The sequence below is a fragment of the Ceratotherium simum genome, chromosome X (genome assembly GCF_057802395.1).
Source record: "Ceratotherium simum simum isolate JZ-2026a chromosome X, ASM5780239v1, whole genome shotgun sequence".
Taxonomy (NCBI): domain Eukaryota; kingdom Metazoa; phylum Chordata; class Mammalia; order Perissodactyla; family Rhinocerotidae; genus Ceratotherium; species Ceratotherium simum.
The window spans coordinates 88334133-88604447 of record NC_141940.1 but is presented as its reverse complement, the minus strand read 5'-3'; the positions used below and the strand labels follow the sequence as shown (position 1 = coordinate 88604447).

The 270315-nt window shown below is 40.5% G+C and overlaps 3 protein-coding genes across 5 annotated transcripts; 1 reads left to right on the top strand and 2 right to left on the bottom strand.

The window, feature by feature from the left end:
• Positions 1-1571: 1571 nt before the first annotated feature.
• AKAP4 (A-kinase anchoring protein 4) lies at positions 1572-9292 on the bottom strand. The gene is made up of 5 exons (XM_004434911.3): positions 9197-9292; positions 8006-8056; positions 7366-7467; positions 2720-4849; positions 1572-1727 (listed from the first exon to the last, which is right to left on the bottom strand). Exons 1-5 carry the CDS (start codon positions 9290-9292, stop codon positions 1572-1574), a joined length of 2535 nt encoding a protein of 844 aa, XP_004434968.1.
• A 16501-nt stretch (positions 9293-25793) lies between these two features.
• CCNB3 (cyclin B3) lies at positions 25794-89564 on the top strand. The gene is given in 13 exon segments (XM_014790967.2): positions 25794-25927; positions 29755-29886; positions 32726-32812; positions 38110-38240; positions 44192-47027; positions 48138-48233; positions 49511-49603; positions 81363-81500; positions 84714-84869; positions 85663-85812; positions 88905-89035; positions 89253-89319; positions 89321-89564. Coding segments are annotated over 12 exon segments (4014 nt in total). The 5' UTR covers positions 25794-25927; positions 29755-29790; the 3' UTR covers positions 89354-89564.
• A 23548-nt stretch (positions 89565-113112) lies between these two features.
• On the bottom strand, positions 113113-229388 carry DGKK (diacylglycerol kinase kappa). Of its 3 annotated transcripts, XM_087427235.1 has the most exons (28): positions 228662-229388; positions 185094-185204; positions 183328-183408; positions 181230-181334; positions 168202-168337; positions 167623-167729; positions 167175-167300; positions 147853-147955; positions 139351-139534; positions 138515-138623; positions 137599-137738; positions 136612-136693; positions 134456-134547; positions 133473-133572; positions 131969-132188; positions 130289-130393; positions 129521-129617; positions 127847-127954; positions 125294-125390; positions 124912-125019; positions 124167-124280; positions 123685-123819; positions 122339-122499; positions 121601-121742; positions 120491-120577; positions 116778-116888; positions 114384-114507; positions 113113-113260 (listed from the first exon to the last, which is right to left on the bottom strand). In XM_087427235.1, the coding sequence occupies exons 1-28, from the start codon at positions 229280-229282 to the stop codon at positions 113187-113189; spliced, it is 3780 nt and encodes a 1259-aa protein (XP_087283361.1). In that variant the 5' UTR covers positions 229283-229388; the 3' UTR covers positions 113113-113186. The 3 variants fall into 3 exon arrangements, with proteins under 3 accessions (XP_087283361.1, XP_087283363.1, XP_087283362.1); XM_087427237.1 differs by lacking the exon at positions 120491-120577; XM_087427236.1 differs by lacking the exon at positions 183328-183408.
• Between the last annotated feature and the right edge of the window lie 40927 nt (positions 229389-270315).

Genomic DNA, 270315 nt, shown 5'->3' with positions numbered 1-270315 from the left:
GCTGTGCTCAGAGAGGATTGAGTCATCAGAAATGCAGCCCTGGTCCCAGGATTTGTTTATTAAGGATTTTCTTCAAGGACAAAAAGAAGGATCTGTGGTGGCTCAGCTCCAGAGCTTTTCATGGGGTGGGGTGTGCCTGGAAAAAGTTTGATTAGCTTTCATCTGGGCTGGGGAGTTTTAAAGGTTCTGCTTTGAAGTGGCCTGCCTTGACTTCTAACTGGTCCAGACATTGTGGAAAAGTTGGCAAAGTTTGTCTCTGTGCCTCTTACCTCCCCCCAAAAGTGCCTCTCTGGGTCCCATACTCAGAGAACCTTGCTTTCAGTTTGGAAATGTATCAAGAGCACTTGCAACTGTGTTAGGATGGGCTTTGAGAAGTACAACTTCCTTCACGTAGTTACGTTTGTAACAAGATTCACCTTGTGCAAAGTACACTCACATCCATTCCTCTAGTTTAACCTCTAAACAGTAAGAGTCATTTTTGGCTACATTTTATAGATAAAGAAACAGGCTCAGAGTCTAGGTGACTCCATAAGGCCACGCAACTAATAAGAGGCAAAAGTTTTGACGTTTGAGTCCAGAAGAATGCCACATCCTGTGCTTGTTCTACTAGGCCACAAGCATCTCAAAGGTGCTAGGGTATGCCACAGGAAACTAGCTAAAAGAGGACGACATGGCTGAAACCACTGCCTTGATCTGATTGGCAATGAATTCTAGCATTGTGATTGACTTTTGAGAAGCATACAACAAATTTCAGAACTTAGTACTAGTCTCAAAGGAGACATTGGGATTCAGAAAGAGTGGCTAGGAGGAATTTACTGTTCTGTAGCTTTATTCTTGGAAAGTTTTTCTCTCAGACTGATGGAAGACAAGGAAATCTCATCAACTGAAGGAAATGACTTACAAGGAAGTTTTATTCACACATGGGGGAGGATCAGATCCCATTGTAGTTCTGGATACTATTTAGCCGTGTGCAGTGAACACTAGGGGTGTGTATGTGGCAAGAGGGGGCAACATCCACGGATAACATACTTTCTTCAGTTTGTTTTTCGTCTAAGCCAGCCCATCTGTAAACTCTTAACAGAGACCAACAAAGCTGCACCCTTGGGATTAGAAGAGGGATTATCAAGTTAGGTGGGCAATTCTGGGAGAAACAGGGAGGCCACACGTGGCAAAACTCTAAATAGAATGTGAACTGAAATTATTTGGACAAACCAGATTATTTAGGGACTTGGGCATGGGTTATAGCCCTGTGTCTTGGGTGCTCAGAAAATAACCCAGGGTAAGATCTGAACACAAGTCCAACACTGTATCACCAGTCCTTGGAGTTGGAACAGTTCCTCTCCCTTGAGTCAGATATAGCTGATGAAGAAAACAATGACAGTTTTTTTTTTTTATTCATGTTCTTGCCCAGCTCATTGGACACCCTGTGTTTGCACAGTCCAACTGCTCAGATGTATTGGGAAATACAATCGTGTAGAATGCAGTTCACCGGCTTCATGGTGGGGGTGCTCCAGCTGGGATGGAATGCTGCTGAGGGGAGTAAATGAAGAGGAGTCAAAGGAGTTGTTAGCTCACAGGTTAGTGAGCAGCCAGTCTAGCAGTTGTTTCCTAGCCATGTTTCCCACGGCTTCATCCAGTTGTCGTTCCTTGGCAAACCTCATGACCTCTTGAAGAAGATCTCCTACACTGTACCCCTTCTCTGCTGCCTTAGCTGAAACTTCAGGAAGCTGTGGAGAGAGCAGAGATAGCTTGAGTCACATGATGCTTTCAGAGAAGGGGCCCAGATGGATAAAGTAAACTATCCCTCACCCACCTTCCCTTCCATGATTCTAGGATTAGAGTAAAGCCTGCCACAGATCCAGGACTGGAGGCTGCTGACACGGCTCTCCTTTTTCCTTGACCCTCCTCTAATGACATAGATCAAAATGCCAAAGGTACTTTCTTTTTGAGCTTCAAAAAACAAACTCTGGAATCAATTGTGTTCACTAAATACTTCTCACCAGGTGCTGGATCCTTCAGTTAGTCTGTGCTGATTGCTAGGTCAAGGTTAGGGGTTGCCATTCTCCCACTTCCCTAAAAAAGTATGAGACTGGAAGTAGGCAGGATTGCCTATTTTATTTCTCTGGAATCCATCTAATGTAGGAAATGCAGCTATGGGGTATGTGTGTGTGTGTGTATATGTGAGAGAGAGGAAGAGAACTTACATGTGTATGAATGCTGGCCTCTGTGGGACTGGGGAGCAGGGCCAAGACTAGGGGGAGGCAAGTGAAGTGCCCAGGGCAAAGAACTTAAGCAGGCAAGTACTCTCAGGGCACTTGCAGGAACGGTGAGTTTGAGAAGAAGCTCCCTTTTTCTTTTTTTCTCTCTCTAGTCCTTTAAGGGCCTTCAAACTCAAAACTTGACTTAAAAATTGCTCCCTGATGTTTTACCAAATTGTTGAAAGGATCACTGATAAAAGGAGCTAATCTTACGCTCCTCCTTTTGGCGGAAATGCACTGGCCTTGAAGTGTCCAGAACTATTAACTAACTGGACACCCCAGTTAGTTAATAGTTCACCACTTTTGTGCCTTTTTATGAGGCGAGAGTAATTAATGAGGCACGTGGTAAAGAATAGACTTGAAAAAAAATTGGACTGCTCTTGGGCTCTAAGTACAATGCTGCCTCACTGCCCTTGCCCATTCTAACCCTCTTTCTTCTTCTGTCTTGTTGCATTGCTTACCTTCTCCAGTTGTCCATCATCATCTCCCATGAAGTAGAGCATGGGCACGTTAAACTGGGAGGCTGCAATCCACTGCAGGACAGCCTGGAGCTGCTTCTGCAAGTTACTTGTTGAGCACTGATTATTGACGATGACTTCAGGCCCAGGAGAGTCTTGATAGTTCTGTGACATTGCACCACTTTGACTACATCTGGAGCCACCGGCCTGGTTGTTCGCCGAGGCTGCTTGTTCTTCCAACTCAGCAAGGGCTGCCCCGTTGTTGCTATACTTAGCCATGATAAGGCACAGCTTCATCACAGATTCTACCAGTTGATCTATAAACTGCCGGTTCACTTGCTTCATCCCACCGATAAAGTCAAGTTCTTGATTCTCGTGGCATTGTTCTTCCCCTCTGTTAGACCGCTTGAACATGGAAGCTGCTTTGCTTGTGCTGGGCTCAGAATGCTTGTTCTCACCTTCGGATAGATCATCACAGTTGAAGGGGCTCTCACTAAGCAGTTTCTGAATCAGTGTTAGAACGATGTTTGACATATCCAGCTTCTGGGAGTCCGCCTGTTGATTCTCCTTTAGAGAGGTAGATGGTCCAGGAGCTCCACGAGATTCTAGGTGTTTCATTAAAAGAGCCTTGGCATTTTGGCCACTTCCACACTTTTCGTATTGGGCACTCTGAGCTGTATAGCTTTTGGTAGAACCAGGACAATCTTCTTCAAATGGATCTTTGCCCTTGGCCTGCTGGGTCAGATGGTACTGGATCAGCCTAAGGGCAGAGACAATCAAGTCCTTTGCCAGTGAATCTGTGGAAGGGCTGACTTTTTCTCTTTTTTCCTCCTTATTGGCACATGCTTTGCCAGCCATCTTGCCTTCATTCCCTTGCTTTTGGTTCCACATGGTCAGGCTCTCCTTGAGGATGTGTTCACTGACTTTCTCAGCACTGGTCAATGACTTGCACTGCTCTGGTTTCATTTTACCTTTGTCCCTCCCCTTCACCTCAGCTTTCTTGGCTGATAATTCAAGACTTTGGTTCTTTCCCCTGGGGTCATAGGACCCAGCTTTCAAGGATGCATACGACAGACTCTGAGATTTAATCTCCTTCTTCTCGCCAAGAAGGGCACTGACAAGGCGCTTCAGCATGGCCTCCATGATATCTGCAGCATTTTGCTTCCCGTGGTTGAACAGATTTCTCTTGACAGCTGTGACAAAGTCTGAGTCAGTCATCAGGACCCCAGTGATATTATGCAGGTTCTTCATGCAGGAATCAATCAAATCGGACACAATTTCCTTGGTGTGTTTTAACAACACCCTCTTCAGTACCACACAGGCTGGAATTGGCTTCCCAGAGCTATGCACTTTCAAGGTCTTCAAGACAGAGACCATCATGTCAGATGCTACCTGATTTGCATAAACCATGAGGCCTTTGCTAATTGAATCTGCAAATTCTTTGCTATCTTTTTGGCACATCTGTTTGTCTCCACTCTTGTTCTTGTTGGATAATTCACCATAAAGAAAGGTTTTCCGGCCAGCTTCTCTGCGCTCCTCCCCAGTGCCCCGCATTTCTGCAGAGGTCACTTCCACAGCATCACGGGCCATTTCAGAAGCGATCTTGCTCATAGCGCTGCGGGGGCTATTTTTCCCTTTGTCCCCAGAAGGTGGATAGATTGAATGATGAAAGCATTTGCTTCCGCTTTCCAACTTCTCCTTGATTTCCTTACGGGCCATCTGGATTACCAGAGAAGATAGTCGGTTGACATAGAAGGAAAGGTCATCCATAGAACATTCGCCATCAGGAGAGATAACTGCCCCCTGAGTGTTAGGAGATTTGGCTGAGGGAGTGGAAGGACTCTGGTTATTGTTGGTGTTTTTGGCTGCTGTCATTTCTAGATGTAGGCTTTGAGGTCCGTTGGTCACATAATCCAGGTTCAGTTGATCAGCATAGACTCTGTAGCAGTTCCCAGAGGGTAATTTGTGATGTTCCCCCTCTGTTTCTCCTACTTTATGTTTACAGCTAGAGGCCGAGGGGCTCAGTGCATGTTGGAAACCCAAGGCATACTTCTGGAGATCATTGAGAAGGCAACTGAAGACACATACGGGATCGGAGGGAGTTTGTTTGAAAAGGCACACAGATCCCTCCATCTAGAAAAAGAAGAACACCTATCCATAAGAGTTTGGATAGGCTACTTCTTTCCCTTATTTTATTTAGAAGATATCTCTTCTAAATCGCACAGACTAGGGATTTGGCCTTTAGAATTTTCATGGGAACATAACATACAATTATATCCACTAATACACTTTCAAGAACAAGTGGCAGCAACAAAAGCTCAGAGTATATACATTTGTACACTTAACTATACACAAGTGTTATCAATATGTTTGTCAATTTTATCTGAGTATTTGTGCTTATTTCAATATATGTCAAAAATGTGCCAATGAGTCTGTCATGTGTGTATATGCACATCAGTATAGCAATTCATGAGTGTGAACATCTCAATAGTTGTGAGAATGTGTCAGTCTGTATTGTTAGTGTGTGAAAATGTACCTGTGTGTATGTGTGTGCATATGTGTATGTCAATGCACATGTGTGACTGACTACGTGTAAGCATGTATAATAATGTGTTGACATCAATACCTATTGTATATGTTTACTGTATAGGCCAACATGCATGTTAGCATGTATATTTTATACATGTGTGAATGTAAAAATATGAGTGTGTATGTCAGTGTGTCTCTGAGTATGTAAATGAACAAGTGTCGATTTGAGTGATCTGCATATATGTTTATGATACAAATCCAATAGCATATATCATGCAACTATCAATGCATTTATATGTTAAAGCATAAATTCACATATTAACATATAATCTCATTAATATATTAATGTATAATGAATATATAATGTATAATATATTTATAAGTGTACATGTTAAAATATGACCAGATATAAATAGGTGATTGTATAATGACTGTGTATGTCAATAAATGGGGTATTAATTTATGTTATATTTATATGCTAGGTCAATGCTTGAGAATGTGTGTCAGTGTTGCACACACACTGGCATTTGAGTATATGTGTGAATACATGAGGGGATGTCATTGCATTTATCTCAATGTGTGTATCAATGTATACAAACATGAGTTAGTGAATATCTGTCACTTTAAGTTTGTACTTGTATATATCAACGTGAGGTATATTTATAAATGTGTATGCCTATACCTGAGTCTGTATGGTCATTATGTTTTGATCAAGGCTCGTGTGTGTTAACACGTATGAGATTATGTTTATGTATGGTGTGTCACATGTGGGCATGTCAATGCACCTGACTCTGTATAACTGTATATCTTTGTATATGCGTATGTCATTATTTATGAATAGGTCAATATATATAAGTTTGTTATATCAATGCTTGTATGTGTTTGTCAGTGTCACATGTAGCCAGGCATGTGTGTGTCATTGCTTGTATAAATCATTTTTTGTTAATGTATATAAATGTATATATCAATGTGTGTGTCACTTTGTGTAAATTTAGATGGGCATATATATATATATGCTTGTGACTGTGTATGCCCATGTCTGGATATGTGTGTTTGTGTTGTACACATCTTCCACTCAGCGCTAAGTACTGTTGCCCTCTTTGCCCCTTCCATTGCTTCATCTCCTCTCTTTTCACTGAATTCCTGGAAATGTGAGGTGATGATAAGGTCAACTTTTTGCAAATGGGCTTAAGTTACAATCAAGGAGATCTACATTGTGTGTAGGAAATATGGGCTGCTCTTTTAAAAATAAACACCAGGTATAATTTATCCCTTTCTTAAGACTCCAAAATGGAGTTGGCTACCCCCAACTGAACCCAAAACTCTTCGAAGAATATTTTGTAACTGGTTTTTCCTTCCTTAGGGGCAACTCGCATCACTCCAAAGGTGTCTGGGGCCATAAATGACGTTTCTGGTTATAACATGAGCCTAGGGACACAGAACAAGTAATATTTGACTCCTTTGTGCTAAAGCTGAATATACTATTCTAATACCAGCCACTCTAGGCTTGTAAGACTGTGAGGGTGACTTGTCATGTGCTCTAAGGCCCACCCCAGACAAGGAGCCTAACAGATATAATGCAGGATATTTACACAAAAACGAAAGGATTCTGTATGTGACGGTGGTGCGCAAGTCTAATTGCTTCTAACTTTATGCTACCCAACAGCCTGGGTAATCTCTTAGACGACAGGGTGGGGACCAGGCAACTACAGTTCTTGGTCATTGTGGATTCTCTCTGCTCCATATCCTTGTTCTTCATTGTCAGACGCTGGGCAATGTGGGGCACACAAGTCCATTACAAACCAGCAAAGAACATTGCAAAGGATCTTGCTTATAAGCCCGTATCTTTGTTAGGATAAGAATAACAAGATTCTGTTTGGAGTAGGTACCTGAAATCAAGAAAGGGCATTCTGAGCATCTGTGATTAGTGCCACTGTTAGATACCTGGGCATTGAACTTACCATGACTCTGAACTCAGGCTTGTGTTCTCTAGAATGTCATAGTATTCAAATTTATGGACCTGTTTGACAGTAGTTCTCTTACCATCTCTGTACCAGAGTCCTCAGACTCAGCATTGAGCTCTGGGAATTGGAAAGGGTGGACTCAGAGGCTAAGTATACCTTAGACTGGTCTTGCTTTTCAGTATCCTTGATCACAATAATCTCTTTTTCTTCCAGATTCTCCAGGTTTAAGTCATCTTCTGCACTGGAACCACCAGCATCCTATGGAATTAAGGGGCAAGATTATTATGAACAGTTGCTTTTTGAGACATCCCCAAGCTGCCCCCCTGGGCTACCACTTCGAAGCATAAGTGTCATGTCTCTTATTATCCTTTTCTTTCTGAAGGAGAGGTAGGCTTGTAATGCTAGCTAGTCTCTGAAGAATGAGATGAAGTTCCCTCCATAAATTAGTACTCCTCTCACCCCTGGGAGGTATTCACAAAGCTGTCAGTCTCAGGAACCATATCCATTAATCATCAACCTTTTGAACAGGGTTTTGTTTTTTTTTTTCACTTTTCTGATGCGCTATCTTCCATTCTTTCATCCCTACCAGCAACTTAAGTGGAGTTTAAAATGAAATTTCAAGAGTGACAGTAAATTCTGAACCAGGGATCTTGGGCACATGAGAATAATGGCTTTCCAACTGAGTCCCTTCCATCTTTTCACCCTCTGCCACAACCTTTCCCTTTCCTCATGCTGTCACTGAATTCTCAGCAGTTTCCCACCCATTCCAACTCTGAGGGGAGCAGAGAATACCCACCTTGGAAACTTTATCTTCCACAGTCAGGGTGGACACATCAACAAAGCATATCTGCATCAAATTAGGAGGGTGAATTTAGAAAAACTTTAGAGATAAGGCCATAATTCCTCTTTCTGGGACATGATAATAGCACCTACCTTACAGAGTTCTTGTGAGGATTGATTGAGATAGTGCATGCAAAGCTTTAGCAGAGTGTCTATACATAGTAAGTAATCAATAAACATTAATATTATGATTATTATTAGGCAGACAGAATCTTAGCACTACTATGTTTCCTAAATGAGGATACCTACCTGTTAGAGAGAGGCCCAAAATACAATATCCACACTTCTTGAGAAAACCGACACAAACTTAAAAGTGAAACATATTAGAACTTAATTCTCCTGGCTCCCAGTTTAGAGCATTTTCAACTACATTAGTATTCCCCAAATGTGGTATTTTTACTATTGATGCTGTAGAAGATTTTAGGTGGTACATGGATAAACATTTCTGTGTTTAATAGGTGCATTTTTTGTTGTTTATTAGGAAAAATACATACTAGAACATCAAACCTGTGACATTATGGATAATATTGCTTAGGGCGATGGCAATTTTTAAATGTAAGTCAATTTTAAAAACATCGCAGAAATACGTATTGAGTAAATAATAGTAGGAGTGGTACATGGTAGTTTTTGAGTGGTGGGACTGTGGGCATGTTTGTTTTTCTGATTTTTTTTTTCTAAGTTTAAATGCTGAGGATACATTTTAACTTTCTAACAAAAATAACAATAAATTTTGTTTAAAAGAAAAAAAATGTGAAGTACTATGCAAATCACTGGAAGTTTGGGAAACAGAGCATGAAGTATTTTGCCCTCCTAAGGGAGTCCCACCTTAGTGTAACTTACTAGTACCTAGGCAACATTATTATGACTTCAGAGATGTTAGTAATAGGGGCTGGTAACTGGGCAACTACCACACCCCCTCCCCTCTGGCTCCACCCTAGCCTTCCTTCCCCAGCTCCTTTACGTCACTCCTCATCCTGCCCCTTCCTTGATTTGTCCCTGTGTGATGTATAAACACACTGTTCCCCCACAGACCTTATTGAGCTTGGTTTCTTGGCGAAGTCACAGTATCACCCTCCACTAGGCTCCGGGATATGTATACCCATACCCCAATCCTTTCCGCTCCTCAGTAGGTTATTTTGTATCTTACCACTTTCCGGTCCTGATCTTGCTGTCCTGTCGGGCTGTAGAGATCTACCTTGCACACGCCCCGGCGGCTGTGTAACCAGTCAATATCATCAGACATCTGGAAAGAGAAAGAAAAGAAATCTGAAAGGCTTATATATGGTTTTTAGAAACTGGCTCAGTTTAGATAAGAATCTCTGGAGGGTTTCCTGAAACCCATCATCTTTGTGTTTTATGTAGGTTTAGGCTAGGAACTAGCGGGGTGAGCAGCGGCGGAAGGACACTCTGAAGTGTTTGAACTTGATGATCGGGATCATGATATTTTAGCACAATATATTCTCCTTTAATTTAGACTGCCCACACCAAGCATTTGGAACCATGAGAGTATCATATTAACTTGGGAGCACGCCAGTCAGGAAAAATGGCAGGCTGGGAAGCAAATTTAAGAGGACATCCAGAGACTGTGGGGGTTAGATTTAGTGATTTACTTCTACCCAACTGCACTAACTAAATCTCACCTGTCTCCACGTTTCTTTACGCACTCTTGGAAATCAAGTTCGGCTCATCCCCTTTAATTGAATTTTAGCTAACCCCAGTTTAACCAGAGTCTTTCTCATTACATTAAAGAAAGTGAAATTAGGTAAATAGCCGATACTAGGTAATTGTCACGTAGGGCTATTGGAAAAGACTAAGGTCAATACCAGTAGAGTGAATACATAGTCCTTTTTATTAAAACAACATATAAGTTTCCGACATATAGAAAAAGTCTCTGAAGGTTGAGAAAACTCAATCTAACAACCATTAATATCACCAAGAGACAAATGTCTGAGAGAAGACCAGATCCTGATCCCATAGGACCAAATTTAATTTTATTTTTAAAAGAAAAAATAATCTCTGCCGACTTCCTTCAACCCCCCTGCCACCTCCCACTCCCGCCTGGAACTAAAAGTAAAGAGAAAATGGCAGAAGCCACTGACTATTTTTTGCTATGTAAGACCTCGGATCTATGTTCAGGAAGACATAGTTAAGAGTTCAGTAGAATTATTTTGGTATTTGGGGCTTGAATTTGATTTCTTTTTAAAATTTAGTAAGAGAAACCTTTTTTGCCAAGTATTAGAGGGCTGTTGAATTCCTTTCCCCCAACTTCCTTCAAAATCTAGACCCCTTTAATCTCTAGCTTCCTCCCTCCCCCCTTCCTCCTCTCTTCCCCACCCTCCCTCCTTCCTTGCCTCCCTCTCTCCTTTCCTCTTTCTCCCTCTCTCTCTTCCTCCCTCCCTCAGTCTCCCTTCTCTCTCCTCCCTCCCTCTCTTTCTCCCTTCCTCCCACTCTCATTCCTCCATTCTCCCTCCCTCTCTCTTTCCATGTCTCTCTCTCTCTCAACATTTTTATAACAGTTATCCTCTGATGGCTATTCTTTCACATGATAATACTACATCCCTACCCTTTACCATTCCCTCAAGATCTTTTTGGGCTCTCCTTTCAAGAATCTCTACAAATCCCTGAAAAAGATTTAGGAAAAGGCTTCCCACACTCTCAGAAGAGGTTTTTTTTCCCCCCAAGAGCTAGAGATCACTAGCCTAGAAAAAAAAGAGGGAGGCATAGAGGTCCCTCATGTGATTTGGATATAGTCTCAGTCCAAATCCAAAAGAACTGTGAAAAAAATAAAATTTATGAACTTATTACCTTGATAATGAAGTTGTTTTAGACTTTTGGCTGAAAACGTGTCACCCAGAAGGGAGATGTGCCCCTTTAGATGGAACTGGGCTGTGCCAAGTTCTTGGGCACCTGCAGCTGGCTGCCACCCCCGTCAGCTGTTGGACAAGACTGAGGGGCCAGGATTTTCCCTGCTGCTTTTGACCCTGGGGTGTGTCAACACAGTTTGTTGGGTCACAATGCCTGAAACTGTAGCAACCTCAGCAAAGGTGTGGCAGGCTGGCTAACTCAGTAGCCCTTCAGATCAAAAGCACATCAGGTTGTCTGCTGTATGACAAACTTTTTCTGTTCTCTCTAGGAGGTTACACATATTTCTTTTGCATTATGTTCAGTTTTCAACCCTTTGAGACCTCCTTTCTCTTTCCTCTTCTTCTTAGACTTCCAGAACCATCTAATCATATTAGTTACTCGTTTAGTGGAGGTCTGTAATTTTCATATACAGAATTACCACCAGCCTTTGTGAATGAAACAGTATTAATTTTCACATCTTAGCTTATTTCTCTTTGGATTTCCCACTAGAGATTCAGAATTTTGTGGCAAGAGATCTTTGGGTTTATGTAGAAACAGAGAAATGTTAATCAAAGCCCTTTCTGGGAATCCTGAATAAAAGTATGAAAATAGAAAGTTGGAGGCTGCCTTAGTAGCTTCTGTGGTTTCGCCTCACCCTCAAGACACCCTCTTAGCCGGTCAAAAAGAAATCAGAAGATGCCCCTACCTTTGTAGTACCAGAATAGGCTATTTTGTAGGACCGTGGAATAATTTTTTTCTTGTCAATTTGGATGCTGTGATGACCCTTCCAGTCTGACCCAAGATGTTACTTCTTTCCTCAACCCTCCATACTTTCCTAAAGCCTTGACAACCAGCTGGTACCAGAACTTCTATTTCATGACATCGCTGTTCCTATACACAACAGTGACAGCACAAAGTAGGAGGCTCTATCTTAGGATTCTGGGTGTCTAACTGGTCCAGCAAGCTCTAGCCTTCATCATGAGACATAATTAGCCCCCCAAAAAAGCCAATCCACTTGGGACGGCGTCAGCCTTTCATAGACTCCTCAAGCCGTGAAAGAACTTGAGTCCCACTTATTCTTTTCCATTATCGCCAGTGCTGGCTTGCTGGCTACAGTATTCTTTAGAGGATTATGCATTACACTTTGAGATGCCCTCAGTTTAGCCCCACTTTGAAACATTAGCCCACAATCAGATGGTTCTCCCTGTGCCCAAGTCTCATCTCATTTTCCCGTTGTCCTTTCTCCACATGCCTCCACTTTAACCTCCTGCATGTGAATAAATGCATTTGAATTAAAAATCAGTTGAGATGACCACCTAAATAATAAAATTTCATATTCTTGGTTCTACCTCCATTCTTCTTTTCCTTGCTGCCCCTGAGATTGCTTGTCTTAACCCTTGCTGTACAATTTTGATCTTGTTTGTTCTTGGCATCAAAGAGAAACAGAGCTGGACATTTGTTAAAAGGTGGCAAGACAGATTTTATTCAGACGACTACAGTAGGAGAGAGAGACTTCAGATGAATAGAGCTCAACTCCACTGAAACAAAAGGCAGGAGGCTTTATAAATGTGGAGATGTGCTAAAGGAAAAGTACTGAGGGAAAGTGTGGGGAGGTTGATCAGTGTGATCAGGGCATCTGTATTTGCTAACTGGTACTTATCAAAGTTAGGCTCCTACCTTTGTATAGAGACTTGGAGACAAGGGCCCTGTCTTTCTTGATGATTACATTTCAAAGGGACGGGTCCCAGGTCCTTGTGACAGACATTCCTGGGTTATAGAAGATACATCTCAAAGGGACAGACAAAGGATTTACAATCACAAGTTTTCTAAAGTAAATGCTCTAAGAAAAGGGAGGTCGGGGGGCTCTAGTCAGGTTTTGGCTAAGACAACACTGTCAAATTCTTTTGACAGTGTTGAACTTTCTCAGGCAGACATTTTAAGGAGGCTAGGGTCATCATCCTAGACATGGCCTTGAGCTGATAGAAACTATGCTAGTATTTGTTCAAGTCTCTTAAGATAGGGAGACAATAGAATTGTTTGTGCTGAAAGTTGCAGTTCTTATAGGCCAAGGTTGAGGCCTAGTTGAGAAGAGGTCTCAGAGAAGCCTGACTATATAAAATTATCATGTTGTATACTTTAAATATATATAATTTTTACTAAAAAATAAATTTTGTTCAAGGAGGGAGTCTTTGTCGGTGGTGATGAACTAAAATCCAGAGTACAGAACCTGTTTTTTCTATACCACCCTTTTATCAAGGGGAACTTTGGATGATTAAAGAAAAAGGTAGAGCTCCTGTGTCTGGCTCATGTCTGTGGAATAAGAAGCAAAGCAAAAGATTGTTTATTTATTCTTCAAGCACAAGAATGTATATCCCTGAGATAAAAAATAATCAAAAAAACAAAAAAGCCTCTATGTTCTCCCAGCCCGGAAGGGAACAACCATGATCTGGGCCTGGAAAATGTCTTACCAAATCCCCTAAATGACAAAGAGAGAACTATTACAGATGATTAGAGCCCTGTCCCATGGCACCCCAATCCTGTCATCCTGGAGGCTAACCAGGAGCAAACAAGAGCAGCATTTGGGTGGGAAACAAATTGACAAAAATGTAAGGAGGCTCAGTCATGGGTAATAGTATATCCACTGCCTCTTCTTTCTCTTTAGAGGCTGAGACTCTGAAACTGGCCTCTACCGACTAGAGGTGGGGATAGATGGGGGAGAAGGGATGTTCAAAGAGTCAAAAGAAGAAATATGCTACGTCAGTGTGTGAATATGTGTGAAGTAGTACGCAGTTAGGTTGGCCTTTAAGAGCCAAATATAGAGATGTTACACACAGAAGCTTTGGTCATCATTTTTTTTTCTAACCATCATCATCCATTTTCTAACCTTGTTTATCCTACACAAACATCTTCTCTTCCACACAAACTTGTGAATAATTGTACAAATCAACACTTTAAATATGCTTTCAGTTTGCATTTGGTTTGAAAAGTCAGTTAAGATAATAAAAATGGGACCTCTGTTTGTAATGCAATTACGAATAATGGCAAAATGAAATTTAAATGAACTGAACTATCAGCCTTCATAAAATTACTGTCTGCCTGTTAGTCCCAATAAGGACCTTCCAGCCTCTGATTTAGCCTACCTAATTCAGTTTATGTGATGACTACGACCATTTACAAAATGGGCAGTGATGCCAGCGATTATCGGACATTATTTATCATGGACCAATACAAACGGGAACTCCATTTCTTTTTCTCCTGAATTGTTTTCCAGCCATGAGAATGCACAACGTCATTTAGAGCAGCTTCATGCAACCATGCTAAAGTGAAAAATTAGATAGTTATTCTGAACATCTCGGCAATGGTGCTGCATAATTACTTCTGTCAAGTATTTATGTTATGTCTGTATGTACATATCTGTCTGTCCTTTCCTATGAGTGATTGAAGCAGTGGAGGGAGAAAATAAAAGACTTTTGAAAGTTATAAACATTCTCTTTTTTTTATTTCAAAGGGCAGCTGTTAGAGGAAAGCGGACTCTTAGATATGTTGGGGTTTCCTTTTAGGCAGGGGATTAAGTAGGCAGCTAAGCTCTGTTCTATTGCCTTGTTGTAGAAAATGACTTACAGCTGTTTTTGAGGAGTGGGCTTGGCTTGGCAGTGGCCATTTCTGCTTAGGCTCCTCCCTCTTATAATTGTCAAATTTCCCTCCTCCAATTTCCTATAACATTTGCTTACTGTCTGTATAATTCATCTGACATTTACTAGATCTGGTCCTATAGAGTTAATTAATTTTTCGTATTCCTGGATCACTACAATGAAAGCCTGGAGGGCAGGTTCTCTGTGTCTTTCTCATTGTATCTGCCACGATGCTGGGCACACAGCTGGGCTCAAGAAACAAATGATGGCTTTGGAATTTCAGGCAGGAAATATCAGAAGCCAGAGTCATGGACTCTGTAATAATGACAAAAAACTTGGTTACCTATTTAAGTGGGCAGCCTTCTTCTCAGAGCAATAATTGTCACACTTTAGTGTGCCTCAGAATCACCCAGAGGGCTTGTTAAAACAGATAGTTGGGCCCCATCCCAGAGTCTCTAATTCTGCGGGTCTGGAGTGGCGCCTGAAAATTTGCCAGGTACTGTGTTTTACATGTATTATCTCATTAAATTATCACACAGCCTTATGAAATGGGTACTATTTTAATCCCGATTTTATTAATGTGTAGCTGGAGCGCAGAGGCCATTTGGCCGGTGGTTATGACGAGATCCGGCGCTAGCCACTTCCATCATCTTGCGGGGTGGGGGGTGTGTGTGTGTGTGTGTGTGTGTGCCGTGATTAGGACGCCTTTTCTTTCTTCTAGCGTACGAAGATGCAGGAGATAAATTCCCTGAGAAAAAGAAAAGTATAAAGGGTACCTATTCTGATCTTTTGGCCCCATCTGGTGGTTTCAAGTCTGATTGAACAAAGTGTGGAGCCGTTAACTCCCCCTGCTGGTGAGAATGGTGGGGTCGGTCCGGCCGCCTCTGAGATCGTCTTTCTTAAGCGGTTTTTTCTGAGGCGGTTTTTTCTGAGGCGGTTTTTTTTGAGGCGGTTTTTTCTGAGGCGGTTTTTGTGGAGGTGGTTATTCTGAGGCGGTTACTCTGAGACGGTTAGTACCCTCTCCCTCTGCTCCTCACCTGTGTTTTGTTTTGTTTTGTTTCCGTTTCCGACTGGTGGAGAGCTCCTTCCCAATGCGTAGCTTTTGTTCCAGTCTATCTATGGCTTGTTAAAGGTACAACATGTTTTTCTAGACATTAAGAGAGCCTTTTGCCTTACATATACAAATATATAAATGTATCCAGTGTCAGAGCTGGAGATGTGGCTGAGGGAACTTGTTAATCAGAATTTTTTTTTTTTCCTGTCAAACCAACAAACTTGTCTCCAACATCTGACAAAAAGTACATAAATATAGTATTAATTGGTGACCAAGTTTTTATCCTTCCCTCCAGATAGTATCTTTATCAGTGAATTAATGTTTCAAAGAAGGACCATGGAGGAGAGGAAGGGGATCTGGACGCTTGAAGCCTTTCAGATTTCCTCCTAGCACTTGTAGGCATCCTCCCCCCAACACACACCCTTAAGGATCCCCTTGGTTTTAGGGACATTAAAATGTGAAGACTGGCCTAGTCTTCAGCTTTGTCCTGTAGTTGCCCCATGGGGATGCCAGGCTTAGACCTCTGTGCCTGTTGCTCTCAAATCGAGATGGTAAATGAGGGTAGTGAGTTCATGGGGCCGCTAGAAGGTCGCAGCTGCTTGGAAAATGTGTTTCCACACAGTACAAGATCACCCCATACAAAATACTGTTTTGCCAAGGCATTCTTCAAATTAAAAGGGAAATTGATGATTCCTCCCTGTTAGGATCACTCCTATTCTAAAAGTGGCATTTTTGTGTATGTTATATTTATTGATACATTTCCTTAATAGGCCCATCATAAAGATGTGTGTAGTTTCAAGGAAAGCAGTGCCTGTCCAACTCTCTGTATAGAACCTAACAGTGGCTCGTGTACTTAGACACCCAATAATTACACTTGGTGGTGTTGGAGTGATTATGACAATAGTCATTGTGTTGACAATAATAGTGTGTTAACAACACGTGTCCTCTGATATCCTTAGCAGTTTTATATTCACCTTGCTTTGGCAGTTATCACACTCTGTCTTGTGTTGTAACTTCATAATGAGCTTTGTCTTTCCAAATACAGAAATGCTTGAGGAGAATCACTGTGTTTTACTCATTTTCATTTACCCTGCAAGGCATGGCACTAGGCTCATATATATTAGTAAGTGCTTAAGGATATTTACATACTTGAAAATTAATGTGTACACCTGAAACTAATATGATGTTATATGTCAATTGTATCTCAGTAAAAAAAAAAGAAAGAAAATTAGTGGTAATGGTTGTTCAAGAGTTGCTATGCCCAGAACCATTAGAAGTGCTTGGCCATGGCAAGAACATTGGACCACCTTGGTCCAAACTGCCTGGCTTATTGCAATAATTTCCTAACTGGTTCCACTGAGTCTTTTCTTGCCTTCTTCAACAGATTTTTCTTTTAAAGAACTAATATATTTTATTAGCCATTGTTATTTTTTTTATAACAGCTTTATTGAAATACAATTCAAATACCATATAATTCACCCATTAAAGTGTACAATTCAATGATTTTAGTATATTCACAGAGTTGTGCAACCATCACCATAATCAATTTTACAACATTTTCATCACTAAAAAAAGAAACGTCATACCCTTTAGCTATCACACCCCAGCTTCCCCAACCCTATACCTCCCCAGCCTTAGGCAACCACTAATCTATTTTCTGTCTTTACAGATTTTCCTATTCTGGACATTTAATACAAGTGGAATCACACAATATGTGGTCTTTTGTGACTGACTTCTTTCACTTAGCATAACTTTTCTCAGTAAAGAGTTGTGACAACAAGTGTGAAATGTTGTTTGTGAGGGAAGCTCATTAGAGACTCAGTGCCAAGAGTTTTTACTGGGGGCTGCTCCTGCAGGCACCCTCTGCCTAGCACATACCCAAACTCCAGAGTCTCAGGAGGAAAGCTGGTGTTCACCATAAACCATATTGTTTGCACAGTTAAGGTACAGTGAGCTACTCTTATCAGTTAGGGTGGTGGGAACCCTCCCCAAATCCAACCTGGGGAGTCCTCCCCAGATCCTAGCCAAGGGCCAACCTTGTCAGCAGGATTTTCAAACAATAGCATTCTCAGACCCGCTGTGTTTACTCTTTTCTTCACAGATTTTGATAGGGATCACGTTGACTCTGTAGATCAATTTGAGGAGGATTGCCATCTTAACAATATTAAGTATTTCAATCGATGAACATGGATGTCTTTACATTTATTTAGGTCTTTAATTTCTCTGTGATGTTTTGTGGCTTTCAGTGTAAAAGTCTTGTACTTCTTTCATTAAATTTATTTCGAAGTATTTTATTCCTTTTGATGCCATTGTAAGTGGAATTGTTTTCTTAATTTCATTTTCAGATGTTTCCTTGCAAGTGTATAGAAATACAATTGAGTTTTATATATTGATCTTGTATCCTGCAACCTTGAGCTCGTTTATTAGCTCTAATAGTTTTCTTGGTTGTGTGTGGATTCCTTAGCCTGTTATATGGTGGATTATGTGGATTGGTTTTTTTGAACCAGCCTTGCATCCCTGGAATAAACCTCACTTGGCCATGGTATATAATACTTTTTATATATTGCCAAATTCTGTTTGCTAACATCTTGCTAAAGGTTTTGCATCTATTTTTATGAGGGATATTGGTCTGTAGTTTTCTTTTTTCCTACTGTCTTTGTATGATTTTGGTATCACGGTAAAAGTGTTCTCATATGAATTGGAAAATGTTCCTTCCTCTTCTGTTTTCTGGAAGAGATGGTGTAGAATTGGTATTAATTATTCTTTAAACGTTTGGTTTATTTCTCCAGTGAAATCATCTGGATCTGGAGACTTATTATTTTTTTTTTTTTTGGAATTTTAAAATTACAAATTGAATTTCTTTAAAAGTATGGAGCTAGTCAAATGATGTATTTTATATTGGGTGTATTGTGGAAGTTTGTGATTTCCAAGGAATTTGTCCATTTCAATTAAATTGTCAAATTCACGTGTGGAGAGTTCATAGTATTCCCTTAATATGCTTTTGATGTCAGTAAGGTCTGTAGTGATAGCCTTTGTTTCATTTCTGATATTGCTAATTTGTGTCTTATTTCTTTGTCAGTCTTGCTAGAGGTTTGTCAATTTTATTGATCTTTTCAAAGAACCAGTTTTTTGTTTCATTGATTTTCACTATTGGTTTTTCTGTTTTAAATTTCATAAATTTCTGCTTTTATCTTTCTTATTTCCTACCTTATGCTTGCTTTGGATTTATTTTGCTCTTCTTTTTCTAGTCTTGAGGTGGAGCTTAGATTATTGACTTTTAGACTTTTCTTCTTTTCTAATATAAGCAGTTAGGGCTATAAATTTTCCTTTCAGCACTGCTTTTGCTGTGTCCCACAAATTTTGATACATTATATTTTCATTCTCATTCAGTTCAACGTATTTTTTGATTTGCCTTAAGACTTCGTCTCTGATTGATAAGATGTGTTGTTTAGTTTCTAAGTGTTTGGGGATTTTCCCGTTATTTTTGTTATTGATTCCATTGTTGTCAGAGAGCACACTCAGTTATGATTTTAATTCTTTTATATTTGCTGAGGTTTGTTTTATGATTGAGGGTATGGTCTATTTTGGTAAGTGTTCCATGGGAGCTTGAAAGAAATGTGTATTCTGATGTTATTGGGTGGGGTGCTCTATAAATGTTGATTAGATTCTGATATTGATGGTGTTGTTAAGTTCTTTTATATTCTTGCCAATTTTTTTTATCTAGTTGTTCTATCAATTATTGAGATGAAGTTTTGAAGTCTCCAACTATAAATGTGGGTTTGTCTATTTCTCCTTTCAGTTCTATCAGATTTTGCCTCATGTATTTTGCAGCTCTGTTGGTTGGTGCATACACATTTAGGATTTCTGTGCCATCTTGGAGGATTGACCCTTTTATCATTATATAATATTCTTCTCCATCCCTGGTAATTTACTTTGCTCTGAAGTTTACCTTATCTGATATTAATATAGCTATTCCTGCCTTTTAAAAATTAATGTATATATGGTGTATCTTTTTCCATTTTTTTATTTTCAACCTACTTATATCATTGTATTTGAAGTGTTTCTTGTTGACAACATATCATTGGATCATATTTTTGAATCCACTCTGCCAATCTCTATCTTATTATTCCTCTACTTAAATGATTTACATTTCCTGTGATTATTGATCTGTTAGGGCTTCAGGCCACCAATTTATTTTTTGTTTTCTGATTATTCCCTCTGTTTCTCATTTATATGTTTTCTTTTTCCTGCCTTCCAGTTACTTGAACATTCTTTTGAATTCCATTTTGATGTATCTATAGTATTTTTGAGTGTATCTCTTTGTATAGCTTTTTTAGTGCATGCTCGAGGTATTACATTATGTATACAGAACTTATCACAGTCTACTGGAGTTCACATGTACGAGTTTGAGGGAGGTGTAGAAACCTTTTCTGTACCCTCCTCCATCTATATTATTGTTTTAAACATTTCCTCTACATACGTTGAGAACCACATCAGACAGTGTTATAATTTTAGGTATAATTGTCAAACAGTAATTAAGAAAAAAGCATCAGAAGGAAAATCCATTGTATCTACCTACATTTTTGCTCTTTCCACTGTTCTTTCTTCCTGATGTTACAAGGTTCCTATTACCATTTTTTTCTACTTTGTGAACTTTCTATTCTTTTAAGGTGGGAATCTGAGAATGACTTGATTTCCCCTTCACTCCTGAAGGATATTTTTCTTGGATATAGAATTCCAAGTTGACAGTTCTTTTCTTTTAGTACTTTGAAAATATTGTGTTGCCTTCTTCTGGCCGGCATGGTTTGTGATGAGAAATCCATTCTCATTCAAAAAAAATTTGCCCCTATTAGAAAGGTATCTTTTCTCTTTTGCTGATATCAAGGTTTTTACCTTTGTCTTTAGTTTTCAGAAGTTTAATTATGATGTGTCTTTGTTTGAATTTCTTTGGGTTTATCCTGTTTGGGGTTTGCTTAGCTTCTTGAATCTGTAAGTTTATGTCTCTCTCAAATTAGAGAAATTTTCAGCCGTATTTCTTGGAATGAATATTTTTGTAGAAAGATTACCAGAAGTAGAATCTCTATGTTAAAGGGTTTAAACATTTAAAATTCAATAGGGGGCCAGCCTGGTGGCACAAGTGGTTAAGTGTACGCACTCCTCTTTGGCGGCCCAGTGTTCACAGATCCGGATCCCGGGTACCCACTGACGCACTGCTTGTCGAGCCATGCTGTGGCAGCATCCCATATAAAGTAGAGGAAGATGTGCACGGATGTTAGCTCAAGGCCAATCTTCCTCAGCAAAAAAAGAGAAGAATTGGCATTGGATGTTAGCTCAAGGCTGATCTTCCTCACAAAAAAAAATAAAAAATAAAAAGAATTCAATAGGTGTTTTCAAATAATCCTCCCAAAGTTTATGGCAGTTTTTACTCCTGTTGACAGTGAATAAAAGTGCCTGTTTACCCACCCCTTTACCAACAGAAGTTATTATTAATCTATTAAACCTTTGCCAAAGTCTTAAACAAAAACAATGCATTGCTGTTTTAATCTGCATTTATTTTTAGTGAAATTGAGCATATTTTCATGTTTATTTACCACTTGTATTTCTTTTCTAATTGTTCATTTTCTTGCCAATTTTTTAAGGGGTGGTTCATCTTTTTCTTGTTGGTCATGAAGTTCTCTTTGTACATTTTGGAAATTATTGTTTTGTCATTTGTGTTGCCAATGTTTTTTGCCAGTTTGTTGTTAGATTTTTTTAACCTTGTTTTTGTTTGTTTGTTTTGCCAAAAAGAAATTTTAAATTTTTAGCTACTAAAATTTATTGTGTCTTTTGCTGTCTCTAGATGTTTTGTATCCTTTTTGGGTTTTTCCATCTGCAATATTATAAAAATATTCTTTTATATTTTATATAGTATTTCCTTGGTTTCAATTTCTCAATTAAATCTTGGATCTATCTGAAATATATTTTCATGTAAATATGAGGTAGATAATAGCAGGTCTTTTCTATTAGGTTTTTGTGTTAAAGATTCGCCCTGAGCTAACGTATGTTGCCAATCTTCCTCCTTTTTTTCCTCCCTAAAGCCCCAGTACCTAGTTGTATATTCTAGTCGTAAGTCTCTCTAGTTCTCTATGTGAGCCACCACCACCACATGGCTACTGACAGATGAGTGGTGTGGTTCTGTGCCCGGGAACCAAACCCGGGCCACTGAAGTGGAACGTGCTGAACTTTAACCACTAGGCCATCAGGGCTAGGTTTCTATTAGGTTTTAATACAGGGATATAGAGGGAATGAGAAAGGAGAGTTTATGAGAATGTATGCCTGGGAGGAGTGAAATATTGGAAGATGGTAGAGACAAAGGGCTGTCTCCTATTTTCTCAGTGTTCTCTCTAAGTGCTACCCAAAGGAAAGATTAAGTCACCACGGGCCGGCCCCGTGGCTTAGCGGTTAAGTGTGCATGCTCCGCTACTGGCCGCCCAGTTTCGGATCTGGGCGTGCACCGACGTACTGCTTGTCCGGCTGTGCTGAGGCCGTGTCCCACATACAGCAACTAGAAGGATGTGCAACTATGACATACAACTATCTACTGAGGCTTTGGGGGAAAAAAAGGAGGAGGATTGGCAATAGATGTTAGCTCAGAGCCGGTTTTCCTCAGCAAAAAGAGGAGGATTAGCATGGATGTTAGCTCAGGACTGATCTTCCTCACAAGAAAAAAAAAAAAAGATTAAGTCACCTGGAGTTGTGAAGGTTGAGAAAAAAACAAATTTAAAAATTTTTGGAAAATATCATACCTTTACCCAATAACTTTTTTGTTTTTGTGAAAAGCTTGGAAGAAATAGGAAAAATGAAATTGCTTGTTTTGTGATTTTTGTGTTGCCGTTGGTTTGGTGGATAGACCTTTTCCTCTCTTGACTAAAGAAGACTTATAGTGACTTATGTTAATACTATATTTCCTTTATAGAGCATCCCAGTGGGACACTTTTCCACAGTGATGATGTTAAAGGAAGATACTCATTTACTTAGTTAAATATTTTTCAATCATCTGTCAAGGAGGCAGGTATGGGCTAATGCTTATGTGTTTGGTCTTTGGAATCAGACTGCTTGGGTTTAAAGCCCAGTCTGATAACTTACTAGCTGTGTGATCTAGGGCAAATTACTAAACTTCCCTGTGCTTCAAGATCCTCTTCTGCAAAATGAGAATATTAGCACCTCATTATATTGTCGTGAGGGTCAGAACAGTGTCAAACATACAGTAAGCAATTGATAAATGTGAACTATTATTAATGCTAATCATTGGAGATAGAGCACAGTAGATATGGTCCTTGTAGTTATGGACTTGGCATTCTTTTTTTGTGTGTGAGGAAGATCAGCCCTGAGCTAACATCCATGCTAATCCTCCTCTTTATTTGCTGAGGAAGACTGGCCCTGGGCTAACATCCGTGCCCATATTCCTCCACTTTATATGGGATGCCGCCACAGCATGGCCTGACAAGCAGTGCATTGATGCGCACCTGGGATCCAAACCCAGGCCACCAGCAGCGGAGCGTGCATGCTTAACTGCTACTCTACGGGGCCGGCCCAGGACCTTGCATTCTTAAGTGAGGAGGTAGGTTACAAAATTACAAGTAGCAATAATTACTCTAAAAGAAATGTAATGGGCTGAGGTAGAGTATAAGGGAGTGGGAGGAGAATCCTACTTTAGATAACATGGTCAGGGAAGGCCTCTCTGAAGAGGAGACATTTAAAGCTGAGACTTGAAGCATGAGAAAAAAAAAACAAGGAAAGAAACAAGTAAAGAGGGAAGAATGTTCCAGACAGCAGGAACACCATGTGCAAAGTTCCTGAGGAGAGGGATTTTGATATATTCAAAGCTTCAAAAGAAGACCATTATGGCTGGAATGGAGTGAATTAGAGAGAGTGTTATTGATACTGAACCATGTGGGCTCACCTCCTGGTGAGTTAAATGAGACTCTACACCAGTGGAAGTTGTCTCACACAGTAAAGTGTATTTGCAGCAAATAGGAGGCTATGAGGAATCATTTCCAAAGTCATGGTGTCCCCTAACAAAGGGAAGCAGGAACTTTTATTTCAGTTGGGGAATGAATATTCAAAAAGGAGAGGCAGGTACACTGCAGATTATGGTAATGAGGCTTAATCGCCTCCTGAAGAGATCTTCACATTAAAAATAAGGCAAAGTCATGGGCGTAGCTCTTGTAGGAAAGCTTGGTTAGCTTCAGGGTGGTTGCTGGTTGTGTCTCCTTAACATAAAAAGCAACTTGGAAAAACAGTTAAATGCTTCCAAACCCACCCTTGAGTTCCTCAGGACACTAGTCGGTGACATTATGAGACGAGGTTGATGACATAGGCAGGACTTGCAGACCAGAGTAAGGAGTTTGGATTTTATTTTAAGTTTTGTGGTAAACCACTAAAGCAGGAGAGGGACGTGATATAATTTTTCAAGATCAAAAAAGATTGATCTTGTTGTGTTGTATTTGCATTAGAGAAGGGCAAGATCAGATAGAGGGAGAGCAGCTTGGAGGCTCTTGACAGTGGTTCAAATGAGAGACTATGGTGGCAGTGGAGATAGAGAAAAGTGGATGGATATATTTTTGAGGTAGAATCAATAGGATATGGGAGGGTAAGGTGATGGAAAAGTGTTTGAATCAAGGATAATACCCAGGTTTCTGGCTTGAGTAACAGGCTTGTTAGTGCCATTGAATCGATTCTGACTCCTAGTAACCACGTGTACAGCAGGGTGGAACCCTGCTTGGTCTTTTTGTGCCATCCTCCCATCTTCCGGGGCTCAATCAGACAATGCTCCACTGCTGTTCATAGGGTTTTCATGGATAATTTTTTCAGAAGTGGGTGTCCACGTCTTCCTAGTCTGTCTTAGTCTGGGAGCTCTGCTGAAACCTGTCCACCATGGGTGACCCTACTGGTATTTGAAATACCGGTGGCATAGCTTTCAGCATCACAGCAACATGCAGCTGTGACAGTATGGCAACAGACAGATGGGTGGTGTGGTTCCATGCCCAGGAAATGACCCTGGGTCATGGCGATGACAGGCAGACTCTTAACCACTAGACCACTGGGGCTGGCTAACAGGCTTGAGGTAGTACCAATTTCTGAAATGGGGGACATTGGAGGAAGGATCAGGTTTGGTGAGGGTTGTGAACATGTTGAGTTTGAGGTGCCTATTAGACATCCAAGTGGAGATGTGGAGTAGTCAGTTGGATTTATGAATCTGGAGTTCAGGGCCAGCTTTTAGATGATATTTAAAGTCATGGGTCTGGATGAAATTACCTAGGGAGATCAAAAAGAGAAAAGGGCCTGGAATCATGTGAATAGTTTATCTTTAATGTAGAAGCTATGAGATACTAAAAGGAGAATAGGCTAATAATAAAGGTAGGGATGTAGTTTAGTGGTAGAGTATCTGCTGTATATGCAAGAAGTCCTAGATTTTACTCCTAGCATCTCCATTTTCTCTTTGCCTCCTCAGAGCACAGGGCAGGGCTATAAATTCTTCAAGTTTTTTGTCAATTACGCATATATATTTTTTCTATTTCCTGGAACAAAGCAGGTGCTCAATAAATATTTGTTGAATGAGAATATCTGGGTTGTAGTGCCTGCTTTGTCACAATCCAGCTTTGTGATATTGGGCAGCTAGCAAGCTATAATTTTTCTCTCTGTAAAATGGCAATAATAAAATTACCTATCTTTTTGGACAGGATTTAAAACAATAAAAAATTTATAGCACAGAACTAGTGCTGAATTAATATTAGCTACTATTAGCTGTCAGCATTCAGGTGCTTATCCATAAAATAGGGGCAATAATTTCTGCTCTGCTTCCCTCACAAAGCCATTTGTGAAGCCACAGGAATTAACGTTTGACTCTACAAAGGGTTATTAATATTAATATTATAATTTATATTATACAGCCTCTCTCCCTCCTCCTCCAGCAAGATTATTTAAATGAAAACTCATCTTTAAAGAGACCCAGTACTGCCGCTTGTCAGCCCAGCCTGAGCCAACCAATTGTACTCGACACCACGCCCAATGCGCAGGCTATTAGCCACAGAGTTCAATTTAAAAACACCCAGGCCCGCCCCTCCTTGCTAGGCAGCGCACGTCGCAACTGCGCACGCTGATTGGCTCCTGCTGGCCAATCACCACTGTGCTTCCTGTTGGGGCTGTAATTTTCAAAATTCGCTACTGGGCCGATTGGAGGGAGCACAGGCCGGATTGAGACGGACACCGGTCACTACGACACGGAGCTCCATTTATTTCCCGGGCCTCTCCTGGTCTAGAAGTGCGTCCATGGTCTTGCGTGTTCTGCTCTCAATCTCGATGTGAGGTAGGCGCATCTGGGCTTGTACTGCCCGCACAAATGTCTGGCTCTGTCGCACGCGGGTCGGTCCCCAAGCGTCGCTCCAGCCGCTTGTTACACGCTGCCTTCTCTTGCGGGGATGCACGGCGTCCCTGCCACGAAACCTTTGTTTCGTTCTGCTGTGGGTCAGAAGTCTGCGGAGTGAGCCCTGTACGAACTTGGGCGGGGGGTGTGTATTAGAGGGTAAGATGGCAAAGACTGGGTCCTGGCTTTAAGTTGGAGCGACCAGTACACATGCCTGAATCAGAGTACATTTACAAAACGTCTTTTCACAAGTGAAAGTTTGCAGGGTCAGTTTCATCCACAAGACGTATTTAAGTCAGAATGCGACTTGAGGGATGTCTTTTGAACTACAGGTTGAAGGATATGAAGGAGGATGGAAACATGTGTCCCTCTCCTTTGTTATCCCTTTTATCTCCACTGGCTCTCTTCCATCCCCACCTCCAACCCCTTCAGCTATGGCTTTCCCACTGCTCTCTGCTATGGTCCACTTAGAATCCTAGAATGTCAGAGGTCGAAGGGATCTTAGAACAGTGAGTGCTTCTTAAACTTTTAAGTTCATACAAATCACCTGGGGATATTGTTAATTTGCACTTGCTGATTTGGTAGGCCTACCTTGAGACCTGAGATTTTAAAGTGCTAACAAGCTCCCAGGTGATACTAATATTGCTGGTCCATTGACCACGGGTTGTATAGTGAAGAGGCTCTGGTCCCATTACCTCATTTTATTAGGTGGGGAAGCGAGGCCTAGAGAGGGAAAAGGGACTTGCCAAGTGTCACCCAGCCAGCTAGGGGCAGGGTTAGAACTAGACCCTCCGCATCTTTCTGACCCCAGTGCTGCTTTCGTTGACACCATGCTGCTTTTTCTCCTCAGTGTCTTGCTGTCTGTAACTGACCTTTATAAATAAAATGAATTTGCAACCGTTTCCTGTAGACTGCCTTGACAGTTTGGGAGACTGAGCAATTGGGCTTGTAAATGAGCCAACTTACCCTTATGTGGGTTTCAGCACCATCCCTGGGATGCTCAATGGGGTCTCCAACACTTATCAGTGTGTATGAAGGGGAGATGGAAAGTCTGGAAAGTGGAAAGGATTCTAATTTTCTTGTCCGAGTAAGGCTCAGGGTTCTGTTGGTGGTAGAAGTTGGGAGTGTTCTGTAGAAGAGTGTCCTTTCATGAAAGCATGTTTTTGGTGGTGCCAATCCCAGCCCCTCCTAGTGGCAGGAAAATTAGTTACTTAAATCAGTGTGTGTCCCCCAAAGCAAGTGATTAGTGTTCAGAATAATGAAGGTGGTATTGACCATCATCTGAATAACCTTATTTTCTCTGAGGTTTTAGTTAACCTGTGATGTTATCAGCTGAAAGTTTTCTAGCTTGTTGACTCCAGCCCGATTTTTTCTTTTCCTTGAAAGATAAAGGTTTCAGAGCATGAGTCTTTGGTCATCCATAAAAAAAATTGTATGAGGTGTGAATAATAATAGTGGAGTAAGGGGTTTTCATACAGTACAGTTAAGGGTGGGTGCACCCAATTTAGCTTTATTGCTACTTGGCTGAGTTTTGAGGGGTAAGAGGGAAAGCAGGTTTGGATTTGGGGGACATCATTTATTCTGAGTGCCTACCATGCGTTAGGCTTCACACATACAAATTTACATTTGAGCCACATGACGCCTCTGCAGGTAAGTTGTGGTATATCTCTTTTGCAAATGAGGCAACTGAAGCTCAGAGATGCTAAGTTGGCTTGTTTGGAAGCTCAGTTGCTTCTTTAAAAAGCCTGTGTTCATTCTGCCTCCTCACACGACAACACTATGGCCTTTCACTTTGGACTATGGACTTTTTTGGAATGTTTTTGAGTGTGATCGGAGAGACTTCATGGTATGTTAGAAAGAGCCCTGGGAAGAGCTAGGTGATCTATGCTGTTTAATAGTTTGTCCTGTGTAGTAAGTCACTTAACTCATCTGGGACTATAAAATGGAAAGAATTGTACCTGCCCTGCCTACCCTCAGTTGTGTTGTGAGGATCCACTGAGGTAATAAACGTGGAGGCATGTACTTGTACTAACTTTTTCTCACAAAATGTTGAATACTTCTCCATCCAAAGCAAAACCCAAATCAACCTTTCTCCCTTCTTAAACCTTCCCCTGAAGCTGCAGTCATCTCTGCTTCTTTTTCTTTTTCTTTTTTTTTAAATTTTTTTTAATTTAATTTTTTTCCCCCAAGGCCCCAGTAGATAGTTGCATGTCATAGCTGCACATCCCTATAGTTGCTGCATGTGGGACGCGGCATCAGCATGGCCGGACAAGCAGTACATCGGTGTGCGCCCGGGATCCAAACCTGGGCCGCCAGCAGCGGAGTGCACGCACTTAACCGTTAAGCCACGGGGCCAGCCCCTCTGCTTCTTTTTCTTACCTACCAGCCTGGTCCCAGCCTAGCTTTCAGCCCCTTTCTTCCCCAACTCCTCCCCAACGCATTCTTTATACTCTACACTCCAGACAACTGGGATATCTCTGAACCTGCTGTGCTCTGCATGTTCAAGCCTCTGCCTGGGCTCAGGCTTTATTTGCCTGGAAAGCTCCCCAGTCTTCTTGGGAACTCGTTTGTCATTTGAGTCCAGATCAAATATAACATCCTCTGTGAAGCCTTCCTCCACCCCCTATCTCCCACAAGATTACTGACTTTCCATTATGTTTCTATAGTACTTTGTATCTACCTTTATTAAATCATTTGTCACATTTTTGTGTTACTGTTAGAACTGTGCATGTGAATACTTCTAGGATAAGATCCATGATTTATTTGTTTGTATCTCCATTGCCTGAAGTTATCTGGTAGATAGTGGTAAGTTTGTTGCATTGCCTTTGGGATCTCTCTTGGGGAAACCTGTTTTTTTGTCAAATGCAGTTAACTTGGAGACTGAATGTGGGTGTAGCTGGAAGGGCAGTTGTATATAAGTGGGCAGGGTCTCTTGTGTATCCAAATAACCTCCTAATAATGTGTTTGCTTGTAAGACACATAAGTGTATCCTAACTATTGAGGACTCACAAACTAAAAGAACCTTAAGGAATATAAAATGAGGTCCCACACTGAGATGGTGTGAAGGTAGGACTTTCCCAAGGGCTATAATAACTGTTAAATTTTTATGTCAAGTGTTTTCAATAAATTAGTTCCTTCTGCTATTATCTCAGCTTTTGATTTTTTTTTTTCCTAGCAGGTGTCTGGAACTGGATTACAGTTTCTTCTGACTAAATGCTTTGAATACTCTTTGGCATATCATGCGTACGTGTGTGTGCAGTGCATTCTTTTGTCATCTCTGTAGCATCATTATAATTGCTGTGGCCAGGACCCCATGCCTTTTAAAGAACATTAACCCTACCAGCTAGCCTCCATACTATATGATCTGTCCTGTTCTTGATTGTTTTCAATGCTAAACTCTCATGTAATTTGTCTTCGATGTTCCTAGGCCTAAAGTAGGGGCTAGGCTGCAGTCCCAGTGCCCACAAAGGATGGCAGGCACTATACTGGGCTTTTTACATAGAGTATCTCATTTAATTTGAACAGTGCCCTTTCAGAGGTAGGTATACTTATCTCCATTTTACAGATGAGATAACTGAAACCCAAGGACTTCAAGTCACTTGCCCAAGATTAAGTGTGGTAGAACCAAGGTTTGAACCCAGATCTGCCTAACTCAAAGTCTGTTTTCTCCTAGGGATGCTATAGAGAGACTGGGTTTTCTGAAGAATTTCCAGAGAATTCTGTGATGTTTCTGGTGAATGGTGTTTTAAAGAGTTACTTTCTGATTGCAGCCCTGCCTTGGATAGACGCTGCTGAATCTGTAAGAGATGCCACTGTCACTACCACCCCGAAGCTCCAAACCTGAGACTAAGAAATCTCAGTCCAGCAAAATTGTGCCCAGTGATCATGGCCAATCTGAAAAGGTTAGAGCAAGTTGTCTCTCCCAAGAGTGTCTTGAGTAGCCTCTTCCTGTGTTTGCTCAGTCCCAATATTCACCCCTACATCTTTTGGAACATGGTTTACTCCGAGAAAATGGGAAGGGGTGGCAGCTCTTGTAGTTTCAGAAGACCAGAAAATTAGAACTTGGAGAGAAAGTGTGATCTCTTCTTTCCCATAAATGCATGGCTGAAATGAAGGCCACCCTCTAACCTTCAAAAGTAAACAGCACTCATATCTTGTTAATGATCATGTCTCTACTCTTACTTTCTCTGAGACGCTCAAAAAACCTTGCCAGGAGGCTGCTTGGTACATCCTGGGGAGAGTATGAAGATTAAGTCAATACATGTATTTTCATGCTTTTTACAGCTATTAAATTTGAAGAATGGGTATATTTTGATTCTACTGTTTTGACCTTGTGGATAATTTGACATTGTCCTTCTGACCCTGGGATGTTCTATGTTCATCATCATATATATTTTAATCAGAATTTTACTAACACTGAAGAATTGTCATTAAGAGAGTATTTCATGGAACAAACATCATTAGACCAATTTAATTTCCTTGATTGGTTTTCTCTTAACACATAAACATTGTCTAATCATTTTTGTTTTTGTTTTGCTAAAGTGATGTTCATGGAAGGGCCAAACATTTTTTTTGATGTAAATCTGGCAAGAAAGATTTGATACATTGATCAGATATTTGTCCATATCAAATTTTTTGATTATAGTTCTACCATTGTAAGTTTTCTTTGGTGGCATTATTTTTCCAAATCCAACTTTCTTGGGGCACATTTTCAAATCTAAATTTTATTGAGTTCAGTTTCACTTGTGAATTTTATTTGGGGCTGATTGTTTCTAGGAGTAATATAAATAGGAATTGGATAACAAACTGACAGTTTGTTTCTTAGCTAATTTGTAAGAAAATGATATATATATATAGAGATAGATTTTTTTTTTTTAAAGATTGGCCCTGAGCTAACATCTGCTGCCAATCTTCTTTTTCTTTTTCCTCCCCAAAGCCCCAGTACATAGTTGTATATTCTAGTTGTAGGTGCTTCTAGTTCTTCTATGTAAGCAGCTGCCACAGCATGGCTACTGACAGACGAGTGGTGTATGTCTGCGGCCAGGAACCGAATCTGGGCTGCTGGAGCGGAGTGTGCTGAACTTTAACCACTAGGCCATCAGGGCTGGCTCAGAAAATGATATTTTTTGCTAATTATTTCCACTAGGATTATTTATCGTGAACTAGATAAAAGACTAATAGTTTACTTATTTCTTAGTTTAATCATTTAGAGAACAGAAGTAATTTTTCTCAGCTCTTTCAGGATTTCTCTACTATGCTGGATTGGTCTATTGTATTATGAATCCAAGTCTCTAAATTTCTGATCACTTACTGTGTCATGTACTAACTCTTCATGATATAGATGGAGAACAGAGCAAATAAATAGTCTGGCCCCAATGTTCTGCCTCACATTATAGCAACCCTCTGATATAGGTAGGGCAGGATTTGTTCACATTTCATAAAGGAAATCTGATATTTAGGAAACTTTTACCAAATAAAAAACTGTTCGGGAATAGAAGAGCCCTGCAGTGTGATTTACCTGATCATCTAACCCCATAGAGATGGTCTTACTCATTTCGGAGTGGAGTAAGGCATGTACAGATATACAATACCTAGAAAGAAAGCCCCTTTTGCTCCAAAATATTCACCCCTACTCCCTTCCCCTGCCCCTCCCTTGTATATGCTAACAATTAGGGATTAATATGGATTAACAAACTTCTTTCTTAAAATACAAAATTTTCCCTGTGAAGTTTAAAATCCTATTGGACTATATACTTGTAAAATACTATTTCTGTCCATTTACAGTTTATACAAACTTTTTTTTACTTGTACTCTTATTTGATCCTCAGATAAGGTAGGTTATCATTTCAGTTTTACTGATAAGAAAATTGAGGCTCAGAGATTAAGTGACTTGTCCAAAGTCAACAGCTAGTAAAGAGCTGATCTTGGACCAGTATCTAGGGATGTGTGTGATTGTCCTTATTGGAAATGTCTTAAATCAACTACTTAACATAAGAGACACTTAAATATTTGTTAAATGTTTAAATTAATTTACCTGCGAGCATCCATATTAAAGTAATGACCAGCAGTGGCAGGGGGGTGGTAGGGATGGTTAATCTTAGATAGGATAACCATAAATATGAGAGGAGTATAAGGGAAAATTAGCTTCATCAGGCTATTTTGCTCATTCTGAGAGTTGCACTGAAGGTCATCTTGTCTATTCACAGCCTTGTCCCCATCATCAATGATTATCTCCTTTAGGGACTCTGTAAGCAGCAGTGAGTGCTGAAATTTCCTTTTGTTGTAGTTTATTGGGGTTTATTATATGCATCCCCCACTATATGCTTGGAGATTCTGGAGTTTCCCTCTTTTTTTTTTTTTATGAGGAAGGTCAGCCCTGAGCTAACATCCATGCTAATCCTCCTCTTTTTGCTGAGGAAGAACGGCTCTGAGCTAACATCTATTGCCAATCCTCCTCCTTTTTTTTTTTCTCCCCAAAGCCCCAGTAGATAGTTCTATGTCATAGTTGCACATCCTTCTAGTTGCTGTATGTGGGACGCGGCCTCAGCATGGCCAGAGAAGCGGTGTGTCGGTGTGCGCCCGGGATCCGAACCCGGGCCACCAGTAGTGGAGCACGCGCACTTAACCGCTAAGCCACGGGGCCAGCCCTGGAGTTTCCCTCTGAAACCCAAAGATGACCCGAAGACCCTGCAAAGACTGTTCACAGTTGGATATGCTCATTTATCTCTTTTTCTTTTTCAGAGAGGGGAGAATTACCAAGCAGAGATATCTCCATCTTCACCTCAGGGACCACTCAAAAAGAGATCAGCTTTTGAAGATCTCACCAATGTAAGTATGCTAGTCCAATCCTCTGCCGTGGTGTTGCATAAGGTTTAGATGACCTCTTCCTTGAAGGACCGTTCCAGTTTACCAGACCCTGACCCTCTCTGGAATGTTGACAGCCGATTTTATTTGGAATCAATGACCCAATTTCAGAAACTACAGGCACTTTTCTGCTGGCACATACCATCTGGATTAATTGGTAGAGTTTTCTGGAAGCAGCAGAGTGATTATCAGATATGAAATTGTAGATAAATATGAGGACTATGGGATCTTGCATTTAGATAAAGTCCAGAGGTGGCTCAGCTGGCTGCCTAGGTCTTGGGAGGCAAATACTTTGATAGACTCATTGTAGTCTAGGACAGTGTTTATCAATTCAAGCGCTATGGGCATTTTGGGCAGGGCAGTTTTTCTGTCGTGTAGGACTGACCTCAGCCAGCATCCCTGGCCCCTAGGCATTAAGTTTTAGCAGCATCCCAGTCATAGTTCTGATCAAAAGTAGCCCCGATGTACAGAACCATTGAGGACCACAGTTCCATGATCTAGTCGTCAACTGTGGGAATCTAGAAGCTCAATTTTGACCAGAATTCTTTTTTTTTTTTTTGTGAGGAAGATCAGCCCTGAGCTAACAGCTAATGCCAATCCTCCTCTTTTTTTGCTGAGGAAGATTGGCCCTGAGCTAACATCCGTGCCCATCTTCCTCTGCTTTTTTTTATATGGGATGCCGCCACAGCATGGCTTGACCAGTGGTGCATCAGTGCGTGCCCAGGATCTGAACCCACGAACCCTGGGCTGCTAAAGCAGAGCACGTGCACTTAACCGCTTGTGCCACTGGGCTGGTCCTGCGACCGGAATTCTTTTTTTTTTTTTTTTTGTGAAGAAGATCAGCCCTGAGCTAACATCCGTGCTAATCCTCCTCTTTTTGCTGAGGAAGACCGGCTCTGAGCTAACATCTATTGCCAATCCTCCTCCTTTTTTTTTTTTCCCCAAAGCCCCAGTAGATAGTTGTATGTCATAGTTGCACATCCTTCTAGTTGCTGTACGTGGGACGCGGCCTCAGCATGGCCGGAGAAGTGGTGCGTCGGTGCATGCCCGGGATCCAAACCCGGGCCGCCAGTAGTGGAGCACGCGCACTTAACCACTAAGCCACGGGGCTGGCCCCGGAATTCTTGAGTTCACTTCCAAGTGACCTCCCTTCTGGTATTATTAAGGTATAAGCAAAAATCAGAATTAATAATTAGAATGTTATTAATTGAATATAGAATCGGGCCATAGGTAATCTTTGGTCTTAGAAAATAATAAGTGATGCCTACTGAGTGCTTACCATGTGCCAGGCACTATTCAAAGCACTTTTTCCTGTATTAATTTGCTTAATCCTCATATAATCCTATGAAGTAGATATTGTAATTGTCTCCACTTTATAGATGAGGACTTGCCCAATGTTGGTTTTGAAGTCTGTTTCATCTAGGATACAGAGAACCCTGGTGAACTATTCTTGCCTTCCATAATAGAATGTCCTTCTGTGGCTACCAGAATACTTGTATCTACTAGATAATATTTTACCCCCTTGGGCAGGATTGGATAAGCATTGGCAAAGTTCTCTCCTTTGGATCTCAGATCTTCAGATGCTATTTGACCACCTTTGTGCTAACACAGTCTCTTCCCCGTACAGATTACAACATATATGATTAGGTTACAGCTTTCCGCATAAGGTCAGATTTACTATAGATTGGTTGAAAGAGACCCCTTCCACACAGACCTGTAAAATTAGTTTCATTTCCTGACTTATTTAACCATGGATCTAGAAACTTGAGTGAAATGAGGTAGCCACACAAATCAGGAGCAGATGCAACCCATCTTAGTGTAGCTTCCCTTGGCCCCCAAAGTCCCTGATTGGAGTGTGGTGACACTGTACAAAGCAGGTCTCAGAGCATATGAGAAACTTTCTTGATATGTCTCAGCCCTTTTTTTCATAAAGTTTGTGTCACTGTTTATAAAGAACAAACACAAATAAACTAATAGGAAATACATGCAGGTATCCAGGACCCTCCTGGTTCTTTAACTGAATTCAACATCTGTTAGGCCACGTCCTCATCCAGGGTGGGGTTGGGGAAAGCAAGGCATCCCTGAGCAGTATCTCTGCCTCTTGCTTTCCAGGATCTCAGAAAGCTCATTTCCCTTTTGTATTCAAGTTCTGAAGATTCACTTTGGTCACCTTGAATGGTCTTTGGTGCTTTCCAGAGAAAATCATTACAATATACATAAGCCATTCCTAGGGTCTGGCATTTCTGCAGATGTCTGAGCTCATCTATTTGAGAGTAGAGGGCTCCTTTCTCTCTGAATTTTAGAGATTCCCTATATGATGATTTGCTTCTTCCTGTCAGTTTTACTAGGTCTCCATGTCACCTTATCTGTCTTCTCAATATTCACCACAGTGAGGTCCTGGCCCACCAAGAGAGTTGATCTGTTTTAGTTAGTTAATCTGTGAGTGTGTTTCTTTCCCTCTCCTTTATCATTCTAGCATGGGAAGGACTTTTGATATGTAAGAGCTGGTCCTAAGCCAGTAGACAAGGAGATAGGGTCTATATTCATGTTTACCTAAGTGATTTTTGTGTCAGTAGGATTTTCATCTCTATTTTCTTATTTCTTGGTGAAAGAATTATGGGGAAGTACAGGTAAAGGTCCCCTTGAGCTTAGATCTGAAAACGTTAGTGCTTTGAACCTTCACATACGGCAAGTAGAGAGTTTCACCCTGGGAGTTAGGGTTTTCACCTCTCTCCTGCTAAGAATGCACTTCTTTCCCAATTCTGAATCTCGATTGCACACATAGAGAGTCGTAAAACTTTAGCTGGAGTTAAAAATGAAAACTGTGCCAAACTCTTTGAAAAGCAGAGGTGGACGACTTGAGGGCCTAAGAAACGATACCCTATTGGACTGTAGCTGCTTATTATGATCTGATGATACAAAGGCATAATTTTTTTTTACATTTCATTTGGAAATAATTTCAAATTTACAGAAAGTTGCAAAAATAAAAAATAGTACAAAGAACACACATGTACCCTTTACCTAGATTTCACCTGTTAACATTTTATCCCATTTGCTTACATACATCTTTGTTTTTTTATGACATTACCATTTTTGAAGAATACAGTGCCACCCAACTCCCCCTTTTAAAGATAGAACATTCCTCCTTTTGTGTTTGTCTGATATTTCCATGTGATTAGACTGATGTTATACATTCTTGGCTGGAATACCATGTAGCTGATGTTCTGTCTTTCTTAGAGTATCACATCTGAAGGCACACGATGTTCATCCGTCCCTCATTGGTGATGTTAATTTTGATCACCCAGTCAAGATGTTGTCTGGTTTCTCCACTGTATAATTATTGTTTATTTTTTTTCTTGCAACTAATAAGCAGTCTGTGTGACACACACTTTTTTTTTTTTTTTGTGAGGACGATCAGCCCTGAGCTAACATCTGCCAATCCTCCCTTTTTTTCTTGAGGAAGACTGGCCCTGAGCTAACATCCGTGCCCATCTTCCTCCACTTTATGTGGGATGCCGCCACAGCATGGCCTGACAAGCGGTGTGTTGGTGCGTGCTTGGGATCCGAACCTGGGCCGCCAGCAGTGGAGCTCGTGCACTTAACCGCTACGCCACGGGGCTGGCCCACTGTGGGACACACTCTTAAGAGCCTGCAAATACCCTGCTCTTCATCAAAATGTCCCCTAGATTTAGCATCCATTGGTGATTTTTGCCTAGACCGATCTTGATGATGATTTTTCCAACTCTAGCACTCACACCCTATTTACCAGTCTGCCCTTGGCATTCTACTACAAGCATGAGCCTTTCCTTCTTCCCTGTTTGTTTATTATTGGTATGGACTTATGAATTCCTATTTTTTCAGTAGTTTATTGTTCATTATTGTAGTTAATTATTGTGGTGCTCAAATTGTCCCAGATTTGGCCAGTAGGGTCCTGTTCAATCTGAATACTATGTCCTTGTGACATACTCTCATAATTTTTTTGAGCATTTTCTTTCTAGCATAACAGGATGTTCTAGGTTCATCTATTTTATCTCAGCCCTGGCATGGTATTAGAGACCAAGATCTCAGTGCTAGGTATGCTACTGGAGTGTCTGCTTTTTCTGCCCTTTCAACAAACAGAACTAGGAAATATCTGCATGTATCTACACATATACTTACACACATATATGTACTTAAACATACGTATACATATATCTGTATACACAGATACACACACCCCTATATACTCAGATGTATAGATAAATATACCTATTTAAGAAATCATGAGTTCTCACAGCTCCCATTCCAATACACAGGGTTCTTTCTTGCATTCCTCAATCCGTGTTTGTATGTTCCTTCTACGATGAGAACCCTGGTGCCCAAGAACATCAACACATTTACTCAATACTGTAATACATCTAAAAATGTTTCAAAATTACTTCGTCCATACCACCATACTAAACAAACTTACTAAAAAGAGTTCCAGATTATTTTCAATATTCTCCACCACTCTACAAAGCCATCGTGACTGAGGATGTATATGTTGAGAGATTATAGTCTAATACTGTGTTTACTTGGATAGGTTGTTTCTTGTCTTGTATTTTCTTCTGTTTTCTTTTTTCCTTTAGTGTGATTATAGTATTTATTTGGAGTATAATTAGGTTGAGTTTGTTTCATTTTAAAGGCATAACTTTTAAATTTATTTTTACTGACGTTATTCATAGTCCCATGATCTCTCCTACTGTTTAATAGAATTAGTTATGATTAGAGTTTGCAGTGGAGCTCCCCAGAGCCCCATATTAAATAAATATCCCCTCACTGAGATGGAGTAGATGTATCACAGGTTAGAGGTCTACCCTGAAAAGCTAGTTGATCTTGGTATACCCAGGCAGCAAAGCCAGTTATATTGCCTTTTTTCAAAACTCTCTGACCATCTTATGGGGTCAAAGTGGAGTGTGATGTTAACAAAACATCTTTTTGGGATTTTGCCAGCCAGTATGCCTAACATGGAGATCAGAACTACATCCCGTATTCCTTGGAAACACTTAGGGCTGCTCTTCAGCTAATATGTACCAGTACTACTGTACTGCTAGCTTCTATTGTGATTAGTCGGCACCAGTGCCATACTGATTGTGAGATGTTTTGATTATTGTTCCTAGGGACACCCAAACAAGGTGTCCAGAGTGGGGATGTGAGTCAGGACTTTCCTATAAGAGCCACCTATTGGGTAATTTGTGGTTCTCTCCATTTCCTTGCCTCTTTCTCTTCCCATTTTTTTGCAGGCTTCTCAAAGTCAACCTACCCAGCCCAAGAAGGAAGCCAAAAAGGAGTTTGTTAAAGATGTTTCCAAGAAGATAAACAAGAACATACCTGCTCTTAGGTTGGCCAAAAACAATGAGATGAATATGAAAAGGTAAGTAAGAGGGGACTCAGATGGCATTGTTTTATATGGTAAAGGAGAGCATGGTACTATCTTTTAGATGGTAAAGGATGTGTGACATCCTTTTGACCCCCTTTTGTCTCCACTGAGAACATGTTTAGCGAGCCACAATGGTGATTACTGCATTAACCCTGGTTGCTGAGGTGGGCCCAGTTGTGGTTGCTGAAGTGTTATAGTTCTCTTCTCTCTCTCTCTTTTTCTATGGTGTGTGTTGTCATTGGGGAATTTGCCAAAAGATCTTGTGCTCATCTTTTCTTTCGTTTAGTAGTAATTCAGTCCCTGTTTGAAGTATATGTGCTTGAGAGTGTGGGGGCAACTTAACTTTTCTGGGGGATTCTCAGCAGCTGGTTGATAGCTTGCCAGTCTGCTTATCCCATTAGAAACTTTAGGGGAGGTTTGTCCCTTGTTACTGGAGAGAAATTACTATCTCCCTAGGCCAAAAACATGTGTTTTCCAGCTGTTACAGGGAAGTTTTCACAGATTCTGCACGTAGGTATGAGTATTATCATCTAGGATTGGAAAAAGGATTTACCCCTAGGAAAACTTTTACTGGAAGAAGAGTTAGAAAGTGGAGTGAGACCTTTATATCCTCTTCGTATTCCAGTGGGAATTACTTCTTCAGGGAAGAATAGAAAAGACTGGATAGACAGTGATAACAGGGCTAAGCATGGGTTCCAAAGGGTAAGGGAAAAGTGTTGGGGGACTCCAGAAAATTTACATGCCAGATCCACAAGACACTTTGCTAATTACCCAGCAGAAAGAAATCAAACCAGAAGATTAGCATTTAACCCTCCTTTGTTTCTTGCTGAAGTGGAATTCCTGGGATTTGCATGTATATTTTGACCTTAATTCCATGCATTGTTTTCTTTGGAATTTCTGTCATCATTTTTACTTTAGCAGGGAAATCCTCACAAAATGCCATAAATATTCTTGCCTTCATTCAGGGGTCAGTAGAATGAACCCTAATAATAGCACTAGAACTAGTAGCTAACATTTATTGAGAGCTCACTATAATCATACATTATTCTAAGTGGGTTTTTTTGGTAACAGCTTTATTGAGATATAATTCACAGCCATACAATTCACCCATTTAAAGTGTACAATTCAATGGCTTTTAGTGTATTCACAGAGTTACGTAGCCATCACTAAAATCAATTTTAGAACATCTTCATCAACCCAGAAAGAAACCCTGTACCTTTAGCTATCACCTCTCAATTCCCTCATCCTCTTATTTCTAGGCAACCACTAATATGCTTTCTGTCTCTCTAGATTTGCCTATTCTGGACGTTTCATATAAATGGAATTATACAATGTGTGGTCTTATGTATCTTTCACTTAGCATAATGTTTTCATGGTTCATCTATGTTGTAAGCAGATGTCAATACTTCATTCCTTTTTATTGCCAAATAGTATTCCATTGTATGGATATACCATGTTTTGTTTATCCATTCATCAGTTGATGGGCATTTGGGTTGTTTCCACCTTTTGGTTATTGTGAATAGTGCTGCTGTGAACATTTGTGTACATGTTTTTGTTTGAACACCTATTTTCAATTCTTTTGCATATATACCTAGGAATGTAATTTCTGGGTCATATGGTAATTTTATGTTGAACTCATTGAGGAACTGCCAAACTGTATTCCACAGTGGTTGCACTATTTTACATTCCTACCAGCAATGTATGAGAGTTTCCAATTTTCCACATCCTTGACAGCTCTTGCTATTTTCTTTTTTTATTATGGCCATCCTAGTGGGTGTGAAGTCTATCTCACTGTGGTTTAGATTTGCATTTCTCTGATGACTAATGATGTTGAGCATCTTTCATGTGCTTAGTGGCCTCTTGCATATCTTTGAAGGAATGTCTATTCAGATCTTTGTCCTTTTTAAAAATTTAGTTATTGAGCTTTTCATTATTGACTTGTAGGAGTTCTTTATATATTCTAGATACAAGTCCCTGATCAGATATATGATTTACAAATATTTTCATCCATTCTGTGGGTTGTCTTTTCACTTTCTTGTTGGTGTCCTTTGAGGCACAAAAATTTTTAATTTTGATGAAGTCCAATTTATTTTTTCTTTTGTCGCTTACGCTTTTGATGTCTATCTAAGAAACCATTGCCAAACCCAAGGTCATGAGGATTTACTTTTAAGATTTTCTTTTCAGAGTTTTAGCTCTTAACTTAGGTTTTTGATCCATTTCGAGTTAATTTTTGTTGTTAATGTGTGTTAGGGGGTGTAACTTCATTGTTTTGCATGTATCTATCCAGTTGTCCCAGCAATATTTGTTGAAAAGGCTAATCTTTCTCCACTTAATTCTCTTGGCACCCTTGTTGAAAATCAATTGACTATAAATGTAAATGTTTATTTCTGAACTCTCTATTTTATTCCATTGATCTACATATCTATCGTTACACCAGTACCACACTTTCCTGATTATTGTGGCTCTGTAGTGCATTTTGAAATTGGGAAGTGTGACTCATCCAACTTTGTCCTTTTTCAAGACTGTTTTGGCTGTTCTGGGTTCCTTGCAATTCCATATAAATTTTAGAGTCAGCTTGTCCATTTCTACTAATAAACCAGCTGGGATTCTTACAGAAGTTGCCTTGAACCTGTAAATCAATTTGGGGAGTATTACCATCTTAACAATACTAAGTTTTCCAATCCATGAACATGGGATGTCTTTCTATTTGTTTACATCTCTAATTTCTTTCAACATTTTTTGTAGTTTTCAGAATATGTTTTGCACTTCTTTTGTTAGATTTATTTCTAAGCATTTTATTCTTCTTGATGCTGTTGTAAATGGAATTGTTTTCATAATTTCATTTTCATATTGTTCATTGCAAGGATATAGAAATATGTATGATTTTTGTATAGTGATCTTGTATCATGGAACCTTGCTGAACTTATATATTAGTTCTGATAGTTTTTGTGTGAATTCCTTAGGATTTTCTATATATAAGAATGTGCCAATACAGATAGTTTTACTCCTTCCTTTCCAATCTGGATGCCTTTTATTTTATTTTCTTGCCTAATTACCCTGGCTAGAACTTCTAGTACTATGTTGAATAGAAGTGTTAAGAGTTGGACATCCTTGTCCTTCAAGAATTGGGTGACTAACTTATTGGTTTCCTAGGACTTACCCAGTTTTAATACTGAAAGTCTTACATTCCAGGAACCCTCTCAGTCCCAGACAAACAAGGACAGTTGGTCACTTTATCAAGGAAGCCTACTCTGATCACCCTAGTCTTAGGCTATCATAGATGCTCAATACCTATGTCCTATACCAATGTTTCTTTTTTGTTTTTTTGAGGTATAATTGACATACAACATTATATTAGCTTCAAATGTACGACATAATGATTTGATATTTGTATATATTGCAAAATGGTCACCACAATAAATCTAGTTAACCTCCATCACTCCAGTGTTTCTTAAGAGATGGATTTGCAAAGGCAGGCAGGAGCCAGATCATCAGGACCTTGTGAATCATGGCAAAGAGTTTGGACTTTATTCAAAGAACAGAGCGGTTCAGTCCTAAAGCATCAGCGATGCTATATCAGTTACCTACTGCTACATGACAAATCCCCTGCCCCTCAGAATAAGAGTTGGATGTCCTTGTCTTCTCCCTGATCTTAGGGGAACAGCATCAGTCTTTCACCATTAAGTATGATGCTAGCTTTGATTTTTTCAATGATGCCCTTTATCAAGTTCAGAAATCTCCTTTCTATTTCTAGTTTATTGAGTGCTTTTATCATGAAAGAGTGTTGGATTTTGTCAAATGATTTTTCTGGATCTATTGAGATGATCATGTGGCTTTTTTTAAATTCCTAATGGAATACATTAATACACTAATGTATGGTGTGATACATTTCAGATGCATTTCTGGGATAAATCCCGCTTGGTCATGGCATGTAATCCCTTTTTTTTTTTTGGTGAGGTAGACTGGCCCTGAGCTAACATCTGTTGCCAATCTTCCTCTTTTTGCTTGAGGAAGATTGTTGCTGAGCTAACAGCTGTGCCAGTCTTCCTCTATTTTGTATGTGGGATGCCACCACACCGTGGCTTGATGAGCAGTGTGTAGGTCTGCACCCGAGATCCAAACCCATGAACCCTGGGCTGCCGAAGCAGAGCACGTGAACTTAACCTCTGCACCAAGAGACTGGCCCCTGTATAATCCTTTTATATGTTGCTGGATTTGGTTTGCTAGTACTTTCCGGAGAATTTTTGCATCTATATTCATAAGAGATATCAGACTATGGTTTTCTCGTGATGTCTTTGAGGCCAGTATTAGTCTTTTTTTGTATCAGAGTAATATAGGTCTCATAGAATGAGTTGGGAACTGTTCTTACCTCTTCTATTTCTCGGGAGAGTTCATGAAGAACTAGTATTAATTCTTCTTTAAATGTTTGGTAGAATTCACCAGTGAAGCCATCTGGGCCTAGACGTTTCTTTGTGGGTAGTTTTTGATTATTAATTCAATGTCTTTACTTGTTACAGGTCTATTCAGATTTTCTATTTTCTTTTTGAGTCAGTTTTGGTAGTTTGTGTCTTCCTAGGAATTTTTCCATTTCATTTAAATCATCTGATTTATTGACAGCAATTGTGTCTAACAATTCTTTGTTTTAAGTGTTTTCATGCATATTAATGAACTGAATCTTCACAACAAGCCCATAGAGGAGGTAATATTATGATCCCCATTTTATAGGTGAAAAAGTAAAGCACAGAGTTAACTTGCCCAAGGTCACCCAGCCAGTAAATGGGAGAGCCAGGATTTGAATCCAGGTAGTCTAGTTCCAGAATGCATGCTATTTATCATAACTAGACTATCTTTATCATAACTAGACCATCTAAAAGTTCTCATCAGGAGGGACCTGTAACCTCTCTGGTCAGGTGGAATCTTTTGAGGCACTTCTTTTTTTCTTTTTTACTCTTCAGTGGATTTTAAAATTATATTCATAGAATTGTACAGCCATCACCACTCAGTAATTTTAGATTAGATACTCCCCAAAGAAACTTGTACCCATTAGCAGTCCCTTCCCTTTCCCAGTCCCCTCTTCTACCCCCTCCCTGCCCCTTCCAAGCCCCAGGCAACCACCAACGTACTTTCTGTTATGGATGAACCTCTATGGGTATGTCTATTCTGGATGTTTCATATAAATGGAATCATATGATATCCAGTCTTTTGGAGGCACTTACTCTTGTTCAGACTGATGATGGTATTTGCCTTCAATCCTCTCTCTCATTCTGATTTCTAGTTTTCCAGTGATTTGGTCACACTAGGTTAATCACTCTAATTGGACATGAAATCTTACTCAGAACAAAGCTTGCATCTGACACGTGAACAAATGTCTATTTTGGTCTTTTTATTACCTCCACTGGGAAAGTATCTCATGAATAGCATAGGGTAAAGGGAATGTGGTTAGATACCACCAATATTAAGTACTAGATCACCTTTCTCTTATAAGCATTTATAAGCCTCTGTCTTATAATCCTCTCTCATAAACCTTAAAACAATATTAATTTCAACCTGCATTTTACCTGATGCCTGGTGCTGATAGACAAAGATGAATAAATGCATCTAGTGAGGGAGACTGATATATAAGCAGATAACTCATACAATGTGGTAAGTATTATAATAAAAGCCTTTGTAAATAGATAAAGGTAATAAATCATAAATGAGAAAGCATATCATGAATTTCAGGGGAAATTTTTCAGAAAAGTATTGGGACCTAGGCCATAGAAACTATATAGTGTGCTACTTAGTTGATTCAGTATGGTACCCGTTGATTTTTACCCTCTAATCTGTCTCTTGGGGTTGAAGCCCCTTTTCCTTCCATGCCTTTGGTAAATATAGCAACAAAATGAGATGATAGGTGAGGATTCCAAAACTACATTCTTCTTACTCAGAAATTGTTTCCTTTACAGGTATAAGCTAGAACCCTCACCACTAGTAGTCTCTACTACCTTGGTACCAGACATCACAGAGAAACAGCTCTTTCAGGAAATATCTACCATCTCCAAAACACCCACTACTGAGGAGGCATCTCTTTTCAAGAAGCCATTAGTTTTAAAAGAGGAATCTACCACTGAGGACACAACTCTCATCAAGAGATCATTATCTTTAAAGAAGTGCACAAATCAGAAGGAGGTGTCTCTTTTAGAGAAGCCACTACCCTTGCAGGAGGAGACTGACAGTAATGATGAGTTTGTTGTAGAGCCAATGACTTTTGGGAAGAAGCATAAAACTGAGGATGCAGCCATCACCAAAAGGACATTATCCTTAAAGAAGATGTGCGCATATCAGGGGGAGGAGTTGGTCTTGCAGGACATCAGCGTTGAAGAGGATTCCTTTATGGAGCCAGGGAACTTTAGGAAGAAGCCAAAAATGGAGGAGGCAACCTCTACCAAGAAGCTGTTATCTTTAAAGAAGTGTACCACTTGGGGGAAAATGTCCCATATGAAGAAACCACTAGTATTGCAGAAGACCACCTCTGAAGAGAAGTCACTCATTAAGGAGCTGTTGTCTCTGAAGAGAAAGCCTACCACTAAGAAGGAACCCCTTTTCCAGGAGCCATTTGCATTGCAAGAGAAGCACACCATTGAGCAAGAAATGTCCATCTTGAAGAAATCTTTGGGCTTGCAGGAGAAGATCGACACTGAAGAAGAGTTCCTCTTTAAGGAGCCATTGACTTTTAAGAAGAAACCTACCACTGAGGAGGCAACCGTCACCATGAGGCTATTATCTTTAAAGAAGAAGTGCTCTACTCAGGGGAAGATGGCCCGCTTGAAGAAGCCATTAGTATTGCAGAAGACCACCTCTGGAGAGAAAGCACTCATTAAGGAGCCATTGTCTTTTAAAAAGAAGCCTACCACTAAAGAGGAGTCCCTCTTCCAGGAGCCATTTGTGTTGCAAGAGAAACACACCACTGATGGGGAGGTGGCCCTCTTGAAGAAGCCATTGGCATTGCAGGAGAAAAAAGACAGTGAAGATGAATTTCTTATGGAGCCAGTTTCCCTTAGAAAGAAGCATACTACCAAGGAGACAACCCCCACCAAAAAGCCATTACCTTTAAAGAAGAAGAAGTGTTCCATTCAGGGGAAAATGTACTGCTTGAAGAAGCCACTAGTATTGCATAAGACCACCTCTGGGGAGGAGTCACTCATTAAGGAGCCACTGTCCTTTAAAAAGAAGCCTACCACTGAGGAGGAGTCCCTCTTCAGGGAATCATCTGCATTGCAAGAGAAGCACACCACTCAAGGAGAGGTGGCCCTCTTGAAGAAGCCATGGACATTGCAGGAGAATATTGACAGTAAAGATGAATTTCTTATGGAGCCAATTTCCTTTAGGAAGAAACATACCACAAATGAGGCAATCTCTACCAAGGAACTGTTATCTTTGAAGAAGAAAAAGTGCACCACTCAAACAATGATGTTCATCTGCCAAGAACTGTTGGACTTACAGAATATGATTGGCAAAAATAAGGATTCTTTCTTTATGGAGGCCATGTCATTTAGGAAGAAGTCTTCAACTGAGGAGTCAATCCTTACCAAGACACCGTTATCTTTAAAGAAGAAGCAAATCAGTCAGGAGAAGATGTTCCTTTTAAAGGAGCCACTGGTCTTAAAGAAGACCACCTCTGAAGAGGAGTCACTCTTTAAGAAGCTGTTGCCCTTTAAGAAAAAGCCTACAACTGAACAGGAATTCCTCTTCCAGGATCCATCTGTAGTGAAAGAGAAGCATGCTACTCTCCAGGGGGTATCGCTCTCAAAGAAGCCATTGGCCTTGCAGGAGAAGACCACCACTGAAAAAGAATCATGTATTAGGGAACCATTGACCTTGGAGGAGAAGCCTACCACCAAGGAGGAATTCCTCTTCCGGGAGTCATTTTCATTGCATATTAAACCTACCAACAATGATGAGCCCCTCTTCTGGAAGGCTTTGGCCTTGCAGAATAAGACTGATACTAAAGAGGACTCATTGAAGAACCTGTTGGCTTTGGAGGAGGAATGCACCACTGAAGAGGAATCCCTTTTCAAGAAACCATTGATTCTGAAGGACCTCCCCACTGAGACAACAACAAGCATAGAGAGAGAATTATCTTTAAAGAAGCCCACTGCTCAGGGGGAGGTGTTCCTCTTTGATAAGCAGTTGGCCTTGCAAGAGAACACCAATGAAGAGGAGTCCCTTATTAAACAGCCACTGGCCTGGCACGAGAAGCCTCGTATTGAAAAGGAGACCATCCTGAGGGAGTCCTTGGCCTTGCAGGAGAATCCCACAATTGAGGAGGGGGCTATCCTGAAGGAGCCCTGGGGCTTGCAGGAAAATCCCATAATTGAGGAGGAGGCTATCCTGAAGGAACCCTTGGCCTTGCAGGAGAAGCCCAGTAGTGAGATGGAGGCCCTTTTCAAGGAGCCATTAGCCTTTCAGGAGATGCCTACCATCAATGAGGCATTAAATTTCAAGGAGATATTTGCCTTGAATGAGAAATCCACCCCTGGGAAGGAGTTGTCTTTCAAAGAGCCATTGGCCTTGCCAGAGAATCCCACCCACAAGAAAGATACCTTTCTCAAAGATTTCTTGATCCTTCAAGTTGAGACCAGCCCACATGTGTCCAGCACTGCCCCTGAATCCAGAACAGGCATGTCCAGCACTGCCGCTATGTCCAGTGTGGGCAAGTTAAGTACCACAAGCAAGTCCAGTGCTTGTGAATCCAGTTCCAATAAACCTTTCTCGTCTCAGGGCAAGAGATCACAGAAGGAGGTATTCTGCTTTCGTTTTTCTTAAATTAGATGACGTGTTATTTGTTGTCCTGGAGGTAGCTGCTAGCAAAGAGATTTGTTTTGCCTTCCTAAGCAATTGAGCTATACGTAGTAAGCTATAGTAAACCAAACTGGCCTTGTAGAATCTATTGATTGATTGATTGATTGGTTGTGAGGAAGAGTTGCCCTGAGCTAACATCTGTTGCCAATCTTCCTCCTTTTTTGCTTGAGGAAGATTAGCCCTGAGCTAATATCTGTGTCCGTCTTCCTCAATTTTGTATATGGGTCGCTGCCTCAGCATGGCTGAAGAGTGGTGTAGGTCCGTGCCAGGAACCAAACCTGTGAACCTGGGCCTCCGAAGAAAAGCGGGCCAAACTTAACCACTATGCCTGGGGTGGCCCCTGGCCTTGTAGAATCTCTTGAATTCCTGATCAGCATAGTGATACACCCAAGCAATTAGAAAGTATTTATTCCAGGAATACCCACAACGTATATATATATTTGGGCTTTGCAGTAGTGGTTAGACAATTTCTTTCAGGAAATTGCCTTTCTTATTAATTGCAATCTACATTACAGTGGGCTTCAGTCAAAGATGAGTTATGAGAGACATCTCCCAAGGAAGATGGTCTTTAAGTTGTAAATTGGAAGGACGAAGGGATGAGATTTGGCAAGAGGGAAGAGCAATACCCCTCTTGTAGGCAAAACAACCTGAGTAAAGGGGTAGAAGGGAGGAAAAGGCTACCAAGAAGATGAATTGGGCCAGATCAAAGCATTGGGACAGAACAAGGAACCAAAGAAGACAGGTGACATGCTGAAATAGTAAAATAAGAGTGTCTTTCTTGGAGAGTCTTTAGCTTACCTGTAAAAATGGTACCTGGTTCCTAGGGCAGACCAGGCATATACAAGGAGGACTAAGCATTTCTTGGTCACTCGGCAATATGAGGACTGCAGAGCCAAGGCCTGCTCTGTTATGGCCTAGGATATATGAAGCTTGAGAAACCTTAGCAGAAGATTACAGTGGGAAGAAAGGAATCATTCTTTATGTCTATGAGCTAAGCTTTCCTTGGAATCTTTCTCCTCCTAATATGTCTTTTTGGTGATTTCCAAGCAGATAATCCCACTGGAGGATATTGACAAGGACCACAATGATCCATTTTTCAACTCAATATATGCCAATGATATCTTCAATTACATGAAGGAGAGAGAGGTATGTAGGTGGCTGGTGGGGGGGGGCGGCAATGATTTCTAGTTCTCATTTCTTTGTACTCCATCCTACAAATGCAAGTTGAAAGGGGAGGTAATATGATAAAAATAATAATAGCAATGACTGACATCTACTGGGAGCTTACTATGAGTTAGACATTGTGCTAAGGGATTTAGAGACATTATCTTGTTTAATTCTCCCAATAACTTCATGGTGGTAGGTATTATTATCTCCTTTGAATAGTTGGAGGAAACTGCTCAGAGTCCCATAACTAGTGTGTGGTAGAGCTGAGATATGGACTACAGTCCCATTATCTTGAAGATCATAAGGTTGCTGCACCTCTAATTGCCATGGAGACGGTCTCGGACATAAAAATGATCAAGTAGTCTCTTTCTGAGTGGCTGCTCTTAGAGATCTTTTCCCTTCTCTACGTAAGTTTCTGGTACCATAGGTAAAATCACACCCTTTGTTTCAGCTCTTCAACCTGGTGAAATTTTCTTCCTCCTTTGAAATCTGCTAGTCTCCTTTACCACTAATATTCATCATTCCAAATTTTCTGTCTGTCTCAACAGAACAGGTGGGACCAAGATAATCTTAACAACTAGAATTTTAGCAGGCCATGCGTAAAAGGGAGGATAAATATCTTGTCTTCTCTCTAGAGACATAGAATTTGGATTAGCTGACTCCAGGGCCCACACTTTCTCTAGTATACCTTGGAGGAAGTAAGACAGAACTTTGCTGTACTAAAAGTGCGGGCCTTAGCTCAGCAGTATCAGTTTCACTTGGGATCTTGTTAGAAATGCAGAAACCTGGCCCGCCCAGACCTTCTCAATTAGAATGTGAATTTTAAAGATCCCCAAGTAGCACATATGCATGTTCAAGTTTGAGAAGCACTGCTCTACATAGCATGGTATTGTGCTTTAGATTGAATTGTAAAGAAGGGGCAGAACTTCTTTCATATTCGTCTGTAGTCATAGGTGTGTTCCTTCCTATATTCCATATTCCCCATGGACTCCTCAACATCCACCCTGACACTTGAATATCGTGTGTGTCCCTTTCCCAAGAATAACTGGAACTTGTCTGGAAAAGGATAAGGATACTTTGATCTGCCCCCATCTGATACCATTATCTGAAAATAATGAGTTAGAACCATGAAGAAGTTAATTATGTGGTTACTTTTTTTTTCTGAGAGATTACTTGCAAATATTTTTTTCCTAAGTTACAATTTTTGAACTACAAGAAGAGTTTGTTTGTTAATGTTTATTTCTTATTACTGCCAGGAAAAATTCATACTTAAAAAATACATGAACAGGCAGACTGACATCAGCAGTGACATGAGGGCCATTCTTGTGGACTGGTTGGTAGAGGTGCAGGTAAGCCTGACAACTGCCGCCTTAAGGAGCTGCTGTTCTCTTTATTGGTTATTCACTCAGCATCTCCAGGTGCCAAACATGGTAAAAATTTGCTGGGTCTACAGAACTGAATAAGCCATGGTTCCTGCTCTCAGGGAACTTATGATCTAGGGGACAAGGTAAGATATGCAGATGGATAAGTACAATACAAAGTAGAGTATACTAAGTACCATAAGAATGTTATAAATAAGATACTGTGAGAACCCAGTGGAAAGAGAGATTATTTCTAGAAAAGACAATGATGGTATGGTAGTTTAGTCATTCTCAAAATCTTATAAAAGTGTATCTAGTGATTTGGATAAGGGACAGCGACAAAGTTTTTCAAGCTTTGGGTGGGATGGGTAATAAGAAGGACAGTGTGGCACCAGACATGGCAGGTAGCTGTTTGTCCAGGGTTGGACGTTGAGGGAATACTGCTATGAATACTTAAGTATCACTTTACACTAAGGAAGGATAGCCCAGAATAGTACCTGGCACATAGTAGGGAGTCAATAAATATTTGTTGAATGAATGGAATTGAATGAATTGCTATGGAGTTTTCAAGGAAATATAGGGTATAGTCTTTGCCCAGCAGAGTCTTACTATATAATTGGGAAGAAAAGGTAATATAGTTCAATATCCTTTAAGTACCAGAGGAGTTGTTCAGGCTCACTTTGGAGTGACAGACCAGAGAAATGTGGTAGACATGGTATATTTGGATATCAGCAAAGTGTGAAAATGTCCCTCACCTTTGGAAATGATGAGGAATAGTAAATTAGATAAGAGTAGAATTTGGGTAGATCTTAAATAAGTAAAACTGATCCCAAAGATTGTGGGTCATTACCAAGCTAGAAGGAGATTTCTAGTGGACTGCCAGTAGACTTTGTCCTGATCAATATTTTTATTAGTCATGTAGATGAGAACAGAGCAGATCTACTCATCAAATTCATAGATGGCATGAAACTGGGAGTAGGGATAGGAAATAAATGGATAACAGAGGTAAAATATCTCTACGAGCTGGAATGATGAACTGAATCTTTTTTAAAAAAAGCTTTTATTTTTATTACACAGAAATTAACATTTATTATAGCAAAGTAAGAAATTATAATTACTTGCGATCCCACACCCCACAATCACTGTTAACATTTGTGTGTGTATATGATCCCCCCGCTTTTAAAGTGGTGGTTATCCACTAGGGGTGCAATGCCTAATGCACAGATCACAGAATCACAGATGCCCAAGTCCTATCCCATAATTAATCAAATCAGAATGTGGGGTCGTGGCCCTGGCACTCATATTTTTATAAAGCTCCACAAGTGTTGCTAATCACACCTTTTGATAAAGAATCACAGTTCTAGAAAATATATATATAGTGTTTTTATAGCTTTAATTTTTATATTTTTTAATAATCAGACAGTAAAATGGACTTTTTTGATATGCAGTTCTATGAAATTTTAACATTTTTTTTGAAAAATAGATTCACAAGAAGTTGCCAAAAATAGTATAGAGAGATCTTTTGTACCCTTCACCTAGTTTCTCCCAATGGTAACATTTTGCATAACTAATATAATATCACAATCAAGGTCCATAGACCTTATTTAAATTTCACCAGTTTTACAAGCACTTATTTGTGTATGTGTTTAGTCTATATAATTTTATCACACATGTAAATTTTGTAAGCACCACCACAATTAAGATACAGAACTGTTCCATCACTGCAAGAATCCCTCAGGTCACCCATCTATAGCCACAGCCATCCCCCTCCCCTCACCTTCCTGTCCCTGGAAACTCCTAATTTGTTCTCCATCTCTATAATTTTGTAATTTCACAAATGTTATATAAATGGAATCATATAGTACGTAACCTTTCGAGATTGACTTTTTTTCTCAAAAATTTTTTAATTGATGTCATAATAGTTTATAATATTGTGAGATTCCAGTTGTACATTATTATTTGTCAGTCACCATATAAATGCGCCCTTCACCCCTTGTGCCCAGCCCCCAGCTCCCTTCCTCCTGGTAACCACCAAACTGTTCTCTCTGTCCATGTGTTAGTTTATATTCCACATATGAGTGAGGTCATACAGTGTTTGTCTTTCTCTGTCTGGCTTGTTTCACTTAACATAATACCCTCCAGGTCCATCCATGTTGTTGTGAATGGGACGGATTTGTCCTTTTTTATGGCTGAGTAGTATTCCATGGTGTATATATACCACATCTTCTTTATCCAATCATCTGTTGATGGACACTTGGGTTGCTTCCACTTCTTGGCTATAGTAATAATGCTACAATGAACATAGGGGTGCATAAGCCTCTTTGAATTGTTGATTTCAAGTTCTTTGGAAAATACTCGGAAGTAGGATAGCTGGATCATAAGGTATTTCTATTTTTAATTTTTTGAGGTATCTTCTTACTGTTTTCCATAGAGGCTGCACAAGTTTGCACTCCCACCAGCAGTGAATGAGGGTTCCTTTTCTCCACATCCTCTCCAACCTTTGTTATTTTTTGTCTTGGTGATTATGTCCTTTCTCACGGGTATAAGGTGATACCTTAGTGTAGTTTTGATTGGTGTTTCCCTGATGATTAGTGATGTTTAACGTCTTTTCAGGGCCAGCCCCGTGGCTTAGCGGTTAAGCGTGCGTGCTCCGCTACTGGCGGCCCGGGTTCGGAACCCCGGGCGCACACCGATGCACCGCTTCTCCGGCCATGTTGAGGACGCTTCCCACATACAGCAACTAGAAGGATGTGCAACTATGACATACAACTATCTACTGGGGCTTTGGGGAAAAAAAAAAGGAGGAAGATTGGCAATAGATGTTAGCTCAGGGCCGGTCTTCCTCAGCAAAAAAAACAAGAGGAGGATTAGCACAGATGTTAGCTCAGGGCTGATCTTCCTCACAAACAAAACAAAACAAAACATCTTTTCCTATGCCTATTGGCCATCTGTATATCTTCCTTGGAAAAATGTCTGGTCATATCCTCTGCCCATTATTTGATCGGGTTATTTGTTTTTTTGTTGTTCAGATGTGTAAGTTCTTTATATATTATGGAGATTAACCCCTTGTTGGATACATGGTTTGCAAATATTTTGTCCCAGCTGGTGGGTTGTCTTTTCATTTTGATGTTGGTTTCATTTGCCTTGCAGAAGCTCTTTAGTCTGATGAAGTCCCACTTGTTTACTTTTTCTTTTGTTACCCTTGTCCGAGAAGACATGGGATTTGAGAAGATCCATTTATGACCAATGACGAATAGTATACTAGCCTACATTTTCTTCCAAGAGTTTTATAGTCTCAAGTCTCATCTTCAGGTCTTTGATCCATTTTTAGTTAATTTTTGTGTATGGCGAAAGCAGATGGTCTACTTTCATTGTTTTGCAAGTGGCTGTCCAGTTTTCCCAGCACCATTTATTAAAGAGACTTTCCTTTCTCCATTGTATGTTCTTAGCTCATTTGTCAAAGATTAGCTATCTATAGATGTGTGGTTTTATTTCTGGACTTTCAATTCTATTCCATTGATCTGTGTGCCTATTTTTGTGCCAGTACCATGCTGTTTTGATTACTGTTGCTTTGTAGTATGTTGTTGTTTTTGTGTGTGTGTGTGTGTGTGTGTGTGGCAGGAGAAAGATCAGCCCTGAGCTAACATCCATGCCAATCCTCCTCTTTTTGCTGAGGAAGACTGGCCCTGAGCTAACATCTATTGCCAATCCTCCTCCTTTTTTTCCCCAAAGCCCCAGTAGATAGTTGTATGTTATAGTTGCACATCCTTCTAGTTGCTGTATGTGGGACACCACCTCAGCATGGCCCGACAAGCGGTGCATCGGTGCGCACCCGGGATCCGAACCCGGGCCGCCAGTAGCAGAGTGTGCGCACTTAACCGCTAAGCCATGGGGCTGGCCCTGTCCTTCTTTTTCTAATTCATTTAGGTGAGGTTTAAGATTGCTTATTGGGGATTTTTCTTGTTTGTTAAGTTGGGCCTCTATTGCTACGAATTTCCCTCTCAGGACTGCTTTTGCTGCATCCCGTGTGAGTTGGTGTGGTGTATTTTCATTTTCATTTGTCACCAGATATTCTTTGATTTCTCCTTTAATTTCTTCAATCATCCATTGGTTGTTTGGTAGCATGTTGTTTAGTTTCCACATCTTTGTCACTTTCCCAGCTTTTTGCTTGTAGTTGATTTCTAGTTTCATAGCATTATGGTTGGGAAAGATGCTTGTTATGATTTCAGTCTTCGTGAAATTTATAGAGGTTTGCCTTGTCTCCCAACATCTCATCTATCCTTGAGAATGTTCCATGCGTGCTTGAGAAGAATGTGTAATCTGTTCTTTTTGGATGGAGTGCTCTCTATATATCTATTAAGTCCATCTGGTCTGGTTTTTCATTTAAGTCCACTACTTCCTTATTGACTTTCTGTCTGGATCATCTGTCCATTGATCCATTGATGTAAGTGGGGTGTTAAGGTCCCCTACTATTATTGTGTTGTTGTTATCTCCTTTTACGTTTGTTAATAGTTGCTTTATGTACTTTGGTGCTCCTGTGTTGGGTGCATATATATTTATAAATGTCATGTCTTCTTGGTGGAGTGTCCCTTTTATCGTTATATATTGCCCCTCTTTGTCTCTTATTACCTTTTTTATCTTGAAGTCTACTTTGTCTGATATAAGTATGGCAACACCTGCTTTCTTTTGTTTGCCATTAGCTTGGAGTATCGTGTTCCATCCCTTCACTCTGAGCCTGTGTTTGTCTGTAGGGCTTAGATGTGTTTCCTGGAGGCAGCGAATTGTTAGGTCTTGTTTTTCAATCCATCCAGCCACTCTGTGTCTTTCTATTGGGGAATTCAATCCATTTACATTTAGAGTGATTATTGATACATGAGCGCTTAATGCTGCCATTTTCTCTCGTTTTCAAGATTGACTTTTATTGCTCATCATCGTTCCCTTGCGAACCATCCAAGTTGTTGCATGTCTCAATAGTTCATTCCTTTTAATTGCCGAGTAGTATCCCATGATATAGATGTACCACGTTTGTTGAGCCTTTCACTCATTGAAGGACATTTGGATTGTATTTTTTGAGGTAACATCGCTTTTATAACATATAAATTTCAGGTGTATGTCATTATATTTCGACATCTGTGTAGACTACATCATGTTCATCATGAAAATCTAGTTTCCATCTGTCACTGTACAAATGTCCCCTTTGCCCCTTTCATCCTCCCCTACCGCCTCTTCCTCTGGTAACCACCAATCTGTTCTCGGTGTCTGTGTGTTTGTTTGTTGTTGCTGTTGTTTTATCTTCCACATGTAGTGAGATCATATGGTATCTGTCTTTCTCCATCTGACTTATTTCGCTTAGCATAACACCCTCAGGGTCCCACCATGTTGTCAGAAATGGCAAGATTTCATCTTTTTTATGGCGTAGTAGCATTCCATTGTATCTATATACACTACATCTTCTTTATCTGTTCATCCGTTTATGGGCACTTAGGTTGTTTCCAAGTCTTGGCTGTTGTGAATAATGCTGCAGTTAACATAGGCATGCGTATATCTTTTTGAAGTAATATTTTCATGTTCTTTGGATAAATACCCAGAAGTAGAATAGCTAGATCATATGGTAGTTCTATTTTTAATATTTTGAAGACTCTTCATACTGTTTACCATAGTGGCTGCACAAATTTACATTCCCACCAGCAGTGTATGAGGGTTCCTTTTTCTCCACATCCTCTCCAACACTTGTTATTTCTTGTCTTTTTGATGTTAGCCATTCTGATGGGCGTGAGGTGATATCTCATTGTAGTTTTGATTTGCATTTCCCTAATAATTAGTGATGTTGAACATCTTTTCATGTGCCTGTTGGCCATCTGTATATCTTCTTTGGAAAAATGTCTGTACCGATCCTCTGCCCTTATTTTAATTGGGGTCTTTATTATTTTGTTGTTGAGTTTGTTGTATGAGTTCTTTATACATTTTGGATATTAACCCCTTATTGGATATATGATTTGCCAATATCTTCTCCCAATCAGCATGACATCAGTTGGGATGTCAGAGTTGTGTGCACACCTTTGCTGCTGCTACCAGGCTCTGAGCCATGGCCAGCTGCCCGGGATCATGGAGCTCTACCTCTGCTGCTGCTCTGCTCTCCGTGGGTCGTAGCTGCCACGGTTGGCTGGCTGGAGTTGCACGCACCTCCGCTGCTGCCCACTGGTTTCTCTGGGGCTGGGGGTGGCTGGCTCAGTCGCTGCGGCCTGGCATCTAGAGTCCTAGGCACCGCCTCTGCTGTTCCCCTATTTTGCCTCCTCTTATGTTCCAATCCACCCATCTTCATATGTACCGTTGTGTGGATGTCTCTGGCATCTTGGTGTGTTGGGCAGTGTAACCTTTGTTGGGTTATGGATGTTTTACTTGCTGTAGATTGAAGGGGAGAGACAAAGGGATCCTCTCATGCTGCCATGATAATGATGTCACCATTTCCAGTGATTGAGGCTGTGGAAAGAACTGCTATAAACATTCATGGACAGCTTTTTATATAAATACAGTAGTCCTCCCTTATCCTCGGTTTCACTTTCCATGGTTTCAGTTATCCACATTCAACCATGGTCCAAAAATATTAAATTGAAGATTTCAGAAATAAACAATACATGAGTTTTAAATTGCACACCATTCTGAGTAGTGTGATGAACTCTTGCACTGTCCCACTTCATCCCACCAGGGGCATGAAACATCTTTTTGTCCAGCATATCCACACTGTATATGCTACCTGCCTGTTAGTCACTTAGTAGCTATCTTGGTTATCAGATCAACTGTCGTGGTATCACAGTGCTTGTGTTCAAGTAACCTTTATTTTACTTAATAGTGGCCCCAAAGCACAAGAGTAATGATGCTGGCAATTCAGATATGCCAAAGAGAAGCCCTAAAGTGCTTTCTTAAGTGAAAAGGTAAAAGTTCTTGACTTAATAAGGAAAGAAAAAAAAATATATGCTGAGGTTTCTAAGATCCATGGTAAGAATGAATCTTCTATCCGTGAAATTGTGAACAAAGAGAAAGAAATTTGTGCTAGTTTTGCTGTCGCACCTCAAATATGTGTATAGGAAAAACGTGGTATATATGGGGTTCGGTACTATGCAGTTTCAGGCATCCACTGGGGGTCTTGGAATGTATCTCTTGTGGATAAGGGGGGACTACTATAGAAGTTTTCATTTCCAACATCAATACCCAGGAGTGGGGGTGCTGGGTTATGATAAATGTATGTTTTACTGAATAAGAAACTGCCACCGAAAGTGACTTATCATCTTGTGTTCTCACCTGCAATGTATGAGAGCTTTAGTTGCTTTGCATCCTTGCCAGCACCTGGTATTGTTAGAATTTTTTTTTATTTTAGCCATCTAATAGGTGTGTAGAGGAATGTCACCAGAATTTTAATTTGCATTTTCTCAAGGGCTAATGATGTTGAACATCATACTTATTTGTCATTTATATATCCTCTTGGTGAAGTTTCTGTTTAAGTCTTCTGCACAGTTTTAAATTGGGTAGTTTATTTTCTTAGTGTCAAGTTATGAGAGTTCTTCACATATTCTGGATACAAATCTTTATTAGATATATGATTTAAAAATATGTCCTAGCAGTCTGTAGCTTTTTTATTGTCTTACCTGTGTCCTTCACAGAGAAAAAGGTTTTAATTTTGATAAAGGCCAGTTTTTCAGTGTGTTCTTTGGAGTTTGTGTGTTTTGTGTCATGTTTAGGAACTCTGCCTAAACCTAGGTCAAGAAGATTTTCTACTATATTTTATCTATAAGTTTTATAGTTTTACCATTAAATTCATAATCCACTCTGAGTTAATTTTTGTATAACTGGTGAGGTTTTTGAGGTCAAAGTTCATTTTATGCATATGGATGTCCAATTGTTCTGACACCAATTTGTGGAAAAATGTACTTTGTCCACTCAATTGCTTTTGCACCTTTGCCAAAAATCAATTGGTTGATTTGTGTGGGTCTATTGCTAGACTTATTTCTATACTCTATTCTGTTTCATTGATTTCTGTGTCTATCCCTTTGCCAATATCACACTGAATTTATTTCTGTAGTTTTATAGTAAGTCTTAAAACTAGATAGTGTGATTCTTCCAACTCTATTCTGTCTTTTCTTTTTCAAAATTGTTTTAGCTATTCTAGTTCCTTTGCCTTTCTATATAAATTTTAGAATCAGTTTGTCTATGTCTACAAAAAAATCCTGTTGGAGTTTTGATTGGGATTGAGTTACATCTTGTGCAGAAAAAAGTTAACATAACAGGCCTGATACTGCTATCCTTAGACAGGCCTGTTTGCAAGGCTGGCCCTTGGCTGGCATCTGGGAACTTGACTGGTAAACAGTTCCATAAACTGCTATAAAACCCTCTCTAAATGATAACTGTGCCTAAATTCTTAGTGCAAACAATGTGGTTTATTCTGAACGCCTGCTTTCCATTTGGGAGTCTGGAATGTTGGTACACACTAGGCAGAGAGTGTTTACGTGACCAGCTCCCAATCAACTTTTGGGCACCAAGTCATTTAATGAGCTTCCCTGGTAGACAACACTTTACAGGTGTTTTCACAACTCATTGCTGGAGAAATTAAGTGCGTCCTGAGGACTCTACTGGGACAGGACTCTTGGAAGCTTGCTTCTGGTTTTCTTCAAATTTTGCACATGCTTGTTTTCCCTTTGCTTGTTTTGCTTTGTGTCTTTTGCTACAATAAATCATAGCCATGAGTGTAACTATATGCTGAGACTTGTGAGTCCTCCTAGGAATCACTATACCTGGAGGTGGTCTTGGGGACCCTTGACACACATCTATAGGTGAATTTGAATAGAATTGACATCTTTTCTATGTTGAATCTTCCAACTCCTGAATATAGTATGTCTCTCCATTTATTTAGGTTTTCTTTGATTTCTTTATTTTGCTGCACGGAACCTGTAATGTGTTTTGTTAGGTTAATACCAAAATATTTTCTTTTTGTGTAGCTATTGTAAATGGTATTTTTTTAAAAACTTAGGTTTCCATTTGTGCATTGCCAGTATGAAATATTGATGTTTGTGCGTAGACCTTGTATTCTGTGAACTTGCTAAAACTCACTTATTCTCAGGAGTGTTTCTTTTGGTAGATTTCTTGGTGTTACCTACATAGACAATTATGTCATTTGTGAATGGGGACAGTTTTATTTTTTCCTTTTGAAGCTGTTTGCTTTTAATTTCATTTTCATGTTTTATTGCACTGCCTAGGACTTCCATTATGATGTTGAATAGAAGCAGTAAGAGTGGACAGCCTTGCCTTGTTCCTGATCTTAGGAAGAAAGCAGTTAGTCTCTCACCATTAGTATGATCTAAACTGTAGAGTTTTTGTAGACACCCTTGTCAGCTTAAAAAGCAAATTCGCCTGTTATTTACCCTCAAAATGAATTTACTCAGGAATAGCCAAAAGAATTGCAATTCAGGATGTGCATGCTATGGTGAACCACAAGCAAATCTGGAAAACAAAGGAGGGGAGCTCACTTTTATAGAGAAAAAGGGGAAGTGGAGAGGGGTTGTTCTAAATGAAAGTCCACTGGGGGGATGTAACAGTTCAGGGTGGCAATGGATTCTTATTGGCTGAGCTGTGGCATTTCTCATTGGCTGGGCTGTTGCCAGGTAGGGAAAGAAATCTTCCTTCAGTAGTAAAATAGTTGTACTTCCTGTCAAAGGTGCAAGTATACATCTCTTCCTGTTTGGTGTAATTGACAATGTGTGATAGAGTGTGAGAGCTCCCCCTACAGGCCTTCCCAACTCCAATTTAGTTAAGGTTTCTTTATTAATTTCCACATTTTTCCCTTTGGATCCAGATCTTTCTCTGAAAGCATCACTGATCAATAGGTGGGTTTTCTGTGCATAGTGGTCTTGTCCCTTGGTGCCGGGAAGGACCTTTCCTGGTTGAAATGTTCCACATTGGAGGGAAATTACATAGTGATTGGAAACTATTTAGGCCACATTTTAGTAACAAAGAAGGTTAGGAAGGAGAACTCTCAGGAATTTTCCATCTGAAGTCTATATTTCTCCAAGGTTGTAGACATTGGAGATCACCTCAAAGTGCTGAGCCAGCATCACCTTATTGGGCACATCATTTTTACAGAGGTTCAACAGACAACAAGCATAGAACTTCACAACAAGTATACAGAATAAGATTAAGAGCAATACAATAAGCCCAGTTTGCAGGATGGTTCTAAACCAGGAGCCCAGACCTGAAGGTAAAAATCTGAACAAATGAAAAGACAGTGGATTGTTAGGTGCAATTTGTTGTAGCCAATGTACTTGCCCTCTAATCGTGTGTAATTGGGTTTCTACTTCCCCAGAGGCATTTATCTATGTGCAACAGGAGGTGTTCACTGCTGCACAGACACCTCCATGTTCAGCAAGTAGATAATCCAGGGCTATATGATTATTCAAAACTACCTTGATAAATGAGTTAAGTGACTGTTGCTAAGCTGAAATTGCTTTGGCTGTGGAGTTGGCCAATTCTTCTAGAATCAGGGCAGATTCCTGATCATTTGTTCATTGGCACTCACTCCAATCCACGGGAAGAAAGCTCTCACCATGCAGGCAAACCCAGAGTCATGTGTGCCTCCTGGAAGTTCTTGTTTGGAGTGACTATAGAGATTCAATAGGAGAGACCAATGAGAGGTATCTGTTTGGTTATGCAGAGACAGTGAATATGGCAAGGGCACACTGTCCTTGTATTCTCCAGCTGTCAAGGCAATGAGTTGTCCAAGGATAAAGGCCATTACTGAAAAATCCACAGATGAAATTGTAATCAAGGGTTGCACATAAAGCTCCTGCATAAGGAGCTTTGATGATAGATGATACCATCTATGGACTTGTTCATTGGCATAGAGGCATTAGCATTATATAACCAAAGCTCAGATACTATATTGTTACATACCAAGAGGTTGCCTAAATATATGGGTATATCAAGATATTTACAGATGGCCTGAGTTACACTGACTGCCCCACAGAATTTTTCTTTTTCTTTTCTTTTCTTTTTTTGGGAGGAAGATCAGCCCTGAGCTAACATCCGTGCTAATCCTCCTCTTTTTGCTGAGGAAGACCAGCTCTGAGCTAACATCTATTGCCAATCCTCCTCCTTTTTTCCCAAAGCCCCAGTAGATAGTTGTATGTCATAGTTGCACATCCTTCTAGTTGCTGTATGTGGGACGCGGCCTCAGCATGGCCGGAGAAGCGGTGCGTCGGTGCGCGCCCGGGATCCGAACCCGGGTCGCCAGTAGCGGAGCACGCCGTGACTTAACTGCTAAGCCACGGAGCCGGCCCCACAGAATTTTTCATACAAATATTCAAAACATCTTATTTTCCCTCGCAAGCCTGGGTTAAATTAAAGCAAGAAACGAAGTTTAGGTGGGATTAGCACCCTGAGTTGGTAAAATGGGACAGCAGAGCAATTTAGACAAACAACAGCGCCTGCAAGCCCAGTGAAATGACTTATAGGATGAACTAAGGAGTCATTACTGTCTTGAAGAGACTGTGGTTTCTGATGGCCTATACAGCAATCGGAGGTGTTTCCCCCTTTCACAAGGGATTTGGAAATGTGGACAAGGGCATTGTCCTTGCAGGAAGGAGAGGGAGAAAATAAAGTGAGAAACAACACTTTCTCACTTTAAGAGGAAGAGGGTACACAGGCCTGGTCTAGTCATCTTGGGAAAGCTGTCTGCCTCAGAGTTCAGCTGCTTCTCTTCCTAGTCAATGTGATTTAGAGGTCTCCAGCATTTGTTCAGGACCGGATGTCAGGTGGGGCCTTCTTTAGCTGTGAGATGTGTACCCAAGGCTCAAGTCCCTGAAGTTTGGCTGTCCTCTGGGTAGTGAGGAGGGCCTAGTATAGTCCCTTCCAAGGAGATTTCAAGGGCAGTAAAATTGGAAACATCAGTTTGGAGTATTGTATTGAGACACTTGAGGAAACGGGAAGAATTTAGGATCCAGTCCAGCTTTCAGGTATAACAAAACCTTAAAGACAATTAATAGGACTGGAATTTAATATCTACAAGGGTGCAAACATAATTTCTCTTCACGATTGCCTACACTTTTATTAAAGATAATCATAGTAAAACTAATTTTTTAAATTAAACTTGGCCTGATTATTTATATAAATTCAGCAAGAATAGTAATTGACCACATATGCTCTTTTTTTAAGAATGCTTTGCTGAGACCTTGTAAGCAGGGTACTAGGCCAATTTTTCAAGCAGTTCCCTAAGGCTGTCTGGTCATTTCTGAGTCTATATACATCTTTCTTGAACATAATATTCTAGTCAAAGCCTTGGTAACAGCCAATATTTCCAGTTGTGTCCTGTTATAAGGAGAATGGATTTTCATTGAATTTATGCAAATGTCATGAAAAGAATACTCAAGAGTTTCCGAATTCTGGAGAGATCAAGTGGAGAGAAAAAGATAAATGATTTAATCCTTATCGCAAAGATACACTTTAACAAAATGCTGTAAGTTATAGATAGCTTAAAAGAGAGAAGAAAAAAGGGTCCTTTAAATCTGGAAAACAAAACATTAATCATTCCTCTACTTGAGTTCCAGAAATTCCCACCCAGTTCAGTGTTATGATCTTCAAGTTATCAACACCTGTATTCCAGAGTACTTGTCAAAGTCTTTTTCCATGAATCTCTTTGAAAATGAAACATATTGGTAAAAGTGTCAGAGTAAAACAAAACTGTCTGTTACTGACAAGAGGCTGAAAAAGATGGCAATGGGTAAATACAATTGACAAGAAAATTTATGTATTTTTGTTTCACACATTTTAGATAATAACTGGAATCACAGGTTTTAAAATTATATTAGGACATATCAGATTTTTATACAATTTCTAGAACCCTTTAGTAACATTCACCTGCATAATTTAACCTAAAAGGTTTATTATCGCTATTTGACCATGTTTCTCAGATAATTTGACATACCAAATAAGCCTAATTAGTGTAATAGCTCTCTTTATCAGTAGAGGGAAAAATCTTTTGAGATGTCCCAGGTGCCCTCTGGAAAATCCTAAAGTTACATCCTTGTCCATAAGGCATCATTTAGAATTTGAATATTTGGGAAAGTTTGTCAAAAATATCAAAAGGTTTAGACACTTGACCAAGTATGATCACAGATCATTATAAAATAATACTTAAGTATCTATTTGACCAAAGTAACAATAACAGGTTTCAAAGGCAAATGCAAATGGTTGCATAGTTGTAAGCAAAACATAACTCCTTCAATACTAAGAGGACTCAGTTTTCTTAAGTAATTAAAGACCTGATAGAAACAACACGGGAAATTATTTTGACAAAAGACAAAATCTCTGTTTTTCTAGGCCTATTGCTTAAAGATAAAGAAGCTTTCACAATCTATTTCACCAGCAGAGAAGAAAACCAAATTTTAATTTTGCATCATCTTACTCTGGTATTAAAATTCACTTTAATCAATTCATTTTAACCTTGACCAGCTTGACCACACATTAAATTTCCTTTCCCAAGATTCCTTTCCATAAACCTTCTATGACTTTTTCATTCAGATTGTGTCCTGTGTTGTTTCTTTTTCCCATTCTGAAATAACCAGCCTCTCTTTAAGATAAAATTACTTTCTTTTCTCTCAACAAAATGCATTTCCATTCTTTATACCCCTTTTATCAAAACACACATTCTACTTTCCTTGCATATAGAGATGTTTCACTTTTTGTTTCTAGTAGCTTGTGTTACACATATTAGAATTCTTAACCCTTAGAATTCCCAATTCCTGGTGAAAACTAGGAAGTAAGCAACTGTGAACTATATTAGCATTTTGCACCTTGGTGAACTTAAAATACCTTTTATAAATTTCTAGAAACGTGTGTCTTTTTTCATAGAAAATTTCTCAGCATGGCATAAAGCATGTTAACTAATAGACTCAAATGTCTTTAGTTTCTCTGCAATAGGAAGTTTCTAAAATAGATAAATCTATGCTCAGTAATTAATGTTTTACTATTTTATCTTGTTTGGACAATGATTTAGGTATTCAATGACTCTCCATTATTTAGTTTAACTTCGTATAAACTTTGGTCTCATTTACATTTATTTTAGTTACTTCCTTTTAGCAATGGTGCTTGGATTAGACATTAAATGGCCAACTATCATCTTAAGTTACTTTCTTGCTGACTAATTTTGTAACAGAGGCAAGTAAGCATGAGCCTACTTAACTAGTAAACCCAGGCAGAGAAAAAGTTCCCCTTTGCATTACACACAGTACTAACAACTCTGAAGACATGCCTGCTTTTTTCATTTCCACCAGCCACTTTAACTAGCTTTTATTTACTGAAGATTTGGTCTAGATCATGTAAACTTGAAAAGCATTCAAGTTAGCTTCTATTACTTAAGAATACTTAATTTATAAATGCTTAATTTCAAGCTAATTAAATAGAGCTTTTTACAAATCAATTCTAGCAATACCATCTGGAGGTATAAAAATATCTCATCCCTGTAGCATACATACATAGACACACAGACAGACATAAACAGAGATCGTATAGCTTTCATTTAAAAACTTTTAGCCATCTCTCAGGTACAAAACTCAAAAGAATAGTTGGATCCAAATTGTATTTCTGGCTGATGGACTAAGGTGAGGTTCCTTGTTCAGTTGGACAAAGTCTTTTACTCAAGATTTTTATTTGCGTGCTGTAAGGATCCTTTTAGAGCCATCTTTGGAGTCATTTTGTCTATTATCAAAAGTCTAGGGTAACTGCTATTAAAATTTTTCCTTCTAGTTGTTTATTTGCTCTCATTAACTCAGAAATAGTAATTAGAGATTTAGCATTTTAATCCTCAGAGGGTCTGATTTTAAAGAGGGCAGGTTTTTGCAGAGGGGAAGAGAGGAAGATAGTGTCAGGGGTGAATGCTGGGCACAAGGTGGCTGCCGGGGTCGAGTCTGAAACAAAGGAGTCTGGGAAGACAAACAAGATGGTGCCTGAGAAAAAGAAGAAGGGGGAGGGGAACATGAGGCTTCAGAAGCCATTTTGTTCTCCCTCAGTTTTTTAGTTGTTTTGGCTAATTTAGACATGGTATCTTGCAGTGAGGCAATTTTAGAGCTTTGTGCATGTCCAGAAGCCTCCAGGTACCAATGAAAATAGACATACCATTTTGTTTAATTTTAGAGCTGTGATCTTCCAATTTGGTTTTAAGAAAAGCTAATTTGGGGAGATTGAAAGGTCCCCATAACAGCCATTGCAATTCCAGACTGCTTTTAGTCTGTTTGGCCCAGTTAGTTAAAAATGCGCATGTAGGGCCGGCCCTGTGGCTTGGTGGTTAAGTGCGCGCGCTGCGATGCCTGTGGCCCGGGTTCGGATCCCGGGTGCGCATTGAGGCACCACTTCTCTGTTCATCCTGAGGCCGAGTCCCTCATACAGCAACTAGAAGGATGTGCAGCTACGACATACAACTATCCACTGGGGCTTTGGGGGGAAAAAATAAAATAAATAAAATCTTAAAAAAAAAAAAAATAAATAAAAAATAAAAAATAAAAATGCGCATGTAAAGGGCCCATAGTTCTTAAACATAAACCCAACCAGGGTCCTTGGAGGAGGGTTTCCCTCATAACATTTAGATGACTGGAATCCCACTTCTGAAATTTCTCCTGAAAACCCAAGAAAGTTGCTAGAGTCCTAGCCTTGATCCCCGAAGGAATCTAAAAAGAAAAGAAAGTTGCTGGATTCTCAGCCCTGATTCCAAAAGGAATCTGAAGACCCAAGAAAAACTCCTGGATTTTCAGCAAGCCCCAGCCCCAAAAGGAACTGTGCTACCTTTAGAAAACAAGTGAGTACTCACCAAGGATGATGCCTTGAATCTAAGGACAGAGCCTTGAATCAGGGGAACAAAGTTTCTTCCCCAAGAGGACAAAGCCTCTCCTGATCCTGAATAAAGTTTGAAAGCTCGGGACACAAAGGGAGTGGAGCTCAGAATTCGAGAGGAGACTCACCAAGCTGAAAGCAGGTGGCAACTCGCAAGTGCGTTGAAGTGATGAACACAGGGGCTTGGTGTGGGTATCTCACTTAATTCTGTGGGTGGCCATCTCTTGGGGGTCACCTCCTTTGGATCCCACTCCTGACACAATATATGTCAACTTAAAAAGCAAATTCACCTGTTATTTTACCCTCATATTTGGGAATAGCCAAAAGAATTGCAGTGTGAGATGTGCCTGCTCTGGTGAACAATAGGCAAATTTGGAAAACAAAGGAAGGGAGCTCACTTTTATAGAGACAGAAGGGGAGTAGGGAGGGAGCCTGTTCTAAACAAAAGTCCTTTGGGGAAAGTAAGAGTTCAGGGTGGCAATAGTTTCTCATTGGCTGAGCTGTGGTGTTTCTCCTTGGCTGTGCTGTTGCTGGGTGGGGAGAGAAATCTTCCTTCAGTAGTAAAATAGTTTTACTTCCTGTTGCAGATGCAAGCATACATCTCTTCCTGTTTGATGTAATTGGTGACATATGATAGGGCATGAGAGCTCACCCTGCAGGCCTTCCTGACTCCAATTTAGTTAAAGTTTCTTTTATTAATTTCCACACCCTTGATCAGGTTGAGAAAGTTACTTTCCATTCCTAGTTTTCTGATGAATATTTGTCGTGAATGAATGTTGAATTTTGTCAACTGATTTTCCTGCATCTATTGATATTGTTTTTTTTCTTTAGACTATTAATATGGTGGATTACATTGATTGATTTTCAAATATTGAAGCAGCCTTATATTCCTAGGATAAACCCCACTTGGTCCTGGTGTATTATTATTTTTATATATTGCTGGGTTTTATTTGCTAATATTTTGTTGAGGATTTTTGTATCTATGTTTATGATGGATGTTGGTCTGTAGTGTTCCATTTTTTCTACTGTTTTTGTCTGGTTTGGGTATGATAATGATATTGGCTTCATAAAATAATTTGGGAGATATTCCTTCTTCTATTTTCTGGAAGAGATGTATAGAATTGACGTTATTTAGTCTTTCTATGTTTGTTTGAATTTGCAAGTGAAACCATCTGGGCCTGACGTTTTTTTCTTTTCTTTTTAACTAAAAATATAATTTCTCTAATAGTTATAAGACTATTCAATTTATCTTATTACATTTCAGGTGACTTTTGGTAATTTGTGTTTTTCTAAGAATTAGTCCAGTTCATGTAAATTGTCGAATTTATGTGCATAAAGTTGTTAATAGTATTTCCGTATCATTCACTCTTTCATTCCTGATAATTCCTGGTAATTTGTGTCTTTTCTTTTTTTGTTTATCAATCTTGCTAGAAGTTTATTAGTTTTATTGATCTTTTCGAAAAACCAGGTTTTGGTTTCATTCACTTCCTCTATTGTTTTTCTGTTTGCAGTTTTATTGATATCTGCTGTAATTTTTGTAGTTTCCTTTCCTCTTGCTTTGGGTTTTATTTACTCTTATTTTTCCAGTTTCTTAAGATGGAAGCTTTGATGATTGATTATAGACCTTTCTTCTTTTCTAACATAAGTATTTAATGCTATAAATTTGTCCCTAATCCCAACTTTAGCTTCATGTCACAAATTTGGGGAGGCTTCATCTTTGATCCTTGGATTATTTAGAAGTTTGATGTTTAATTTTCAAGTGTTTGGAGATTTCATTGTTATTTTTATTTTATTGATTTCTAGTTTAATTCCATTGTGATCAAAGAAAACACTGTGCGTAGTTTTTTTTTTTTTTTCCCCGAACCCGGGCCGCCAGTAGCGGAATGCCGGCACTTAACTGCTAAGCCACGGGGTCGGCCCTCTACTGCTTTTTTTTTTTTTTTATTGATGTTTTAATGGTTTCTAACATTGTGAAATTTTGGGTTGTACATTTTTGTTTGTCCATCACCATATATATGACTCCCTTCACCCCTTGTGCCCAACCCCCACCCCCACTGCCCCTGGTAACCACAGTCCAGTTTTCTCTGTCCATGTGTTGGTTTATATTCCACATATGAGTGAGATCATACAGTGTTTGTCTTTCTCTTTCTGGCTTATTTCACTTAACATAATACGCTCCATGCCCATCCATGTTGTTGCAAATGGGACGATTTTGTCTTTTTTTATGGCTGAGTAGTATTCCATTGTGTATATATATACCACATTTTCTTAATCCAATCGTCAGTCGAGGGACACTTAGGTTGCTTCCACTTCTTGGCTATGGTGAATAATGCTGCAATGAACATAGGGGTGCATAAGCCTCTTTGGATTGTTGATTTCAGGTGCGTTGGATAGATTCCCAGTAGTGGGATGGCTGGATCATAGGGCATCTCTATTTTTAATTCTTTGAGGAATCTCGATACCTGCTTTTCCATAGAGGCTGCACCAATTTGCATTCCCACCAGCTGTGTATGAGGGTTCCTGTTTCGCCACATCCTCTCCAACATTTGTTGTTTTTTGTCTTGGTGATTATAGCCATTCTAACAGGCGTGAGGTGGTATCTTAGTGTTGTTTTGATTTGCATTTCCCTGATGATTAGTGATGTTGAGCATCTTTTCATGTGCCTATTGGCCATCTGTATATCTTCCTTGGAGAAGTGTCTGTTCATTTCCTCTGCCCATTTTTTGATCGGGTTGTTTGTTTTTTTGTTGTTCAGTTGTGTGAGTTCTTTATATATTATGGAGATCAACCCCTTGTGAGATGTATGTTTTGCAAATGTTCTCTCCCAGCTGGTTGGTTGTCTGTTCATTTTGATTCTGGTTTCATTTGTCTTATAAAAGCTCTTTAATCTGATAAAGTCCCACTTGTTTATTTTTTCTTTAGTTTCCCTAGTCTGGGTAGGCATGTCATCCGAAAAGATTCCTTTAAAACCAATGTCAAACAGTGTGTTGCCTATATTTTCTTCTATGATTTTGATAGTTTCAGGTCTCACCTTCAGGTCTTTGATCCATTTTGAGTTAATTTTTGTGAATGGCGATAGCACATGGTCCACTTTCATTCTTTTGCATGTGGCTGTCCAGTTTTCCCAACACCATTTATTGAAGAGACTTTCCTTTCTCCATTGCATGTTCTTAGCACCTTTGTCGAAAAGTAGCTGTCCGTATATGTGTGGTTTTATTTCTGGGCTTTCAATTCTGTTCCATTGATCTGTGTGTCTGTTTTTGTACCAGTACCATGCTGTTTTGATTACTATTGCTTTGTAGTATGTTTTGAAGCCAGGGATTGTGATGCCTCCCGCTTTGTTCTTTTTCTTTAGGATTTCTTTAGCTATTCGGGGTCTTTTGTTGCCCCATATAAATTTTAGTATTCTTTTTTCTATTTCTGTGAAGAATGTCATTGGGATTCTGATTGGGAGTATATTGAATCTGTAGATTGCTTTAGGTAATATAGACATTTTAACTATGTTTATTCTTCCAATCCACGTTCATGGGATATCTTTCCATTTCTTTATGTCATCATGGATTTCTTTCAATAATGTCTTGTAGTTCTCATTGTATAGGTCCTTCACCTCCTTGGTAAGATTTATTCCTAGGTATTTTATACTTTTGGATGCAATTGTAAATGGTATTATCTTTTTGAGCTCTCTTTCTGTTAGTTCATTATTAGCATATAGAAATGCAACTGATTTTTGTAGATTGATTTTGTACCCTGCAACTTTGCTGTAGTTGTTGATTGTTTCTAATAGTTTTCCAACAGATTCTTTAGGGTTTTCTATATATACAATCATGTCATCTGCAAATAGTGAGAGTTTCACTTCTTCGTTACCTATTTGGATTCCTTTTATTCCTTTTTCTTGCCTAATTGCTCTGGCCAAAACCTCCAGTACTATGTTGAACAGGAGTGGTGAGAGTGGGCAGCCCTGCCTCGTTCCTGTTCTCAGAGGAATGGCTTTCAGTCTTTCCCCGTTGAGTATGGTGTTGGCTGTGGGTTTGTCATATATGGCCTTTATTATGTTGAAGTACTTTCCTTCTATTCCCATTTTATTGAGAGTTTTTATCACAAATGGATGTTGTATCTTGTCAAATGCCTTCTCTGCGTCTATTGAGATGATCATGTGGTTTTTATTCTTTGTTTTGTTGATGTGATGTATCACGTTGATTGATTTGCGGATGTTGAACCATCCCTGCGTCCCTGGTATAAATCCCACTTGATCATGGTGTATGTATGATCTTTTTAATGTATTGTTGTATTCGGTTTGCCAATAGTTTGTTGAGGATTTTTGCATCAATGTTCATCAGCGATATTGGCCTGTAATTTTCTTTCTTTGTATTGTCTTTGTCTGGTTTTGGTATCAGGGTGATGTTGGCCTCGTAGAATGATTTAGGAAGTGTTCCATCTTCCTCTATTTTTTGGAATAGTTTGAGAAGGATGGGTATTAAATCTTCTTTGAATGTTTGGTAAAATTCACTGGAGAAGCCATCTGGTCCTGGACTTTTATTTTTTGGGAGGTTTTTGATTACTATTTCAATCTCTTTACTTGTTATTGGTCTATTCAGATTCTCCATTTCTTCTTGGTTCAATTTTGGGAGGTTGTATAAGTCTAAGAATTTATCCATTTCTTCTAGATTGTCCAATTTGTTGGCATATAATTTCTCATAGTATTCTCTTATAATTCTCTGTATTTCCATGGTATCCGTTGTAATTTCTCCTCTTTCATTTCTAATTTTATTTACTTGAGCCTTTTCTCTTTTTTTCTTAGTAAGCCTGGCTAAGGGTTTGTCGATTTTGTTTATCTTCTCAAAGAACCAACTTTTTGTTTCATTAATTCTTTCTACTCTTTTTTTGGTCTCAATTTCATTTATTTCTGCTCTGATTTTTATTATTTCTCTCCTTCTGCTGGCTTTGGGCTTTGTTTGTTCTTCTTTTTCTAGTTCTGTTAGGTGTAATTTAAGGTTGCCTATTAGGGCTTTTTCTCGTTTGTTAAGGTGGGCTTGTATCGCTATGAGTTTCCCTCTCAGGACCGCTTTTGCTGCATCCCATATGGTTTGATATGCCATGTTATCATTTTCGTTTGTTTCCAGATAGTTTTTGATTTCTCCTTTAATTTCATCAATGATCCATTGGTTGTTCAGTAGCATGTTGTTTAATCTCCACATTTTTGTCACTTTCCCAGTTTATTTTTCATGGTTCATTTCCAGTTTCATAGCCTTATGGTCTGAAAAGATGCTTGTTATGATTTCAATCTTCTTAAATTTATTGAGGCTGGCTTTGTTTCCCAACATATGGTCTATCCTAGAGAATGTTCCATGCGCGCTTGAGAAGAATGTGTAGTCAGCTGTTTTTGGATGGAGTGCTCTGTATATGTCTACTAGGTCCATCTCGTCCAGTTTTTCATTTAAGTCTACTATTTCTTTATTAACTTTTTGTCTGGATGATCTATCCATTGCTGTAATTGGGGTGTTAAGATCCCCTACTATTATTGTGTTGTTGTTGATTTCTCCTTTTAGGTTTGTTAATAGTTGCTTTATGTACATTGGTGCTCCTATGTTGGGTGCATATATATTTATAAGTGATATGTCTTCTTGATGTAGTATCCCTTTTATCATTATATATTTCCCTTCTATGTCTTTCTTAACCTGTTTTATCTTGAAGTTTACTTTGTCTGATATGAGTATGGCAACACCTGCTTTCTTTTGTTTGCCATTAGCTTGGAGTATTGTCTTCCATCCTTTCACTCTGAGCCTGTGCTTGTCTTTAGTGCTAAGATGTGTTTCCTGAAGGCAGCATATTGTTGGGTCTTGCTTTTTAATCCATCCTGCCAGTCTGTATCTTTTGATTGGAGAGTTCAATCCATTTACATTTAGGGTAATTATTGATATATGAGGGCTTAATGTTGCTGTTTTGTCACTTATTTTCTGGTTCTTTTGCATTTCCTTTGTTTCTTGTCCCATTTGTTTTGGACTGCCAATTCAGTTTGGTTGTTCTGTCTTATGATTCTTCTAGTTTTCTCTTTCTTTATCATATGTGGTTTTGCTTTGATTGTTTGTTTAGTGGTTACATTGAGGTTTGGGCAAAAAATCTTGTGTATGAGATAGTCCATTATCTGATGGCCTCCTATTTCCTTATACTAAGTCAATTCAGTCACTTTCCTCTTCCCCTTCTAAGTTGTTCTTGTTATACCTTATTCTATCTTGTGTTGTGGCTGTGTGTTTACAGTGATGAGGTTAAATTTATTTTTGGTGAATTTCTTCCTTTGATCTTTGAATTTAGTATTTAAGTGGTTGCTAACCTATTCCGGTAAAGATCTACTATTTTTCTGAGTTTGTCTACCTACTTTTCTCCTTCCTCCAAGCTTTGTGTTCCCTTTCTCTTTTTTTCAGGCCTGAGGGCCTTCTTGAGTATTTCTTGTAGTGGGGGTCTCGTGGCCATGAACTCCCTTAGCTTTTGTTTATCTGGGAGAGTTACTATTTCTCCATCATATTTGAAGGATATTTTTGCTGGATAGAGTATTCTTGGCTGAAAGTTTTTGTCTTTCAGTATTTTGAATATATCATTCCAGTCTCTTCTAGCCTGTAAAGTTTCTGTTGAGAAATCCACTGAGAGCCTGATGGGAGTTCCTTTGTAATGCTATTTTTGTTTTTGTCTAGCTGCCCTTAATATTGTTTCTTTGTCGTTGCCCCTGGCTAGCCTTACCACTAGGTGTCGTGGTGAAGGCCTTTGTCTGTTAATATATATAGGTGTCCTGTTGGCTTTGCTTACTGGTATTTCCTGCTCCTTCCCCAGATTTGGGAAATTCTCAGCTATTATTTCCTTGAATAGGCTCTCTGTTCCTCTTTCCATCTCCTCTCCCTCAGCAATACCTATAATTGTATGTTACATTTTCTAATAGAGTCATATATTTCTGGAGTCTTTCTTCATTTCTTTTTAGTCTTAGTTCTCTCTCCTCTTCCATCTGGAGTATATCTGTATTCCTATCCTCTAAAGTACTAATTCTTTCCTCCATATTGTCAGCTCTGTTCTTTAAAGATTCCAGATTCTCCTTTATCTCCTCCATTGTGTTCTTCATCTCCATCAGCACTGAATGGTTTTTCTTTATGATTTCAATCTCTTTTGTGAAGAAACTCCTAATCTCATTGAATTGTTTGTGTTGTCTCGTATTTCGTTGAGTGTTTTTATGATAGCTATTTTGAAATCTCTGTCATTTAGTTTATGGATTTCTGTGTCTTCGGGGTTGATTTCTGGGTGCTTGTCATTTTGTTTCTGGTCTGTTGATTTCATATATTTTTGCATTGTGGTTCCTGTGTTGGTTTTGTTTTTCCTCATCCTGGAAGTCTCTGGTTGCAATTTCCACCTGCCACCACTGTCTGGTGGTAAAGGGCTGTGTAGTCTAAGCCCCCTGCGCTCTGCCCCGGTTTTTCTGCTGCGATCCGCAGTTTTGTTTTTTTTTTCCCGCTGCGATCCACGGGTCCAGTCGTTTGATCAGGTCTGCCGCGGATCGCTTGGTCTGGTATGTCGTGGATCGCTTGGTCTGGTCTGTCGCGGATCACTTGGTCTGGTCTGCCGTGGATCGCTAGGTCTGGTCTGGTTGGTGGAGCTGCAGAGTCCGGTTTGGGGAGGGGGGAGCTCTCTCTTTTGCCCTCTGGGTCCCTGACGTGGGAGGCTTCTCGTTTGCCCCTCTTTATCTGCTCTCTGGGGTGCTCAGATGTTGATGGTAGCCCTGTGGCTCCTCTGAGTCCTCTGTGTGGGAGTTTCCCACTGGCTGAGAGAGTCCGAAGAGCCACAGTTTCCCCGCCGAGGGCCGCCCCTCCCCCCTCTCTGGGAGCCGCGCGGACCGGGATCGCTGATCTGATGGGGAGGGAGAGGAGTTCTCCTTACCTCTCCCCACTTCCTCTGGGGGCCCAGCACGTTCCGCTCTCAGATGTGCGGTAGTGTGGATCCCTCCGCTCTAGCTTTTCACTGTCTGGGATTCCGTTGTTGGTCTGTGACTGTTGCTTTTGTTGTATCTTGTCGGGGGAAGAGTTCACGGGAAAGCTCACTCTGCCATGATGCTGACGTCACTCTCCTGTGCATGGTTTTAATTCTTTAAACATTTTTAAAGTTTATCACCCTGAACATGGTCTGTCTTGGTGAAAGTTCCATGTGTACTTGAGAAGAATGTGTATTCTGCTGCTGTTGGATGGAGGGTTCTATAAATGTCAGTTGGATCCAGTTGATTGATGTTGCTGTTAATTTCTTCATTATCCTTACTGATATCCTTTCTGTATCCTTCAGTGTCCTTTCTGTATACTAATTCTGCTACTAAGAGAGGAGTACTGAAGTTTTCAACTGTAATTGTGAATTTGTCTATTTCTCTTTTCAGTTTTGTCATTTTTTGCTTTGTGTATTTTGAAAACCTATTAGGAACATACACATTTAGGATTTTTATATCCTCTTGATAGTGTCTTGTGACTTTTTCTCATGTAACAATTTTCATGATTTGCAAACATCATTCCAGTTAAATTGACATATTTCTGTGTCGGTTTTATTGACTGTATAGTATTCTGTTCTTCAACTGTCGTTATTTAACCAGCCCCCTATTAATGGATATTTAGGTTATTTCCAGATTTTGCTCTTAGAAGTAACCCTGTCATGTATAGGCATGTACTTGCATTGTTCAAAATTGTACTATTGTTTTTCTGGAAAAAATTACTAGACTAGAGATATTAGATCAAAATAATGCACATTTAAAAGTTTTGTACGTATAGGCAACTGTCATCCTGAAGTGTCATGCCCATTTGTACTTTTACCAGTACTAAATGGAAGTGATTATTTTCTTATAATCTTAGCAACATAGGGTGTTATATTTTTTGCCATCTGATAAGTGAAAATTTTTAATGTGTTATTTTAGGTTGATATACAGGAACATTGGCATTTTAAGTAGTCAGGTGTATCAGTTCTTTCCTTTAGGTTTTAAGATTTGTTTCTTGCTTAGAAAAGTCTTCTCCACTCATAATTATATAAATATTTCTCTGAGTTTTCCCTAGAATATTTATAGTTTCATGTTCACATTTAAATCTTTATCTGGAATTTGTTTTGCTGTCAGCATCAATACACCTTCCCCCAATGATTATCCAGTTATCCTAATACCATTTATTGGTTTTCATTATCCACTGGTTTGAAATGACATCTTTAATCACATATACTTGGGTTTGTTTATGATCTTTTCAATTCTGTTCTTTGGTATGTTTATCAATTCTAACATCAGTAGGATGCTATTTTTATTATTATGGCTTTGTAGTACATTTATTACCTCTTTACTCATTTTTTACAAAATATTTATGATTGTCTTTACACATTAATTATTCCAGGTGAGCTGTAGAATAATTTTGTCAAGTTTTCAAAAATGCCCATTGTGATTAATTCAGGAAGAATTCACAGATTTTGCAATATTGAACTTTCCAAGCCAGTTATGTTCTATCTGTTTAGTTACCAGGTCTTCTTTTATAGTTTTAAGTTTTAAAAGATTCTCTTTATATTGGTCTCACTGACTTAAAAAGGTTCTTCTTGGGGATTGAGGAAATTGTTTTAATGTTATAAGTGTTATCCTTTTTCCTTTAATTTTTAAATTTATTGCTAGTATGTTGGGAAAGCAATTGACATTTTTTTTTCTGTATTTTGTATTCATCTACTTTGCTGAACTTAGTCATAGTTTATTTAATTTACTCTTGGATTTGATGTGCTTATACTTTATTTAGAATTTTTGCTTCTGTATTCATAAATAAGATTCCTTTGTAAGTTTTTGGTGAAGGGTGCTGTCTTTATTAAGTTGTAGTACCAGGGTTACTCTAGCTTATCAATATAATTAGAGAAATTTTCCTATGGTACTAAGTTTAACACAGGAATTATATTTTCCTTGAAGAACTTGCCCATGAGCCCGTTGATGCCACTTATGTGTGTCATTCTTTGATAACTTTTCTAATAACGTTGATGGCTATTGGCCTATTAAGGTTTTATTACTCTTCTTGCGTCATTTTTATAGTTTATATTTTTCTAAAAAATTATCCATTTCATGGATATTTTCACAGTTATTATCATAGATTGTTCATTGTATTCTTTTGTAATCCTTTGTAATTATTTCTTTTCTCATTCATAGTATTGTGTGTGATGTGTTGTCTTGCTCCCGTGTGTTTGCGTGCATGTACATGCTCTTTTTTCCTCAATTTTGCTTGCAAAAGATTCTTTCAGTCCTCTGATCAAAGAACCAGCTCATGGATAAATGTATAAATTTTTCTTTTTAAAAAATTTGTTAACATCTGCTTTCATCTTTATTATTTTATTAAGGTTTATTTTGTTGTTTTTCTTTCGCTTCTTGAAATGAATGCTTAGTCTATTTTAATTATTTCTGACTTCATAATAAAAGCTCCAAAGCTATAAATTTTCTTCTAAGTAAAAGTTCTGACCACATCCCATTAGTTTTGAAAGATAGTGTTGTAGTTACCTTATTTTTTCTCAATAATCTGTAATTGCAATTTTTATTTCCTCTTTGACCCAGGTTTTATTGTTTTCTTTAAGAATAGTGCTTACTATGTTTTTTAAATGCTTTGCTTTTCTTGAGATTGTTTGGTTTATCCCTTTATTGCCAATTTCTAGATTTATTGTATTGTGTATCAAGAAGGTGACCTGAATGATAATTTCTGCTTAATTTGATTTTCTTCATGGCTTCAGATATAACGGGTTTTTATAAATGATTCACTGATGTTTGAAGAAAATATGTATTCTCTAAGGGGTACAAAGATCATTATATCAATTACTTTTGGCTTAATAATTATTATATAATTTATATGCTAATTTATTTTTTCTGCTTAACTTATCAAAGTCTGAGAGCAGTGTGGTAACCATTCATAGTCATTGTTGTTTAGTTACTTTCTCCTGCCATTTTTTCATCCCCTCCATCTCACCTTAATCCCTCTGCCCCATACAGTTTTTTAAAACTACAAAATCGATACATTTATAATGTGTGTATGTATTCACATATGTTGTGTATGTGTGTTTGTCTATGAATAAAATCAATAACTCTTTTTCTCTATTCTTATTCTTCAGAGGTAACAACCATAAATAATTTAGAGTGTATCCTTCCAGGTCTTTTTGTGTGTCTTATCATTTTTATAAAGTTCTGAGTATCCTTTCTTTAAAAATCCTACATTACATGAGTACTATATAAATGCATACACATACATGCATATATTCACATATAAAAATACAGCTTTTTAATGAGTGTGGGTTTTATGATATTTTTCTTATATAAATTGGTCATGCTGTACACATTGCTTTGCAACTTGCTCTTTTCTCTTAAGAATAAATAAGTCTTAGTTAATCTTTCCATGTAACTATAGATCTACCTCATTCTTTTAAACTGCTGCATAATATCCTATTACGTGGATATAGTTATTTAGTTAACCAACCCCTTTTGTGGACCTGATCTATTGATTGCTCCTCAAGTAAGAAGAGATAATTTGCATACTTTTAGTTTATTTCTTCCTCTATTTTTAGTCAAAATGATCTAGACTTTTAGATCCAGATTATTATTGTTTAATATATTTTATTGTTAGTGCCGTTGAGTCGATTCCAACTCCTAGTGACCCTGTATACAGCAGAGCCTGGTCTGTTTGCTCCATCCTCTCACCTTCCCGTGTTATATCAGATAATGCTCCACTGCTATTCATAGGGTTTTCATGGCCAGTTTTTTCAGAAGTGGGTAGCCAGGTCCTTCTTCCTAGTCTGTCTTAGTCTGGAAGCTCCACTGAAACCTGTCCACCATGAGTGACCCTGCTGGTATTTGCAATACTGGTGGCTTGCTTTCAGCGTCACAGCAACATGCAGCCACCACAGTATGACAACTGACAGATGGGTGGTGTGGTTTCCTAACTGGGAAATGAACCCAGGCCATGGCAGTAAGAGTTCCGAATCTTAACCACTAGACCACCAGGGCTGGTTGTTTAAATCATTACCTTCCCTATAAATAATTATTTTTTATGTTTCTAGATGCAGACCTGTTTTCCTTAGTTTTGTCCAGTATATTGTGAGTCCTTTCAGTCTGAAGGCTGAATCTTTCCTTGGCTCGGATAAATTTTTATCTATTATTTCTATTATTTCTCTTCTGCCTTTTCTTTCATTTAGATTGCCTGTGTGTGTGTGTGTGTATCTCCAGAATCTATTATCCTTGTGTCTCAAATTTTCGTTGTCTTCAACTCTCTTTTACCTCTCAGTTCTGGGAGAATTTCTTAAAGTAGCTTTTGGAATCATTGGTTTTTATCACAATCTGATGTACTGTTCACCGCCTCTATTACATTTTTAATTAAGTAATTGCTTTTACATCAGAAACCAATCTTTCTGGATCCCAAAGTGTTCTCCTTTCATAGATTCAGTGTCCTCTCAGATCTTGTTGAGAGTATACTTTTTAAAAAGTTTATTCCAGTTCTTTGGAGTGAAAAGGTTTCATAAGTAGATACTTGCTCTGGTTCCTCAGAACATTTATCTTTGAAAAATCACTTGTTCTTTTTCATATATCTGGTTGATTTTCTCTGTTTATTCATCTTTGTAGAAGATGGTCTTTGAGGTTTGGACTTTGATATGAATTTTGTCAGGTTTGTCTCCTAGTTTGAGAGTGAGTAATCTTTATATTTTCTATATTTTTGATTTATTTATCACTTTCCTTTTGTTTCTTCTTACCCATCTCCAGATAAGGAGAATGGTCGTTTATGAAGAATTGGAAGAGTATGCTAGCCAAAGGAAGTCATGGGGGAGAGAACCTTGCTACTATGCTGAAAAGCCTCTTGTCCACATTTGTTGTAACTGCTTGAAATTACCTGGAGCGCTGTCACTCTTCTCTAACTGGCACAAAGTTAGGCTCCTCATTTGGTGCCAGATGGACAGAAAACCATATCTTATGAAGAATAGTTAGAGGAAGTCAAGTTATTTGGTCTAGAATGGAGATTTATAGGAGACATAATAACTGTCTTCAGAAGCTGAAGGGCTGTCACAAGAAGGATTCGACTTGTTCCATGTAGTCCCAAGTGGTTGAATTATGTTAGAAGAGTGCTATCTTAAATTCAAGGAAGGAGGATTGCTATAACTGACACAGCTGCTGATTTAAACATTATTGACTCCATATTTCAACTATTCATTCAGATACTACCCACACTTTTAGATGTTACCATTTGATAACAATGTGCTGCATGGGTAGCCAAGTGCCTGTGTGAGGTACTGGAAGGAGGCTATACAAGCACTGGCTTTGTCATTTGCTCACAGAGGCATCATCCTCAGAGAACTGCTGCTTTCCATTCCTCTCCTCCTTTTTTGTAATTATTTGACCTCAATTTCTTGATACTTAGGGTGGCAGTCATTACCTTTCATCTACACGAACTCTCCCCATCCCTTTCTTATGACGTTCCTTTGGAAAATGTAGTAGGCAGTATAAAATGTCCATATCCTAATCCCTAGAACCTGTGAATGAATATGTTACCTTACATGGCAAAGGGAAATTAGACTATGGAATTAAGATTGTAATCAGCTGAATTTAAGATAGGGTGATTATCTTGGATTATCCAAGTGGGCCCAGTATAATCACAACGGTCCTTAAATGTGGAAGAGAGAGGCAGATAGTAATACCATGTGAGAAAGACTCGGCTGGCCATTGCTGGCTTTGAAGATGGAAGTCACCACAACCAAGGAATGCAGGTGACTTCTAAAAGCTAAAAAAAGGATCTCCACTAGAACCTCCAGAAAGAAACACAGCCCTGCTAACACCTTGATTTTTTAGCTCAGTGAGTCCTATTTTGGACTTCTAACCTTCAGATCTGTAAGGTAATTAATTTGTGTTGTTTTAAGCCACTAAGTGTGTTGTAATTTATTACAGCAGCAATAGGAAACTAAGAAAGAAAGATTTCTGAGAAAATCCAAGGCCATATCCCAGGAACAGTAAGAACAGCTTCTTGGTATTTCTGTTATTCAGAAACTTAGTGTATTTATTGCTGAACCAATGTATTCAACCATCTTTTGATAATCATTTGGCTATGCAAATATACATCCTTTTCTCTAATGCTTCTTGTTGACCTACTTTTTGGTTATCTAGGCTCCAGTCAATAAAAGTAGCCTTATTGTAAGAGTAGCCTCCTATACAAGATGAGGCCCAATGAAGTAAGTGGAGCTTACAGGGAGTGTGAATTCAACTCAATATGTGGAAGAATTTTCTGTTAAAACCATTCAAAGAGCAATCGGGCTGTATTTGAAGGTTCTATTGCAGGAATTGAACAACTATTTGGTGGAGACATTAAAGAGAGGATTCATGCATTGGTTGAGGTGTTGGACTAGTATAGACTTTATTGTTCTTGAATCTTAAAAACCTAAGGGGTTGTAAGGAAGAAGCATCACTGAGGATTGGGTAGGACCTCTGTGTACAGTGCAAATTGTGCCTACACTTGGCCTCCAGCCAAGGCAAAACCAAGTAATGGAATCCAGTTCATATTCTGTTTGCCAAGCTGTGCATTCTGGCTGTGGGGCTGCTATGCCCTGAGGCAGGGGCACCTTTTCCTAATTCATATAAAGGTATTGTCTACTTGATAAGATATGTGCTTGTAGGACTGCATTCACCCAAAGAAGGCAACTTTTTTCTAATTTACACAAAGATGCCGTATGGGCCAGCACTAACTCTTGGACTAGGGCTATAGGAGATGGTTTCTTAGAGCTGGTGAAGGCAAGACAAGGATAAATAAGAGAAAGTAGGGAGGGAGGGTTATACTACTAATGCTTTAGTCTCATTCTGACTTCTCTAACCCCTCAGCTCACTTCCAAATAGTGCTATTGGTGCTTGCTTCCAGTCCATATATTCTAATAGCATATCTAGTTGGGAAGAGAAACTAATGAATGGATAAACTAATAAATAAGTCTGTATTTCAGAGCTAAATAAACATGATCTCTTTTGGGAGTTCACTGTATAAGGTAGTAGTGTTTTGTGCCAGTCTCAGCCTATCGATAACCAGTGTTCTGGCTGGACCAGCCCTTGTGGTTCTTATTATGATTGGAAGACACCCTTCAGCAATAACCATCAGGAAACTTTGAAAAAATAAAAGTTTATTACTTATAGGACCTGGAAATTACACAGCACACCTGGGGCCACACAGTGAGGTACAGAGAGAGAGAGAGAGAGAGAATGAGCCTGGGGTTTTGCTTTTATTGGGGTCAAGGGTGAGGCCCTAGGATTTCATGGGCTCCCTCTTTATTGGTGAATTTAAAACGTAACAGTGGGAATTTAAAGCCCGGGAAGAGAAAAAACAATTGGCCCAAATGGTCAGTTATGAAAACCAACCAAGATCTCTAAAACAAAGGAGCTTCAGTGTGGGGAGGCAGCCTGGCTCTTTACCTAGTTGTGTGGCTGGCAATATGTTTACTTGAGATAGCCATCTTTGAAGTGGATGCCTTGGCAATCAAAGCTTAAGTCAGGCACTTGCATTACAAAAAGAAAAAAGCCAACTATCAGGGTTTACACTACAAGTAGCAAATGGGGAAAGCAAGAATCTAAGTATTGGAGATCAAAGGGAGAGGGTGTGTTTACTCAAAGTACTCATAGAGAAGGTAGAGCATCTCTCTCTGATTAGTATGACTGGTCACCTACCCAAATGTGTAGGGATAGATTATGCCAGGGTCTTAGCTGAAGCAGTTCCCATATTCGTAGCAGAGTCTCAACTGGCCAGGTCTCGTAGCTCCACTGTCCTCAATGCCACAGACCAGGTAGTTAGATCTATCTGGATGTGGCTTTGAAGCTGAACAATGTGCAGATTCCTGCCCTGTTTGTGTATTTTTCCAGATGTCCTTTGAGATGAGTCATGAGACCCTGTACTTGGCAGTGAAGCTGGTGGATCACTACCTTATGGAGGTAATATGCAAGAGAGACAAGCTACAACTCCTTGGTTCCACTGCTTTTCTGATTGCAGCAAAATTTGAGGTAAGCCTGAGTCCATAGGACCTGGAGAGAACTAATCAATCAGGTTTCTAGCCAAGCTGGATATATATGTATGTATGTATATTTGTGTGTATATGTATGCATGTATATACGTATATATACATGTGTGTATATACATTTGCATATATGTGTACCTATGTGTGTGTATACAATTACATATATACACACACACAAATAATTTTTCCTACCAATTTTTTGTCTGTCTTCCCCAGCAAGGAAGCTGGTGTTGGATGGCAATGGTGGTATATTTGTTTCCTGGCATCAACAAGGTTCTTCCATTTCCTCTTTGAAGATGTGTGTATGTGGGCATGTACCTAATTAAATGGATCGTTCTTTTTAAAGCTTCCTTCTGGTCCTTAATTCTCTGCCCCTACCCCCTTTCTTCTTCCACTAGCTCCATCTAGTGCTCTTGAACTGCATATATAAGCAAGCATTTCCAAACCTGGGCACTGGAGGCATTTAAGAGAAAATGGCCTCGTGTAGATGGTAGTGAGTTCAGGTGAAATAGTTATTTCTGAAGGAGCAGTATAAAAGCAAGTAGCTGGCCTTTTCCTTCATAACCATAATCCATCTAATTTCTCTGATTCTTTCCTCTTCCTTAGATGCTAAATGATCTTGTTCAACTCTCATTTTTCCTTCTGTTAGGCTAGTTGTATGAAACCTTAGGGTTTAGGAGCAAAGAAGTAGCAACTTTTACTGAGTTCAAAGAGCTTTAGAACTGTGGGTTTGTTTTTGTGCTCCCTCGCTAGCTCCCTCCCCAGCTCTATCCCTAACTTGCTTTCTGCCTCTGTCCCTCCTTCACTCCCTCCTTCACTCACTTGCTCCCTACCTCTGGTCCTATACCTCCCTCCCTAACTCCAACCCTCCTTCCCTCCCTCTCTTGCTTCCGCTGTTGCTTCACTTCTGCAAATTGCTCCCTAGCTCCTTTTTTCCCTGCAGCCTTCTCTCAGTCCCTGCCTCCATCTTCCATCCTTGCTTTGTGCACTTGCTCACTCCTTACTGGGTTCCCTCCTTCCCTCCCTCCCTCTATCGCTCTTTCCCTCCCTCCCTTTCTCAGTCCTTCTCTCACTCACTTCCTCCCCTCTTCACTTGCTCCCTCATTCATTCCCCTGCTCCATCCCTTGCTCACTGGTTCCCTGCCTCCCACCTTTGTTCCATCCCTCACCTCTTCTGTGCCTCCCTCCCTCACCTCCCCGACCCCCCTTCCCTAGCTCTGCTCTGTCCCACTCCATCCTCCTCCCTCCTACCTTCCCTCCCTCTCTCACTTTCTCTTCCCTTGCTTATTCTCTTTTCTCCTTCTCTTGTTAACTCTCTCCCCTCCGTCCTGCTGTCCCATCCTCTCTCCCTCCTTCTTTGCTCCTCCCTCCCTCATCCCCTTGTTCCTCTCATGCCTTGCTCCCTCCACCCTCCTTTGCTTCCCCTTCCCTCCCTCTGTCCCTTCCTGCCCTTTTCTGCTCTCCTCCTTGTTCCTTCTCTCCCTACCTCCCACCCTCGCTTGCTGGTACCCTGGAACCCATGACTCCCTCCCACCCTAGCTCTCTCCCACCCTCCTTCCCTCGTCTCCTTTTTCCCTTGCTCCCTCTCCCTCCCTCCCTCTCTTGCCCTCTCCCTCACTTTTTTCCTCTCTGGCTCATTTCCTTTCCTACTCACTTGCTTCCTGGTTCCATTGCCCCCTTGATAGCTCCCTTTCTTGCTCTCTCCCTCCCACCCACTCATACTTGCTCCCTTCCATCCTCCCTTGCTCCCTCTCTCCTAGCTCTCTCCCTCCTTCTCACCCTCCCTCCTTCCCTTCCATGCTCCCTAGCCTCCTCCTTCCCTTTCTCCCTCTCTCCCTTCCTTCTCCCTCACTCCCTCCCTTGCTCCCTACCTCACTGCTTCCCTCTCTGGCTCATTTCCTTCCCTGCTAACTTGCTACTTGGTTCATTCCCTTTCTCCCATTTCCTCTCTCTTCTTCTCTCTCCCCTCCTCCCCCTCCTCTTCCCTCCTCTTACCTAGGGCCATCTTTGTAGCTTAAGCAAGTACTCCATGCCTCAGCCTCAAGGGGGTTAAAAAAACAGCTGGGGGGCCCTGGCCAACAGAGAGCAGGAGGGAGGAGAAGAATGTGAGGGGCACTTCTTAACAAATCTTGGAACCTGGAGCACCCCTCTTCTGGTTACCAGGTTAAAGGGCCCCCACTAAGTTTTTTGGAGAAGAGGTGTCTTCCCCTCACATGATTGAGAAGTACAGACAGACTTTGCAAGGGGAGGTGTGGAGATGGTATGAGAGGAGAAGAAAGGAAGGAGCCACTGGTGAGTAGAGCAATGGAAGGGAGAGTTTCTTGCCCTGGTGTTGTCACTAGGTTGCTGTGTGAACTTGAACAAGTTGCCTCCTCTCTCTGGGCCTCAGTTTCCTTGTCTGCAAAACCAGAGAGTTGGTCCAGTCTGTGATCTGAAAATAGAGAGATAGGGAAAGGTGTGGGAAGAAGGCTGAGGTGGGCAGTTAGATGCAGCTGGAGAAAAGATTCAGGGGTCTTCCTGCCTCCTAGTCCTCTTCCCAAAACCAAGGTTTCACCCGCAGAGGGCGGGACATGGGAAGGGGCTCCCGAAGAGGGGCTCTTCTCACCCTTGGCCTGGCCTGGATCTTCCCAGTCTAGGCCCCCGTGCACATTCTCCCACCCCCTGCAGTCCTCATTCTCTGCTTGGGCTCCCTCTATGCCTGTTTGCCTCTCTCTCTGCCTGTTCCCCCATCAGTGCCCCTCCCAAACATTCTTATTCATTGCTTAGACTAGGACGCAAAAGTGTAGGCTTTTTTTCCATCTCTAGCTCCCCTTTCCATGGTCGTCTTCCCTCCCTCCCCCCAGGGCAGGCCTTAGATTTCTAACTTCTGGCTCTCACTCATTAGAAGAAAGATGGCTGCTCCCAGTCCCTGTGCCACTTATGCTACTTTCAGCGCTGTAAGAATCCACCCCAAGAGGCCCTATCCTCTCTCCAGTAGTTCAGTTTTTAGACAGATCTTTCCTGTCTCTCTGGTTATGTTTTTCAGATGGGCCAGTCAAATCAATGAGAAGCTGGCTCTCAGAGCTACCCTGAAGGTTTATGCCAGGAAATATTATTGCCTCCTATCCTTCACCCCTCTCCCCCTCTGCCTTTCATCTCCAAGCAGAGAGAAGTGGGCTGTCTTTGCCTGGTTGTGACTGCCTTTCTTCTCTACCCATAGGAGCCCTGTGCACCTTGTGTGGATGACTTCCTGTATATCTGCGATGATATTTATCAGCGAGATGAGATGCTCGTCATGGAAATCAGCATCCTGCAAACCCTCAAATTTGATATCAACATTCCTATCGCCTATCATTTTCTGCGCAGATATGCTAGGGTAAGAGGGAGGAGGCACATCTTCATTCTCTCACTGCTGCTTAGTCCCCTCCATACCCAGAGTGACTGCCTGAGTAGTAGGAAAAGAGAAAGTGATAACTAGACACAAGGGAATTTCCTTTTCAATCCACCCTCCTAGATTGGCAATCTTTATGAAGTGTGGAGGGAAGAAAATTGCAGATTTCCGTGGTGAGGGCAGAGTAGGGGAGGGGAAGAAGATTCTTTGATCAAGAAGGGATACATGGGAAGTTTGAGAGGGATGCTGGCAAAGTTGTCTTCCTTCACCTGAGTATTGGTTACAGGGGAGGTCACTTCATGATTATTCATTGTTTCTACAAGTGTGTGTTGTGTACTTTTCTCTATGTGTGTGTGATAAGTTATAATTTTTTAAAAAAAGATTCAAACAAGAAAAGGGAAGGAGTTCTTTTGGAGCATGGAACACCTCCTAGGGTGGAACCAGGTGTAAAGTTACAGTTGGAGGGCTTTGGCTCTTCAAAGGATGACTCATACAGAAAGGGGAGGTGGGAGGGTACCACAAGCACATTTGATAATTTGGTTAAAAACCCTGAAGGTTGGTTAAAAATCCTAAACGTGGCGATTTCAGAAATCCCCTCCTAAAGATTCTGTGCTTTGGGGGATAGGGTCTTTAGTGTAAGTCATGGCAGGAGAGGTACATTGTTCAGGCAGAGCCGTTTAGGCCTGAGGTGGGATAACTGGAGAGAATGGGTGCAGGGGATCTTCTGCTTAATGCCAGTTTTCTAAATTGATTGCTGAGCCAGTCTTGCTGCCTTTAGTGTGTCCGTGCCAGCATGAAGACACTGACCTTGTCCCGCTTCATCTGTGAGATGACCCTGCAGGAATACGACTATATCCAGGAGAGGGCTTCCAAGCTAGCTGCTGGCTCCTTCCTCCTGGCCCTCTACATGAAGAAGCTCGGACACTTGGTAAACACTTGCTGAGGGCGGGGGGTAGGGATTTAAAAGCACAGGGTCAACTCAAGAGGAAGGTGTAAATTAGGGCCATGGGAAATTTGGTGACAAAACTGCCGCGTACCCACAGTTATGAATTCTTTGACATCTCGACGTCTTAGGGACCTGGCTGCCTAAAAGAGTTTCTACAGCAATGGTATTGAAGTATTTTATTTCACTTTTCTTAGTCACAGTACCCTTTGTTCCAAAGAAAGCTTACCTGAAAGCCCAATATTGCAAAACAGACTAATTTGGAATTATTCTGATTGCAGGTGGGGTGGGGTAGGCCCACTTCTTACCTGACCCCATTCTGCCCCTGCCCCTTGCAGTCCCCTCAGGAAGGTTGCCCACTGAGGGAGCTTGTTGGAACAGGGTTTGAAAAGCACTGATTCAGAGAACAGAGTAGTGAAAGCAACTGTCCATGTGTATAATGGGGGACCCAGAGGTATACTGTAGTACTCTTCTCTGAAGAGGAAGGCCCCCAAAGCCTCCTACCCGAATACAAATAAAACTCATATTTGACAATTTTTCAATTTTATGAAAAATTGTGAATAAAAGCAACTTTAGAGAACTATGAATTTTTACTGATGTGTAACATGGAATCCAAGAAGGAAAAGTATGCTCACAAATGAGCATACTCTTTCCAACCACTCTTAAGCCCCTCCAACCTGGAAATCTTAGAGCCGCTACTGACAGGGAAACCTCTGTGTGCTGAGAAAGAACCCTGTAGACAGTTTTGTGAACTTGCACAAGTCATACTGAAATTTCTTGGCACAGAGAAATCATTCAGTAAATGGCAGTGATGATGATGAAAAAGAATAATAATAATGGCTAGCATTTATTGAGTGCTTAGACAGTGGTCTAAGCACTTTGTGTATTAACTCATTAAACTTCACAACATCCCTATAAGATCAGTACTATTATCCCCATTTTACAGATAAGAAATGCCTTCCCATGTTTTGCTAATGAGAGACAGAGCTAGTCTTTGGGAACTAGGACTGGTAGTCAAAGTATATACCTACTGTATAATCAGAATGGATGTGCCCATAGCTCTGGAGCCATGGTTCTGGAGGCCCCATGCTGAGCCAGGCTTTGACCATTGGGTCCTGGAAAAGTCTGTTTGGTTCTGAGGAGGCCAATTGAGAGGCTCAGGGCAGCAAACTGCTTGCCGACCAGTATAGAAATATTTCAATATTTTAACACGTGGCATGGCTGTACCAGTGAGTATCAGCTAAACGTTGGCGCTGATCTGAGCCCAGGTAGTCTGGCTCTACAGTCCTCTATGCTATATATACTGCTTCTATAGATAAGAAAGTCTTCACAGAGGAGGTGATGTTTGAGTTGGATCTTGAAAGATGAATAGGAACCTGTGAGAGGAGACATTCTAGTTAGAGGGAACAATAACTGAAAAGACGTGAAGGGAATAAGAAAAGAATGTGATGTATTTGGGACAGAATAAGACATTTCTTGTAGGTAAAGCAGAGGATGTATTAATAGACAACGATGAGAGATGAGACCAGAATGGAAGCGTGTGGTCAGATTGTGAGAGACCTTTGATGCTGGGCTGAGGGACCCACTGTATACTATGGCATTGGATGTATACTAAGGCATTGGAAGTTTTTTAGGAAACATACTGCTGTTTTGTGGGTTTTAGAAACAGTACTGGTATAGCAGTATAGAAGGTGTATGAGATGAGGGAGTGAAAAGGTGGGAATACCAGCGAGTAGGCTTTCATGATAGTCAAGGTGAAGCATTGAGGCCTGAACCTATGCAGTGACAATGGGGCCATTACTCTTATTTAATACACTCAACATAATGTGTTACCCACCTGCTCAGCATGCCAATGACTGCCCTTGGCCTGTGGCAGTAGTTTCCAAACAGTTTTCAGTAGAGCCCTGGGATTCCTGCAGAAGTATTTCAGGGGCCACGTAAAAGGTAAAAGGATCCAAATTGGTGGTTTTCTTAGCCCCCTCCCCCAATTCCAGGTAAGATATTTTGGCTTCCAGGTAAGATATTTGAAAAAAAGGTATTCAGGGAAAATAAGACATTTTTAGAAAACCACTGCCTTACAGAATAAATCTCCCTTTCTCTACCTGTGGAGCTCCCACTTGACTTTCTACACCCATTGCAGATGTGCCCTCCTCTATGAAGCTGTCTGTGACTCTCCTGGCCAAAGGTCATGGGAGTTCTGATTCTCCAGTGCTCACTTTTTTCTCCCATGATCACTTCCACTGTAGCACTTCCCACACATTTTGTAATTCTCTGTGTGCATGTATGTCTCCCCCAACTAGACTACAGACTCCTCAAGGGCAGCAGCCTTAGTCATCTTTGTATTTCCAGCATCCTGCACAGGGCTTGTAATATTAATCCTAGCTAGCATTGTTTGGGTGCTTACTATGTGCTAGACTCTGTTCCATGTGCTTTGTGCATGTTAACTCGTTTAATCCTATGATGTAAGTACTGTAATGATCCTCATTTGGCAGACTGGGAAACTAAGGCACCAAGAGATTAAATAACTGGCTCAAGGCTGGAATTTGAACCCAAGCAGTTTGCTTCCAGAACCTTTGCTCTTAAACACACTGCTCTATTACTTCTGCCACATAACAAGCATCCTTAAAGTTCAATGAGAAAATAAATGCATGGAATGATAGCTGTTAGAGCCAGAGAGGAGGAGCAGCCTTAAGTTCCTGTTGGCTGTTGAGTTGGGACCTCAAGTTTGGTCTGAGGTTTGCCTGGACGTTGGCTCTTGACCTAAGAGTGAGTAAATTACAAAGTCAGTCCTGTTCCTTAGATTCGTTGGTGGATTTCAGCATATGTGAATACCTACGGCCAGGGCTAATATACACCTGGTACATATGGATATAGCCATACCACTAGTTTGTGGCTGGAACCTAATCTAGGTAGTACCCTATAATTATTGGTCAGTGTCTATGCTGTATGAGTCTTTGAAATGTTGGACTATCTTCCCTGCCTATAGCATGGTTAGGAAGTTTGGATGTGGGACAGCAGAGATAGAAGAATGGTCTGCTTTCTGTTGTAAAAGTCACTATGCATGTTACTTCTTCCAGGCTCCTACCCTGGAGTATTACAGTGGCTATAAGACCTCTGATCTTCACCCCTTGGTCAAGCAGCTCAACACCCTGCTGACTTTGCATTCTTGCAATAGACTCAAGACTGTGCGTTCCAAGTATTCTCACCAGTAAGTACCAAGCTCCAGTTGAGGTTACGTTTGTACTCAGTCATGGGGAGGCCCAGACTAGCCTCACTTAGGGGAAAAGAAAGATCAGGTACTTTTCACCTTACTTTCTGCTCCAGGGTTAAAGCAAGATAGGGAACCAAGGGCCCTAGGTCCACTTCCATGGAGCCTGCTTGCTTTGGCCTCTTTTACACTGAGCTGCCCCCTCTTGTTTTTACAGGGTCTTCTTTGAAGTCACCAAAATCCCCCCCTTGGACATGTTGAAGCTGGAGGAGATTTTGAACTACTGCTGATTCTGAGGCTGAGGGTCTGGCACTCTGACAGCAACCACCAGGGCCAGGGAGGCATGTAAATAGGCAGTATTTATTCTGTCCTTGAATTTGTCTTTTAATCACTGTTCTTCATTTTTACTCTCTGTTTGTCTTTTCCCAAACTGAAAATGTAAATATTTGTGTTTTTTTTATGAAAAAGAAAAAAAATATTGTAGTATTTGATTAGAAATTTAATAAAAACTTAATGTTTGTTGTTAAAATGGCTCACCTCCCCTCTTATTGCTCAGGAGCCCCATGCATAGCCCAAAGATGTTTTTTTCCTGCCTAGTAAAGACTGTACCTCAGAGTCTAGCTTATCCAATTTCCTTCTTTGGAGGCTTTCTCTTCACGGAAGAGGAATTGAGCTAGGTATGAATTGATGGATGAGTCTGTAGAAGGAGAATCATTGTTGGGAGAGGGGTACCTAGTCCAGAGATCCCTACCTGACAGACAGGCCTTACTGTTCATATCTGGGGAAGCTGGGAGTGTGGGCCAATGCCCTTTGGTCCCCATCTCAGGTTGCTTGCTTTCTTTGCTTTTTCCTAGATGATGAAAAGGTGGGGATCAGGATTTTAACCCAAATGTAGCCCTACTTTCATAGTTAGGTGGCTTTCTAGAGTCTAAATTTGAAAAAACTGCTTGGAGTGGTGTGCTAAAATCTCTTCTAGCACTTATCTTCTGTCAAGAGGGGAAATTTCCATCTGTGAAATCAGTGAGATGTCCCATGAATGCAAGCATCAACCACTTGCCCAATTTTTCATTCATAAAGCCTTAAGGAGGTTCTACTCTCTGTGTCCTATCTTTGGGGTGATGTATACTTGTACAGCTATCTCAGTTGTTAACAAAGGAGTTGAACATCCTCTGTGCCAGTTAATGAAGAGCCACTGCCTTAATCTTGCCTCTAGGACCTCTGGGACATCCCCACAGTCTAGCAACTGAAGCAAGTAATGTCTGTCATAGCAGACCTCTAGGACTCTAGTCTAGTACTGTTCTGATTGGTCACTGGCCGTTTGTTACCACTTGTCAAATGTTTTGACTATCAGTCCTGGGAGTGGATATCTGGTGAAGGGGACAGTCAATGGAGAAGTTATGGGGAAAATACCTCCCTAATTCTGGCCTGAGACTCCCCATGCTAGTCTGGTCACATCACCTTTTCTGATCAGGGACAGGAGGGAGAGCATGCCAAGGCCTCAGATGTCTTAGTGCTTGCTTTCTTTTTGTGTCAGTTTCCCATTCCCCCTCCCAACTTGCTTTGCCTTGACGACCAGACATCATTAGTTTCCCTCCTGCCCCATTCCACTGCTTTGCAAGATTACTAAAGGGTACAGCCAGAGAGGTCCAAGCTACTTGGCAGTGATTTGGCTGGCACAGCCAACTTTGCATAAACATGCTAAAAGCACTGGGCTGGAATCCTTCTTGCAAATCTCCAGCCTCACTGAAAGGAAGTGTCTTGTACCTGCTTTTTAATTCTGGAGCTTCATCAGGGGAAAAAAGTAACTAGTTTGATTATCCCCTCCACCCTTTTCCAATTCTGTTGTTCTTTAGAGGTGCTAATGGAACTGTCAATCATTTTTGTTGTCCTCATTGCATATGTCTAAAAATTTATTTTATACTCATTACTACTTCAAAGTTAAGATAGCTATTAGACATGGATCTTGTTATTTAGTGCCTTATTAAAGAAGCATATATATTTCTTTATCAAGAATTTGTTTTTAGAGCCAGACCCGATGGCCTAGTGGTTAAAGTTCCGCATGCTCCGCTTCGGCCCCCTGGGTTTGGTTCCTGGGTGTGGAACCACACCACTCATCTGTCAGTAGCCATGCTGTGGTGGTGGCTCACATAGAAGAACTAGAAAGACTCACAACTAAAATATATAACTATGTGCTGGGGCTTTGGGGAGAAAATAAAAGAGAGGAAGATTGGCAACAGATGTTAGCTCAGAGCGAATCTTTAAAAAAAAGTTTGTTTTTATATTTTGATGACTCTACTTCAATATATATGGTTTTCTTTGTAACCTTATGTGTTTTTAACAGTTTTATTGAGATATAATTCATATACCATACAATGCACCCATTCAATTGAATCGTACACTTTAAATGGGTGAATTGTATGTGAATATATATTCATAGAGTTGTACATCTATCGCTAGTCTACTTTTGGAACATTTTCATCACCCCCTAAAGAAACCCCATACCCATTAGCAGTCAATGCCAATCTCACCCCACCCCCCGCAGCCCTAAACAACCACTAATTTACTTTGTCACTATACATTTGCCTATTCTGGACATTTCATATAACTTAAATCATACAATGTATAGCCTTTTGTGTCTGGCTTCTTTCTCTTTCAGGATTGATCCATATTGTAGTATGTGTCAATACTTCATTTCCTTTTATTGCTGAATAATATTCTGTTGTAAGGATATACCACATTTTGTTTATCCAGTCATCAGTTGGTGAAAATCTGGGTTGTTTCCACTTTTCGGCTGTTATGAATAGTTCTGCTATGAATATTTATGTACAAGTTTTTGTGTGGACATATGTCTTCATTTCTCTTGTATATAAACTTAGGAGTGGGATTGCTGGCTCATGCACTATTTTACATTCCTAATATACATTCCAGCAGTATATGAGGGTTCCGATTTCTCCACATCCTCTCTAACACTTATTATCATCTCTCTTTTTAATTTTAGCCATCCTAGTGGGTGTGAAATTGTATCTTATTGTGGTTTTGATTTGCATTTCCCTGATGGCTAATGATGAGCATTTTTTCATGTGCTTATTCACCATTTGTGTATCATCTTTAGAGAGACGTCTATTCAAATTTTTTGCCTGTTTTTAATTGGGTTGTCTCTTTATTATTGATTGGTAAGAGTTTTTTATATATTCTGGATCATATATATGATCAAATATTTTCTCTGATTTTATGGATTATCTTTTCACTTTCTTGATAGTGTTATTTGAAGCATAAAGGTTTTTTATTTATTTTTTTATTTTTTATTTTTTTTTTGTGAGGAGATCAGCCCTGTGCTAACATCTGCTAATCCTCCTCTTTTTTTGCTGAGGAAGACTGGTCCTGGGCTAACATCTGTGCCCATCTTCCTCCACTTTATATGGGATGCTGTCACAGCATGGCTTGCCAAGCAGTGCGTTGGTGCGTGTCCGGGATCTGAACCGGCGAACCCCAGGCCGCCACAGCAGAGCGCGCGCACTTAACTGCTTGTGCCACCAGGCCAGCCCCAAGGTTTTTAATTTTAATGAAGTCTGATTTATCTATTTTTTGGATATTTTCGTTTTTGTGTCACATCTAAGAAACCATTGCCTAATGCAAGGTCATGAAGATTTTCCCTCATGCTTTCTTCTAGGAATTTTATAGTTTTAGCTCTTACATTTAGGTCTTAAATCTATTTTGAATTAATTTTTGTATATGATGTGATGTAGTGGTCCAACTTCATTTTCTTGCATGTGGATATCCAGTTGCCCCAGCACCATTTGTTGAAAAATCTATACTGTCTCCACTTAATTGTCTTGGCATCCTGGTTGAAGATTAATTGACTGTAAATGTGAGAGCTTATTTCTGGACTGTCAATTCTATTCCATTTACCTATATGCCAGTTCCACACTATTTTGTTTACTGTAGTTTTCTAGTAAGTTTTTGAAATCAGGAAATGTGAGTTCTCCAACTTTGTTCATCTTTTTCAAGATTGTTTTGGCTATTATGGGTCCTTTGCAATTCTATATGAATTTTAGCATCAGCTTATCAACTTCTAAAAAGAAAGGTGGAATTTTGATAGAGATTGCATTGAATTTATAGGTCAATTTGGGGAGTATTGCCATCTTAACCATATTCAATCTTCTACTATAAACATGTGTTTTGTGTCAGTCTCAGCCTGCTGATAACCAATGTTGTGGCTGGACTGGCCACTTAAGAATCTTGTGGTTCTCATTATGATTGCAAGATGCCTCAGCAATAACCATTGGGAAACTTTGAAAGAGACAAGGTTTATTACTTAGGTCCTGGAAATTACACAGCACACCTGGGGCCCCCCAGCGAGGTTGAGGGAAGAGAGAGAGAGTGCACACGGGCCTGGAGTTCTGCTTTTATTGAGGTTGAGGGTGGGGACCTACTGTTTCATGGGCTTTATTGGTAAATTTAAAAGTTAAGAGTGGGAATTTAAAGCATGGGAAGAGAAAAAATAATGGGCCCAAGTGGTCAGTTATCAAAATCAACCAAGATCTCTAAAACAAAGGGAGGGGGCTAACAATGTGTTTATTTAAGATAGCTATCTTTGAAGTGGGTAAATTGGACACTTGCATTACAATAAAGAGAAAACCCAACTGTCAGAGGGCTTACACTATAGCATGGTATGTGTTTCCTTTTATTTAGGTCTTTAATTCTTTTCAACAATATTTTATTGTTATCAGAGTATACGTTTTGTATTTCTATTGTTATATTTATTCCTAAGTACTTTATTTTTTTAAATGGAGCCATCAGTCTTGATCACTTTCAATTTCTTGCTTACATGTTTCAATTATGGCCTTATAAGAGGGTGACCTCATTAAATCTTGGTGATTTTACCTCCCAAATATTTCTTTTCTTTTCTTTTTTTTATTTGTTAGGAAGATCAGCCCTGAGCTAACATCTGATGCCAATCCTCTTTTTTTCTGAGGAAGATTGGCCCTGGGCTAACATCCGTGCCCACCTTCCTCTACTTTATATGGGACGCGGCCACAGCATGGCTTGATAAGTGGTGCGGTGGTGTGCCCCCGGGATCCGAACCTGCGAACCCTTGGGCCGCTGCAGTGGAGCACGAGCATTTAACCACTGCGCCACCAGGCTGGCCCCCCAAATATTTCTTGACTTGGCATTCTCATCATAATCTACCACCACTGCTCAGGTTCGGGATCTCATTTATTGCCTGGATTACTACAGTATTTTCCTAACTGGTCTCCCTATCTTCAATTGTGTTCCTTTCAAATTACCCTTCATAAAATGACCAGAATGATTTATTTAAAATTCAATTCTAGATTACAGTCCTCGTTAAGATGGTTAAGTGCCTGACAGTCTTTGTTTCTCACTGAACACAATCATAAAACCTGGACAGAATGGATGGCCCAGCTGTTTGAGAATTCTGAAAAGTAAATAGCTGCAGGCAGATTGGAGAAGAATACCAGAATCTGAGGAACCAACAAACCAGTGGTGAGTTTCCCACTGTTTTTCCCCCCTCTTAGATTTGCCAACCTGAACTTAATGCAGCTGGAAACCTGGAAGTGAGCACTGTGGTACAGACAGAGAACTCCAGGAGAAGCCCTCTAGTTTTAGCTTAAGAAGTGAGGGGGGGCAGCGGCTCCGTGGCGTAGCAGTTAAGTGCGTGCGCCCCGCTGCTGGTGGCCAGGGTTCGGATCCTGGGCATGCACCGATGCACCGCTTGTCAGGCCATGCTGTGGTGGCGTCCCATGTAAAGTGGAGGAAGATAGGCACAGATGTTAGACGAGGGCCAGTCTTCCTCCGCAAAAAGAGGAGGAGTGGCATGGATGTTAGCTCAGGGCTGATCTTCCTCACAAAAAAAAAAAAAGTGAGGGGGGAAAATCTCCCATTTTTTTCTTTATTTCTCTCTTTGCTCACATCCCAACCCCCAGGCAGTCATGTAGTGGTGGCAACAGTGGTAGCAATGGGAGCCTTCAGGAACCAATACTCTTGGAGGGGGGACACTTAATCTCTATTTGATGGAGCTGTGGCCACAAGAGGGCAGGTTACACCCTGTTGCTTTTTTATCTTTCTGTCCTCCCACTGCTTGCCTCCAAGTGTGGCACAATTGCAGAAGTGAACAATTTCCGACTGGAGGACTGAAAGAGAAGTCCCAGGGGAGGATGTGGAGAGGTAGCAGCTTAGGAAAGTCATCCCATAAAGTTTTTTTATGAGCTCCTGGATATGCACCACTAACCTGTGCATGTGTTGATCAGATACTAATTAGCATACCACAGAATTAGAGAACTGAGCTAACAGATACCCATCTAGGTTCCAGACTGACCACTTAGTGAAGCACACACCAGACAGATCTCAATAACACTGCAAAGTCTTTAAAAACTTAACTGACATTGGACCATCAGCCTACAGAAGGTTGCTGGGAATGTGTGACCTGAACTTAATCAGATTGACTGCTAAAGCAAAAATATGTTTTCCATACAATTTAAACAAGACCTAGAGCTTTATAATGTCATATTCAAAATATCCAGGATATACTCCAGAACTACCAGGCATTCAAAGAACCATAAACATCTCAACTTTCTTGGAAAAAGACAACAGATATCAACGACAAGAGGGTGTGGATGTTGCAATCATCTGACAAAGACTTTAAATCAGCTACTATTAAAAACTCAAATGAACAATCACAAACACTCTTGGAACAAATGTTAAAATAGAAATTCTCATCAGTTAGATAGACGATATAAAGAAGTAGAAGCCAAGTGGAAACTTTAGAATTGCAAAATCCAATGACTGAAATTTTTAAAAAAAAACCTCACTGGATGGACTTTATAGCAGAAGTGAGATGTCAGAGGAAAGAGTCAGTAAACTTGAAGGTAGATAAATAGAAATTATGCAATATGAACAACAGAGAAAAAAGATTGGAGAAAAAGTAAACAGTGCCTCAGGGACCTGTGGGACAATAATAAAAGGTCTTTCAGTCGTGCCATTGGAATCCCAGAAGGAGAGCAGAAAGCAGTGCTAAAAAAATCTTTGAAGAACTATGGCTGAAAAATTCCCAAGTTTGGTGAAAGACACCAACCTGTAGATTCAAGAAAACGAGTACATCCCAACCAGGATAAACCAAAAGAGACCCATAGATAGATGCGTCATAATAAAACTGCTGAAAAATAAAGACAAAGAAAAAACTTGAAAGTATCCAGAGAAAAATGATGTAATATGCATACTGGAACAATGATTTGAATGACTGCAGATTTCTCATCAGAAACTGTAGATCAGGAGGCAACAGAAAATTTTCATGTGTTGAAAGATTCATCAACCCGGAATTCAATATCCAGCAAAAAATATCCTTCAGGAATGAAGGTAAAATCTAAAACACAATTTCAGATAAAGGAAAACTAAGAAAATTCATAGTAAGCAGACCTGCTGAAAAAGAATTGCTAAAGGAATTTCTTCATACAGAAATAAAAGGATACCAGAAGGGAAATTGGAACATTAGGAATGAAGGAAGAACAACAAAACTGGTAAATACTTGGGTAAATATAATGGACTATTTTTCCTCTCGAGTGTTGATTGAAAGCAAAAATTACAATATTTTCTGATGGGATTTTCAGTGTATGTAGATGTAATACATAAGAAAATGATGGGATAAAGTGGAGAGGGTAAAGGGCCCCATATGCTGGTAAAGTTTTTACAGTGCAATTAAAGTGGTAAAATACTGATTCTAGTAGACTGTGAAAAGTATGTATTTTGTAATCCCTAGAGCACCTACTAAAAAAATTATACAAAGAGATGTCCAAGTCACAATAGATAAATTAAAATGAAAAATGTTCAAATGTTCAAATAATCCAAAAGAAGGCAGGAAAAAGGAAACAGAGGAATAAGAATCAGAGGGACCAAACAGAAAACAGTAAAATGGCAAACCTCAATCTAGTCATATCAATATTATATTAAATTGTATAAAACACATCAATGAAAAATAGAGATTGTCAGAATGGATTAAAAACATGATCCAACCATATGCCACCTACAGAAACTTCAAATATAATTATATAGATAGGTTAAAAGCAAAAGGATGACAAACGATACCATTCAAAAACTAATCAAAAGAAAGTTGGAGTGGCTATATTAACATCAGACAAAGTTGACTTCAGAGCAAAGAAATTGCCGGGGTTAAAGATATTGATAAAAGTGTCAATTCACCAGGAAGACATAACAATCCTAAATGTATTTTCTCCTAATAATGGAAGCTCAAAATAGAAGAAGCAAAAATTGACAGAGCTGAAGGAAGAAATGGACAAATCTACAATTATAGCTTCAGTAATTGATGGAAACTAGCTGACAAAATCAGAAAGGATATTGAAGAAATGAACAACACCATCAATTAACTGAATCCCACTGACGTTTATAGAATACCTAACAACAGCAGGAATATACGTTCTTCTCAAGTGCACACGGAACATTCACTAAGATAGACTATATCCTAGGTCATTAAACAAGCCTTAAACAATTAAAATTAATTGAAATCATATATAAAGTCTTCTCTGACCACAATGTAATTAAACTAGAAATCAATAATAGAAAAATAATGGTAAAATCTCCAAACACTGGAAATTAAATAATACACTTCTAAATAATCCACAGATCAAAGAGATGTCCCAAGAGTGATTAGAAATATTTTGAACAGAATGAAAATGAAGGGCTGGCCCCGTGGCTTAGCGGTTAACGGCGCGCGCTCTGCTGCTGGCGGCCGGGGTTCGGATCCCGGGCGCACAGGGACGCACCGCTTCTCCGGCCATGCTGAGGCTGTGTCCCATATACAGCAACTAGAAGGATGTGCAGCTATGACATACAACTATCTACTGGAGCTTTGGGGGAAAAATAAATAAATAAAATTATTAAAAAAAAATGAAAATGAAAATAAAGTGTATCAAAATTAATTGAATACAGCAAAAAGCAGTGACTTGAGGGAAATTTACAGCATTAAATGCTCATATTAGAAAACAAGATCTGAAATCAATAACTTAAGCTTTCACCTTAAACTAGAAAAAAACAAAATAAACTCGAATCAAGCAGGAGGAAAGAAATAATAAACAGCAAGAATCAATGAAATTGAAAACAGAAAAAAAAATGAAATGCAGAACTATTTGAAAAGATCAGTAAAATTGGTAAATTTCTAGCTTGGCTAAACAAAATGAGAGAAGATTCAAATTACCAATATCAGGAATGAAAGAGGAGAAATCATCACAGACCTCACATTCATTAAAAGGTTATTAAAGGAATACTAAGACTAACTCTATGCACATAAATTTGACAACTTAGATGAAATGGACCAATTTCCTTAAAACCACAAGCTGCCAAATGTCATCCGAGATAAAATAGGTAACCTGAGTAATTCTATAACTAATATACAAATTGAATTCATAGTTAAAAACCTCCCTCAGAAGAAATCTCCATTAGCAGGCGGTTTCACTGGAGAATTCTACCAAACATTTAAAGTAGAATTAACACCAATTCTATACAATGTTTTCTAGAAAATAGAAAAAACCTTTCAACTTATTTTATGAGTCTAGCTTTACCCTGATACCAAAACCAGACAAAGTATGAAAAAAGAAGATTGCAGTCCAATATCTCATAAACATAGGCTCAAAGATCTTTAACAAATCGAATCCAGAAATAATATACTACAAACAAGTGAGGTTTGTCCTGGGAATGCTAGGCTGGTTCAATATTTGAAAATCAATCAATGTAATCAACCATATTAACAGTTTAAAGGAGAAAAATCACATATCAATTGATACAAAAAAGCATTTGACAAAATTCAACATTCAACCATGATAAAAAGGATCAACAAACTAAGAATAGATGGAAACTTCCTCAACCTGATAAAGGTTGTCTCGAAAAATCTACACGTAACATCATATTTGATGGTGAAAGACTGAATGCTTTTCCCCTAAGATTAGGAGCAAGGCCAAGATGTCCTCTCTTACCAGTTCTATTCAACATTTTACCGGAAGTTTTATCCAGTGTAATGAGGCAACTAAAAGAAATAAAAAGAGTGCAAATTGGAAAGGAAGAAATAAAAATGACTGTTTTTTGCAGATGATGTAATTATATGTGTAGAAAATCTCAAAGAATCTAGAAAAATGCTCCTAGGACTAACATGTTTGTTTAGCAAGGCCACAGAACACAAGGTCAACACAGAAAAATCAATCACATTTCTATATCCTGGCAATGTACAAGAAAATTAAAACTTTTTTTTTAAATTTTATTTATTTTTTTGCCCCAAAGCCCCATTAGATAGTTGTATGTCATAGCTGCACATCCTTCTAGTTGCTGTATGTGGGATGCGGCCTCAGCATGGCCGGAGAAGTGGTGCGTCAGTGCGTGCCTGGGATCGAACCCGGGCCGCCAGCAGCGGATCGCGTGCGCTTAACCGCTAAGCCACGGGGCCAGCCCTAAAACTTTAAAATACCATTTATAATAGCTCCCCAAAACAAAATGCTTAGATATAAATCTACAAAAACATTTACAGAATCCATGTGGTGGAAACTGCAAAATGCCAATGAAAGAAATCATAAATTGAGAGACACTGTATTCATGGAATGGAAGTATCAATTGAGTAAAGATGTCACTTCTCAAATTGATCTGTGTGTTTAACTCAATATCAATCAAAATCCCAGAAGGACTTTTTGGTAAATACAGGCAAACTGATTCTAAAATTTACATGGGCAAATGAACTAGAATAGCTCAGACTATTTTGAAAAAGAATAAAGTTGGAGGAATTACACCACCCCATTTGAAAACTTACTGTAAAGCTACAGTAAGGAATATGGTGTGGTATTGGGAAAGAGAAAGAGAGAACAATGTAATAGAACAGAGAGTTCAGAAATAGACCCACACATAAGTGGGCTGTTTGATTTTTGAGAAAGGTGCAAAAGCAATTCAGTGATAAAAGCAGTCTTTTCAATACATGGTGTTGGAACATTTGGACATCCATATGCTAAAGAATGAACCTTTACCTAAACCTCATTCATTATACAAAAATTAACTCAAAATGAGTCATAGATCTAAAATTAAAACATAAAACTATAAAACCTTTAGATATCAACATAAAAGAAAATCTTTGTGACCTGAGGTTAAATTTGGTTTTCTGAGCAACTACACTATTGACATTTGGGGCCAGATAATTCTTTGTTGTGGGAACTTTCCTGTGCATTGTAGGATATTTAGCAGCATCCCTGGCCTTTACTCATTAAATACCAGTAGCACCCCCCGCCAAACTGTGACAACTAAAATGTGTCAAGACATTGCCCAATGTCCCTGGAGGGCATAGTCCACTCCTGGTTGAGAACCACTGAGTTAGAGGAAGAATTCTTATATATGACATGAAAAGCACACTCCATAGAAGAAAAGAAATGATGAATTGTTCTTTTTATAAAAATGTAAAACTTTTCCTCTGAAAAATATTAAGAGAATGAAAATACAAAGTGTGGACTAGTGGAAGATATTTGTAAATCATACATCTGACAGAACTTGGATCCGAGATATATAAAGAATTCTGGGGTGACAGCAGCATCATGCTGGAGTGAGCTTCCCCCATTGAACTCTCCCCCTCTAAGACACAACAAAAAGGACATTCATATTCCAACAGAAGTTATTCACACAATGCAAAGGACATCTGAGGCACCCATGCAGCCATACATCCAAGGGCTGAGGTGCTGGAATCCCCAAAGGAAGTGGAAGGAGGTAAGAGGAGCTCCCTTCACTCCCCAACAACTGTGACCCTGAGACTGAGACCATGCTTCTCTCGGGAGGGGGGGAGCGGGGCAGGGGCAGCCCTCCTCGGGTAAACCAGTGGTCTCCAAGATCCCTCACAGCCCGTGGGGTATCCCCCCCTGGAGAGAGTGGAACTGTTGTGAGGATACTTTCAACAAGCTAGCCCTTGAGGAGAGCAGAGAGCAACAGCGAAGCGAGAAACTCCTGGGATTGGGGAGGTGAAAGTAAGCGCCCCTCCCCCCCGCCTGCCCCATGCTTCAGCACAGCGGCCCTGCAGCCTCAGCTCAGTAGTGCTTCAGCTTGTCCCTGGCCCCAGCACCAGTGGCAGCGGCATTCCTGTGCCCAGGCCCCAGAGGCGGTGGCTCCCTGGAGCCATGGCACCAGCAGTGGTGGCAGCATGCTCACACCACGGCACCAGAGGTGGTGCCTCCCTGGAGCCCTGCAACCAGCAGTGGCAGAGCACCAGCACCCTGGCACCTGCAGTGGTGGTGTGCCTGCACCCTGGCCCCAGTGGCCCTGGCTCACTGGTGCCCCAGCCCCAGCTTCTGCGGTTTGACCATGCCCCAGCCCTAGCTCCTTCAGCTTGACCGTACCCCGGCTCCAGCTGCCTTGGCTTTGCCGCACTCAAGCTCCAGCTGACTTGGTGCCAGCTACTTTAGCCCAGCTTTGCTCCAGTTCCAGCTTCTTCAGCCCAGCAGTGCTCCAGCTCCTGCTTCTTTGGGCCAGCCACACTTCAGCTGCAGTCACTTCAACCCAGCCACACTCCAGCTCCAGCTGCATTGACCCAGCCATGCTTCAGCTCCAGTGGTTCCCATGCTCCAGCTCCAGCTGCTTCCACTCAGCTGTGCTGAAGCTTGGCTGCCCTCCAGCTCCAGCTACTTTGGCCCACCTGCAGCCAAGCCCCAACTGCTTCAGTCTAACTGTGCTCCAGTCCTAGCTGTTCCCACGCTCCAGCTCTTCCTGTGATCGAGCCCCAGCAGCCTCTGCTCAGCCACACTTCAGTTCAGCTGTGTTTCAGCTCAGCTGCAGGCCGACCAGAGCACCTGTGGATTGAGGCAGGCACAGAATACACAGCTCTTGACCCCCACCCAGTGGCAGCAAGAGGAAACTGCGGCCAGATATTTTCACTATGAGGAAAAATATGCCAACATCAACAGGCACTATGCAAAAATATATTAAATCTCCAGACCAAAAGGAAAATGACAAGCACCCAGAAATCAACCCTGAAAGCACAGCAATGTATAACCTTAATGACAGAGAATTCAAAATAGCTATTATAAAAAAGTTCAATGAAATACAAGAAAACACAGATAGACAATTCAATGAAATCAGGAATTTCTTCACAAAAGTGATTGAAACTATAAAGAAAAACCAGTCAGAAATCTGAGAGATGAAAAACACAATAGAGGAGATAAAGACAAATCTGGAAGCCTTAAGCATCAGAGCTGACAATATGGAGGAAAGAATTAGAAATATTGAGGACAGCAATGCAGAAATGCTCCATATGGAGGAGGAAAGGGAACTAAGACTAAAAAGAAATGAAGAAACTCTCCAAGAAATATCTGACTCAATTAAGAAATCCAACATAAGGATTATAGGTATTTGAGAGGGAGAAAGGAGGGAAAAAGGAGCAGATAACTTGTTCAAAGAAATAATAGCTGAGAACTTTCCAAACCTGGGGAAGGAGCTGGAAATAACAGTGAATGAAATCAATAGATCTCCTAAATATATCGACATGAAAAGACCCTCTCCAAGGCATATAGTAGTAAAGCTGGCAAAAGTCAATGACAAAGAAAAAATATTAAGGGCAGCTAGACAAAGTAATAATAATAATAATAATAATAATAATAATGTACAAAGGAATTCCTATCAGGCTCTCAGCCGATTTCTCGACAGAAACTTTACAGGCTAGGAGAGAGTGGAACAACATATTCAAAATTCTGAAAGACAAAATCTTTCAGCCAAGAATACTCTATCCAGAGAAAATATCCTTCAGATATGATGGAGAAATAATAACTATCCCTGATAAACAAAAGCTAAGGGAGTTCATTGCCACAAGACCCCAACTACTAGAAGTGCTCAAGAAGGCCCTCACACCTGAGAATAAAAGGAGACAGGGGATACAAAGTTTTGAACAAGGAGGAAAATATGTTGACAAAACCAGAAAAATTGCAGCTCTCTATCAGAATAGATTAGCAAACAGTTAATTATAAAACCAAAGTTCAAGGGAAGGAAAACACCAAAAATAAATATAACCTCATCACTTTAAACACAAACTCACAACACAAGATGGAATAAGATATGACAACAATAACTTAGAAGGGGAAGACGAAGGGGATCAAATCAACTTAGTCTAAGGGAATAAGAGGCCACCAAAAAATGGACTATCACATCCATGAGATTTTTTATACAAACCTCATGGTAACCACTAACCAAATATCAGAACAGAATCACACATGATAATTAAAGAGAAAACTAAGAGCACCTTCATACAGAACTACCAAACTGAATTGATAGTCCAAAACACATGGGACAAGAAACAAAAGAAATGCAAAAGAACTGGAAAATGAGCAATAAAATAGCAACATTAAGACCTCATATATCAATAATTACCCTAAATGTAAATGGACTGAATTCTCCAATCAAAAGACACAGAGTGGTGGGATGGATTTAAAAACAAGACCCAACAATATGCTGCCTCCAGGAAACACATCTCAGCTCTAAAGACAAACACAGGCTCAAAGTGAAAGGATGGAAGACAATACTCCAAACTAATGGCAAACAAAAGGAAGCAGGTGTTGCCCTACTTATATCAGACAAAGTAGACTTCAAGATAAAAAAGGTAGTGAGAAACAAAGAGGGGCAATATGTAATGATAAAAGGGACACTCTACCAATAAGACGTATCACTTATAAATATATATGCCCCCAACACAGGAGCACCAAAGTACATAAAGCAACTATTAACAAACCTAAAAATAGATATTAACGACAACACAATAATAGTAGGGGATCTTAACACCCCACTTACATCAATGGATAGATGATCTAGACAGAAAGTCAATAAGGAAATAATGGACTTAAATGAAAAACTCAAGGAGATGGACTTAATAGATATATATAGAGCATCCAAATCAGCAGATTACACATTCTTCTCAAGCATGCATGGAACATTCTCAAGAATAGACCATATGTTGGGAAACAAGGCATGTCTCTATAAATTTAAGAAGATCGAAATCATAACAAGCACCTTTTCCTACCATAATGCCATGAAGCTAGAAATCAAGTACAAGAAGAAAACCAGGAAAGTGATACAGATGTGGAGACTAAACAAACATGCTACTGAACAACCAATGCATCATTGATGAAATTAAAGGGTAAATCAAATCATATCTGGAGACAAATGAAAATGAAAATACACTGTACCAACTCATATGGGATGCAGCAAAAGCGGTCCTGAGATGGAAACTCATAGCAATACAGGCCCACATTAACAAACAAGAAAAAGCCCAAATAAGCAACGTCAAACTATGCCTAACAGAATTAGAAAAAGAAGGACAAAGCCCAAAGTCAGCAGAAGGAGGGAAATAATAAAAATAAGAGCAGAAATAAATGAAATCAAAACCAAAATAACAGTAGAAAGGATCAATGAAACAAAGAGCTGGTTCTTTGAGAAGATAAACCAAATTGACAAACCCTTAGCCAGACTCACCAAGAAAAAAAGAGAGAAGTCTCAAATAAATAAAATTAGAAATGAAAGAAGAGAAATCACAATGGATACCACAGAAATAGAAAATGATTATAAGAGAATACTATGAAAAATTATATGCCAACAAATTGGATAATCTAGAAGAAATGGATAGATTCTTAGACTCATACAACCTCACGAAACTGACTCAAGAAGAAATAGAGAATCTGAATAGACCAACCACAAGTAAAGAGATCGAAACAGTAATCAAAAACCTCCCAAAAAATAAAAGTCTGGGACCAGATGGCTTCTCTGGAGAATTTTACCCAACATTCAAAGAAGATTTAATACCTATCCTTCTCAAACTATTCCAAAAAATAGAGGAAGATGGAACACTTCTTAACACATTCTATCAGGCCAACATCACCCTGCTACCAAAGCCAGACAAAGACAATACTAAGAATGAAAATTACAGACCAATATCCCTGATGAATATAGATGCAAAAATCCTCAACAAAATATTGGCAAACTGAACACAGCAATACATTAAAAAGATCATACACCATGACCAAGTGGGATTTATACTAGGGACACAGGGATGGTTCAACATCCACAAATCAATCAATGTGATATACCATATAAACAAAATGAGGAATAAAAACCATATGATCATCTCAATAGATGTAGAGAAGGCATTTGGCAAGATCCAACATCCATTTATGATAAAAACTCTCAAAAAAATGGGTATAGAAGGAAAGTACTTTAACATAATAAAGGCCATATATGACAAACCCACAGCCAACATCATATTCAATGGGGAAAAACTGAAAGCCATTCCTCTGAGAACAGGAACAAGACAAGTGTGCCCACTCTGACCACTCTTATTCAACATAGTACTGGAGGTTCTGGCCAGAGCAATTAGGCAAGAAAAAATGAATAAAATGAATACAAATAGGCAACAAAGAAGTGAAACTCTCACTGTTTGTAGATGACATGATATTATATATAGAAAATCGTAAAGAATCCATTGGCAAACTATTAATAAGAGTCAACAACTACAGCAAAGTTGCAAGGTACAAAGTCAACTTACAGAAATCAGTTGCATTTCAATATGCCAACAACGAACTAACAGAGAACTCAAGAATACAATCCTGTTTACAATTGCAACAAAAAGATAAAATATATAGGAATAAATTTAACCAAGAAAGTGAAAGACCTATACAATGAAAACTATAAGACATTATTGAGTGAAATCAATGATGACATAAAGAAATGGAAAAATATTCCATCCACATGGATTGGAAGAATAAGCATAGTTAAAATGTCCATACTACCTAAAGCAATCTACAGATTCAATGCAATCCCAATCTTAATCCCGAGGACATTCTTCATGGAAATAGAGCAGAAAATACTAAAATTCATATGGGACAACAAAAGACCCCAAATAGCTAAAGCAATCCTGAGAAAAAAGAACAAAACTGGAGGCATCACAATCCCTGACTTCAAGAGCTACTACAAAGTGATAGTAATCAAAACAGCATGGTACTGGTACAAAAACAAACACACAGATCAAGGGAACAGAATTGAAAGCCCAGAAAGAAAACCTCACATCTACGGGCAGCTAATCAACAAATGAGCTAAGAACATACAATGGAGAAAAGAAAGTCTCTTCAATAAACGGTGCTGAGAAAACTGGACAGCCACTTGCAAAAGAATGAAAGTAGACCATCTTCTTTCGCCATACACAAAAATTAACTCAAAATGGATCAAAGACCTGAAGGTGAGACCTGAAACTATAAAACTCCTAGAAGAAAATATAGGCAGTACACTATTCATCATTGGTCATAAAAGGATCTTTTCGAATTCCATGTCTACTTGGAAAAGGGAAACAAAGGAAAAAATAAACAAGTGGGAATTCATCAGATTAAAGAGCTTCTATGAGGCAAATGATACCAGGATCAAAATGAATAGGCAACCCACCAGCTGGGAAAAAATATTTGCAAACCATGTATCAGACAAGGGACTACTCCCCATAATATATAAAGAACTCACATAACTGAACAACAAACAAACAAACAACCCAATCAAAAAATGGGCAGAGGAAATGAACAGACACTTCTCCAAAGAAGATATACAGATGGCCAATAGGCACATGAAAAGATGTTCAACATCACTAATAATCAGGGAAATGCAAATCAAAACCACACTAAGATATCATCTTACACCCATTAGAATGGCTATAATCACCAAGACAAAAAACAACAAATGTTGGAGAGACTGTGGAGAAACAGGAACCCTAATCCACTGCTGGTGGGAATGCAAACTGGTGCAGCCTCTATGGGAATCAGTATGGAGATTTCTCAAAAAATTAAAAATAGAAATACCTGGGCCGGCCCTGTGGCTTAGTGGTTAAGCGCGCGCGCTCCGCTGCTGGCGGCCTGGGTTCGGATCCCGGGCGCGCAGCGACACGCAGCTTCTCCGACCATGCTGAGGCCGCATCCCACATACAGCAACTAGAAGGATGTGCAGCTATGACCTACAACTATCTACTGGGGCTTTGGGGGGAAAATAAATAAATAAATAAAATTATAAAAAAAAAAAAGAAATACCTTATGGTCCAGCTATCCCACTACTGGGTATCTACCCAACGAGCCTGAAATCAACAAGCCAAAGAGGCTTATGCACCCCTATGTTAATTGCAGCATTATTCACTATAGCCAAGACATGGAAGCAACCTAAGTGTCCTTCAACTGATGAATGGATAAAGAAGATGTGGTATATATATACAATGGAATACTACTCAGCCATAAAAAAGACAAAATAGTCCCATTTGCAACAACATGGATGGACCTTGAGGGTATTATGTTAAGTGAAATAAGCCAGAAAGAGAAAGATAAGCACCACATGATTTCACTCATAAGTGGAAGATAAACGAACACATGCACAGAGAGAACTGTTTGGTGTTCACCAGGGGCAAGGGTGGTGGGGGTGGCACAAGGAGTGAAGGGATGCATTTATATGGTGACTGACAGACAATGATGTACAACACAAATTTCACAATAAAGAAAAAAAAAACCTGTAAAAAAAGAATTCTAAATACTCAAGCAATGAGCAAATGAAAAAACACGATTACAAAAAAAGGGAAAAGAATTTGATCGGACACTTCACCAAAGAGGATTTAAGTATGACAAATACATAAAAAGATGTTCAACATCATTAGCTATTAGGGAAATGCTATGATGAGATGCCACTAAACCACTATTAGAATGGCTAAAATAAAAATTACTGAATTTCAAGTGCTGGTAAGGATGTGGAGCAAGTGGAACTCTGAAATTTTACTGTTTTGGATGTAAAATGGTACAGTGACTCTGCAAAATAGTTTGGAAGTTTCTTTTCAAGTTAAATATGCATTTAACTTGATATCCATAGAACCCAGCAATCCCACTTCTGGGTATTTATCCTAGAGAAGTGAACACAATAACCTGTAAATGAATGTTTATAACAGCTCTATTCATAGTTGCCAAAAACTGGAAACAACATAAAGGTCCTTCAATGGATAAATTGATAAACAAACTGGTAGATCCATACAATGGAATACTATTCAGTAATAAAAAGGAACAGATTATTGATACACCTGACAGCTTGAAAGAATCTGAAAGGCATTATGCTGAGTTAAAGAAGCTTGTCTCCAAAGGTTACATATTCTATGGCATTCTTGAAAGGACTAAACTGTAGAGATGGAAAATAGATCAGTGGTTAGAGGTAGGGTTAAAGTGTGGCTATAAAGGAATGATGCAAAGATTTATGGGGCAGTGGAAACTGTTCTGTATCCTGATAGTGGTGGTGGTTAGAAGAATGTCTACATGTATTAAAATTCGCAGAATTATACACCAAAAGAAGAAAAAGCAATTATATTTTTTGATAATTTAAAAGAGACATTCAATTCTGACGGTACTTCATTAGCCTACAGGTTGTAGTCTAAACTTCTTAACAGGAAGTACAGGGCCACCCTGGTGGTAGCTCCTCAGCAACAGGGCTGTTTCCCTCATAAAGCCTAAGAATGTAGTTTTTTGTGTGTGTGTATGAGGAAGATCAGCCCTGAGCTAACATCCATGCTAATCCTCCTCTTTTTGCTGAGGAAGACCGGCTCTGAGCTAACATCTATTGCCAATCCTCCTCCTTTTTTTTCCCCCAAAGCCCCAGTAGATAGTTGTACGTCATAGTTGCACATCCTTCTAGTTGCTGTATGTGGGACGCGGCCTCAGCATGGCCGGAGAAGCAGTGCGTCGGTGTGCACCGGGGATCCGAGCCTGGGCCTCCAGTAGCGGAGCACGCACACTTAACTGCTAAGCTATGGGCCGGCCCAAGAATGTAGTTTTTATGGGGTTAGACTGAAATGTTGTTCTGAAGGTCACAACTGTTTTGTCTCTAAGTAAGAGACAGTTTTTAGTATTGGAATGTCAAGGATATACAAGATGCAAGTTCTCACTTTCGTGTTGCATTTTGTGGAATCCTGATCTAGTACAGTCTCAGTTGCCTACCTATGAAATGTGACTAATAACTGGCTCCACCAGGGTCACCATTAGTAGGGCAGAAATTGAACCATTTTTGATCCCATACATAACCAATTTTGCATCTGAACAGAACACTCCTTCCCCTTCTAGAGGGGAGAGGAATGTGTGATGTATGTGTTAGGGGAGCAGATTGTATTGTCAAAAGTTTTTCAAGGTGCTTTTTGCATCTATTTAGCAGTCTGGGCTGTACTCTTGTACCTCACTTCACCTCCCCAGTAAATAATTCATTTCATTGAAATCTGGATCCTGCAGAGAATTGGCTTCTAGAACAAGTACACTGGCAGGTATTTCTCCACAGGATTGTCCTGAGTTGCAGCTAAGTTTTAGAACCTTTTGTGGCAGCCCTTTTAGTGTTATAACCACCCTGATGAAGATTCTTGGCTTGTGCTGCTGCTTTCCTCCCTCATATCCCTACATGCATATGGCTTGTTTAGAGCTTGGATGACCACCCAAGCCCACCCATTTCCACCACCATTCAGCTCCCTCCATGCTGAGCTAAATGATGAGACACTAGTGTTGATTATGTTTATCCATTTATTAAAATATTTTAAGAAGCAAAACTGTATTAACTTTGAGGACCAGTGTTCCATTTGGGGGCGGGGAGGAGGAATAGGCACACTTTGTGGACCTTTTCTTTCAGCTTTTTTCTATTACCCCATAACTACCCTACTTCCTCCCCCAACCAGCCCCTGGCCCTGCTGCTCATTTGCAGGGGCCTCTGAGGAAACAAACACAGACTAGAAAACAACATGGATTACAGATTAGCAGACAAATAGACAAATGCAATTCCACAAACCATATAGTCAGTCAAAGTCCTTTACAGGATGGAATGGTGCTAATGGGTTTGGTTGCCTTGGTATTAGTTTCTACCTTTTATGAAAGTAAAATTCTTTCTGCTCGTGTCCTGAGGGAAGATGATGTTGACCCCAACTGTTTCTTCTGATCAACCTTTAACCTGACTTATTAAGTTGAAAATCTTTTCCATCTTCTTCCTCTGCCCTTTTGGACACAGTACAGGCCCTTTTTGGAGAGGGGACTGATAGCTGCTGACCTGTATTAACATCAGAAGCAGTTGATCCAAGTCTATTGGTGTTCTCCTTCCCCACCATTCTTCTAGCCAGGAATTGGCCACCTAATCAATTCCTCAGAAAGCACTACCAAAGATGCAACCAAACCCCAGAACTGTGGCTCTTAATGGCATCTCTGAACATAATTGAGATGGATATTGGGTGTCTGGTCCCACCATCTGAGCAACGGAATTACTGCAAGTAGTTAACAATGATGTCCTGAAAGGAGCTTATATTTCCAGAGGCTAAGCCAACTCCCTTGAGAAAGAGATCACCACTTCTTGCTTTGTTTCCACGCTAGTACATGCAAGAAGAGGTGTTAAGCAAGTTGTCTTTCTTTTTGGGAAGCAACTGGTAAATAGGCAATTTAGGAGGTAACCAAGCGATTTAGCAAACCACACCTGCTCCTGGGCCTCATCACTTATCAGTTCTGCTCCATAAGTTGACTCTAGCCCCAATCCTAGTGGTTTCATTCAATATCATTCTGACTCAGGGTGGGAGGACAGGGTGGCTGAAAGGGAATCTAGATGGTACAACAGAGCAACAGTAGCATTACAACGTACAAAGATATATAGTAAGTCAGCAAAGAAAGCACAAGAGATGGAGTCCTATTGCAGTTTACTATCATTGGTGATAAAAATAATTACAAGACACAGCCCTGCTTAGGCACTTCGAAGATAAACCCTCTCCCAGGACTTCCTTCTGTTTCCTTAAATTTTCTCATTTAGAAAATTTTCCATTTTGAAAAAGGTTCTTCTAAGGAAAATGCAACTTGGTTCCCAACTCTGTGAGTGTGTGCAGGTGTTAATGTGTGCAGCCACAGAAGAGCCAAGTTGGGCTGCAACGGTGACTTTGCTGATTTGATCTAATACCTCCTTCTGGAAAGAAAGAGTGTTGCAGAGAAAGCTAAAGACAGAGCAACAGCACACTCCCCACTCAAATACATACAATAAGTTAACATATTCTGATGCTTAAATAAGTTTCAAATGTTTTCTCTCATCTTTTTCCATTAACTTTCTTCTCTAGTTGTAGAGCTAAGACTTTTTTGTTTGTTTGGCACAGCAATCAGACGTTTGGGGACTATCCCCTTGTTAGTATTTTTCTCCTCACCCCTGCAGAGGTGGAACACAGGTGGCTGGTTTAAGTGGGCTAAGCTGGTGGAGTTCCAGAGCTGAGAACCAGTGCTTGAAGTCTGGATGGTGCACCTTGATGAACCAGCCATTGGACCGAGTCAGGTAATTGAGCACGCTAAATCGGTCTTAGAAGTGGGGAGAGGCCAGTTTTCTGGCTTTCTCTTGATAAGTGGGAAGGGACACCTATCCAAAGGAATGAGTTGAGGGGTGTGGTGGGGATACAAGGCAGACCAGAGAGAACCTCTCTGGATACTGGAGTTTGATTAGATTTGCCTGACTGGGAGCAGGCATTCAAAAAAATGCTAATTGGGATTTGGAGCAATTTTGGCCTAGTTTGTTTTCATGAAAAATTTGGAAGAAGGACCATGGGAGAAGCAGAGGCTTTTAGCCTCCATTTTCCCAGGCCCGTGTTCTTTCTGGTTACTCTGAATGTCCCTCTGTACTCAAAGGAAAGGAGCAAGATGGGAGATTCAAAGGTGATTTGGGGACTGACCCAACAGCTTGTCCAGAAGATGCAGGCCAAGATGGAGCTTGTGGGGAAGTTTCTAGGCTGTGACTTGCCGTCCCTAGCTCAGGCATCTAAGTCACAGAGCTCAAGGCCTGGTTTCTCCATACAGTCTTTTTATTGGGAAGGGGACAGCACAGACTGGGGAAGTTGCTGATGTAGAGGCCAGGACAAATAGAGCAATAAAGGCAGCATGCCAGTTTAGCCCCTTTCTCTAGGGCATTGGTGTTTTTGTTCCCCTCTCCATGGCCTGGCTCAGAATTTTAAGGGGGTGTCAGAATCAGCTGAGCTATAGGTAGATCCCAGCCACTTCTAAGACGCTGAAAATGCACCAAAAGATTAGAAGCTCCACCAAGAACTAGGGCAGTTGGTAGAGGCATATGTGTATGTGTAGGGTAATGGGGGTGGGGTATGGGATAAGGGTGGGGAGGGATTCCTGGGTTAGCACAATAAATTATAGGGTCACTTAGAGGTCGAGTTGTATTTTCAGTTCTTAAAAAAAAAATATATATATATATATATATATTTTATATATACATCTTTATGTCTCTATACATAATCTATACTGCAGCACAGCGGCAAAACATTTAGTTAAAAAATCCAGCAAGAATGCAGGCAAACACTCCATGGAGGCATGCAGGCTAGGATCAAGGCAGTAGAAGCCTGTATGGTTGCCATAGGGGTGAGTCCCAACCAATGGGCCCACCCAGCCACCAGAGCACCACCTGGACATGTGCAAAGACATACATGCACACATGAAAAAACAAAGGGTTTGCAGAGAGAGCAGTCATCATGTGTACAAGAAAAAATTTCACATGGTCATTGAAACAGATAAGTGGACAAGCCTCCAGGACCTAGTTCTCAGCTTAATAAGCCAACTAGAAGAGATCTCCCTTGAAGCTGCAAGTTGTAACTGGCAGGTATTAGGGGAGAAACACAACCAAGCCTGGTTGTCCTGACCCTCTCCTCATCTCCCTGAGAGTATTTCTTTCTTTCATTCATTCCCGAGCATCAAGTTTGTCTGCCAGTCAGAGAAAACCATTCATAAACTCCCTAAAGAGGTGAACTCCCTTGAATCCTTTGTAGATCCCAGGCCATTCATAAAGAGCTTATCCTGATTAAGTACTATTGTTGCTCAAGATGTACAAAGAGAAGAAGAACTGAACAAGACAACTCGAAACAAGAATCTTTGGCCCATGAGAAAATGTAAACCTCTAAGGAGACCTGATTGAGTCCAGGAAAAATGTATTAGTGTAAAGAATTGGAGGATCTTTCTTGGTGGTGCTCATTTTTGTTCTGAAATAATTTACTCTAGCCTGTATTGAGGTTTCAAGAGTTTTTTTAGTAGACTTTCTAAATATTTTGAGTTCTCCTTTCAGCTTTCAAGGGTTACAGTTAAGATCTTGATGACGTTGGAGGATCATCATCTTTTGCTTCATCGTCACGTTTTCTGCGATGCCATAAATTTCCTTCAGAGAGAAAACAAGTATAGAAATAATGAGGTTAGCACATTGCCAGATGCCCAAATGTATGGACCCTAAAGGGAGCAAACAAAGAGTCTGTTAGGAGACAGACTGGTTTGTTCCTATGGTACCAACCATTTCTGAACCATCCGAGAAAACTAGCTGACCCCATATGAGCCAAACACAAATGGGATGAGTTCTCAGAACCTGATAATCCATGGAACTACTATTAACCCCTTTAGAATCTCCAGAAAGACTCTCAAACACCATGGTCTCTCAACCGGCAGAATCTTAGGAATCAAACCAGTTGAACCAAACTTGAGAAAACACAGCCTAGTCCAGGAGATTCTCTCTTGGCATCTGTGTAAATTCTCAGTTCCTCAAAAACAGAACAAACTGCCACCCTCCATCCATTTCCCCATGTCCTCTACTGCTATATCTCTCAAGCTTCCAAGTTGTCTAGGCCCAAAATTTAGGAGAGACCATTGACATCAGAATTGGCATAACTGACAACTCTAGGAGAACCTTCTTTCGAGCCTCACTGACATATCAATAATGCTTAAGTCCAATTCTGAAGAAGGGATGGAGCCAAAATTCAAATAATGAAACATAGAAATTTTGTATTTCCAGGGACTTACTATAACAGGGAATAAAAGTGTTTAGATAGGTCATGGAACCTGTTTCTGACCCTGTAGTTACCCAGCACTGACACCCCCAACGCATCTCAATACTGCTTTCTGGAGTGGGACCAAAAACTTGTAGTTGTATTTGACTGGGAGAGAGATCTAAGTATCACTATTTTGTCATACCTTATCAACTGAGGACAGGAAGGGGTCAGGCAGAAAAGTAACCACCTGTTCTCATTTTTCTCTTCAGCTGTCTATATCAGAGACCACATAGCAAGGTTCCTTCTCAGGTTCTCTCCCTACCAATGTCCATATCACTTTCTAACTCACACCTTGTCCTAGAGACTACTTGGCATTGCTTAAGGTTAGCTCCCAGCTTGCCTCCTCCTCCCTCCATCACCACCATACCCGTGAACATTTCTAATGGGAGCTTTAGGTCCCTAGGAGGTACCCAGGCTGCTGGGGAAGTCTGCATGATCCCTATGCCTGTGGGGTAGACTTACCGATAAAACCCTGGACTCTTCGGCCTGATTTAGGCTTGTCTTCCTTTTCTAGCTTCTTCTTCCCCAATTTGGGGAACTTAACTTTCAATCTGAGGCTTCTACTGTCAGTGTCTGAGGATTTTTCCTGGGAAACCACAGCAAGAGGAAGGTCAAAATGTCAGTTGCCTAACATTCAGAAACAATTCCTAGAGGCCTGGCAAGGTGGTGAACAAGGATGGCTGCAGAAAGCAGGCAGATCTGCTATCTATCCAAGTGTGGGAGACATCCCTAATCACTAGTCCTATGACCTAGGAAGGCAACTTATCTTTATCAAGATCTGTGCTAGGTGCGTTGCTAGATGCTTTAAAATGCTCTCGTATAAACCCAAAAAAACCTTGCAAGGTGGCCATTATCATCTCTATTTGAGAAATGAGGAAGCAGAGGCTCAGAGAGGTAAATTATGTCACCTGAGGTCATGTTGCTAGGGATTAGGGTGTGATTGCTAGGGCCACTGCTATCTCATATGGCACCTCTGCATGAATTAGAAAAAAGCACCCCTTCCTTTAGACATATGGTTTGGTGAGCCCCAACTCACTCCCTTGGCCAAATACCTTCATATAGGGAAGAACCTGCCTCCCAGGCCACCTGTTTCCCTGTCTGAAATACAAAGAGGGTTCTCTACACATTGCTCTTAATTATGAATGTGGGTGGGTTATCTGCTGTACAGATCATGAAGGCTCTTTAATTCCAGCTCAGCCTCCCAGTCCTCTCACTCCTGCTAAAGTGTCTTGTTTTACTACTGGTCCCAGTAAGACAGAATTCCAAGATTGACTTTGTTGCCAGAAAGCCCAGCCAAACACATTCCAAGAAACTTGGATTTTCTTCTCTTCAAGATTATTTATACCTCCGATCTCCTCCATTAGAAGAAGAGTGTAAACCCATCCTCCTCCTCTTCCTGCTCTGACTCCCACTTACCCTATCTCCTCTAGGCTACGTACACTGGCCTTCAGAATTGCCTTTCAGAAGAAACCTAAAGGTAGGGCACAGGACCTTTTCCCTCAGCCAAAGCCTTGGAAAACCCAATGAATAATTGATTTTCAAACTGCTTTCCCCCACCAAAGTGGATCTGAATCTTCTGTGGCCTTAAGGTGAGCAGGTGTGGGGTCAAGTGAATGAGCAACATCTTCCTGGCTTTCTTTCAATCTACTCTTCCCTTTTTTAGAGCTTCACTTCTTCCTCTTTATGGAAATACTGAAGCCCAGAAAAGAGATTATGCCTCAGGCCAGGTAGACTCACATACTGAGACTCTTTGTCTCATTTCTCTCAATATCCAGGCCATTTGCCTAGCTCAGGAGCTTGATGAGATATAGCTGAACTGAGTAATAACAGAAAGGGGGTACTATAAGAGTTTGCTTCCTTTTCTGCATAACAGCATGTTTTCCTTCCCTAGAGGGCTACTGATCAAGAGCAGCAAAGTCATCAGCAAAGGCATATGAGAAAGTTATTAAATCCTTTAATACCTGAATTTATATATGGATTTTTCTCTGAAATGGTAGCCTGATTGGTGCACTAGTCCAAACATGCCTGTATGGCTTACTCACATGCATATAACTGGTGTATGGAGCCAGAAAACAGGTATAATGAGTAGAGGAACCAGAGATTCCTACAGGTTGAAATGAGCAGTTCCATGATGGAGAAATTTAAAGAAAAACCCTGTTAGACCAAAGGGGAGTAATTTACCTAGTGATAGGTGGACATGTTTGAGTCATTTGACTTATGAAATGGGATTATTTTTCGATCTTAGGAAAGGACTCAGAACTGTCCAAAAATGACAGCATCCCTACAGCTACATTGGAGCCGCTGCTGCCACGCCTGATTTTCTTTTAAGTCACATACCTGCTAGGGGAAGGCACTGAGAGAGTCTGCTATCCTCCCAGAGCGGGAGGGATGGGAAGCAGCAGGGAGAAGTGACATTTGGAAAATTTAAGCACCAGTATAGTATGGGTACAAACCATTTAGAACAGATGTTGGCTGTAAACAATTGGTATGGCCATAATGGTAGGTACCAGATGAAATTCAGTCCTAGCAGCAGACACTGAGCAGGGAAGGGTAATTGTGGCCAGGAGAACAGCACAGAAAAAGCAATCTTGCTTATTCTTTCCCAATCATCTCCTGCCACAGAGTGGTTCTTTCTGGCTACTTTCCCATGGTCATCTAATTTTTCAGTGTGCTTTCTGCTTTGTCCTGTCTACTTATGATGAGGAGATGGGAGCAAGAGGCTCTGTCAAGCTCAAGCTGAAAGCCAGTACTGGACTCCCTCTGTTACATGTCACTGTGTCCTGGCCCACACTGGAAGGTAAGGCACCAAGGAAGAAACCCTCTTGCCCTTTATTTTTCAATCTCCAGGTCACATACCTTTGGAACAAGGATTGAATTCATCCAGTCGATCTTGGATAGCTTTTCAAACTCCTTATTCATGGCATCCAGGGTGGTTTGCAATGTGGCCTCATCCTCAGCATTTCTCAGCTGGTGAAGACAGGAAAAAGAGTGAATGTCCAATGCCTAGCACCCTTCCTTCATAGATTCTTGCCTTCTCCTCTACTCCCAGTCCCTACTAGAGGCCATGAGATCACAGGGTGCCAACTTCCATCTCCTTTGGCCGTGGGGTCATGGGAAAGTGTAGCCAGCTCTTTTCTTTCCAACAGGGAGACCCAGGATACAACCAGATGGTGGAGCTTTCCTTGGGGCTGGGCATGCTCGCAGTTTGGCAAGCAGAAAGGCCCTTTGACCGGTGTCAATTAACACTGAGTTATACCCCCACAGCTTGGGGTCCAGGACAAGAATCCTACCCTTGACCCTCAAGTCCCTGCAGACATCTAAGTGTCCCCCTAAATAACAGCTACCAATTTCTGAGCACATACTATATGCCAGGCACTGTGCATACATGATTTCACCCCATCTTCCCAATAAGTTTTCAATACCTTACAAGGTACTATTGTTCTCATTTTATAGGTGAGAATACGGACTTAAATAAGTTTAGTGCTCAAGATCACATGGCTAGACAGAACTCAGATCTGTTTAAGTCTATAGCCTATCCTCTAAACCACACTGTCCCAGAAAGGATATGTGGGGTGGCCAGATGCTGGGAGGATCTTTACTACAGAGTTACCGTAATTTAAAGGCTGCTTTGTGGAGCAAGGAGAGGGCTAGAGAGAGATTGGCTCAAAATTTCCCTTCCTGGCAAAGAGGATCTGCCTCCCCAGGCTGTGCTTTAGCCCCTAGCTATTCGCTCTTATTAATTAATAAATGAGTTCTAGATGGCTTGTCCCACAGGTTCAGGAAACACAGCTTAAATATTCCCTAGTAACCCCAAGCACCCACAGGATGAATTCTCTACAGTCCATGGGAGACTTAAAATGGGGTCTTCTGGGACCATCTCTAACTCAGACGAACCAAGTCCTAGACCAGCAACATAGGTGAGTAGTTCATGTTCCAATAAAGAGTGAGCTGAGAGAATAGATGCATGCTGATATCTTCAGCCCTGATATGCTTTCCAGCCCACCTAACTTGGCCTCACCTCTCCTCCCTGGGGCTTTCAATCTGGCATTTATGTGGCTTCTTGCTGTGCATGGGCCACTTGATACTCCAGCTGTAAGTGAAGCCTTGCCAACTGTCACAAATGGGTGGGAGATGAGGTTGGAGGCTATGTCCAGTCAGGTTGGGATATGAGAGAGAAACAAGTCAGTGCTGACAAATAATATCTTACTTTTTTTTTTTTACAACTAATGATTTAGGACAGTACAGAGTAGCCCAGATGCACAGGATATTTGTGTGCACATGTCAGTGGGATGGGGGAGAGTGGGTATCAGGTAGCTATGGCCATCACTTCAAGGTAAGAGGCGAAGGGGCAGGGAGTCCTTAGGGGCATACTTACCAGCAATGCTCAAAAGGGGTTTGGTAGTCAAACCCAAAGCCACAGAGAAGAAAAAGCAATTTGGTGCCTTGGAAAATGATTCCTAATCATAACAGGAGAGGAATAAAATGGCTTCCTAATGACTTCTTATTTGACATCTGGAGACTCAGGCTCTGAAAAATAGTAGGTGGGTGGGCCTGAGTCTCACACTCTATTCTCCTGTTCTCTGGCTCCAATAAAGACCTTGTCCAGGACTCTTATCTGAGGTAAATGTGCAAACTGACTCAGAGGACTTTGTTGCTCATTTCTTTGTTCCTGTCCCAACACATCACTGGCTTTAGCATAAATGAGATTGCCAAATAAGGAAAGTGGGAGTTACTGGGTGGGATTTACTTCATCATAAGTCTACGTCCCTCTGCCAACACTGAGCTTCTTACTGTCCTCCTTCTTCAAGGGGAGGAAAAATAACACCCAAATGAAATAAGCCTTATCTCCATGCCACCTCTGTGACACAGCCTTTCCGGAGATACATGGTCATTATTAGTTAGCTGTTGCCTGCCCCCTGGTCTCATTTGGATGTGTGTATGTGTGTGGGGTTCCTTATCAGGTCCTGTATTAAGTGTGGTATGCACTCAATTTGGGTTGTTGGCTGGTATGAATCAATATTCAGGCCATGAGCCTCAAGAAAGCTTGAGTGGCAATGAGAGGCCAAGCTCTTATATTTTCTGCTGCCCAAATCAGAAAGGCCATTGAGTTCTGCCTATATATAGAAGGTACTTCTGTTGCTGTTGTCTAAGGCTGAAAGACTCTAGTTTGGGGCTCAGATGCTGGGACAGCCTGGCCTTGATTGCCTCAGCCACTCTGCCGCCTGTGCAAATGGAAAAGGGGAAGTAGATGCACTTCTTGCAATATCAACTCAGAAGCCTCTCTTCAAATAAACCTTAATTAGATGAGAGGAAAGAATAACACCTGCCTCAGGGCCTTAGCAGCCAATCCAAAAGTGGGGTGGTCATGATCAGTTGACTCATCAGAGTACACTCACCAAGCATGCCTATGGGCTTTGCATTATGAAAAACATGCAACTATTTTTGTAGCTCAAAAACTGAGCCTCAGTCCATTTTCTCTAACACTAATAAAATCCACCATCTATCAAGCTGCTACTATGTGCCAGGCACAGCTAGGCACTTAATGTACAATAGTTTGTTTAATCCTCACAACAACCTGGAGAGGTAGAGATTACAATTCTTATTTTGTAGATGGGGAAACTTTCAGCAAGGTGAAGTGACTACACACAGCTAGTGTTATGGATTCAATTGTCTCTCCCCCAAAAATAAAGATATGTTGAAATCCTAACCCACAGTACCTCAGAATCTGACTTTATTTGAAAATAGGGTCATTGCAGATGTAATTAGTTATTAAAATGAGGTCACACTGGAGTAAGGTAGGTCCCTGATCTAGTATGACTGGTGTCCTTATAAGAAGATGGCCAAGTGAAGACAGAGAGACACAGGGAGAACACCATGTGAAAATGGAGGATCGGAGTAACGCATCTACAAGCCAAGGAACACCAAAGATTGCTAGAAAGTCACCAGAAGCTAGGAAGAGGCAAGGAAGGATTCCTCTATAGGTTTCAGAGGGAACATGGCCCTGCTGACACCTGGATTTCAGGCTTCTAGCCTACAGAACTATGAGACAATAAATTTCTGTTGTTTTAAGTCATCCAGGTTTTAGTGCTTTGTTACAGCAGCCTTACAAAACTATTACAGCTAGTAAGTGGCAGATTTGGGATTTGAATGTAGAGTCCCCCATCTTCTCCCACTATTTCATACTGTCTTCCCACATGGTGAGAGAGGTATGTGGAAATTTAGGAGATACAGAGTAGCTCAAAAGAGCCGACCTTTTTCTACTGAAGCTCTGTTAGGTATGATGAGAACATCCTACTTTTGATTGGCCTGGTCTGGACCCAGGAGATGTTTGCCAAAGGAGAGGGAGAGACTTTTCTTCAAGGATATGGTAGTCTCTATGGATTAGCATAACCTATGGAGTAATACAATCAATGACAACCCTGGGTGAGGATGACACAGCAGGGACTGTCAGGTAAGCACCTGGCCAAAATGCTCCTCCATGTCTTCCAATGCCCTAGAACCAAGTATAGGCCATGACCATCTTCAGATGGGATATTTTGCCCTCCCTTGTTCCAACCCCCTCCACTCACCAAGTTTTCATCCAGGAAAGCTTTGGTGTCATCGTAGAGCCCTTTAAGACTAAATGTAACATCTACTGCGTCATTTCTGTTTAGAGTCTGAGAGGAGAAGAAAGGAAAAGAAAGGAAGGGAAAGGACAAAGACAGAGGAGTTGTTGGTTAGTAAGCATGCAGCTGGCTTCTCCATGGGAAGGTAGAAGCAGGCTAGTAGGATGTGGCTGTAGGTGAAAAAGTAATATTCAAAATATAGCACAACTAGAACAGCATGGGCGCCAACCAATCAGAACTGATGCCAGCTGTCAACTACTGGTACAGCTGTATTGGTGTGTCCTATGAAGTGGCGCAGCACAACTTGGCATTTGGCATCATTGATTAAATGCTGTAGGTAGAGGGAAACAGGATATATGCAAACCAGAGAGTAAATTTGAGGCTACTTGTTGCCATTAAGCTAAAACCACCTTTCCCATGGTAGGTGGTATTGGGCCCAATTGTCTCTCTTCTTGAAATTCTAGGCCTCCTTGAGCTCCAGACCGCCTCCAACTAAGATCTGGCCCAGAATAAATAGGTAACCCACATTTTAGGAGGCCCTGACCCTATATGTGGCCCTTTTGTGTCGTTTGCTTAGCACTCAAGTTAGTTTATAAAAGCATCACTTAAATCTTCTAGCAGTGGGTAAAGTCATGGGATGGCACATTTAACACCAAGTATGCTAATCTGGACCTTTTTCTCAAGAGGAAACCAAGGCAGCCTGGAGCTCAGGTTTCAATGACAGGTGTCACCTTAACAGGTTATACAGGGATCCACCTGGGATGAGGAAGGGCTGAGGTCAAGTTTCTCTCCATTCACTGGCTATTTCTCGTCTGAGGCCAGTGTGGTCGATGGCTATCCGGGAAGAGGGCTAGCTCTCAGGCTGATGAAATTTGCTATGGGATTCCCCCAGTAGCTACTCTGGACGTGTAACAAGTCAAGGAATACCTGCCTACCCCTCCAGTCTATCCATTAGTTTCCTGCCATATAATTTGCCCAGTTTCTCCACCCAGCCTCTGGCTCCCCTTCTGTCTCTTTTATCCCCTTTCCTATTTGATTTGACTCCTTTCCTTCATTTGCTCCTTCCCCCCTTACCTCAATGGGAGTACAGGAAGCTGCACCTGCCTCATTGCCACTGTCTTGGCTGTAAAATATATCATTCAGGATGTTAGCACTGGCATTCACAGAATCCATGAGGACAGACACATGCTGGTGGACCTTGCTCAGGTCAGTAAGTCTGTAATAAAGCAAGGACAATATATGAGTCTGGAGTTCTGAAGGACTTCTGGCTGGGGTGCTGGTGCGGGTTGGGATAAGGGTAGAAATGAAAGCCTTGGGTACCTGAACTGGATTCTTTACTCCTCCTATTATTTCTACTTGTCTCTAGGTAGCCACTTATGCCAGAAAATGTTTCTACTCTTCTCTAGGTATTCACCTTTGTCCATCCTTGTCTCACCTGAATTAGATACTGGGTGCTTTGGGAGAGTGGGAGGCCAGAATAGAGGAGGGCAGCTGACTCCAGGAACTCCAAGGCCCTCCTGATATTTAAGGGCAAGGATAAACATTCTTAGTACTCTTGGGTCTGGGGCAGCAGGAGGAGGTCAAGGTTCATCTCTGGGCCTAATGGGAGAGGTCTAAGCTGCCTTATTGCTGAGCACAAAGACTATTTCCTGCCTGGATTGTCAAGAGTCCCTTTTAATCTTCAGAGCTCTGGGCAAGACTCCTTCTGAGGCCAGGCTCCCCAGTAGCCAACTGACACAAATTGGCTTCCTCTCCCCATCTCTTCTTGGGATTCCCAGCCCTGTATCCCTGTATCTGGGCCAGTCCACTTACGTGCTGATGAGGTTTTCTGCAAGCCGAGCTAAGTGCTGCATCTGGGCATACTCCTCATCAGAGAGGCTATCTTGAGCTTCCTGGGAGTCCAGCTGGGGTTGAGAGGCAGCTTGAATTTCAGTATGCTTGTACTCCCACATTTTCATTGAGTTCTCAAACTCCTGGAGATGAAAATAGTGGCAGATTCTAATGATTGCTGTAGGATTGTTGTAGCTAAGAGGGCATGTGACAGATTTGTCTGTGAGTCTGATATTTGTGGGTATAATGAGTAAAGGGGAAAGAGGGCCCCATCCATTCCCCCATACATCCATCTAAACACCTATACATCTATCTATCATTTTATTCAATGCCTCTTTCATAATAGGCACTTTTAGTTTTTGTTGTTGTTGTTGTTGTTACCATGCTGAGTTTTGGGACAACGTGCTTGAATAAGACAGATGTCTGCCTTCCAGAGGGTGCTATATGAGGGCATTGTGATCCACAAGACAGTGGAGCACCTTTCATATACCCTTCTTTGCCAAATCTAGGCAATATGTTGTGATGGATTTTAGAGCCAGACATATCTAGTTTTATTTTGAATCATGCTTCTGTCATTTACTAGTTGTGTGACCTTTAGCAAATTATTTAACCTCTCTGGTCCTCATTTTCCTCACCTGTAAAATGGTAATAAGTGTTTCTACCTCATAGGATTGTTGGGAGGACCTACTTGATAGAATACATGTAAAGTGCCCAGCACAAAGTAGGCAGTTTATAAACTAGACTTCCCCTACCCTCTCTGTTGCTATTTTTATGGACTGTCCACAGGTCAGAGTGGAAGAAAGCCTCCAAGACTGAACATCTGATCAATGACGTCTCCTTTCTAGCTTTAGATGGCTTAGCTGAAGTGGATGACATTTGTGAGTGCACCATTTAAAGGAACCTTAAAGGAACCTAAAGGCCATATTCAATGAAGAATCTCTTGTTAAAAGAGCAGATTTATCCATAACCACCTGAGGTCTTTAGCTCTCTGTGCAGTGGAGGGAGGAGGACAACTTTGTCTAAAACCACAGGAGGGAGCTCCTTGTCTCACTCTCTTGGACAATGGTTTGCAAATGTCAGTATATATCAGAATGTCTTAGGGAGCTTGTTTACAAATGCAAATTCCCAGGAACTACCCATCCTCATTCTGATTGAGTCTGATGTGGGGCCCAGGAATGTGCATTTCTAATAAGCATTCAAGGTGACTGATAAAAGTGGCATGCAGACCTCCCTTTGAGGAATTCTTCTTGACTGGAAATATTCAGTACTCAAGTGAAAGCTGTAGATGAGACAATGTAGGAGCTCAAGATGAGCCTTTCCCTTCTTACCTGGTCTCTTGTCAACATCTGGGCAGCATTCTTGTATCTAATCTTGATAAGGCCTGGCTTCTGAACCCAGGCCTCCCCATCCACCTGCACTGGGATACCTTCTTCACCATCAATGGTTATCATCACCTCACGGCACTGCCAGAGAAGAGGAGGAGACAGAATAGGGGAGAAAAATGAGGCAACTACTATAGACCAATCTGATAATCCCTCAGTCATGGCCTTAATGTGTATCTGAAGCAGGACTGGCAGACTATGAATTAGATTATCCCAGGGAGGAAACACCTGTTTCCTATGGGCTTTTTGCTTCTTTGGTACCTACCACCTCTTCCTCCAACCTCAGCCAGCACCTTGCTGCCCAACAGATAACCTGCCCCCACCACCCTGGCACTCTTATACCCAGGTATTTCCTGGGAGTACCCCACATCCTGGGCTGTAGCCACATAGCTCAGCCCTTTTCTGGTGCCTACTCAGCCCCTGCCTACCTGGGCAATGCGATGATGATGAAGGTTGATGATACGGGACATTGCCATCTGTACGGAACCAAAGATTGCCACTACTTCCAGCTTTCCATCATCTATTGCAGGAGCCTCATATTCCTGATGAGGAAGAACTGTGTCACATGTCCTACCCTTGAGAAACTACACCTCGTCTATCACAAGCAAGGATGCTTTGAAAGCTCCTGGTGAGAATTTTTTTAGCTCATGAAAAGTGGAGAAACTACATATTAAAAGGGGAAAGCTGAGGCCAGGAAGCCAATCTGGGAAAAGGGCACTGAGATCACAACTCTTAGCTGGTTCCCTTCCTGTCCAATCGAGCATCATAAATCCCCCAGACCAGTCCCATTGGCCTCATGGCCTTCTTGGTTGAGCTCAGAGGAAAGGAGTCATGGCCAATTTTCCAGGAGATTTTATTGACAGACCCCCTTGGAGAAAAGAGCATGGCCTAGGTAACCTTTCAAGGATTTGTCAGGCCTGAGGAGTGGAAAATTCAAAGTCCAAGCAACACTTAAGAACTGATCTGATCCTGAGGTCTTTGGTTGATTCTTGTGATCTGGAACGGTAATTGCCTTAAAAAAACTGATCATATAGCTACTGCTAATAAAGGTCCCCAGCCCACCTTCTCTTCTCCCATTGTCCACTTCCTACTCCAGTCAGTCTAGCTCTCCTTTCTGAGATACCTTAGAGGGGTCAAGCCTTTCTCTCTCCCTGTCCCTTGTTCCATACTCACCGTGGTTGCTGTGCTGCTTCCCCAAAAGTTGACACCTCCAGCATAGCTGGTAATGTTGAGCACTACAATGCCTTGCAGGTTTGGCAAGGAAATGGCTTCTCCATCACACTGAAAAAAAGAGTAGCTCTCATTGGCTGGCTCTTCAGATACCAGTATGAAGGGACATTTACAGAGATGGGGGAAGGGCTCTGTCTTCTCTTCATGCTATCATTTTCTTATCCATAAAATGGAAATTGAACTTCCTGCCTTCCTCCCATGAGCTGTGAGTGAGGATCAGAGTTAAAGCTCAAGAAGAACCAAGGATATAGGGGAAAGTTGATTTCCAAGGTCATGAGATTTCCTTTCTCCATGCTCAGGAAAGATTACCCTCTTTTCCACTAACCTCCAGGTGTACTCGTTCTTCCAGTTTCCTGTAAGAGCGTTGCAAAAGTTCCTTGCTTCCCAGAAGGCCATACCACATCTTGTTCTTAATGCGGCTACTACAGGGAAATAAGGGTAGAGAAAGGTAGTCAGAGGATGAATAATATAAAGATAAATGGATGAGGAAAAGCAAGAGGGGATATCATCTTATTCCTCAAGTGTCTTCTTATAGGAAGGAGTTATGTTGAATGGTAACTGGACACAAGAGAGGATGCTAGGATAGTGTAACTGCTATCCCCATGCAAACACCTGCTGAAATAGGTTCCTGGGCCCCCTTGAAGCCTCAGCATCCCATCGATTTGTCACTTCTCCTTGCTGCTGATATTGGTTCAGACTTGGAAGAGACAGGCTATATTCAGAAAGCAATGCTCATAAAAAGCTGTGAGCCTAACTGGCTGGTACACACCAGCTAACCTGGCGAGTGCCATTCCAGGAGCACAAGATTTCAGATGCTTGGAATCAATTTCATTTGAAACATATGACTCTTAGACTGCAATTTCTTTGAAGCATAACTTTTCTGGCAAAGTGGAGGGATTTTCCAAGACCTGTATATAAAACACTTAATTCAGTGCTATAGAACGGAGCTAAGCTTACGAGGTAGATTGTAGAGGAGGAGCCAGTGGAGAGAATATGAGACAGGCAAGGATATCGGGAGACTTGGGGTGGAAGTGAGAAGGACGAGGTCCTGCTGACTGTAGAATCTCTGATAAAAACAGGCAGGGGGCTTACAATCACAGGCTGAATCGAGTTTACTAAGAGCTTTTAAAGTAGAGCCACAGAAATGAGTCCCCATAGGGCATGAGTTTTGAAACGTAAAAAGGCTAGCACAAAATTATTTGGACCCTGTTTAAAACCATAAGTTTTCTGGGCACTTTAGTGTCCTCATCTATAAAAATAGTTTAGTTATATGGAAATGCAAAATGCCTAGAACAACCAAAACAAATCTGAAAAAGAACGAAGTTGGAGGACTTGCATCTCCCAACTTCAAAACTTACTATAAAGCTACCGTTATCAAGACAATGTCGTACTTGCAGAGGATAGATACATAGATCAATGGAACAGAAGTGAGAGTCTAGAAAAAAATCCTTACATTTATGGTCAATTGATTTTTGACAAAGGTGCCAACCCAATTCACCTGGAGAAAGGACAGCTTAAAAAAATGGTGCTGGGGCTGGCCCTGTGGCTTAGCGGTTAAGTGCATGCTCTCCGCTACTAGCGGCCCGGGTTCGGATCCCGGGCATGCACCGACACACCGCTTCTCCGGCCACGCTGAGGCAGTGTCCCACATACAGCAACTAGAAGGATGTGCAACTATGACATACAACTATCTACTGGGGCTTTGGGGAGAAAAATAGAAAAAAAGGAGGAGGATTGGCAATAGATGTTAGCTTAGGGCCGGTCTTCCTCAGCAAAAAGAGGAGGATTGGCATGGATGTTAGCTCAGGGCTGATCTTCCTAAAAATAAATAAATAAATAAATAACTCTAAAAACCTGTTAAAAAAAATGGTGCTGTGGTAATTGGATATCCACAAGCAAAAAGATGAACTTAGACCTTTACCTCACACCACACACAAAAATTAACTCAAAGTAGATCATAAACTTAAATGTAAGAGCAAAAACAACAAAAATTTTAGAAGAAAACTTGGGAGCAAATTTTTAAGACCTTGAGTTGGCAAAGATTTCTTAGATATGGCATCAAAAGCATGGTTCATAAAAGAAAAAAATTGATCAACTAGAACTCAACAAAGTCCAAAACTTTTGTATTTTAAAAGATACCATTAAGAAAATGAAAAGACGAGCAACAATAAAAAAAAAAAAAAGACAATCAACTGGGAAACAATGTTTGAAAACCACATATCTGGTAAAGTACTTGTTCCTCAGCCCAGGTCTGCTCTGAGAAAGAGGTTCTGGTGGCAAGCGGCAGGGGTAGTGCTGGTGGTGGGGTTGTGCTTCCTTTTACTTGTAGTTTCAATTTACCACAAGAACTCTGAGGCTACCTTAGGGTATGTCTGCAATACAAAAGTACCAGAAGGTGCCAAGCAGGCCAACACTGGATGGGGTAAAATCAATGTGTTCAGGGGGACCAGGTTAGGAACACCAAGAACCAATAGGATGATCTTTGATACTTTGCAGCCTTGCCAAGCAAAAACAGACCTGAAGCCACTACTAGGACCTGGTCAAGCTTTCACAGGCAGAATGAAGCTAGGCAATTTGCTGAATCTAGTCAATGTAATCTGTTTTCCGTAACAGTAACAGTTAGCTGTGTTTCCACAGCAATCCATAGGTATAGATTATGAAGGCAGCTCCAAGTTCAGGATGCCAGTGCAGAGTCATCACAGACCAGGTCAACATTTGGGGCAAGCCATCCCACTAGGCTAACAATGGGACCGATGTGTTTTACTTCAAAAGGACCTCTTTCTTTCTGTTGCTTGTCTGAGAGTTAGGGGATGTAGGAATACATGTGTGTATTGTGATTCTGTGTTTGTATATAGGGAGGGAAGCTTCTTTTCCTTACTTGTATTGTCCTGGGTGTTCATCTCTTCTGGTGTTGAAATCCAGAGAAATTTTAGCATCCAGTCCAATTCCAAAATAGTTGTTCATGACACACCTTTCTTTGAAGCGTCTGAAATTAGCCAAAGGGAAGAAGAGGACAGACATTGGTGCAGGAAAGAAGTGCTGTTATCATTGGGCTTCAGACTTCATCTGCATGATCAAAAACCACTGAGGGAAGGCCTCTTCTACTTTGGGCACAAGCCTTTATGTTCTTGAGAGGCACATGTATATATCCTATTGTATTAATAACTAGTCTGTTAGCTGTAAGAGGAGGGCACCCAGCCAGTTGGGAGGATTTAGTGGGATTGGGACTCATAATAAAGAAGTCATCTTTGGAGCCCCTCAGATATGAGTGGCCAATATTTTCTCCACATACGGAAAATAGAGTCACTGACTTATTCCCATAAAGAACTTTTAAGTATCTCAGATAAAATGTATGATGAGAGTAAAGTCTGCACTACTGTTTTCAAAGATGTCTGAACTCCTTTGTAGCACTTTCACATCAAAGGGCAAAGTTACCACACATTTGAGGGAAAAGACTGATAAAAGAGGGTAGACATATATATATACAACAAAAAAAGCAAGCAGATTTTTGATTCTTCTGCATCCATCTCGGGTGTCAACATTAAAACCAGTAATGTGCTGGAGCCAGTTCATACTAGCTCATGTAAGCTGATTATGTCTATCACTTCCCAAGTCTGCATTCAATGGCATTATATCAGCAGTTTGAAATAGGCCATGGTGGGAGGGTTTACACCAGGAATAAATCAGAGCGTTTTTTCCCCCAGAGAGCTGGCTGTTAAACTTTTGCCAGCACACCATTGATCAAAACTCATTAGGTAGGTTCATGAGACCTCAGACATGATCTTAAACCAATGGTCAAGTGGAGGGAAGTGGGGGTTGGAGATAAAAATAAATGGGAAGCTGCAGAAAACTTAAATAATTTCTAGTTGTGTCTTTCTTTTGAGAAACTGAAAATGGGTACAGTTTAGCTACTCAATCATAGATAATTTTTTTCATTCATTACTAAAATGACTCTACATCTCTCACATGAGATTTGCCTCCCTTGACCACAGTCCAGAAATTGGGTTTTCTCTAAATGATGTCCAAACTGATCTTTTTAATGGAACTCAAAATGAGTGAATGTGGTGGAACTTGGCTGCTGGAACTATTCTAAAGAGGTAGGGCTAATGAGATAGATTTCTTTAAATTTACTACCTAATCCTTTAAATGCCCATTTATCTTTTAGTACCTCCAATCATTTACTGTTAAAGGCAACAGTAGAAAAACAGGTCCTTTGAAATAACAACAGCCAACATGTATTAAGTGTTTATAATAATAATGACAATAATAATAACTGTTAACACATATAGCACTTTACTATGGGTGCCAAGAACTGCTCAATGCAAGTACTTTGCATATATAAACTCAATAAATACAACAAACCTATGTGGCAAGTTCTACAATTATCTCCATTTTATACATGAGGAAACTGAGGCTCAGATTGATTGAATTACTTGTGTAAGGTCACACAACTAGTAAGTAGAGTCAGGATTTGACTCTGGGTATCGTTAGACTATTCTCTGAACCAGAGAAAGGAAGAAGCCATACAAAGGTGATAGGGCTAAATACTCACATAGTTTCAGGTGTAAAATGTAAGTGCTCCAAATTTAGGTTATCTAGGTCCTCACTTTTGAGAGAAGATATAGAAGACAAAGTGCCACAACGAGAACCTAGACACAAACGAAATCACCTTGCTGTCAGATACAAACAAGAAAGCCCTTCCCTCCGACTTGTATTTCACCCTATTTTCTCTGTGGAATCAGGGTCAAGCTCAATGACTTTCTCCTAGATAATATTCAGGGTTCTCATTCCAAAGAGGGATCATCTTGGATGACAGGGACTTCCACTGAGAGAATAGTAAGGCTGGGCTGCTTACTTGTTGGCAGTGAAAACAGCTTCAAATCTTGGGTTTCATCAGGCCAGCCTTTTAAAAGTACCTAATGGGGTCGTTACTTCTGGACATTGGCATGGGATCATGAGATCTGGGAAAGAGGAAGGACTATCTACTGCAGAGTAGGATTATGGCTAAAGAAAGATGCATGAGGGCTGGCCCCGTGGCTTGGTGGTTAAGTGTGCGTGCTCCGATGCTGGTGGCCCGGGTTCGGATCCCGGGCGCGCACCGAGGCACCACTTCTCCATCCATCCTGAGGCCGAGTCCCACATACAGCAACTAGAGGGATGTGCAGCTATGACATACAACTATCTACTGGGGCTTTGGGGGGAAAAATAAATAAATAAAATCTTTAAAAAAAAAAAAAAGATGCATGAAAACACACCTTTATTCTCTGGGAACTAGAAGACAGTGGTGAAGGCTAGAATAAGAGAAGAGAAAGATCCTTACGGGGCTTTGGGCTCGTCTGGTTAATATCTTCTGAGTCATCTTCCAGGAAGAAAGTTGAAGTAAAGTTCTTAACCGATATTGCCTGTCGGCTTTGCTCATCCAGAACTATAGAAAAAAACAGGAAGGAAGCAAGGAAGGAAGGATGGATGGAAGAACGGGAGGGAGGGAGAGATGGAGAGATGGAGGGATGGAGGGAGGAAGGGAGGAAGGAAGGAAGGAGGGAGGGAGGATTGGTCACATTTGTTGAGCATTTCTTAAGCATCTCCTTTGTTTAGTTAATGCCATTCTGTGTGTGGGTAGACAATGGAGACTCCCACTTGACCATCACTTCTCCTCCATGATGCTGTTTGTAGTCTCAGCTTTTTTACAGTTTTGCCCCCATGTATCTTCATATCCATGTCTGAGATATCTTTGTTTTACTGGTTATTCTTTTTCTTTCACCCGGTAAATGTGGTTATGAATTGAAATTCAGGGCCGGGGTAGGGGGAGCAGGGTGGGAAATCCTCTGCTCTTCTATCTCCATTTTCACCTCTTTGTTAATTTATTTACTCACATGACTTTTGTTCCAAACTCGAGCCTCTAGGACCACGCCATTCTTTCACTCAAATGTCTCACCCATACCCAGAATAAGTGAGAAGTCTCCTTCTTTTCACCAGTTTTTATATGTTGTATAACTCAGGTGCTCAGCCTGCATCAAAGCTCATAGGTTCAATCTCTATCCTACCAAGGGTGCCTTTCTTTGTAACCATGACACAAGCTGCACTTCCAAATCTAACTTATGTGTTGATGGAGCGAGCTAAGGGTTGGTTGTAACAGGGTTATGGCTACATCTGATTAATCTGATCCCCACTATTTGGAAACTAACTACAGAAATAGAGGCAAACTGACCAATTCTTTCACAGCGCAGAAGGGAAATTTCCTTTCTTTCTTGGAAACTTGGCTGCGGTTACATCTAAAGGTACCAAGGCAGGAGAAGATGCCATGGCTAAAAGTCAGAGATACTTTCTTGTTATATGGACTTCTGCTCAATTCCAAGAGCTCAAGCAGAACACACTTGGTCTTACACCATCTTCTGACATGTTTTTCAAAGAAGCATTGTGGGGAAGAAGTGGGAACCAAAATGTTAAATTAAGAAGTTGGAGGAGTTGAAAGAGTTTTCATACTGAATTAGAAGCTTGCAGATTATCAGGAGTTGTGGGAAATGGCAATCAATTCCAAAGTTTCCAGGGCCACTCTCCGGGCCCTTGTGCCTGATTAATACTCTGCAAGGCATGCAGAGATGAATACTATTTTCTTTCTAAAATAGTCACGGCTTGGTGGTTGGAAGGAAACAAGAGCAGGTAGGAAAAAATTCCATGGCTGGTGGTGGAAGCTGACAAAGCTTTGAGCTAGGCCATTTAGTAGCTGTAATTGTTTAGGATGAGTGTTAGTTCCAAAAATAAACAAGTAGCAAGAGTTGAGTGCCTGGGATGTAGGAGGAATCAAAGGGGCAGCTTATCAGGAATGAGGCTTTTCAAATCAGCAGAATCTGAGGACTGACTTTGGATGCCATATGAATGCAGAATCTAGTCAAGTTTCAGTGAAGCTAAATAGCAAACCCAGAGTGAGGGAGACCAATAAACCATCCACTGGAACCTTCTCTTTCCGCTGCCTCAATCACCACAACGCTGGGACTCTTACCTTGTTCAACTTGGAATATGATGAGCTTCAAGGATTTCTGGAGATTTCTGGCCTTTGTGGCCAGCTCCAACTTGCACTTGGCTATGTGGTCTATTTGAGGGATGAAGGGCTTTCCATCAGCCTTGCCACTGTCTGCACTTTCTGTAGCACTCTTCTCAACTGCTGCCTCCTCAGCCAGGACATCAATCAGGACACTGAGCTTCTCATACATTAAGTCGCTCTATATAGGGAGAAAGGAGACAGGGAACTGTTAAGAGGGACCAGTGCGGGCCGGCCCCGTGGCTTAGCAGTTAAGTGCGCGTGCTCCGCTACTGGTGGCCTGGGTTCGGATCCCAGGCACGCACCGACGCACCGCTTCTCTGGCCATGCTGAGGCTGCGTCCCACATACAACAACTAGAAGGATGTGCAACTATGACATACAACTATCTACTGGGGCTTTGGGGGAAAAAAAGGAGGAAGATTGGCAATAGATGTTAGCTCAGAGCCCGTCTTCCTCAGCAAAAAGAGGAGGATTAGCATGGATGTTAGCTCAGGGCTGATCTTCCTCACAAAAAAAAAAAAAAAAAAGAGGGACCAGTGCTTGAGAGGACAGAATGAGGAGCTGGGATGGTATGGAGAAAGGTGGAGAGGGGTAGTAGTTGGCTAGGAACACTGAGCATAAAAAACTACATTGTGGGAGATGAAAGTTTGGGGAAAGAAGTACTTGGGTAGATGTGATGTGATAACCAAAACGTGTCAGGGGATCAAACAGACATCATTTGTTTCTGAGCAGCTGCAGGCCTCAATGTATGTTGCCAAGTCTTTCTTGTGTCAGATTGGCCTGCAAAATGATATTAACATGGGAAATATAAACATTTCTGGATTGGCGTTTTCATGGGCATGCTCCTATGGATGTGGATATGCCTCTGCATGGGCGCCTGGTATCTGCCTTTGTATGTGTGTATGTTTGGGGATGCACTGCATGATTATGGCTTGATTCCCAGCTCAATCACTTAATAGTTTGAGTCCTGAGGCAAATTAATTAACGTTTTTGTGCTTCTATATTCTATGGCAGTTTTGACAATTAAATAAATTAATACATTAAAAGTGCTTGGAACAGTTCCTGGCACAGAATAAGTGCTATGTAAGTGTTAGCTGCTGTTGTTGCTCGTTATAGAGGTGAATGTGAGTGTATTTCTAGCATGTATTTGTTTGTACATATTTTCAAGCATGCTCTGGTACACAATCATGTGCATATATCCTTGGTGTACCCTTATGTCTAGGTGTGGGCAGATGCTTGGAAGATGCTTAGGTACATGGTACATGTATAAGCATGCATGGTGCCACTCTTCATTTGGTGAAAGATGGAAGTTTGATGAAGTTGGACTTTCCCCATCAGGGAAGCTTACCAGCTGCTCCTCCTTGCCTTTCTTGCACAATTCCCAGTGAGAGACACATTGCTTTTATTAAAAAGAGGTCCCTGGCTCCACAAAGAATGTAAGACAAAAAGGAATGGAAACTTACTTTCAAAATCACAGACTCTACTGCTGTATTGTTCTGTTTTATCTGACTCCAGGCCTTTACAATATCAACCACAAAATCTTCCACTGCTGAGCACAGGAATCTGGAAAGATAAGATAGATGGCACAACATGACATGCACCAAGAGGTCCAGAGCCCTTCTCTCTTATAATGTCATCAGTTTCCATCTTCCTCCACCTCATTCTCTCTGTCTCTTTCCTGATCTCTCCTCTCTCCCTCTCCTTCTCCCTCTCCCCCCACTCCCTCTCTCCTTTCTCTTTGTTTTTTTCTGCTTTTTAATGTACATATGGGGAAATATGCAAGTACCTAAGAGAGTTGAACTGTAATTTCTTAGTCCTAATTCTGAATTTCCAGAAAAGATAATTCAGTTGATCCAGCTTGGGTCAGGATTTTACCCTGGTTCAAATCAGCTATGGTTCAAAGGCCCACCTAAGTTAGTACAAACATAATGACATTGGGAGGACGGTCCCTGTGGGGAGTGTTTCTCAAAGGAGAGTGTGGTAGACTTGGCAGGAACCCTCCAAAGAGTCCCAGGAGGAATGAATAAACTCACATATTGAGAAGGGTATATGTTGCTCAGGCTATGAGAAAGCAACTGTAGAAGGTACTACAGAGACCTTTCCTGGTATCAGATGGAAACCAAGGTGTCCCTAAAGTAGGAAGCTATGCTATGCTCTTGAATGGTGTGGAATGTTGTGTTTCCCTTCTGTAACCCTTCTTCCAAATCTCTGGCTCGCAACTTTGTCTTTTCGGAGTTGCAGGAGCCCTCACTCCAATCTCATCTTTTTTTTCCTAAACTTTCCATTCAGGAGGTTTGAGTTGGAAAAAATTCGATTTGGGAAGGTAAACATATACTTTCCTTGGCCTCAACACCCCAAGCTATCAAAATGAGCCCCATCTCTGACTGAGGAACAGCCCATGAGGGGTAAAAACACCTCAAAGTTTGAGAGCCAAAGGAAGACTGACCTGGTTGCGATGATCATCTCTGTGGGGTACTTGGCCTTCAGGATTTTGTTCAACTCAGTGGTTGCAGATTCTAAGTGTTGGATGGCAGCAGCCTAGGGGGAAAAGGAGTGTTCAGCCCTGGAATCTTACCACTGTAACATAGTGTGCTGTCCATCTTCATTCCCTCATTATTTCCTACTGACTCTTTACCAGCAATTCAACTGCCTCTCAGGAAATAATCACAATCAAAGAATTCTTGTTGAAGATCCCCATAGATAATCTTAGATCTGTGGTCATTCTAAAAATAAGAGATGTCTATTGTTTCCTCTCATTTAAATTAATACTCAAAAACTCATATGAAAGAGGTACTGTTTGTTCCATGTTTCAAATGAATAAACAATCTCATAGCTAGTAAATAATAGATCTGGGATTCAAACCTACATCTTTCCAATGCCAGAGTGTCACCTCTTATATAATATCAGTAATAATAATAGCATCCACTTATATAGTACTTACTATGGGCCAGGCTCTATTCTAAGCTAACTATATCTATATACCATGTAATCCTTATAAGAACCCTATAAGATAAGAATTGTTATTGTCCTCATTTTACAGAGCAGAAAACTGAGGCATAGGAAAGGGGGAGCTGATAAGTGGCAGAGCCAGGATTCAATTCCAGGTAGTCTGGGTCTCGAATCTGTACTCTTTTTATTTTTTTATATTTTTTTGTGAGGAAGATCAGCCCTGAGCTAACATCCATGCTAATCCTCCTCTTTTTGATGAGGAAGACCGGCTCTGAGCTAACATCTATTGCCAATCCTCCTCCTTTTTTTCCCCAAAGCCCCAGTAGATAGTTGTATGTCATAGTTACACATCCTTCTAGTTGCTGTATGTGGGATGCCACCTCAGCATGGCTGGAGAAGCGGTGTGTCGGTGAGCGCCCGGAATCCGAACCTGGGCCGCCAGTAGCAGAGCGTGCGCACTTAACCGCTAAGCCACGGGGCCGGCCCCTCGAGTCTGTACTCTTAACCAGGACTTCTACTTCTTCCTCTTCATCACCTTCTACATTCAAATATCTACCAAGTCCTGATGATTCTATCTTTTCAATGTGTATTAAATATGTCCACTTCTCCTTATCCCTGTTATCACTTCACCAGTCCAAATCACCATCCTCTTTTGCCTAGACAATTATAGCATCTCCTATCTTTTCTCCTTGCCTCTAGTCCTTCAATTGTTTCTCTACATACCATGGAAGTCCTCTGCTTAAAACCTTTCTATTCGGTAGCAGAATAGATAGATGACTAGATATGTGATTAAAAAAATATATAGTGAAATATTAAGGGTAGAATCTACTATTTAAAATTTGCTGTATGTTTAAAAATTTTCATAATAAAATAAGAAAAAAACCTTCAATAATTCCCATTGCTCTTAGGATAAATATTCAGATTTCCTACCATGGTTTACCAGGTCCTTCCTGGCCTGGTCCCTGATTACTTCTCTAGCCTCATCTTTAGTCACTCTCCCTGCAGACCCCTTCCTTGGCCCCTTTGCCTCAGCCATTATGAATGCATTTCAGTTCTGTGAATATTCTATGCTCTCTCTTGCCTTTGGAACAAAACACCCTGTTCTATCTGTCTGGAACAGGCCTCCTCTTTCTTATGATCCTGGTTAACTCCCTCTGATCCTTAAATCTCTTCTAAAATGGCGATTCTTCTGAGAAGCTTTCCCTGATTTCCCCCAGACTGAGTTAGGTACATCTTCTAGGTGTTCCCAGCCCCCTCTACTTCCTTGTATACTAACACTCATACTACTTTATTAAAACTATTTTTCTACCACTGCAACTAGACTGTGAGCTCCATGACAGCATGGACTGTGTCATTCTTTACCAACTAGCATATAAGAACAGCTCCTAGAACAGTATCTTACACATAGTAGTTAATCCATAAATATTTTCCATAACTCTTTTGAGTGAATGAATAAGTAAATGGCTGAATGAATTATATCCCCAATACCTAACACAGTTTTTGGTAAATAGCTGCTGACTGACATGTCCCCAGTCCTCAATGATCTCGTTCTCATCAAGCCCATGGACAATACAAAAGCTTCTCTCTGGGTTTGGCTATTATTTCACTGTGTAATAAAGATGTTGGCCTGAATTACATCTGGGCAGTAGTTACCTCAAATTGGGGTACATCCATTTCAACTTGTCCTCTTAGCAATGGGGTTTGTCTGGGAGTCTCACGGATCATCACACTCCATCTGAAATAAAGTTGAAAGATATTTAGGGCTCTGTTTCATCACAGGCTGGCATCAATGCTTCACATGTCAAGAAACAGTTCAAAATGTTTATGTGGTGGGGAAAGATGGGTTGTAGGGGATGCCCAAGCTATCTCAGGTCACCTGATCTCAAGGTATTCTACAAGAGGGATCTCTACCTCATGACTTCTCTCGGCTAGTATGATGGAAAGAATTCCACCACAGGGTTCTCGGAGAGCAGTGCTTCTCAATCAGAGGTGACTATCGAGATCACCTGAGGTGCTTTTATAAAATATACATACCAGGGCCCTACCCAAGACTTACTGAATAAGAATCTTTGTGGTAGGGCCCAGCTTGGTAACTTGAAAAACTTTCCAAGGATATCCTTATTGGCAGCCATAAAGCAAATACTATGCCCTAGCATAGAAAGTATTTATCAGAAGATAGGATGGCAATACTTTCTCTTCTCTAGAGCAGAGACAATCGAGGCCAATTGTTTATGAACCCTGATATTTTTGAGTTTCTTTGAGAACCTGATGTAGCTATTGAACAGTTTCTATACTATTCTAGAATAGAATAGAAAGACGGAAAATTTCCCAGGAAAAAATATGCTTACATAGATTAGCTATGCAATTTGAAGGGGGTTCACAGAACCCTTGAAATTTACCCAAGGGGCACCTGCTCTCGGATCTTTTAAGTTTGAAGAGAGGCTTCAGTGATGTTTGAAGGATACATGGTAGACCCTGGACTCCTAATAGACAAGGGCCCTTAACTGCCCTGCACTGAAGCCAGAAAGGCAATGAGGCTCTGTGAGGGAGGTTAGAACATTCCTGATTGAGATGATATAACTGGGAGTAACTGGTATGGGACTGGAAGAAGCACAATGGCCTGATCTTTTAGCCACTCACCTGTCTAGAATCCTCACACTAGCCTGCTCCACTCTGTTGAGGATGTTTAGAGGTGACTTGTTTTTGTTCCAGAATGCACCCCAACCTAGGACACGGGCCAGATCATTGCCGGTTCCAAGTGGGATGACTGCCAGCTGACACTGCAAGAAACAAAACCAGGCACCCTTTTCAGACAGTTCTACTAAGATCCACCCATAAAAGAACCTAGAAGGTGCTCTTTGGGAAAAATTGTGGTCTCAAAGCCAGTGGCAATAAGGGACTTCTGATTCTAGAAAGTGTAATAGGAAGATGTTTGAAGTTGAGTGAAATTTTCCCTAAGGAGTTGGGCCCCATTCTTGGCAATACAGAACCTAATCAGTAAAGGGAAAAGTTGCTAGAGTATGCCAATATTTATAGCCATGCTTATAAAAGAGAAATATAGCCACAAATTTCTATCTAGGCTGGGCCAAGGAGGTGAGGTGCCTCAGGAGACAAAGCTACTGGAGTCAGAAGGGCAGAGGCTGTTTAAGGAGAGGTGAGAGAAGTAGAGGACAGTTTCTGCTACTCTTGAGACTCAGGGAAGAAAATCAATGGCTTCAGGAGGGATAGGAAATTGAGGGCTGAATGCTGCCTGAGGCCACTTCTTTTTTGCTTACTTTCCTCCCCTTCAAATCTTCACTTTAAGGCTTGGGGAATAGAACACTGCTCATTTTTTCTGCTAATTCTCTCATTTCTCCTTCCCACAGATAGACAACCAGAAAATGGTCTAGGTGAGCAGGCTTAGACTGGGAATCTACTGGTCAGGTTGACTATGAAACCAGTGGGAAACATGTATCTCACAGATGAGGAGAGTGAAGACTAGGGATTTCTTGGGATGAGCAGCTACACACCATCAGTCTCTCTAGCAATGGCTAAACTGAGTCAGCTAGGGACTCACCCTTTCATGTAATCCAAAGGCATCAATCAGAGATAAGACCCAGCTCACACTACCATCTCCACCACAAACCACGATGCGAAAGCGAGCAAAGTTCTTGAACATGCACAGCCTGGAAGGAAGAGGAGAAAAGGGAGTCATTTCATGAACTGCTGGGTTTTACAACTCTTTCCTACAATGTTCCAGGACCCAAGGACTGCTGTTACTGCACCCTGATGACAGGCTATTTGCCTTCTTTCCTTTAGCCCCTATCTCTCTGTGTACTTAAGATCATAGGCAATCCTCCCACAGGCAATCCTGGAGATCAGGCTTTGCCTCAACCCACACTCTCCTGTGCCCAACCTTGCTATGGAAGCTACTAGTAACCTAGCCAAATCTACTTGCTGAGGCCCAGAAAGAATGCCTTGCACGGTGGTCAGTGGGCTCACAGAAACCAGGGCTGAACCAGATGGTTCCCAAATAAAACAGGCCTGTAGTAAGCTATACCTGTTTGGCCCCAGAAAAAAGAAAGGGTGAGTGACAAGAAAGGTGGACAGCAATATTCATTTGCCTCCTCCTCTGAGATCAGGAGACACAGTTGTACCTCTTCCAACCTGAAAAGGTAGAGCAAATCTAGGAACAGAACATGGGCTTGAAAGGATACCTGGGAGAGGGCTAAAAGTCCTTCAACCAGCCAACCCAAAATGCTCTGGAGTTATGTGTTTGTGTCCTGACTTGAGAAGATAGATCTTTCCTGCCCAGGTACTAGAACTAATTCCAGGAAGCCTATCCTTGTCTAGAAAGTATAGAGGGAGAAGCCCCTTCTATATACCCAAGTATATCCCTTACCCCACGCTTACCCTGCTTCAGGTCCACCCTTCGACAGGTCAAACACTTGAGATGGGTTAAGGTATTGCTTGAATTTTCGGAGAAAGACGATCCCTTGATGATCGCCGCTTTTGGAATTGATGAAGATGAGAAGGGGACATGAACAGGCTGATGACCAATCGAGACTCCAGAAGTCTGAAGATACTACTAATTGGCCTGATACATGCACACAACAAAAAGAAAAAGAAGGAAAAAAAGAACAGGGCCATTGAGATGGAAACAAGACATGACTTAACATCAAATTTTGCCAAGATTTTTTTAACAGTTTTATTGAGGTATAAATGCTATACAAAGAACTGCACATATTTAATGTGTACAATTTAATGAGTTTAGACATATGCAAACACCCATAATACCAAGGTAATAGACATATACAACACCTCCCAGAGTTTCCTTGTGCCCCAGACTCCTGAGACTGAGGAACAGAGGGGAAGTCAGGACACAACCCAAAGGGGCTTTTATTTAAAAAAAAACAGCTGGTCTTTGCTCAGCTGTTGCCAGGCAACCCACATTTGCTGAGCAACTATTCCCTGCCAATCATGCTAGATACTGCTAGGGGTATAGTCCCTGCCCTCAAGCTGGGGAGACAGACTCATACACAAGAGTATGATGGAACACAAGGAATAAGGAAATTGGCGCCACAACCAAGGATGAATAAAATGCTGAGGGGAAACTGAGAAAGGAGAATGTTGAGAGCCCAGGAAGAGGATCAGCACACCAATTAGTCCTCTCTCTGCCTGGGATACCTCAATTTTCACTGTGAGAAGATACCAGGTCTTTAGCCTGGAGCTAATGACTCAACATATCAACATGGGGTGAAGCAGGGACCTTTAATCACTCCTCTAAGGCTCTGGCAGAAAAATGCAAGTTATCACACACACTTTCAGGGGAAACAAGACTATACGGAAATTGTCTGAACAGGAGAGAGCCTTTTAATAATCCCCAACACTGAAGTTCACCATAGAGAAGTGGAGTTATAGCAGTCTAAATTGCTAAAGACTGCCAGCTCGTGCTGAGTCTTAAAGCCTCTTGGCAGGGAGACAAGCAGTGAGCAGTGGCCCCCTAGGAGACGCTGGACAAATCGTGAGACCCCAAACCTCTGAGCTTGTGGCTTACCCGGGATGCCCCAGCAAAAATAAATGCAAAGGGCAAAAAGCATGTGGTTTGCTCCTGGATGGTGTGGGCTGGGGGAGGGAGGTGGGTTGAGATGTCCCACTTGTTGTAGGGTGAAAGAGAGCCTGAAGGAAGACTGCTGACTTGAGCAGATTTCATGGCTGTTTTGCGTGGAAAAATCTAAAGCAGGCTTCCTCTATGGGCCAATTTCTACTCCTTGGCCAGTCATGCTTGAAGGCATCCTGAGCCAGCTAGCCAGTGATGCACCAAATTTTCAGGGCTTGCCAGGACTCATAGCTACAACAGGAGTCTGCTATCTCCCTTCAGGAGAATAGCTTGGAAGTAGTTACTCTCCCTGAACATGTTATCCAAAAGTGGTACCCTTTTCAACATTTATTTTTAACAAAAGGTAATATGTTGACACAATGGTAGTTAAGACATATTAATTCATTCATTCAACAAATATGTATTGAGGGCATTCTCTGTGCCTGTCCTTGTTATGTTCTGAGAATACAGTGGTGGACAAGATAGAAACAATCTCTGCTCTTGTGGAATTTATATTCTAATGGAGGGAGACAGACCATAATAAATAAAGAAAGAAAATAATATGATATGAAGAAAATGGAAGCAGGGAAAGGGGACAGAGACTGAAGGGGGTGTTATTTTAGGGTAGTCAGGGACAGCTTCTTAGGGGAGGTGACATTTGAGATGAGCCATGAATGAAGTGAGGAAGTGAACAATACAGATATCTGGGGGAAGAGTTTTTTAGGGGCAGGAGGAAGAATAAGTACTGGGACCCAAAGAAGGGAGACTGTCTGTGGTGTCTGAGGACCAGTGAAGAGAATAGCATGGCTGTTGTGGAGTGAGAGAGAGAGAGCGGCAGAAGATGGCATCAGAGAGGTGACAGGGGCCAGCTAAAACGACAAGAAGATGTTAGAGGAAGCAGTTCAAAAATAAGGGTGAGACTGTTCAGTATGGAATTGAAACATTAGGGGAGAGGTCATAAGATATATGAAGAAAATAGTTAAAAGGTGGTATCTTTTTATGCGCTTGCCGCCTACCAACCAGCAATGCAGGCCCCAACTCATGGCCTGGCCCTAGTCTTATGTCTGCTTTGTTTTAGAACCTGATTCTGCTCTGTGCTTCCCTTCCTTATCCAGCAACCTCCTGTCAACACCCTGTAGATGAATATGTGACTTTGGGTATGTACCCCAATTAAAAGATTCACATAAGCAGCTTTCTGCCAACATCTAGTTGACCTGTGAGGTATACTTGGAAGCAAGGACTCCTGCTGACAGAGGTCCTGGAATAGACCCGTGTATGCCCCCAATGTTTTTTTAACAGTGTCAAAGGCCCTTTGGGTCAATCCCTTTCTAAAGGTGAGGCCAACTACTGTGAGCTATTTGGGCTTCAGTTTCCTTATCTGCAAAATGGGCAATTCAAAGAACTAACTTGTTTCCCAGTGTTAGATAGAAATAAGCTAGGTGTTATGCTGATGAGAAAAGGAAATATAAATTGGCTCTTAAAGGTGAAAAGATGAGCAAACTTACTCATAATAAGAAAGATACTAATTAAAACTAGGCCATGGTACCATTTTTTCTTGTTTAGAAGATTGGCAAAAACAACAAAAAAAAATAGATAACACACTTGATTGAGGAGGCCATGGGGAAATACGCACTTACACACTGAGGATGGAAGTGCAAAATGACAGAAGCCCTAGAGAGGGCACTTTGACAGTATCTATGAAAATTACAAAGGCATATGCATTTTGACCCAGTAATTACACTTCTGGGAATTTTTCCTATAGATGTACATGTAAAATGACACGTATGAAGTTGCTCATTATAGCATTGTTTGTAATAGCACAAGACTGAAAACTACCAAATTATCCATCAATAGGAGACTGGTTAAATAAATTATGGTATATCTATATAATGGGATATTTTGTAGCTGTAAAAAAGAGTGAGGAAGTAACCTATTCTTGATACAAAAAGATATCCAAAATATACTGAGAAGGAGAAAAAAAAGCAAAGTTCAAAACAATGTGTATAGTGCTAAAAAGAGGAGGGATAAGAACACATATATTTACTAGTATATACATGAAGAAATACTAGAAGGTATTCAATAAACTAATGACAGTAGTCAACTGATTGTGAGTGGGGATGGGGTGGGGCTGTAGGAGATTAAGAATATCAGAGAAAGGATAGCAGACAGTTTTTTTTTTACTAGATACTATGTGTGTATGTTTCTATTTTTTTAACAAAATTTGAACCATGTGAATATGTTAACTAATCAGGAATTAAATTAAGAAATAGGAAAAAACTATGCTAATGCTATCTATAAGTTAAAGAGCCATGAGGGTGTAGCTGAAATCATTTATAGATCTATTGGCAGCTTGGAGCATGGGCTGCCCTCTGTAGTGTAGTTCTACAATAAAATGCAGCTGTGTGCCACAGCTGGTTGCCCTCCAGGTTTATTCACTAACCTAGAGCAAACAACTTCTTTGGGTCTTCATTTCTCCATATGTATAATAGCATCACGTTGCAATGATTAATAAAATAAACTGGGGTGGGGATGTAAAGCTGCTAGATAAAGAGAAAATTCTGTAATTAAGGCAACTTGAACTTCAGTGTCAAACCTAATTTGGTCAGATGAGAAGACAAGGGGAAGCAGTGCTGGCAGAAGCCATTCCCAGGAGAATACAAGGGCAGCCCCATCTAGCATTTCCTCCAGAATCAGAGAACATCTGAATTTGAGCAAGGCCAAGTTTGTCAAGAGAATCTTGTGAACAAGGTGACAAAAATGGGTGGCATTGTGAGCTAGAATGTAGCAATGTCAGGCAGATTTATAACCAGGTAAGTAATCATGACCAAAAGGTTGCTTTTGAATAGGCTGATGTTAACTGTAAGGGAGTGTCCCGTACTTAGCAACAATTTTAATCAATTCAAATAGAAACAGAAGGCTAGCTTGTCAACTTCGAAGTACCTAAAGCTGGAGGGAGAGCTACTGGATGACAGAATCAAGATTGAAAAATGACCTCAATGGGCAGATGGGTCAAAGTCAACAAGATGAAAAGGGGACAAATGTGAAGCTTGGCCTTTAGGCTCAAGGACATAAATTGCAGCAGAACAGGACAATAGGAACTTGGATTGGCGGTGTCAAGTGTGAAAAGGGCTTAGTGGATTTAGCTGACTTGAAGCTCCAGATGAGTCAACAGCCTGAAAGAGCCTTTCAAAAAAAAGCTCATGCTTCTTTGAGCTGCATTAATATAACCACAGTGCCCCAAACCAGGGAGCCAACAGTCCCTCTCAAATTTGTTCAGTTCATACCACAGAAGGATGTTAAATTAGCAGAAGGTTGGCTTACTAATCCTTTTCCTGTATTTTAAAATCCTCTTTTACAAATGTTAACTCATTTAACCCTCATAATGCACCTGAGCACAACTATTATTCCTATTGGCAGAAGACAAATGATGGATGAGGCACAGAGAGGTTAAGTAACTTGTCCAAGGTCACACAGTTAGTAAATGATAGTGCTCCCAGGACTAGTAGCAGCAGCATCGTCTGGGGACTTGTTAGAAATGCAAATTCTTGTACCCTACCCAGCTCTACTGAATCAAAAGCTCTAGAGGGTAGGGCCTAGAAATCTGTGTTTTAACAAGTCTTCCAGATGATTCTGATGCATTCTTACATTTGGCAACCACTGTACTATACTATTTTACCTCCATATGAATCAAGGATGCTGTCTTAGTCATCTCTTATTCTCTAGATTGCTCATCACTGAGCCTTACATATAGGCAGTATTCAGTAAACGTATTAATGAATTCATATAACAAATCTTGACTGTGCATATACCATGTACCCAGGTCAGAATTAACTTCCAGGGATACAGAGAGTTCACAGTCTGGAGTAGGAGACAGATATGTGATGAGCTGTAATATAGTGTGTTAGGTTCTCTGAGATACGTGTTCTAGGTTTACAGCAAAGGAAGTAATTAATTTGTCTGAGGAAGTGGGGGGCGGAAATTACAGAAGCCTTCAAATAAGAGATAATGTTTGATTTTGTTCTCACCCTATAGGATGAGAGAAGGAATTTACCAAGCAGACTGGGCAGGCAAAAGAGGTAATTAGAAGGCATTCTCAGAAATTAGAGTCTGGGGTCGGCCCTGTGGCTTAGCGGTTAAGTGCGCATGCTCCGCTACTGGTGGCCCGGGTTCGGATCCCGGGCATGCACCGACGCACTGCTTCTCCGGCCATGCTGAGGCCTCGTTCCACATACAGCAACTAGAAGGATGTGCAACTATGACATACAACTATCTACTGGGGCTTTGGGGGAAAAAAGGAGGAGGATTGGCAATAGATGTTAGCTCAGAGCCGGTCTTCCTCAGCAAAAAAAAAGAGGAGGATTAGCACGGATGTTAGCTCAGGGCTGATCTTCCTCACAAAAAAAAAAAGAAAAAGAAATTAGAGTCTGTTGACTGAATAAATGCATGAGTGAATGGATGAGAGCTACTCAACAAGGGCAAGCGCTTCCTCAGAAAGTCATCAGCTGGATGCCTCCACCCTGGGTGCTGGAGAAAGGATTCCCTCGCCTGGCCAGAGGGGTTGGAGCAGATCACCTTATCATCTCTAAGATGGGGTGGGACTTCCCAACAGGGAACCTTCCATTAAAGAGCATATTTGCCTAGGCCAAGAAGCCAGAAAGAGTCAAAAAGATAGGAAGGTCTTAGAAGACATTCCTAAGAAATCACAGGCCAAGTAATACATGACAGAAAGAAGGGCTCTCAAGAGTGACATTCAGTTGGATCAAGATTGCAGATGATTAGGAGGAAAGGCTAAAAGCTAACTCGTGGGACATTTCATGAGACAATACACAAAAAGAATGGCTTAGCTCAGGTGCTTTTAAGCAATAATGTTATGTCATTGGTAGAAAGCAAAATAAAGGAGCAACGCCATTAGTTGACAATCTATAACAAGAATAAGAAGTGATATAGCATAGGAGAAAACAAACTAAAAAAAAAATACAACTTCCACAAGGACAGGAAGCACAGAACCTGTGGGCCAATTACAAAGGAGAGCTGGCAGACCCTTAACACCTATTTGGGGTGATTTGTGAGATGCTGAGGTAGGCATCCTTCAGTTTGCTCAAAGACATCCTCCCCCAGGTCCCTGTGGGGGTGAGCAAAGTCTCAGATTTAAAACTAGGTTGACTTTCATTAGCAGTCTGAGTTTGCTTGACTGACTAGTTTGCTACTTCTCCTCTTCTATTAATCCCATCTTCCACCTAGTCCCTTCCTTCTCCTATCCACTCAAGAATCTCTTATTTACCAAGTTATCAATCTCATCACCTCTCTACTCAACTATGTGGTAGGCAACTCTATGTGGATAAATATTTCAGTGGATCTGAGTATAATATATGCATGCATCCCTGAGTGAGGTTACCTTGGTGTCTGTGCATGTCATTATGGGGACATTTGAGTATGCTTGCCTGCAGAAACTTATGTGAATGGCTCATTCCATGTACCAATGTCTGTATCTGTGTTAGGGTTGGGAAATGAACTGGAAGAGACTAGAGTGGCTCTGAGTGTGTGTGTGTATGTGCACACATGTGCACATGTGCTATGTCTAATTCTAAAACTGTGTTGTAACAGCTACAGGAAATCACTGCCTCCTTCTGTTCTCTGACTAGGGAAATTATATACTCTTCTTTCTTTTCATTTCTTTGCTCCCAGCTAATGCTAGCTCTTCCTTGGCAATGAAGTAGGCAGCAAACATCAATATGGGGATAATTTTTAAGTCAATGAAGTGTTGGTTCACTAATCACTTCTGGACCAGTGGCCATGCCACGTGTCAGAGATGGATAAATTAGCATATTAGCAAAATATAGATTAAACATTCCGGGAAGGGTTTGAACTTTCCTCCAGTAAGTGAAATTGGCCATATATAGAGTGAAGCTAACACAAACTGAAATTAACGGGCAGTGTATCTCTTCACAGGCTTAGTGAAATGGTAGCATGTCAGTTGCTAAATATATTAGATTTCTAAATTTCTTACTGTTAGTAAATAGGTCAGGTCTTTTTAGCTGTGGTATGTGATTTTGATCATGACAGCTCTCATTATTTAATAATGAATAATGGGAGAAGTAAATGAACAACTCAATGACAGAAAGGAGAGTCTCAAAAGCAGCAAAGAAAAAGTGGGAAACATGATATGAACTAAAAAAGGCAGCATTAGCAAGTGCTAAAGAGTGAATTATCCCTGTGGGGGTCTACAGTTTTCATTAGGCTAGAAGACTTAGGATTTAGTTCTGCAGTCCTTTTGGGGCTATGTTTCTGGATAGTTAGGCCCTTTACATATTATCACTTATCCTCACAATGTACAATTACAACCATTCCCATTTACAGATGGGGTAAGTGAAGCTCGGAGAATGTAAGTGACTTACCCAAGGTCACCTAGCTAGTAAGTGACTAAAACTCATAGTTTCCTGGCCCTTGTTTTTTCCGTTACACGAGGCTGCCTCCATGTCTCATCCATTCTTAAAAAACGAACATAAAACTAAACAATATATCCCTCTCCTTTTCCCCTGCTTCCTCTTTTCTAACATCTCCAGACCTCCTGATAGAAGACTCTATACAAAGTTTACTCTTGCTGCATTGCTTTTATTACTATCGCCTTTCTGTGCAACCTATTACATACAATTGGCTGACACTCCTAACATTTTCTTATCTCTAAGTGTCTCTACCACTCCTTTGGTGCTTAGCATATGCTACTTTAATTTGTCTTGTCATATTATATCAATGTCCTGGATCCACAATAATCATAAGGTCTGGCAATGCTCATATCTTGGATCTCTTCATAGCCTTCAAATCCATTATGAATAGAGTTCTCAATAAATCACTAGTGTCCAGAAATTGCCAAAGCATCAATGGAGTGTATTGGGGCAATGACCATGTTAGTTTCAGATTTGGGGACAACCTTGGTGTTAGTTTCCATTCTAAAAATAACATGACTTGGGCCCTCATGCAGTTCTTTCTTGACCACCTGGATGTAAACAAACTTATTTCATGGATTATCTAGTGTCTGGAAATCAAGAAAAAGCTGAAATTAATTCTGATCATTCAGAAACAATTGTGACAGATGCTACAGAGAACATGCCCACATACATATACACCGTAAACATCAACATTCACCACTCTAAAGGTCTAAAGAGAAACACGAGGTGTCTCTACACATATGCCTACTCCTACTCCCCAGAAATGTTTGACTGGTTGAGGAGAATAATTTAATCACAGTCCTTTTTTCCAGTCTTTGTACCTTCCCTCTCACCTCCGTGTATTTCTGAGGTTAAAGTTTAGCAACTCACCATCTCCTTTAGGGTCGCTGAGGGCAGTGGGAGGAATGACTGATGTTCGATGACTTCCAAACCAGCATTCCTTGGAAAACCGTCTCCTGCAGTCATCATGCACCTGAAACGACAAAAGAAGAAAAGAAAAAAAGGAGGAGGGGAGAGAAAAGGATAACATTGATCAGTCTTGGGTTCCAGTTCCAAGATTTGAGTACTCAGTGTTCAAATCTCCCTTTCTGAGATTTGGTGCCATACACATCCCCCTGACTCAACCTGGACACCCTCTCTCCACTTTGAGCCTACGCCGTCCCTGAGTGTGGGTTCTGAACTTTGTTCCTTTCAAAGGTGGCTTTCAGAAGATACCCATCACAGGCACTGAGAAGACACCAGTCCTAGGGCACAATCTTAGTGGCCTACAGAATGGGGAGTTTACTTGCAGGATAAGAATGCTAATCCTGATAATATGCTATTATACTTCAGTCCTTATAACAATTGTGTGTGGTAGGGAAGACATTAAGTTCATTTTAGAAACGAAGATATCAATGCTCAGAGAAGTAAGAGATCTTGCTCAAGGTCAAACAGGTAGGAAGTGACAGAGCTGAGACTCTGCTGCCTTCCCCACTCGTGGCCATTCTTCCCAGATTTCTGACATCTTCAAGCAACACTTCCTGGACAATTACAGGGTTCCTAGAGGGCATGAACCTTGCCTGATTATGCAAAAGCAATTAAAAGAGAGCCAGAAGACAACAAGAATCTTCTTTTTTCAATCGAGATGTAATTGACATACAACATTATGTTAGTTTCGGGTGTACAACATAATAATTCTATATATGTATATATTGCAAAGTGATCACCACAATAAGTCTAATTAACATCTGTCACCATACATAGTTACAAAATTTTTTCTCTTGTGATGAGCACTTTTAAGATTTACTCTCTTGGCAACTTTCAAATATGCAATACAGTATTATTAACTATAGTCATCCTGCTGTATATTACATTCCCAAGGCTTGTTTATTTTATAACTGGAAGTTGGTACATTTTGACACTCTTCATCCATTTTGCCCACCCTCACCCCGCACCTCTGGCAATCACCAATCTGTTCTCTGTCTCTATGAGCTCAGGGTCTTTTTTTTTTTAGATTCCACATATAAGTAAGATCACACGGCATTTGTCTTTCTCTGTCTGACTTATTTCACTTAGCATAATGCCCTCAAGGTCCATCCATGTTGTCAAAAATGGGAATATTTCTTTTTTTATGGCTGAATAATATTCTATTGTATATACATATATACACCACATTTTCTTTATCCATTCATCCCTCAGTGGAAACTTCAGTTGTTTCTATACCTTGGCTATTGTAAATAATGCTGAAATGAACATGGGGGTGCATGTATCTTTTCCAGTTAGTGTTTTCAGTTTCTTCAGATAAATACCCAGAAGTTGAATTGCTGGATAATATGGTAGCTCTATTTTTAATTTTTTTATCCATAGTGGCTGCACCAATTTACATTCCCACCAACAGTGCACCAGGGTTTCCTTTTCAACATATTCTCACCAACACTTGTTATTTCTTGTCTTTTTTAATAATAGCCATTCTAACATATGTGAGGTGATATCTCATTGTGGTTTTGATTTGCATTTCCCTGATGATTAGTGATGTGAAGTACTTTTCATGTACCTGTTGGCCATTTGTATGTCTTAATTGGAAAAATGTCTATTCAGATCCTCTGCCCATTTTTAATTGGATTCTTTGGTTTTTTGCTATTTAGTTGTATGAGTTCTTTATACATTTTTGATATTAACCCCTCATCAGATATATGATTTGCAAATATTTTCTCCCATTCAGTAGATTGCCTTTTCATTTTGTTGATGATTTTCTTTGCTGTGCAGAAGCTTTTTAGTTTGATGTAGCTCCACTTGTTTATTTTTGCTTTTGTTGCCTTTGCTTTTACTGTCAAATTCAAAAAATCATCACCAAATGTCAAAGAACTTACTGCCTATGATTTCTTCTAGGAATTTTATGGTTTTGGGTCCTACATTCAAGTAAGAAAATATAATTTAATACATTTTGAGTTCATTTTTGTGTATGGTGTAAAATAGTGATCCAGTTTCATTCTTTTTCATATGGCTATCCAGTTTTCCCAGCATCATTTATTGAAGAGACTGTTCTTTTCCCATTGTAAATTTTTGGCTTCTTTGGCATAAATTAATTGAACATATATGGTTTTCTTTCTGGGCTCTCTATTCTGTTTCATTGATCTATATTATACCAACAACATACTGTCTTGATTACTATGGCTTTGTAATACAGTTTGAAATCAGGGAGTGTGATGCCTCCAGCTTCGTTCTTCTTTCTTAAGATTGCTTTAGCCATTCAAGGTCTTTTGTGGTTCCATACAAATTTTAGTTTGTTCTACTTATGCAAAAAATGCCATTGGAATTTTGATAGGGATTGCATTGAATCTGCAGATTGCTTTGGGTAGACTGTACATTTTAACAATATTCATTCTCCAACCCATGAGCATGGAATAATTTTCCAATTATTTGTGTCTTCTTCAATTTCTTTCATCAATGTCTTAAACTTTTCAATGTACAGGTCTTTAACTTCCTTGGTTAAATTTATTCCTAGGTATTTTATTCTTTTTTATGCAATTGTAAATGGGATTTTTTTTTCTTAATTTCTCTTTCTGATAGTTTGTTATTAGTGTCTAGAAATGCAACAGATTTTTGTGTATTGGTTTTGAATCCTATGACTTTACTGAATTTGTATATTAATTCTAACAGTTTTTTGTTGGAGTCTTTAGGGTTTTCTATATATAATATCATGTCATCTGATAATAGTGGCAGTTTTACTTCTTCCTTTCTGATTTGGATGACTTTTATTTCTTTTTCTGGCCTACTTGCTCTGGCTAGGACATCTGATACTCTGTTGAATAAAAGTGGCAAGAGTGGGCATCCTTGTGTTGTTCCTGATCTTAAGAGAAAGAGCTTTCAGCTTTTCACCATTGAGTATGGTGTTAGTTGTGAGCCAGTCATATATGGCCTTTATTATGTTTAGGTACATCCCCTCTATACCCACTTCACTGAGTTTTTATCACAAATGGATACTGAATTTTGTCAAATGCTTTTCCTACATTTATTGAAATAATCATATGATTTTTATCTTTCATTTTGTTAATGTGTTGTATCCCATTGGTTGACTTGCGGATAATGAACCATGCCTGCATCCCTGGAATAAATCTCACTTGAACATGGTGTATGATACTTTTAATGTATTGTTGAATTTGGTTTGCTAATGTTTTTTAAAATTTTATTGAGGTCATAATAGTTTATACCATTGTGAAATTTCAGGTGTACATTATTATTTGTCAGTCACCATATATATGTGCCCCTTTACCCCTTATGCCCACTCCCACACCGCCTTCCCCTCTGGTAACCACTAATGTGTTCTCTTTCTCCATGTATTTGTTTATCTTCCACATATGAGTGAAATCATGTGGTGTTTGTCTTTCTCTGTCTTGCTTATTTCGCTTAACATAATACCCTCAAGTTCCATCCATGTTGTTGCAAATGGGATGATTTTGTGTTTTTTACAGCTGAGTAGTATTACATTGCATATATAGACCACATCTTCCTTATCCATTCATCAGTTGATGGGCTCTCAGGTTGCTTCCATGTCTTGGCTATAGTGAATAATACTGCAATGAACATAGGGGTGCATAAGTCTCTTTGAATTGTTGATTTCAAGTACTTTGGATACATACCCAGTAGTGGAATAGCTGGGTCATACGGTATTTCTATTTTTACCTTTCTGAGAAATCTCCATACTGTTTTCCATAGTGGCTGCACCAGTTTGCATTCCCACCAGCAGTGTATGAGGGTTCCCTTTTCTCCACATCCTCTCCAACATTTGTTGTTTTCTGTCATGGTAATTACAGCCATTCTAACAGGTATAAGGTGATATCTCATTGTAGTTTTGATTTGCATTTCCCTGAGGCTTAGTGATGTTGAACATCTTTTCATGTGCCTGTTGGCCATCTGTATATCTTCTTTGGAAACATGTTTATTCATATCCTCTGCCCATTTTCTGATCAGGTTGTTCATTTTTTTTGTTGTTGAGTTGTATGAGTTCTTTATATATTTTGGAGATTAACCCCTTGTTGGATATATGATTTGCAAATATTTTCTCTCAGTTGGTAGGTTGTCTTTTTGTTTTGTTCCTGGTTTCCTTAGCCTTGCAGAGGCTCTTTAGTCTGATGAAGTCCCAGTTGTTTATTTTTTTCTTTTATTTCCTTTGCCTGAGTAGACATGTTATTTGAAAAGATCCATCTAAGACTGATGTCAAAGAGTGTACTGCCTATATTTTCCTCTAGGAGTTTTATGGTTTCACGTCTTACCTTCAAGTCTTTAATCCATTTTGAGTTAATTTTTGTGTATGGTGAAAGATAATGGTCTACTTCATTCTTTTGCAAGTGGCTGTCCAGTTTTTCCAACACCAGTTATTGAAGAGACTTCCCTTTCTCCGTTGTATGTTCTTAGCTCTTTTGGCACAGATTAGCTCTCCGTAGATGTGTGGTTTTATTTCTGAGATTTCAATTCTGTTCCATTGATCTGTATGTCTGTTTTTCTACAAGTACCATGCTGTTTTGATTACTATAGCTTGGTAGTATATTTTGACGTCAGGGATTGTGATGCCTCCAGCTTTGTTCTTTTTCTTCAGGATTGCTTTAGCTATTAGTAGTCTTTTGTTGCCCCATATGAATTTTAGGATTCTTTGTTCTATTTCAATGAACAATGTCACTGGGATGCTGATTGGAATTGCATTGAATCTGTAGATTGCTTTAGGTAGTATGGACATTTTAACTATGTTTATTCTTCCAATCCATGTGCATGGACTATCTTTCCATTTCTTTATGTCATCATAGATTTCTTTCAATAATGTCTTATAGTTTTCATTGTACAGGTCTTTCACCTCCTTGGTTAAATTTATTCCTAGATATTTTATTCTTTTTGTTGTGATTATAAATGGGATTGTATTCTTGAGTTCTCTTTCTGTTAGTTCATTATTAGAGTATAGACATGCAACTGATTTTTGTAAGTTAATTTTGTACCCTGAAACTTTGCTGTGGTTGATTATTTCTAATAAACTATTTCTAATAGTTTTCCGATGGATTCTTTAGAGTTTTCTATATATAAAATCATGTCATCTGCAAACAGCGAGAGTTTCAGTTCTTCCTTGCTATTTGTATACATTTTATTTCTTTTTATGGCCTAATTCCTCTGGCCAAAACATCCAGTACTGTGTTGAACAAGAGTAGTGAGAGTGGGCACCCATGTCTTGTTCCTGTTCTCAAAGGAATGGCTTTCAGTTTTTCCCCATTGAGTATGATGTTGGCTATGGGTTTGTCATATATGGCCTTTATTATGTTGAGGTACTTTCCTTCCATACCCATTTTGTTGAGAGTTTTTATCATAAATGGATGTTGGATCTTGTCAAATGCTTTCTCTGCATCTATTGACAGGATCATATGATTTTTATTTCTCATTTTGTTAATGTGGTGTATCACATTGATTGATTTGCATATGTTGAACTGTCCCTGCATTCCAGGTATAAATCCCACTTGATCATCGTGTATGATCCTTTTGATGTATTGCTATATTAGGTTTGCCAATATTTTGTTGAGGATTTTCGCATCTACGTTCATCAGTGATATTGGCCTATAATTTTCCTTCTTTGTGTTGTCCTTGTCTGGCTTTGGGATCAGGGTGATGTTGGCCTTGTAAAATGTGTTAGGAAGTGTTCTGTCGTCTTCAACTTTTCGGAATAGTTTGAGAAGGGTAGGTAGTAGATCTACTTTGAATGTTTGGTAGAATTCTCCAGAGAAGCCATCTGGTTCTGGACTTTTATTTTTTGGGAGGCTTTTGATTACAGTTTCAATCTCTTTACTTGTGATTGGTCTATTCAGGTTCTCTGTTTCTTCTTGGTTCAGTGTTGGGAGGGTGTACGAGTCTAAAAATTTACCCATTTCTTCTAGATTGTCCAATTTGTTGGCATATAGTTTTTCATAGTATTCTCTTATAATCCTGTGTATTTCTCTGGTATCTGTTGTAATTTCTCCTCTTTCATGTCTAATTTTATTTATTTGAGCCTTCTCTCTCTTTTTCTTAGTGAGTCTGGCTAAGGGTTTGTCAATTTTATCTTCTCAAACAACCCTCTCTTAGTTTCCTTGATCCTTTCTACTGTTTTTTGGGTTTCAACTTCATTTATTTCTGGTCTAATTTTTATTGTTTCCCTCTTTCTGCTGACGTTGGGCCTTGTTTTGTTCTTCTTTTTCTAGTTCTGTTAGGTGTCGTTTAAGATGGATTATTTAATATTTTTCTTGTGTTTAAGCTGGGCCTGTATTGCTGTAAATTTCCCTCTCAGGACTGTTTTTGCTGCATCCCATATGAGTTGGTATGGTGTATTTTCATTTTCATTTTTCTCCATATATTCTTTGATTACTCCTTTAATTTCTTCAATGATCCATTGGTTGTTCAGTAGCATGTTGTTTAGTCTTCACATGTTCGTTACTCTCCCAGCTTTTTTCTTGTAGTTGATTTCTAGTTTCATAGCATTATGGTTGGAAAAAGATGCTTGATATGATTTCAATCTTCTTAAATATATTGAGGCTTGCCTTATTTCCCAAACACATCTATCTTTGAGAATGTTCCATGCGCACTGGAGAAGAAGGTGTATTCTGATGATACTGGATGAACTGTGCTATATATATCTATTAAGATCTATTAAGTCCATCTGGTCAAGTTTTTCATTTAGTTCCATTCATTCCTTATTGACTTTCTGTCTGGATGATCTATCCATTGGTGAAAGTGGGGTGTTAATGTCCCTTACTATCATGGTGTTGCTGTTAATATCTCCTTTTAGGTGTGTTAATAGTTGCTTTATGGACTTTGGTGCTCTTGTGTTAGGTGCATATATATTTATAACTGTTATATCCTCTTGGTGGAATGTCCCTTTTATCATTATATACTGTCCCTCTTTGTCTCTCATTACCTTTTCTATCTTGAAGTCTACTTTGTCTGATATAAGTATGGCGACACCTGCTTTCTTTTTTTGCCATTACCTTGGAGCATCATCTTTCATCCCTTCACTCTAAGACTGTGTTTGTCTTTAGAACTGAGATGTATTTCCTGGAGGCAGCATATTGTTGGGTCTTGTTTTTTAGTCCATCCAGCCACTCTGTGTCTTTTGATTGGGGAATTCAATCCATTTACATTTAGACTGATTATTGACATATGAGCGCTTAATGCTGCCATCTTATCACTTGTTTTCTAGTTGTTCTATATTTCCCTTCTTTCTCATCCTGTGTATTTTGGACTGCCAATTCAGTTTGGTGACTCTCTGTGATGGTTTTCTCATTATTTATCGTTTGTGTCTCTGTTTGGATTTTTTGTTTAGTGATTACTGTGAGGTTTGTATAAAAGATCTCGTAGATGAGATAGTCCATTTTCTGATAGCCTTTTATTTCCTTAGTCTAAGCAGATTCCTTCACTTTCCTCTTCCCCTTCTATGTTAATGTTGTCACAACTTATTCCATTTTGTGTTGTGAGTCTGTGGTTAAAATGAAGTGATTATTTTTATTCTCAATGTTTTCCTTCCCTTTATCTTTAATGTTATAATTAAGTGTTTGCTAATATGTTCTGATAGAGAGTTACAATTTTCTGATTTTGTCTGCCTATTTATCTCCTTGCTTAAGGCTTTGTAAACTCTTTTCTTTTCCAGGCAAGAGGGCCTTCTAGATCACATCTTGTAGGGGGCGTCTTGTGGTGATGAACTCCCTTAGCTTTTGTTTATCTGGGAAAGTTTTTATTTCTCCATCATACCTGAAGTATATTTTTGCTAGATAGAGTATTCTTGGCTGAATGTTTTTGTCTTTCAGAATTTTGAATATAACATCACTCTCTCCTAGCTTGTAAGCTTCCTGCTGAGAAATCCGCTGAAAGCATGGTAGGGGTTCCTTTGTAGGTTATTTTCTTCTGCCTTGCTGCCCTTAATATTTTTTCTTTGTCATTGACTTCTGCCAGTTTCACTAATACATGCCTTGGCGAAGGTCTTTTTACATTGATGTAATTAGGAGTTCTATTAGCTTTTTTTCTTGTAATTCCAGCTCCTTCCCCCAGTTTGGGAAGTTCTCAGCTATTACTTCTTTGAACAAGCTCTCTGCTCCTTTCTCCCTCTGAAATACCTGTAATTCTTATGTTGCATTTCCTAATTGATTCAGATATTTCTTGGAGAATTTCTTCATTTCTTTTTAGTCTTAGTTCTCTCTCTTCCTCCATCTGAAGCATTTCTATATTCCTAGCCTCTAAATTGCTAATTATTTCCTCTATAATATCAGCTCTGTTATTTAAGGACTCTAGATTTTTCTTCATCACATTCATTGTGTTTTTTATCTCCAACATTTCTGATTGGTTTTTCTTTATAGTTTTGATCTCGTTTGTGAAGAATGCCCTCTGTTCATTAATTTTGTTCCTGATTTCATTGAACTGTCTTTCCAAGTCCTCTTGTAACTTGTTAAGTTTTTCTGTGATAGCTATTTTGAATTGTCTGTCATTTAGATCATAGATTTCTGTGCCTTCAAAATTAATTTCTAGGTGTTTGTATTTTTCCTTCTGGTCTGGAGTATTAATATACTTATTCATACTATTTTATGGGGTGGATTTGTGTATTTGCATAGTGATAGTATCTCATTGCAGATTCTACCTGCCACCACTGGGGGGCAGGAGCTGTGTATTCTGAGCCTACTGAAATCCCTGTCAGCTGTGCCTTTCCAAGCCTGGGCCACTCCTTGGGACCGCAGTGGCCCTGAGGGCTCTCCCACTGAATGGGAAAGCAATAATACAGGGGCTCGGGGCTGCCACTGCCTGCTCCCATAGTCCCACTGAGATGCGCTCTCCCCTTTGGGGCTGCAGCAGTACTATGGGCATTCATGGCAGCTGGGAACTCGTTCGCCCAGGCACGCAGATCTGCTGCCATCTCCTCCTAGGTCACACCAGCTGTTGTGCTTGGTGGTTGGGGCCTCCCCACTGAGTCCGAGGCTGGGCCTCTCCCTGGGAGCCACAGTGGCACTGTGGGCTCTCCCACCAGATGGGAAAGTGATCATGGGGGGGCTCAGAGCTTCCAGCACCTGTTCCTGCAGTCACACCGAGGAGTGCTCCCACCCTCAGGGCCACAGCAGTGCTATGGGCACTCCATCTGGGAGAGCAGTCATAAGCATGTACATGGCTGCCAGGGGGCTAGACAGTGCTCACCTATCTCCACCACCTCCTTGGGGGTAGTCCATCCACCTTCGGATATATAGCTGCATAGGTATCTCAGGCGTCCTGATGTGCTGTGTGGGTATCCTCTGCTGCTCAATGAATGTCCATTTAGTTGTAGATCAAAGGGGGAGAGACAAATGGAACAGCTCACTCCACTATGTTGCTGATGTCACTCTGTGCTAATATTTTTTTTCTGTGAGGAAGATCAGCCCTGAGCTAACATCTGATGCCAATCCTCCTCTTTTTTTCTGAGAAAGACTGGCCCTGAGCTAACATCCGTGCCCATCTTCCTGTACTTTATATGGGATGCCACTACAGCATGGCTCGACAAGCAGTGCATCGGTGTGCACCAGGGATCCTAACTGGCGAACCCCGGGCCGCTGCAGTGGAGCGAGCGCACTTAACCACTTGCACCACTGGGCCAGCCCCCTGTGCTAATATTTTGTTGAGAACTTTTGCATCTATGTTCCTCAGGGATATTGGTCTGTGATTTTCTTTTCTTGTAGCATCCTAGTCTGGTTTTGGTATCAGGGTAATGCTGGCCTTGTAAAATGAGTTTGGGAGTATTCCTTCCTCTTCAATTATTTGGAAGAGTTTGAGAAGGATTGGTAGTAATTCTTCTTTGACTGCTTGGTAGAATTCAACAGTGAAGTCGTCTGGTCCTGGACTTTTGTTTTTTGGAAGGTTTTTGATTATTGATTCCATCTCCTTACTAATAATTCATCTGTTCAGATTTTCTGTTTCTTCATGATTCAATCTTTGTAGGTTGCCTCTTTCCAGGAATTTATCCATTTCTCCTATGTTGTCCAATTTGTTGGCATATAATTGTTCATAGTAGTCTCATGATCCTTTCTGTTTCTGTGGTATCAGTTGTAAAGTCTCCTCTTTCATTTCTGATTTTATTTATTTGAGTTATCTTTATCTTTTGCTTGGTAAGTCTAGCTAAAGGTTTGTCAATTTTGTTTATCTTTTCAAAAAACCAGTTCTTAGTTTTATTGAGCTTTTCTATTGTCTTTTTAGTCTATATTTCATTCATTTTCACTCTGATCTTTGTTATTTCCTTCCTTCTACTAACTTTGGACTCCATTTCTTCTTCTTTTTCTAGTTCCTTTAGGTGTGAATTTAGGTTGTTTATTTGAGATTTCTCTTGTTTCTTGATGTAGGCATTTATCGCTATGAATGTCCTCTCAGAACAGCTTTTGCTGCATCCCATAAGTTTTGATATGTTGCATTTCCATTTTCATTTGTCTCAAGGTATTTTTTGATTTCTCTTTTGATTTCTTTGTTGGCCCATTGGTTGTTCAGTAGCATGTTGTTTAATCTTCACATGTTTGTGAATTTTCCAGTTTTCTTCCTGTAATTGATTTCTAGTTTCATTTTATTGTGATTGGAAAAGATGCTTGATAAGATTTCAATCTTTTAAAATGTAGTAAGACTTGTTTGTGGCCTAACACATGACCTATCCTGGAGAATGTTCCATGTGCACTTGAGAAGAATGTGTATTCTGTTGCTTTTGGATGGAATGTTCTGTAAATGTCTGTTCAGACCATCTGGTCTAATGTGTCATTTAAGGCCAATGTTTCCTTACTGACTTTCTGTCTGGATGATCTATCTATTGATTAAAGTGTGGTAATAAAATTCCCTACTATTATTGTATTGTTGTGTATTTCTCCCTTTAGGTCTGTTAGTATTTGCTTTATATATTTAGATGTTCCTATGTTGAGTGCATAAATATTTACAAATATTATATCCTCTTGTAGGATTATTCCCTTTATCATTATGTAATGACTTTCTTTGTCTCTTATTACAGTCTTTGTTTTAAAGTCCATTTTGCCTGATATAAGTATAGCTACCTCAGCTTTTTTTTTGGTTTCCATTTGTATGGAATATCTTCTTCCATCCTTTCACTTTCAGTCTGTGTGTGTCCTTATACAGTCATGCATCACTTGACTACAGGGATACATTCTGAGAAACGCATTGTTAGGTGATTTTGTCATTGTGCAAACATCATAGAGTGTACTTACACAAACCTAGATGGTATAGCCTACCACACACCTAGGCTATATGGTATAGCCTATTGCACGTAGACTACAAACCTGTACAGCATGTTACTATACTGAATACTCCAGGCAATTGTAACACAATGGTAAGTATTTATGTATCTATATCTTTCTAAACATAGAAAAGGTATGGTAAAAATACCGTACCTTTATAAAAGATAAAAAAATGGTGCAGTTATATAGGGTACTTACCATGAATGGAGCTTGTAGGACTGGGAGTTGCTCTGGGTGAGTCAGTGAGTGAGTGGTGAGTGAATAGAAGGCCTAGGACATTACTGTACACCACTGTAGACTTTATAAACACTGTACACATAGGCTAAACTAAATTTATGAAAAAATTTTTCTTTCTTCAATAATGAATTAACCTTAGCTTACTATAACGTTTTTACTTTATAAACTTTTAAATTTTTGACTATTTTGTACTAACACTTAGCTTAAAACACAAACACATTGTACAGCTGTGCAAAAATATTTTCTTCCTTTATATCTTTATTATATAAGCTTTTTTCTATTTTTAAAATTATTGTTTTTTTTACTTTTCAAACTTTTTTAATGAAAAACTAAGACACAAACACACACATTAGTCTAGGTCTACATAGGGTCAGGATCATTAATATCACTGTCTTCCACCTCCATATCTTGTCCCATTGGAAAGTCTTCAGGGGAAATAACATGCATGGAGCTGTCATCTCCCATTATAACAATGAATGCTGCATGGGAGTCCATGTTTTCAAACTTTTTAGGGAGCTTATTGAGTTCTGCAAAAGCTTCTGCTAAACCCTTCACTATGATTTTTGTTAGAGGTTCTTCTTTTTCTTTTCCTGCAGTTTCCTTTTCTCTTGCCTCTTATTAAGCTATGATTCCTGTTCCATTTCCAACAACTCCTCATTAGTCAATTCCTCAGAAACCACCTGTAGGAGCTCCTCAGTGTCATCCTCATCCACACCCAAGTTCAAGTTATTTGCCATCTCAACCATAGCCTTATTGATTTTTACAACCTCCTCATCCTTGGCAAATCCTTCGAAGTCATGGATGAACCCCTTGAATGTCTTCTTCTATATGCTATACGTACACTCCTTGGTGACATCACTTCAAGGCCAAGCAAGGTTCTTGGTGCAGTCATAGATGTTGTAATACTTCCAGAATTGCATCAGTGTCTTCCTCAGTTGCAGCAATAGTCTGGGCAAAGGTCATTCTCAGGTAGTAGGCCTTAAAAGCTGCTGTAGTTCCCTGATCCATTGTTTGGAGGGAGAAACACCATTTTGATATTGGGATGAAGATCATCAATTAAAGGAGAATGTCTGGGAGCATTATCAGCAAGTAAAATCTTGAAAGGTATGTTAGTCTCCAAACAGTAGTTCTCCATTTCATTGGCATGGCAATTCAGGAGGGCATCCTGAAAGAGGAGTTGGGTCATCCATGACTTCTTATTGCTCCTGTAGTACAGTGGCAGTGTGTGCTTATTGATATGCTTGAAGGCCCTGAGGTTCTCACTGTGCCAGATCACAAAGAATTTCAATCTGTAGCCTACAACATTGTCCCCAAGCAAGACTGTTATCCTGTCCTTAAAAGCCTTGAAACCTGGCATTGACTTGGTCTCATTATGGATGAAAGTACTTTCAGGCATCTCTTTCCAGAATAGGGAGGTTTTATCTATATCGAATATTTGTTCTGGCAGGTAATTTTCCCCCACAATCAGCTTATCTAGAGTTTCTAAAAATTCTTCAGCTGCCTTCACATCAGCACTCACAGACTCACCACTTGCTTTCACATTATGTAATGAATAATGATTCTTGAATTTTTTTAACTGCCCAGAGCTAGCAGTAAATTCAACATTGAAGTCAGGTCCAGTCTTTTCTTTCAACATTGCAATAAACTTTTTGCTTTGGCCTTTATCATCATGGTGCTGAGAGGGATATGCTTCTGTGTCTGGTCTTCAATCCAGGTCATTAGAATTTTCTCCATGTCTGATATAGGCCCTTCTCGAATTTTTGTTAGTCTCATTGCCTGCAATAAAGCAGATCCTTTAACAGCTTCTGTCACTTTGTTCTTGATCTTCAAGATCGTAGGTATGGTTGAATAGGACATGCCTGACTGGTGAGCAATAACCATCACTGATTTTCCACCTTTGTAGTCCTTAATCACTATTAATTTTGTTTCCATGTCAACCATTCAATGAGGCCTCTAACTGGCAACATTAGCAGTGGATTTTGTACATTTAGGGCCATGATGAACAAAACAACATGAGATTAAATAAAGCATAAGAGAAAATGATGCAATCAAGAGACATAGTAAACACGAGATGTATGAGGCTGCTGCCAGCATAATATGGCATACTATTTTACAGTAAAATTTTTTTATAAGTAGAAAGAGTATATTCTAAAATAATAATAAAAAGTATAGTATAGTAAATACATAAAGCAGTAACATAGTTGTTTATTATCAAGTATTATGTAGTGTACATAATTGTATGTGCTATACTTTTATATAACTGGCAGTGCAGTAGGTTTGTTTACACCAGCATTACCACAAACACTTGAGTAATGCATTGCACTATGATGTTACAATGGCTACAACATCACCAGGTGATGGGAATTTTTCAGCTCAATTATAATCTTATAGGACCACTGTCATATATGTGGTCTGTCGTTCACTGAAATGTCATTATGTGGTGCAGGACTGTATCTGAAGTGAGTCTCTTGTTGGCAGCATATAGATGGGTCTTGCTTTTTTATCCATCCAGCCACCCTATGTCTTTTTATTAGAGAACTTAGTCAATTTTACATTTAAAGTAATTATTGATAGAAATGCACCTATTGCCATTTTGTTAATTGTTTTCTGGCTGTTTTGTAGTTCTTCTGTTCCTTTCTTCTTCTCTTGCTCTCTTCCTTTGCAATTTGATGATTATCTGTAGTGGTATGCTTAGATTCCTTTCTCTTTCTCTTGTGTATCTACTATAGATTTTTGCTTTGTGGTTACCATAAGGCTTACATACAACAACTTATATTTATAAGAGTCTATTTTAAATTGATAACAACTTAACTTTGAATGCATTCTAAAGCTCTACATTTTTACTCTCCCCTACATTTTATGTATTTGATTTCACAATTTACATCCTTTTATCTTGTGTATGCCTTAACAAATTATTGTAGTTATAGTTGTTTTTACTACTTTTATCTTTTAACCTTCATACTAGTTTTATAAGTGACTAATCCACCACCTTTACAACATTAAATTATTATGAATTTTATTATAGGTTTACCTTTACCAGTGAGATTTATACCTTCATAAGTTTTCCTGTTACTAATTAGCACCATTTTATTTCAGCTTAAAGAAGTCCCTTTAACATTTTTTATAAGGCTTGTCTAGTAGTGATGAACTCCTTTAGCTTTTGCTTGTCTGGAAAACTGTTTCTCTCTCCTTCAACTCTGAAGGACAATTTTGCCTGGTAGAGTATTCTTGGTTGGAAGTTTTTTTTCTTTCAGCACTTTGAATATATTGTGCCACTCCCTTCTCGCCTGCAAAGTTTCTGCTAAAAAATCTGATGATAGTCTTATTGGGCTTTCCTTGTATATAACAAGTTGTTTTTCTCTTGCTGCTTTTAAGATTCTCTCCTTGTCTTTAACTTTTGACATTTTAATTATAATATGTCTTCGTGTGGGTCTTTTTAGGTTCCTCTTATTTGGAACCCACTGGGCTTCCTGGATCTGGATGTCTGTTTTCTTTTGCAGGTTAGGAATGTTTTCAGCCATTCTTTCTTTTTTTTTTTTTCTTTACTTTTTTTTTGTGAGGAAGATTAGCCCTGAGCCAACATCTGATGCCAATCCTCCTCTTTTGCTGAGGAAGACTGACCCTGGGCTAACATCTGTGCTCATCTTCCTCTACTTTATATGGGATGCTGCCATAGCATGGCTTGACAAGTGGTGCATCAGTGCACGCCTGAGATCTGAACCTGTGAACTCTGGGCCGCCACAGCGGAGCATGCACATTTAACTGCTACTCCACCAGGCTGGCCCATTCGTTCTTTTGTTTTGGTGAGGAAGTTGGCCCTGAGCTAACATCTGTGCCCATCTTCCTCTGTTTTATGTGGGACGCCTGCCACAGCATCGCTTGATAAGCGGTGCATAGGTCTGCACCTGGGATCTGAACCTGTGAACCCCGGGCTGCTGAAGCAGAGTGAGCGAACTTAACCACTATGCCACTGGGCTGGTCCCAGCCATTATTTCTTCAAATAAGTTTTCTGCCTCTTTCTCTCTCTGTTCTCCTTCTGGGATCCCTATAATGCGCATGTTAGTCTGCTTGATGTTGTCCCATAAGTCCCCTAAGCTCTCTTCACTTTTTTTCATTCTTTTTTCTATTTGCTGCTCTGATTGGATGAGTTCCATTGCCCTGTCTTCCAGTTCACTGATCGTTTTTTCTGCTTCATCTAGACTGCTTTTGAACCCCTATAGTGTATTTTTCACTTCAGTTTTTGTATTCTTCAGCTCTCTGACTTCTACTTGATACTTCCTTATATTTTTTATCTCTTTGTTGAAGTTCTCCTGTGTTCATCAGTTCTTCCCCCGAGCCCAGTGAGCATCTTTATGACCATTATTTTGAACTCTTTATCAGGTAAATCACTTATCTCTGTTTCATTAAGGACTTTGCCTGAAGTTTTATCTTGTTAATTGTTTGGAACATATTCCTGTGTTTCTTCATTTTCCTTGACTTTCTGTGTTGATGTCTATGCCTTAGATAAAACAGCCACCTCTCCTAGTTTCGAGAGGGTGGCCTTGTATAGGGGATAAACCTTATCATTCAACTCTGTCTTAGCTCTTGGTTCTCTCTCAAACTTTTGTGATTGTCCAAGTGGCCTATTTTATTTTTAGTGGTTCCCAGTAGTTGAGGGTGTCCCAAGATCTGTCAACATCCCAAAGGGGAGGATCTCAGTCAGCACCTAGATACAGGCTGATTGGAAACCAGATGCTCAGGCAGCAGCTTTTAAAGTATACAAATATATACAGTCCTGTGGTACTGCAGGCATAAGTCCCACTGGCCACCAGAGCTGGGCAGCCTAGAGCTGTGTGGCAGTCGCAAAAACTGGGGCACCAGAGAAGTGTACAAACTCCTTTCTGGGAGATGCTGGTGACCTGGAATGAGTCAGAGGGATAATGCAAAGATGGCATCCACCAGCCTCTGTCTCCAGAGAGCACCTTAGTAGGCTCCTAGATGTGTGCCAAACCAGGAGCCTGCTCTTCAGGCTGAAGCTCCAGGACAAGCAAATAGGCTTCTTTCACAGAAAGACTGGGACTGTGTTTCAGTCTGCTGTCTGTGCTGTGCCCTGGGGGCGATAGCTGGCCAAGAACTGTCTCTCCATTTGTTACAGTCCCATGGGACCCAGTAATGCAAGCCCTGCTGGCCAACATAGCCAGGCGATCAAGAAGTGTCCCCTGGGCAGCAGCCACACAAAACAAAGGCACCAGATATAAAAAACAGGGAACCAGATGTGTGTAAAAGCTCCCCTCCAGGAGATACTAGCATTTTGGAGCATGGCAGGAGAGCACGAAGATAGCACTTGCTCTCTGAGGCCTCTGGAAAGGATTACAGTTGGCCCTCAGATGTGTATTTAGTTAGAAGCCTGACCCTCAGGCTGCAACTATGATGATAAGCTAATAGGCTGCTTTCACAGAAAGACTGGACTTCTCAGACTGTTGCCTCTTGATGTGCCCTGGGGATGATGGCCAGTTAAGAACTCTTTCTCCATGGGTTACAGTCCTGTGGGACTTTTAGGCATTAGTCCTGCTGGCCACCAGAGCAAGGCAATCTATAGGTGTCCCCTGTCAGCAGCCACAAAAGTAGGGGTGCCAGTTGAGGATATAAGCTCCTTTTGAGGAGATATCAGTGAGATGGAGTGAGGCAGAGGGAAAGTGCAAAGATGATGTCCACCGGCCTCCATTCCCTGAGAGTATCTCCGTAGGCCCCTACATGTGTGCCAAACCAGAAGCCTGTGCTTTAGGTCAAAGCTCGTGGACAAGCAAATAGGCCTCTTTCACAGAAAGACTGGAGGTGTGTTTCAGTCTGTTATCTGTGCAGTGCCCTGGAGGTGGGAGCTGGCCAAGAACTATCTCTCCGACTGTTACAGTCCCATGGGACTCAGGAACTCAAGCCCCACTGGTCACCAGAGCCAGGTGATCAAGGAGTGTCTCCTGAGTGGCAGCCACAAGAACCAGGGAAACAGACATAAAAACCAGGGAACCAGATGCACCTCCCTTCTGGAAGATACTGGTGCTCTGGAGTGTGGCAGAGGGAGAGTGCAAAGATGGCACCTGCCCTCCAAGGTCTCTGGAAAGGATTACAATTGGCCTTTAGATGTGTGTTTAATTAGAAGCCTGCTCCTCAGGCTGCAGCTATGAAGATAAGCTAATAGGCCTCTTTGACAGAAAGACTGGGTTTCTTAGACTGTTGCCTCTTTCTGTGCCCTGGGGGTGGTAGCTGGTTAAAAACTCTTTCTCCATTGGTTACAATTCTTTGAGACCCATGAGCATAAGCCCCACTGGCCACCAGATCCAGGCAATCTAGAGGTGTCCCCTGGGGGCAGCTGCAAAAATCAGGCCACCCAAGGGTACAAGCTCCTTTCCAGGAGATACTGGTGAGCTGGAGCAAAGCAGAAGGAGAGCGCAAAGATGGTGCCTACCAGCTAGAACGAGGCAGAGGGAACCAGAATCTTCTAAGAAGAAGCTCATACTTTAGTTTCTTCTTGTCTAGAATAATCAGTTTAAGAAAAGCATCTAAAAGACTGGAAAGTTAGGAGCAGGGTTTCTCAACATCAGTACTATTGATATTTTGGGCCAGCTAGTTCTTTGTGCTATCCTGTACATCGTAGAAGGTTTAGAAGAATCTCAGGCCTCTACTCACTAGAAGCCTGCAGCACACTCTCTCCCCCAAGTTGTAAAAATCAAAAAATGTCTCCAGACATTGTCAAATGTCTCCTGGGAGGGGGGAGGCAAGATCACCCCCAGTTGAGAACCACTAGTTTAGAGGCATAGTTCTGTGTAGTTAAAGAGCATGGTTTTTGAAGGATTTTGTATGAATCAAGACTCTTTTGCTCACTGGCTGTATGACCTTGGGCAAATCACTTCACTTTTCTGAACCTCACTTTCCTCATCTGTAAATGGGGACAGTGAGGCCTGGTTTTGTGTTGTTGTAAGGATTAAATGAGATCATGTATACAAAATACCCAATACATAGTAGCAATAATAATGTGTTAATATTAGTAACCATTATTAATTAACAAAGATTACAAGTTCCTAGGAAATGGTGAATGAGGAAGGGAGAAAGTTTCTTAAGAGTAGATTCAACAGGGGCCGGCTCCATGGCCTAGCGGTTAAGTGTGCATGCTCTGCTACTGGCGGCCCAGGTTCGGATACTGGGCGTGCACCGATGCACCTCTTGTCCGGCCATGCTGAGGCAGCATCCCACATACAGCAACTAGAAGGATGTGCAACTATGACATACAACTATCTACTGGGGCTTTGGGGAGAAAAAGGGGGAAAAAAAGGAGGAGGATTGGCAATAGATGTTAGCTCAGAGCCGGTCTTCCTCAGCAAAAAGAGGAGGATTGGCATGGATGTTAGCTCAGGGCTGATCTTCCTCACACACACAAAAAAAGAGTAGACTCAACATATTTTTTTTAATTGCCTAGACTGTCATAAGAGAGTTCAGCTTTTTCCATTTGCTAGTAGGCCTCACCAATTAACAACCATGAAAGAAGAGAGTCTTAAATCTTTCTCTCAATGGCTCCTTAGCCAGATTTGGAAAGGCAGGATACTGAGCTCTACAGAATCTATGGAATCTGTATAATCTATTCTGGGGTGAGGGTCTCTGAGATTTCTACTATGTGTACGCACAGTCAAGCTTCAATCCACTCCTTCTCTTAGAAGTCAAATTCTCTAAGTAACAAGGATATGAGAAGAGTCTTACCGTAGAATTACACCAGAGACACCGGAAGTCTTGAAGTCTTTGGTAACTGCCACAGTTCTCATGACATACTGCACACTGAGAACTGACAGATATGTTTCCTTCTACCCATTGATGGGGCATAGTCTTCTGAAGGGTAAAAAGACACAGGAGGTACAAGTTAGAAATATAAGGGAGGAAGGGCCAGCTGGAATAACTATACTACTAATGGAGGACATTAGGTAACCTCAAGGAAGTTCTTCATGGTCCTGTCCTACCCTCTCCAATGCTAGTGGCCAATGACAGGTGGGAGTGGGAAGCTTTCATTATTCTAGATTGGTTGGATCATGAGCCTGGGGAAAAAGCCTACTTGGGCTGTCTGGAGACAGGAAGAAGTCTTTCTTCCACTGTGTGTCCTGGCTGAAGGGGAGATGGAAAAGGGTGATTGTGAGAGAGCATGGTTGATACTCACTACTTCGTCTGCAGGCATGAGAAGGTCATCAGTGATGGACAAGGTATTCCACTTGCAGTCTTTGCTTGCTCTCAAAGCACATAATCTGTGAGACTTCACTTTGCACACTGTGAAAAGAGGAAGAAAAAAGATAGGTGTGAATCCAGTGACAATAAAGGTTCCAATTCCCTTCCCAAAGCTGCTCTGAATGTTAGAACCTAGATGCATCTAAATAGTTCTGACTCACCTCCAAAGGCCTCTTTTCCATATGATTCAGTTCCTTTTTATTCTTACTGGCTAAATTTTCTACTATCCAACTTGAATGGAAATTGATGCTAAGAATGAGGCAATTTATGTTTTTCCAACCCTTGTTACTGTATTATCTGATCTTCCCAGACCCAACCCTCCATTTTGATTCGTGAGAATTCCCCCTCATGCCAGTCTCATCCCATCTCCTTTCCTCAGTTTATTAAGTGTCATGGTTAACCTTACACTAGAGTCAGTGACCTAGTGTGAGTCAGTGATACTAAAGCCACACGAGCTCCTTCATCCCTATCTCCACTCCCTGAGCTCCACTTCCTAAATGAATCAGAAAGGTACCTTCACAGATGATAACATTTCTAGATAAGGCAGGAATGCCCTCACGACAAACATTGCAGTGCTGGGTCCGGGGACTGTAACTGAAGTACCAATAGTGCATTCCAACAAGGAAAGGGTTGTTTTCTGCTGCAGGTATCTAAAATGAATCAAAGAGGAGAGAGAATAGAGCGTTAATCACAGAGACGGTTTAGGGAAGGCCAGAAAATCTGCTGCTAAGGCTGAAATGGCCACCTATATAGGTATTAGAGTGTATGAAGAGGAAGAATGAAAGTTGGAGCCAATACCTGACAAACCCCCCACCTCCATTTTTTCCCCAGTGGTTTTCGAAAGGGAAAACGAATAGGGGGATAGATCCCACTATAGGAACTGAAGGCAGGAGCAATGATCTTTAAACTGCTTGGCCAAACCACTGCATTGGTTTAGTCTAAGCTAAATTACTTCCATTAGCCTTGGTCTTGGCTCTCTTTGAGTAGTCAGCAAAGGGAGGTGGCAAGTTGGAAATTCAGTGATATCCAAGTCCTCTGGCAAGGCAAGAAAGGGAGGAGGCAGAGCTCTGACTCTGGGCTAAGGAATGCTTGTCAGGCTTTAGCCACCTCCTGGAGATATACATTCCCCTTCCTGGACCTACTGCTGCCAGGTAAGAAGAGCATTGCATTACCTGGACAACAGTTTCAACTCCGGGGCTTCTTGCTCAAGCATTCTTTTCTGAATACCATGCTCTTACTGCCTATAGCAGTTTCTTGGTTAATCAATTTAATTCATTCAAAATTCATTAAACAAATATTTACTGAGTAACTACTATGTGCTTGGCACTTTTCAAGGCATTGAGGATATAGTGATGAACAAGACAAAGTCTTTGCCCTCATGGAATGGCATTCTGTTTGGTGTCTTCTTTCATGGTATTGAATTTGACATTTACTGTTAACCTGCCTGTAAATGCTGCATTTGTTTATCACAGCCTGATTCTCATGACTGTGGGGCCAGCACAGGGATTGAAAGGAGAAGGGAAGGAGTGGGCACCAAAAACTCCAAAATTTGTTCTGGGTGTGCATTCCACAGGACTCTTCTACCTTTTCTCTAATTCCTGTGAATGTTTGAGTTTTTCCTTCTCTGCTTTCCTCTGGAGTGTAGACATGGGTGTACACATTCAGCTTTTTATTCTTGGTATTATAATTGGTTGGGTGTGTTAAAGCATGACAAGACTTTAAAAATAACTATATATTCTCCCTGATGCCACCTGATAGTGGTCCATTAGAGAGAGAGAACTATTGAGGGCTCTGGCACATTAAGTGTTCAAACTTGATCAGTTTACAGGAATTAGCCATCTAAAACACAGCCTGCACACGGCACTCTCTGATTCCCTCTTCCCCCTCCTGTTATGCTGGCTAGGTGCTAAGCTGCTGTTGGATTGACCAGGAAGCTTCTGGAAGGAAAAGCTACTTTGATGAGCTAAAGGCTCACCGGGTCTGAGATCACCTTGTGATTGCAATGTTTATTGCATGCTGAGACCCTGGGAAAGTTCTAAGAAGATCTGAGTAGAGGGTGGAGAGTCCTGAGGAAGTGACATAGTCTTGGCTTTGGCACTCTGAGCACCTAGTACCTTTCTACTTCCAAATCCACTAGATTATAATTCTACAGTACCTTCCTTCCTTCTAACCCCCTTCCCTCCTCCAATAATTACTAAGAGCCTACTTTGTATCATCTATGAAGTTAGGTACTGGAGATAAAGAAATGAATGATCCACAGTTCTTCCCCTCAAGGAGCTCATAGTCATAGCTCATGGAGGAGACAACTTCTTAAACAGATCATTCCAGTATAGAGTGACAAGTGAGTTCTCCTAGAATGTGCAAGGTTCTACAGGACAAATGGAAGAAATTCAGAACTCTGCCTTGGTAGAATATTGAATTTCACGGTCCAATTAGCTACAGAACATAAAAGAATATATAAACAGGACATTGTTCTGGTTCGACAGTTGAGAAGATGGGATTTATATTTCTTACGTGCATCCTATTCTATAAGGAAACTTTGATGCATCCAACCCTGGATGAGTATGTGTTGTATGATGAATTGTGTTCCCCCACAAATATGGTCAAGTCCTAACCCCTGGTACCTGTGAATATGTCCTTATTTGAAAATAGGGTCTTTACAGATGTAATCAACTTAAGATGAGGTCATAATGGATTAGAGTGGGCCCTAATCCAATGACTGAGGTCTTAATAAGAAGAGGGAAATTTGGACACAGACACAGGGGAGAACACCATGTGATGATAGAGGCAGAGATTGGGCTGATGTGTCTACAAGCCAAGGAATGCCAAGGAATGTTTGCAATCACGAGAAGCTAAGAAGAGGCAAAGAAGGATCCTCCCCTAGAGACTTCAGAGAGAGCACGGCCCTGCCAACACCTTGATTTTGGACTTCTACACTCCAGAGTTGTGAGAGAATAAGTTTCTGTTGTTTTAGTTCACTCTGTTTGTGGTAATTTGTTATGGCAGTCCTCGGAAATGAATATAGTATGTCATTACAGGCCTTTCTAGTGGTTGACACAGATTAAAAATCCATTTTGAAGACAGATGAAAAACTGTGGCGTGTATACAAACCACTGATCTCTGAATGCTAAGGAAGGCAGTTTGACTTAAGGCTTTCAGTGTGTGGTTGTTGGGTTTTGTGTTTGATTTTTATCCTCTCTAAAATACTTACGTGATACATTCATGCAGAGACCATCACTCTAATCAGATTCTTTGCTGTTTTAGTGCAGCTAAGGCTATTTTCTCCATCTCCTGAATCTCTTTCAGGATAATCCAGAACCCAGATAGGCACATTAATTATTTGTCTATTAGTTAAAGGAGATCCTGTTAGTCCAGGTGTTTTGTAAACTCTAAAGCATTATCCAAACGTGAGGACTTAATAATATTAATTATTTGCAAAGTGCATAAAAGTCTCAGATGAAACATCCCATAAAGCACAAAATCTTCTAAAGATGTATTTCCTTAAAGGTATCTTGTCTGGGGTGGTTTATGTGATGAAAGGCTGTGTTTACATAAAACAAAATGAGTGGTTTGTGCTGTAACTTGAACTCAATTGCTTTATTTTATTTTATTTTTTTGGTGAGGAAGATTAGCCCTGAGCTAACATCTGTTGCCAATCTTCCTCTTTTTGCTCAGGAAGACTGGTTCTGAGCTAACATCTGTGCCCATCTCCTCTATTTTGTATATGGGATGCCGCCACAGCGTGGCTTGATGAGCGGTGTGTAGGTCAGCACTCAGGATTCAAACCTGTGAACCCCGGGCCACGGAAGCAGAGCACGCAAACTTAATGACTATACCCCTGGGCCAGCCCCTCAATTGCTTTATTATATCAAGGTTTTGATAACTCCAGAATGTTAGGGCTTGCCAGGTTGGCCATTGGTGGGGTGACCATATCATCCAAATCAGGACACTTTCAACAGTGAAAGGGAAAGCTGTTAGTAATTATGCTGGGAAAACTGTTCATCCTGAGCAAACCACTATCAATGGAGACACTATGCATGAGCTAGAGAGTCATTTAGCTAACTTGAATCTATTTGTTGATCTATACAATCTAGTTGTTTGGCTTAGTACCACTTAGTTGTCTGTCAGACTACCCTATAATCACAAGGTATGGGGACTAGAGGAGAGAAAGAAGATAATTAATTAGGCAGAACTTAGGATGTCCTTCCAAGAGCATGGATTAAAACTTAGGAGATCTAAGATCTCAATTCTGCCACAAAAAACTGTGTGATTTCAGGCAAGGCAACTGAACGCCTCTGAGGTTCAGTTTTCTCATCTGCTTAATGAAATCTTAGAATAATAAGCTTTTCAAGTTGAAAGGAATGCTGGCGTTCATCTAGTCTACCCACTAGAAAAACTAATTTTTTAAGTGAATTTTTAAAATTGAGGTATATTTGACAATTAAAAATTGTATATAATTTAATTTGATGATTTGATATACGTATATATTGTGAAATAATCACCACAATCAAGCTAATTAACATATCCCTCACCTCAGGTAATTACCATTTTCTTTTTTGTGTGTTGAGAGCACTTAAGATCTTCCCTCTTAGCAAATTTTAGTACACAATAAATGATGTTACTTATAGTTACATTGTTGTACATTAGATCCCCAGAACTTATTCATCCTGCATAACTGAAACTTTGTACCCCATAACCAGCATCTCCCCATTTCCCCTCTCCCCAGCACTTGGTAACCACCATTCTACTCTCTGCTTCTATGAGTTCGACTATTTTAGATTCCACATATAAGTGTAATCCTGCGGTATTTGTCTTTCTGTGTCTGGCTTATTTAATTTAGCAGAATGTCCTCCATGTTCATCCATGTGTTTGCAACTGGCAGGATTTCTTTCTCTTTTAAGGTTGAACAACATTCTATTGTGTTTGTGTGTGTGCATGTGTAAGTATATATACACAAATACATATATATCACAAATATATACAAATCATAAATATATATATCACATTTTCTTCATCCATTCATCCATTGAGGAACATTTAGGTTGTTTCCATATTGCGGCTATTGTGAATAATGCTGAAATAAACATGGGAGTACTGATATCTCTTAGAGACCCTGATTTCATTTCCTTTGAATATACACCCAGAAGTAGGATTGCTGGATCATATGGTGGTTCTATTTTTAATATTTTGTGGAAACTTCATACTGTTTTCCATAATGGCTATACCAATTTGTGTTCCCACCAACAGTGCACTAGGGTTCCCTCTCTCCACATCCTTGCCAGCACTTATCTCTTGTCTTTTTGATAATAGCTATTCTAACAGAGGTGAGGTAATATCTCATTGTGGTTTTGATTTTCATTTCTCTAATGATTAGTGATGTTGAATACCTTTTCATGTACTTGTTAGCTATTTTTATGTTTTCTTTGGAAAAAATGTCTACACAGGTCCTTTAAAATTGGATTTTAAATCTGATTTTAAAATCGGATTATTTGTTTTTTGCTATTGAGTTGTAGACATTCCTTATATATTATGGGTATTAACTCATCACATACACGATTTGCAAATATTTTCTCCCATTCCCTAAGTTGCCTTTTAACTCTGCTGATTGTTTCCTTTGCTGTGCAGAAGGTTTTTAGTTTGATGTAATCCCATTTGTTTCTTTTTGCTTTTGTTGTTTGTGATTTTGGTGTCATATCCAAGAAATCATTGCCCCAACCAATGTCAAGAAGCTTTTTCTGTTTCTTTTCCTCGTAGTTTTGTAGTTTCAGGTCTCAAGTTTAAGTCTTTAGTTTGAGTGGATTTTTGTATATGGTGTGAGATAAGGGTCCGATTTCATTCTTTTGCATGTGGGTATCCAGTTTTCCCAACACATTTATTGCAGAGACTATCCTTCCCCCATTTTGTGTTCTTGGTACCCTTGTCGAAATTCAGTTGACTGTAGAAGCATGGATTTATTTCTGCGCTCTCTATTTTGTTCCATTGGTTTATATGTCTGTTTTTATGCCAGCACAATACTGTTTTGATTACTATAGCTTTGTAATTTATTTTAATATCAGGAGGTGTGATGCCTCCAGCTTTGTTCTTCTTGCTCAAGATTGCTTTGCCTATATGGGGTCTTTTGTGGTTCCATATGAACTTTAGGATTGTTTTTTCTACTTCTGTAAGGAATGCCAATTTGATGGAGATTGCATTGAATCTGAAGATCACTTTGGGTAGTATGGACATTTTAACAATATTAATTCTTACAATCCATGAACATGAGATGTCTATCCATTTATCTATGTCTTCTTTAATTGCCTTCAACGTTTTATAATTTTCAGCATATAAGTCTTTCACCTGTTTGTTTAAATTTATTCCTAAGTATTTTATTGTTTTTGTTGCCACTGTGAATGGGCTTGTTTTCTTAATTTCCCTTTTGAATAGTTTGTTGTTTGTGTATAGAAACCTAATTGATTTTTGTATGTTGATTTTGTATTCTACAACTTGAGTGAATTTATTTGTTAGTTCTAACAACTATTTTGTTGAGTCTTAGGTTTTTCTATGTATATGATTATGTTATCTGCAAACAGAGACAATTTTACTTCTTCCTTTCTAATTTGGATGCCTCTTATTTCTTTTTCTTGCCTAATTGCTCTGGCTAGGATTGCCAGTACAATGTTGAAAAGAAGAGGTGCAAGTAGGCATCCTTGCCTGATACCAGATCTTAGAGGGCAAGCTTTCAGTTTTTTCCCATTGGTTATGACATTAGCTATGGCTTTTCATATATGGCCTTTATGGTGTTGAGGTAAGATCCTTGCATACATATTTTGTTGAAAGTTTTAATGAAGAATGGGTGTTGAACTTTGCAAATGCTTTTTCTGCATTTTTTGAGATGATCATGTATTTTTTTTTCTTTCATTTTGTTAATCTGTTGTATCACATTCATTGATTTATGTATGTTGACACTCTTGCATCCCTGGGATAAATCCTTCTTGGTCATGGTGTATGATCCTTTTAATGGGCTATTGAATTTAGTTTGCTAGTATTTTATTAATGATTTTTGCATCACGTTCATCAGGGATGCTGGCCTGTAGTTTTCTTTTCTTGTAGTGTCTTTGCCTGGTTTTCGTATCAGGGTGATATGTACCTCATAAAATGAGTTTGGAAGTGTTCTCTCATCTTCTATTTTTTGGAAGAATTTCAGAGGGATTGGTATTAGTTATTCTTCGAATGTTTGGTAGAATTCACCCATGAAGCCATCAGGTCCTGGGCTTTTCTTTATTTTTTTTTAAATTTTTGTTTATTGCAGTAACATTGGTTTATAACATTGTATAAATTTCAGGTGTACATCATTATACTTCTATTTCTGCATAGATTACATCATGTTCACCACCCAAATACTAATTACAACCCATCACCACACACATGTGCCGAATTATCCCTTTCGCCCTCCTCCCTTCCCCCTTCCCCTCTGGTAACCACCAATCCAATCTCTGTCTCTATGTGTTTGTTTATTGTTGTTATTATCTACTACTTAATGAAGGAAATCATATGGTATTTGACCTTCTCCCTCTGACTTATTTCACTTTGCATAATACCCTCAATGTCCATCTATGTTGTCACAAATGGCAGGATTTCATCGTTTCTTATGGCTGAGTAGTATTCCATTGTGTATATATACCACATCTTTTTTATCCATTCATCCCTTGATGGGCACTTAGGTTGCTTCCAAGTCTTGGCTATTGTGAATAAGGCTGCAATGAACACAGGGGTGCATGTATCTCTATGCACTTGTGTTTTCAAGTTCTTTGGATAAATATCCAGCAGTGGAATAGCTGGATCATATGTTAGTTCTAGCCTTGATTTTTTGAGGAATCTCCATACTGTTTTCCATAGTGGCTGCACCAGTTTGCACTCCCACCAGCAGTGTATGAGAGTTCCCTTCTCTCCACATCCTCTCCAACACATGTTGTTTCCTGTCTTGTTAATTATAGCCATTCTGACAGGCGTGAGGTGATATCTCATTGTAGTTTTGATTTGCATTTCCATGATAGTTAATGATTTTGAACATCTTTTCATGTGTCTGTTGGCCATCTGTATATCTTCTTTGGAGAATTGTCTGTTCAGGTCTTTTGCCCATTTTTTAATTGGGTTGTTAGTTTTTTGTTGTTGAGATGCATGAGTTCTTTATATATTTTGGAGATTAAGCCCTTATCAGATGTATGGTTTGCAAATATCTTCTCCCAATTGTTAGGTTGTCTTTTCGTTTTGTTGATGGTTTCCTTTGCTGTGCAGAAGCTTTTTAGTTTGATGTAGTCCCATTTGTTTATTTTTTCTATTGTTTCTCTTGCCTGGTCAGACATGGTGCTTGAAAAGATGTTGCTAAGACCGATGTCAAAGAGCGTACTGCCTATGTTTTCTTCTAGAAGTTTCATAGTTTCAGGTCTTACATTCAAGTCTTTAATCCATTTGGAGTTAATTTTTGTGTATGGTGTAAGGTAAGGGTCTTCTTTCATTTTTTTGCGTGTGGCTATCCAGTTTTCCCAACACCATTTGTTGAAGAGACTTTCTTTTCCCCATTGTATGTTGTTGGCTTCTTTGTCAAAGATTAGCTGTCCATAGATGTGTGGGGTTTTTTCTGAGCTTTCAATTCTATTCCATTGATCTGTGTGTCTGTTTTTGTGCCAGTACCATGCTGTTTTGGTTACTATAGCTTTGTAGTATATTTTGAAATCAGGGAGTGTGATACCTCCAGCTTTGTTCTTTTTTCTCAGGATTCCTTTAGCTATTCGGGGTCTTTTGTTGTTCCACTATAAAATTATTATAATTCTTTTGTGGTGTCATATTTCCTTAATTATTTGTGTTTCTGGTAGCCTTGTGTTGATGTCTGCATATTTTAGGGAGCAGTTACCTCTTCCAGACTTTGTGGATTGTCTTTGGGGGTAAAGACTTTTACCTATAGGTAGATGTGAGGGTGTCAACTGGATTGGATGTGGCAGCTCCAGCTCTATGGTGTTTAGTTAGCAGTTCTGGCTTCAGGGAGGGCACAACAGCATAGTCTCTGTGGAGCTTCATCAGCTGAGGTCAGTGCTGGCAAAGACTGCAGGGGACCTCAGTGGCCAAAGCTGTAGGTTTCCACAGTGGTGGTAAATGCTGTTGGGTTCCTTGTTGGTGAAGGCTGCTTGGTCCTCCTATCCTCCTTTTCCTCCACAGGGGAAAGTCATTGCCAAGGGCATCCCTCTTGTTGCTGGGTCCAGCATGTGGGCACACATGTGGTAGCAGTGGTGCCAGGATCAGGGGCACAAATGCATTTGTGGTGGCAATGACATTGTTATCTGGGGTGTGGGCACCTGCAGAGTAGCCATGGTACCAGGGTTGGAGCTTGGGGGCATCTAGAGCAACTGCAGGACCTGGGACTGAGACACAGGTTCATTCATCACAATGGTGGCCCTAGTGTTTGAGGCATGGGGGTGTGCTGAATAGCCATGGAGCTGGGGTCCAGGGTGTGTGCATGGTTGCAGGAGGCGGATTGTGGCTCTGGTTGGGGAGAGCAGGATGCAGTGACAGCACCTTTGGTGGGGGGGCAGGCAGCAGCACTTCTCCAGTGAGGGTACAACAGTGGCAGCTTCTCTGGAGGGGTGCTACCGCAGCTCTTTTGTGGGGGGGGGGTCATAGCAGCATGGGCTCCAGGCAACTCCATCAGTTGGATTCAGCACTAATGAAGACTGTAGGGCACCTCCATGGTGAAAGCTGCGTGTGTCCACGGCATTGACAAGGGCTGTTGGAGTTCTCCTGCTCTCCTTTTCCCTTATGGGGGAAGGTCAGGTCAAGGGGATTCCTCTTGGCCCCAAGCTCTGCCAGACTAGGGGATGGGGCAATTCAGATAAACTGCTAACTATGCTTTTCTATGTGGCTATTCTGTTTCTGTTCTCCATAGTTTCTGCAGCCTCTCTATTGTACGCTGGAGATCACCCAGAGCTATTCTAGTTGGCATGTAGTTGTTTATTTGTTGTTTTTATTGTTTTTGTCGGGGAGGGGATGAGCATTGGGACCTCCTAGTCTGCCATCTTGCTGATGTCACTATGAAAAATTAATTTTCTATACAATATTCTCAGAAGCAGTTGTTTAAATAGTTTGCTTTAAATACTTCCAATGACAGGGAGCTTTCTACCTCAAGAGGCAGCTGATGCCATTGTTGCAGCTTACACTGAACGTTAGAAAGTTCTTCTACTAGGGCAAAGACTAAGAAAAAACTTTCTAAAATTTAGAGCTTTAGGGACATTGAATGGACTCTTTTGCAAAAGACTTAGTTCCCCATCTTCGGAATCATTGAAATATAGTCATGCACCACATAATGATGTTTTGGTCTACAATAGACCGCACATGCAAGGTGGTCCCATCAGATTAGTACCATATAGGCCAGGTGTGTAGTAGGCTATACCATGTAGGTTTGTGTAAGTATGCTCCATGATGTTCGCACAATGACAAAATTGCCTAATGATGCATTTCTCAGACTGTATCCCCGTTGTTAAGTGATGCATGACTATAAAGGCTACATGACTTTATCTAAAGATGTTTTAGAATCTAGAATCTGGAGTCTAGATGACTTTTAAGGTCCATTCCTGTTTCCATAGTCAATGGTTTCATGGCAATTCATTAGAAAAAGCTAATCTTTTAATCTAGTCTTCCAAGCAGCTCCTATTTCCAATTTTCTCCTTTTTATTCTTTAAGTCTCTCAGGCTCAAACCTTTCATCTGCCTATGACTCCTCTCTCTCCTTTGCCTCTTTCATATATTTAGGTTCTCTCCTACCCTCAACTCAGTATCTACTACTTGTCTTCCTTTTCTATCCTCATTTTGGGGCTTAACTTTGTCTTGCCTGAATTAATCTATAGTCTATTCTATGATCTTCTGGCCTCCAGTTTTTCCCTTATCTAATCCAGCTTGTATTTCTAAAGTATCCCTTTGATAAACTCTATTCCTTTTCCAATCCATCCTTAAACTGAACTTGATCATATTGCAATTCTTCCCCACTCTTTATCCTGGCATTGATAATCCTCCACAATCAGGCCCAACTTACCTCTCCAGACACACTTCTTTAACTCACTTTCCCAAACTCTTTTGGTCAAATGCAGTCCTCCTTTCACTCTATTCCAAAAAGTTTCTGTTTTTATGTTATTCAGCTTGTGCTTATACCAATTTCCTTGCTCAGGACTTCCCCCTGTCCCTAATCCCCTACCAGCAATAAAATCCTAATCATATTTCAAAGTCAGTCTCAAATCTCTCCTCTATTAACTCTTCCCAGTGGACTCTAGCCCACACTTCTCTCTTCCCCCCTCTGAACTCCCATACCACTTTACTGTCTGTTTCCTTCATTTGGCAATCAATCATGCACTGCCTTGTAACATCTATGAAAGCTGTTATTTATCTCAAGTACTGTCATTACTCTTTCTTTTGTGTATATCTTGTCTCCACAACTACCTAAAAACCTTATTGAGGCCAGGAGCCAAGGCTACACCTTCTTTTCAACTCTCTATGGAACAGTGGGGGCTCACTTATTGACATGTACTGACTAGTTTCCAATAGGTTATCCAATTACTTTGTAGCGACTTTAATAGAGCGCTAAGTCCATGATTAATCTTCCTTGGCCCCGTCAGGTATCGGTGGTGACAGAGGATATAAGAGACCATTAAAGATAAGATACATATGAGAGAAAGCATATTTGACTCTTTAAGCCTCAAGCGAGATGTATTGCTAAGATGCTCGTGGTGAGACATTTAACTATCAGCTAAAAGTGTTCCTTAATAGATTTAGGTCCCTAGAGCAGCTCCACAGAGGTTGTGATTACAACTTGAAATTCACAACTTCTCCAAGAGAGTAAACAGGCAGATTATTTTTCTTTCCTTTCTAATTTGTGATGAGTAGTCAACACCAAGGTGTTTAATTCAATTGAGTTAGGAATGGCACATCAATGCTGTGATGACTTTAGAAGATTTTGCATTCCTGGACTAATAATTAAAATTCAAAATATCCTATGTGACCTTTTATGCCAAATTGAAAATGTGTGATTCATGAGGAGTGTTCCAGTTTGGATAGAGGTAAGCCAAGAGAAGGAAAGGGATGGGTCTACAGGGATGAAGACTGAAAGGAGGATGTAAACCACAACTTTTTATGGCTACATCTAATGCTGTGCCATAGCAGTCTCACTGCGGGTAGGCGGGAGGGACAGGATGTGCTTCCTCATCAGGAAAGGAAGAAGAAAATAACAAAGGAGTGAAATGCTGAGTGCTAAGTCATGTAAAGACCATCATCAGATTCTAAGCAAAAAAACTCTCAATTAAGCATATACAATGTGGGCCTGGGAGAGAGAGGCCTTAATGATAATGTGGAGAGGTACCTTGGCCCCAGTTCAGTCAACTCATCATGTACTCATAACCATGAGTAGCAAAATGTATAGTTGTAAAACTAAGTGGTCAAAAGCCTGAGAAGTCCTAGGGGAGTGAGGACAGATGGTTTTTCTCCATGGCATTGTTTTCACTTCTAAAACCCATTATTACCAAACCATATTCTACATTGCTCCATCTCAAATGCCCAAGAGAATCCTCCACGCTTTGCTAATTATTTAAGATATTGGCTTCTTTTTGAGGGTGGATTCATCTTCCCCTTTATCTCCAAGACCTTCACAGCAGAACTTTGCTTTGGGATGAACCATGTATCATTCCCTTTCTAAACCTTGGCTCCAAGATTAGCCTTAGATTCATTTATTCATTCAATAAATATTTATTGAGCCTTTATTATGTGCCAGACATTGCTTTAAGTAAATAAATAACAAATATCCCTTCCTCTTGAAACTTACATAACTTCGAACTGTGGTAGGTCTACAGAACAGTGGGCCGAAGGCACAGCCCCAAGTATAAATGGTGGCACCATTTGTTGCAAGGAGCAGTGGCCATGGTTTTGGTATTGCTAAGGAGAAAAAGAACCCTGCTAAGTTTTGGGGAGGACTGCTCCTTGTTCTTCCTTCTACGTTTCTTTTGTGGTAGACAGTGAACAGAGGGGTAGAATTGCATAGCAGTTAAGGACATAGGCTTTGGAGTCACACAGCCTGGGTCCAAATCCTGGCTTTGCTACTGAATAGTTATTTCATCTTGGTCTGGTTCCTTCTCCTTTGTGAGCCTCAGTTTCCTTAGCTGTTACTGCAGTCACTCAGAAGACCCAAGTCAAGACTGCTGATTGCAGCTTTGCTAACATAAGAACATCTAAATTAGTTGCTTACATACATCTTAAGTGCCTCGTCCATTGGACATACAGTGACATACATATATCAAGTGGACGTGTGCAGAGGTATCTAAACCACATACTTACCAAGGTCTGAATCTAAGTGAATTACTCCTATTTATAAATAGTTCTAAACAGGTTTCCTAATGATATTCATCTATAATTCCTGACCAGATGGTCTCTGCTTCCATCTGATTATTTCCTTGTTTGAAAGGTGGCTTAACTAATGCAATCAATTGAGGGTTTACTCCCGAGAGTTGTGTGGATTCTCTACTATTTCCCTTACCTTACGAATTTCTCCCTGTTGGACGGTTTTTATGACGTTAATCCATTCTTCCATGTCTTTCCGGTTGGGTGCAGCCAGGGTAACTTTTCGTTGTGGTGTGATCACCTAAACAAAAAGTCCCATTATTAGCTGCTTCCCAGTCCACAACTTTGCCCCCAAACAGAGCCTGTGAAGTCTCCAGAAAACTAGACAGGTCTACCAAGCACAACCCAAGCCACTTCTTAAATATAAGACAGAAGTTCCCAGAGCCACTCGCAGCTCCTTGGATACCCACCCAAAATAATAAAAATGATAATAGTAATAAATAACACTTTAATTGCTCTTAATATATGCCAGACATGGTTCTATTGCACTTTATGTATATTATTATATTTTAATCTTCATTACAACCCCATAAGATGGGCATTATTATTTTTCTCACTTCATAGTCAGGAAAACCAAGGCAAAGGGAGTTAAATGACTTGCCCAGGGTCACCTAGCAGGTAAAAAGCTAATCCAGAATTAAGATCCAGATTCTTTGGCTTCAGAATATATGCTCTTAAACACTAAACCATGTACCCACCTATTACTCAAGTGAGGTTGCCTGAAAATCCTACTTGCTTTCTGCTACTCTGTCTACTTAAAAATGGTAACAGAGTATATGCTTCATCAGGGTGTGCCTCTTTCTGGTTGGGGGAGAGTGAGAATGGAGTGAGGAATCTAAAAATCCAGTTTCTTTCTTTCTTATGGTCAGGGACAACATGAAGAGAATTTTACCGTTGTCTCTCTTAACCCTGCTTGGTGCAAGAACCCAGGCAGGAATAATGAAAAAGCCATGCTGAGGGTCTAGCAGAAGTAGACCATGGTCAGGACTTGATCTTTTCCCAGAAGGCAGGAGGAAACATGGATAGCTATAGCATCAGTCATTGCTTCAATGGTCCTACTTGCCTTTACCATCAGCCCCCCAAATCTTGGAGCTAGAGCTCACCACACCAACAAGAAATTTCTTTCTCCTTTTGCATGTAGCACAGAATGATTCTGTGATAGATGGGAATAGAAACTAATGGGAATTGTGATAACAGCCACTCCTTTGGTCCAAACCCATTATTATGTGGGGCTGATGAACAGTACCTCTGAGTTGTAATTAGGCTAAGGGGCAACCTAGTCCTTGGGACTTCTTTGTAGAATGGAGACCAAAAACATTAGCCTGTATGCTCATCGCCCAAAGGTTAAGCTTTTTGGGACTGTGTCAATAGAACCCTAAGTTTTACCCTAGGTCAGTGTGATGTAATGAGAGAGAAATGAGAGTAGAGCCCCCCTTTTATAATCAGCTGCTCTCCTTTCAAAGGAGAATGGAAGGTGGACCAGCCACAGAAGCAGGGTATTAGGCCTGTAGCTCTTTAGTCTGCTAAGTACCACCCTGCACCTGCCTGAAGAGGAACTCCAGTCTCCATAACCCACCACTGAGGCTGGGAGAAGACAGTTCTGGGAGGAGATGGGTAGGGGAATTCCTGGGCCAATGGACTTGCTATTTTTCAGTGAGCTTTCTGGTCTGGATTCACCTGAATGACCAAAGCCTTATGACATTTCAGTAGTGCCAAGCCCTTGAATACTGTCCTAGAAAATCTTATGCTTTCTTTGAGGTACTCTCATCAGTAATATCAGCATAGGGTAGCTTTTGCTTTGAATTTAAGTTCTTATCTACCTCATCAAAGGAAAGAAGATCATGTAGCTCAATTATCCTGAAATTTTCTACAACATATTAGCAGTCTCTTGAAAGCTTTCCAATGATACTCATCTAAATCACCTTCACCAGCAGGATTGATTTTTGTAATAGTCACTTCCCCAACCCCGAAATCAGTTTAGCTTTATGTCAGGCTGGCAATAGGGAACAGGGCCATCACTTTTCTCCCCCATCATTGGGCTGGTAGAAAACGTTTACATGAATAATCTTCAGCACTCATTTGCAATGCTACTTTAAGTAGATTTCTAGACACACTTTGGAATCAAAAGAGACTTGGGAAAGCTGAACTCCAAAGAGACAATGTGTTGGTATGGCAACTCCTCTTCCCAGCTAGCTCCCACCCCTGCCCATTCAGTCACTCCCAATCTTACGTACACAAAAACTGTGGTAAAGGTTTCTACAGCTGCTTTCTGCCAAGGCGACCTGAGACAGATCAATTGTTTCAAAGCGTGCAAACTAGAAAGATATAAGAGGGAGAGAGTAAAGAAACCGTCTGGTTAATGAGGCAAAGAGACACTAAAGGTAAACATACACACACATGCACACTAATAGGCATTTTTGGCAGTCATGATCCAATCATTTCTTTGACTTGAGTGCTGGGATTTATTTAGCATCGTGATTTTTATTGATATATCATGTGACAAACAAAAACCAAACCAAACTAAACCAAAACACAACTCTTCCCACAACTATGTAGACTTAGAGGAAGGCTTGGGTAGTTCAGAATTATTCAAAACTAAAGATTTATGCTGGAGAAGATAATGGGATGTGGTCTAGCTAGGGGCCTAATGAAGCAGATAGGAGGTATTAATTCCTATTTTATTGGCCAGCAGCAGCCTTTGACTTTGTTACTAGCCCCGTCCAGTTTGAGGTCTGTGTCTCCTTATACACTAGCTATAATAGGTAACATCCAGCCAGCAGCAGGAAATCAGTACTATGGATACAGACAGGACTAGCTTCACTAGTATGCAACCTGTGCAGTCATACAGGGCCCCATGTTCAGAAGGGCCCCACACTTGCTTTAATGCTCTGCTGTTGCAATCTTGAAATTCTTAATAATCTTATCTTTAAAAATATGTTTTGCAAACGAAGTCCAGTGGGACAATAGATCATGAACATGAGCAGAGGAGATATGCATAGTATGCATGTCCGCCTCATGTCTTGTCACTCCATTTACATTCGTGATGCCCATGACCATAGAATTCCAGTGGACTCATGATGTGTGGGAGTTCAGTGAGACTCAAAGCAAGTACAAGGTAAATATGTTACATCTATGACTAAGTAAGGGAGCTGACAGCCCTGAGAGACCACACTTTCTGTTGGAAACAGAACTTGCTTCAATCACAGGAAAAAAGCAATGGTGTTCTAAGAAACATGAACAACCAAGAAACCCTATTGTATTCTTTCTTATTTATGTTACTTCCCTGTATCACCCAATCATTTATGCTGAAAATGATAACGTTGGAGGAAAGGGAAAGATAGGGCAACCCATAGTTTCCTTTTCCTTTCAGTCAGAGAGTGTTGGTAGAATGTGTAAGTATCAAGATGTGCATAAAAACAGTGAGGCTAGTTTTGTGCAGTTTTTGTACAGGTGAGAACAAAATATATATGCACGTATGAGCTACTAGATACAAATTACATAATTTTGGTGGTTTTTCACATGAGTTAAATGCTCTTATATTTGCTTTTAAAACTGGCATTGTACAGTGTACAGATGAATGGCAAAATTGCTAATAACTGAACATTTTATGTTTTCTATACTTAGAATGACATTTAATGGCAAATAAAAGATGCTATGACAAATAATTGTTTTATATTTTAGTATCTTTAATGGCACTTTTTCCTTGCTTTTTGAATAAAGAGCCCTGCATTTTCATTTTGTACTGGGCCCTGCAAATCATGTAGTTGGTTCTGGGTGTAGAAGCTAATTGAGGAATCTGTGAAAGGGAAGGGAAAAAGAAAGGGGAAGGGAGAGAAAAGTGTCTTTGGCCTAAAAGAACAAGTTAAAGGAAGAATAGAAGGCTTCAATTTCTACCTTAATGTTTGCCAACCTGTCTTTACCTATTGGCCCATCTCTCCATAAAACATTTCCTGGCACCCACCCACTAACCCAATTGACATTCTCTTATATATTCTCTTACTGCAGGATGGTGTGCAAAGCAGAGCCTTTGTCCTCGAACCAGAAAATATCTAAGCTTCCATCTCTTGAAGGAGTTACAGTTCTTCAGCAGAGGTCCTTCTTTCAGTATTTTCTGAAAGATAGAAGCATAGCACTGAGTAATTAGATCAGTTTGTAAGACCATTTCACTTGCCCTCTCAGTCGAGAAGATCAGACATCTGGAAGGCTCTCTTTCTGTCACATATCTGAGAAATGGCCTGAGGGCCAGGCAAGAATACAAGAAAGTTAGTTCAATCAGAAAAGGCATTAGTTATCCTTGGATAACACATTCAGGATGAAACAGGCTCTAAGTTTCTTAGGATACATGGCCTAAGAACCATGGAGAACATCTCCATTTGTGGGTAGGAGGTGGGAAGGAGGGACATGAACACATAAATATAAGAACAGCATTCCTAGGAAAGAACAAGTGGTAGGGGAAGGGGCTGAGTTCAGTAAAGGCAGATTTTCTGGAAGTCTCCAGGTTGTAGCCCTAGACAGGGCCTTCCTATCAGCTCTTTTAGAGTGCTCCTTTTAGAATGTTAAGTTGGATCATGTCCCTTCCCTTCTCATAAGCCTCCAATAGCTTCCCAACACTTTTAGAATCAAATCCAGAGTCTTTACCATGGCCTTCAAAGGATTCGTGATCTGGTGAGACAGCAAAAAGGGCACCAAAAAGGAACTGCCTTCTGATTATTTTCTTTACATATCTCATAGTCTGACCACTGATTTTTCAGTTACTTGTTGAACCGACTGATTCTTACCAAGCATAGAGTCTACTTACCATTTTTACCATGGAGAACCGAGGAAGTTTTCAGTTACATTTATAGGATACAAACCAACATGCAAGACTGCCATTTAGGAGAAGTACTCACACCCGCCAAGCTGGAAACAAGCCCATAATAACTGGACAAAGAGCCAGACTTAATTTAAGTCACCAAATCAAGGCTCTACCATGAATTCCATCCATCATCTAAATTAGAATCCACCATTGGGTGGTTGTGGAACCACCTAGTGTTTTTCCAAGTTTTTAATTAGTTAATTAGTTGATAATATTTAAAAGGCAAAAGATTTCATATAAAAATCCAAGTTTCCTGTTTGTTTAAAAAAATCAGAACATCTGGTAACAGTGGATAACAATCTGCTGGAATGAAGTAGCAGCTGCTCCCTTCAGATGGGGTGCCTGACTCCAGCAGGCATTTGAGTTTGGGACTCCGATCTAAACAATCCTTTGCTACTCCCATTCTCCCAAATATATACACGCCTATTACACTGTCTGTTCAATTCTCTAACCAATAAGATAGTATTAATGGACAGAACCTCTGTGTCAATTGAAAAGTCAGTTCATGAGCAATCAAAGTTTACCTGAGTCCTCTTGATAACTTATGGAAGTTTCAATTTTATTGTACCAACCTTGAGATGCTTACAAAAGAATGGTACCAAAGAGTCAAGACAAAGAGAAAAATAAGATCTCATGGGAAGGGGGAAGATGGCAGGGAGAGTGAGAAATTACATTTAAATTGTTGAAATTGAGTCATCAGTGAGAAAACAACTCTTGTCTAACTAAGCATTGTGATTACATCATTCTTTCCTTCCTCTGGTCAAGTGGCCTATGGTATACACTCAATGATTTCGTTTTCTCTATCCTAACCTTCTCACTTCTATGCCATATATTCTTCCACACTTAGTCTTCATGATACCTAGGTAGTCACATTTACCCCTTTTAGCTAAAGACTTAATTTCAAAATTTTAACTGCTCAAACTTTGCACAACTGAAGCCACACCCATTATTTCTGCCCTTTTCCCAAGTTATTCTACTCTGTCAGTTACTAAATGCTTCTCCTATTGTTCTTATTTTGTCAAATCTGGTATCCCCTGTTATAGCTCATTTTACAGTTTTTGGCTAAATATTTCCCCTTTCCTCCATTTTTAGTGTAAAGCCTCCCTTAACTTCAACTCTCCTCTCCTTCTGTTCCTTTCAGGAATAGGATAAGGGATGAGGTGGTAATGGGGAGACAAGGAGTGGGATTTGTTCCTCCAGAACATTCCCAGAACCCTGGGCCTTTTGGTTCCTTCAGAAAATTCCTTTACCCTGATGATTTGAAATAGTGAAATAAGTAGAATTCAGCCTCTTCTCCCCACCTACTTCCTTCCATCAACCCTTAGTAATGATCACTCTTTAATTCCCCTTCCTGGTACTTAAGAAATGTTCTCTTTTCCTCCCTTACTTGTACCCTGCTAATAAATGACATCCTGTTATCCATTCAAGGGTACAGCAAACCTATTAATTAATTAATTAATCTATTAATCTGAGGATACAGCAAATCATCAAAACCTACAGTTCTCATTCCACGAACCTAGCATTTGTCACAGTCAAGAAAAGAAAAGAACGACTTCGTGGTGCATCTATCATTGGATAGAGTGCTTCATTCATATTTTCTGAGCTCCTACTATGGACTCCACATTTTGCTAGGTGCTTTGGGACAGCTAAAGAAGTTGCAGGCACATTTCCTATCTCAAAGATATGGATAGTGGGAGTGGAGAGGGAGGGACTGATAATTCATGTAGACAAACACAAAGTTATGTGAACTCAGAGAACCATTTGAAAGAGCATTAGGGGCTTCATGTTCATTACTCTAAATGTTTACCTTCTGGTTCAAATGCAAGTTTTTACCAAGACAGTGGCTATCTGTTCATATATCCTGTTATTGGGTACACCAGCCAAATCACAATTATCTCCTCTCTGTTCCATGATATTAAACTAGACACTTTGAACGCATTAGCTTTAAATATAGGGCACTCTACTCAATGCCAATAGAAGGCTGGCTGGTAACAGAAGAGTCAACAAGACCTAATAGGGGAACTGGAGAGCTCAAGCCCAGTTGCTAGTAAGTTCTAGGTGATTGTTATGATTGAATGCTGACTAGTGTTACCAGCTCATTCCATTTTTCAAGACAAGTTGGCAATCCAAGCTAAAATTTGTGTGAAGCTTTGTAATATTGAAACGTTAGCAATAATTAATTTTTTAAAGAAAACCTGTGAGGGCCAAACAAAACATGTATGCAGGCCAAAGTCGGCCCACAGGCAACCAGTTTGCAATTTCTGAACTATAGCTACTGTTATTTTCTCCAGAGGACAAAGTGAGTGAATGGTGGGGATTCCTAGCGTCAGAGGAGGTTGCAGTGTATGAGTTCAGAGTTTGTGTGTGAGGAGCCTGTATATGGGAGATATATATTACCAAGTTTTGTTCAAATAAATGTTGATGTGATTTATGTATAGTAGGGAGAAAGGTTAGAAGGCCATACAATAGTTTCTTAAGTTCTAAACACAGGCTCTATATCATCAACTCTGAACTTCTACAAATATCCAAACCTGGGTTGGGAGAAGGTAAAGTTCCTGCAGTTCCTTTCCTTTTAAACTCTGTCCTTCTTTGGGAGAAACTTACCTACTAAACCAGTCACTATTTCTAAATAAACCATTGTTTATTTAAAAACTCAATAAGCAGTCCCTTGGAAGCCTGTTTGACCAAGCAGAAGCTAAAAATCAATCAATCGATGGGTTACCTCAAGTCAATAAAATATGTATATGCAATGAACCTTTACCTGCCTGAGGCCACTAAACTTAACAAGGACGTGAGACAAAAGTTGGAAGAAACAAACAAACAAACACTTGAGACAAAAGTTGGAAGAAACAAACAAACAAACAAACACACAAACACATCCTGCAAAGGGAGGCTTTGGAAGGAGAACCCTTGCCTGTCCCTTAAGAGGATTTGCACTGTGCTCCCTGGCTTCTTGCCGATAACATCATCTCATTGCCCCCTCACCATGACCATGCAGAGTCTTACCTCCAATTTCCAGACGGTAAATCTGAGGCTTGGGTGTTTTTCATTGCTTTGCTCGAGGACCCACAATTACAAAATACTGGTGGCCTCTGTGCTTTTTCCACTGATCTACCCATGACAAGAAAACTGGGAGTGCCTGATTAATTAGTATGTACACCACACAGTGAACATACTACCCTGCAAACTTTGTCCTGAAAGGCAAGACCATAGATAGCTAAGAATTAAAAGATGTTCTGTGAACAGCTCTGAATACTCCATATTAAAACTGTTAATGAGCTTCCCTCTAAGAGGCAAATGGTAATCCATGGTGGGCGAGAGGATTACCTCTGTTTTTTGAAAGTGGCTGTCTAAGATTGACTAGAAGAGTAATGAGAATTCACATGTATATAGCACCTTGCAATTGATAAAGTGCTTTTACTTTTGTTATTGAATCCTCCCAGCAGCCCTGAGAAGTAGGTAGTGAAAGGCATCTAACTCAATTCTGCCCTATGAAAGACACCCTGAACTTCAGTTTCTTTAAGTGGCTTTCCCATATATCTTTATTTCTAAGACATTATCAAGACATTTGAAATTTTTCCTCTCAAATAAGATCATCAATTTTTTTTTGCATTTTTGAGATTTTGTAGCATCTTAGGGCTGAAATATTTGTTAGAAGCATCTGTAATATTATTATGAAAGTCAATGAAGAACAGGATTCTATATGGGAAATTATGCTTGGTGGCCACCTTTATAGGCACAAAGCTATTTCATTAAATGGGGCACACCTGTAATCCTCTTGGTCCAAGCTGCCACATTCTTGTAACAATATTTGTGATGCTGCAGATAGGAAGAAGTTAGGAAGGGTCATAGGACTCTTGTACATACTGAAATGCCATGTGACCCGTCTGATGCTTCTTAAACCAGAACATACTGCAGGCAGGCCTCCTAGTCCTTCCTGCCAGTTCTATCCGACATTAAAACCCAAATAACACTTCAGTTTCTACTCTTAAACTCTCAAGGCTGGCTGTTTTGTAGTGTGACTGAGTGTGGTGCTGAGTTCAATCACCATAGAGATCAATTGGCTTTATTCAAATCCAAGAATGCAGGACTTATCAAAGCATAGGTAATTCAAGTCCTGAGTACAGCATTCATGCAAAATGTCTTTGCCTCAACTGTGGCAGCCCTTGCAGAGAAAGCTAGAGCTTTGGAAATCTCTGCTTCAGTTTCCTTTTGGATCCTCTTTGATAAGCCAATCCCCAAATCCATTATTCCCAGAAGTGCCTGCACCCTGGCACAGGTGATCTCTCTCCCCCATGCTCTCCAATTCAGCATGTCTAAATTAATTGCCAACCATGAGGATAAGCATTTCCCTTGCCCCATATTTATAAAATATCTTCTATAAAATACCTCAACAGGGTGTGTAAAGCACCCCAATTTCCTATATATAATTAACACCTGCCTGCAGCTTAATTGGGAAAGGGCAAATACAGCCGCTGCTGTGACCTTTTCCTATGCTCCTACAAAATCCTCAAAGCTTCTACTATCTGCTACAGCTGTTTTTCTGTGGATCAGTGGGTTTTTGATGGATGTGGCTTTGGGGGATGCTTTTACTCTTTCGTAGCAGAAGGAACTCCTATTACATAGCAAAATTGAATTCCACAACTACCCAATCAAAAAGTAGTTTAGCATCATGACATGCACCACTACCTGTTATTAGCTGGCTGCTCTTCTGTTTTACTTTCTCATGCTGTTCTTGGGAAGGAGGCTGGATCAAGTTGAGGAATGAGTATGTTATCACTCCTCAAGTGAGAACCAGACTCCCACTATGAGCACAGCTGGGGAAGCCAGCTTTCTGCCTGGGGCTCCTTCAATCCAAAAACCTGGAATATCTATTCTCTTTGCTTTGGGGGCAGGGGTGGTGAGAAGAAAGCCATTTCCTAACACAGGCCTGCCAAAATTGATTCAGAGCAACAATGTTTGATTTGGTTAAAATGCAACCCCGGGTGCTTTAGGCTTTAAGACAGGCCAGGCCCACTGCTTCACTGAAAGCTTTACATTCCCCAGGGTCCTGTTGACGTGGCAGGAGTCAGACAGACTGGCTCCAGCACTCACTAGCTGTGTGACATTGGGCAAATCACTTAACCTCCCTGATCCTCAATTTCCTTGTCTGTTAGGTGAGGATATCTCACAGAGCATGTGCCTGCCACTCTATAAGTGTGAGTCTCTTGTGAATTGTGGACGCAGGGGCTTGTGCCACAGCTCCACTTATCCCACTACCGGGAGCTTCCCTTCCCAACACTAGCAAGCCTGGCTGCCTAAGGGCTGCAGCAGAAGGATGAGGAATACAGTGACTAACTGTCTCAGTTTTCCCAGGACTTTCAGTGCTAAAACCAGGAGAGTCATGGGCAAACCAAGACCTGTTGGTCACCCTAGCACTGAGGAGCAGGCCTTTTTACTGCTTAGGTTTGCAAGGACTATAGCTGCAAATTCCTCCCACTGCTTCCTGTGCTAAGGAAGAACTATAGAGAATCATCTATGTTCCTGTTAGTGAAATAAAAGAAAGTTGAGAATGACGCTACATTTTTTTTCTGAATAGGCAAAACCTTTAACTAGTTTTTGTATAACATTCAAAAGATATTTTATACACATGCACACACATATATACACATATATTCTTTCTTCTTCACATAAATCATAGCACTCTATGCACAATGTTTTATTTCTTGCTTTCTACACTTAATATATTATGAAGCCCTTTCAATATTGATACATAATGAGCCGTCTCATTTCTTTTTACAATTGCATAGCATTCCACTGTATGGATGTAATGTGATTTATTTAAACAGTTCCCTATTGATGGACAGTGGTTTAAAATCTTATTCTATTACAAACAATACCACAATGACTCTCTGAATATACACGTCATTTTGCACTGGTGTGAGAACATTAATAAGATAAATATCAAGAGTGGTGACTTTAAAACTTGTCCACTGGGACCATAGAGCCTAAAAACATATGTCTTCTCAAATCTCTCTGCTCTCTCTCCCTTTCCTTTTTCTATTATTGGAGTTTCCTAGGAAGGGTAAGGATCACTAATTGCTTGGGGGTTGGGGAGGAGGTGAGCAATTTGGATCCAGGCTGACAAAGTGCAGAAAGCAGTAACCTGGCTCTTGGTAATTGCCCTGGGACTAACAGCAGCCAGGAAGGGGGCAGAGCTCAGCTGAGTCCTCCCAGACCTACACACAGGTTTGAATGATGGTTTTGCTGCATTGAACTGTGCAGCCTTCAACAGGCCATTTCACTGCTATGACGGACCGCTAGCAACTTGGCTCAGGGTAGGGATATAAGCTTTGGTCTATGTAGTTCAAAGTTTGTGCTCTTGCCACAAAACTGCCTTTTAACTTTCAGAGCTAACCTTGACCTTAGCAATGAGTAATCTTCTCCCTCCCCACCCTGTTAGAGATGTTAAAAATAAGGCCCCAAGAGGGGCTATGCTTACCCAAGTCAAACAGCAAATTAGTGGCAGAACCAGGACTGGGCTTCCAGCCACTCTGTTTTAGTAGTGTCGAGAATCCTCACTGACCTCCTGAATGTGAGTGAAGGGGCCCTATAACCACAGCCATTGAGTTTGCTCTGTATTGGCAGTGCCTCCTGGAACATATGCACAGTTTGGGGGACTCCAGCAGAATACCATGGAAAGAGATGTGAGGAGACCAGCAGAAAGATGGCTTGACTCCAAGAGTTGAATCAAGAGGACAGGCTGGGTCAGAGCTTTCGAAGTTTGAGGAGAGTGGCTCATGGGAAGGCTTCTTGCAGAAGGTTGGCTTTGCTCTGCAAATGCAGAGAAGATTAAAGGTGTCAACTAGGGGAAGGAGGATTGTTTTTGAGTCTTGGGATAACCAAAAGCTTGGAAGAAGAAATCCAGTGAAAGGAATAGAGTAAGTAGAAGCTTAGCTGAAGACCCCTATCACTACAGCAGCAGTTGCTGCTGCCTAGAAAAGGAAGTTCTGTGGTCACACAAAGTCTCTAAAGGAAAGATACCAGGGAATTTTGGACCCTGGTCTTCAACTTAATCAAGATCACAGAGGCCAGGATACCAATTATCTTATCTCGTGCTATCAACTTACAAAGAATGACAAAGCATGCTTCCAACTGCCTTCTTCCCCACCCTTTCACCCGACCATCAGCTACTAAAGATGGAGAGGTTCTTCTAACATTCTGTGGATGTTCCTTCTCTCAGGGACACTACCCCCACTGCTTCCAGCCCTGGGGTCCCACCACCAAGCCACATGCCTTCTTTATCCTAACCACCTAGTATGAGACCAGTGGTTCCTGTTCTGACTCTGGAGATGTCCTCAATGAAGCAGCCAAGGCAGCAATTTCTTCTCTAAGTTTCTCTTCGATCATCCCTCTCCAAAGGAAGAAAGTTGTTTCTGGCTTACAAGTGTCTGCTATCTGCCCTTGCTTTACTTGCATTATCTCATTTAATGCCCACAGCAATAATCTTGTGAGGGAGATAGAGAAGTTGAGGTTTAGAGAGGTTAAATGACTACTTCTAAGTCACAGTGAGTACCAGAGCTGGGGTTTAAACCTAGATCCGTTTGACTCTATTGTCTGTCTCCTCCAAATACCAAGCATCTACAGGATGATGGTTATCATGTTCCGGCTTGGGTGTCAGATCCAAGTCGGGGATCACTTCAGTCCACTTATTTCTTCCTCCAGGGGCCACTATTGCACTGGGCAGGAAAACCATGGACCAGTAATGTCTGCAGATTTCTCACTAGTTTAGCTGAAGGAGACCATGTACTGCAAATGATTTCACAAACTTGGAGGAAAGAAAATCACAGTTCTTTGGAGAGGTGCCTGAAAGTCATAATCCCATATTTTGCATATTTTGATACTTTGTAACAACATGCTCAATCACGTATAGAAGCTCCTAAACCTGGGGACTTCAGCCTTTAGAGGATTTTAATTTTTTTTTTATTTTTTAATTCTTTTGCTGAGGGAGATTAGCCTTGAGTTAAAATCTGTGCCAGTTTTCCTCTACTTTATATGTGGGTTGCGGCCACGGCATGGCTGACAAGTGGTGTAGGTGCACACCCAGGATCCGAACTGGCGAACCCGGGCCATGGAAGCAGAGCGTGCTGAACTTAACCACTATGGCACGGGCTGGCCCCCTAGAGGTATTTTTAAATGCTTGCAACCTAAGGCCAAAAGGAACCTTGCAAATATGCAAATATGTAGCTCATTTGGCTACAACTCACTCAAAGAGCAAAGTGATGAAGACTCAATCTGTGCTTTCTGTGCTTTGGTCTTTAAAAATATCTGTCTCTTTCCAATCATGGCTTCAATGCCTCTAATAACGTGGGTGCAGTGAGCCCATATCACGTAACTGCATGTACTTGAGTTGAGAAGATTGCTTTATTGTCAAACTGGCCTCATACAGACAGCCATCTGAAGGCGTGCACAGGACCTGTGAATACATTCACTAATAGGTCCTCTGGGGATGAAGTGGTTAGATAATAAAGAGGGGATGTGTGAGTTTTCACTTCTATTTTTTCTCAGGCTTATGAAGTGGTGTTGACAAGAATCATGAGGTTAGTAGTCAGAAACTGATGCTAGAACCAGTTGCTTCTGCTTGCTTCTTGCAGCAATAGTGGTCTAGGGAAGATGAAATGCACTAATTCACTAGTGTGTGTAGGGGAATGAGAGACGTGTGCACACAGTGTGTGTGTGTGTGTGTGTGTGTGTGTGTGTGTGTGTGTGTGTATGCTTGTCTGCTTGTCTGCTCTGCCCCACTAGTGGTAGGTGAGAGCAGGAGCAAGGTCTCAGGTAAGGGCACCTCAAGGGTAGGATTGACTTGGGGGTAGAGTGAGGGACAAACCCATAGGAGATTCCATTCAACCCCTAAAGCTATGGATAACCTTGCTGCCTTTGAGCAGAGGACTGTCCTTGGCTGGGCAAAACTGCCTCACCTGGAGGCAGGAGGTGTGGTAGTTCGACAGCCCACCAAACCTAGAGGGAAAAGGGAAGGAAGAGCTGTGATTGTAGGAGACACTCATCTATCAAGGAAGAGACTATGTTGTGGGCCTTGGTTCCAGAGAAATTACTGGCCAGGTAACAAAGCTGAAAAGCTGTGCCAATGAGTAAAAGGAGGCCACCAGGGACAAGCTTCCTGGAGTAATAATAAGATGAATTGCTAGCAGTTGTGGGAAGCACTGTGTTAAATCATGTTACATGGGGTATCTCATTTGATTGCAACAACAACTCTAAAAGGTATATGCCGTAACAATTCTCATTTTATAGATGGAGAAACTGAGGCTTGGAGAGATTAGGTAACTTCCCTAATAGGTTAAAAAATTGCAGAGCTAAAGTCTCTCTTGGAATTTTATGGACATGGAAAACCAGTTATTCCCTCAGTGAAAGAAAAAAAGTAAGGTTTAAATCACTGGTCTTATCGCAAATTATACTCTAGTCTATGCCAATCGACAGAAGGAGGCAGGATTGGGGGGAGATTGGTGGTGTGAATCACAACTATTTGGTTCAGTTTTGTTTTTGTTATTAATTTTAAATGCTAAAGTAATTCCACTAATAATAACTGTTTAATTTACACCGCACTTTATCAGCTGTAAAGATCTTGAAGATTCTCACTTGACTCTGAAGACAATCCTGAGAAGCAGACAATGTAGATAACACTATTTTTTCCAGATAAGAACACTGTGACTAAAGGAAGTGAAGTAAATGACTGGCCCAAGGTAACTATGTGGTAAACTAGCTCTGGCCTCTTGACTTCTGGTACAAGCCTCTTTTCACTATATCTCTACATTTTATGTTTTCTGTGTTGTTTGATATCATTTTAATTCATAGTCTGTATCTTGAAGGCCTAATTTCCCCTTTTTGTTCTTTTTCTGCCATCTTGCAATTTAACTCTCTGCCATCACTGTTGGTAAAGAAGTATGGCATATTCAAGTGTGCCATGGGCAGGCATCCTCGTGGTTAATGAAGGTAATACCATGCTGGGCCCAAAGGGAAATCCTTCTTTGACCTGGATGGCTCCTAGTAGCAATAACGAAAAATTAACTTGGCCATGCAGCTACCGCACAAAAACATTCCACGAGGGTCTTACTAGGAAAGACTGAGAGCACTGCTGTTACTGTTGCTTCCCCCTCCCAGGGGCCGCTTCCCACAGCTTGTTCAGATGCTTTACACTAAGACCCACTGCTACCCTATTCATACTTTTGGACCTTCATTTATTTCCCTGTTGAAACACCATCCAGATCTGCATCCTTTTCCAACTTCTCCCTGCAGGCAAACACCTGGTAAAACTACACCCCCCCCCCCCCAGCCAGGCTATGTTTAAGGGATTAAGACTGCTCAATTCCTAAATAGCTACTAACTACAGTAATCAAATTCTAACACCCACCGGCCAGGGCGTAGAGCAAGGATGGCTGTTACCATCTGGATTTTGTGATGCTCAACTCTTGATAGCCTATCCAGAAGGGGCCACCAAAAAAGTACAAATGCACTAAGGGAGAGGGAAAGAAAGAGAGGATGGAAGAGGTCAGTGGTATTGTAACTCAAGTTGACAGGCCTGGAAGGAGGGAGGAGGAGAAGAGTAGCAAAGAAATAAGAATAGGATGAACATGTTACATTGGAGGGGTGGCTGGGGGTGGTGGCAAACACTCAAGGACTTGTAGATGACAAAAGATGCTCATTTTCCCACTAGTGACACATGCGATTTCCACTGATTCTGGAATCATCTCCTAGCCACCATTTCATTGGCTCTGAGATTGTGCCCTAATCAATGTGTTTGGTTATCTGTTCAAAGTTGCTGGAGAGAAGGCAGCTCTGACTAAAATGGGAAGAGAAAGATTATCAGCTGAGATCTGGGAGACAGCTAGACCTGAACCACACAAAAAATACAGTAGGCAAAATTGTCCTCTGGGATCAGGAGGGGACTGTCCTTTAATTGGAAACAGGGCCTAAAAAACTAGGATTGCTTAAGAAAGGGAAGGAGCAGGGGAGGTGGCAAGGCAGACTCCAGTGTGACACAAACTCACTAATAGCAATATAGACACACCAAAATTGATACACAGAGAAATATGGAGATGCAGCTAACCCCTCTTGTCTCTTTTACCCCTCCATATGTATGATAAAAAGTAATGTTCTGACAGACACAAGTCTAATATCCACATCTTTTCTGAAATGTCCACTATGGCTAGGCATCCTGCTAGGCACATTGTATACATTAGTGCTAATACTCACAACATTACTGCAAGGTAAGTATTACTAGCCTCATATGATAGATAAGGCACTGAAGCTCAGAATAGTCCTCCGAGATCACACACAGTTACAAAGGGGATGACTTTGGACCCAAGTCTGTCTTATCCCCAAGCCTAGACACATTTCTACGTATTATACCATACACATTGCCTCTCTCTCCTGGAAAGTGAGGGTTGATTTGAGGTGACAGAGAGGGAGGATAGTTTGTAAAACCACAAGAGATCTGAATGATTCAGCTTGTGAGTTTTCACAAAAACATTTGTACATGGGTGCAGTATGGGCAGCAATATGGCACCTGGGAGAGACAGTGGGCTTAATGGACTCTGAATTCCATGGAGTTGGGGCTCCAGCAGTAACCTGTTATGTTAGCAAGTCATGCCACTTCTCAAGCTACCATCTCCTTTCTAGGAACTTCAGATAAAGATGCTAAAATTTGGCACTTGCTTCATCAAGGGAAGACCAAGACATAATAGACAAAACTATTAATATTGCTCACGTCTGTTGTCATAAAGTAGCCTCTCACCAAATTAAAGACTGAAAGGATAGGCTCTGGGCCCAGGAATAGAATTTACTTCAAAACTGAACAGGTCAGAAAGACAAACCTCAGCATAAAATTCTCTTGGTAAATCACAATTATGTGTCATAGCCGAGTTATGTCTGAAGTGCCACAACTTACCCATAGTAGGTACTTGATGAATGTTTACAAAGTGAAATTGAGGGGGGGAAAGACACCTGGGGAGGACAATGAGAAAGGATGTCCTCAAATGTTCAGGGAAATGTTCTCAAATATTCCTATCAATTGGCTCATAAAAGCTAGTTGCTATTGTGGGAAACAAACGAGGATTCTTATATATCCAAGTACATATATTTAGGCAAAAGCCACTGTAGTACAATAAAAAGGAGTGTAGACTTTGGAATCAGATAAATCTGGATTTGAAACTCAGCTCCATCAGTTATTAGGTGTGTGTTCTTGGCCAAGTAATTTAACTTACAAACCTCAGCATTTTTATCTGTAAAAACATATATAGTATTCCATTGTGTATATACTATATATATAGTATTCCATTGTGTATATATACTATATATATAGTATTCCATTGTGTATATATACTATATATATAGTATTCCATTGTGTATATCTGCCATAACCAAGGCACCACCATTTACCTGGTGGCAATTTATTCTACTGATAGTATATCCTAATTCCAGGCCAATTATCTAGGAGGTAATGACTAGATTTTAGAAGTCTAACCTTGCAAACTCAAAACTAGTTAAATGGAATAAAGATAAATATCACAAGGTCATTTTCCCACATAACAAACAACTAAGAGCAGGTTGTTTTCATACCAACTAACAAGACCTACAACTTTACTGGCCAGAACCCAGAATTCTACAACTATCTACATAACAACTTCTGCTAACCTAAAGCAAAAATTCCAACCCCTTCTTACTCTACTTTGCCATTCATGTGCCTTGGGCTTTCAAGGGAACTCTGAATGTACAATTATACCATGAAAACTGGCAAATGCATCTTCTCATTTTATCTGTGTACCTTTCAAAAGCTTAAGATGGTTAGAGGGGACTTCATAATCAACAAATCCATCTCCTTGCCCATGGCTGTATGAGGTGACAATATACTTAAGCTATCGCCTCCAAATGGCTGTTCTTACTTTTCTTAAATTTCCTTCTCCTCCTTTTACCCTTGATGTAGGGAAAGGAAATGCTCATTCTACCTAGCTCTCAATTCTGCAGCAGCAGCTGAAGATTTGTTCTACCAACCTGAGACCAGTGGAAAACCTAAGAGCACTTTTAATGCAGGGAAGTGAATGTAGAGTAGGTGGAGATTGCCCATGCCCATGAACTCTCTCTGGTTATTACAGGGAAATGAGCTATGAGGAAACTCCCTGTCTGCCTACAATGCCTGTGGTTTTTCTGATGGACAGAACTTCCACCTTGTTATTCCCAACTGATGGGCTTTTTGATTTTTCTAGGTCTTTCTAATCTGGAGACATGGTAAGACTCTTTTCCAGGCTAATGATTCACTTAACTTTTTTTTAGCTAGGAGTAGCGCCTTACATAATGAAAAAATAACATTGGATATGTGAACTGAAAACCTCATAAACTTTGAGAAAGTGTGAAAGGGGACAATCTTTCTGACCCCAAAATGTGTAAAGTATATACACATACCAAGTCCTCATTCAAGGACTCAGAGCTTCCTTGGGATGCCCTTTGGTCTATCACAGTTTCCTAATTGAGTCCCACATATACATGCCCTCCAAAAGACATGTTCAGAGGTAAGAGGACATGTTGATTGATGGCTTGAAACTAGGGTGGGTATATAGATATTTGGATGAAGAAAGGTAGTTCTGGAATAAATGGATAGAAGAATCAAAGAGAGAAGTGGTAGTTAGAGGAAAAGACGTCAGTGAAGGGATATCAGGAAGGCAGAATTCAGTATGTAAGACCTTTTCCTGTATGGAAAAAAAGTGTCAAGCATACATTTTCCATGAAGCTTAAATATTTTATACACTCTGCCTGATTTATCCTTTCAACATCCCACAAAGACAATGAGGAAGTAGGTTATCATCTTCATAACTCATTGCCTCAATAGGTACACTTAGAGAGTGCTTTTCGTTCTCCAAGCTTCAAGTGTAGTAAAATGTCATATTTTCTCAATAGCATGTATTTCTAAGAATGTCAGTGTGTTACAGATCATGTTCATTTTATATTATTGCCACTTATATGTTTTTTTCAGAATGTGTGTAGATATATATTAGCCTAGGTATAAACCTTTTAGTAAATTGATATAAATAAATAAAAATGATACTATTTTCCTGGGCCAAAATGCTTTCAGGGTCTTATTGATACAATTCAACAAAGGATCTTAATGAAGTCCATTGATAACATTCTTTATTCTCTTCTTGAGTTTTGAATTCTAATGTAACCTACAGCCCCAAAAGAGGCTTCTTGAATCAAAATGCTTAATTAATTTCCTCACGTAAATGTCATGTGGCCATCTCTCCACATAACAAACAACCTAGAGCAACTAAGAGCTAAGGAACAGGTGAAATACACATTTTTCAAGTCTCAAGACACAGGCATTCTGCCTTAGTTGGGTACTCTACTTGAGTCTAAGATGTAAGGCCATCTGTTTTTGGCATGGAGTATGAATTCACTTAGGCTTATATAACCATATTTAAGTGAAATCATAAAACACATTCTAAAAGCCAAATACAAATGTATTTTGATTAGTCATGCCACAACTGAGGACTGAATATTACAAAATCCTTAACAAACAACCCTATTAAATTTGTCAATTACAGGTGAACAATGGGCTATAAAACTCGTTTCAGCTGTGTTCAGGTACCTCCCATTTCCACTATCACATCCCCACACCACAGAATAGCCATCTTTTTACACTAAAGGCTGTACTTCTTTTTTTTTTTTTTTTTTTTGTGAGGAGATCAGCCCTGTGCTAACATCCGCCAATCCTCCTCTTTTTTTGCCGAGGAAGACGGCCCTGGGCTAACATCCGTGCCCATCCTCCTCCACTTTATATGGGACGCCGCCACAGCATGGCTTGCCAAAGCAGTGCGTCGGTGCGTGCCCGGGATCCGAACCAGCGAACCCCGGGCCGCTGCAGTGGAGCGCATGCACCCAACCACTTGCGCCACCGGGCCGGCCCCAAGGCTGTACTTCTTTTAATAATATATTGTGCTATATTTAGGCACAGAAAATTATTTTTTAATACACAGGAATTATTTTTAATACACAAAATAATGAAATTAATTATGCCCTACATATAAAACAAAATATACAGCATCCAAAAAGTGTTACTCTTGGTTTTTTTAAACATTTATTTATTTATTTATTTTTTTGCTGAGGAAGATTCACCATGAGCTAACATCTGCTGCCAGTCTTCCTCTTTGTTTGCTTGAGGAAGATTAGCCCTGAGCCAACATCTGTGCCAATCTTCCTCTACTTTACATGTGGGTTGCCACCACAGTATGGCTGACGAGTGGTGCAGGTCTGCGCCCACTATCCGGACCTGCAAACGCCGGCAGACAAAGCAGAGTGTGCTGAACTTAACAACTATGCCGCGGGGCCAGCCCCTAAAATTTTTTTTGAAATAATCATAGATTCACAGGAATGTGCAAAGAAATGTACAAGGAGGTCCTATGACCCTTCATCCATCCTCCCCCAATGTTACCATCTTGCATAGCTATAGTACAATATCAAAAGCAGAAGACTGACATTGGTACAATCCATAGAGCTTATTCAGATTTCACCAGTTATACATGAACTCATTGTGTGTGTAGCTCTATGTAATTTTATTACACATGTAGCTTTGAGTAAACATTATGACAATCAAGATATTGAACTGTGCTATCACCACAAGACTTCCTCATGCTACTCCTTTATGGTCACACCTACTCTCTCTGCCCTCTCCCATCCCTAACCCCTGGCATCCACAAAGCTGTTCTCCATTTCTAGAATTTGTTATTTCACAATTGTTACATAAATGGACTCATTCAGTATGTATCCTTTTGAGATTGGCTTTTTACACTCAGAATAATTTCCTTGAGGTTCGTCAAAGTTGCATTGCTGAGTAGGATTCCATGGTATGCATGTACCACGATTTGTTTAACCATTCATCCACTGAAGAATATCTGGATAGTTTCCAGTATTTGGCTGTTATCAATAAAGCTGCTATGAACATAAGTGTACATGTTTCAGTGTAAAAATAAGTTTTCATTTATCTGGAATATATGCCCAAGAGTGCAATTGCTGGGCCATATGGTAAATCTAGTTTTAGTTTGAAAAGAAACTGCCCAACTATTTTCCAGAGTACCTGTACCACTTTACATTCCTACCAGGAATGTATGAGTAATCTAGTTTCTCTACATCCCCTCTAGCATTTGATGGTGTCACTACCTTTTTTTTTTAAATTTTTTGTTTATTGCAGTAACATTGGTTTATAACATTGTAAAAATTTCAGGTGTACATCGTTATACTTCTATTTCTGCATAGATTACATCATGTTCACCACCCAAATACTAATTACAACCCATCACCACACACATGTGCCGAATTATCCCTTTCGCCCTCCTCCCTCCCCCCTTCCCCTCTGGTAACCACCAATCCAATCTCTGTCTCTATGTGTTTGTTTATTGTTGTTATTATCTACTACTTAATGAAGGAAATCATACGGTATTTGACCTTCTCCCTCTGACTTATTTCACTTTGCGTAATACCCTCAATGTCCATCCATGTTGTCACAAATGGCTGGATTTCATCGTTTCTTATGGCTGAGTAGTATTCCATTGTGTATATATACCACAGCTTTTTTATCCATTCGTCCCTTGATGGGCACTTAGGTTGCTTCCAAGTCTTGGCTATTGTGAATAAGGCTGCAATGAACACAGGGGTGCATGTATCTCTATGCATTGGTGTTTTCAAGTTCTTTGGATAAATACCCAGCAGTGGAATAGCTGGATCATATGGTAGTTCTATCCTTGATTTTTTGAGGCCATTCTAATAGGTGTTAGTGACATCTTATCCTGGTCTTACTTTGCATTTCCCAAATGGCTAATTATGTTGAACATCTTTTCATGTACTTATTCGCCAACAGTATTCTCTCTTGGATGAAATGTCTGTGTATGTCTTTTGCTCATTTTCTAATTGGATTTTTTGTTTTTCAAATGTTGAATTTTTAGAGTTCTTTATATACTCGAGAAACAAATCCTTTGTTGGATGTGTGATTTGAAAATATTTTCTCCCAGTCTGTAATTTGCCTTTTCATCCTCTTAACAAGGTCTTTCACAGAGCAAAAGTTTTACATTTTGATGAGGTACAATTTATCAATTTTTACTTTTATGGATCATGCTTTTGGTATTGTACTGCACCTTTGGAGAAACATTCCCCATCAACTTCTTTCTGCTATCTTTCATGCCTTTGGAGGCTTTTACGTGCGCATGTGTGTGTGTGTCTGTGTGTGTATGTGTGTGTGCATGCACATGTATGTGTGTGTGTGCTGACTGGCCTAACTAGAAGAATTTGAGCTTATTGTTTGCGCATAATTATTAATGCACATAAACTATGAAATTCATAGAAGCATAACTCCTGGAGCTGAGTATAATACTACAAAATATGTTATCTAGTGAAAGTTTATTTACTAGATGTGAGCAGGGGGGAAATAGCTCATAAAATTACAATTCTTCTTCAAATTATACTGTCCTCCATTTAGAAACAATAAATAGAGAAGCATGACTACTATATATATGTTATATAAATCTGTGAAATTTCTACCTTGAAAATTATGTGATCATACACAGGCAAAAAAATCTCAAATCTAAAATTCTTTAGCTTGTAGGAGAAGCAGTATATACTTTCACAGAAATCAAGACCCGAGGCTACTGTACAACAAATGCTTGACACACCTACTTTTGTAAGACACCAACATGAATCAAAATTCAGTAAAATGGAACTCAGAGCAGGACACTGGTTTTAGGTGTTCCATATGAGGACAATCAGATTCCATGAGTTTACGTTGCCAAACACTGACTAGTTGTCATTATCAGCCCTTGAAACTCAACTTGGCTTAAGGTAGAGCTTAGATCTCGGATACCTTGCCTTTGTTTGAACTACTATTTGACCAATTCCAGTTATTTGCACAATTAACTTTTGAGATCAGGGCAAATGGAGTGTCCAAGTGACTTGCTCAGATTCCCAGTGGGAAATTCTCTCAGTCAGGAATGAGGGGGCAGTTACCCAGCTTTTCTGTATTCTTTTCAGAAATCTTTCAGGACATAACTGCTGCTTTCTTCCAAAGGAGTGACTTAAAGGTGATCTAAAAATAACTTAAGTACTGAGTAAACCACTTCTACCAGTCCACCCCCAGATAAACATGGTGGGAAGTTTGTTTGAAACCCTTAAGCAAAAACATCAGCAAAGATCCTTTGACCCTTGGTTAAATGCAAAATAAATAGATCTCCAGCCACCTGGACAACTCAAATGCAAGAGCTATTTTTGCGATATTTCCAAACATTTAAAGAGAAATTAGGCATCTGGCGGGGCTATGTCCTTTATGTTGCTGTTCTTTTTAACCTTTTACCAAACATCCTTTCTCTCCTTTTCTTTTTCTCTCCCTCCCTTGTACCTCCATCTTACAGACTCTAGCCCAATACCTTTCCCTAGATCCCAAATGGCTGATCTGAAATCAGGCTATTTGATCTTCTGGGAACTCCCTAAAGAGTCCTGATTTGAATTGGTCCTTTTTGTAATCAGCCTGGTCTGCTTAGGGGTGAGAAGTGCTTTCTAAACAAATTGCCCTATTAATTTTCCTGAGAATGCCCCTCACAGGACTTGACTAAAAGTTATAATGCTAGACTCCTACACAGAAACACTTACTCACAGTGGTAGGGAGAGAAACACACAGACATCAGCATGGGCAAATCCATATGAATGTGCATAAGTATACAGTGAGCCACAAATGGACTCAATAATGCATGTAGAGGGTGACGCAGCGGGTGCTGAGCTTCAGAATAGATTCTCCTGTTCTTCTTAGGGTCTGTAAAGTCTGCATAGCTATCAAGGGCTCATAATGAGCACTGGATGACCAGCATCCCTTAATAGTGGTGACTCAGAAGATCAGGCGCCTACTATGAATCACTGTAGAAGGTGCCCCAACAGTGAACTAAGCTGCATTTCACAAAAGCTAAGGGCTCTATCCTGCTCCCTGACCTGGAACTCCCCCTGCAGGATTTCCTAGGAATAATGGTCTTCACTGCTCCAGAGGGACTGCAAGGATCTGTGAAGTTGGGAGGCATGGGGAAGTGCCTCTGTATTCACCCTGACAAAATAATTGTCAGGAAGTTAGAGTGAACTGAGTGGTATCTTTACTTATAGTGAGTCTTTGGGCCTTTTCTCCTAGTGCAGGGGCAGGGTAAGGTGGAAGTCATTGTTGTCAGCTCACAGCCTCAACAGCCTGCCCATACTAGCTTGGTTTCTCACAAAGAATATCAACTTCCTTCTTTGTTGAGGTCACCACTACACTGCTGTTGCTAGGCAGGAAGTCCAAGCTCTGGAGTGTGAACAACATGCTAAACCACATGATGACACCAAAACCCAAGAACTATGTGCTCCTTAGAATAGCAGCCCAGGGAGTGGTCAGAAGAGAGATAGGGGGAAGTAACAGCACCTGAGATATTACCCACTTGGAGCTTCCTCTCCTCCCTCACTTCTCCCACTTTTTCCCTCCTCAAGCAGAAGCTGAGAAAGGCCTGCCCGAAGGTGATGAAACACCAAAATACCCCACCAACAGCCATCCCACAAAGGAAGTGTCTGCTGTGGTGGAAGCCTTGATTAAAACAGCTAAGACAGAGTTCAACGGTGATAGGGCTAGAAGACACTGAGGAGAGAGAAGGCTGACTATTACTTTGATTGTTTCCTTGGTTTTCCTCCCTCTACCCCAAGTTGAAAAGAAGCCACATGCCAGAGAACAGATATTCTATGCTGCCTCTGAGCAGAGAATGCAATGGGTCAAGCACACACACCAGTTACCAGGCTCCTTAGAGAAAAAAGCCAATAATAAAGTACTCTGGCCTTAAGATCTGAGCTGCCTCACAAGCACCCCAGTGCTATTGGTATGATGCCTGCCCTTGCTCAGACACACATAATGTAGAGTGATTCAACAGCTCCCACAATGAGTTGAAGCTTTCATGCCTGACTTCCCCAGCCACACTACTTTAACTTTTCCCATAAAACTCCCCCTGGCAACCAACAGTCAGTTCCTAGGATTGACTATAGCCTAGAAAGAATGACTAGGTTTGCGTGGTGTTCTTTTCCTTTTCTTTTTCTTCCCCTCTGACCAAATCATAGAAAATGTGTATATAAGCCTTATGAGATAGGGACTTGAAAAACAAGGCCCATATTGTGGTCCTTCATGCTGGAATGTGGTACAGGTGAGAGTGATGACTAGTCATGTATACACATGGCTGTAAATAATTAGTGTGGGGACAATCTCTTCCACGCTCTACACACAAACCCTATACTTGAGGCCAGCCTTATACACTACTCATGCCAGGTGTTTTTCAGACCTTTGCAACTAAGATTTATATTTGGCTCAATATGTAAAAAGATATTCTATTCATGAGAGTTCCTGATTAGAATGGCCTGCACTGACACTCTCATTTGCTAGAAGTCGAAGGCCAAGTCATGCTATGTTTCATTGTGTCTTGAAAGCTTCTCTTTATCCTCTAGGCTTCTGATGACCTCACCTCATCATATACTGGTTGTTGAGTATCCAGCTTCCATTTATAATCCACGCAATGCCAACTCAGATGGGTGGAGGCATGATGGGAACTCAGATATTGCTGCCCTGACTTTTGTTTTTTTTGTGAGGAAGATCAGCCCTGAGCTAACATCCATGCCAATCCTCCTCTTTTTGCTGAGGAGGACCGGCCCTGAGCTAACATCTATTGCCAATCCTCCTCCTTTTTTTTCCCTTTTCCTCCCCAAAGCCCCAGTGGATAGTTGTATGTCATAGTGCACATCCTTCTAGTTGCTGTATGTGGCACGCGGCCTCAGCATGGCCAGACAAGTGGTGCATCGGTGCGTGCCCAGCATCCGAACCCGGGCTGCCAGTAGTGGAGCGTGCACACTTAACCACTAAGCGATGGGGCCGGCCCCATGCCCTGACTTTTTGATACTGCCTACTGTGTTCCATTGGTGGGCTTTAAGTGGCAGCTTTCCACTGACTGTCATCTGTGGACAGAACTGAATTCTGTTGCAGGATGACACATAAGCTGGATCTGCTTCACGGTTCCCAGAAGTGCAGTGCTGCCTCTATACTGCCATTTATAATCATTTGCCTGTCTTCTGAGGTGTGTACTTAGCAAACACAACCATCTAACCACAGCACTATTTAAATAACAATCCCTGGAATTCAAATGTTATTTTTAAACTACTAAGTCTAAGAATTTCCCAAAGGACACGAGACATGCCCGGCCATGAGCCTCCTCTATAAAATCTCAAGGCTACTTGGCACCACGGATTAAATACCTAAATCTGTCTTCCCTTCACCTAGTGATGGAGAGTTGGCTATACATGATATCCTCCACTATGAGGAGTCTTAAGATCTTGGAAACCTTGTCAAAGCAGCCAAACTTGATGTCATAGTTTAGGTCCGTTAATAGTAGCAAATGTTGTTATAATATCAGTGCATAAACAGAATATCCTTTTTCCCTCCACTTTCTTCTCATGGATATAATCCATGCATCAGAGATTGTGTCTGCCATGTTTGCTATGCTGCAACCTCAAATTACAAGGCAATACTAGGAAAATATAGTTGTCAGTATTCTTTGGTAGCAGCTTCAGAACAACTCTTATCAAAAGGGGTGGGGGAAAAGGCAACACAAAATAATTTTCTTCTCGTTCTAAGTGAAAAAAAATGATAATTGGAGCTTTGAAATCTAATGGCATTTATCTAGCCCTCCATCTAAGGGGAAAATTCTATGTAGATATTGAATTAGTACCTCTCCTATCTGCTTGAAAAATCTCCCTAGGAAAGCCTCCAAGTGAAAAGAGCCTCTTTCAGGACTTAGGTTTCTGCAGAACATCTTTAAAAGTTGGAATAAAGTTAACACTAGACTTTGTAAGTTCTCATTCCTTGATCATGAAAGTTCATCATCATCTTTGATGAAGGAAGTTCATCATCATTCTTGATGATTGAAGATCACTCAAGTGTTACTGACATTCTTGCTGGAGGCCAGCAGAAATTAAATTGGTGCCAATTCTACATACCCTGGAGATTATTATATATGTATATGTATATGTATAATCATACACACATAGATATGTGTAACCTGCAGCCCGCCTGCAGAATAGGGTGCTATAGCTGCATGATTTTTGCCTTGTACCTCTTCGGGGGTTCCTTTCTCCTCTCTCTCACTTACATATAAAGTTGCTTTCAAATTAAAATTGCTACTTTTCTGGGAAAAAAGTCCTGAGAGAGATTGGTAGCTCGGATATCAGGAAGGATTGAAATAATTATTAACTACAAACTTAGAACTCTATAATTAATTAATATTAATGAAGTATCTGCTCCCCACCAATAAATTATGGCAAGAGGAGAGAACTTATTATGAAAGAAGTCAGAGGCACATACTAAGTGCTCAAGAATACTTGTTGAATTACAAGTCTCTGTCTTGACATGCCCCTTTAACCAGGAGAAGAAAACAGCAGTAAGTAAAGGGGATACATGACTCTGATATTAAGATACATTGTTAAGAAGCACTGATAGTCACCCTTGTTGGTTCCCACGTTTTCCTTATTCTGTATGGAGCACTCACTCCTTTTGAAAGGGAAGGCGAGCAGAGGCAGTGAGCAAGGATAGTACTTGCTTGAAACAAAATTGTGTCTTTCACATGTTAGCAGCTAGCAGTTTTTAGAGAACCAACTAGGTATCATGCACTGAACTAAACACTCGATACACCACTGGTCCTTAGAACAATGCTACAAGGTGGAATTATTACTCTTATATGATAAGTGAGGAAAATGAGACTCAGAGAGGTGAGTGAGGGTGCCCAAGGTTACAGAGCTAGGAAACGATAGGGCTGGGATTTCAACCCAAATGTGTCTGACTCTGAAGCCCACTATATTACACTGCAACTCCCATGGTTAGCCTCACACTATCCCCTCTGCAGGTAGAAGCAGGTCTTAATAACTCCATTTTATAGACAGGGACATTAAGGCATAGGACAGAGAAGTATTATTCCAAAGAGTCTAAAACATTTTCCCTTCCACATAATCCAGCCTTCAAAGGGGGAAATGAAATAGAGAATTAGCCTTCTTCACTAGGCTTCTACCTTAGAAAAATCTCCACCCAGGGATATCAGTCTTAGTGACATTTGACCCTGCAGAAGGTGGTATGCAAGATGACCCAACTTGCTGTGGCAACAGAATACGTGGCAGAGATGAAAGTGGAACACAGACCTGAGCTGCGTCTATTAAAAAACAGTAGTAGGCAGGCAGAAATCTGTGCTTTAACCCTGCCTCAATACATTTTATTTGTTTTAAATGAACTAATTCCATCTTGTATTGATGTCATAGTCATTTTGAAGCTGTGCAAAGTGCTTTACAGAATTTGTAAGGCTTTAACATACCTTTGAGCAGAGAATTTTAAAGTGCTTCCCAGATATTCTACGGTGGGAAACATGCTTATTTACAAATGGATAAATAAGAAGTGAGAGGTTAAAGGATTTACCTCAAATCACAAAGGCACAGCTAGGAAGAGAATCAGCCTCTTAAATCTCAATTCTGGGCTGAAACCACTAGCCTGGTGTGTTTTTAATCTCTTAAGAATTGTAGAACCTGTTGAGAATTCTGATCTCAGGAAGTCCCAAATTATTTACATGATGAATCATCATTATAAGCATCTAAAAGTGTTTTCTAGTATTAAAAAAAAAACAATTACAATCACCTTAAAACTATCTCATCTTATGCCTGTGGACTTGGTTAGCTTTAAAGAAGGTAATTAGTCCTGAAATGAAGGCAGGTGGCCCCCATTATCCCACTTTGTTTAAAGGAACCTAGATCATTTCTGGGCTCAAGAGGGCTGCTTTGAAAACCTTGTACTAACTAGGCTGACGTGGATTAGGGATTGGTTTTGGAGTACACCTGAAATTTTTACAATGTTATAAACCAATGTTACTGCAATAAACAAAAAATTTTAAAAAAAAGTAAAAATAAAAATTTTTCTCTTTAACTTTACATATTAAAAAATAAATAAATCTTTAAAATGGAGTTGGGAGCCTTGGGCTTGAATCTCGATTCTGATCCTTAGTAGTGAAGTGTCCTTTAGCCTTAGTTTTCTCATCAGCACAATGGGGATGAAATCAATATCACATACAGGGTTGGGGCGAGAATCCAAAGACATAGGACATGGGAAATGTGGAAGCATTTTAGAAGGCTGTAGAGTATGATACAAAAATCAAATGGTAGTCTAGAAAGCTCGCTACATTTTTTGGCTATAACATGCCTGATTAGGAAGGGTCTCTGAAGGCTCAGCCTGAACTTGCAATATTATAAGCATACAGAGAAAGCTGATTAGGAATGGTGTTCCTTATATGTATGACAAGGCTTTCCAAAGGTATGCCAAACAGGCATATACAAGCAGCAAAACTGCGACTGAAAGATGCTCTTGAATACCCAAGACTGAATAGAGATGCCGCTTAGAAACTGGCCCTGTATGAAATGCATGGCAGAATCAGTTCCTTTCTCAGACCACGGTATCTCTGAACGTCAGTCAGGAGCTCATACTCTCATGTCAGAGAAAGATGGTGCATAGAAGTGGGCAGGCCAGGAATGAAACAAAAGAATCCCAAACCCTCGGATAGCACCAAGAAAGAATCTGGACAAAGTTTGAGAAAAGTGTGAGTTGCAAAGTAGAAAAAAAATAGAAATTATTAATATCCTATGCTATTTCCCCCAACCCTTTATTTCCCTTCTTCCTTACCCTCCCCCATTCACTCATCCTACCCCTACTTTCTCCAAGTTCTTCATTTCTGTCTGCCTCTGCCAAGCTTCACCTCCTCTGGTCTCAAAACAAAAACAAAAACAAAAATCCACCAGTGTTTTCTCACTTCAGTTCCTTTGCTCACACTGTTTTGCTTGCCTACAATTCCCTTCTTATCACTCCTCCTGGTACCTCCCTCCAAATAAGAAAAACTTTGGAATGTCCTTTTACTCATCTCTGAACCCAAGTCTACCCCACCCTGCTAGTCTCCAATCAATTCTTATCTCCTTTGAACTCAGAGTTTCTCTTGTGGCCATTATCATTTTCCACTTGGGGTTGCAGTGATTTGTATACTTTGTCTTATTTCCTTTACTTGGCTAGAATTTCATTCAGGTAAGTTACAGTTATCGGCACAGAACCTGACACAGAGTAGATGTTCAATAAATGATTTTAGGTGAATGAATAAATGATCATCCTTGCTTGCAACAAGCAGGCCACCATCATCTTTCACCTGAATTTTTGCAACAGCCTAAGTAATCTCCCTGCCTCCTATCTTGTTCCCCTCCAATCTATCCTTCTCACTGTCACAATATATATCTTACAAAAATTACTTTCATCGTGTTACTCTCCTACTCAAGAACCTTAAATAATGTCCTGCTGTACAGAATCAAGTCCAGATCCCTCTGCCTTTCTCTCAAAGCTCTTTGATATCAGTTGAATTGAGTCATTGCTGCTTCCAAGTCTTTGTGTATGTTGCTCCAAGATCTAGATTCAATTGATCTCACCTCCCTCAGGAAGCCTTCCCTAGCTACTCCATCCCTTATTGTTCCTCTTTCATAATTCTACAGCATTACTCTCTGAACTATACATGCTGTAATATAATCATATCTTTCCTTGTATTGATACCTACCTACCTCTGGCGTACATGTTTTGTCTTCCAAATGAGATTGCAGACTTTACATCTACCCTTGTTCTTTCCACACCAACTGGCAAAGGGCTGGGGACCAACCAGGCCTTCAGTTCACACTTTCAAACATTTGATTTATTCCCTGGTGATTCTGTCTGGCTTTCCCTTTGTTTCCTCCACTGTCTGCAGCTATGTTAAGGGGCTTATTATCCATTTCACACCTAAAAGACAAAATTTACCTGATAATAATAATTTTCTTTAAGAAAGTCGCCACTTCCCCTAAACATTTTCAGAGAAAATCTTATAATGCACTAAGTATATCTTAGCTTGCTGTCTTTGGAGATATTTTAATATTATATATATAAGACTGCTTTGTTATTCTCATTAATTCAACAGTTATTAAGTGCCTACTATGTGTGAAGAGCTTTAAAATAGAATCTTTGGGGACTGGCCCGGTGGCGTAGCGGTTAAGTTTGTGCACTCCGCTTTGGCAGCCCAGGATTTGCAGGTTCAGATCCCGGGCGCAGACCTATGCACTGCTTATCAAACCATGCTGTGGCAGGCATCCCACTTATAAAGTAGAGGAAGATGGGCACAGATGTTGGCCCAGGGCCAATCTTCCTCAGCAAAAAAGAGGAGGATTGGCAACAGATGTTAGCTCAGGGCTAATCTTCCTCAAAAAGAAAATAGAATCTTTGATATAGAGAACAATATATTCTTCTTCTTATTTTAACATGAGAGAAATATTCTCATGCTCTTCCTATTAATAATTAGATAACGATTAACCTTTCTTACTGGTTTCCCTAAACATAGTATATTTCTAAGCTTACAACTAAAGACTTGGGTAATGAGAGAAAAGCCACTAATATCCTATGGAGGACAACACATTAACAATATTCCCTCTCCTTTCAAGACCATTCAGAGAATTTTCATCAACAAAGAGAAAATAGCCAAAGGAGAGGATAGAAAAGTTATTGAAAAATATTACTCAGGATCAACACTTTAAAACGTTCCTTAAAAATACTACAGTCTCTTCTTTCTCCCTTCTCTTCCAATATTTCGATTTCTAAATCTGTATTTTTTCTCTGCCTATTTCCCCCAACATTATTTGTCCACATTCATCTCTCTTCCATTATCTGATTCTATTGATTTCGTTTCATTGCTTTCAACTGGGGGGTGGGTGGGGGGCGGGGGCAATAGACTTTTTCCACCCTGCCTATTGTTCACGGCAAAACATACACACTTTGGTCCTTGAACCCTTAAGTTCTTGCCTTTCTTTAATCACTGGCTTGAGCTTAGACCTTACCGACACCTCAAACTCAAATTTTGCAAAACTGAACTCATAATCTTTCTCTAGCTACTACGTAAGCCTGCTTTTACTCCTGTCTTCTCTATAATTTTAACAACTCCAGGCTAGAAAGTTTAGAGTCACCTTCCACTCTTCTCTCTCCCCCATCATTCACACCCAGTTAGTTACAAACCAAATCCTGTCAGCATCTCTTCTGTCTACTTCTTCCCATACGGATTGCCTTAGGTCCTCTATATCTCTTACCTAGACTGCTGTCCCTTTCTCTAGAGCCTTCCTGTCTAACTCATCCTATGTATTGACAATTTTCTTAAATCTAAACCTAGTTCTAAACCTAGTTATGTCACTCTCAATCAAAAACCTTCCATGATTCTCCACTGCTTATTGAATAGAACATACATTCCTTCACCTGGCATTCAAGGCCATCTGCAATTTGGCTCCCACTTAACTTTTCCAGCCTTTCTTTCTGATGCACTAAAAGTTCCAATTCTTTGTGAGATATCCATTCTTTGTGGGATTCTCAGAGCATCAACCTTTCTACCTCTTCCATGTCTATGCTTAAGATATTCCCTCTGCCTCCTGTCTCTTTTCCCATGTTTGCCTATCAAAGTCCTACTTAATCTTCAGACATGGTTCAGATCGCACCTCCTTCAAACAACTTTCCAAGACTGAGTGGCTTTCTATATCTACTTAGCACAGTTCTTTGTCACTAGTAAGCCCTTAGAAAGGTTTGTTGAATTGAACTCACATAAGAGCATGTTAACTTAAGGGAACTCATTGCCTGTGGGAGTGAGACAGCTGAAAATAGGTTAAATAGGAGAGCTGGGCAGAAGGCTGGCACCAGAGTGAGCAGCCAGAGCCTCCTCCTTTAAATGCTTCAAGGTCCAGCTAAATGTCTATTTATCACTGTGTGTGTGTGTGTGTGTGTGTGTGTGTGTGTGTATGCCTACCTACCAGGCTGTTCAGCTATTGGAGTATATATTCTTAGGCATGTTCCTGGGAGTGAATGTACCAGTGTGTACCCGTGGATGTATGCCTGCCTATGCCTTCGCCCCTATAAATTCCTGTTTCAAACCCTTGTTACAGGTTTCTGTTTTAAAATGATGCTCAGCTTAAATATGATATGCAATAAAATAGGTGCTTTTGGAAATCGGTTCTGAGCATATGATTTATAGGCTTCTAGGGAGTTGCTAAGGGGGCCATTGTATTTAAATGTAAGGAACTAGTAGCAGGATCAGCCCATAAGACACCTTTAGGCACATCAGGAAAAGGCACCATTTGATAAAGATATTTTACTTCCATTTGTCAGAAGATTGTCATAATATACCGATTTCATTAGAGTGAGGCACTTGACTGCCATCTGCAGGAAAATTGTTAGAATATATATATGTATGTATGTATGTATATATATTACATGATACATATGTATATATAACATCTACATTGTGAAAGGTGTCCCCTTAGACACAGCAGCATCATATAGCGTACAACCTGCACAACTTTATGTGGTGATCCTGCCCAGTAGCTATTCTGGAAAGGGTAGAAGTTGTCTATCTCATTTAAGGGACAAGTTGTTCCTTCTGATTGGAAACAAGATGGCTGGTAGAGTTTCCTGCTGTCTAAGTAGAGACTCCATATTCTCTTTGCTGATGAGACCATTTTCAAGGTCAAGGTGCTGATCTGATCAGAGGCATTGGTGAAACAAGTTAAGGCTTTTCCTGTAACTAGTAGAAAGCTATTTTGGATAAAACTTGGACTGCCAAGGGGACATCAAAGCTTAGTTGTTGCTTCTTAGTCCTCACAAGAAAGGGAGAACCTCGGAATAGTCATATTGACACATAGCTCCAAATTCAAGTGCTAGCTACAGGAGAAAATTGACACCAAGATAATGAGTCAGGAGCTTTTCAATTAAGGTGAAAAGAATACCATAAATGGATTAAATTCTTATTAACAGTTAAGATTAGTGAAAAGGGTACCAAGTGGTGTCTAGTTACATGTTTAACCCTGCTGTCTACATACTATACTTAAGTATAATATTCTTTAGTGTTGCTGTACTTGAGTGTTTTAATAAATTTGCATTTTTTTAAAGATCTGACTAGATAACTCATCATTCTCATTTTTATCAAAATTAACTACATTTATAACCAAAGACTGGTAATTCAAGACCGCATGATCAATACAGGGCTGCTACTAATGCGTAGGGTCCCTCTATGTGAGTTAGAAAAAACTACAGCCCTCTGGGAGGATATGAGGCAGCTCTGCCTACCATCACCTACTGGTAATGCACCTGAATTGCTAAATCCATTTTTTGAGGGGTGAATATATTAAAACTTATCTGTGTACCTAAAGATAGAAAATGATGACAGCAAATATCATGCCACATATACAAATAATACCAAAATGAGTTAGTATTTGCATATTTCTTCTTTCTAAAATATGTGTTTCAAATCAATTTCTCATTCAGCCTTTATGATATTTTTATAAAGTAGTTCAGCCACCATTTATTGAGTGGCAGGCAGTATATTAGGCCCTATGGGCTTTACCTTATAGCCCTAATGTGATACGCAAGCTGATAATCTCAGTATATATGGCAAATGAGAAGTAGAGGTTTGTATAGGGTGCTATGGGAGCCCAGAGGAAGGGCACCTAGCCCAGATAGGACACCAGTGAAGACTTGCTGGAGGAGACTGCCGAGCTGAGCTGAGTCAGCAGCACGTTACTGGCTTCATTTAAGAGACACAAAAACTAAACCACGGAAAAATTAAGCAATTTACCCCATATTGCACAGCTATGTAAATTGGTTATCATGACTAGAACCAACTTGAAGTAACTCCCAATCTAAGAAAGAGTGCAAACTTTGAACCCTGACTACAAGGCACCATTCGGATTTATTTGAGAAATAAATTTTAATTGAAATAATATTTCATTTGAGGAAGTTCCATAGTTTTATGCCTCACAGACACATCCATTAGAATATTAGAAAAATGCAGGCACACCAAAATAACCCAAGCCTGTAGCCTTCTAGGACAGCTAATTAACACCTATCCCACAATCTTGGCAACTTTTAGTTCTTCATTTTGTGGTTGCTGCACCTTGCTACAGGAAGACGTATTGCATAAAAATGAGGCATCAGCTCAAACTTCCTTGGATACCAACTTTAAGAGGCCTGAGTCATTCAAATCATTCCCCAAAGTTCTTCAACCACCAAAGGCAGCAAACAAAAGTACTGCTAACTAAATGTGTAATTAGGGTTTATTATAATAGCATGTATTAGTTTAAAGTCTCATTCACCACTGCTTTGAATTTGTTTTGTCCTGTTTTTATTTGTGCTTGATTTTTCTGTTTTGTATGTGTTTAATTTTGTAGGATACTTCATATCCTTTCTGGATGCAGGCAGAGTGCAAATTCTAACCAAATAATAATAGATTAAATTCATGTAAAACTGGCTCTTTTATGCACTGCATGTACAATTTATAGTACACTAGGGCCCCTTACAAAATCAATGTGTATGGTACATTTATGCCCATTTTATATGTCTTGGAACAATTTTACTGTTTTAAATTATTACAGAGGCTTACAGTTAATATATATATTAGCTTTTACTACATATTTTTAGTTATAGCTACAATTTACTTTGTATGGTGTCCTTAGTCAGGAACACAATACCCAATAATAAATATATTCCTATAAGCAAAGACAGTGCACATTATCACAACCCACTTTATGAGATAGTTGTAACATATTCCTAGGGTGGGGGGGCGGAGGAGGAACTCTCTAGAATGGCCATGTTTCCAGGAGAGTATTATCTACTTTCTGGAATATTTTAGGCCAAATTTTAAACTGCGACTTGCTTTTTTTTTTTTTTACTATCCAATGTGTTCCTACATCATCAGCATCCTTGCTGAGAAGCCAATAATCAACAGGTAGTGCAAACTCACTTTCCTATTAGCTTAAAATAAACAACTGGGAAGGTACATCAGTTACAAACCCATTTTAGCATAGAAAACTAATGAAATATTTCTTGTATTTATGTTAAATATTGGGCTTTCATTTAAGATTTCATTGAGAAAAACATAAAAAAAATTCCATGGCTAAAAAGGTTTTAAAAACACTGGACTAGCTGATCCCCAAAGTTCATTTTCAGGACATTCTATGGTTCTACAATACTGAAGATAAAAGGTTTCACTGGATTCCCACCATAGTTTCTTACTTTTGCTGTATAAAACCCTGTGATATGAAATAGAAAAAATATCATAGAGAAAGCAGACCAGACTCTTACAAAAGTGGAATGTGGGTCAAAGAAGGCCCAAAACAGTAGAAAAAGTACAGTAGATAATGTAATTATTTCTTCAATTTTTAGCTTTAGTAGTTTAATCTGGAATTTGGCATATAAAGAAATTGAAAGTTAGATAGTTTTTAATCATATGCCCCATCAACCAACCCTCTCCTTCATCCATGTTATTTTACTAATCAACAGCCCTCCAATGGTTGCACCTCATCAGTTGCATGATATACACAATTTTGTCAGTTGCCTTCGAAGTTTCAATAGGACTTTCCTCATCTACTTTATTTTCCACAATATCTCAATCTGTACTCTATGATTCTATCAAAGTGGCCTTTTTTCTAACTCCATATACTAGGGCCTCACTCTTCTGTCTGTTGGCCCTGGCCTCACCTGCCCAATTCAAGCATAATCTTACTTCTATCTAATACTTTTCACTGTCACTGCTTAATTTAATTTTGGTTTTCTGTAGGTTTGAGAAGGATATATCATTCCCACTTGCCTCAAACAACTTCTTCATTTTTTTCCCCTAAATTTCTTTTGTCAAAGTGAATTTCTTATCAGGCAGTCCCTGATATCTGAATCTAATCCATCCCTGAAAACTTGTTGGATAGTGGGGATTTTTGGATAGCGGGAAACTTTATTCCATTATTCTAAATGGGAAAAGTAATAACGCATTCCCATTCCATCTTAAAAACCCCAACCAATTTCCTCAAATATCACTAAAACACTCTAAAATACCTATGTAACAATGCTCCACATATGTATCGTATTGTAAAGCATTTAAAACACCAATTACCTAATTATCGAACACTTAATGAACTAATTTGCAGATATGTATACGTGTAGTTCACAATGATGCCATACTATGCTGAATACAAACAAACCAAAAAAAAAAAAGCAAACTTTCAAGCTGCCTGAGAATGTCTATCTTTGTTTTCCACCATTAGAGAAAAGATAGAGGAACTCTTAAAAACTTTAGTGCTGGGGCCAGCCGGATGGCGCAAGCGGTTAAGTGCGCCTGCTCCACTGCGGCGGCCCGGGGTTCGCCGGTTGGGATCCCGGGTGCACACCGACGCACTGCTTGGCAAGCCATGCTGTGGCGGTGTCCCATATAAAGTGGAGGAAGATGGGCACAGATGTTAGCCCAGGGCCAGTCTTCCTTAGCAACAACAACAAAAAAAAAAAAGAGGAGGATTGGCAGATGTTAGCACAGGGCTGATCTCCTCCCAAAAAAAATAAAAAGTTTAGTGCTGATGCGGGATGATGGAAAGGCAAAGTAAGGCTTTTCCAGGAATTTCTAGAAAGAGGACTCACTAGTGAGAAGTAATATAATAAGAAAACCATGAAGAGAGCCACTAAATGGTTGCTTTGAGTCCATGTGAAACCAAAGTGAAGGCCTCCCCCCACCGCCCCAAAATGCCCTGGAGATCTTGTCACCAAGTTGAGTAAATGAAAGCAAAGGAGACCATAGCAATGCCAAAATTATTCCTTTAATTAGTCTTGACAGTCAAGCAGAGTAAGGTGAGGGAGTGAGAAAGTGACAGCAATATCCAAATTCTGGGTAAGAGGAAAGTTATGTTTTACTCAAGCCTGGTGGGAGGGAAACTGTCACAGTAATTAGGTTACTGGGAGAAGAGTTAGGTTAGTGAGAAGGGCACCAACTTGTTAGTTTTGTGAGATCAATAATCTTGTTCCGTAGCCTTACTTTCCTCTTTGCTGTTTATGCTTAGCTGTTTTAATAAAGCTACATCACATTTTCCTTTTAGATTGCAAGGGACATGTACAGTGATGTAAATAAACCACGAAATATGTTAAAGGTACATAATAAATGCAAATGACACTTATTAAGGGAAAATTAACAATCATGGTAGTTCTAAAATGGGCCGCAGAGACTATTGTTAGAGTTGGGGTTCAGAGGATGGTGCTGTGATGCTGGAGCCGGCTTCAGGAGAGTGCGGACTCAATTATCAGAGCCCGGGGTTAAGGAAAACTTTCCTGGTTTCAATTGTCTCTACTAACAGCCAAGGAGATTAACAAATTTTACTCAGCAGGTACCTTTCATTTTCTGCCTCAAGCTGTGAAATCCCAGAAGAGAACAAGTAGAGACATTAGCTGCAGGAGAAGACAAATGAATGAACATACAGGATTCTGAATGTTCTTAGTTGAGCCCTGCAAGCAATTCTTCCATCCCCCTCCTATTCCTGGAGGCAAGGGCCAGGCTCAGCCCCTATGCCCATTGCCTCTTGTTTCAGAAGAACTCTACATAGCTCTGGGTAGGAGCATCACACCTCTCTCTCAGAATCCCACAGTATCACGTGCCTCACCCTGTGCTATGAGGGAAACAAGGGGATGGGGATCCTTGTCCTCAGGGGCCAATGTCTCTTTTACAGGCTCTTTAAAGCAAAAGGCTTAAACAGCAAATGCCTGTAATACTTTGGAAGATGAAAATCTCTAAGTGCTACAGACAAGGCTGAAGATTCTGACCTTACTCAATACCACATTACACTTGCCTTTTAAATTACTGATTCAACCTTGATTGGATTGTATACTACAGTTTATTAACTCTCAATTTTCTACCAATTTGGTTAATGAAAGCTGGATGAATTGAATATTCTATCTCCTTATAATTGTTGATAATGTCCTTACACATATGTTCTCTTCTGGGTAGGAGGTACGTAGAAGAGCATGATTTGGTAACTTTGTGTTAAAGAGACAAAGCCATCAGGACATTTTTGCATGTGGTTAAAGTGAAGAGTCTCCGAAATTTAGATGTTCTTTTTGGGAATTCAACAGTGGGAAGAAGGTGGGTTTTGTTCCGGGTCTCCTTCTTCAAGCCCAAGTCACAAAAGCTAGCTGGACAAATGAAGTCTGGCTGTCCAAGAAGTGCAGTTAGTAAAGGTGAGATCAAACTGCCATCGATATATGGACATTTGTTTGTATACTCTCATTGCTTTACACTGCAAATACATCCCTGAACAGTTCTGTTTCAAACACGTTTATCAATCAGATCATAAAAGTGTTTGACTAGAAAAACTTTAAGCTAAAATTAACAAGTGTTTCTTAAATACAATGTAGAACAGTACACATGATCTAATAATTAAGTGGGGGAGGTAACTGGGGCAGGGGAAGCCTGCGACACAATTGCACATTCCCTAAAGCCTTACTGTTGTAGACTATAAGCATGTATTCAGAGAAAATAAATGAAAAATATATCAAAATATTAACAGTAATTATCTCTTGAGTTGTGGGGTGCTATAATTTTTATTTACTTTTTGGAAGCTTTCTTGATTTTCTACATTCTCTGAAATAAACATATATTCCTTTATTTTATTACATTAAAGTCTTGTTTAAGAAGCCGTATGCTGACAGAATTGACTACTTAAGTGAATGCCTCAGTAAAGCATCTGGTAAAAAAAATAATCACACCCTGTATATCTGTTTTGGTAATTGGGTCTCTCATTTACCAGTATTACTTAAAGGAAGTCTCATCTATGTGATTTTTCCCACCATGGAATCCTCAATGCTAAAGACATAGGACATAGAGTAGGTACTCAATTTAATTTGTAAATAAATAAATGAATTAAAAAATTTAGAAAACATTAATTGAGTCTTATTCTCTCCTTGTAAATCTGACTTGCAAATTTTATGTATTTGTGAAAATCAAGCCCATTATCACTCTATGAGAACAGATATTTAAGTGAGCACATGATTAGACAACCACTGTAAGAACCCCATTATTGAATTGGCTAAGGGTCTTTCTCTGCTAGGTAGGAGTGTGTGTCTAATTTGGAAGTTAATTGTAAGAGTGTCACTGCTTTAGAGTTTATCATCAACTCTGGAGTTTCTATAGTATTAGAGGGGAGCAATGATGCAGCTAATCTCCAAATAATTTCTGTTTGGTTTGGAAAAGAGGTATATAATTTTTCCCCAGAAGGTTTGCCTTCCTAATCCTGTTTTCCATGGACAGGGTTTGCCTTTCCTGAGTGCACAGCCTGACTGACTGAGGGGGGAAGGTAACCAGAAGTGGGCTGGGGGGCAGAGGGAAGCCAGCCTGGGATTAAACATTTACTACCCTTCAGCCTCAGGTGCTGAATTTAAGGTTCACTGGCACTGTTCTAGAATGATATTACCTTTTCTTTGTATAATACTTTCTAGTCTTTCGAGTGGGGTGGGTGGAGAGGATACTTTTTCTTAAAAGATAGGCTTTTTTCTCTCTTTTTTGCTCTTTCTTTAAAAAATCTCTTTAGGGGAATCAAGTTCAGTGGTGTTGGTGAGATTATGGCCAACTTGCCTTAGGTTAGGAGAATTTCTCTTTTTTTCCCCTTAAAATTCTTTTTTTCTTTTTTCCTTTTGGGTGTGGAGAGGACTAAGGTCTATTGATTTTAGTGAAGTTGAAGGTGTCTCTTCTTATGATGGAAGGATTTTTCTTTAAAGAAATCTCCCAGGAAAAAGATTCCTTGCTTTTGGTGGAGTTAAGGGAGCACCTCTCTTTAGGTTTGAAGGATTTCCATTTTTAAAAAACTAGGTTTTGTGGAGAGGAGTTATAAGGGCCACCGGTTTTAATGAGGTTGGGGAGCCCTCCTCAGGAGGATTTCTTTTTCTTTCTTTTCTTTAAAATACATAATTTATTGGAATAAATAAAATTGGGAGCATCTTTCCTTGAATGATTTTCTTTTCTTTCCTTTTATTAAAAAAAAAGAAATATTTGAAGGCTGGAAGATAAAGTCCCTGAGTTTGGGTGAAATTGGGTGCATATTCCCTTGAAGAAGCATTAGAAAGAGATTTTGTGTTTTTTTTTCTCCTTTTTGTAGGGGGTGGAGTGGGTTGATCATCAGGAATAATATGCATTATCTTCAATAAGGCATTGGTGCACATTCCCTGAGAATTTCTTCCTTAATTAATTATCCTTAACTTATTTTTTTCTTCCTCTATTTCCCTCCCTCCACTTCTCCCTCTCTCTCCCTCCACATCTTCCTCCTCTTGCCCCTCCTCCTCCCTCTCTCCCTCTCTCTTTCTTTCTATTTAAATGTTCAGTGACTTTGGTGAGTTTGGGGGCATCTTCCTTCCCTAAAAAGGAGCTTTCTCTTTTAAAATATCCTATTCGTTTCCTTCCTTCTTTCCTCCCAATTCTTAATGTATTTACTCTTTTTGAGAAAAAAAGGGACTTTGTTGAGGCTGGGGATATCTTTCCCTAAGAGGACTTTCTTGGTTTTGTTTCTGTTTCTCTCCTACCTTTTCTATTTATCTTTCTAATTTTTAAATTTCCTATATTAAGAACAAAGCTTTTGGGTTTGCAAGAATTCAGGTCACCTCCCATTAGAAGGATTTGATATTAGTTTTTCTTCCTTAAAAAATATTTGCCTTTGTTTTTGATATATTTTGACAGAAAAGCTCATAGGTCTTCCAAGGCTGAAGCACTCCTCTTTAAGAAGATTCTGTTTTCATTTCATTGATATCATCCCCTCCACCAATATACACGCCTTTCCATTATTAATTTTCTATTAAATCTTAAAAATTTGTATTTGAGAATAGGGTTCACGTGCTTTGGAGAGGATGAGGCATCTTCCCTTGGAGGGGATTATTTCCTTTGTTTCTTTTTTTCTCTTTTCTGGGAATTAAAAATTCAGGAGATCTGGCAAGATCAGGCACCCTGGCCTTGAATATTTCTTTCATTTTGTTAAAATGTTTGTGCGTAACTGGGGTGGAGGGATTAGTAAATTTCATTGAGTTTGATGATTTTGAAAGTATCTACCCTTAAAAAGATTTCCTTTTTTGTTTGTTTTTCTCAAAAGAAAAAGAATTGAAGGGTGACTAAAGGTTATTTTCTTTGCTGAGATTCGAGGCCCTGCCCTTAAAAGGATCTTCCTTTCTTTTAGTTCCTTTTTTTAAATATCTTTTTTTCCTTATTTATTCACTTGTTTATTTGTGGGAAGGTAGTAGGTTCATTATCTTGAAGTTGGAGGACCGATATCTTTCTTTTACTTGTTTTTTTAATTGAGATATAATTCACATATCATAAAATTCACCACTTAAAAGTGTACAAGTCAGTGGTTTTTAGAATATTCACAAAGTTGTGCAACCATCACCACTATCTAATTTCAGAACATTTTTATCACCCCCCCAAAGAAACCCTGTGCCCTTTAGCTATCACCCACACTTCTCCAGCCCCCTCCCCCCAGCCCTTGGCAACCACTAATCTACTCTCTGTCTCTAAGAATTTCTCTATTCTGGACATTTCATATAATTGGAAGAAATAATGTTAGGGAGCTTTGGTGAGATTGGTGGACCTCCCCTTTGGAAGATTTATTTTTGCCCCCATAATTTGTGCAAGGGATTGGTCATGGGCCAGGAGGTGCAAATAAAGTTTACAAATTTCATGAATTTTTTAAAGTTAGAAATACTGTTTATCTTGAGATTATTTCTCTTTATTTTCATTTTTAATTTTTCTCTTGGGGATATAAGTTTCATGGGCTTTGGTGAGGGTGAGGAGCACTTCCCTTTAGAATTTATTTCTTTTTTTTTCTTAAAATAATTTTCAGGGGAGGGATAAGTTTCATTATCTGGGGTCAGTGTCCCTTTCCTTTTTTAAAATTTTGATCTTGTTTTTCTATTTTGAGAATAAGGTTTATTTGCTTTGGTGAGGGTGGAGCATCTCCATTTAGGAATGGATGCTTTCTTTTTCTAATCCTTAAAATTATTTTTTGTCCACTGAGGGAATTACAGTTGGCGGGCTTTGGAAAGGTTAGGCACCCCATCCCTAGCAGAATTTCTATTTATTTTCTTTCTCCAAAAAGGTCTTCTTTGGGAGAAGTAGGTTCAGGGTCTTCTGCCTCTTCCCCTTCCTTCTCAGGCTCCTGTTCTATGGTGGCGTCAGATGGGGAACAGCAATCACTGCTTCGGAAAAAATCAGGGCCAATGGAATGTCAGCTTAAAGATTGTTCTTAGACAAATTAGGATCGTATGTATCACAGAAAGCCGTATGTTGGATATTTTAAAGAATCCACAGTAGATAAATTAACAGTTATATCCTATTAGGTGTCAAGTTTTATTTTTTCCCTCTCCCATTCTGCTGCCTTCTTGAGGAAAATAAAAGAGTTAATAATGCAGAGGAAAGCATCCTGCAAACTGTAAAGTGACTAGCCAAAGGAATTATATAATCCTTATTATAATGTCCCTGAATGGTTTCCTGGCCTCTATGGATTTTTTCCCTTTCCTTGGAAGCACTTTGGGTAATGGCTCAGCCTTTCCTTTTGGGCTGCAGATCTGCAGAAGCCCCAGTCAGAGATTTTAATAAACACATAAGAGTTCTATGCTCAGAAAAGAAAGACCACTGACCAAATATCTCATCTTTTCTAGAACATCCTGCAGCAAATGCTCAAGCACTTTCAGAATATACCAAATAAATCAGATGGTATTATCAAAACCTGGCAAGGAGGGGGGAAAGAACCTAAGAGAAAAGAAAGTAATTTCATCCTGACCTTCAACAGGTTAAACATTCGAATCTACAATTCCGAAGCTGTATATAGTCACTGCAGATATTCTTTCACCTATGAAAAAATTTATTACCTCTGAAACCAACAACATCATCATTAGTCTGCTGCTGCTGGGACTGCAAGGGATAAGGACACTTTCCAAACCTTTTTTTTTGGTGAGGAAGACTGGCCCTGAGCTAACATCTGTTGCCAATCCTCCTCTTTTTGCTGAGGAAGATTGGCCCTGAGCTAACATCTGTGCCCATCCTCCTCTACTTTGTATATGAGATGCTGCCACAGCATGGCTTGATAAGTGGTGTGCTGCTCCACGCCTGGGATTAGAACCTGTGACCCTTGCGCCGCCAAAGCGGAGCGTGCAAACCCAACCACTAGGCCACTGAGCTGGCCCCCTCCAAACCTTTTCTTTTAATTGTTAGTAATTTGCTTCTTAATTACAGTTCCAACATCCATTCTGAAAATGGAAAGATTGACTGTATTTCCTTAAGGACTATGTATTCCAGGCTATTTATTTATTTATTTATTTTTTTTTTTTTAAATTTTTTGTTTATTGCAGTAACATTGGTTTATAACATTGTAAAAATTTCAGGTGTACATCATTGTACTTCCAGGCTATTTAAATAAGCATTTATTTCTCACTCTGAAACCAATGAGAACACATTTTTATTCATTCACAGCAGCAGTCTCTACATTGTTGCTGGAAATGGAATGGATAGGTTTTACGCTTCAGCAAGTGTTTATTGAGCACAAATAGGGAGGGCTGAATTGCATTAGGCACTAGGGGGGTGGAGGGAGAGACAGTGTCTACCTTTGAGAAGCTCAGAAATAAGACGATAAGAAGTAGATTAAGAAATAAGACGATAAAGTATTCAGGCAAGAATTACGAAATATCATATAAACAAAGGCTTGCTACTTTGCAAGAAAATATGTGCAAAAAAATAAAATACCAGGAAACTGTTCTGTTATGATTTGGGGTGTAACAGTAATTACTGTGTAGTCATTAGAAGGTATACACATACCTCTCTCTACCCCAGAAATAAAAGCCACAAAAGTTTATTTCTTCTCAGATTTTCATCAATCACCTGTATGGTGTGATTATAATTTCATAGCTGGTCAAACTCAATGAATAAAAATATAAACTCTCTTTTTTTCAACCATAGTTGAGGGGGGAGAAACAAATATGGTCCACTTCACGTTAAGCCCCACTCCCAGCAAGAGAGTTATAGCATTGTTACAGAATCAATTCACACATCCTTACTTACACCTGCTGCCACCAGTTGGGAGACTACCTCTCATTTCCTGGAAATCAAAACATCTTAGAAAGGAAGGAAATAGACAGGTTTGGTTCACAGACTATGTTATCCTGGTAGCTATTTGGAAAGAAAACATGAGCCCCCTTTTCTCAGTCTCTGCCCTCAGGCTTAGCATAGATTTGCAACCAGCAGGTTCTGAAACCCCAAAAGAGAGCAGACTACACACTGGAAGACATTGGTTATTTTACTGCAATACCAGTCAGCAAAATTATCTGGGAGAAACCTGCAGTCACATTCAAACACTTGGTTTTGCTCATTTCATCCTTTGACTTATCAGGCTACTTTCAAGCTACTGGTACTGACCGTGCCTTGTAGGATTTCATTGTACGATGAGAGCTGTATTTTGTTTTGATCTCTGAAATTGTGTGTGTGTGTCTGTGTGTGTGTGTGTGCGTGTGTGTATCTGTTTTTTCCCAAGCTTGCCTCAAGGAGGCAGTGTCTGAGAACAATGTCACCCCAGCTAAGATGGCAACCTGTTTGCCTTGAATGTTAAGATGCCAAGTCAGCTGGTTGCGGGTGCTATTTGCCTGAGGAGGATGCAGCAGAGAATGGTCCTATCGCTGAAGATCAGATGTTCCCATCTGCACCAGAGAGCAATTGCATAGCAACACCTAGGGTGTTGGAGAAGGGTTAGTCACCAAGGGCAGTCAAACTACTGGGGGTCCTGGTCCCCTGCCAGGACTGCCAAGTGCCTGTGGGTCAGGTAGCCAGCACATCTGGGTGGGCACTATGTAGAAGAAGCTAACCCGATTGCCTTTACGTTGATCCTCCTTATCTGTCTGGAAACAGACATTTTCCTGTCAAGCTGGTGGGAGATGCTTACCCACTGTCATAGGGCTCATCCCAGGACCAGTCTTCCAGAGGCCAAAGGGGCTATACATTTGCTGGCCATCTTGGTAATTAAGTCTCCAGGTGTCACTTTCTCAGTCATGTTCCCGAAATCTCACTTAAGAAGGCCACAGTTCAGGCCGTCCCTACTAGTCTCCCTCCCACCAGCTTCATGCCAACTCTTCCAAAAAGACAAGAGCAAGCATCCTGTTAGGGTGACCTCCCATGTCTAGCTGCCCCACCCTTTCTCTTCTTGAGATCACTGCAGGGAAGGGCCACTGAATGAAGGGGAGAGAGCCACCCCCTAGGAAGAGTGGGGTTGTTGGATTAAAAAAAAATTGTCTTAGTCTCAGACCGACCTATTTTATTTTTAAACCTCTGCACTTTTTTTCTTTGTGAAACTTTTCACTTTAGCCTTCCTCTTTTTCTGTCATTTATCATTGCAATTATTTTGCAAACTTGAGCCTCCCTACTCATAATTCAAGAAGCAACCAGTGCTTCCATTTCCATTTCAGGATGCCAACCTCTGCCCCCTCCCCCTACATTCTACAAGTGTGCGGTCCACAGCAGAAGGATTCCAGAGAGTGTCCCTACGCCCTGCTAAGCAGCAGGATGGACAGGCATTGTTGGTGTAGTGTGTTATTTGTTTGTTTGTCTGTTTTGTTTTGTTTTTCCTGCAGGGGAAGCTAAATGAAGGTGTATGTATGCATTGTCATGCTTTTCACAGTCTTGTAGAACAAAGTTTAGGGGAAAGGAAGAGTAGGGGGAGCATAGAGAAAGCAAGAAAGACTGCTGCTGAGGAACAGACGGGGTTTCAGGGGTCCAAGGCAAACACCGAAAACCTTCTTCCTCCCTTCTCCCCCCTGGGTGGGTGCCTGAGGATCCTCCACCGTCTTCTCCCTGCTAAGCGCAACAGTTTTACGAAGACATCTATGAAAACTGAGGAGATGAGGGTTCCCATTCACATGTTCTCAAATGCCAACTCCTATTTTCGTGTCTTTAAACCAGGACTCCTGTACCTTTCCAACTGGCCCTGGTGTGGGATGCCAGTCGCCCGCTTGTGACGCGGCCCATCACTGTATCACTGTGTTTGCACCTACCTGCCGGGAAATCCTGCAGACATGTGGAATGGTGGCTTCGACACGCGCATGCTCTCCCTCTCCTGCTCGGCGAACCCTGCCCTTCCCCTGCAGTGCGCGTGGGCGCCGCCCATCCTCTCATCCCCACCCGGAGTACCAGCGCCCGGCAGCTGAGAGAGGCGCCGCGCACGTCCCTGGAGCGCCGCCAGTTGCGCCCCAGCTGAGGACCCCCCTCCCACTGGCAGGGAGGGGGCCAAACAGACGGCGGCAGCTCCGCAGCTTGGGCCTCTGCGGCAGTGACCGTGGCTAAGAGGTGTGTCCCACCACCCCCACTCAATCCCAGCCCTGCGTACCCGGGGCCAGCCCCAAACACCTCTCTAGGTCTTTTGGGCTCCCTGGGGGGGGTCTTCCTCCTCTTTTTCAAAATATAGGCGCTCACCCCACTGTCACTTCTCCCCACGGGGAAAACTGCTCCCACTCCCACCCCGTGCTGTCACCCCCGTTTCTAGACCCAAACAGCCCATTCTCGCTTCCACATGTTGCTTCCCGTCTCCCAACTGCTTCCCACTCCCCCAGGCTCCCCCATCTCCGCATCTTTCCAAGCTCTTTGCCAGTCAGTGGCAGCCAAATAGGATATTAAAGGTACCCAGAGTCCCGTGAGCTCGATAGCCATCTGGCCTCGCCTTGCTTCTTTCCCCCCTGCCCCAGGGGGTCTTTTCCTTACCTTAATGCTGGACAACAGCACTGGCATGCGGGGCGATGACGAGGTCTCTAGACTCCTCTCTGGAGCGACAACTGGACACTGCAATAGACCTGGTGCTGGACTCGGCTCCGGACAGGACTCTGGAGCCAGCTCAGGGCAGGACTCTGTGGCTGGTTCTGGTGCCGGCTCAGGGGCCGGTTCTATGGCTGGTACTGGGATCGGCTCTGAGGCCGCTTCTGGGGCTGGTTCTGGGGCCGGTTCTGTGGCTGGTTCCGGAGCCAGCTCGGGGGCTGGTTCCGTGGCTGGTTCTGGGGCCGGTTTCTTGGCTGGTTCTGAGATCAGTTCTGTGTTTAGTTCTGTGGCTGGTCCTGGGGTTGGCGCTGGGGCCGCTTCTGTATCTGGTTCTGGGATCGCTTCTGTGTCTAGTTCTGTGGCTGGTTCTGGGTTCGCCTCCGGACAGGGTTCTGGAGCAGATTCTGGACAGAACTGTGGTGCGGGTTCCGGCGACGGCGCATGGAGCAGCGGAGGAGCCTGTGGCGGCGACGGCGGCGGCCACGGCGGTGGCGGCTCTGGAGACTCCCCGGGCTGCTCTCCATCCTGAGGCGGGGCAGTGCCCTGGGCCGCGGCAGCTCCGCGGTCCATGGCCGCACACCGCCTCAGGTCGGGCAGCCCGCGCCCCTGAGCTGGGAGGGCTAAAGTATCCTCGGGCGCCCCGCCCACTCCAGTTCGACAACCCCTTGCAGGGTGCCAAACTTTCCCCCGCCCCACTTCATGGCTGGCTCCGCTCTGAGGTCTAACCCGGGGGCGCTCAGCGACTCCCAGAGTTGGAACACGCCCCTCGGTGAGCGCACACCTCTTCGTAAGCAGCCACAGGCCCGATGGGCGGGAAGCAGAGGGGCTTGCGAACGCGGACTGGACAGAGCGCTTGATGACCTCCTAACGACGCGCGGGAGGGGAGGGGGGGAGACAAAAAGGGGAGGGGGAGTGGAGCGGCGTTGGGGGTGAGGGGTGGTTGGAGCCCTGCCGCGTTTAACCCTTTAGTGACGCAAATGCAGAAAAAAAAAAAAGCCAGAGGCAACTTGAGGGTCTTGGCAATCCCCCTAACCACTCAGCTGTGAGCTGCTGCTCATAACAGCTTTCATCCTGTGTCTGCTCTCTTACCTCAGCAGCAGGTGAGCCTGGCCTCGGACCAACCACTTGCCCCCCATCTGCAAGCCTCTGTGGGCAAGTAATCTTTCTTTTTCTAACCTGGGAAAAGAAATTAAGCGGCACGGGGTTGCGGTGTGCGTGTGTGTGTGTGTGTCTGCGTGTTCAGTCCTTTAGATTGAAGTAAAATTTGCCCTCCCTCTCAGTTTTTGCATTTCTGAGCTTTGTCAGATCCGAGCGGTTTGCGGTTGGGTACAGGATTCGGGGTGCTTCGCGAAAGGTGTGTGATGAGGGAGGGCTGGAGCCCTGGCTTTCCGCAGTCTGCAGATGTAGCCTCGAGAGCAAGGCAAGAGTGCTCTGGAAGCGGCGGCTGGGCTGCGCGCTCCAGAGTGGAGGCTGCCCTGGTCTCCGCAGCAATCCGGCGTCTGTCTGGCTTGCCTTTGCCATGGGAGACTGCTGTTTGCTTTAGCTGGACTTCGCAGGCATCAGCAGGACTTTTTACTGAACTTGTTAATGTGTGTGTATCTTGGGCTGGGGGAAATTCACTGCAACACTCACACCTTTTTCACCTCTTGATACTTCCGAAGCACTCTGACATTAAGGATGGAAGATTCTCTTGCGAAAGAGCGGTGGGTCCCTGCCGCAGCACCCTTCCACCACGTAGGGAGACTTTAGAAGCTCTCTCGATTGTTAGTCACGTAGGCATACATACAAACCATCACCTCAGTCAGACCTAGACTTTAGACGCCAATATACTGCAAAATTGCAATTAAAAATCGAGAAGACCACCCTTTAAGCCACTGCTGTGTGGGGTATGCTGGAAGGAGTACCTCTAAACCTAATTTGGAATATAAGTGAATTTATCTCTGACACACATAATGCTGCAGTTGTGGGTGGCAGCCCTCCTGCAGCCCCTCCTCTTGCCCTCTCCTCCCAGATAATATCCTCCACTAATCCTTCTTTTGCCAACTGATACTGACCCACCTGGAATTTTCTAGAACCTGCAGCATTTTTCTGTTCCCTACACCACTTCCCAGCAGTAAATAATACAGCATAAGACAGTCTCACCTAGCCCCCTCCAAACACCAGAATCTCTGATGAGATCTGCATGTCCCAGATCCTCAGTGCAGCATCACAGCATAAGCCCACCCTTCTGGAGAATGGGTTACACTGCTTGGCAGCTACTAAGCTAGTGAGGGGACCATACCTCACCTCTGGAGCTGTGGAAGCCCAGGGATGTGAGCCCTCTCTATGAAGTCCCTCACTGATGTCAGGCCTCCTTCCAGTAAATCCACACAAAGGGCTCATCCTCTGCACCCTCCTTGGACTTTTTCTCCTCTCTCCTATCCCACACTCAAGCAGCCGAGCTACTTTTAACCCTAAGAGTTCAGTACTGAAACATACAGATGCCAGATTTGACCAGCCGGTAAGCCTACACTTGGGGCTCACTTCTCAGGCTTTCAGACTTTGGTGAACTCTCTATCCTTAGAAGGAGCCAGTATCTCACATTTAAATCTTGTTTTTGCTAACCCCTGGCATATCGTTAGAAGGGCTGAAGGTGGAGGAGTCACTGAGTATGGTGGCCCTCCTGGGTTAGAGAGCGATGGGGTGGGGTTTGGCATAAACCGGGTGTTGTCAAGCAGGACACCACCAGGGGACAACTTGGAGCTACTGCTTTATATATGTTCATTGATAGTCTTGTCTGTAATTCTTACTTAATCACAAGGAATCCAAAGTTTATCATGTAAACTCTTGCTGCAAGGCCAGTTTGAGGTTGAATGCTAAAATAGTTGTTTGTGCTACTTTTTGCTTCATTAGGGTGGGTTACCAAAGATATACTGCCTGGATTGTATTATAATTAGTTTAATTAAAAATTTCTCAGCACATCACAAGCTGCCTTATTGCCTTACGTTATACCAAGGTTTTCTTTTTCTTTTTAGTCTCTCCTCAGCCCAGCATCGAATACAATGCTTTACGTGGGACCATGGAGGGGGGTGGGCAGAGAGTGGTGAAAGTGAGTGGATTGGTGCCTGACTTGGGAGGCACCATTGCTGTATCTTATCTACACCTTCCTCTCCCCCGTAGTCTGCTGGTCTCTTAACAGAGAAAGCTTTACTTAGATGCTTGTGTATTTTCCTCAAAACCTAACCTGGGGCTGAGGGCATAGTAAGGATTCAGGAAATGTCTGTTAAATGGGTGATTCATTGCAGCTTACGGGTTAGGGTGTCTTTTTTTCTGCATTGCTTTTTAACAGTATTTGATATTTCAGATGATTGATGATCTCCTAAGAGGCTCTTTTCTAATTGAACAATACTGACATAAAAGCCAAGAGCTACCTAAGAAAAAGAATGATGACCATCTCCACAGAGGCTTGAGTGGACATGGTTCTGGATGTCCCAGGGCAGACATGGTTCCTAACCTGGAACTTTTGAGCATGTTATATAAGTTACCCAATTGCGCTGGATGAGGGCTTAATCATACAATGGGCTCATGTCTTTGAGTATGCAATGTGCTACCTCACCCCCACCCCCAGCGTTTATCCTGATTCCACCCAAAATAAAGTCCATCCAAGCCAGCACAGAGATCTTTTGATTTCAGGCATGCCAGGAGTTCGGGAGAGGCAAAGGAGAGAAAACCTGAGAAATGTGGCAAAATTAATACTCCTATTCCTCCTTTTGCTTTTCATTTTCTTTTCATTGTTGAATGAGAGAGTGACATTGCAGAGCTAGAGAGGAGGCCCTTTTTTCCTTGATCAATAGCATCAATTTTCTTAAACCCTCCCTTTTAGAGCAATTTAGGGAAGAAATAGGTGCTTTTCCTGAGTCTTAGCAGCTGCCAATCTCCCCCACTCCTGCCACCTCGGCAACGTGCAAGGCTAAAATGGAACATTTATAATATTCTACTAAATAAAGAGTTGAGATGAAGAACAGAATTTATGGAGAAGGTAGAGGATTCAGACAATTAATTTAAATGGGATTTACATGCAAACCTGTTATCTTTCACTCGCTCTAGTCTCCTAGGATTTAATTGATACAAGATTGGGAGTTAAAAAGTTAATACCTTGCATTCATATGATGCTTTTGATTTTTAAAGCACTTTCACATATCTCACTTGAGCCTCACCACAGATGTGTGAGGCAAAGCAAGTCTGGACTTCCATCCCACATCTCTACCCCCTAACCATTTACAGATGAGAAAACACAAGTCCAGTGAGATTAAGTGATATGTCTGGGTCACAGAGATAATTAGTGGTGGAACAGACATTTAGAATTTGTGTCGCTTAACTCCCAGCTGAGAGACACCAGAGCATAGTGCTGAGTTGGGGGTTGTGAGGCAGGGGCTGTGTAAATCCTCTAGATTACGAAGTGGGAAGTCTGCCTTAACACCCTTCTATTTCTCGAGCCTGTAAGAGGAGCAGTGATTCTTACATTTTTACCTTGAGGTTTCTCCACTCTCACTCTCTCTTTCTGGATGGTAGTTAATGATCTGTAACCAAGCTCACTATAGGAGGTTCTTGTTTAGAGGAACCTTTTCGAATATGTTTGTAATATAATAATCCATCCAGAGTGTACTTGTTTTGTTGGTTCTGTTTTTATATTTTCTTGAAGTGAAGCACTCCACAGTTAAGATGCATTTACTACCAATCTGAGGTGTATACAGCTCTTTTAGGTGCGCTGGGGAAGGAGAAGAGGGGGCAGAAATATTAGACATGATCCCTTCCCTCAAGAGTTACTAGAAATTGGTGGTTGAGATAAGCCAAATACAGGTGAAAAACAATCCACCCACAGATGCCAGTTTATAATCATGACAGCGCACTTTGTACTTGCATGTGTGGGGTGGGATGGTAGGGAAAAAATGTGACAGTGTGGAAAGAAAAGTGCAAAAGGAGTCAGGAAATCTGGCTTCAGATTAAGTTTCTACTACTAAATTCACAGCATGACCTTATACAAATCATTTAATATCTTTGGGCCTCAACTTTTCTCATCTGAAAAATGAGGATGGGGTAAAGTTGAACTTAATCAGCTAACTTTAAAGTCTGTTATGGCACAAAATATCAGCAATACTGTGAATGAATCAGTAAAAGCTTCTTGGAAGGGGGCATATCTTGAAGTGGGTCTTGAGTGATGCAGCTAATATGGATCAGCAAGGAGGAAGTGGAAGCGCGTTACAGGCAAGGAGAGGGACAAGAATTAAAACCTGGTGGTGAGAATACACCAGGCTGGTTGAGGTAGAAGGACCATACCAAAGATTAATGAAAGATGAGGTTAGAGCAGAGTAAGTGGTAGGAAGAAGGGGAGATGTAAAAAGGCTTTGAATGCCAGACTAAAGCATTTGAAAAATTGATTTTAAAGGTAATTGGGAGCCAATGAATATTGTTTGAGTACAGGGATGACATGGTAAAACCACAGTGAGAAAAATTATCCTTGACAGTGTACTTGGTCCTGGAAGCATCTACAAATCTACTTTGTTCCTCTTAAGCTGGTATCCAGTTAATTCCAGGTTATTTGTGAAATCATGATTTTTTCTGTAGCCTCCAGTTTTGAGTCTGCATTGCCAAGGCTTGTGCCAAGGATGCTGGCCTGACCTGCATAACCACTGCCTATATGCTTGGATTTAGTCCATAATGGGTCATTTGGCTTCCATGGACTCAACATGCTAATGGAGCTCCTAATTTGAAATTCTAACTGATGATGAATGACCAGGGGAATGGAGGAGGTGAGAGAAAGGTCTTCTTAAGCAGGCAGGAGTGGGGTGTTTCTGGACCTGAAAGCAGATTAAGAGATCATGGACAATTTGAAGGAGGAGAAGAAAAAATGCATCTTTGCCAAATCTTTGACTTACTATTGCTTGGATATGGGGGAAAGATGATGAGAAACAGCCATCTAGTCCTGAACTTCCAAGGATCTAAACTGAGCTTGGATTAATAAGAGAAAACAGATTGCTCTAATGCCATAGGGAAAGAAGCTGGTAGAATTTGGTGTGACAGGTCACAAGTGTGTGTGGGAGTAGGGTGGGATCCGGGGAGACTGTAGAGCTGATAGTATCCTTGAGGTGATGGTGTTTAGAGAGAGAAGAAAAGATTCTCAGAACCCTCATGGTGTGGTGTCAATAATGGAGGCAGGCAGACAACTGCAATACTCATTCTCAACATTTGAGTGTGTGTGTGTCCTTATCCAAAAAGTAAAACGGATTATTTTAGTAAGAATTGCCCCTGAACAAAATTAATTTACTACCCCACCACCCTCTATAAACACTTCTTTCTGACACCAACCCAGGGTGGGGGAAGAGTGATAGAGGAGGGAGAAACAGGTAGGAAAAGGAAATTAAGAAAAAGAGAGGTTGAGAGGCAGAATTGCTGTGATGAAAATAGTTGGGGAGGAAGGTAGCCTTCCTTTCCTCCAAAGAATCATCTACTATGTTCTTATATGCCCCTTTTTCTCTTCTCCTGTAGTTCTCCTCCCTTACTGAGAGTTAGCTCAAAATGCACAATTCATTGGTTCTGTGGCAAGAGGGAATTTCAGGGAAGAGTCTTTACACAATTAAAGTGACTTGCAAGGACAAGGTGTCACATAACTCAGTTGTCTTGAATGGAGATTAAAGCATTCAAAAGTCATTTCCAGGACTTCCCTGTCATCATTCACCTTGTGGTTTTAAGTCCCTATCCTCTCGTTGTAACCTTTAAGGTCACTGCCATTTCTGGTAGATCCTATTCCCTTTAACCACACTTCAAACGCCAGAACGAGGCTGAGTTCCATCTCTTTAGCTCTCTCAGCTTCACAGGTTTCTGCAATAACAAGACCGTTTCCCAATTGGGCCTCAGAGCCTTAACTTGCCCCTAAGGGCAAAATTGCAGCTGCCTGACCATTGTTTCTACCCAAAGTTTCTTGGGATTGCTTCATTCATTCATTCCACAAGTAATTATTGAACATCTATTATGTGCTAAGCACTTGTTTAAATGCTGGGGATTCACCAGTAAACGAGACAGACACCATAAATGCTCATAGCATTTATGGGATAGGGACTGGGGAAATACAGATATTAAACAGATAAGCAAACACATAAATCAAAAATGTTTTAGGAAATGATAAATGTGACGAAGAAAACGAAACGGGATGATGTGATAGAAAGTGCCTAGAGGGCTACTTTGGTCAACATATTTATTCATTTGCTTAAACCTGTAACATATCCAAAATAGTTTGGAATTATTTCACCAATACCATCAACAAACCTATGAAATAAAGTTCAAGATTTTTTTCTACCAACGTTTTTTCTTCATTGACTTTTTTATTGAAGTAGCATTGGTTTATAACATTACATAAATTTCAAGTGTACATTATTATATTCCAATTTCTGTGAAGACTACTTTGTGTTCACCACCCAGTCTAATTGCAATCTGTCACCATACACATGTGCCCTTTTACCCCTTTCGCCCTCCCCTCTTCTCCTCTCGTAACCACTAATTTATTCTCTGTGTCTATGTTCTTGTTTGTTGTTGTGTTTGTTTTTTTTTTTTGCTGAGGAAAATTCGCCCTAAGCTAGCATCTGCAGTTAATCTTCATCTTTTTGTACGTGAGCTGCCACCACAGCATGGACACTGACAGATGAGTGGTGTAGGTCTGCACCCAGGAGCCGAACCCCGGGCTGCTGTAGCAGAGCACACTGAACTTAACCACTAGGCCACCAGGGCTGGCCCTGTTGTTTTTTTTTTAATCTTCCACATATGAGTGAAATCATACGGTATTTGGCTTTCTCTGTCTGACTTATTTTGCTTAGCATAATGCCCATGAACTTTTGATTTGGCAAGTTTTCAACCCTATAAAGGAAGTTGCAAGGATAATACACTGAACATATGTATTCTTTATCAATATGCACCAATTGTTAATATTTTGTCACATTTACTTGATATCTGTAACTCTATCTATTCCCTCTTCTCTCTCTCTCTCTCTCTGGCTGAACCATTTGAAAGTTACTTGCAGACATCGTGACACTCATCCCAGAAGCATTTCATCATGTATCTCATAAGAACAAGGACATTATTGTACATACACAATATAATTATCATACGCGGGAAGTTTAACAATGATACATTAATGTTATCTAATATGCAATACATAGTAAGATTTCTCCAATTGTCCCAATAATGTTCTGTATAGCTTTTAAAAATATGAATAGAGGGTCAAATCATAGGTTGCATTTAGTTGTTCTTGTCTCTTTAGTCTCCTTTAATCTATAATAGTCTCCAGCTTTTATTTGTCTTTCATGACATTGACATTTTTGAAGAGTACAGGTCAGTTGACTTTTAGACTGTCCCTCAACTTGGGTTTGTCTGACTGTGGAAGGCATATCTAAAGAGGCAACATTCAGCTGAGTCCTGAATGAAAAGAAGGATGCGGCCGTACAAAGATCTGGGGAGAGTGATTCCAGGCAGAGGGAACAGCAAGCACAAAGGCTCTGAGATGGGAACAAGCTTGTTGTGTTTGAGGAAGAGAAAGTAGACCAGAGTGGCTGGAGCCTAGAGATCAAGGGGGAGCATAGTATGAGATGAAGTAAGTTAGGCAGGATTCAGATCTTACTGATCCATGTAAGTCATGAGAAAGAGTTAGGATTTTATTCTAATTGCAGTGGTAAACCACTAGGAGTTTTAAGCAATTTGGTGACATGATCTGATTTGAATTTTCTTTTAAAAGTAGTTTTAATTTTATAAAATGTTTATGTTATGCAGTTTAAAGAAACAAATAGCTATTTGTCAAAGCTATCAGCCCCCCAGCCCCCATTATATACTCCCAAGAGGCAACTACTTTGAACTCCTTTAGCTAAATAATATGCTTATAAAGCTAATTGATAATTTTCAGATTAAAGCATTCTGTGGAAGAGGAGCATTTAGCTCATTATCACCATCAGCCCCCATGCACACACAAACACAGACATCCCATTCCACCACTCTCCCAGGACAGTTATGTCATAATTTTGATTATATCAATATTCAGTGTTTATCTTTTTATGACTATGGAAATCCTATTCACAGTTGAGTTATGTAGAGTACTATGATTCCTTTTCCTTTCTTGCACATCTGTTTGTTTTTAATGAAGCTGATAATTGTCTAGTTTATTCAATTTCTTATTTTTCTATATAATTAACGTTACTTCATCTGTAACCTGTTCCCCAGTTGACTAAATCTTCTCCCAATATGTGAAGACACATTGGCTCTTCTATCAATTTCTCCTTCTGGGGGACATCCTTTTGATTTGTTCCAATATGGCCTAATTGCTTTCTAGATCTGTGGCACTGCTCATCGCAGGGCGCTGCGATGTCCCTGATAATTTTGAAGGCATTGCTTCATTGTCTTCTCGCTCCTAACTTTGGAGAAGTCTGAAGCTATCTGATTCCTGATCCCTTGTAAGTTACCTTTTTAATTTTTCGTTTTTGGAAGTTGTTAGGTTCTTTGTCTTGCCCTTAGTCTGCAATGTCATATTGATATACCCTGCTGCATATCTATTTTCTTCCATTGTGCTGGGTATTCTGTGGGCCCTTTCAATCTTAAAACTGTCTTTTAATTCTGAGAAATTTTCTTGAATTATTTATTTCATGTTTTTCTCTCCAATTTTTCTGACCTCATATTATTTTTATGTTGTACTTCCTGGACTGATCCTGTAATTTGCTTATATTTTATACTCTATTTTCCTTCTCTTTGTCTGTTTGCTCTACTTCTGGGAGGTTTCTTCAGTTTTATCTTCCAACCCTTCTGCAATACTGAAATGCAATTCTGACATTAAACATTAACTACCCAGAGCTAGTGCAGACTTCACTGGTTGAGTGCACAGTTCCCAACAAGATTGCCCTCATTTCAGATGCTGGCCACAAGTTCAAGGGTCCCCAGGCCATTCACACTTCTGACCAACTGGCTACAAATTCAGGGATTCCCATGATTCCCTCAAGTTCAATAATTCTGTAAAACAACTCACAGAACTCAGGAAAGTGTTGTGCTTACAATTACAGTTTTATTATAAAGAATGCAGATCAGGAGTAGCCAAATGAAGAGACCCATAGGGTGAGGTCTGAGAGGGTCCCAAAAATGGAGCTTCCATCGCCCTTCCACCCCGAAGTGGGATTAGGATGCATCACTCTCCTGGCATATCATTGTATTCACCAACCAGGAAGATCACTCAAGCCTTGGTATTCAGAGCTTTTATTGTAGTTTCATTATGTAGACAAGATTGATCGAATCACTGACCATGTGATTTGACTCAATCTCCAATCCTTCCTTCCCTCCTCAGAGGTCAAGTTGGGCTCATATCATCTGGCTGAAAGCCCTAACCCTCGAATCATACGGTTGGTCTTTTTGGCAAGGCCAGGCCCCATCCTGAAACTATCTAGGGGTCCACCATGAGTCACCTCATTAGCATAAATTCAGACATGGTCCCAGAGGACCATCATGAATAACAAAGACACTCCTATCACTCAAGAAACTCCAAGGGTTTAGAAACTCCATCTCAGGAACCTGGGACAAAGAGCAGACAAATTCCTTATTATACAACACTTGTTAATAAGAAATTCAAGGGCAAGAATTTTTTTTTATTGATGTCATAATAGTTCATAAAATTGTGAGATTCCAGTTGTACATTATTATTTGTTAGTCACCACATAAATGAGCCTCTTCACCCCTCGTGCCCACCCCCCGACTCCCTTCCCCCGATAACCACCAAACCATTCTCTCTGTCCATGTATTAGTTTATATTCCACATATGAGAGAGGTCATACAGTGTTTGTCTTTCTCTGTCTGGCTTATTTCACTTAACATAATACCCTCCAGGTCCACCTATGCTGTTACAAATGGGACAAATTTGTCTTTCTGATGGCTGAGTAGTATTCCATTGTGTATATATACCATATCTTCTTTATCGAATATCTGTCGATGGACACTTGGGTTGCTTCCACTTCTTGGCTATAGTGAATAATGCTGCAATGAACACAGGGGTGCATAAGCCTCTTTGGATTTTGGATTTCAAGATCTTTGGATGAATACCCAGAGGTGGGATAGCTGGATCATAAGGTATTTCTATTTTTAATTTTTTGAGGAATATCCTTACCTCATAGAGGTTTTCCATAGAGGCTGCACCAGTTTGCATTCCCACCAGCAGTGAATGAGGGTTCCCTTTTCTCCACATCCTCTCCAACCCTTGTTATTTTTTGTCTTGGTGATTATAGCCATTCTCATGGGTATAAGGTGATATCTTAGTGTAGTTTTGATTGGCATTTCCCTGATGATTAGTGATGCTGAACATCTTTTCATGTGTCTATTGGCCATCTGTATATCTTCCTTGGAAAAATGTCTGTTCATATCCTCTGCCCATTTTTTGATTGGGTTATTTGTTTTTGTGTTGTTGAGTCGTGTGAGTTCTTTATATATTACAGAGATTAATCGCTTGTTGGATATATGATTTGCAAATATCTTCTCCCAGCTGGTGGGTTGTCTATTCATTTTGATTCTGGTTTCCTTTACCTTGTAGAAGCTCTTTAGTCTGATGAAGACCCACTTGTATATTTTTTATTTTGTTTCCCTTGTCTGAATAGACATGGAATTTGAAAAGGTCCCTCTAAGACCGATGTCAAAGAGTGTACTGCCTATATTTTCTTCTAGGAGTTTTATAGTTTCAGGTCTTACCTTCAACTATTTGATCCATTTTGAGTTAATTGTTGTGTATGGTGAAAGATAATGGTCTACTTTCATTCTTTTGCATGTGGCTGTCCAGTTTTCCCAGCACCATTTATTGAAGAGACATTCCTTTCTCCATTCTATGTTCTTAGCTCCTTTGTTGAAGATTAGCTGTCCACATATGTGTGGTTTCATTTCTGGACTTTCAATTCTGTTCCATTGATCTGTGTGTCTGTTTTTGTACCAGTACCATGCTGTTTTGATTACTATCGCTTTGTAGTATGTTTTGAAGTCAGGGATTGTGATGCCTCCAGCTTTGTTCTTTTTTCAGAGGATTGCTTTAGCTATTCAGAGTCTTTTGTTGCTGCATATGAGTTTTAGGATTCTTTGTTCTATTTCTGTGAAGAATGTCATTGGGATTCTGATTGGGATTGCATTGAATCTGTAGGTTGCTTTAGGTAGTATGGACATTTTAACTATGTTTATTCTTCTAATCCGTGTGCATGGGATATCTTTCCATTTCCTTATGTCATCATTAATTTCTTTCAATAATGTCTTAAAGTTTTCATTGTGTAGGTCTTTCACCTCCTTGGTTACATTTATTCCTAGATATTTTATTCTTTTTGTTGTGATTGTAAATGGGATTGTCTTCTTGAGTTCTCTTTCTGTTAGTTTGTTGTTAGAGTATAGAAATGCAACTTATTTTTGAAAGTTGATTTTGTACCCTGCAACTTTGCTGTAGTTGTTGATTATTTCTAATAGTTTTCTGATGGATTATCTAGCATTTTCTATATATAAAATCATGTCATCTGCATACAGTGAGAATTTCACTTCTTCATTGCCTATTTTGATTTCTTTTATTCCTTTTTCTTTCCTAATTGCTCTGGCCAGAACCTCAAGTACTATGTTGAATAAGAGTGACAAGAGGGGGCACCCTTGTATTGTTCCTGTTCTCAGAGGGGTGGCTTTCATTTTTCCCCTGTTGAGTATGACGTTGGCTGTGAGTTTGTCATATATGGCCTTTATTATGTTGAGATTCTTTCCTTCCATACCCATTTTTTTTAGGGTTTTTATCATAAATGGATGTTGGATCTTGTCAAATGCTTTCTGTGCATCTATTGAGATGAGATGATCATGTGGTTTTTATTCTTCATTTTGTTAATGTGGTGTATCACATTAATTGATTAGCAGATATTAAACCATCCCTGTGTCCCTGGTGTAAATCACACTTGATCATGGTGTTTATGATCTTTCTAATGTATACTGTATTCGGTTTGCCAATATTTTGTTGAGGATTTATGCATCTGTGTATATCAGTGATATTGGCCTATAATTTTCCTTCTCTGTATTGTCCTTATCTGGCTTTGGTATCAGAGTTATGTTGGACTCATAGAATGTGTTAAGAAGTGTTCCATCTTCCTCTATTTTTTGGAATAGTTTGAGAACGATAGGTATTAAATCTTCTTTGAATGTTTGATAAAATTCTCCAGAGAAGCCATCTGGTCCTGGACTTTTATTTTTTGGGAGGATTTGATTACTGTTTCAATCACTTTACTTGTGATTGGTCTATTCAGATTCTCTATTTCTTCTTGATTCAGTTTTGGGTGGTTGTATGAGTCTAAGAATTTATCTATTTCTTCTAGATTGTCCAATTTGTTGGCATATAGTTTTTCATAGTATTTTCTTATAATCTTTTGTATTTCTGTGATATCTGTTGTAATTTCCCTTTTTCATTTCTAATTTTATTTTATTTTAGCCTTCTCTCTTTTTTTCTTGGTGAGTCTGGCTAAGGGTTTGTCAGTTTTGTTTATCTTCTCAAAGAACCAGCTTTTTGTCTCATTGATCCTTCTACTGTTTTTTTGGTTTCAGTTTCATTTATTTCTGCTCTAATTTTTATTATTTCCCTCCTTCTGCTGACTTTGAACTTTGTTTGTTCTTCTTTTTCTAATTCTGTTAGGTGTAGTTTAAGATTGCTTATTTGAGATTTTTCTTGTTTGTTAAGATGGGCCTGTATTGTTATGAATTTTCCTCTCAGGACAGCTTTTGCTGTATCCCATATGAGTTGGTGTGGTGTATTTTCATTTTCATTTGTCACCAGATATTCTTTGATTTCTCCTTTAATTTCTTCAATGATCCATTGGTTGTTCAGTAGCATGTTGTTTAGTCTCCACATATTTGTCACTTTCCCAGATTTTTTCTTGTAGTTGATTTCTAATTTCATAGCATTATGGTCAGAAAAGATGCTTGTTATGATGTCAATCTTCTTAAATTTATAGAGGCATGCCTTGTTTCCCAACATATGGTCTATCCTTGAGAATGTTCCCTGTGGACTTGAAAAGAATGTATATTCTGCTGATTTGGATGGAGTGTTTTATATATATCCATTAAGTCCATCTGGTCTAGTTTTTCATTTAAGTCCTCTATTTCCTTATTGACTTTCTGTCTGGATGATCTATCCATTGATGTAAGTGGGGTGTTAAGGTCCCCTACTATTATTGTGTTGTTGTTGAAATCTCCTTTTAGGTTTGTTAATAGTTGCTTTATGTACTTTGGTGCTCTTGTGTTGGGTGTATATATATTTATAAGTGATGTGTCTTCTTGGTGGATTGTCCCTTTTATCATTATATATTGCCCCTCTGTGTCTCTCATTAATTTTTTTATCTTGAAGTCTAGTTTGTGTGATACAAGTATGGCCACACCTGCTTTCTTTTGTTTGCCATTAGCTTGGCATATCGTCTTCCATCCCTTCACTCTAAGCCTGTGTTTTTCTTTAGAGCTGAGATGTGTTTCCTGGAGGCAGCAAATTGTTGGGTCGTGTTTTTTAATCCATCCAGCCACTCTATGTCTTTTGATTGGGATATTCTATCCATTTACATTTAGAGTGATTATTGATATATGAGGGCTTAATGCTGCCTTTTTATGGCTTGTTTTTCAGTCATTATGTATTTCCCTTGTTTCTCGTCCTATGTGTTTTGGACTGCTAATTCAGTTTGGTGGCTCTCTATGATGGTTTTCTCAGTTTTCTCTTTATTTATCATTTGTGTTTTTGTTCTGATTTTTTGTTTAGTGGTTACTGTGTGGTTTGTATAAAAGATCTCATAGATGAGATAGTCCATTCCCTGATAGCCTCTTGTTCCCTTAGTCTAAGCAGGTTTCATCCCTCTCCTCTTCCCCTTCTAAGTTGTTCTTGTCACAACTTATTCCATTATGTGTGGTGAATTTGTGGTTAAGATGCAGTGATAATATTTATTTTCAACGTTTTCCTTCCCTTTATCTTTAGAGTTATAATTAAGTCTTTGCTAATCTATTCTGATAGAGAGTTGCAATTTTCTGATTCTGTCTGCCTATTTATCCCCTTGCTCAAGGCTTTGTAAACCCTTTCATTCTTTTTTATTCAGGTATGAGGGCCTTCTTGATTAAATCTTTTAGGGGAGGTCTTGTGGCGATGAACTCCCTCAGCTTTTGTTTATCTGGGAAAGTTTTTATTTCTCTGTCATATCTGAAGGATATTTTCGCTGGATATATTATTCTTGGCTGAAAATTTTTGTCTTTCAAAATTTTGAATATATCATTCCACTCTCTCCTAGCCTGTAAGGTTTCTGCTGAAAAATCTGCTGAAAGCCTGATAGGGGTTCCTTTATAGGTTATTCTCTTCTGCTTTGCTGCCCTTAATATTTTTTGTCATTGACTTTTGCCAGCTTTACTAATATATGCCTTGGAGAACATCTTTTTACATTGATGTAATTAGGGGTTCTATTGGCTTCTTTTACATGTAATTCCAGCTCCTTCTCCAGGTTTGGGAAGTTCTCAGTTATTATTTCTTTGAACAGGCTCTCTGGTCCTTTCTTCCTCTCTTCTCCCTCTTGAATACCTATAATCATTATGTTGTATTTCCTAATTGAGTTGGATATTGCTTGGAGAATTTCTTCATTTCTTTTTAGTCTAAGTTCTCACTCTTCTCCATCTGAAGCATTTCTGTGTTCCTATCCTCCAGATTGCTAATTCTATCCTCCGTATTGTCAGCTCTGTTGTTTAAGGACTCCACATTTTTCTGTATCTCATCTATTGTGTTTTGCATCTCTAACAATTGTGTTTGGTTTTTCTTTATAGTTTCAATCTCTTTTGTGAACAATTCCCTCTGTTCAGTAATTTGGTTCCTGATTTCATTGAACTGTTTTTCAGAATTCTCTAGTAGCTCGTTGAGTTTTTCTATGATACCTGTCTTGAATTCTTTGTCATTTAGATTGTAGATTTCTGTGCCTTCAGGATTGATTTCTGGATGTTTGTCTTTTTCCTTCTCGTCTGAAGTATTAATGTATTTCTTTATACCATTTGATGGAGTGGATTTGTGCTGGTGCATAGTGATAGTTTCTGGACGCAGGTTCCACATGCTGCCACTTGGGGCAGACAGGAGCTGTGTAGTCTGAGCCTGCTGCCATGATCTCTTTCAGCTGTGCCTGCCTGAGCCTGGGTCACTCCTTGGATCACAGAGGCCCTGTGGGGTCTCCCACTGAATGGGAGACTAGTCACGTGGGGGGCTCAGGGCTGCTGTCACCAGCTTCCACAGTCCTGCCAAGTTGTGATCCCACCTTCTGGGCTGCAATGGTACTATGGGCATTCACAGCAGCCAGGGGCTCATTTGGTTTCTGCTACCCTCTGCTTCTAGGTCGCACCAGCTGTTGTGCTTGGTGGGCAGGACCTCCCCTCTGGGACTAGCCTAAACCACTCCCTAGGACCCTGGTGGGATTGTGGATTCTCCCACTGGACAAGAGAGTGATCACATGGGAGCTCAAAGCTACTGCCTCCTGCTCCCACAGACAAAGGGAGTTGTGCTCCCCACTTCGGGGCCACATCGGTACTATGGGTGTTCACAGCAGCCAGGAGCTTGCACGCCCAGACTCAGAGCTTGGCTGCCCTCTGTTCCTAGGTCTCACCAGCCATTGTGCTTGGTGGGCGGGACCTCCCCTCTGGGACCAAGCCAAAGCCACTCCCTGTGACTGGGTGGGATTGTGGATTCTGCCACCAGATGAGAGAGTGATCACAGGGGGCTCAGGGCTACTGCCACCTGCTCCCACAGTCCCACTGAGACACGCTTCCCCCCTTTGGGGCCGCAGCAGTACTATGGGTGTTCACAGCAGCCAGGAGCTTGTTCACCCAGACTGGGATCTCAGCCGTCCTCTGCTCCTAGGTCACACCAGCCTTTGTGCTTGGTGGGTGGAGCTTCCCCACTGGGTCCAAGCCTGGGCCACTCTCTGTGGGCCCTAAGGGGTCTCCTACTAAATGGGGAAGCGATCACATGGGGGGCTCAGGGATGCCATCACCTGTTTCCACAGTCACGCTGAGGCACGCTGCCACCTCAGGGCCACAGCAGTGCTATGGTCACTCCGGCCGGGAAAGTAGTTGCAGGTGTGCACTGGGCTGTCTGGAGTCCAGAGGGTACTCACCTATCTCCACCACCTCCTCAGGGGGTAGTCCATCCACCTTCAGATGTATAGCTGCTTGGGTTTCTCAGGTGTCTTGAGGTGCTGTGTGGGTATCCTCTGCTGATCAATGAATGTCCTTTTAGTTGTAGTTCGAAGGGAGAGAGACACAGGGAAAAGCTCACTCCACCATGTTGCTGACATCATTCAAGAGAGCAAGAATTTTTAAGAGTAATTTTTTTGTTTTCTGAGTATCCTTTTTTAAATATCACTCTGTTGTTGTTTGATGGATGCAATATTTTCTCTAATCTCTTTGAGAGTAATAATGATTATTTTTCATTTCTCTATTTAAAGTTTTTGGTTTATATTTGTTGGTTTAGATCTCTGTCTTTTATATGAGAGGCTTTCCTCAGATACCTCCTTATCCTTGGCTGTCTGCTCATGTTTATGAGTAGATTCCTTAAAAAGCTGATTAGAAGGTTAGAGTGCTTAGTGAGACTTGTAGATTATGAGTGCACTAGTTTTCTATTGCTGTGTAACAAATTACCACAAACTTTGTGGCTTAAAACAACACATGTTGATTACTCACAGTTTCTATGCATTAGGAGTTCAAGCCTGGTGTAGCTGGATCCTCCACTCAGGGTCCCACGGGTTGCAGTGAAGGTTTTGGTCAGGATGCGTTCTCATCTGGAGATTTGAATGGGGAAGAATTTGCTTCCAAACTCGTTCAGGTTTTTGGCAGAATTTATTGCCTCGTGGCCACATGACTGAGGGCCCTGCTTTTTGCTAGCTGTTGACTGAGGCTACTCTTAAGTCCTAGAGGCCACCCATGGTTCCTTAAGGCCACTGGCAGTTCCTTGCCATGTGGGCTTCTTCAGCATGGCTTCTTATTTCATCAAGCCCACAATAAGAGATCCTGACTCTAGTCTGCTTAGGCACAACCTTATATAACGTAACTTAATCATGGGATTGAGTCCTATCACCTTTGCCATATTCTATTGGTTAAGGAGCAAGTAGAAAGTCCCAACAGCATTCAGGGGGAGAGAATTACACAAAGGCATGAACACCAGGAGGTGGGACTCATTGTGGATCACCTTAGGGTCTGTCTACCACAATGGGCTTCACGGCCAGATTATCTGACTGGATCATTTCATTGGACAGCCCCTTATGTCAGCATATTTAAGTCTTTTCTTGGATTTCTCATATTCCCAAAGAAGAATATTCCAATACTTTGCCTAGAGGTTGTAAATCTGACTGCCAGCATTCTGAGAACCAAGTGGGGTAAGGGGCTAGGAGTCTCAACAATCACTATGTAAACTTCTTAAATTTCCTGTTTTCCATATAGTATCTCTGCCTCAACTGTGCTCAATGTTTCCCCAGTCCAGAGACCCTCTGTTTTAGCTCTCTCCAGAGAATAAACCTCACATCTTCTGGTGGGGAGGAGGGAAGACACAATCACCAAACTGTGTGAAGTTGTGGAGGGGATCTTGAGATTTAACTGCTTAATAAAAATTTCAACCAATACTTTCCTTTTCAACCTCACATTCACCCCCAATTCCAGAAGTACTGGTACCCCCAATTGCTGAGCCTTTGGAGGTTCTTTGTTGTGAATTGTGTTGCTTATCAATTTTCCCCACTGCCAGTTTTGGATTCAATTTCCTCAGGTCTGGTAAGTCAGTTACCCCAGTATTTCTATTTTCTAGCTTCAAAAATTGTATTATTATTATCATCTCTCCCAAAATTTCTCTCATTTTAGTGAGGTTTGGTAAAGGAGTAGAGGTAAATGCATGTGTTCAAATTGTTATGGTCAATGAAATGTCCTAATTTACATGTTAAGAAGATTACACTGACCTTTTCGTGAAAATAGACTATGAGGGAGGAATAAGAGAAGTTATTGAGAGAACAGTTAGGTAGCAGTCAAGAGGTATTTAAAAGAAGAAATAAATAGAGCTTGGCAGTAGATTGAGAGTAGGGAGCAGAGAGAGAGAGGGAGATGTCACTGATGACTGTTAAGCTTGTGTAGCAGGATGGATGGTGCATTTCATCTATTTCTTGATTTACTGTTTCTCAGATTATTTTCCAGGGCTGCTATCAACCCACTTGTCTCCTCTCACTATCACAATTGACGTCACCACAAAATCGACTCAGAGCAAACCTAACATTGCCAGGAACACAGTTACCATGATAAGGAAACCCTAATTTAACCAACAACAGCATCAACAATAAGAACTACAACAACAGCTCCCATTTATGGAGTGATTGCTATACGCCAGGGTCCATGCTAAACACTTTCCATATATTATTTTATTTTATTTCCCCAGCAGTCTTGTGAGGTAGATACCCGTCTGTAGTTTATTACCATTGAATTATTCAGTGGATACTTTCCAAATCAATCAAGTTCTGGGGAAGATAGTTTCACTACAAATTGTGTCAGAGTCTCTAGAAGTGATAGGAAAGCACGTTACAACAGCCATTGCCTTTCCTACTCATTTATTATTCACTCCAATCCCGTGGTAGGAGGCATCTGCGCCTTAACCGTACTGCTTCCCCCTGCCATTAACCATTTCCTCCCACTGTTGCTTGAGAATATTGTTTCCTTTCAAAATCCTCTCTTGTGCTTTCATTCTTTCCCAAGGATGTTGACTTTTATTCTAACTGCAGCACAGAACTGAAGCCTTGTTCTACTCCGCAACTTCTTCTTCATAGGAGAAATGGAGGTTTGGAGTGGAGATGAGAAGAATGTTGCCCAATCTGCAAGCTTCTTTGGAATTTTAGGAATAAAAGGCATAAGGATGGAAATGCCTTGAATTGTTCACATGAACATGGCCTAGAGGAGGACAAACAAGAGGAGTAGGAAGAAGTGATTTCAATACAATTTGAGACTTTTCCTAAACTTTTTGAGGAATAGAAGAGTTGGGGGAACATGGAGCAGACAGTATACATTAAAATAACTCATGACTAATTATGGGTTGCTCCTCCTAGGAGGAAGCCTAGGAGGCTATCTTAGTCAGTTTGGGTTGCCATAACAAAATGCCATAGATTGAGTGGCTTAAACAATAGAAATTTATTTGTTATGATTCTGGAGGTTGGATGTCTGAGATCATGATGGTTAGGTTCTAGTGAGAGCTCTCTTCCTGGCTTGTAGATAGCTGCCTTCTTGCTGTCCTCATATGGCAAAGAGAGAGTGAGAGAACAAGCTCTCTGGTGTCTTTTTTAAAAGGCATTAATCCCATCATGAGGGCCCACCCACATGACCTCATCTAAACCTAATTACCTCTCAAAGGCCCCACCTCCACATACTATCACATTGGGGATTAGCACTTCAACATATGAATTTTGGTGAGACAATTCAGCCCATAGCAGAGGATCAGACTCTGCTTTGCCAGGCCCTTATTGAACCTTCCCCCTAGTGTTAATCAATACAATGAGAATATAGGGCATCGACAAAGACAGTCAGCAAACCTGGGTGAGATTTGCATGGAGGTCCATGTTTTCCTTGATATCATTAACTATAGAAATGCCTGTAAAGCTGACTCACTCTTTGCCTTTAACCACTTTCTGCTGAGTTCTGGTTGGATTTTCACTCTTTGTCTGTAAATCTCTTTTCTTTTGTGCTATATAAAGCTTCATCAAGATATACTCCTTGTATGATGATTAAAGAGGTGACTAGATTGACTGACTACATACTGAAATATCATAGACTTTCCTCCCTTGATAAAGGTTTTTTTTTGTATGACTAGTGAAGGTGGGTGAGTGTAAGTCAGAGGATAGAGTTCTTAAAAGAGCTTTCACTTCTTTGGAGACAAGAGTGATGACAGAAGATTTTGTAGTCTTGACGACATCACACATGTACTCTCTCTCCTCCCTGGAAACCAAAGCGTGTGAATGAGACTGGAGAAGTCAGCTAATCCTCGCTCCCCTCTCTACTCCCACCTCTACCTCTAGCCTAACGGGTAGTGTTTTTTTTCTTCAGTGCCAAGAACGAATGTACTAAAGAATAGAAAGGGATATCACAGTGCCATAAGTAACTAAGTAACTTAGTTTCTTGGCTATTGTAGTTCTGGTTGCAGCTATCGAATCTTCCCTTATTGTCCTAGGCACCTTTAGAATACAGTTCATATAGCCATTCACCATGAACTCACCTCTTTGAGCTCCAACTAGTCCATGGGTCTCAATGCCTGTAACTCTATGGGTTTTTTTTTGTTTGTTTGTTTTATTATGTTTGTTTTTGGTTTAATGCCTTTCTAGGCAGCCAACCATACTCATTTTTCTATCAAACATCTATTGAGCATCTACTGTGTGCCAGGCAATGTAGTAGGTAATTAAGGTATAAAGGCACATAAGACACAATTCCCTGCCTTTGATTCACTTGCAGATCCACACACAAATCTCTCTTCAAAACAAAACGTTGCACAAATCATTGAAATACAGAGTAATAAGTGTGATGATTAGATGCATGGACAAATTGCTAACTCAGAGGAGGAATAGAGTATCTTTGCTCCAGAGGAACCAGGGAAGTGTTCACAAAGGAGGTGACATTTGAGGTATGTTTCAAGGATGGATAAGAAGGGAAAAGTCATTTCAGGCATAAGGAATAGCATTTGCAAAGACACAGAAATGTAAATGGGCATAGAGTTTTCAAGGATCTGCAAGAAATTCAGTTTGTCTGAAGCAACGTCAAGTGATCTTTCTAGAAAAGGGAAATTAGAGTGATTATGAAGGACTTCCCTACGCCATGCTATAGCACTTAGATTTAGCAATGAATATTTTAGGGCAGAAGCATGACATAATATTACTGGCAATTTACAAATTTCACTTCAACAACTACATGGAGGAGAGTTTGGAAGGAGGCAAGATGCAGGGAGAATGATTAGAAGGCTGTTGTAAAAATCCAAGTGAGAAGTTATAAGAGTCAGAACAAAGACAGTGACAGTGGAAATAATGGGGAGAGAATGTGATTAACAGGCAATTCCAAAGAAGATTATAATAGTATTTCATGGCTAATTGAATGTGGTTACTGGGTTGAAGGAAGAGTTTTGTGTGACTCCCAAGTTTCTAGTTTAGGTGACTTGATAGATGACAGTGCCATTAATAGAGATCAGTTGAAGAGATCCCATAGATAGTTGAATATATGGGTCTAGAGTAGAGGAGAGATGTGTAGGTTGAAGATAAAAATGTATGTATCATTAACATGGTAGTTTAAGCCATGGAGTGGAGAAGATTTCTCTGGGAAAGTTTGCAGAAATATGAAAAGGGCATTATGAATAGGACCTCTAGAAACAGCAACCTTTAAGGGAAAGGAACAGGAAGAGAAGTTGTTGAAGGAGTAGAATGAATAGTCAGAGAGATAGGAGGAGAACCTGGAGGAATGGAAGGTCTGGTACACGGTGTCAAATACTATAGAGAGGTCAAGAAAGATGATGACAGGAGCAGGGCCCATTTGATTCAATACTTGGGGTATTGGTGACCTTAAAGAGAGCATATTCAGTAGAATGGTGCCAGAACAAGGCCAGGCCAAGTGGGCTGAGACAAATGGGTGGGAAGGAAGTAGAGACTGAGAATGCAGGTTACTCTTTTTTTTTTTTTACTTTGAAATACATACAATTTATAAACATTCCAATAACAGCGAACCTTTCTCTGAGGGTCTGCTGTACACTGAGGTAAAAAGCCAGTATGATTAGCAACAGATACTTTTTATCTGTATCTAATATTTAGTATTTCTTTTTGTATGTTGTACTGTGTTTTATATAATATACATAAATAAAGATACATATATGAGGGTGTCTTTTGTTTCTGATAGAGTGAGCAATCAATTACAGTTTTGGAGATCCCCTCTGGAGAGTAAAGCCCACAGACCTACTGACTCCTTTGGTTCTGGAAAAGCTCCTACCTGCCTAAAAGCAGCCCCATCCCCAGCCCAGATGAAATGTTATCCTGTAGAGCATGAAGCCCTCCTGGATGCATCTGAATTTATGCATGCTGAGGACACACCTCTTTTTGTGTGCCTTTACTGGGCATAAAGACTTTTCTGCAAATCAAGGCTAGGGAACACTCCTGAGTCCATCGGGGATCCTCAAGGAAGTTATGAAGACTAAACTCTGAAATCCACAGAGGTGCCATCTCAGACAGTGGTGCTCAATCCTTTTTTCACTCTAGCACACCTGGGGGAGTGGGGGTCTGACTTGCACTATCAGTAACAGTAATTCATTGATAGTGAGCCAAGGAGTGAGATAATAATGATGGACCACTTTTATTAACTAGTCAGGCACTGTCCTCAACATTTTACATCACTTAAGAAAATTACCATGTTCCATGATACAGTTGTGGAAACTAAGTCAGTTAAGTCGAGTGACTTGCCCTGAGATACTACTTTTTTAAGAAGTGTGCTGGTGAAGGAAGAGAGAAAGTGAAATGAACAGGTACAGAGAAGGCAAGTTTAGTTTGCCATTCAACTGAATTCTTATCTGAACTCTGTCCTCTTCTAGAGAGAAGATGTAGGCTGTGTGCCTGACCTAGTGTTGGGGAAACATTGGGGAGAGATAAGAGATGAAAATGGCAGATTCCCTAACTTTGAGTTGCTTATGGGCTGTTGGACAAGGCAAGAAATAAACATATAGAAAAGTAAAGAATAGTTGGTGCTTTTAAAGCTGGGTTGTAAGGCAGTTGTTTGGAACTTAGAGTGCATTTTATATCAAGAACTTGCTAAAGATGGGTACTTTTATAGATGTATCCATAAATCCAATTTGTCCTATGACATAGCTGAAATGCTACATATTTGTTTTGAAAATTAGTATGAGCAATAATGTTCTTGTGGTACTAATAAATAAAATGAACTATAAATTTAGTTGAATAAGACGTGGGTTTTAATGCTGGTACGTACTTGCAGAGAAGCTGGTTTAATTAGGAGTGGGATAAAGTAGTTGAAAGCTTTAGTAGAGATTCTGAATAGGACTTTTGGTACTTTCAAGGACTTTAGAGGGTGGTGCACAGATTCTTTATCATGTGTAATTTCACTTTAAAGCATATGGCTCTTCATTCTTTAATTTCGTTGCATCAGCACTGCTCTTATACTCATCAACCATGATTAGAGCTTTTGGTTGAATCACAAATGCAACAAAGAAGAAAATGGTAAGGCCACCACAGATTCTTGGCTACCTAGGAGTGGTAACCTTTTTACCTCCTAAACACTTGGCCCTTAGTTTCCATCCAGCATATTTTCTCAATACAAGGACCTAGTTGCATATCTGCCCCAATTTCTGCCCTGTTTTATTCCCCTACCCCTGACTGCCTAATCCTGTCCTTTCATCTAGAACCCCTGGGGTGACTTCTACCCATTTTTATACCTAGCCTCTGACCTCTCTTATGAGATTGCCAAGTGCTGCCCAACATGACCGCAAGGTCTTTGCTGCTCCCGCTTTCCTTGAAGGAGCAGCAGTGGTACTTGTAACCTACCACCCTTATCCATTTTGACCCTAATTTGGGCAAGAGAAGATGAGAGAGTCTTTTTGGGTCAGTGGAAAAGAGCCAGAAGAGAAGGAGCAACTGAGCTTGAGGATATGGGAATATTTATGAAAAAAAATACCAAAAGAAGAAATATGAGTGGTGAAAGAGAGACAAAAGGGAGGTAGCACAACTCCTAAGTGGAAAGAAAAAAGGTGTATGGTAGAAGATCTCAGAGCAGATGATGTCCTGAGGTGGGAAAGTTGTATTGTTCTACAGAGGGGTCTTGATGTGGGTGGTGGTATGAAACTGATTGTTCTGAAGTTTAGAGAGAATATCCATGAGCCAAAGAGGAAATAAAGGTGCTGAAGGAATTTGTGGACTTGGAGATTCTAGTGAGGTGAAAAGATCAGAAATGGTTTCACAGACGAGAAAGGGTATAATCTTGGTCTCAAAGGATGAGTAGGACTCTCTCAAATAGAGAAGGAAACTAAGCTAAAGCAGCATTGTGAATATAGGCAGCAAATTCAGATTTAAGGGAAGGTAGTTCTGATTGAAATGGAGTTTCTTTGGGGAAGTAACTGGTGGTAAAGTCGGAAAGATAGAATGGGGCTAGATTGTGGTTTTCAGTGTCAGGTCAAGGAGTTTATATTTTATCTCATATAGAATGAGAATCTTGTCATCATTTCTTGAGCAAGAACAGTGACATGATCAAAGTGGAGATTTATGAAACTTAGGTCAGCTGTAGTTGTGAGGATAGATTAGAGTGGGTAGAGGATTGAGGCAGTGAGACCAGATAGGAGGTTGAGGCCCTGGCCTGGGTTGATATTAGAGGGTGTGGAAAAAGGAGAAATGCTGGACATATTACCAAGCAAAAATTACCAAAACTTTGTAACTAATTGGATGAGGAAGAGGGCAAAAAATGGGAGTAGTTGACAATGACCATGAAGTTTGAGCCAGACAAAAGGATAAATTGTAAGAAAGAAATTTATCATAGGAAAATGACTGCACATGTGCACAAGTCATTCATTGTGCCATTGTTTGAAATAGCAAAAACTTGGAAACAACCTAAAGGCCTGTATTAGTCAGGATAAGGAATGATAGATGTTGTAATAAACAATTCTAAAATCTCAGTGACTTAACACCATAAAGATATATTGCCTGCTCACATGGCAGTCCAATGTGGTCACTGAGGAGAGAGATCATCTGTTCCTCACAGTCATTCAGAGATCCAGTTTCTCCCATCTTGTAATACGACCATCTTCCACACATGGCCCCCATGGTTACTATAGAAGGGAAAGAGAGAGAGCAGAGGAATTTGTTGTAGATTTTAGCACCCAGGCCTAGAAGTATAATGTATCACTTCCATCCACATTTTATTGGCCAGAACTAGTCATATTACCCACCTGTGACTTTTTGTGTGTCCAGGAGGAAAACAGATAGCTCACTGAAAACATAGCAGTGTCTCTGACACAATCTCCCTCAACAGGAAATGGCTAAATAAACTATAGATGTCTTTTCTATGGACTACTAATCAGCATTTAAAAAAAAGAATGAGATATATCTATGTGGACTGACATGGAAAGATCTACAGACTATTTTGTTGATTGAAAAGAACAATTTGAAAATGATACATTACAATGTGATAATACTGATATTTAAAAAAAACAAAACAAAACAACGCCCTATGTTTTCTATAAGTACATATTCTGTACATGTATGCAAATGTGTATAAAATGATCTAGAACGATACCAAAATCCAAACTGTCCACAATGGTTATTTCTGAGGAGAAGAGGAGTGGACCTTGATTGTTGATGGTATGCAAAATGGACTTTATTCGTGACTTTAAAAATTTTTACAAGGAAAATGAATTCATGTATTATGTGTTTGATTAAAATTTGTATAAAAAGGACATATTTTGAGACGTTTATTTGTTTCCAAAAAGGATTCCAAATGTGAGTTTAGTTTTTGATTTGTTGAGGTTGGTGGTGGTGGTTGGGGTCTAGCAGGCAGCTAGAGATGCAGGTTTGGAGCTCTGGGGAGAAGCTTGGGTTAGAGATGTTGATTTGAATGAACTTTCTTTGAATAGAGGTGAGTACTGAAGCCATAACAGTGTAAAGGTCCTCAAAGTCAATGCTCCTCAAAGCACCAGGCCATGAAAAGAGGAGACACTTGTGGCAGAATGTAAATCAAATACACTTCTTTCTTCATCGAGAAAGCTTTGTTACCAAAAAATGCCAGCTGAACTAATCTATGTGCTTTGTGATGTGAGCAATCTACATTCTGGACAAGCCTCTTATCTCACTGTGGACTGTTACTAACAGTTTGCTGATGGACACTGGTACATGGACTATGGTTTGAATAGCAGCACTCTATGGAGGAGAGAATCTAGAGCAATAAGGGATTTTAGCTGTGAACCTTGGGATGTGACCACATTTGGAAAGGAGGAAAGGAGAAAGAAGTAATAAGACACTACACTAATGTATATAGTATCCCTGGAGTCAAGTGAGAGAAACTTTTAGGAATGGAAGGAGAGTGGTCAACAGGGTCTAATGCCATAAAGAGGTAAAGAATGAAAGAGGAAAAGCCATTGGAGTTCACTTTGTGTGTGTGTGCGCACACATGCATGGGTCCACGCGTGTGCTTGCTTATGTTTGGGAAGACCTACAATGTTATTGAGCATTTATTCTGTGTTGGGAACTGTGCCATATGCTCTACAAGTATTGTTTCATTTTATGGGCTTACTGATGAAAGTAGAAGAGTGTAGGAGAGTGGTGGGGATAGAGGCCAGAGTGCTAGAGTTTAAGGAAAGGGCAAGTAGATTGATATAGACAGTCATTGCAGAGAAGATAGGTGATACAAAGAAGGAAATAGAATGTTGGGTAGAAATGTAGGAAGAAAAGAATTCTACGGAGCTAACTTAGAATGACTTTGGTTTCAGTAAGGTGGGAGGCAAGACTGAGTAGAGAGGGCTTGAATGAGCAGAGAAGGTATGTGACAGATACTATGGGGAATGTGATGGGGGAGCCAAAAGCTATGCATAAAGTGACTTCAGCTTCATTTTATGACTTATTCTATCAAGGCTCAGAAGGGCAGAAATCATGAATGTGGAAGGCAGGGGTTACTTATGTATTGGCAGAAAGTTAAGATGGTTGAGAAATTGATGCTACCAATCCCCTAGCCACTTTTTCTTAATCTTGAATTTACTTCATTTCTTTCAAGATCCTATTTCAAACAGATAATTGTGACAGCTAAAAAAAATCTCTCTTTAGATTGGAATGTCACTGATGTGTTGGTAGAAAAAGCTTTGGAGTCTTCCAGCTCCACTGTCCCCCAAAGAAATCTGAAAAGAAAAAAAAAAGAAAACTAACTCATATAAGTAGGTCCATAGGGACACTGTCTCTGCTCCTCCATAAGTGGCTTTAACACAGAAAGGATGTACGGGAGCCTGTCTGACCTGCAAAGAGACAGGAGATTGGGTAGGATTCAGTGTGGGGTGAAAGTGTCACATAGCACAGCCTGGGGCAAAGAACAATTGAAGAGATTATATGAGGGAATGGAAGACCAAGCCTGGCTGATTAATAGCAACACAAAGATGGCAGCCACTGAGCACAGGGATCATAAATTTCCTAATACTGGTTGCAGTATGACTCTCAAATAATTTCTGTGCAGATTCTGTACAGCTGGTACAGCTACTAAGTATTGGAAATTTCAGACCTTCACAGGTTCTTATCCCCATCCAACTCCCTGAATAGTTTGAAATCCACTCTGCATTCTTTTTCCCTCTCCCTGTTTTTCCTTTATTCCTTCTCTTTGTGTCCTTTCTTTTATAGATTTTGCTGGATACATTTAAGTTTGTAAGCCACACAGAGAAAGAGCAGTTCTGGACAAAGTTGTGAGTAAAGGCAGTGAATTGGTTATTTCAAGATTGGACTGGGGAGTCAGTTCTGCCACTAACTGGCTGTGTAACCTTGGGCAAGTGCCTTCCCTCCCTGGACTTCAGGTTCTACATCCTTAAAGTGAAGAGCTTGAACTAGATCAACTAAGTGTGTGCATTATAAGCAACAGGAGGTATGTTTTTTGAAAATCTGAGTGCCCAGGCCCTGTTGTCGGAGCCTCAGTAGATATGGAGTAGGGCCCAGGTATCTGTGGTTTTAAAAAGTGACCTAGCTGATTTTAATGCATACCTCCAATTGAGAAACACTGGCAATAGATGACTGTTAAGGGATTTCCAGCCCTAACATTATACAAGGAGAAGAGAGAGAGAGAGAGAATCTTTCATTCTCTGGAAAGGAAGCTATCTATTGTTCATAAAATTCAAAACTGGGGACCTGGGACAGTAATGTAAAATTTCTACATTTTCAATGTATGGATGTGTTTTGAAAGTCTTAGCAGCTAACGCAGATAGACACTCAACTGCCTTTCCCAAAGAAATAGGAAAATATGAAAAGAAACAGGACGGAATAAACACAGGGCCTTCTTGGGGGGGGATAAATATAGAGATGTGTCAGTCATAGGCCCAGCCCTCAAGAAGCTTGAGGTTTATGCCCCATCTTTTCCTAGCTTGCTGACACTTAGATATTAAGACTTACTGTACTTTGAAGTGTTCTTCTGCCAGGGATATTTGCATTTTGAGGAGCCTATGCCAAAGAACTACATTTTGAACCAATGTTTATGGGAAAATTTGGGGAGATATTACCTACCAGGAGATTGAAATCTGGTTTTTGGATGCCTATGATGGTGTGGGGGGAACTAAATAATTGAGAGTCTACAGTGGAAATGGATACCTACAACAGGCATTAAGCATAGGACAGAGGGCCTTAAGATGCAGTGGGGAGAGGGGCTTTGCATAAGCTGTATGTTGTACATTGTTGCCTCCAATGGTAGCTGGACTAGAGATAGGAGCTTAGGAAGGTCAATATGGATGTTCCAGGGTACAGAATTCCTCAACATAGATTTTAGTTAGTGGGAGAACTGAGAAGGCCCATGTATCCAAGTTCCATCCTTTTTGAAATGAATTGTTGGTGAGGCAGTATTTTCCTTTCAGTATTCCACTGAAAGGAAAAGTCCATCGCAGCCAAATGGACTTGCTGTTAAAACACTCCTACAGGCTCCATGTCTCTCATTAGCCCCCAAATCCCCAAGGTGTGAGCTCGGGCCTGAACCAGTGCCAACAATGTGGTGTGGACATGGCTAGAAAAGCCCAAAGCTCCCCCCAGGGTTGGCTGTTTGCCCTTGTGGCTCCAGTGAGCAGTCAAGAGGAGATTCTCCCCTAGGGCCTTCTCATGTTGCACACAGTAGCTGCATAGTCTCTGGATGAAGAGCTGGCTTACGGCTTTTTGTGACTGAATGGGCAAGTTCCTTGCTCTAAAAAAGCAACCCTACTTTGTGCTTCTCTGTAGGCAGAGCTGCAGTCTTTCAGCTTCCATAATCCCCTATTTAAAATGCAGTTCTCTGGAAGCCTTCATACCTTATTATCATCTAAAATCTCTTGAGCTGCTTTTAGATATTCTTTGAGAGTAAAGCTCCAGTTTAGGGGTTTTGTGCAGTGGTCCTTAGCGTGGTCCCCAGACCAGCAGCATCAGCATCAACTGGGAACTTATTAGAAATGTAAATTCTCAGGCTCCACCCAGACCTAAAACTCTAGGGGTGAAGCCTAGTAACCTGTGTTTTAGCAAGTGCTCTAGGTCGTTCTGATGCGTGCTAATGTTTGAGTACCCCTGGTATAATGGAAGGAGTTTGGGCTTTGGGGCCTGACAGACCCAGGTTTGAATCTGGTCTATGTACTACTTAGGTAACCTTGGATAATGACAACAGCTAATATTTATTGAGCAATGATGTACTATTTACCAGATAGTGTGCTAAGCACTTTCAAGGGATTATTGTGTGTGTGTATAATTCCTATGGCATTATATATTATTTTTACCCTCACTTTAGAGATGAGGAAGCTGAGGCTCAGAAAGGTTAAGTGAGTTGCCTGGGATCTCATAATGATGGAGCTAAGCTCAGGTAGTCTGGCTCCAGAGTCTGAGCTTTTAGCTTCTACTTAACTTGCCTTGGTTTTTCATTTGTAAAATGGGACTAGTATTATCCTACTTTGAAGAGTTTGGAGAAATAAAAGTAATATATCTTGGGACCAATTCTTAATAGGTAGTCCAGCTCAGCCCTGCTGTGCTGGTGCTTTTAGAAAGAACCTTTCTGTAGCATCTACAGTATAGATGGTGCTTTTCCATAAAGATGTCACCAACAGTGCAACTAGGACAGCAAGAGAGAGATGCGGCTGTAGGAAGAGCCCCAGACATGGCACAGAGCCTATCTCCTGCTTTACACGTTGCAACTTTAATTCAGACTAGGGCCCTTCCCCCTTGCCATCCCCACCTTTCACCCAGGCCTGGTGGAGCTAAGGGAAGCAGCCTTCTCCATGGAAACTCCTCCCCCGCAGTGATTCAGGTAGGCCCCAAGGGATCACTGTACTGGGAAAACTGACGCTGTGCTGCACTCCTCCACCAGTGAACTCCGGTGGGAACAAGATTGAGAGGCCTCTCCCTCAAACCTACCCTGCAAGCAGTTTGGAGATCCACACCCTGTTAGTGGAAAGGAGAGGTGACGCGGGCCTCAGAAAAACATGCCTCTCCTTTTTTCATCTTTCTTATAGCTCCTATTTGGCCTGGGGAAAAGGTATAAGATAGATTCTTTCCTATGCTTTCTTTTGAAAGGTTGCCACGGCGACCAGGCCCAGCCTCTGCCTTTGGCCTGTTAGCAGTCAACAAATGGCTCCTGGGCTGCTTTCCTCATTATTGTGGCCCCCTTTCCAGTGGCTGTCCCTATCTCAATGTTGCACACAGTAGGTGCACAGTTCATTCCTTCACTTAACCATTGTTAGTTGAGCATCTGCAATGTGCCAGGCACTCTTCTTAGGTTCTGGAGACTCAGAGGTGAATAAAACAAATAAATGCTTGTTGGACTAAATTAAATCAAATCAGATTGAATTGCTCAGCCCTAGGCAAGACACTGAAGTAACTCAGTACTGAAAAGGATCCCAACTGATTTTCACAATTTATTTCAAGACTATTTATTAAGCATTCACTCTGTATGAGGCACTATTCTAGCTGCTGAGGATACAGCAGTGTTTAAAGCCTTAGCTTTAATAGAACTTACTTTCTTAAAGAGGAAGACACACAATAAGCAAATATATAAATAAGATAATGATATTAGATGGTTATAAGTGCTATGAGGGTAATGATTTAGAAAAGGTGACCAATATTGGGATGGAGCGTTACTTTAAATACAGTAAACAGGGCGTGATATTTGACTTGAGACTGGAAAGATGAGAAGGAACTAGATTTAAGGGAATTTAGAGGAAGATTTAAGGGAAGAGCATTCTAGGCAAAGGGAAGAGTATTTGCAAAGTCTTTAAGTTGGAAATAGCTTGGCTTGTTCAAGGAACTGAAGGAAAATTAGAGCAAGGTAGAGAATAGTTAACAGAAGTAGGTAGGGGTTGAGTCATCTGGGGCCTGCTAGGCTGAGGTAGGGAGTTTGGATTTTTGTTCTCATGTAATGTGAAGCCTGGGAGAGTTCTAAGCAGTGGACATCCATGGTATGATTTGTGTTTTTGTGAGAACACTCTGGCAAGCTGTGTGGAAAATGGACTGTGCAAGGGAAAGTGTAGAAGCTGGGAGACCAGTAGAGCAGAGATGGCAATTTTCCATTTAATTTATTAAAGTTGTGACCAAACAAGCATGCAATATAAGCAACAAATTACAATGACTGAATACGCATGCCTTGAGTTTAAATTAGTGGCTTGCAAAAGTGTCAGGCTATGTTCATTATACTGCCTCTCATCTCAGTTAACTGGAACCCTCTCAGGTTAGAGCTGAGACCAAAAAGATCTCTCTAATTTACAACCCTTTTTCCATACGTGGTGTGTGTGTGTGTGTGTGTGTGTGTGTGTGTGTGTGTGTGTGAATATGACACCTCAGTGTCTTCTCATCTAGTTTTCTAAAATTAATTCTGGCCCTACCTAATTTATATATATATTGCAAGGAGCAAAAACAGGAAAACTGCAAAATTTAAAGTAATCACAGAAGTATGTTTACGCTTGCAGGAAAAAAAAAAACAACCCAAAACCCTGTTTATGAAATCTTGGATTTACGAACCAGATAAACTAGAAGATAATTATTCATATTACACATTATTCAGTTACTTTTGCTTTCTCAAAACATTCGCTAACCTGTTCTTTTAAATAGCAATTTCTCTAGTGCAGTTAAGTTTTTGTTTACAGATCATGAACCAATCATTACTAATCATTAACTGTGCGACAGCGGGGCTAGAGGGCAGAGAAATTCAATTCAATTCAACAAACATTTATTGAAGTCTACTTTGTACAAATAAGGAAGAAGGTAGGTCCTAGGAAAAATACAAAGATAAATAAGGTTAATTCCTTGCCCCCTGGAAGCGTGAAACATTGTGAGGGAAGACATCTAGTATGCAACTAGTTATAACACGAGACAGTATAGAATAAAGGTCTGTAAAAGAGTGCTATAAAACATGGAAAGAGCAATTTGTTCTGACTGGGACAGATGGGGAAGGCTTCATAGAAATGAATTTTCTTTCATTTATTCATTCAACAGCCTTCATCAAGCACCCACTATGTGCCAGAAACTGTGATAGATGCTGGTACTACCATGGTGAACAAGACCATAAACAAGCCACTGCAGTCTACTGTGATCAGAACTATGAGAGGGAAAGTACAGGGTATTATGGGAGTACGGAGGAATGGCATCAAGTCTGGCCTTGAGTAGCCTTGGATAGGTTTCTTGGCGGTGTCGCCTAAGCTGAGATAGAAGAAGAATACAGGTTAACCGAGTAAGAACTGGGTTGGGAATGGGGGACAGTGGTCTAGGGAGAGGAAGCAACATGTGGTAAGGCTTGGAGGGGTATACAGGGAGGAGAAGAGAGAGACAGAGAGAATAGGATGAATGAAAATAATAATTTCCTGATATTTTATTGGGTAAGCCACAGTTTGAATCTGCAGTGGGATATTTTTTATATCTGCTTCTTAACAATCAGATCCTTTTCCACTAGCCACTCTTAATGAATCATCTTTGGTTAAGACAAGGAAATATCCAATAACCAATAGTGCAGTAGCTCTACCACCATTCTTATATTCTCAACTAGTCCTGGGCAGGTTGGGAAAGAGGGGTGAGACCACCATTCTTGGGTGTTGGTTTTTTCCATGGCAGCATCGTATCTATTTACTCATTTGCTTCAGACAATGTCAACAGGATCCTAGAGGACAGCAACACACACAAAATTTTTTCCAGAGACTTCACCCCAAACCAATCCTTGTGGCTCTGCTAGAGGTGATGGCCTTCATTTGGTAGGGGCAAAGTGGCCCTTTTGTGGGACTTTCAGAGTTAATGGTTGTCTTATCACTTACGAAATGTTCCAGAGATAATAAAGACAACCAATTACTTTTACATATTTCAAAAGCACAGTATTATGATCATTTATTACATTTTAATACTTCAAACAATCTCCACAAATACATGATTCACTTTGTCAATTGGAACTTTTTAAAAACTTTTTTGTGAAATATAACACACATACAGAAAAATGCATGAAACATAAATGTACAGCTTAACAAATTATTTTAAAGTAAACAACTAGCTAACCCCCACCCAGTAAGCCATTGGAAATATGGATTTGGAATGTGTGTTTGTGTGTGTGTTTGTGTGCACATGCACATGTGCGCCTGTGTGAGTACGTGTTTCTGTGTGTATGTGTCATATTTTCTTAAATGAAACATGGCTGATCACATAATCTGACAATGACTGTTGTCATTGTTGTCAGCACTGTGCTGGAAGATTGGCATGCATTGTCACACTTTAGCCTCATAACTGCCCCATGGAGATAAAATGAGGCCCATAGTGGTTACATGACTTATTCATGTTTATCCAGCCAGACCTGACATAGGCCACTTAGCTGAAGCCAGGAGAAAGACTGGGCCCACCAAAAGCAGGTTACTGGGTGAGGGGGATAAGCCAGGCTATGGCTCAGACTCCTCATGGAGGGGTAGGACAATTCCCAGAGGAAGGAGCTTTAAATCACCGTTATCAGGATGGCATGACAAGCAGCTCTTGTGGATGGGACTGGGCAGCAAAAGTTTCTAGGCAGAGTTGATCCTTGCGATATATGCAGGTTCAAATCCTGCATCTACCCTTTACCAGCAAGTGACTTCAATTCTCCAAACCTCAGATTTTTTAATCTGTAAAATGGTAGAGTAAACTGTACCTCACAGTATTGCTGTAAGGATTAAATGTGACAATCGATTTGAGGAACCTTTGCAAACTAGATTGTGTTATACAAATGTTAGGTGTCATTATCATCTTCTAGTCCTATTTCTGTTAAGGCACTTCTAAGGATCCATATTATTACGTGCAAGATGAGATTAATCCCTGAAAACTGCATATAAACTGTTTAACATAATACACAAAGATATATTTATTTTCATGAAAAAATAATAAAAATAGAAAAGCCTTAAAATTGGCCTTTGTCCTAAAATGTGAGATTACACTTTGCATGCAGCAGAGCTGTCTTCATGCAGTAGGAATATATTAAGGGATTTTTTTCCCAGTGAGGTAGGTTGACTAAGAGCAGAGTATTCTGATTCCAAATATGACCTTTGGGGTCAGGATACTCTGTGGGAGGAGAAGATGGAGGGAGTGAGCAAGCAGCCCCATCTGCCATGTTCTCCGAAGCAATAAGCAACCTTCAGCCACCATTGCTGGGAAGTTGTCGCTCCCCATTTCTACCTTAAAGCAGTTGCTTGGAGAGTGGGATCAATATGCTATTTATCTGAAGAATACTGGGATTTTCCATTTATTTAATTCATTCACTCTGATTTTTTGAGCACCTGCTATGTGTCTAGCTCTGTTCCAGGAAGTGCTGTGGACAACTGCTCTCTACCCTCAATGAGTGCACAGAAAAGGCGACAGTTCATATAATCAGACTCTCAGAGCCAGATGGGTTCCATAAACAGGACAATTGGGGTCCTGAGAAGAGGGGATCTGTTGGGGCTTGATGTGATATGGAGGACAAAGCATTAGTGGAGATAGAGGCAGGAATAAACTCTGCTAAGTTTGTCATATCTCTGAAGAGAATTTTATTTTTTAGCTTGTTAACTTTCTATAGGAGTATGCATGTGTATGTGCATGCACACATGCACACATACATGTCCTGAATCATATAAAACCCTGTGAACACTCATAATGTGCCAGGCACTGACCTAGGCATTAAGGGCACAAATGATGACTAAGGCTATGCCTCATTTGGCTTTCCATATCAGGCACCTCTTAATATAGCTGGACCTCAAGTACTTTTTAGCTTGAGTCTTCACCATTTGCTTCTCTTTTTCCTGGTCTCAGCCTCCTTAGGGCTCCGTTTTCTGGTTTGCCTTTTCCTCATCACTTCTTTTAATCATTTTTTCCCACCTCTTGCTTGTCCTTTTTATTTTGAGCCTGTTGAAAAATGAATGCAAATATCTACAGCTTATCCCTGTAGACGTCCCTGAGCTGCCTCTTGCTGGCTACAGTGCCTTCCACCCTGGAGTCCCCTTCACTGCCCTAGTCCTGCAACAGGCAGACAGTCAGCGCTGCTGATTTTCTTCTCCATCTTCATCATTGTTACCATCAGACATCCCCAGGGTATCTACAAGTCCCTCTCTCATCCCTTTTTCTTCTTCTTCTCCTTTCCTCTGCCTTGTTCCTTAGTTCTTCATCTCCCCAACCCTTATCTCTTTTGCATCTATAAATCTTTTATTTTCCAGGGTCAATGAGCTTTCAGGCCATTCCATTCTTTTTCTCTGGGGTTTTATTTACTTCTCTGATTTCTAGTCTATTCTCAGCCAAATATCAAATGTGACCTACCTCTGGACAGCTAAAATACATATAGTGCCTATTTTCACTGCATGTATTTCATTGGATTACATGTTATGTGCCTCAGAGTGCCTTCAAAGAATCAAGCCCACTCTTAATTATATGCACTAATAGAGGTTATCATTGGTTCTGATAAGCTCTGAATTCTCTCTTTTTGACTTAGAGATATATTTAATAATTTGTTTTATATCCACCTCTGATCCTGAATCTGTTTTTCTTGGGCTGATATTAGAATGAGTTTGCATTTCCTGAGCACACATGAATTGTTGGCAAAGGGAGGGGTTAGCCTGGTGGTTGGGAATTCAGGTGCCTGGATGCAGCATCAGCAATCGAGAGGAGGGGGCAAACTGGGGCTCTAAATGACCACAGATAATTCACAAAATAAATGATATACAGGCTCATAATCAAGCGGCGAATGTGCTTTAAACACTGCGGCAGGCTTCAAGCCATGATGAAGTGTTTTTTGGAGCTGCTCTTGTCGCAGCTGTGATTGCTTTTCATAATGGAGCAGAGCAGTACCCTGGACACTAGCTGGGCTGCAAAGGCCAGCCTTTGAGGGGCCACCAGTGGGTCTAATGCATATTGTCCAAAGGGTTGGGCAAGCCTCAGGCCATCAGAAAAAACTGATTGAGAGTCAGAAGCCCAAAGGGTAAAGGGGTCCTTAAAGTCAGGAGCTTCTGGACAATTACCTTATGAACAGTAGATTCCATTTGGGGACTGGAAGGTTCAGAGATCTGGGTTCAGCCTCATGCACACGGACTAGGATTTGGAGTAGGGCCTTAGGACCAGAGGAATAGACTCTTAAAAAGGAATAGGAGACAGACAGACACCCTGTTTTATTGCCTGGACTAACAGAGAAGTGGAAAGAAGGGAGTAGGTTTTAAGAAAGTGCTGTAACTCAGAGGTTATACAGAAGCTTTGGGTTTAGTCCTAGTATTGTCAATGGATTGCTAGTGAGGCTATTTTAGGCCCCATCAAGTGGTGGGGATAAGGCTGCAGATGCTCATGTTTCATCAACTCTGAGATGCATACTTTTCTTTTCTTTGAAGACGGGATGGGTCTTACAATCAATGGCATCTTACAATGGCCTTCAGCCATTTTTCATTTTGATGTTTTTGAAATTTGAGACAATACAAAGACTGATAGATAAATGCTAAGTTAGAAGTGTGATTAGAGTTATGTAGAAGCACATTAAAGGGGTACCCAGTCTAAGCTTGGGTTTGGGAAGAATGAGCCTAGAGTGATAGATTCACTTAGCCTCTTAATATTTATGTGATCCCTCTGTGCCTCACTATTTTATCAATAAAATGGGGATAATAATATCACTCACCTATGGAATTGTAGGAATAAAATGAGTTAATGCATGTGGGGCCTTTAGAATACTTCCTGGGGCATGGTAAGGGTTTTATAAGTGTTAAATAAATCAAGGAAGGTTCTTCAGCATCTTGAGCTTGAGCTTTTGAGCAGCTTCTTAAAAGATGAGAAGAGTTATTTTAAAAGGGCAGGGCAAAACCTTTCAGACAGTAGAGCTAGGAAGAACATGGTACATTTTGAAAACTGCAAGTTTAGTAGGCCAGAGTATAGACTGTGTATTAGCAATTAGAGGAGGAAGTGACCGGGAGGGTGTCAAAACAAGGGACTAAGCCTTGTTTGCCATGGTAATAGGTTTGGATTGGATCCTGAAAGAGGAGAAAAGCCTTTGAAGAATTTTAAGTCATAATAATCCACCCTTCAACCTATGAGGTAGTTGCTACCCACTTTACAAATGATAAAGCTAGTGTACTGAAAAATCATAACTTGCCCATAGCTATGTAGCTAGTGATAAAGTGAACTTGGATTTGAATCTAGGCTCCAGAGTGTGCATGCTTAACCACTGTATCATACCACCTCTCCAAGAATAATGGCAAAAAGTCAGGTTAGAGGTGAAAAAAGATGAGCTTAATTTTTGACATGTTAAGTTTGCAATACTTGTGAGGTATTAAAGTGTTTATATTCTGTAGGCAATTGGATATATAGATGAGGAGCTTGACAAAAAGATTTGAGCTTGATATTTAGACCTGAAAGTCAATCATGATAAAATGTAGAGTGAAAAATTAGACATTGGATGGTGAAAACTGGGGAACCCCAAAATCTATCAGATAAGCAGGGGAAAAGGAGCCCATAATCTTGACTAAGAGTGAAGAGTAAGAAAATTAGGTAAAAAAGCAGAGAGTAGGGTAACAATCAAAATAAAGAGAATTTCAAGAAGGAAGGTATAGTCAACAGAGTTAAATGCTTCGGGGAGGTCAAATAAGTCAGAGATATAAAATTATAATTTGGGGTTATGGGACTTCTACTTCCAGTAAGTAGGAGTAGACATGCTTTTCCCTATTCTGCCCACTAAATATAGCTAAAAACCATGGTAATTATCTACAGAACAAAAATAAGACTCTGAAAGGTGGAGAGAAGAAGGGAGACCATCTAGAGACCTTGGGCCCCAAGGAATGGCACAGAGGTGAATCCTCTGGATTTACTTTGTGACTCATATATTCCACATTGGGTGCTGGAGAAGCCAGCAACAATAACAGGCACAGCCCCCCGCCCCCCCCCCCCCAAAAAAAAAGCCTAGAAAAGTCTGCTGTCTCCAGACAAAGGACCAGAAAAGGCGAAAAGTAGCAAGACAGAAAACTCCAACCAAACACCACAGAAAACTCTGTGGCCCCACCTCCAACACTGTCAGCAAAGACTAAACGGGGAGGCTAGACTTCCACTCTGGTCAGGCTGTAGCAAGTCATCTGCTAGGGAGGTGTCAGGGAATGCCGAGTGGGGAGCTGGGATTTTCATTCTCACCAAGAGTTAACAAGACCCCCCTTCCATGGTGTCAGTGAAAATCATATGGAGAGCTTGGACTTTCATTTTCACCTTTTTGTAATGAGGGACCCCACCCTCTACTTGCTGGAGTGATGTCAGAGGAAGCCTTGTGGAGAGTCAAGACTTTCAACAATGCTCTCCCTGAATATCAGTGGAGGCTTATGGAGAACATGGACTTTAATTCCAGCATGAGGCAGCACCCAACCTTCTCACACCAGAGTGGTATCAGAGGAGGCCTGCAAAACAAAATATTTAAATAAGATCCAGAGTCTCATAACGAAGTACCCAAAATGTCCAGGTTTCAATTAAAAAATGACTCATCATACCAAGAACCAGGATGATCTCCACTTGAATGACAAAAGACTATCAACATACACCAACAACAAGATGACACAGATGTTAGAATTATCAAAAAAAGAATTTTAAAATAGCAATCATAAAAGTGCTTCAATGATCAATTACAAACATGCTTGAAATAAATGAAAAAATAGAAAATCTCAGCAAAGAAGTAGAAATTCTCAGGGAAAAAAAAGGAAGATATAAAGAAGAACCAAATGGAGTTTTTAGAACTTAAAAATACAATAACCAAATTAAAACACTCAATGAATGGACTCAATGTCAGAAAGGAGAAGGCAGAGGAACGAATCTGTGGAACTGAGCATCGACCAATGGAAAATACCCAAGGTGAATAGACTGAAAAAAAAAAAATAAAGAGAGCCTCATTAACTTCCATTCATTGGAGTTCCAGGAGAGGATAAAAAGGGTGGGACTGAAAAAATATTTGGAGAAAAAATGGTCAAAATTTCCCCTAATTTGGCAAAAGACACAAACTTACAGATTCAAGATGCTAGGTGAACTCAAAACATAATAAAAGAAATCCATGTCAAGATACATCATAGTCAAACTTCTGGAAACTAAAGACAAATAAAAACAATCTTGGAAGCAGCCATAGAAAAATAATTCATTTCCTATAGGGGAAAAACAATTAGAATGACAATGAATTTCTCGTCAAAAACCATGAAGGCTGGAAGGAAATGGCACAAGATGTCTTTCAAGAGCTGAAAGAAAATAACCGCCGAATCAGAACTCTATACCTAGTGAAAATATCCTTTAGATATGATGGAGAAATGAAGGCAGTCTCAGAGGAAGGAAACTAAGAGAATTTGTGGCTATCAGACCTATTTACCTTAAAAAAATGGCAAAGGAAGTTCTCAAAACAGAAAAGAAATTATAAAATAGGGGGTCTTGGAACACTAGAAAGGAAGAAAGAACAGCAGAAAGAACAAAAATATGGGTAAATACAATAAGCTTTTTGTTATGGAGTGAATTGTGTCCCCCCCTAAAATCATATGTTGAAGTCTTAACCCCAGGACCTCAGAATGTGACTGTATTTGGAGATAGAGACTTTAAAGAGGTAATTAAGGTAAAATGAGGTCATATGGGTGAACACTGATCCAATATGACTGGTGTCCTTTTAAGAAGAGATTAGGGCACAGATATGCATGCACACAAAGGAAAGACCATGTGAAGACACAGTGAGAATGTGGTCATCTGCAAGCCAAGCAGAGATGCCTCAGAAGAAACTAAACCTGAAAATGCCTTGATTTTGGACTTTTAGTGTCCAAAACGGTGAGACAATAAGCCACCCAGTCTGTGGTATTTTGTTATGGTATCCCCAAATAAACCGATATGCTTTCTTTCTTGTTAGTTTATAAATTATGTTTGATGGTTGAAGAAAAATGATAACACTGATGTTGTTCTCAATGTATATAGAGGAAATATTTAAGACAATTATATTATAAATGGAGAAGAGCAAAGGAACATAAAGAGAGGTAATGTTTCTACACTTAACTGTAACTGGAAAAATGTTGAAACCAGTAGATGTGATAAGTTATTCATGTATAGTGGAGTACTAAGATCAATCACTAAAATGCTATACAAAGAGATAAATTAGAAACTAAACTAAACTAAAAATGTTCAAGTAACCTACAGGGAAGCAAGGGGAAAAACAGAGAACCAGAAAATAGAACAACAGAAAAATAGATTTGTTAAAAATAAAATCATAGGACTAAACCCTAACATATCAATAATTACATTAAATGCAAATGGTCTAAATACACGAATTCAAAGACAAAGATTGACAGTGAATTAAAAGAGAAACATGATCTAACTAAAGTATGTCTACAAGAAACTCACTTCAAATATAATGATAAACATAGGATGAAAGTA

What these genes read in the sequence shown, in the direction of transcription:
- AKAP4 (XM_004434911.3), bottom strand. Translation starts at nt 9,292, where the DNA reads ATGTCTGATGATATTGACTGGTTACACAGCCGCCGGGGCGTGTGCAAG. An exon ending in AAGATCAGGACCGGAAAGTG is followed by an intron (nt 8,057 to 9,196) that starts GTAAGATACAAA and finishes AATTTGATGCAG; the next exon opens with ATATGCTTTGTTGATGTGTC. An exon ending in TGGAAGATAAAGTTTCCAAG is followed by an intron (nt 7,468 to 8,005) that starts GTGGGTATTCTC and finishes TTAATTCCATAG; the next exon opens with GATGCTGGTGGTTCCAGTGC.
- DGKK (XM_087427235.1), bottom strand. Translation starts at nt 229,282, where the DNA reads ATGGACCGCGGAGCTGCCGCGGCCCAGGGCACTGCCCCGCCTCAGGAT. An exon ending in AACAGGGAGAAATTCGTAAG is followed by an intron (nt 168,338 to 181,229) that starts GTAAGGGAAATA and finishes GATTCATTTTAG; the next exon opens with ATACCTGCAGCAGAAAACAA. An exon ending in CCAGACGAGCCCAAAGCCCC is followed by an intron (nt 129,618 to 130,288) that starts GTAAGGATCTTT and finishes GTTTGTGTCTAG; the next exon opens with GTTCTCGTTGTGGCACTTTG.